Below are 245,229 nucleotides of genomic sequence, written 5' to 3' on the forward strand. Positions count from 1 at the left end.
TTTCTTCAGACCTTATGCAGTTTCGGTGATCAGTATTCACCTTCTTCACAGACGTTTGCGAGCACTTGATGTGTCGGCAGGCAGAATTGACCAGCGTAATGCGTGGAAAGCCCACCCGAAACTGCACTGTAGTTGAGCATTAGTATTATATTTGTTTTTGTTCATTGGTTTAATTGAAGTTATAAATTGTAAGATTATTGTGATTGCAAAATAATTAAATAAAATTATTTGTACATTGTATTATTTTCTTGTCGCTCAAAATATGTGTCACACTCTCCGACAGCCCAGCAAAATGCCGTACATTTATCGAGACTTTCAACCTTAGGTAGGCAAAAGATGGCGAAATCTAAGAAAAGAAAAATATCTGAAAAAAAAAATATTAATGATGCTTGGGCAGATTCATTTGCATTTACCTCTGATGGAGAAAAAGGAGCAGGTTACCAGTATGCCTAATTTCTGGTAAAAAAAAAAAAAAAAAATCAATTCAAGAAGTGGATGCAAGCCATAAATTCAACTACATATGCAAATTTTGTGCCCGCTCGGGAAATAGTCAGATATGGGAAGCTGTTCACAGATGGAGAATATATGAAAGAGTTATTTATTTAGATTACGAAAGCAACCTACTATTTGACAACTGGTATGATAATATATATATATATATATATACCACTGTTTTTCATTCCTCTTCCTCATTTTACCATCTTATATTGTCATCTAACACAAGAAGGAAACATGCCAGTCTTTTAGATGTTTAACCAGTTAAATGGACCTACCAACAGAGTAAACAGAATCAAAAGTTATACGATATGCATGTGTGTGTGTGTGTGTGTGTGTGTATACATATAGACTGTATTGTATATCTGAATATTTTCACCATATACTGTAGCACTGCCAAGGATCTTTGGTAAGTTTGAGAGTGGACCCCCACTATTCATGAGGGGTCGGGACGAGGCCGGCCTGTGAATCGCGTACATCCTTGTATAATTCACTCCTTTTAAAAATGCACTGAGGAAAAAGGGGGTGAGGAGTGGGGGAAGAAAATTACAAATCAGGGTTGGACTGATCCGATCGATGTGATCGGAAATTGGGATCGACCGCCGGGTTTTTATATGTTCATAATTGAATAAAAAAAAAGAATAAAATATTTCTGCTCATTACTTGATTGGAACTACTGTTTATTTACAGCCTTATACAAAGGAATCGTCTTGGGGTACCTTTTTTCATATTGTAATTCACCAGTAATCAGTAAGATTTACATTTGTTTCATAATAGCTCATCTCTCTCTCTCTCTCTGTCTCTTCACCTCTTCCTTGTTCCTGACAGTAAGGTGTGTGCCTTTTATTGCAGTAAGTCTTGTAGTGGGAGTGTGTTCTTAACCTGCAACTGCCTGTTTCCCATGTCTCCCCGCTTCAACCCACCTGATTCAAATGACCAGCATCGTTATCCAGCTTCTGCAGACCTCGCTCATTATCTGATCATTTTACAGTAATCAATTGGGTCGCACGCAGCAGGGACATACGGAATAAAAGACGGGACAGCGGTCCTCGAGGAACGGGAGTGGACGATCCATGCTCTAGTGTAAATGTTTCATTACCATCTCAAGATATACATGAGATACAATTCCCCCTCCAGCACTGGTCAGAGTGAAGGCTGGATGTTGTGTGGAATGAGTAACATTTGCTACTTAAAAAGCAATCAACTGGAAAGAAACCGTGAGTGTGGAATGTGTCGAGAGGATTCTACCTAACCTCTAACCTCAATTGCCTCTGGAATGTATTTCAAATTAAACGCTGCCTATATGAGAGTCGGCCTGGACAAAAACACGAGATGTTGACCAGTGACGAATCAAGCAAGCAGGACCGCAAACCTATGCAAAAGGTGAAAGTCACAGACCGTACACCATAAGCATGATAAATCATTTCCATTACAGATTTAATAGAATTTCCAGTCTGTTGTGTTCTCGTAGGAGGCTGCGGTTCATAATGAAGGATTTCCACCAATTTATCTGGTTTAATTAGAAGCTCATGCAAAGAAACCCATGGTGACCGACTATAATGAGGAGGCCGGACCACAGTATGCCTCAGATTACAGTGGAGAGAGTCCTTAACAGACCCCCGAATGTCCTCAATAATATATAGCGTAAGATGCACTCTTGCTGTTGCGAATATGCTGGCTGAGCCAACCTCTTGAGTATTGTAAAGAATAATTATTGCGGATGAGCGTGAATTGCTGATATCAAGTGTGATTACATTTAGCCAAATCCCCAAAGCTAAGCTGGCGTGTCGCATCAATTGGTTTGTGTATTCTGCGCACTACTTCATTTGAATTCACGTGATGACTATGTGTAATATTTTTTTCTCAGGCATTACCATTAGTATGATGTATTCCATAAGTTTATTCGGAGTAACACATCAAACTATTTATTTTCTACTGCTGATCCTGCTTAGGATCCTGGGTATGTTGGAGACAAATTTAAACAACTAACCAGAGGTGAGTTCGTCAATACAGATGCCTGTTTTGCTGACCGTTAACGAATGCCAGTAAAATTCGAAAAAATTGACAGATGAAGCACTGATGGAAGTGGATTATCATCCGTCAGTGTCATCATCACTAACTGACGGACCTCTCAGTCAGTCACTGACGAAAGATCGTTTTGCTCACTGTCTCGTGTGTTTGTTCACGAGACTGCATGATCTTTGCCTCTATATGTATGAGAGTGAGTGCGGAACCAGATGATGTCACTTCACTTTGCGATGACAACACAAATGAACGTTGTACACTCTTTGTTTGAGTCTAATATTTTACGTATGATTTATTTATTTTTTTGCATATAAACCTTTATGGTTGTGGTTTTCCATTCAATCTTGGTGAAATTATTGATATTCAAAATTGTCGTGACTTTGTCCGCAGAGCTGAATTGACTACAAACAGATTGCTTCCATTGACTATACCAAGAAGAAGAAGATGAAGAAACAGCAGCAGAAGGAGAAGCCGAAGCAAACGCTCAGCTTTTAAAGGCCGTATAGAAAATTCACATGGTGCGTCCTCCGAGTATCATTTTTCGGCCGCATGATGATGCTTGCATTGGAACATGAATGCACATGGTTTCTTAATTCTAGAAAAACAATGTATTCACAGGCTGGGTCCTTCCATGCCTTTCAAAGCTCCGTGGACTGCATAAACCCTGGCAAATTTGGACAGATTTAATGTGAATGTGTAAGTCGTGCACTCAGTTCTTAACCACTGGGGACGGTGAAGGGATTGATTCCTGCGCTGATTTAAATAAATAAATAGATAAATACATAGATACATACATAAAAAGACCCACCTAACATAGGCCTAACAACAGCACTAGTTTTGCCCCCCCCCCCCCCCCTTGGAGAGCAAACCGCTTGTATAAGGTCTACCGTGTTGTTTACATGCTCAATGTCATTTTGCATCCATAAACACACAGCTGATTGGACATGCTGAAAAACTCATTTTTTACCTCTTGAACTGTCCAAATAGCCTTTTCCCAGAAGGTGTGCGGCTTGTAAATATACATTTTGGTAAAACCTAGTCTTCTCAGTTTGCAGTTATTTCAATGACTATTCTACATATTTTCTTTCTATATCATAGGGTACCAACATTTTATTTCTATTTGTATGGAAATATGATGCACCTTATTTTAGAATCAAAAGATTCAATGCCAAATTCATGTCCAAATACACTTACTTTTTAACTGGACAGAGTCCAGCAAACGCACATCAATTGTGCCTCTTGCAATCCGTCCACCAAAGTCCAAGACGCAAACATTTCAACTTTGCAATAACATAACCCAGGTCATCAATATTGATTGGCAGTTGCCTGAGTTAATCTGGATTCTGTGTTTCGAGAAAAGAGACAAAATACTGGTCTGTCAACATTGTTGACAATTCCACTGAGAACCGTTTGTCATGAAGATGCTATGCATTCCCCTCCTGTATTTCTCACCATGAATATGTATAGAACAGAGACAAGGTGGCAAGTAGTGAAATCTCTGTATCCTTATTATGCACAATATGTTTACGGAGTGGTTGTACAAGAAGGGACAATATCCGGCACTCCATTGTATATACTGTATTTCAATTTCAGTGTCCATAAAACATGAGAAAACAGGAAAGAGAAGTTTGGCTTCAAGTTTTAGGCAGTTCCCTGTCAGCTGATTCATTATGCACAAATGATCGTCATAATGGTGTACTGGCACGCTCGTTTAATTATGAGCATTTATTCATCATCGCGAGTAGACTTTGTTGATGATACAGGCTGTATTGATACTTGCTCTTCTTTAGTACTAATGGCTCAGTGGTCGCTTCTCAACCCGGAGGTTGGTGGTTCGATCCCCGGCCACCGCGACCATTTAGAATGGTCCTTGAGCACGATACTGAACCCTTTGTTGGTCCTGGTGCTGCGTCACCAGTAGATGAATGACATCACAGCATGAAGCGCTTTGAGTACCTCAGGTAGATAAGCGCTAGACACGTGACAGCCGGTTTACCATTTATCCTGAGCACAACAAAACAAAAGGCACCCGTTTACACAGTTTTGCTTGGTGTTCAAGCTGAAATCCTTCTGAAAAAAAAACACGCACACGCAAACACATGCACACGCATACAAATCACTTATTAGATTACTTGGCATATTGTGTTACCTCAATATAACTCAAATACTAACTACTTGGTTAAATTCCTTAATGAGTTGAAACAAATCAAGATACCCTCTTCATTTGGACTGAACTTAGACATCACCAAGAATTATCGAAAAAGATTATTGGAACTCAAACCAATGCAGGATTTACAGTAAGAGATGCAGTGTCTGCCAAGTAGATCACGAGCCAACCCACACAAGTTGCAAGACATCCACAATAAGGGACAAGATGCCAAGACACCTACATTTATAACCCGGTGAACTGGCAGGACACCCACACTGTCAGTAAGACCACATTATAACAAGCAGGACACTTTTCCTTTCCAGAGTAGAAGCAAATTGGTTGTGTTGATGAAAAAAAAAAAAGCCTGGCCTAGAGTTACCATTACAGCTACTTTTACACTACTGATACAGAAGCCACGTTTCAAGCCACCATGAACAAAATGGGAAAATGGGACGGCAGTTAGAGAACATGAGGGGAACAGGATGGGGAACCGTGACAGGCTATGATTGCCGTCAATGCCCGGCGAAACGTTTAAACTGTCATGAAAAAAAAATAATAATAACATCCACGGCTCTCACCGTGCAGATGAGAAACGTAGTGGGCCGAAGTAAAACGAGGCGAAAGCAACTTGACCTTACAGAACGTAATGGGGCATAACACAACTTTGAGGCGGTTCGTAGTTGGACAAGAAGCATATTTATGCACGGAATCTCATATTCGCCGCCTACAACTACTTAAGCGAGGCCATGTCTTTGCATGCAGTGAGAGACAGAGAGAGAGAGAGAAAGAGAGAGATGCTCTCTAACGCTCTGAAAGTGCGCGACCAAGTGTGCGGTGTGGTATGTGCATAATGGAGTATTTTGCATGCTTTCTTACAAAAGTGGATTACATCATGACAAAGAAAAAACGAACATTATCACGTTTATTGAATAGTATTAAACATGTGCCCACCGATCCCTGGCTCACATGGATGCAGACTCCGGACCCAGGCAGGAGCTTCAACTGACTCCACCTTGGCGAAAGTTTTACAAAGCTGCCCGCTGTCCAAATTTCATTCAAAGAAAGTTTTGAGAGAATATGAAAAAACGTGAGGGACCCCAACAAAACATATCTGGGCAAGAGGGAATATTCTGGCATCCTTGGTAAACCTCTAGGACTAAACAGCCGCGAACCCCATTGCCAATCACAAATACTGCGGTAGACGGTAAGAAAACTAAGCAAGCCATCAAATCCGAGAAAAATGGCCAAAATCCCACAGCCCACTCTGTTTTGGGCAACCAGGGCAGCCATAGCCGCTGGGAACATAGTGTAAACATAGCCTTAGGCGAAAGTCTGGTAATTGTCCTCCAGCTTTGTTCTTTCCATTGTGATGCAGGCTACCAGCCAGAGCCCCCAAAGGACATCCATATTCGGCCTAAACCTTGTTTTCTGTGTAGTCAAGCATTTGTGGGGTATTGTTTCCTCTCTCTCTCTTGCTCTCTCTCTCTCTCCCGCTCTCTCTCTCGCTCTCTCATTTGAATAAGACTAAACGGCCTTCTCAAATGTATCACTATTATTGCAAGTACTAATTTAATTCATACTTAGTTTTCTTAAATCACTACATCTGACTGAACTCATGGCGAATAAGAGTGGATCTTCAACTGTTTAGACTGGGCAAAGTTGTACCTTACAAAAGATGTCACATAGATCTTACCGAGAGCAAGTAATGCAGTTCTTCATTCAAGATAAGGTTATACGGTATTGTACATTATTTTCAAGACCTTGCATATTAGAAGGCCTGGACAAACAATTGAGTTGACAAAAGCAGCCCAGTGGTTGGTGAGAAAGGAGATTCCAGGCTCAAATCTCACCTTCAGTCCTTTCTGTGTCAGGGTTTACTTGTTCTTTCATAGTGTCTGTAGGCCATTTCGAGTGCTTTAAGTCCAAAAAACAAGGAGCGGTACTCCCCTTTTTTGACTGATTAATAAGACGGTTGGTAGCGTCAGATCATCAAATAAATAAATAAACAGCTCACATAAATGTATACCTTATTTGGTCATTTGACCAGCAGTCTGGCCATTCTTGGTGTGTGCAATTATTGTTGACATCACTAGCAACAAGTGAATCAGAAGCACTAACATAACTAATCAGTTTGTTGATTGCTCATCACTTGCAAAATTAACGTGTGTCATATTTTGGAGACACACCAACATTTATGTGTCCGACAGTTTTCAACCAGCATCTATGTAATGACCATAACAATTTTGATAAGGCTAGCTGAAATGTCTAAAAGACCCCTCACGCCACCATGTGGGCCAACATCAAAATAAAAGCCTACTAAAGCTATTGTATTGGCATCGATGTATTATTAAGCTTTTACTTTGAAGTTCGCCTTTGCATTGTTGGCATGTTGTGACTGTCTGAACCTTCTTTGACATGTTTGACGACATCACACATCAAATAAAATGTTACCAGGGGCAGAAAAAAAAATTGGCCACCACTTTTTTTTTTGAAGTACAACGAATTATTGAGGGAGTCGAATCAGTATGACACAGTGCAAGAGAAACAAAAAGAGTGTACAGTAGTCTCATGTGAAGTCCCAGCATGCCACAAAAACTCCTGGAGGCTAAAACTGAGAAGTGTTGGTCCTCAGTACCGCTACATAGCAGCCCCCTGAAAGCATTTCCATAAAAAGCAGCTCTCCCAAAGTTAATTATGAGTGTTTGGTCCATTGAAGACTGTAATTGCCAATGATTAACAGTGTTTTGAAGCTTAAAATGCTAACTTTTAAAAATGTGTGTCAAAGTCAAAGGTGTTCAAAACAACAATGTGACCACTTCCCAGTAAATGTTGTGTGACAGCCTGTAAAAAAAGAGCAAGTGAGTCAAGTGTTCAGTCAAGGAAGGAACAACTACATTTTGATCAAGCCAGTTATTCTGTTGTAACATCTGGTTTTATAATGCCTCTCCAGCATTATGCGCTGACGGCACCGCTATTGCTGACGAAATACCCCATTCTTATGTCTAATATACGCTGACGAAGGTTATTAAAAAAATTTAAGAGATGCTACATGTATATTGCATTGGTTTCTGTAGTTTGTGCTGCTCAGTCTGTAAGGGAAATAGTCTGACATCAACAATTTTGATGTACCGTATTTTCCACACAAAAAGGCGCACTGGATTATGAGGCGCACCTTCAATGAATGGCCTATTTTGTCCTTTTTTTTCATGAAAGATAAGATAAGATAGGGCAGCCCGGTAGTCCAGTGGTTAGCACGTCGACTTCACAGTGCAGAGGTACCGGTTTCAATTCCAGCTCCGGCCTCCCTGTGTGGAGTTTGCATGTTCTCCCCGGGCCTGCGTGGGTTTTCTCCGGGTACTCCGGTTTCCTCCCACATTCCAAAAACATGCATGGCAGGCTGATTGGTCACTCTAAAGTCTCCCTCGGTGTGAGTGTGGGTGTGCATGGTTGTTCGTCTGTGTGTGCCCTGCAATTGGCTGACAACCGGTTCAGTGTGTCCCCCGCCTACTGCCCGAAGACAGCTGGGATAGGCTCCAGCACCCCCCGCGACCCTAATGAGGATAAAGCGGTTCGGAAGATGAATGGATGAATGAATAAGATAAGAAATCCTTTTAGTCTCGCAATGGAGAAATTCCCAATTCACAGCAGCAAAGTTATGAAAGGAAGAAGTAGAAGAACAAAATATAGGAGCTGCTGGAAAGGCAGCCACTCTCACGGCACCATCTTGAAGCCAAAATAACAAAATAACACAACACAACACATAAGACACAGACAGTCGTGCAATCTTAATCACTTTTCCTGCATACACTTTGTTGTTTCAAGCAGTTATAGATGAAAGAGGAGAGGATCAAAGAGTATATATTGGATGCGCCACACTATAAGATGCAATCTACAATGCATCCACTAGATGGAGCTCAAGGAAATACCAACAGAAATGTAGCAATGCCACTCGAGTGAAGCGCGCCTCAGCAGTCCATGGTCCGCTGCTCTCTGCTGTGCGCGCGCGTGCATGTATGCACGGGGTTCAACCGATCAGCCGACGCAACAATGTCACAGATCATAGAAGCTTTGAACAAACGACAACAGTGTAGCTTAGCTGTTGAGTGGCGTTGCTACAGAACGATCAGATGTCAGTAAAACGTATTTATAAAGCAGTGACACAGTTCACTTAACCAACAGCAAGTTATAACATTGACTTGTTCACATTGAACACTCTTGCTGCTGCTCTAGTTCCGTGTTCAACTGCGTAATCCGATCGCCTTAAGTTTGAACTCTGCGTTGTAAGCATGTCTCTAGCAAGGAGTCATTTTGGGGTTGACATATTACCGTAATAACCATACACAAGGCGTGCTGTGAGCTTTTAAGAAAATGGAAGGCTTTTCGGTGTGCCTTTTAGTGCGGAAAATACGGTAGGGAGGCATGGTTATGGGAGTGGTTTATTGAATTTATTTTTCTCTCTGTCTGTCTATGTGTGTCCAGTGTGTTGTTTTGTGTAAAGTTCATATTCAAACCCTTAACCTCAGAACTGTCAGGTGGATGTGCTGACCACTCAGCCACCACGTGCCCAGAAAACAATAATAAATAATATAATCCAACGATTCAGGGTGTCCCCCACCTACTGCCTGAAGACAGCTGGGATAGGCTCCAACACCCCCCGCGACCCTAGTGAGGATAAAGCGGTTTGGAAAATTAATGAATGAATACTGAATAATGATAAAAATGTCAAATATATCATATATTTATTTGGCCTGGAATAACTCCCTGTCGGGGCAGGGTTCGATTCCGGCCCCGGCCTCCCTGAGTAGAGTATGTTCTCACTGTGCCTGTGTGGGTTTTCTCTGGGTAATCCGGTTTCCTCCCACATTCCAAAGACATGCATGACAGGTTAATGGAACACTCTGAAATTTCCCTTGGTGTGAGTGTTAGCATGGATGGTTGTTCGTCTGTGTGTGCCTGTGATTGACTGGCAGCCAGTCCAGGGTGTTCCCCGCCTGCTGCCCGAGACAGCTGGGATAGGCTCCCGCACCCCCCGGGACCCTTGTGAGGATAAAGCGGATCGGAAAATGGATGGATGGATGACTCCCTGTACAGTGATGAGTGAGGTTACATTCAAATGTCAAACAAAAAGAGAAGTTCGCTTTCAAGGAGAGAAGACGTTAACAGGGAATGAGAAACACACAATAAATAAGGACAGGGATGGCAGATGAAGACAACCGGATAAAGATGAGTGAGGGGAAGAGAAAGAAAATTAATGGCATTCTCAAAAAGAAAAGTGGATTTGTCATGTTTACCAGAAACAGAAAATAAGGGCTGTCAAGGCCCAATTTGACCCGTCTACCTGGAGTCGCTAAGCTCCGTAATGGTTCTGTTCAATGTTATTCCCCTTCAGACAAGCATCAGAAAGGCCATCTACTGCCAAAACAGCTGAGGCTGAACTTTATTTTTGTTAAATATAAAAATAACTTTTTCAAGGTTCACCATTTTTCAAAGCTTGCAGCTATTCTTCTACTGACTGACATATTAATTATGCATATCTGCAGTACCATGTCAAATCCCTGCAAATGTTCATTGTTAAAGGAGACATTTTTTTTCCAGTTAAAAAAACCCAAAAATCCAGGTCTCTTAAAACGTGTTCAGCATCATCAGAGAACAATCATTTCAGCAGCTTATGCTGTCATCTCATGCTAATCAGTAAACCAAAGAACAATTACTGCAGCACGGTCTCATTTAAGCAACCCCCGCCCCAATACACACACACACACACACACACACACACACACACACTCATGCAGACGCACGCGCACGATAAAAAATAGTGCCCAAAGAGATCCCATTGGACTGTCATTCATAAATGCAGCATTGTATCACCAAAACACCAGATGACACTCATCAATTAATGTAGCAGTGTGGCCAGTGACAGCAAACACGAACGCTCGCCACTCCAATGGTCATGTCAGAAAGGTTAGTTTCCTCTGGAACTTCATGACTGTCATGTCATTTACTGAAACAGTCTTTGCGGGGGTGAGGGGGTCATTATGTAAATTAGGCCTACTGTTTGGGATGGAAGCGTAGAGAACGTCTTGCGTCACAGGAACAATTTCAGAAATAGATACTGTGAGTAAAGATTCACTTGGTTGTTTCAAGCTGCATGTGGGAACTTTCTATCGGCCCCCTAAAATGGAATTACAATGGCAGGGATTTGGATACGATCTAGACTTATCCTCTTATTTAGATCTTATCCTCCGCCTCCCCACTGTGTGATTTTACATCTTCATTCTGTTTTGAAGGACAGCCGGTCGTGAACTCATGGCGAATGAGAGCGGCTCTTGAACTGCTTAGACGCGGTAAAGTTGTACCTGACAGAGGGTGTCACCCTCCTCCTACAAATGGATCTGACCGAGAGCAACTAATGTAGTTCTTCATTCAAGATAAGGTAATGACAAATGCCTGTTATTATCCTGCGAAGAATAAAGCACACATTTGTTGTCTCCACATTATTGGACATAATACCGGTAATATGGCGATGAAGCTTCGCTGTGTCACTGCCCATATTCTTTGCGGTGATTCTGTGGTTCCGCAGCTGCTGATATGAACCGATTAAGACTAGCGGGGTTAGCTTCAAGTCGTTAGCTTTCGGCTATTAGAGGACCCCAATTGTTTGCTCCCTGTTATTGCGCATGTGTAAGCACTACTTTACCGGAGTGTGCCCGAACAACGTGCTTGAGCTATGTGACCTCTAATTTTTTTTTTGAAATATCCAGAATAATCAGTGTTGCGGGCATACAAAGCAGACAATTTGGCAGCTCTGCAATTCATATCGCATCATGTAATTCCAATCAGCAATGACACATCAAAACCAGGTAGCGGTTTTGACTCTGTCCTGTGGTAATACTGTAACATTATCTTACATTATCAAGAGCACAAGATATCTTTCTTCTACAGTATGTGCATAATAAAATATTATTTAGGATTTGTCTGTGAATAACTTTTTCAAAGTACAACACGCCATTTAGACAGTGAGGTCAAGACCCTGCTATGACTGAAAACCTCTCAATTTAGTTGCCTTGAAACCTCATGGTTCTGGCTTTTTTTTCTCTCTCTCTCTCAGACCAAAAAATCGTTTTACCAGAAATTTTGACTGTTGCTATCTAAAAATCTCTCAGCTGAATGCACCCGACATGGCTGAAGAATGTTTGATATCCTGCCAATTTCTCTGACACAATGTTGGCGGATCATATTGATGGTTGAGTCAAGATTCACTTCACAGTTCTGGAAGTTGGCATCGTGATTGCACATTCCCTCCAAACGTGTGGTATCTGTTGCATTATGTTGTATGAAAAACGGCCAGCATAATCTTTCTTGAAATAGCATCTTGGTGTCTCACGTCACAGGCGGATTTTTTTATTTTATTTACCGGTAATTTTATTATTTAAGGTAATGTGTAGTTCTCATTTAAATGGATGTGTGCAAATGTACTGCTAGCCCAATTACAGAAAATCAAGTCCTTTTGTTTTACTTTAATTTATCAAACTCAGAGCAAAGCAATTTGATTGATTGATTCATGAGTTAATATTTGGTTATTTGTAAATTAGACTGCTGTTCAGTGTTGTGGATTTATGTCCACAATAACTGAATCTCATCAAAATCATCCACTTTGGAAGGGATGACCAATGAAGTACCATGGAATTCAATCGTGAATTTTTACTCCCATCTTCAGGCAGGTTTTCATATTGCAACTATTCCAGACTTGCATACACCGCACGACATTGTATTTGGTTCGTGCTGAGTTGTTGCGATAAATGTGAATCTACCTTATCACTCTGAAACACATGATCCATCCATCCATCTTCTAGGCAGGGTACACCCTGAACTGTTTGCCAGTCAATCGTAGGGCACTCATCGACGAACAACCATTCGTGCTCACAATCACTCTTAGTGACAAATAAAAGTCTTCCATCAACCTGCCATGCATGTCTTTGGAATGTGAGACGAAACCGGAGTACCCAGAGAAAACCCACGCAGGCACGGGGAGAAAATGGCCAACTGCACTCAGGAAGGCCTGCGTTGGAATGGAACCCTGAACCTCTGCACTGTAAGGCGGACGTGCTGAACAGTCAACCACCGTGGCACCTTGAAAAACATGATGAGAGTGTGATATTGTGATGCTCAGGACTGTTTGAAATGTTTAAGAATGTCCTGAAGAAAGAATGGCTCTGATGGAACAGTAAGCTATTCCATTCAGAAACACCATAACTGTACTTCTGTATTTATGAAACAAACTTAAATGCCTTCGTTTTTTTCAAATGTCATGAAATAATTTCATTAAAACCCCACTCAACTTTAGATAACACTGCACAACAACCGCTGCTGAAATAAAGTGCTGTTGATAAATGATAAAATTCCATCAAAAATAACTTTTCTGTAATGTTCTCTCCTCATCAAAATGTTGATGGAGGTGATGAAAAAAAACAACAACAACAAAGACAATCATTCCGTATTCAAGAAGGCTTACAGAAATTGGAGAATATTTACTGTTGAGAGTCTGAAATTACGGGGATTTGGAAGATTTTTAAAATAAGCCCCATCCGTCTCAAAAGGATAAGCTTAATATTTATTAATTAACTTGATAGTAGAGTAGTTGTTGATCGATCAATATATCGGTGGACCTCCATTCCAAATACATTTACAGTTCATACAGTTAAGTTCATTGAGGACTAAATTGTGCATAGGTGTGAACGTGACCGTGAAAGTTTGTTTGTCCCTATGTGCCATGTGATTGACTTATAATGATTTTGCCTCAAGTAAGAAGCATTCAGAGATAGGCTTGGGCTCATACCGTCTTTTGTTTGATTTTACATGTCCTTGGTGTGTTTAAAACAGAACACCTGAAAAAAAAAACTGCTCTCAGAAAGGCCAGGACACATTGTCATTGTATATTGAAATGACTAATAGATGATCTGGCATGACTCACTCTTGAAGTACAGTATATCAGACCCTAAATTGAGTACTGAGTACATATTACTTTATAGTTTTTCTTTGAATGCAGCATATGAAGGACAAAGTTCACACTAAAAGGCCCTGAGAATAAAGACAATACAGTAATCCTTCTTTATCGCGCATGTTACGTTTTTTGTTTGTTTGTTTTGTTTTTTTTCCAAGATGGCACCGGCACGAGTGCCTGCCTCTTTTGTACACGCCCTACGGGATCACAGTCTCTTAGGACATGAAGTGGGAGACCAACATTAAGTCCATCCTGAAAAAGGACCAGCAGAGGATGTACTTCCTGAGGCTGCTGAGGAAGCACTGCCCGCCACAGGAGCTGCTGAGACAATTCTTTCTACACAGCCGTCATCGAATCGGTCCTGTGTTCCTCTATCATCGTCTGGTTTGGGGCCGCAACAAAGAAGGGCAAAATCCAACTGCAATGGACAGTGAGGCCTTCCGAACACACACACCCACCCTGCCCATCATCTTTTCCAGGTACTCCCTTTAGGCAAGTGCTACCTAAGCATGCACACCAAAACCAGCAGACATTCAAAAAGCTTCTTCCCTCTCGCTATTAACTCCTTCAACCGTGACTGAAATCTACAGTGGCTCTTTGCATTTTTTGAACACCCCTGTGGGACAGTATTACTACCCTGATCATTGTAGCTCCAGCTCTCTACATACTTGAGCAATTGTCGTTTCTCTATATTCCACAGCACCAGACACTTTAAAGCGTTGAAGGACTTTCTGAATAATTGCACACATGTAGTTATAAAACAATTACTGCTACTGGTCACTTTAAAATGGTGCAATGATGATCTGCACCAATTGCACAACCATCCTAGTATCGTATTGCACCACTTTATCTCTGCTCGATGACTCTGCACATTGTCCCACAGCTGTCATTTGGTGGAACTAGTCCACAAAAGGAACACCTACAGTACGGAATGTCTTTCGATCCTTAGATGTCATGTTTTTATTTATTGTCGTTGCTTGTTTTTGCAATGGGAGTGCAGCTGATACTACCAGAGACAAATTCCTTGTGTGTTCGACATATTTGCCCAGTAAAGATGACTTTGATTGTGATTCTGATGTCCAAACAAATGTTAAATGGAGAATTCTCAAGATATTAAAAACGGATTGACTTAAATATAATTGTTGTTCTGATAATGCCATTACAGCCAAATTACTGTATTTGAATATTGTACAGAACAAGCACAATCAGGTCCAAAAAATAAATATTTTGTAGGACCTTGCCTACATTTTAGCCACAGCAAGAACCAAATATCTAATTACAGCCAACACCTCTATGTCTATTTTACTGTGTAAAAATCAATGCTGTAAATCCACTAAGCTAGCCAAGACTTACGGTACCTCAAATATCAACTGTATCATCTTGGCAGCCTTTTATAACAGGAAGCAAAAGTTTCTCCCCCTCTTCAGCAAGCTGTCATGCCCACGGAGGGGGGGGGGGGGGGGGGGGTCCAATTCCTTATTAAGAAGATATAAAGGACAATGCAATATGACCCTGACTGCTTTGACAGCCTGCCACAATATGGATGTGAGAAGTCAGAGTAAATATGAGTTTTGCCCTCTCGGGACCTACATGAGGGAGTTGGTGTGAATGCAGGCTAGTCCCTTGCAAATCCCTCTTGAGAAGTCCCTGGAACAATTGCTGGTGCGGGTAGAGAAAGAGAGCAGGAGCGCTAAGCAGATGACATGCAATTTTGCTGCCGTATACCATCACTGCAGTCGAAGCGGACCATTTGAGTGAGTGAGAGACCTTATAAAAGCTCTTTGTTTCAACTAAGCGCAGCCAAAATTGGAAGTCAGCAATCTTGTCTACTCAATCAGTCGACACGAAGCATCACGCAGAGCTTGCTGACCAGCCGTCAACACTTTGTGAGGCTTATGAGGGTCTTACTACACAACCACTTGGTTACAATTGCTTTTTTTTTCTTTCTTTTTTTTCAGGAGGGAGGAGTGATTCATGAAGCAATTAGATTGTAAGCCTGGTAGGATAGTAGTCATGAAGGTTGAAATGACAATGCAAGATAGACTTCCCCAGCAACCTCACAGGATGAACCCAGTGACTTGTTTAACCACTGCAACTTGAATTTAATAGATGTGTCTTGAATGCACCAATATGAGATTGAAAAGGTACACATTATCGGTATCAAGTCAGATCAGTTGTACAGTAGAGCGAATATAAGCACCAATGAACAATGGATCCGGTGTCGGTTTTATATTTTCCAGATCATTTTTCATTGAAGCATATCACTTTTTATATGAATGTTGTTACCTGTGATTTTGGTGTTTATACAAAAGCTCTGTCACCAGCTCGGGGGAAATCAATCGGTTTTGGCTTGAAATAAAAAAGAAGTGAAAGTGTCTGAAGCATTCAGAACAAGGACGTTTCAGTCAGGGAGGGCAGGGGAGACTTCATTTTTTTTATTTTCCCAATAAAATCAATGATTTACCGGTAATTTGAGTATTTCCTGTTTCAATACATTCCTGAGACCGAACAAAAAGCCAGTGTCAACTCAGATTACGCTATCACTTACAAGAAGCGGAAACAGCACAATCTATTGGTAAACTGATTGTATGAGTACGGGGGGGGGGGGGGGGGGGATTTAATATGTCTTCGCATCTCCACTCTATTTTCATACACTTTTAATATGCATTCCGATTTTCCATAGTCCAGCTAATGCATTTCATATTTGGAGTTACATATTTATTTTTGCTGATGGCAGCCACAATGAAGGGGACATAGAAGAACACATAGTTACACATTCCTCTCAAATGCAGACATCTAGTTCCATGTAAAGATACTGAGCAATGTGGTCATAGATGTCCATGGCTAGCCTATGGTCTTCTTCTTTTGGGAATTTGATGCAGACTCTACCGGAGGCGACAAAGTTGCAGTACTCCAGCTCGTGCTGGCTGTGTCAGTTACTGCACTTGTCAAGGATGACTTTGTTCACTTTCGATCAGCTTTATTGAGATGAAAAGAATTTTTTGAAGCTCAAAGTAACATGCAATGCTTTCCATTTTCCCTACTTTTCCAGACCTGGAAATGTCTGAGACTAAATTCCAGAGTAATCCATACTCATATTCCATACTCTGAAACCTTTCATCTTTTCCTTTAATAACATTGAAACGTACAATTGTTTCTCTGGTATTAGTTTAAGAACACCATTTTTCAATTGTTGTAGCTTTGATTACAAATCCCATCACAGTTCATGTCCATTTTTTGTAGAAATCCAGATTATTCCAAAGGGTTTTCATTTTTCCTCTACACACTGTCATGTCAAAATGACACCAAGATCAATCATTGCAGGAATACCATGGAACACAGTAAAGAAAAGTCAAAATCAAGTAGCGAAAATGTGGCACAAGTACTCTATCAAGAAGCGGACGTACCTTCAAAATTGATGAAAAGATGAGAGGAAAACTGGTCAGAGAGATTACGAAGAAGCAGACATTGAAGGAGCTGCAGAAATTTCTGACAAGTACTGACAGTACTGACAATCTCCCACCAGACACCACACTGCTCAACCAGAACACCATACAGTGCCTAGCAAGAAGCAAGTTAACGACACTCATGCCGAAGGTCATATGTGATTTGATAATCATCATAAAAAATGCTCTAAAAAGCAGTACCAGTACTTGTTTCATATTCCGTTGTTTTTCTATCAGTAATATGAATTGATAAATGATTAATAAATGCAGACATATTTGCCTTAATCAGCAAGCATGATCTTGCTGTACAACCCGAGTGAAAAAAAAAAAGCGGAGGGGGCAACCAAAACCGAGAAAGTTGACCCTGTCGTTACATCGAAGTTCAACATCACATTATAACCTGACAAGTTTTATGTTTTAACTTGATAAATTTCACGTTTTCATGCTGTAAGTTTCACGGAATAACGTGATAAGTTATCATGTTCAAGAAGGTATTTGGGATAGGCTGCAGTCACACTGTTTGGAAAAATTGATATAGAAAATTCATGGCGAGATAAAATTAGAACTGCATAATCCAAGATGACTGTCACATGCAGTCCAATTTCGACATTGCTGAAAACACAACTGCATTGCAGTTTGTAATGATTCGGTCTACTCTTTAATATAAAACTATTGTGTAAATGGAAGAGCAACTATCAACCCTGTTCGCATGCAGTGATGTTGAAAGAGAGGACAAAAGGTGCATGTGCCTGGTTTCAGTAAAATGGAAAGGCTGACACTGTACTGCCTCTGAGGTGTTGTTGCTGCTGACGAGACAGCCGGCACATTCTTCCACACTATCTCACAGAGGTGAGAATCATCACTTCTGTTCGGAATATGGAAACGTCTCCCGTTTGTGTTCAGCAATTGGCAAAAGGTGCTTCCACACTACTTACCACAATAAGCTCTGGAGAAAAAGGAGTACAATAAAATCGGATCCAGTATGGTAAAAGCTGGTGGTCACACTGCACCAAAGGCCAAAACCAGTGTGTGATACTCAGCAAGAAAAACTGTACATTTGCAATATGTTAAAGCTCCTCACGCTTTTGTTCTTGCTGCCTTCTCTCTGCATGATTCAATTTTTTTTGTGTCTATCATTATTCGTTGATATGGAGAATGATGCAAAAAACAGTAGACAGATTCTTAACTATTGGAGGTGATGATTTAACCGATCAGGGTGTTAAACATGTGCATAATTTGAATGCTGCTCGAGGTCAGACCGGTGTCAGACCTCATTAGCCCACACTAGACATGAATGCAAGAAGAATCTCCTGAATATTATTACAGTCAAAAAGAAACGACCGAAAAGAAACAATATTAGACACTTCAGTAAAAACAAGGTCACAGGAAATGACCCATGGATGGTGGACACGGTTCATCACATAAAACAATTAGACACACTTTGAACACAATCAACTCTGTGTTCATTGGCATTTTCTGTAATTTTTAGGACAGGCGTTGCTGCAGAAGGAAGAGAAAAAGACTTCAGATTGTCTACATCATGTTCAAATAGGTCACACACAATAGCGGGTGTTTCTTTGACACGGTCCAAGAGAAGTCAGCAGAGGAAGCTGTTGTTCACTGAATTTATCTGTGTGCCCCCCTGCAAATACTCCCCAACTGAATGTCGCTGTATCAGCAGGGCATGAAATCATTTTTGTGGAGCAGAGGAGCTGAATTTGTCAAATAGTACTATTAGAGACTAAGCGTCCCTCTTGTGAATGTAGAGTTACAAATAACGGTTATAAAAATAATTATAATAATAAATTTTCTTTATAAGCGCCTTTCACAACACCCAAGGACACTAAAATAACTGTTGACGTAAAATTGCATTTCGAAGTGAACTGTAATGTAATTGTCTGTTGGAGTTGCCTTTTTCTTCCTTTGAAAATAAATCTGCTGTTGCAGTGCTACTCCATCAGGTGGTGATCTTTCACTTTCTTTACCACAGCGTTGGTGCACAGTTGTGCTTGCCAAACAGGCTCATCGGTAATACCGTGAAATCAAATTCCATGAAAACAACAAACCTTAAAGCACATTTTATTTTGGTCACCACAGATCCCTCTGAAACACCCGTAAGATGATCTTCATGATGCAGTCAATTAAATGATTCCTATAATTAAACACCGAGTAATACTAAAATCTCCCCACTCTATCCTGCATTCGTGGCTACCAATCATCCATCAACTTCTTACATAGCAGCATCATTAACTCTCTTCAACACAGACACCATCTGCTCAAAACCAGATAATTATGCACCAAGTTTACCAACGTTCCACATGTTTTCAGGACAAATCCAAAATGTATCCTCAACACTCACTTTCTCAGGATTCGGACTCATTATATCAGTGCACGTTTTCCTTTCACATTCTGTGAACAGTTGGCATGAGTGTACTATTTCCTGATCCCTTGGAAGGATTTGGAGAGTCATCAAACTAATTGGACACTCTACTCTTAGGTTGAATTTGATACCCCAACCTTGGGTTTCCACCCTGCTTTGAAACCCTATTCCTATGTAATGGCAATCCTTCGATTGACACTTTGGTAAGGTGGGGCTAGTTACAGCTTTGGTCAACGCTTGTGCAACAGGAAGAAAGAAAAAAAAGAGGAATCCGATGCAGGATGTAAGCAATGAATGAGCGATTTATTTTACCTCTCGATGGTACAACAAAATGCCTGGGCAAATGAAATAAACAACAAAAGAAGTTAGACAGAAATGCAGAGGTTGAAAATTTGGCTTGCTAGCCCCATACCTGGTGTTCTACCCGTGCCACACCCCTTTATCCACCTGTTTCCCCGTTTTCCCAGGCTGCCCAGTGCCACTCCCAAATCAAATAGCAAAACCTCTCAATCAACCAGTTAAACCAAAGTCAAAATGCTCATTGTAAATAAGAGTTATCATCATCATTAAATCAAAATTCTTATGTGCTCCTACACCCTAGTTTGAATTCCTACTCTTTACCAGAAAACCATGTTGGAGTCCAACAAATTAAAATATGATCAAAATGGGAACGAGAGTGTCCTTTTTGTATAGTGCTTTTTCTTTTGTTAATCAATAACCCATCACCCGAAGACAAGTACTGTCACGCACGTTAGTGGTGGAGGACCGCAAAAAGCAGGCAGGAGGGAGGAGCAGGGTGAACTTAAGACACCGTATTAACAAAACACTGATAAAACTAAATCCAGAATAAAGTTCAGAAAACAACAAGATTCCAAAGTAACAAACGTAAAAACAAGGTCAAACCGAACCACAAACAAACAAGAAACCATTGGCAGTGAGGCACAAACACAAACCAACAGACACAGAAACACTGACCTGGGTTGGCTCGGGAGTCCTTTTAACAGAAAATGCACTAATGACGTGATGGCCAGCAGGTGTGCCGCTGTAGGAGGAGCCCTACAGTGCCACCTGTTCATCCCAAACAGATCAACCGTGACAAATACCGTATTTATGTCCTTTCGAATGGACAGACATGATAACATTTATCTTCATCCACCTGTAACTTATTTAAATGATATTTGCGTTGACGTTCAAGGGTGTAATGTCAAAACTATTTCTCTCAAGATGTGATCCAAATTGTGCATGTGGCAACCAATTTAAATGTAACGTAGAAAATCGATTTGAATATGTTCAGATGCTTAATGTCGCTGTCATATCTCTTCCGATGTAGCTGTAATTTCTCGTGACAAGCCTTGATGAGGTTCTCAGAGATGTCACTGAGACGTTAGAGGGGCTAAATCCAAAGTAATTAACTCAGACTGCTTTCATTCAGCCTAAGACGTGTATTTAACTTTCAACTCTGTACGCCTGTAAGAATGGTCCAATGAATCATCCTCACAAGACCTTTTCCGTGCCGTCTCATTTGGTTTGTCTATTTTGTACAGTAATCTTCTGCTCTCACAGTCACAACTTGTGTATTAACTGACAAGCAAGCCACTCTCGCCAGCATTGTGTTTAGCAAAAAATCGGAATTGGGCATCTCGCCATGCAGTGTGTCTATAATCCATGATGAGATGAATAATTCAATAGCGTAACCGTCGCATTAGACCCTGATATTTCACACAAACAAACGGGATAACCCTGGCAATTTAACTGTAATGATGACATTTTGTTTTGGAATCAGATGGCCTTTCGATTACCCTTTTAACATCATATTAAATAGGATGAAATATGTGTTTTTTAATAAACTAATTACTCAAGAGTATGCTTCTTTACCGGATGGCTGCTGCAGGTTGCACTCACCATTGTTGTTGAGTTGTTTATTTCATATTTAAATCCTATCTTTTTAGGTACTTGTTCACAGAAAATGGAACTTCTAATGTAACACATATGTGCACAAAGCACAATGTCAAGTGACATGCACAAAAATAAATAAATTAATAAATAACAGGGTCATTGAATCGGAACTGAGCTGCAATGTAACCATGGTGTCTTTACACTGACACTGTACTGTATACTGTAGTGCACTTGATTAGACTCGAGTGGATGCATGGCAAATGTTTTGGGGTTTTTTTTGTCCAGTGTCTGATGGTATGTGTTCACCACTGTTAATTTGTTAACATGTGCCAGTTACTTTATTTTACATTTTGGAAGGCACACTGCTAAACACGAATTTTGTCTTACACATTTAGTATTATGGATATTTAGTATTAATACAAGTGGAATTAACAACCGGAATTTCCGGATGACAGAGTGCATCTGATAATAAGCCGCACCCACTACATTTTTAAAGGATAAACCTTTTTGTACACACACAAGCCACACCTGTCTATAAGCTGCAGGTGCGCATATTGTAACATGAGATATTTGCAAAGAAAGACAGTACACAGAAAGAGGTTTCAATGTTTAATAACATACCTTAACTTTTCTTTAACTTTCAGTACTAACATGGCTGGTTAAAAAAAAAAAGGCACCATTCCCTGTCAAGTAATGCTTTGTTTTAGCATGAAAAAATCCTTGCTTGCCATAACACTCGGTCAACCATTCCTTCATTAGGCTTTCTACCATCTACACTTTTGTGTTAATTTTCATGATAATGTCTTGGGAGGTTTTCTTTTGGCATATGTAACCAGGTGAACAATACTATGACTGTTGTAGTGTTTTCACTGTGACACATGATAGCGTCTCACTGTTATCTTTTCTGCTCAAGCGCTCCCTGGCAGCTGTTGGAAAAATCTTTAAATAGGCCGCATCATTAAATAAGCCGCAGGGTTGAAGGCGTGTAACAAAAGTAGCAGTTTACAGTGCGGAAAGTACGGGAATCATTCTCTAATAGTCACTGTTCTAGTTTTCTAATGAACTTGCTTATTGGTCAAAACTTGCATGACCTGACTTTTTTCAGCATTTTTTGGCCACGATATTCATCAAGGAGGAGACTCTGTGCTTGGTGGTTGCGCCTTCTCGGCAGCATGGGTATACCAGCACTGTTTTTGCCTGGGAGGAATGTCGGCGCCATTTGACTGTCGTTGCTGGACAGTCCCGGGGCGCTTGTGTCTTGCGCCTGTAAGGGGCAGCATTTTTCACAGCCCCGCTTTGTTCAGCGGAGAGATCGGTGCTGTTGAACGGTCTGCGGCTGGATGGATGTAAGTCTTGAGGAGCCGACGATGAGAAGAAAGGAGCGTTAGCGCGGAGCGATGATGCGGATTTGGAACTGGGAGTCGCGGCTTGGAGTTTGAAGCGGATTACGTGGGACAGGAGAAGTGAACTAATCTCTCTTCGTCAATGGACGCTACAGCTTCGTGTTTGCTTTCAAAGCTTGTAGCAGACGTGTGCACATTTTCAGCATGACGTCTCTGACACACTGGTGAAAGGACACCTTGATCCTCTCCCCTTTCATCTATAACTGCTTCAGACAACAAAGTGTATGCAGAAAATTGGTGAAGATTGCACGACTGTCTGTGTCCTATGTGTTGTGTTGTGTTATTTTTCGTTATTTTGAGTTCAAAATGGCGCCGCGAGAGTGGCTGCCTTTCCAGCAGCTCCTATACTTTGTTGTTCTACTTCTTTCTTTCATAACTTTGCTGCTGTGAATTGGGAATTTCTCCATTGCGAGACTAATAAAGGTTTTCTTATCTTATCTTACATTTAATCACTATTGTATCTTTACAAGATGGCTTTCAAGGCTTGTCTTTGTGAGATGGCCTCTGGGTAGAACTTGGGAGTCAACACAAGGCTAGTGCGAATTGTGGCAGTGGATTAGATCTGAGTATTTTCACAGACCCGTACAAACCAAGTGGTTTGAGCCATTGTGGGCGTCAACACCAACAATTTGATTCCCCGCCAATCAAAGCATTCATTCATTCATTCATTCATCTTCCGTACCGCTTGATCCTCACTAGGGTCGCGGGGGGTGCTGGAGCCTATCCCAGCTGTCACCTGGGCAGTAGGCAGGGGACACCCTGAATCGGTTGCCAGCCAATCGCAGGGCACACAGAGACGAACAACCATCCGCGCTCACACTCACACCTAGGGACAATTTAGAGTGTTCAAACAGCCTGCCCCGCATGTTTTTGGAATGTGGGAGGAAACCGGAGCACCCGGGGAAAACCCACGCAGGCCCAGGGAGAACATGCAAACTCCACACAGGGAGGCCGGAGTTGGAATCGAACCCGGTACCTCTGCACTGTGAAGCCGACGTGCTAACCACTGGACTACCGGGCTGCCCCCAATCAAAGCAGCTCCTCTCATTCCCTTTAAATCCCACACATGAGCGTCACAATGATAGTCCTTGATAAAGCGGACGATTACGCTGATTTGCTTGTGTTATGTGCTTATAAGAAACTGCAAGCAAACCTCAATGGGCAGATGACATAAAGTTGGATTGGGACCATTAATATTATTAGTATGATTATTATTGTTATTATTATCATCACTAAATGCCATAGAGATTATTATTTTATATTTCAACCTAAGTATTCATGATCTCTTTGATAGGAAGGAACTTATTGTGAGCAAAGTTAAATAAATTTAATAAAATGTTTTGCCATCATTGCAATATTTTATTGTATTTATTTATATGTGTCAAACACAATGTATCCACCTTCATCAGAATTAAGTTTGTATTCCAAGCAAACAGAAGCATAGTTCCTTAGCGTCGTATCTTTGAATTTTCATTTGGTTGTATTTGAAATTTACAGTAAACAATGCAAATGACAACATTCAATAATAAAATCCTCTGCTTTCTGTGAATAGTGTAACAATACTCATTCAGAGGCATGGAGTTTCTCATGTCCACTTTACTAAATCCTCTGCCACCTCGTATCCCATTTAGAAAAAAAAAAAAATCCCTCCTTGATGGAGCCTCCTCGGCACCGGGAGCTTTTGTGGTCCTGCAACAGCAATTAGTCCTGTTAAGCTCCTACATCGAACACCTTCCACTGCACTCAAAACAAAGGAGGTTTTCACTGATAATGATAATCACTTTAAATGGAACCCATCCACAAGTGGGACAATAAACAAAGCCTTTGTCCATCCCTATCTACACTGTACAATCCTTCCAAGTTCCCTGTCATCGACAAACGTGCCATTTATTGAGTTAAACGGTCTGTTTATGCTCCAATGACAAAATGTCATTTTAGCTTACACAATCCGTCACCTTCTTATCTTCATCCGGCCGCTGTATACTTACTTACGCCTCTCTCACGACCGACGTGACTTTCTCTCTCCAGAAACAAATTGCATTACAGTTTACTATAGCAAAAAATCCCGTATGGAAAAAAAAGACCACGAGATCAGCCAATCAGATGATGGCGCTGCCAGGGCAATGAGAGGACAGTTCTCCCTGTTTCTTTTCAACTTCCTTCATGTGTCCTCTCATTCTTCCAGGGCACTGCAGCTCCTCCTTCCACCTCTCTCGTCCGCCAGCCCTCTCTCCTCCTTTCGGTCTCTGTTAGGTGCAGCATGTATGCGAGCGTGAGCGAGGCAGCAGAGCTGCCTGTGTGTTTACTTATCAGCCTATCAGTGCTGCTGGATTTAGCGCATCTGTAGAGGACAAAGGCATTTTGCGGATGCCCCAACTGACAAGGGAATCTCATTGCTCCGTACAGTGCATCCACCTTGAGCTTTTCGATCTGAGCCCGTCTTGTTTGCTGCATCTCTGCCTCCATGCTTTTGGAGGCATTTTGAATTTCCTTGGCAACATGGAGCTGCTTGAATTAGAATTCTCTGCATGACAGTCCTGGTAAGTACTCTGTCTCTGTGGTGGGCTTCGAGCACTGAGCTATTGGATCAGATTTAATATGGTGCAGTGGTGGTGCCATGTGATAGCCGGTGAGCAAATTGATCTCAGGAATAAAATTAGTAGGTAGCAGCAGATATGGAGGGAGGGAGGAGGATGGTCCACTGAGGAGGGTTTCATGTCTCATTTGTGCTTTGTCATCCAAATGGACTTCATTTGTTTTGTGTTGTATGCAACATGCACAACACGCACTTGTGTGGTCTGAATATAGGTTGCCAAATGATTTAAGTAGTATATGTGCATACAGGGATACCTCCAGTATACTGTATTGATACTCACCGATGAATGTGTAAGTCTGAACACTGCCTGTTTTTCTGTTGTACCGGGGTGGTTGTTGATGCTTACGAAGCTTCCATCTCATTAACATTCGTGTTCCTTCAAATGCCAGTAAGCTCGGCCAGAATCACACTTAATTTATTCGGTGCTACCTTTTGCTGTTGGCTGATTTGCCACAGGTCATATCAATGGGTGGCGAGCTTTGGCTTCGGGGAAGGGGGATAGACTTTGATGATTTATGCAGGCCAAATGGATGATCTCTCAAATGTTAAATCCTACTGCACATTATATTTGCATAAGCATAACTGTGGCGGCCACACTCCAGCAAGGAGGTAGTTACTCTCCCTCTTTTAACATTGCATAATCAATCCATGCAGACCTGGCAGTCTTGGAGTCAAATGTCTGCTCTGCTCTTGTCCAAGCTAATTCCTTGCCATGTTGTTAATTGTGAAAACTGGTTTAAATAATTCCTATGGAAATGATATATGCTGGTCACAAGTTACACATCTGCTGCTCATTGTGATTTCAGTTTGCCGGGTTGTCCTTGTTTTAATCAGCTTCTCCTACTTGGTATTACCATGTCAAATCGATCCTGAGTCTTCCCCAACTAATAAAGTTCATTATTCCCTTATTGGTAAAAATAGATTTAAAAAAAAAATAAGATAACATAAAACCCTTAAGTGTATCGCGTGAGCATTTTGCTGTTTGAGTGAGAACACAACGCTGTAATAATTTTAAGATAAGCTATGACAACATGTCAATTGTGGTGAATAACATTTAATTGTAAATATTTAAAGTGTTAAAATTAGGTTCAGTGTCACAATTTGATTCATTTTCTTTATAGTGAATGGATTCACATTTCAAACTTCACAATTTAAATCTCTTCTCCTCACTTGGGTCGTGGGCGTGCTTGAGCCTATCCCAGTCTTTGGGAACACCCCGAGTGGGTCGCCAGCGAACCACAGGGTACAAATAGACAAACAGCCATTCGCCCTCACATTCACACCAACGAACAATTTAGAGACTCTAATCAACCTGCCATGCATGTTCTTGGAATGCGCGAGGAAACCGGTGTACCGGGAGAAAACCCACGCAGGCACGGGGAGAAGATGCAAACTCCACACAAGAAGGCTGGAACCCTGATTTGAACCCAAGACCCCTGTACTGTGTGGCAAATGTGCTAATCATAATTGAAAAGCTTATATACAATATACAACTATCGTGCACAACAACACAATATCCACATTGCCACTGACCAATACACTGTGAGAAGTACACCACTAGTGTATAGAGTATTTATGATGGGCATAGACCTTTGCATCCTATGAATTTCAACATGCGTTGCATTTGAATTTATTTGGTCAGAGCCACTGATTCAATTCTGACTCTCTGTAAAGAATACACTAAAGAACTACAGGATTGGAAAAACAAACATTTCCAGAATCATTGAACACAATTGTTTTAACGATGCTTGTTAAAGTGTAATGTAGCAGTCTAAAGGATTCTGAACAATAGTTTTGTTTGTTTTACTAAGATCAAATGTGTATAGTTAGAGACAGCTTACTGCCATGTTCTTCACGGATTCTCCTGGGCCCTTAGTGAAAACTACAAATGGAGAATAAGTAGCATTCCCATCTGATGTATGCATTTTAAATTATTTTTCAAAGAATGCACTGGAGGTGTAGAATCACCCTCAAATTGCACACAGAGATGTCTTTTCATTTTCTGACCGCTTTGAATAATCACACCTGAATATTGTGTGGTGTCTTTGGCATCCTTGCTATTGCTACTTACAGCGCATTTCTTATTGAGTCTATTTGGGGAAATCCTACAGACCCCATGGAACACATGTAACATTGAATGCAATTACCCATTAATTTATGAACGAATACATGTTGAAGTACCCCACTTACCGTCCTTATATCACCCCTCGGTCCAAAAAGGAGAGCATCCTGGATTGCATCCTAATAATACAGTAACATTAACCATCCTGAAAGGTAAAAGTGACTGATGCAGTGATTGCCAGGTCCACTGGGCCCTATTTTGGTGCCAAGCGCAGTTCCAGTACTAAATGCAGTCTAACCGTGCGCATGGATGGGAGTTTCTTTCTTTTGGTATTTTAGTAAACAGGCGGTTGCGCCGTTGTAGGAATGAACACTTCCTGACGAATAAAAGTGGCTTCACTCATTCGCTTGAAATTCAGGCGCGCAAAGTCTTTGACATTGCGGAAGTGGAAATAGATTCGCTGGCGCATAAGATCCAAGCGTATAAAGTACATTTTGGAGGAACTGCAAGCAGATTTACACTTGAGTAATAATGTTAAGTTGGCGAGCTTGATCGCAGATCACCGCTGTTAACTGTACATTTGGAGCTTCCACCCTGATCGTTTGTGTCAGTGTGTGACCCGCCCACATAGCCACTGAGCGCAAATGCACTGTCTCCGAAAACGGCACCCATTCTGTGTGCAGTGTTGATATGACGAGTTGACCGTGAAGGGACATCTGACAGTGGATACATAAATGTGGGTTCAATGAATGCATTCAAAGAATGAAATTCCTGGTACTCTGTGCCAACCTTCTTTTCAACAAATATGAATGTGTCAAACCTATGGCTATTTTTGCCGTATAATCACAATATTCCACAACTTAACTGATCATACAATATGATCTGATTTCCTGTTGTTTCCTGTCTACAGCCCTGTGTGTAGCTGTTATATACAGCAATTCTGTAAGCCTGGCACTACTGCCCTAGTTTCCGTCGGTGGAAACAAAATTGAATGATTAATGATTACTGTGATGTATTTCCGTATTCCCAAATGTTGACTGGGCCAATAACTAATTAAATCTGCCTACTGGATTCTTCATACCATTAATCACTGTTAACACCAAATCTGATGTGCTCTGTTGCCTTCTTAAAGTTGACAATTTTCTACATTGTCTTACCATCATTCACTTGGAGGCAAATAAACCGTAGGGCAGCCACTAACTATGTCCTCATGCTTTCTATCAAGGTCAATAAGGTTGTCTGAGGAGTAACTTTTGCAAAACAAAGAGAAATTCAATTCCAGCTATGGCCTTCCTGTGTGGAGTTTGCATGTTCTCCCTGTGCTTGGGTGGGTTTTCTCTGAAATGTGGCTACCTCCTAAGCATGTTTTTTGGAATGTGCAAGAAAACCCACACAAGCATGGGGAAAACGTGCAAAGTGCACACAGAAAGGTGGAGCCCTGAATCGAACCCTGGACCTCTGTACTATGAGGCAGACTCTGCCTGCAAAGAGCTCCTGATATCCCTGTGGCTTCCTGACCTTTGTTGTGATGTCTCCATGTACCGTGGATCTGTATGGCTGCATTACACTGGCCAAGGCACATACACCAGAAGGAGCGGCACAATATCCATTGAACGGAATCAAACAATGCGTCTAAATCTGTTAAATTGTTTACACCATCACTGTATGTTTTTATAAACCAACGTTTGTAGCGTGCTATTTCTATTGTTAAAAACACAATACCAAAATATTTGTTGGAGTTATGTATTTTGAGTAAGGTTGGTTGTTCGTCTATGTGTGCCCTGCGATTTGCTGGCAATTCGTTTAGGGCATAGGTGTCAAACTCAGGTCCTGGAGGGCCACTGTCCTGCATGTTTTCCAAGTCTCCCTGTTGCAACACACCTGATTCAAATGATCAACTCATCAGCAAGCTCTGCGGAAGCCTGACACTGAACCTCTTCATTTGAATCAGGTGTGTTGCAACAGGGAGACTTGGAAAACATGCAGGACAGTGGCCCTGCAGGGCCTGAGTTTGACACCTATGGTTTAGGGTGTCCCACGCCTACTGCCCGAAAGCATCTGGGAGAGGCTCCAGCACCCCCATAACATAAGCGCATTAGAACATGGATGGATGGATGGATTTTGGAAGACTCAAATGAATTAATGGCATTTCCATTAATTTCAGTGGAGAAAGATGATTTGAGACCCGAGTGTATTTAGTTAACAGTGTGGTCACGCAACAAATGAGACTCATATCTCAAGGCACCACTGTGGATATCACTTTAATGCTGAGCCACATACAGTAGTCGATCAGTCATCATGAATGGCTTCATTGTGGACATTAAAATCAGATACAGCAATTCCATTGCTGGAAGTATAACATTTTTATTATTCTGATTACATTGTCTGCCTCTTCTGATTATTACTTAAAACCATAACTGTAGGGGAACATACCACATAAACAGTGACTAAATACCTAAAAGGTTAATTAATGCTGACTTCATTTGGAAACCTGGGGGGGGGGGGGGGGGGATGGTGTGTTGAAGTTACTCAATTTTATTTCATCAAGTAAAATCATCTGGCTCCAGATATCTTTTTAAGGAGACTACACATCAACATTAAAAAAATGTCCAGATTATTCCATTGTGTGCAAATGCTTGACATGACAAAATTGAGTAATTTCAACACACCCTTCTTTTCAGTGTTGACTGCAGACCTAAGCAAAATTTACAATGTTACTCTGGCATTGAGAGAACAGGGACGATGAAGAGATTCGTGGCAATATAGGAAATTCGTAGTAGTCAACCCAGAAGACAACTTCAGAGACTGATGGAAACAGTGAAAGCATGGAAAAAAACTGGCTGATGCCTGTGCCCATTACACCTATTTCAAAGAAAGAGGAAATACATACTGATGTATTGAGGGCGATAATGAGAGCTAACATTGATTTTCTCTCACTAAGTAGAAAAAAAAGCAATACTTTTAAGAGTCACATTTATTTCTGACAACCACTAATAAAGAGCTCGTCGTATTTGTGAGGTGTAATTTCTTTTTTGGAAGGTGCAGCTCAAGGTCAAAAGAAAGTGGTGTCATTGGGAGATATGTGCTGTAAGGTCAGATAACACAGATCGCTCCTCATTCCTTGCAACATTCTGCATCATAAATCATGCATGTGCTCTGGTAGAAAATCACTACGGCATTTGCATTCATTTGCTTTGGATTAGCAGAGGCAGTGGGGGCTTGTCATGCTCATTCATATTTTTGTCTTGGCACAATAAAATCATAACGTGTCGACAAGACAAACATGTCACTGGCTTTATGCACACAATGGCTCTATGATATTATATTTTCCTCTAACGCCTTATTAATTAACAATGAGCACTCACTGCGTGGAGTGGAATCATTTTTGTTGCTTATTTAAGTAAAGTCGTTAGAGGAGACGTGCAACTGGCATTTGTTTTTAATTTGTTTGCCTGTATATTGTGACTGATTTAACAGTGCCCCATACACAGGAAATGTTTGTGTTGTGTGCATATAAAATCAAGAGGCAGCTTTTATTCTCTTGTAACATTTTAGACAAATTAAAGCTGCTCCCTGTCCCGTGATGAGTTATAATTTATTTTCGTTCAATGGCGGAAGCTTTCTCACCCTTCCTATTATGAAGTTTGATCTCTAAAAGGGCTTTTAACATCACCACAAATGTACAGTACAGTACGCTCACAGAATGTGTTGTTTTACACGGAAGTTTGAGCAAATCATGGCCGATGCCTATGATTCACATTTTCATTTTTGGTATTAAAATATCAGTTTCACTTCTTTTGCAGATAGATTTGCTTCACATAGTGCTCTTCTATTCCTAATTCGATGCCTTAAAATGGTGTCGCACAGGTGCAACAGTGACGAAAAAAAAACAGCCTGAGGGTAAAGTGGCTCCTGTGAACTAAACTGAGATGGCTCAAAGTGAAAACTGCAATTCTCACAGCCCTGAACTCATGATTTTAGATTTTGGCAGAACTCTCTTATAATATATACCTCCCATTTCGGAATCTTATTTAAAGCAGTTCCCAAGTGTCTTAATAAAAGGTCTGTGATATGATTCAGTCAAAATAGACTAAGGATCAAGAATTATGGCACATTCCATATCTGATTTTAACACCCTCACAAATCCTCAGAAATTACTTCGTTTTGGGGGCTGTTTGTATTTAATTTATCAGAAGGGGCTTGGCTGTAGGGGAGGTTGGGGGGGGGAGTGCCAATGGGAGACCAGCTTTGATTACCATGACAACTGGGGCAGAGCTCGGGGTGGCCACTTTTTGATGAACAGCATCAGCGTTAATACCACTTTCACGCCTGAAAACCCGAGATCGTAATAAGTTACCGTTCGTGATGTAGGTACAGTACGTTATAAAACATTTTTTTAAAAAAAAAAATAAATAATATATATATATATATTATATATATATATATATATATATATATAATGTGCTGGCTGTGTGTGTGTGTGTTTGTATATACTGCATATCAAAACAGAGGCTTTGTATCACAAATAAAATGAGCCAGAGTTTGTAAGACTTGGTTCAGGATTAAGGTTATGTCATTTTTTTATGCTGTAAATTGGCCCTGATTGATGATATAAGAATTTTGTACTAACCTTAATTTTAAATAAATGATGGCTATTTTATAGGACAAAAAAAACCACAAGAAGTGAAGAGTGACATGATTAACACTTTTCATCAAAAATATGTGAATATAAAAATGGTTGAAAAGGGACTCAACTGTATTGAATGTTAAATAATGTTTTATATAAATACTGTGGAAAAAGTGTTGAGATGCTTCACTTGTCAGAAAACATTCCTCCACCTCGCTCAGTAAGTGTGAGAATTTGCTCAAATTCACACTCTTTAGAACATGGTAACCATTAATATTCTGGTGGTAAATATTTGTCGACTAATTTACAGTGTCAGATTTGCATTGCCACAGAATTAAAAAGTAGGATGCATAACTCACATGTTGTCAAAAATGAGGAAAAGTACAGAGGGTGAGGGGGCTCTGTTTTTGTTTGGAATCCAAATGACGCGCTACAGCCCTGGACTGAGCCAGCCAAAGTGTGCATGTGCTTTTATGAAGCAAGGCAGCTTGGCGCTAAAGATGTAAATTGTACAACAGGTTGGTCATGGACACTTTAGTCGTACATCGCAACAATGCGCTTCAATTGTGCGGAGATATTCTCCCTTAAGCATCGGGGTACTTTTCTACGGGCTGTTTGGTGAGGGATGAGTGGACAGCGTGAAGGCTACACAACTCCATGTTTCCAATTGACATGCTGTCTAGCATGACACAACACGGTGTTAACATCAGTCACTTGGGTTTTATTTTTGTTTTTAATGCGGCGTATACATTTGCTGTGCGCTGTGAGGGTGAGAGCGGTCCGCAATGGCGCATGTGCGCAGCTCAGATGGAACAGTGAACAGAACCCTTTCTAATGCTGAGGACCCAACAAATGCGGCTCATTAATTCTGAGTTTATTTCTATCCTTGTCCACCCCTCAGCCCTTATTATTATTTTTTTTATTTCCGTAGGTTCGCAGTAGGATGGTCTCAGCTGAGGCAGGAGGGCACAGCTACCTTGTGGCGTGCTGGCAGCCCATCCTAGTCCTGATGCTGGGAACCGTCCTCTCTGGCTCAACCACCGGCTGCCCTTCCCGATGTGACTGCAATGCCCAAGAGCGGTCAGTCGTGTGCCATCGAAGACGATTGTCTACTTTCCCCGAAGGCATCCCCACTGAAACAAAGCTCCTTGATCTGAGCAAAAATCGTCTAAAACTTCTTGGACCAGAGGAATTTATCAACTACCCACAGCTAGAGGAGCTCCAGCTGAATGAAAACATCATCTCGTCCATTGAGTCCGGGGCTTTCAGCAATCTCGTGAATCTACGGCATCTTGGGTTGCGCAACAACCAGCTGAAGCTCATCCAGCTTGGGGTGTTCACAGGCCTGAACAACCTTACCCAGCTGGATATTAGTGAGAACAAAATTGTCATTCTGCTGGACTACATGTTCCAGGAGCTCTACAACTTGAGGGTACTGGAAGTCGGTGACAATGACCTCGTTTTCATCTCGCCACGATCGTTTCATGGCCTCAGCAATCTTGAAACCCTCAACATTGAGGGTTATAAGCTGTCCTCAGTGCCCACTGATGCCCTGAGCCATCTGCACAACCTGCTGTCACTACGATTACGGTATCTGAACATCACTGCCATTAGGGATTACTCATTTAAGCGGCTGTATAGACTGCGAGTACTAGAAATATCAGAGATGTCTTCCCTGGATACCATGACCCCAAAATGCTTGTTTGGAGTCAACCTGACATCTTTAGCAATCACAAATTGTAATCTTTCTGCCATCCCTTACCAAGCTATCAGTCACCTACGATATTTGCGCTTTCTGAATTTGTCTTTCAATCCCATTCTTACTGTTGAAGGGAACCACTTTCACAATCTACAAAAGCTCCAGGCTTTTCATTTGGCTGGTGGCAGATTAATTGTCATTGAGCCTTACTCTTTCCGAGGACTAAATCATCTGCACATTCTCAATGTTTCTCGTAATAGATTGAGCACCCTGGAGGAGTCTGTCTTCCACTCAGTGGGCAATTTGGAAACCCTGGCTTTGCATGACAACCCTTTGGCCTGCGACTGTCGCCTGCTTTGGGTTTTCCGCCGGCGGTGGAGGTTAAACTTTAATAGACAGCAGCCCATTTGTGCATCACCCGGTGTGGTGCAAGGAAAGGAATTCAAGGACTTCCCAGATATCCTACCTTCTGATTATTTCACCTGCCAGACATCCAAGATTGTGGATGACAAGGTTCAAGAGAGCCATGTGGATGAAGGTACTACTGTCAGTTTTACTTGCCAAGCCGAGGGTGAGCCAGTCCCTGTCATCATGTGGCTGTCTCCTAAGAAAGAATACATCACCACCAAAACTGTGGGATCAAGACTTTCCGTGTCTGATGACGGCAGACTCGAGGTTCGATATGCCCAAATCCAAGACAACGGAACCTACTTGTGTATCGCAAGCAATGCAGCAGGCAATGACACGAAAGTTGCTCATCTTTTCGTACACAGCTACTCTCCTAATTGGCCTCATCAGCCAAACAAGACGTTTGCCTTCATTTTCAACCAACCCAGCGACGAAAGTGCGAACGTGACCCGGACCACAATTCCGTTTCCATTTGACGTAAAGACCCTCATCATTGCAACCACAATGGGGTTCATCTCATTCCTTGGCGTTGTACTCTTCTGTCTCGTAATCCTGTTCCTCTGGAGCAGAGGGAAAGACAACACAGAGCCAAGTATAGAAGTTGAATATGTGCCACGCAAAGAAGAAACCGAAGAGGCTAGTCCACCTGAGACACCCATACAATTCAACATGAAAATCATGTGAACCATAGAAGTACTATAGACTTATGAACTCCAGTTGTGATACACACTATCTTTGCTTCAGATGTGTACTTAAGTGATAGTAATTACACATTTGCAAAAGCAACTTGACTGTGTGTACTTTTTTTTTTTAGAAAAAGCCTTTAAAAGAAATCATTGTGTAACTCCAAACATTGTACTGGCAGTATTCTAGTATGTTAACATGCACATATATTGGATGCCTGAATGTAACCAAATTATGGTGGTTGACAATAATAAGCATAAGTGATACAAGTCTCCACACAAATTAACCAAATTAAGAATAATACGGAACTGCCAGTGTGGGGTCAACATTTTTAACTGGCAAATACGTTTTTTGGATACGGCCTTTACTTAACTTTCTAACGCATGGGTATAATTCAGTCCAGGTTTTTTTTCCCTTCTTTTTCACTTGCGCATGCGCAACTTAATACCCCCCCCCCCCCCCATGACACTTTTTTTATATTTGTCAGTCCAAAATGTTTATTCCACATTGTCAACGCTTCCATCAAATACAGTCTGATTACTTTCAGGCAAAATGTTATTAATGATCGAGGAAAGACCTTCTCTCAGCACAAACTAAGCAAAAATAAGCTCTCATTCAGATTTATAGAGCACAATATACCTATGAAAACCCCATTGCTGTATGTTTAGATATGCCTCCTGAACAAACACAAAAGGTACCAATTATTGTAATAATATAGATGTATTATTTCATGGGGGGGGGGGGGGAAGTATTTTGTATTTGTGCATTCTTATTTTGAAATTAAGGCCATGACATTTTAAAAATGTGTTCAGTCTGTCATCCTGTCATCTTATGTTATGTGCATATTTGAGGAAACCCAGACCTTAATTTCATGCTTTTAACAGGGACGTCTCACTCACAGCTGTGCCCATCCTGTGCATTTGTTTAATTGTAATTTGTATTAACTTTTGAACAAATAACAAGATCAATGTTTTACTGTGACTTTGAAACACTGTGTCTATTCAGTAATGAAAAGTGTTACAATTGTAATGTTTTAATGGTCAATGAAGGTAAATACTATGGTCATTTTCCTTTATATGGTTACATTACATTATAATAAATAGTGTGCATGTTAACACACGAAGAACAGAATGTCACTATGTGAAATGTGATCTCTTCTGCCAACACAGAAAATCTATCGGATATTTTGACATGTTCTGCTAAAATGTTTTGTTCTCCTTTCATTTGCAAATCTTTTATTCTTTGTTTGCGATGTTTTTCATGGATGGGACTGAAACAAATTATGTAACCTCAAGAAACGATTATGTATTCAAGAAAGACATTTGCTGTACCCTTTTCAAAAGAGAAAGCAGGTGGGCTATATTGTTAACAGAGTACGTGAGTGTTGTTCAAAAAGCAGCAAATGAGTTGTGCAGTGTGTAACCAATTTGAAAATAATTATCATTTTGTGGTATAATTATATTGGGAGTAATAGCTATGTGTTTTTCAAAAAGCGAGTAAACCATCCATCCTTACAGTTGCTGTTATTTTGAAATGCAAATACACTGGGAAAACCACACATAAAATGAAGAAAAATGTATAATATGTGTTATTTCTTTGCAAGTTCACTGTGTTCCAACATATTTTATCTACACATCGGGTACAAACCTTGCATCTCCAAAACCATGAAAAAAGGTCCAGGTTGTCATTATGAATCAGAAATGGTACTCAACTGACCTACAAAGTTAAATAAAGTTTTAAAAAAGAAAAAAAAAGGGCATGTTGAGCCAGTCATGTTGCATTGCTAAACTGTAAGCCATTTTCAACACTTTAGATTATTTGTAAAAACTACAGATTGACCAATGGTATCGATTTGTGAAAAAAAAGACAATTTACCATATTGTATATGCACAAAGGAGGTTTCCATCCTACAATGAGGAGAGAATATATGACTGATGTTAAATAAAAACAATCTCGTTTTAGGCTCTGAGGAACTTTCTGCAAATGCTGTCCTTCTTTATGTTTCAATCACTAATCACAATTCGGGATAAGTTTGATCATTCGATTCCCAAGTGAGCTTAATTGAGGGGAAAAGTGCATGTTTCACCTTATTAAGCAAGTCACAGTCACGCATAAAATGTACAAAAGAAACATCTCTCTGCTGATGAAAAGTTCAGGATAGACTAATGCCTTGCAGAGGGAATGAAAACACTAGACATCTAAAAAAATAATTAAATCATCCTTGTACTGTACTGATAAATAATTTGTTGTGTGACTCAGAGGGCAAACGCGTTTTTGTTTTGATAAAGGCATATGATGGAAGGTTTCTGTCAGGCAAATGCATCTTATTAAGAGAGCAGCTACTAAAACCTCACTTGTCAGCTGCAAACAGGTATTGGAAGTGGCTGGTGTCTCTGGAGCCCCAAGAACTTCTCGTACCAAGATCTTACAAAATCCTGCAGTCATGCATAAAGCTGCATTTGGTCACCCCTAACATCACGAAGTACATGAACATTTTCATGAGGTTTTATTCACCGCCGAATGGCATACTTGTCCAGATGGAGATGGAATTCTGGGCAGTTAGTGGATGGCTACCGTGCCCCCAACGTTGCAACATCAGTGAGGAGTTGGCGCAGCATTTTTGATCTGAAATAATGGGCCCTTTAGGGTGCCTGAAAGTGTCAGGATGACCTCAGCAAAATGTGTGATACTTTGAACTCACCATTTTCTGGATGGAAGAACCCTGCCAGGATGAAAAAAAAAATCCCATTAAAGCAGCGGTCATTATTGGTATTACGGGAGAAAAAAATTCCCTTGAGTATTCCTTTCAGACATCAGATCTCGGAGGGGTGTAATATATATATAGATATATATCTATATATATATATCCTGATTTGGTTGACTCCATGCAACACAGCTGTGAAGCAGCTCTCAGAAACAAAAGAACAAAGTTAGTTGCAAGTACAGTGACTCACAGAAAAGCATTTTCTGTTTACAAAAATGCTGTAAATGTTTGCATTTGTAAAGCAAAATGCACATCCTATTTTTGAACAGGCCACTATTTCACAATTTCACATTGTCCCCTTTCGGGAAGGAATGTTTTGCTGTGCTTTGATTTGGAATAGAATATGCAGTGTTGCAAATGCCTTTGCGTTTCCAGAAATAAAAGTTACAATGAGGATTTGTGCACTTTTTACACTCGAGTAAACACACTATTATTCTAAAGAGAACTATATATCCAATTTGCTCTGCAACCAAGGCTTGCGGTTTAATAAGATATTGTCACAAATACCATATTCGATTAATCTCATCTTAGTTTAACTCTAGTCATTCAGAAGATACTCTTGTGTTCATCAGATCCCAAATGTGTTTTAAATGGAACGGAAAGATGTGAATTAAATTCAATAAAAACCATTTTCAAATCATTCTTTTAGTGGATCTTTGCCATTGTTAGACAAGGTGGTCGTCAACATGTATATTCTTAATAGTCTTTCAAAAACATATAGCACGATAATACGGTCAAGCGAATGTTTACTTTCAGGCCACAACGCTCTCTGTTATTAGAGTTTGAATTTGCCACGAAAAGTGATGTTGAATTACAGTGCACAAACATGCTTCGGGTCAGAAGGCTCTTTTCATGACATTCATTCAATTGTTCTGTATAGTCAGTTCACACCTTTAAAACTGCTGGGTTGAAAATTCCCCCATTTGATTTTTTAAGGGTGTATAGTTAAAGTTCGACTCATGAATTTGAGGATGGCATGGTAATGCAAAATTAAAATAGATTAATATAACAGCGTTCCCTCACATTTCATAGGTGATAGATTCCAATCTGTGGGCGAGTGAATCCACACTAACTCAACTATATTTATAGAGCACTTTCAAACAACCACCACTGTTTTCAACGTGCTGTACATAGAGCAAATATATATAAAACAATAAAAAAATCAATTTAAAACGAAGACAGTAGAAAGCACAAAACAGTAAAACTAAGATCAAGTCTGCGTCATGCCGAGTCAAATGTCAAAGAATACAAATGAGTTTTGAGACGAGTTTTAAAGACGGGCAGCGAGGGGCCTGGCCGAATGTTCAATGGGAGGTCATTCCAAAGAGAGGGACCAGCAACGGAAAAGGCTCGAGAGGTAAGGTGGAGCGAGGCCATTTCAAAGATTTGAAAACAAATAATAGGATCTTAAAAAGAGCTCTAAAATGTCTAGGGATACCAGAGTAGGAGTTATGTGAGTACTTACTGTATAAGTACCAGTCAAGAGGCGAGTAGCAGCATTCTGGACCAACTGGAGATGCTGAATGGAGGATTGGCTGACTCCAAAGTAAAGTAATCAAAATCATCAAACCACAAAGTACTAAGGGAATGCTCACATTTCCCCCCCCCCCCCACCCCTCCATCACCCCACATCTTACTACGAAGAGTTTTTGCAGTGCATATGTATGCGTGAATGTTCACACCTGTCAGTGACATTTTGTGGACTGCTGCTGGCCAAGAGCATCAATTCACCATGGTCGGCTTGGTATTATTTGGCCCCATTAGATCCTCATTAGAGGTAGACCCTCCTCTCCCATTTAGAATCGTAGGCATACAAGGTCAAATCAAGGAGGATTTGAATTATTCAACAACAGACAAAAGCATGGAATTTCTGGTGATGTATAAAATGCAGAAAATGTTTGGGTGTTTTTTGTTTGCTTTTTGTTTCTCAATAGAGTGCTGTGTCTTTTCCCAAGCCGACAATATAAAGCTTGGGCAGTAGAGAAACAACAAGGTTTTATTGGGCAATCAGGGACCACGAGTCAGCACAAGAACTATATTGAACGCTAAACGGAGTCTGATGTGCTAATTCATTACTCTAGTTGCAATACCGTGCTTTATCAAAGTGCTCAAAGAAATTGGAAGGGGGGTCGGGGTGCATTGTGTGCAAGATTTCCACCTATGTGTCTGGAAATACTTTCGAATCAAAAGACAGTCCCTTCTATTAATATGCCTAATACCCAATAAAATTATATCAACCAGAGCGCCAATATCCAGTCACCAATCGTTGCGTCAGGAAGGGCATCTGCCGCAAAACTGTGCCAAAGAAATCATGTGACTTTCTCGCTTTGGCGATCCATCATGAGACAAGCTGAAAATTGTGAGAACAGCAACAACAAAAACAGTGCTTATTCAATTTATAACACCACCATCCGGTGTAACGTCTTTTTCACAGCTGCCATAAATTAACATTGGTAATTAGCTAAATCTGTTTTTTTCCCCCCCAAAAATGGTTAATACTCTATTTAGAAGCACTTCAAATTAAATTATATTTATAGTGCATATACCGTATATATAATTATAAATGTTATCAAAACTTACAGTTTTGCAAAAAAATACATCATACAAGTGATACATTTAATTGTTTCTTCATGATAATTCCAGAACTAAATTAAAAAAAAGGTTTTATGGTTGAATCTTACAACATTTCATTAATTTCTGACTTTCTGGAGAAGCCCAGTAAGGTGGCTGCGATCTTGGTATAAAAACGTGAATTTACTATGAAATTCCCTTTTCTATAAATCAATCAGAATATGGTGCTTGCCCAATTTCAGAAGCTGTTATGGACGAAGTTATAATAAACATCCAAAAATGCAACACAAATATTTCAAGACTGCATCCCACTGAGCAGTAAAGATTTGCACACGGTCCGAATGTGGTTTCCCATCAAGGTTCGTTCAAGGTCGCAAATATTAGCAAAGACATTCACCATCTTCAAAATGTCTCTGTGACCAGAAAAAAACTGCCTGCGTCAACTCAAACTATTTGCGAATGTCAGGCGAACGTCTTTGCAAATGTTTGTGACCATGAATGAAAAAATAATAATAAATCAACATTTGCTCCCTTCGCAAACATTCGCCGCTCAAAGGGATACGGACTTAAAGGTCGGCATTTATTTTGCATTTCGTGCTGAAAAGTATTCCCAATTTGATTATCGAAGTGAAGATATAAAGAAAAAAATGCATTGTCAAATTATTTTCAAGCTGGCAGTAAAAGCCATTTCTAATGATTTAAGAGGTTTTTACCCCTCCAATACCCGTTCAGCAGCTTCATCGAGCAAAGAGCAGCTGTCAAAGGCCGCAGTGATAACAGTGATGTGTGGAGTGTTGAAAGGATTTATCATCATATTTACTCCCCGAATGCCAACAAAAAAAGTGAGCCAGACACGCCCAAAGATGACAGAGGCACTTACACTTACAAAGCTATTGGACCATGATGAGCCCACTTACCCTGAAAAAGTTGATTCAGAAGAGCAAGAAAAGTGGAAATTCTACCAAAACACTCCGAGGTAAAGATTTATAACCTCGTGCTGTTTCCAATAAGCATCACCTCTGTCAACATTCTTAAGAACAAATTGGTGAAGATATTTGGGGATGTGAAACCAATCTTTCGAGAGATACTTTCAGTCTACCAAATTTGAACTAAAACTTTACTTTTAAACACATCTTGGCAAAGTCATTCAAGAATAGTAACACTGTAAAGAAATAACCTCACGGCAGGAACCTTAAGTATGAATAACGAGGAAGGAAAAGCACAAATGGCCGGATGAAATATTTTGACAGTTGAGTTGGGGGGGCAACAGTTTCTCTGGGAGTGAGCAGCCAGACACTGGAAAAACACTTGGTTTAAAATCCATTTTGAAGAAATTTGAGGTAATAAGACCCAAATGATTAAAAGGCCAACTGTTCAAAATCTAATTGTTTGATCCATTTGATTAACTCATTCAGTACCAGCCAATTCTGGACCAAGTCTGAAAAGACGTTTAAAAACGTCTTCGGGAGTGAATGAGTTAATCTTTTAATCTATTTAATCTTTAAAGGCCAATTTACACTTGTCACCTCTTGCGTCTCAATTCCAGATAAAATCGACTTATGACTGAAAACATACATTGGGAATTAGCCAGATAAGAAATCCAATTTCCACCTTTCATGCTTGAAGTACCAGGCCCCAATGTGCTACCATTCAGACAAATCACCTTAAGATGTAGAAGACAAAAGAGGATCACTGGAAGCCTAATTCCTTATTTCAATGTCATTTTTCAGCTATGGAATGATGAATGAGGACAAGCTAAAAGGTCGATTTAGTCTACATGGTTATTCTAACGCTGGTAAAATACCATCGCTTTGTATCTATATACTATTCTTCACAGATTGAAAATATGGTAATTTATTGAATTTATTTTGCCAAAGCTTTAGCTAAAAAATATTTGGGACCTACCAGGTTTTGTACTGATAAAATCTGCAATTTCAAAGCCTTCTGTAGCTGTTTATATTGATACCCACAGTGAGCTCACCACATGTCTATCCCAGTAGCAATTTTAAAAGCATTTCTAACATTTTATGGACCCTTTTCAGAATAAATATAAATTGCTCTCTTCAGGTGGGTCCTTTCCCTGCTACCCTCAAGGCAGCAGTGGAAAGCCCCTACTGAAGAAGAGCCATTTAGATTTTAACAATCTCACCAACTCCCAACCTGTATCAAATTATTTATTTTATTTTATTTTTTGGATCCGCCCTCTCCGTGAGCCGTCACCTTACCGTGGTGGAGGGGTTTGTGTGTCCCAATGATCCTAGGAGCTAAGTTGTCTGGGGCTTTATGCCCCTGGCAGGGTCACCCATGGCAAACAGGTCCTAGGTGAGGGACCAGACAAAGCACGGCTCACAAAGCCCCTTATGATAGATAAAATCGATGGCACTCAGTTTCCCTTGCCCGGACGCGGGTCACCGGGGCCCCCCTCTGGAGCCAGGCCTGGAGGTGGGGCTCGTTGGCGAGCGCCTGGTGGCCGGCCCTACACCCATGGGGCCCGGCCGGGCTCAGCCCGAAGAGGCAACGTGGGTCCCCCTTCTCATGGTCTCACCACCCGTGGGAGGGGTCAAAGGGGTCGGGTGCAATGCGAGCTGGGCGGCAGCCAAAGGCGGGGACCCTGGCGGTCCGATCCTCGGCTGCAGAAGCTAGCTCTTGGGACATGGAATGTCACCTCTCTGGCAGGGAAGGAGCCCGAGCTGGTGTGTGAGGTAGAGAAGTTCCGACTGGATATAGTCGGACTTGCCTCCACACACAGCCTGGGTTCTGGTACTAGTTCTCTCGAGAGGGGTTGGACTCTCTTCCACTCTGGAGTTGCTCATGGTGAGAGGCGCAGAGCAGGTGTGGGCATACTTATTGCCCCCCGGCTCAGTGCCTGTACATTGGGGTTCACACCGGTAGACGAGAGGGTTGCTTCCCTCCGCCTTCGGGTGGGGGGACGGGTCCTGACTGTTGTTTGTGCATATGCACCAAACGGCAGCTCAGCATACCCACCCTTTTTGGAGTCCTTGGAGGGTGTGCTGGAGAGTACTCCTGCTGGGGACTCCCTTGTTCTGCTGGGGGACTTCAATGCTCACGTGGGCAATGACAGTGAGATCTGGAGGGGCGTGATTGGGAGGAACGGCCCCCCCGATCAGAACTCGAGTGGTGTTTTGTTATTGGACTTCTGTGCTCGTCACGGACTGTCCATAACGAACACCTTGTTCAAACATAAGGGTGTCCATATGTGCACTTGGCACCAGGACACCCTGGGCCGTAGTTCGATGATCGACCTTGTGGTTGTATCATCGGATTTGCGGCCGCATGTTTTGGACACTCGGGTGAAGAGAGGGGCAGAGCTGTCAACTGATCACCACCTGGTGGTGAGTAGGCTCCGATGGTGGCGGAAGATGCCGGTCCGTCCTGGCAGACCCAAACGTATTGTGAGGGTTTGTTGGGAGCGTCTGGCGGAATCCCCTGTCAGAAGGAGTTTCAACTCCCACCTCCGACAGAGCTTTTCCCATGTTCCGGGGGAGATGGGGGACATTGAGTCCGAGTGGACCATGTTCCGTGCCTCTATTGTTGAGGCGGCCAATCTGAGTTGTGGCCGTAAGGTGGTTGGTGCCTGTCGTGGCGGCAACCCTCGTACTCGCTGGTGGACACCAGCAGTAAAGGATGCCGTCAAGCTGAAGAAGGAGTCCTATCGAGCCTTTATGGCCTGTGGGACCCCAGAGGCAGCTGACGGGTATCGACTGGCCAAGCGGAACGCAGCTTCGGTGGTCGCAGAGGCAAAAACCAGAGCGTGGGAAGAGTTCGGTGAGGCCATGGAAGCCGACTTCCGGACGGCTTCGAGGAAATTCTGGTCCACCATCCGACGTCTCAGGAGGGGGAAGCAGTGCACTAACACTGTGTACAGTGGGGATGGGGCACTGCTGACTTCGACTCGGGACGTTGTGAACCGGTGGGCAGAGTACTTCGAAGACCTCCTCAACTCCACCAACACGCCTTCCTTGGAGGAAGCAGAGCCTGGGGACCCTGAGGTGGGCTCTCCTATCTCTGTGGTTGAAGTCACCGATGTGGTTAAAAAGCTCCTCGGTGGCAGGGCCCCAGGGGTGGATGAGATCCGCCCGGAGTTCCTCAAGGCTCTGGATGTTGTGGGGCTGTCCTGGTTGACACGCCTCTGCAACATCGCGTGGTCAACGGGGAGAGTGCCTCTGGATTGGCAGACCGGGGTGGTAGTCCCTCTTTTTAAAAAGGGGGACCGGAGGGTGTGTTCCAACTACAGAGGGATCACACTCCTCAGCCTCCCTGGTAAGGTCTATTCAGGGGTGCTGGAGAGGAGGGTCCGTCAGGAAGTCGAGCCTCAGATTGAGGAGGAGCAGTGTGGTTTTCGTCCCGGCCGTGGAACAGTGGACCAGCTCTACACCCTTAGCAGGGTCCTCGAGGGTATGTGGGAATTCGCCCAACCAGTCTACATGTGTTTTGTGGACTTGGAGAAGGCGTTTGACCGTGTCCCTCGGGGAGTTCTGTGGGGGGTGCTTCGTGGGTATGGGGTACCGAAACCCCTGATACGGGCTATTCGGTCACTATACCACCGATGTCAGAGTTTGGTTCGCATTGCCGGCAGTAAGTCGGAATCGTTTCCAGTTAGGGTAGGACTCCGCCAAGGCTGCCCTTTGTCGCCGATTCTGTTCATAATCTTTATGGACAGAATTTCTAGGCGCAGCCGAAGCGTTGAGGGCGTCCGTTTTGGTGGCCTCAGTATTGCATCCCTGCTTTTTGCAGATGATGTGGTGCTGTTGGCTCCTTCAAACGGGGCTCTCCAACTCTCACTGGAGCGTTTCGCAGCCGAGTGTGAAGCGGTTGGGATGAAAATCAGCACCTCCAAATCTGAAACCATGGTCCTCAGTCGGAAAAGGGTGGAGTGCCCCCTCCGGGTCGGGGGAGAGATCTTGCCCCAAGTGGAGGAGTTTAAGTATCTTGGGGTCTTGTTCACGAGTGAGGGCAGGAGGGAGCGAGAGATCGACAGGCGGATCGGTGCAGCGTCTGCTGTGATGCGGACGTTGTATCGGTCTGTCGTGGTGAAGAAGGAGCTGAGCCAAAGGGCGAAGCTCTCAATTTACCGGTCGATCTACGTTCCAACCCTCATCTATGGTCACGAGCTATGGGTCGTGACCGAAAGAACGAGATCCCGGATACAAGCGGCCGAAATGAGTTTTCTCCGCAGGGTGTCCGGGCTCTCCCTTAGAGATAAGGTGAGAAGCTCGGTCATCCGGGAGGGGCTCAGAGTCGAGCCGCTTCTCCTCCACATCGAGAGGAGCCAGATGAGGTGGCTTGGGCATCTGATTCGGATGCCTCCTGAACGCCTCCCTGGTGAGGTGTTCCGGGCATGTCCCACCGGGAGGAGACCCCGAGGAAGACCCAGGACACGCTGGAGTGACTATGTCACCCAGCTGGCCTGGGAACGCCTCGGGATCCCCCGGGGAGAGCTGGAAGAAGTAGCTAGGGAGAGGGAAGTCTGGGCTTCCCTGCTAAAGCTGTTGCCCCCGCGACCCGGCCCCGGATAAGCGGTAGAAGATGGATGGATGGATGGATGGATCCGCCTTTTCCTCACAAGGGTCGCGGGACGGGCTGGAGCCTATCCCAGCTGTCTTTGTGCAATATGCGGGGTACACTCTCAACTGGTTCCCAGCTAATCACAGGACACACATAGACAAACAACCATTCCGACTCACACTCACACCTAGGACAATTTAGAGTGTTCCATTTACCTGCCATGCATGTTTTTGGGATGTGGGAGGAAACCAGAGTGCCCGGAGAAAACCCACGCAGGCACGGGAAGTGCATGCAAACTACACACAGGAAGGCCGGAGCTGTAATTGAACCCTGCACCTCCGCACTGTGGCCGAAGTGCTGACCAGTCGACTAAATCATACCTGTGTGTGTGTGTGTGTGTGTGTGTGTGTGTGTGTACACGTGCCATATATAACACACATACACACACACACACACACAAATTGTGGTGCACGTGAGTCGAACCATGATGCCCGCTCAGTCAAACTTCACAGTAAGGCACAGGTGTCAAGCATAAGGACCGGGGGCCAGACCCGTCCCGCAACATCATTTTCTGTGGCCCGTGAAAGCAAATCACGTGTGTCAACTTGTATGATCCTTGCTACAATTGGGACCACAATATCAAATAGTCATGTGTCATAAATAATGCTCGATTTTGCAATATTTTTGTTACCCTGTTTTCACTCACTTGTACAATAATACAACAGGCAAGTACTGTATTTGACTGATTTCAAAACTAGTAATCCATCAATTTGTTATGTATAAATAATAATGCGATAAGATGATCAAACATTTATTTGGTTTCACTGTCATAACGGCCCTCCGAGGGGAGACTTAAATCCAAAGTGGCCCGCAACAAAAATGAGTTTGACACCCTTGCAGGAGGGATAACACTTTGATGTTGGGTGGTGCATGTTTTTTTTTCTCCACACAAACTGAAGCGTTGGGCATTCTTTCCAAGCAGAAAATATCCATTCTTGTTGAATATTTTATTTATGGTAGATTCTTCAACAGAGATGTTAGCATGGGCCCAGATTTCTGTAAATCTGAAGCTGACACTCAAGGATTTGTCTTCACCTCATTGAGCATTCTGTGCTGTGCGCTTGCAGTCAACTTTGCGGGACAGCCAGTCCATTGGAGAATAGTAATTGTGCTGAACTTTCTTCATTTATGGACAATTTGTCTTACCATGTACTGATGAACATTATAGCTGTAACAGATACTTTTTTGACCTTTTCCAGCTTCATGCAATATAATCATTCTTAATTGTGGGTATTCGTTTTTTGTAAGGCATGGTTACTTCAGGCAATACTTCTTGAGAATGGATAACTCGTTGGTGTCACATTTTAATTGGACTCTAGGTTGGCTAAGTTCTGACTCTGATTAGCTCTTGAAGATGTCAATGTTATTCAACCCTGCACTTTGAATGTGCATACGGTGTGTCCAATAAAACTATGAAAGCACAATTGTTTATTATCGATAGTAATGTAATATGTTTGTTTATAGATGTTTGGTGTGAGTGTGCACATTGCAGGGGGGACGTGGGAACATTTAATCATTTATTTCCCAGATCAATTAGCCGTGGCTCAGTCAAAATCACAACAGCCGTGTGTCAGCTCAAATGTTTCATTAAAGCTCAGATGACTGATTAATATATATACAGTATATTATATATAATATATATTAAACTGCTAGTGTGGGTGGGAATGTCATTCTTATTCAGTGTTTTTCTCCTGATATTTAAAGTTCAAATTCCTATAGAGGGAACTATAGAAGCTCTCGTTTTTATTATCGGATATATGATATAAAAAGGCAGGTTTAGTTATTCACAACATAGTTTTTATTTCATAATGAGTTGTTTTCGGTTCGACTTTGGAGAATTATCCACACCTCTGAGTGAGGGGTTGCATCATTGTCTGCCCCAAAAACTGATTTAGATGAAAATCAGATGACATTTTACAATCAATTTATACAGATGTCTAACTCACTTCAGGGGATTCAAACTCTTTTTTTCTTGCAGTACTTTGGAGCTGTAACCAACTTTATACGAGAGCGCGGTCAGTAGGTGAAAAACAAGCAATCGTAAAACGGTACAGAAAAGGTACACCATTGAAAGATGGATTAAAGCATCATCACACACATTGGCCATAGGGAATAAAAACATTCGGAATGTCCCAAATGAGAAAGAAAACATTGCTGTACTAAAAGCCATTGATAACAGAAACATGTTGAGTGCTAACCCAAAAATAACTTTTTCTGACATCAGCAACAACCTCCAGAGTGCACGTCATGAACAGATGGTAACTACCCCATATTATAAAAATTGCAAAGATGACAGAAGAATAAGAAGGCCAGGTTAGAAATAACCAAAACCACAGCAGCAATCTTAAAAAAAAAAAAAAAAACGTTTTATGGACAGATGAAAGAAAGACTAACCTTCAAACAAAGTGATGGGAAGGCTAAAAACAGAACACTTCCACCCGTGGTCCAAAACATGTCTGGGAAACAGTGGAGGTGATGCCATAGCTTCGGTTTGCATGGATTATTCTGGGATGGGATCTCGGTCAGCATTGTAAATCGGAATTCGTTTTCTATTGCCTTATTTAGATAAATACCAGTAATGGTGAAATAAATCCAAGTGCAGGTCCATGTCCAGACTTCAAATCGATAGAGCATTCATTTACCTGCTTGAACCTCTGAAAATAAATATGTTGATCTTTTGTCTCATTGTCTCACTGATGTCAAACCAAAATGTTTTCCAAAGGGCTAAGCTTGCGAACGTCAACATTCACCTGTTTTCTGGGTTTGGTCACATGACATATTCTTGCAACCCACGGTGATTAATGAAATACAAAGATACAACTATTGTTTTATTGATGAAAAATAACTAGATATGCTTGGTCAATAATAGTTTTAATACCTCATCTAACCTGTCTCATCTGTCTGTGAAATTTCAAATGTGGCCCTTGAGCAAAGTACTTTGCACCCACTTTCCTTATTAATTTTTGCACCAGTCTAAGACTCATCAGGTTGAATGTTGTCGTCTCTTAGTTTATATTTGTGCTTTTTGTTTTGTACAACTCTCGGTGTATAGATTTGTTAGATTTTTGACTAAAACTGGAACCCAATTTGAGTTTATAAAAGGTGCTATTCCAAATATTGCTTATCAGTATCCCAATGTAGGCTGCCTGGTCTCAAATTCCAACTCACATTCACAATTTAAGCTTTCTCCTCTTCCCAAAGCAATGATGTAACACCCATACCAATAAAACTATGCCAAAACCGCTTAAAATACAAGCGTCTCAAGCATGAATAAACTAGCAATGTGATTCCAGGGAACAAAAATAATATCTGAAAGAAGCGGAGCTTGTATGAGTAAGCATTAGGAGGTGTTGGTAGGGATTTGGAAGCATTTTTTGTGTCAACTCATCTGATTTGACATTGTAGGAGTCGTGTCTGGTTATTTTAAAATGAAACCTCTATTAGTTATTGATTCACAGTATTATGGTAGAAGATGTGAAACACTATTTGGTCAAGACCTTTTTTTCCTGTCTGTAGTCAGCATTTGCACTTTCAAATCCAAGCTCTCTAAAGATGCATCGTGAGACTGCACAAATATAGCGATGAGCTATTTGTTTGATCACAAAAAGCACATACCCCGATCCTCTATCTCCATTTAGTCAGTGCTGTGTATTGGCATGGGGTTTATGGAAAAGGATTAGCTACGTATGAGGGATTTGTAAATGCAATGCAATTTTCTCTCCATTATACAAAAACTAAATAAATGGGACCGTTACCTAGCTTTTTTTTTTCTCCATCTATCCATTTCGACACTGCTTATGCTGAACTGGGTCACGGAGGGTTTCTGGAGACTACCCCAGTTGACTTCAGGTGGAAGGCAGACTACACACTGAACAGGTCGACAGTAGTCGCAGGGCACAAATAGAGACACACAACCATTCACACCCACATCCACTCCGTCATTGAGTGGGAACTGATCCCATGCTGTCGCAAACTCAACTCAACTGTATTTATAGAGCACTTTCAAACAGCCATCGCTGCATACAAAGTGCTGTACATGGAGCAATTAACATATACAACAAACAGTAAAGCAAATCGGTAACAAAGATGGTAGAAAGCACCAAACAGCAAAACCAAGCATACAAGTCAGACGGGTATACCACTACACCATCAGTGACTCTTAGTGCTTGTCTTTATTATTTTCATTACACAACCATATTGCACTCCATGAGCCGATAGCGGCAGCCCTGACTGAGTGGTTAAAGAACACAGCTTAGCTAGTGAGTGAAGGGTCCACGCTTTGATTACTGCACTCAAGGATGTGGATGTGATGAGAATTAATTTAAAAAGAAATAAATAAATCTATAGAAACGAAAAGTCCTTTCATTCTGGTATTCACCTGCTCCCTTATGTCTTCATGAACCGTTGCACAAGAACCCTCAACTGTGTCACTAATTCTGTGTGTGTGTGTGTGTGTGTGTGCGCGTGTGCTTGCTGTGCCCATACTGTGATGGGATCATCAGTGATCACATTTCATTTGAGTTAACTTGGCGTTTCATCGATAAAATGAACTATTATTCACACCCCTTTGATTCCAATCGTAATAAACAAAAGTAAATTTAGATTTCAGGGAGGCAAGAAATTCCTGTGTTTATATGATACACCCCCCCCCTCATCTTTTCTCATTGTTTACGAGCCTGAAAACCACAGAGACACATTAGTTGGCTTTGTGATGACGCATGTCGATAGTTGTGACTAAATTCTACTACCACGTACGTATGTATTAGTAAAAATCTTCTCCCTCTTATGCAGAACACGAACATTATTAGTAAAGTACATTGTTATTCATATTGCATAAATCAAAGTGCCTCTTCAATCACAACAGTATGTGGACTAATAATGATTATATACCATTAATATACTGTATATTGCTAAGAGTCAATACAATCAAACGTACTTGCCATATTCATTTTTATTAGAGCTGTCAGTTTAGCATGTTTTTATTGGCATTAATTTAAATGAATTTTAACAGGATTAAATTTTTTCTCGCGAGATTAACGCGGCACACGTCACAGCGGATGTTACGTTGTTCTAAAAATAAACCAGAAACAAAACAACAAGCGCGCTGCATAGGTCCACGCACGTTTGTTTTGCCAGCCACGGCAGCGCGAGACACCGAAAACGGATAGTTAAAGAGTTTATGAATGGAAAGTTTACTTTTAAAAAGTTGCCAGATTGCTCCACTGACAAGACCAAAGTTACCTGTATGTTTTGCAGTCGTAAACTGAGCTATCATCATTGCACGTCGACTCTGAAATACCACTTAATGACCAAGCACACAGCTGATGTGAGTACTGCGCCCCTTCGTCTCAGACAGACAGCTATGGATCATTTCAAAGCGAAGAAAATGGATGACACGACAAAGAACAAATTTGCTGAAGCCATAGCTAAATGTATGGATACTGCATGCAAGCCTGTCAACATTGTCCACAGCTCGACTCAAGCTGAAATCATTCGCATTGCATCTAACGACTCCACTACAGATTGCCAGCGAGAGCCTCCATTCCAACCTGTGTAGAGATTGTACGCAGCGGAGAAGGCTAAGGTACACCAAGCGAGAGAAGACACTGCTACGGGAGAGAAATAAGAGACTAGGTTGATGAGCCTCTGGTGAATAAAGAGCAGGCAGCCTGTCGAATACGATGTATGCCTCTGATGCGATTGTTACTTGTTTGGAACTGTTTTGTGTGTAAGGTTACTGTGTTCCGTGTCCATGTAAATAAAGCGGGTGGAGCTTCTCTGTGTTCGTCTGACGGTGACGGTGCGCAGAGGCGGTGACATGACAACGAAAGTTCAGCGGTGCAGTGGTAGCGACCTAGCGAAAATAAAACGTCTCCAGTGTTGTCATCGAACCAAGTGTAGTCATCCGAAATGATGTCTACACAAAACCGTAGAGAGACTTCCACGCAAGAAGGACCAACAGAATCAACATAGCCTGACTGCTGCAAAGCAAACTTGAGAAAACAAAGTATGCAACCATGGCTTAAATCCACTATAGGCTGAGTACTAGTTTACCTTAGATGTGCACTTTAGAATGGTATATTTCTCTGTTTTGATTCCATAAAAAGAGCTGTTAAAGCAGCAGTTGTGTGACAAAACATTTTTTTCACTGTTGTTGATGGAAAATGGGGAAAAATAGGACAAAAAAAATAAAAGGAAATTCAGAAACGATCAAAAATGCGTGAGTAATGATGATTAATTTTTAGTGAATTTGAGTTAATTATGACAGTTGCATTTTTAATTAGATTAAATATTTTAATCGTTTAACAGCTCTAGTTTTTATACAACCATTACAGCTTTATACCTTGATGATTGTGATCGTAAAAACTGTACCGCCGATCTCAACACTTTCTGTGACAGTACCAACAGGCCACAGACACTCTCCACTAAATATATTTGTGAAATTACGAATGCCTAACATAGTACAGTATATTTCACAGCAATTTGCAGTGGCAATCACAAGCGGTGAAAACCTGGGAAATTACATAATTGATTTTACCCTGTTGCTATAACATTAAAAGAACAATCACAGCAGGGAGAAATTCTGAGCAGACACTTTCAAAGACTTCCAGCAACTTGGAAGCGTTGCGCTTTTTCATAATATGTCATAATTTGGCGGCGGGAGTTGAGAAGCAGCATAAGTGGTTCCACTTGACTGCACTAGATCCTGTTGGGTTTTACAGGTCTTACAACAGAAGAGAGTGGAAGAGAGTGGCATGCGATTTGGAATGAAGCAAATAGAGATGCCCGGAGCCATGATTGAGGGTTGCTGTTCGGACAAATCCACTCATGTTGAAATGGAGCAGCTTCATCGAAAATTAATTTCATCAAAACAATTTCTCAGTGGATATTGTGTGACTACTCACCAATGTGCACTCTGTAAATCCACTTTAACAAGATATTGACTTTTCAATAATAATGATGTGTCTATATGCCAATTTGCCAAATAGAAAATCCCTCTGAATTAATCTGAATGTCTATGTTACAGTGACGAGCTGACCTGGGTGCTTTAAATGAGCAAAAATGGGCCATTTAAAACAAGACTAGTGTCATGATCTTGTTCTTGTGTGTCTCCAGCAGGGGGCAGTGGAGGGCTTTTCCAGTGTGCACACCTGCTGCCAATTTGATCATCATGATTAAGCCATGTATTTAAGGACTGCCAAGATCCCATGTCTCTTGTCAGATTATTGACCTTGTTGCTGCTCTTGCCCAGGTGTCAATTTTTTGTCATGCTCTCGATCTTGTTACGGTCGTTTTTTGCGCTGTAGCATCTCGCTTTGTAAGTATTTATTTTTTGTCTTTGACCTTGCTCATGTTTTTGTTTTCATGAAATTGGACTTTTGTCGATTTGTTGACATCTCTGAGTTTTTTTTTCGTCGCCTTTGCTTGCAAGCACTTTTTGTTCATGTATAGTTTTCCTGGTTCTTTTGATCGCAATTTAGTCGGTGAGTTTGTATCGACTTTTGTTTGAGTCTACGTTTGTTGGATCCCATCGCCATTCAGTTGATTTGTCAAGTAGGCATCATCTTCCACCCCCAATCAGGGTCAACCCACCTAAGCCATTTAAAAAACTATATTGTAGACGATGATGATAAAAACTTTAATTCATTGATTTGTACAATGATTCTGAAGGTTCAATGAAGGCTTTTTTTTATCATAGTTATGAATTAAATACGTTGACAACTTCTGTCTGCCTCCACGTCTATCATCCATCCATTTAAAACACCGCTTATCCTGAAGACGGTCGTGGAGGTTGCTGTAGCCTATCCCAAGTGACTTTGGGGAAAAGGCGGACTAGCCCCTGACCTGGTCACCACTCAGTTGCAGAGCACAGAAAGAGATGAATAGCCATACACACCCACATTCTCTCTTGTCGGTTTGAGAGGGAAGACATTTCATCTGTGCTGTATGCTGCACATTTGACAATAAAGTTGTACTTGACTTGATTCACACCATCATTGAGTGGGAACCAATCCCATGCTGCCCGCACACAATCAGTGACCGCCGCCTCAATCAAATGCACCAAAATCACATTACATAACCAGCATCGCAGCTTAGACCTGCTTTTATCTGGTACCATATAAAGGTTTTGTCACCAAATTATAAGGTGCGGTGCGGCATGTCATAGAAAACACCCACGAAGGTGCCTGTGTGCCTGTCTGTGAGAAAAGCCCAAAGAGTCTTGGGACTAACAGACCTGATTAAACATCGTTTGGAAATGACACTAAAACTACTGTATCTTATCACTCGCAGAAGAAAGAAAACAGAAGATCAAAAAGATGCATTCAATGCCAATGCTGCATGTCAAGACAGCTTCCTTTCTTTTGAAAATATGGCTTTTCAAATAAAATTGTTTTCTAAGAGAATGTTTGATGCAGTGGTCGTGCCTGACGTCAAAATGTGAACCATTGTTATCTTCAACCCACTTCTGAAGCCCAGCATTTCAAATCACTCCTAATTGGTACTCTCGTGAGGATGACGCCAGAACTGCCAACCAGCTACATGAAAATGTGCCATTATTGAGGATTTCGTTTTTGCAATCGTTACATAGCTATTGGCGAAAGCCACAACAGTAACATGAAGGAGAGCTTGAGTAGAAATGCATAAAGTAGATCTACAATACAAATTTGATACAAAGGTTGTTCAGCTGTATACACAATCCGAGCTCTCTTAAAATCAAATTGTGTAGTTTTTTTTTTTCCTGACTGGTGAGAGGATTTGTCCATGCAGAAAATTGACATTCACTTCCCTGTTTCTTTTACATGCAACAGAAGAATTCTGAGATAGAAACATGCCTTCTTCAGCATGTTGGTTATCTGTAAATATTGTGCATTTGTTTTAGTTTTTTTTTTTTTTTAATCATTTTATGGTTGTTTTGTACCTCCTTCCCAGCTGGAGCTGCAGTGCTAACTACATAAACTGACTAGTTTATTTTACAAAAGGTTGAGAGAGCTTGTGGGGATGATTACAGGAGCATCCTGTCGTTATTAACAATAAGGAGTTAATGGACTACATACTACTAAGTAAGTATGACAACAAGGAATTTATATATATATATATATATATATATAGAGAGAGAGAGAGAGATGAAAATTTCAGTTCAAGTTAATTAAGAAAGGGTTAGCGTTGTAGATAAACACCAAGATGATGATGATGGTGATTAGACCTTGACTAAAACTTATGTTACAGAGGCCTGCAGAGATTAAAAAACAGGAGCTCAGATGTATTGATGTGAACATGTTATGAATCCTCAACAGGCTATTTCTTTGAGTTCCAATGTTTATCTAACACTTTGGCAAATAAGCAGTTTGTGATGAAGAATCTTGTAAAAATCAACTGAGTTTCTCCGGGTGTCAATATTTGACAGGCATAATGATGGGACTGACTGCAGGTATCCAAATAAACACGTTTGCGTTCCACGGGGTAATTGTATCCCCGCTGAAGGAAATTAATAGTAAACTCTCCAACAAAAAACAAAAACACAAAAGGAAATCTGGCGATGAATGAACGAAGCAATTATTTCAAAATGGCAAGGATTGCATTAGTCAAAGCTTAAAAGGGAGAATTTTCAATTTAATGAGAAAAAAACCCCCATATTTGTTAAACCTGTCAGCATGCACCAACACTAGTGCATGAGTCAAATGATATTTGAGAAAATCTGGCTCATTTTCTACCTCTAATTTGAGTTGCAAGAAACCATTGCACCCAAATAAAAACAATTAGAGACAGAAGGCATGCCTAATGTTTCAATCATTCATGTGCACTGGGGAGCACACTCCCATGGCCTTGTACTGACCTCTTTCCTTGTCTTCTGGAACTTTGCTGAAACTATGGTGGATTATCTACCTACGGATTTTTTTTTTTGTTAAACTGATTACTACCAACGGTAGGGCTTCAGATAGCAAACAAAAGGGACAACCGGAATCTGAGACATGGAATTAGCTGCATTTCTGTTTGACGGGTGAGTTTGTCAATTCCTTTTGCTTTTTAATAATTATACATGCCAATTAAAAAACACAAAACAATAACCTTAAAACCACTAACATTACTGTGATAGAAACATGACAAAAGGAATAAATCATGCTACCAATGTAGCAGCTGTGGTTAACATTGACTTGTTTACAGTGCTATGGCTATCTTAGCATTGCTAGTGCTTCTATTTTGTTGCAGTGGTGTGTGTGTGTGTGAGTATTGTCTGTGACTATTTATCCGACAACACAGTTTCATAATCATATGCCATTATGAATGGCCATGTTCGAGAATCACACTTGTTGATGCTAGTGAGGGTCATGCCTCGAAGTGGGAAAGGATGAGATCCAGAATTAAAATATTGCTAGCTAGCAGTTTTAACACTGCAAACTCCCACTTTAAACAGAATCTCAACTGCCTTCCTCAATCAAGCAGATACTGCAATTAACATTGTTCTCATGTGCAGTACCAAAATAAATATTTTACAAAACCAAGCATTCAGCCACCAGCAAATATTGTTTAACAGTTTAGAGGACTGACACAATAAGTTATCATCTTAAAATTAAACATTTTGCAGGGGGGGGGGGGTGTTCCCTTTATATGTGTCATGTTTGTGTGTTCATTGTCATCATTGTTCTTCTTACTTATTTTAAATACAATTATCTTGTTTTGGATGAGATTGAATTCACAGATATGTTTTGTCTATTACAATAAAAATCTGAAAAACAAGTGAGGGCCTGTGTGGTTTCAGCTTGGTTGACAGGGGTGTCCGCTGTCCAGTGTTTCCAGGGGCAACTAAATAGAATATTGTCCCCTCTGAATTTCATTTTCAGGATTTTTTGTAGCATACTGCTAAGATCCTGAGTCACACTTGTGCTTTTCAAGTACCTGAAGGTAGAGCAAAGAAAAAAATTAAATAAAATCACTGGTGAAGTCGTTGAAGGGCCTGACCCAGCGTTTCAATCTGTCAGTCAGTCTGTGATCTCGACACAGCATGCGATTAACATTGTAAGTGGTCTCAGCAGTCGGCATCATGATAAAGTCCCTGACTTGGGCTCACTGTCAAGCTTCTGAAGATGCCTCTTGAAGCATTTTTGCCCTTCAAAGACTCACAGCAGCGAGATCTCATCTCGCTCATGCAAGGATTGCATTAGTCAAAGCTTAAAAGGGAGAATTTTCAATTTAATGAGAAAAAAACCCCCATATTTGTTAAACCTGTCAGCATGCACCAACACTAGTGCATGAGTCAAATGATATTTGAGAAAATCTGGCTCATTTTCTACCTCTAATTTGAGTTGCAAGAAACCATTGCACCCAAATAAAAACAATTAGAGACAGAAGGCATGCCTAATGTTTCAATCATTCATGTGCACTGGGGAGCACACTCCCATGGCCTTGTACTGACCTCTTTCCTTGTCTTCTGGAACTTTGCTGAAACTATGGTGGATTATCTACCTACGGATTTTTTTTTTTGTTAAACTGATTACTACCAACGGTAGGGCTTCAGATAGCAAACAAAAGGGACAACCGGAATCTGAGACATGGAATTAGCTGCATTTCTGTTTGACGGGTGAGTTTGTCAATTCCTTTTGCTTTTTAATAATTATACATGCCAATTAAAAAACACAAAACAATAACCTTAAAACCACTAACATTACTGTGATAGAAACATGACAAAAGGAATAAATCATGCTACCAATGTAGCAGCTGTGGTTAACATTGACTTGTTTACAGTGCTATGGCTATCTTAGCATTGCTAGTGCTTCTATTTTGTTGCAGTGGTGTGTGTGTGTGTGAGTATTGTCTGTGACTATTTATCCGACAACACAGTTTCATAATCATATGCCATTATGAATGGCCATGTTCGAGAATCACACTTGTTGATGCTAGTGAGGGTCATGCCTCGAAGTGGGAAAGGATGAGATCCAGAATTAAAATATTGCTAGCTAGCAGTTTTAACACTGCAAACTCCCACTTTAAACAGAATCTCAACTGCCTTCCTCAATCAAGCAGATACTGCAATTAACATTGTTCTCATGTGCAGTACCAAAATAAATATTTTACAAAACCAAGCATTCAGCCACCAGCAAATATTGTTTAACAGTTTAGAGGACTGACACAATAAGTTATCATCTTAAAATTAAACATTTTGCAGGGGGGGGGGGGGTGTTCCCTTTATATGTGTCATGTTTGTGTGTTCATTGTCATCATTGTTCTTCTTACTTATTTTAAATACAATTATCTTGTTTTGGATGAGATTGAATTCACAGATATGTTTTGTCTATTACAATAAAAATCTGAAAAACAAGTGAGGGCCTGTGTGGTTTCAGCTTGGTTGACAGGGGTGTCCGCTGTCCAGTGTTTCCAGGGGCAACTAAATAGAATATTGTCCCCTCTGAATTTCATTTTCAGGATTTTTTGTAGCATACTGCTAAGATCCTGAGTCACACTTGTGCTTTTCAAGTACCTGAAGGTAGAGCAAAGAAAAAAATTAAATAAAATCACTGGTGAAGTCGTTGAAGGGCCTGACCCAGCGTTTCAATCTGTCAGTCAGTCTGTGATCTCGACACAGCATGCGATTAACATTGTAAGTGGTCTCAGCAGTCGGCATCATGATAAAGTCCCTGACTTGGGCTCACTGTCAAGCTTCTGAAGATGCCTCTTGAAGCATTTTTGCCCTTCAAAGACTCACAGCAGCGAGATCTCATCATAAGTCTCTTGAAAACAACTCAGTTGTGGAAATTCAAATATATTCTTTGTTCCAGATTTGCCCCGTTTCGAGTTGCGTAACAGCAGCACGCTGCCTAATAACTTGAAAAAGAGAGATGTGAACACGATTGGTGCAGAATAGGGGCAACACTGAGTTATGAGTGTGAAAGCAGAAATCTTGTTTCTTGGTCACACATTTTTTTTCAACTGACCAATGGGGAAGAAATGATTTATCCCAATGAACCCTGCTGATCAACAAATGCCTGGGAAAAGGTAGGTGGGTTTTCAGAAGGATAGGATTTGATTGTTGGCAGTCAAGCTCATCGATACGCACCTCTGGCCATGCATATTTTTAAAAAAAAATGTGTTGGTAACTGGAGCCTACCCCAGAGACTTTCTGATGAAATCCCCCACCGACTACTTAAATATCGATGCATTTTGTTTCTTGACAATATATGTTTTTGCAGTTATATGCTGTATATACTGTGCATTTGATGGAATCACCTGAGATTTCAACATCTCAAAAATATTGCATTCAACATTGACACATAGTGTTTGTTTTGTTTTGAAATTTGAAAAAGAAGCAATTAAATTGTCTCATTGTCTTCACCATACCTGCAGCATATACAGTTCATCCCCACCCCACGTGCCATGTAGTTTGTCATCCATCCACCCATCCATTTTCAACACAGTGTATCCTGATCAGGGTAGCGAGTAATTGCTGGACCCTATCCCAGCTGACTTTGGGCGGAAGAGAAATTACACCCTGAACTGGCCGCCAGTCAGTCACAGGACACATAGACATAAACAACCATTCACACCCACATCCACACCGTCATTGAGTGGAAACCGATCTCACGCTGCCTGCACATAAGTCAGGTGAGGTAATTTATGTCAATAATTAAAATTCTAAGGCCACAACAGCACGAACAACACTCAGTTACCTTTTTTGTTTTTTTGGCTTTGTCAAAATTAATCTCTGCCAAGAGGAATACATCATTGATGCACGACACAATGTGGTTTCCCTCAGGTTATAAAATATTCAAAACAGTTAAATTTGTACAGATTATCAAGGTTTGGTCTATGATTCACTTGAGCTTGATCCAATTTGTTGAGCAGGGTGGAATACAGCAATCTCAACCAAGACACATGAGTCACGTTGCCTCGCTCCTTGTCTGTTAATCTTTTGCTGTTCTTTTTTTTTTTTTTTGAGCCATTCTCACCTCAACGTCTTCTGCTATGTACTTCAATTTCTCTGCTGCTGCCTCTCATTGGCTTTCATTTTCTGCATGCTCATAAGCCTCCCTGCTCATCTCCTACCCTTGAGGCCTTGCAGTGTGATCTCAGAAGGCACAGGAAGGGACATCTTCTGCTTCATAGCGCAAGACAAGACATGATGCACATCTCAAAGCGCAGCATGTGGATAATGGCATGATGGGATAAGGGTGACAGTTTAACATATTACACAGGCCAAACAGCTGAGTTATTTATTGCTTTATTTTCTACCGCAAGGAGAAAAAGAAATATGTAGAGCACTGTTGGATTGATTATTTTTAGTCATCATACATTCGCTTATGCCTGACATGATAAATTGATTATGCTTGCAAAGAAGAACGCTTATGCTTGCAATCATTAATTGACTATGCCTGCAATGAAGAACGCTTCTGCTTTTAATAAAGATACATTCTTTATTATGTACTCACATTTTATCCATTATCTACTCACTTTTATAATCAAGAATGCTTGGTGCACTGTGTGGAAGTTTAGGGACGCAACCACCTTTCCGAGGACGTGGTTGGGAAGAGATAAGTGTTAAGACTAAACAGTGAGCAAGGGTGAACAGTGAATGGAGCCATCAACACCACCTGCGGCGTGATGTTTTTGTGACAATTGCACACATGTACGTAATTTGCACTCACATACACACACATAGTCAAACAAGTTCAGTGTGTGTTCAACAGCCCCCACCCTTTAGGTTGGACACACCTATGTAGTAGCTTTCCCAATAAATGAGGAGGTGAAGGGGGAGATCGTTAGGGTTACGTGCCGAGACCTGAAACCGAATGCTTCTCCTCGTTCCCTCCTGGTACCAGAATCGAGTCTCCTGTCTCCTCCTTTTGTTTATTCCTGAGTGTCAAATTGGACAAACCTGACATTTTTGGGGGCTCGTCCGGGATCGCAATATACCTGACGCCTCCAGACGCTGAGTTGACGGCCAGGAAGACCGTGGCCACGGCAAAAACACCCTTTCCGGGACTGGGTTTCAGCTCCTCGTCTGGGGGCTGAGGGTTGAAGCGAATCCAGAGGAGAGAGGACTACTCTTGGTGGTAAGTAGGGCGGCGGTGTCCTGTACGTACTTAAACTCCGCTTAAACACTCTAGGTGAGTGTTTGCGCGCGGGGTTTGTAAAGACGGAGGTCGGGGTGGTCTTTAAACCTGTTTTTAATTGAAACCCTCTCTGAGAGGGGTTTGTTGAGAAGGGACTCTTTCAACGTTGATTGAGTGTTTGCGCGCCGGCAAAAAAAGACGTGGTCTTTTTAAGCCGCAAAGCCCTGAGCCATACTAGTCCCTATCAGGCATATAGACCGGCAAGTCTCATAAACTGGTGAGGGCGACGGTGTCCTGCACATGCTTAAACTCCGTGTGTAAATAATGTGTATTAAACTCCGGGTGTAAATAATGTGTATACAGTGCGTTACCTCGGGTGAAGGTAGTCGGATAAAAGCTAATTAAATGCGCATAAATGAATGACTGTGTAACTGTGTGAGTGGAGGTTCGCTACCTCATCTGAACAGGACATTTGTTGTGGCAACTGTCTGAGGAAGCAGATGCAAGAATTTTCCGCCACCTTGGTGGTAGAAGGTTGGAAATTACCTCAGTCGGAGAAATTGCCACCCTGTTCAAGGGAAAAGTCAGCCTAGTTACCCTAGGTAAACCGCTGACTCTCAAATTTGCGGAATGGGGGATACCAAATGGATAAAATGGATCCTAAAATGAAGTTAACATGTACGGACCGGAAATTCGTAGAGAGCCAATGTCCTTCTAAGATAAAACATCTAAATTTGTGGATAAAAAATTTATAATTTTGCTGACCGGCTGAACACACAAACATTACTGCACCTGCAGGATAATATTAGAACTATGTGCGAAAATGAATATGGATGGGTTCGAAGACATTGAGTTCTGGATGTTCTTGGCTGAAAAGAAGCAGAAAGTGAATGAGGAAGAGGGAATAGAGTAAGTTGAAAGAAGGGAACGCGTTAGTGAGATGGAATTTAACCATGACAAGAGCGATGGAAACGTTATGTTTCACAGGAGAGAGGATGATGAGTTGGGACCGGTAGGTTTACGGACAGGAGTAAAACAGAAAGTGGATAGAGAAAGTGAGCTTGGGATGACATCCACAAATCCTGTTACACCATCATTGTATTCATCCCTTCCAACTTCGACATCTCCTTTTCCACCATTAACTTTTAATAAGTAATAATTCTTATTTGTTGGTGTTGTGGGGCAGAAGGCCACATTTCCCGTGACTGTCCAAAGAGTAAATTTGTAAGTGCATGACGAGACATTCCTGCTTCTCAGCAAGAGATAGCAACTTTCCTTGTTGGCTTCTTGATGGAAGGAAGTTTCATTTTGAAGGAACACGGAAAGTGATAGCGGCTTGTTTGACGGTAAATTGATGTTGTACATCGATATTTGGATGTAGTGAAGTGTTCTAGCAGGTGACAAAAGTTTGTAGATGCTTAACTTGGTTGAGAGTGGTAGCAAGGTGAATATTTTGGTTTGTCTGTAGAGTTGTGTCTGCGGATATGTGTTGGATTAGTCTTTGCGTGTGTGTGTGTAGATAAGCGTGACTCTTGGAGCGACTCATGGAGTCTTGTTTGTTTTATTTTCTGGCTTTTGCAGTGTAGAAGGTTTGTATGGCATCTATTATAATTACTTGTAATTGTAACTGTTTTTATTATAATTCCTAACGCCACTTGAGCTTCATTATTTCAACCGGCGCTACATGAAGTATGTGTAAATCAGGTAAAGAAAGAAATTGGTTGAGTATGGGTGTGGAGACACAGAGAGTTTTGGATACTTATAGTGGGTGAAAGGCAAGTGAAAATGTTGATGGTGAGACGTAAGTTGATGATGGAAGTTGAGTATGTTGAGAATAAAGAAAGGAACAGGCAGGTGAGGTTTGACACAGTGATGCTACGAATGAGGAGGTCACCGTGTGTTTAGGTTGAAAAGGGCCGGAAGGTCACGAGATGGTTAGAAAGTTGTTTGTAAGTCGTGGACACAATTTTTTGTTTGTGTTGAGTGGTCGTCAGTGGACGTATGTGGGACGTTGTTAAGTTTCTGGGAGGAAGTAGAATGTGTAAGTATACAGTGATGGCCTTGATTTGGATGATTTGTAACTGTTATCTGTCTGTGGGTTTCAATTATCTTAGAACTGCTTCTGTTATGCTGCTAATTGCCAGAATGTTCCAATTATGTTCCAATGTTTTTTAGATTACGTTCATAAGATGCACAGTTCTCTTGAAACATGAGAAGAGCCATCACGGCTCCTGATGTGAGAGAAATGATGGTCTTGTGTCATGAAATTTTGTAAATTCAGTTACAGCTTTGCTATCCTTGGATTGTGTTGTGCCTTCCCTCATTATGAAATTTAATGGCTAGAGTTGAAGCTATCGTCGAACATACAAATTCTTGTTGGTTTGAGTCATAAAAAAAAAAAACGTCAGATTTTAAGACATGTCTTGTTTGTGCATACACGAGCTGGATTTCTAATTTCGTTCGTCACAAGAGCAAAATCTTCCAGCTTGATCAATGTTTATGTTCCAGGGTCACGAGTGGATATTTTTAAATTGGCTTCGTTAACTTAGAATGACTGCACGTTTTAAGGTCAGCAGTGGCATTTTGGAAAATCACACACCCTAGGTGGTGTTTACCAAAGACAGTTGCGGCATAGATAAGCCACTTGGCAGCCTTGAGCAGTGTATGGTGCTTAGCTCTGCATGCTGGAAGAGTGCTAGGAAAAAAGAAAAAAAAAGGGATGAGCTGTTGCACACTAGCATGACGTTTTTTGTAATGTCGATCCCATTTAACACTGGAAAAATGCACAGTGCTTAACCCTGCTACTATATCGCTTCCTGATGGGTGTTTGTTTGTTTGTTTGTTTGTTGGGAATGTAAACAGGTAATAGTGATTTGAGAGGTTGTAGGAGGAAGTACAACAAACTCGTCTCATCTTATCTCCCGTTTTGTGTGTGTGTTGATTTGTTTAATATTAATATTGCAATAACATGCATGGCGGGCCGATTGGAAACTCTAAATTGTCCCTAGGTGTGAGCATGGGCTTGGGTGGTTGTGCTTGTGTCTGTGTGCCCTGTAATTGGTTGGCGACCGGTTCAGGGTGTCCCCCTCCTACTGCCCGGAGATGGCTGGAATAAGCTCCACCACCCCCCCCCCCCTCCCCCGCGAACCTCGTGAGGGTAAGGCGGATCGGAGAATGGATGATTGAATGAATTTCTTGATTTAGTATTGGGTCGTTTTTTGTGTATATCTCGGTTTAACGGGCGAAGGGAGGAATCTAGATATAAACAAACGCGTTTTGCGGGTAGGTTTGTGCGACTTTCGGTTTGTGCACGTACTGTTTGAGCATATACGGGAGCATGTTTATGCGTCGCTTTTCAAAATTGGTGCCCCGTTACATTACGACATCTCATCAGTTTATTGGCTTAAAACTGATTTGTATAGTTATTTTGCGGTTTGCTTTTGAACCTCTTTTTGGACACAGCAGGTGGGTCGCACATTTTCTGGTCAGCATGGTGGCCAACGGCCATCTTGATGTCCAAGTCGTCAAGGTCCATACTGTCCAGCGACTCGAGATTTGACGTGTGATGCCCGCAGCAGGGGCTCATTTGGCTTTTCTTTCTAATGCTTGAAGATCTTTTTGACGTAGAAATGGAAAATTTCTTTTTACTTTCTTTGTTAAGGTCGCGGTTGTTGTGAATGCGCCTTGTGAATTAGGGTATGTTGTGTAGCACGTGTAGTATTGATAATTCAGTGTGACGAATGCTGTTCGTTATTGTATCAAGTTGTGATGTTTGCACGGCTCACACGGCAGCGATTTATTTTTTTTTTGAGAGGGGGGACTTGCTGACTATCAGCAACATGATGACGTTTTGGGTTCGGTTCACTTCTGTTTAATATGCGGCAACAAATTCCAATCGGTTGTTGAAGAATGTGGCGAAAAAAAACAGCAGAACTATGTTGCAAGATAAGGTTTATGTCAGCACTGGCAGTGAACCCAAAATTCTTTTTTGCGTCATGGATTATCTCACGCGTTGGCAGGGGGAATGGTGTCTCTGGTTCGGAAACATGATACAACCTATGGTTTTAACCAATGTTGTAATACGGTACATTTCGAGCTACATTTCCATTTCAGATAATGCACATGGGTTTCATTAAATTAATGAGGGGATGCCATATTGCCTGGGTTTGGTTGAGGCTTTTCCAAAATGGGTCAAAAATTGATAAAATAGAATGCATGTTTCACATTTTACTTGAGACACTATTGCTCCTGCCGTCCACAATCTGCAGGATTGGTAGCAAGTCTGAAAGTATATGGTTAAAATTCAATTAAAGAAATTGAATTGAAAGTGAATTGACTTATATGTTAATATTACGAGAATGGTGTTTTCTTCTTTGTTTGAAATATTGTTTGGGAGACCTTATAAATTACTCATATTTTCTACAAAATTGTGAACTAGGAAATGAAGCTGATTCGGTTGACAATATGTGAGAACGTTTAGAAAAAAATATAAAAAAAACAATGAATTGAGATTGCCGTAGGACGATTGTGCTTTTTCACAGCAGGTTCCAGCAGACCTGGCTCTGATTCGAAACATGAAAAAGAAACATTGTGCTTCTTTGAAGTGTTGCTGACCACACCGATTGATGGACATTGTAAAAAGGTCATCTCGATAGAAACATCCACTGAGGAAGGTGAGCGAAGTCCGGTGACGCGATGGGCACAGTATTTTAGTTACTGGGAACATCAAACGACCGGCGGAAGAAGTTTCAAGACACCTTTGCACTCATTTAGGGTGTGTTTCTGTCGACATGCTAGAATATCAGTGGTGGCATGTCATTTCCTGTTATATGATCACACTAACACATGGTCGACTGTTCTCCTTTTTTATATGGTATTAGTGCTCTCCTTAGCACATGTGAAAGGGGATGTATTTTTTTAATAATAACTTACATTTTGCGAATAGATCTAGACCAGGGGTGTCAAACTCATCTTTGTCACAGGCTGCTTTGGGGTTACACCTTCCTTCGGTGGGCCGGTACGACGGTGAAATTTGATTAAATGGTTATATTTTGTTAATTGTACAACTCAACTGTGTTTATAGAGCAACTTGAATCAACCACCGCTGTTACAAAGTCATGTACATGGAGTGAATATCAGAAATACAATGATGAGATTATTTACTAACAACAACATATGAATGAATTGCCAATTCTGAAGCCAGTCATATTTTGTTCAATTATTGTTTGGTTGAGTGTTTAACAGGTAACAAAATTATCACAAAATCTCGACATTATTCATATAGAATCTTGGCATTTCAGTACAGATTTTAGCAGGGTTTATGGAAGTTGATGCGCGTCAATTGCTTTCACGGGCCACATAAGTACGTGGGGTTTCGACTTTGACACCTGTGATCTAGATGATCTTAGGAAGAGAGATGAAAAAACACATTTCGGCACAAATTGTTGTATACATTTTTGTTTTGGCGGCAAAAGTATTTTATTTATAATCAATTTCGTCGATCTCATTATGAAAAAAATGAAAAATTGAGAAGTGAACACGCCAAGGGTGATAAAAAAGAGCACAACTTGTTTTATTCGGGTTTGTTTTGAAGGTTGAAGTGATTCGTGTATTGTGCTCCTCTGTTGATGGTGCTCGGCTGAAATTGAATTGATTTATTTCTAGTTCAAATGGTGCATTAATTTGGTCATAATGGTTCAGATATGGATTTTAAATACATTTCTCAGGTGATTTTATGCGTTTAGGATCTTTTCTTTGTTGGTAAAAGGAAAAGAGAAAACAACCCGACAGTAATATAGTTATTCTCTGCTGAAAGTTGAACTATATTTCTTTCTTTTGTTATTTTATTTTTATTTTATGTTAATGCGGATACAGTGTAATGCAGCAGTGTACTTCTACTGATTTTGAAGGCAAATGATGATTATCGCGGCCGAGAGTTTTTTCTTTTTCTTTGCGAAAAATCCTGACAGAGCTCTGCTTTATGGGTTGTCAGTGGTGTTTGCGCATTGGTGTCACGGCTTTTACCAATGACTGTTTTCCGTCCACAGGAGAGGATAGTTGAGATTCCCCCTACGTTGGTGTAATTGGGGTTCCTCGTGGCGTACCAGATGAGTATAAATTGGTTAACCAGGTTGCTGCACGATTGGGGTCCATTTTTATAAACGTGCTGACGGGATCTGCTACCTCCACTACAGTGTCCAGAAGCTTGCAAATTATACTGTGGAAGCCTTTTTGGCGATTGGAAGTAAAACAGCAATTGACAGTCATCTCTCTGATGGTGTTCCGGGACTGCATAGCGGTCAATGTGCTCTTGGCTGGGGCCAATCGAGCGTGTGCGGTATGTGGTGAGCGGTGCTGTTCAACCACGCCCTGAGGGCCCCGCAACACTGATCCGGATCGCTCCGGCGTGACCACACCCTTGTCATCGGAGTTGTGGAATAAGACCTTTGTCACATAACATATTGGTGTGTTATGTCTTAATCTTTCAAATTATTTTTTCTCAGATATCTCGACATTGTGTGGATTTGCTGCGGTCCCTGTATCAAAAGCTCTGCTTATCCAATTTATCACTACGGTTGTGGCACCCACGACGTCTAAATTGAATGGAATGTACCCTCTGCTGTTACTTTTGGATGGCAGTGATTCTGATGTGGAAAACAACTCGGGTTATGGTGACTTGGTTTCATTTAGATATCGGGATGTTGTGGTCAATGTTTACCATCTTTTCCTGGGTTCTTTTTCAGTTCGATTTTTGATCTGGTGGTAACCTCTTTCTCTTCAACCCCTGGGTCTACCTATGTTGCATGTGCATGCCTCCGCTGAATATAGTCCGTCGGGAAGGTTCTGTGTGGTGATGTGCGCAAATGTAGGATGAACAGGGGGCAATGTTGGATTGATTATTTTTAGTCATCATACATTCGCTTATGCCTGACATGATAAATTGATTATGCTTGCAAAGAAGAACGCTTATGCTTGCAATCATTAATTGACTATGCCTGCAATGAAGAACGCTTCTGCTTTTAATAAAGATACATTCTTTATTATGTACTCACATTTTATCCATACTATATACTTGTTTTCACACTATTTCCATTGGATTTGCAATGGCACATATAGCTAGATTTTCTTGTAAAACAAAGCACATCTGAAAAATGCATCTAAAACATGGTTAGGGATAATAATAATTTTGATAATGCATTAGCACTCTTTACTTAACAGCAGGGAGTGAAGGCTGATCCAAATATAGTGTCATTATGTCTTTGTGTTGAATCTTGACAGGGTTCGGAAACGAGCCAGAGTGTGTGGAGCCCACAACCGCATAATTAGACAAACTACAACACAAAAATACTTATTGAGAGAAAAACAAAGGATGGACAAAGTATAAAGAGTAATTGTTGGTGACCAACAAACCAAAATATGAAGATATAGCGCTTGCAAATGGCAAGGTAAATTTGACGTCCGAAAATACACAAAACAAAGTGGCCAAAGCCCAAACACACGAGACATAAATCAGACCAGACCAAACCAAAATACTTACAACATGATACTATCGGAAAAGGTGTGATGATGAAGGTGAACTTGAAGTCTAGGAAATATCTCTTCAGCATAACAGCAAGCAAGGTCAATAATCCAACGCTGACTTGAAAACTTGACAGTCCTGAAATACTAGGCAAGGCTTGACGGAGAACACGAAACAGGTGCACCGCTGAAGAGGCACACCCTCCACTCCAACTGGTGCTGAAAACAAAAAACACAGACAGAGCAATACCATGGCAAATCTTCAAAGAGAGGAGGCCCAAATGCTTGCCAGTCAGATCACTCTCAGGGTAGGAGAAAAAGTTAATTGTATTCCGAGTTCTGAAAAAGACACAAAGGGGTGACTCTGCCTCCCTAAAGGCTTTTGGGGGAGCTAAAAAGATTAAGGTGTTTTGTGGGTAAGCATATATTTGGAACGACTTATATTCATGCTGTATGTGGGCCTCCCCTCTCAGTAGGTCATGGATGAGAGAGTAGGCTCGGGCCATTTTTGGGGAAGACTTCTGACATCAGCTGTATTTGACAAGAAAAATCAACTATGTCTTGAAGAAGTTTTTCCATCACCAATCCAGCCTTGCTGAACATTCACTCCAGAGGGACGCTGGGACGGAACCACTCTTCAAAGCAAATACACAACATCACTTTCTTTTTTCAATCATGGCTTCTGGAAGTATCAAAAATAATCTCACAATTTCCTACCCACAAGTGCTTTGAAATCATGAAAAATTAAAAACAAAGATGTGCTTTATATATTTTTACAGTGCAGACTTCAGATAATTTATATTTAATGTTGATAATTTGATTTGTCGCACACAGGATTTTTTAAAATACTCAATTAAAAGGTCAAATGTAGTATATATAGTATATTATGTTGTAAATGTGACTTTGGAAGACCATTTCTCAGAATGATGCTTGTTTCAATGACGACCTTTAAGTGCTAAGGTTATGTGCCATCTGCTGATAGGAAATGTAGCTTTGTAATTTGTAAAGCCTTAGTTTGACGCTCCAATCTCACCTCCTAGTTGGCCACTGCTTTGGCAGCGAAAGGAAACTCCACACTCTCCTCTTGATTTTTTCCCGACACTTAATTGGATGGTACAAAAATTTGTCCAAAAATGACAAAAACAAGAATGAGGCGAAGATCAATAGTATTAAGTAGGGTGAGTGAGTGCGAGAGAGAGAGAAAGTGAGAGTGAGAGATTAAAAAACGAAAACTGTGTGGCTCGACTCCATGTTGCCTGACCGCATTACTGCCGTGTACCACACAGGTCCTCAATATAATAATATAAAATCAAACAGGTGTATAAGTAAAAAATGTAAATAGTCTACTTTGTATGAGAACAAACACAAATCATCTTTTTTCCAAATACAAATCAACTTAAATCGAATTTCGTTCTTTCAGGAAATACCAATGAGTGCGCTTAGTGCGCAGACCCAAACAATGCAATGAGATTTCATACTAGGGTCAAGTTATTAACACTGTCGGAGAGTATTTTCTTTCTTCTAGTTTAATTAGCGGCTAGGTCATGTCAAACAATCATCGAACAGTACTCTAAATATAAAAAAACGCTCGATAAGCTTTTGAGGAAAACAGTGGAAGGAAAATTCATATATAGATCCATCTTTTATCATGGAAACGCCAGCAATAATTATGTGATTTTGTCTCTGCTAAAGACACAGATGAATGCTATCATGTCATTTTGATGAGATCAAACTTGACTGCACTTAGTAAATTGGTAATGAATCACTCATATTATTGTAAAGAACTGTGTGATGGTTTGAGATGGAATTGCAGTATCTGACAGATCACTTGTAAAGCTTGAGCCAATTTGGCGGCAGAGAAATGCACTTCTTTAATTCCTCTCAGTTGAGCACATCCTCGGGTGCAGTCTCAAACCCCCACACACTGTTCTTTTAATTGGCTATGAGTCATTGGGTAGCACAATAACAACCATTATATGTAACTGGAGGAATCGCGCTCAATACAAAATAAAATACAATGTCCTTTTGTTTAAATGAATGCCGTTATAGTGGATGGAAAATCAACGTGAACCCTTTGGAATTTCTTCAATTTCTCCATACACTGGTCACCAAATGTGGTATGATCTTCATCAAAATCACATGACTAGACACACAGAGACTGCTCACATTCATACCACACATCCTATTATATGTTTTCCTATTTTTATTGAAAATAACTTGAACACAAGGAGGAGAAAAAATAAGTGAATCCTTGGATTTAAGTTGAGCTTCCTTTGGTTGCAATCAATAACCTCAACCAAACATTTCCTCTAGTTGCAGAATGATCAGGATGAATTTTAGCCTTTTTTTCAAAACTGTCCCATTCCGATTCCTGGGACGTCTGGTGTGAATATCTCTCTTGAAATCATCAGTCGTCTGTGCATTTTCATTTTGGTGCCAGCTAGTCTAGCGTGTTTGGGACTGCAAAGCACCTCAATGGGCATTTTGGCGCACCTCGACACACCTGTTAATTTGGTAGCTGAATGCGCTTATTGTTAAAAGGAATGGGGACATCTTCATTTTGGTGCCGGGGCAAGTCTAGTTTTGCGTGTTTGTGAATTTGGGAGACTCTCTGTGTCTCCTGCGTGTTTTGGGTGACCCAACTGCCAAGTTCCCCAGTTTATCTCGCAATTTGGTGACCAAAAAGTAGAGCTAATTTTGTACTACGTAAAAGCAAGTGCAACGCGAGTGGCGCGAGTGGTGTAATGTGATTTGGCGCTCGGCGGAGATGTGTGGTTGGCATCGTATTTTATTCAGAAATATGACAGCAGTGTGGGACAATGCCTCTGAATCATTGTAAAAATCAATTCATTCAATGAATTCTCCTCATTATTATCTGAACATGACCCAGTTGACCATGCAGCACAACGGCTAGGGAGGGTTGGGGATCACACATGTCCGAAGGTGCAAGTCTCCAATTGCCGACGTCACATCGACAGCCGACTAAATCATCCGCAAGGGGATCTCCCCACAGTCAGTTGCCCGCGATCGCTGCAATCCCACCGCCGTCTGTTCTCAGACCAACGGGTTTTAGGGAGAGTTTCTTTGCAGTGGCCCTCACTCGGGTGAGCACTATACAATACTTAGCGCCCCCCTGGTTGCCCCTCTGCATGAATTGAGTGAATTTAGACCCATTTTTATACCTTGTCTGTCGTATTCATTGTACTTATCATATGATGTTCCTTATCCCATATTTGCACTACGTGCGGCTAAATAGAGGAGAATTAATTTAATGAATGCTGCTCTCGGTCAAAGTCTGCTGACAGTTAATTAAAAAGATCTTATTGTTACTGTATATTTATCGTTCCATCGATGCTGATTGCATTTCTTAGAATGCTCCAATTTATTTTTATAACTGACAAAAAAATTATCAACATTAAACCCAAATACAGCAGTATTGACCTTTCTAAAAAATGTACACTCTCTGAATGAGAGGGAAAGCTTTAATCATAAGGTGGTATCAACCAACAAGAACCACGAGTTGCGATTGCTTCTGGGCAACAGAACCTGTCATCACATGAAGGTCTTTCATCTTATTAAAATCTACTGCGGTGAACTTGTTTTTTTCCCGCCCTTTTATGGATCACCTTGGCCAATCTCTTGAAAACAGAAATGTGTAGAGTGACCTTGTCAAAATAATCTGTAAGTCTCCTCTGAGCTTCGATTGCAACAATCTATAGCACACGCTACAAAACCTTGAAACACTTTTGGCCTGCAAGCACTTCCAACTTTGTAGCTGATGGCAATTTACCATATCCTACTGTTTCACTGTGTTATGATCTAAGGGCCTTTCTGTTTGTCGATACAGGGAAAATATTTTGTCATGGAAACTTGATGCAGAAAAGTGATAATTAACTGTGGTGGCAGAGTGTTGAAAAATGTCAACTGTTGTGGCAGTGAAAAAAGGAAAAAAGAATTATCTACCACTGTCTCCTGTCAGGCTCAATTTCAACCAAACGTCCCCAAGATGGTGGCAATAGATTGTTTGGATGAGAGAAGAAAATGTGGAGTTTGAAAAAACAAACACCAGAACTAAGCAGCCACAAATGACTGAACAATAAACCAGAAAAACAAAACTACAGCGATATCAAAGACAATTAAATATGGTTGAAATACTCTACATTAGAGGTGTTAATCACGAAATGAGCAAAGTAATTGCTTGCGGAGTTCATGCATATGCAATTTGCTGACTGCGTGTTCTGTGAATATAAACATGGCGATGTGGAAATCGACCGTCAGTGCTAATAAGGAACAAGTGCAATGTGGAGATTACCGGGCATCTTATCCGCCAAAAATACAAGATGTGCGTCAACAAAACAGGAAGCAAATATGATGTGAGGTACATGTGATATTTGAAATTAGAGTAAAATTTAGAATTATAAAGGCCAATCACAAATGCATGTTTATATGTCTACATGCATTTCTACAGACTGTTCTGAAGGGCTCAAAGGAATAACAACTGACAAAATAGCTGTGATAGGCTCCAGCACGCCCCACAACCCTTGTGAGGATAAGCGGATCAGAAAGTATATGGATGGATGGATGGATGTAATGACAGTAACAGTGTTGTAGAGAACAGGACAGGCTTTCTCTCAGGATTGGAAGCTGGCTTTTTAGCAAACTGTTACTGCTGACCAAGAGGACAAACTTACTTCTGTAAGTAAGTACAGAAAACATTTTTAAAAAGGCTCATTATGATTGTATGCATAACAGGGATGCACGAAGTACAGTGAGACATTCAATCAAGGTTAACTATTTTATAAAAAGTGAGAAATAGAATAGAGGACATTCCTTTGCCTTATCCATTCTTTTGCTAAACTGTTTGATGAGGTTAAGTTCACTGTATAATGTGATTCACTTTTCCTCTTCTTTGCCATGCTACAAGGGTGATGGTAAATGGTTACGTGTATGTTGTGGGACAAGAGACAGCAATGAATCAAATTCATTCATCAAAAACTTACATTTCATTTTCTCTCTCTCTCTCTCTCTCTCTCTCTCTCTCTCTCTAATTCTGTAGTAAACACAATGGAATGTTCACTTATGGAGACCCTCCCCCTTGATCTTGAGTGGGGAAGATGTGTTTTGTTTCCAAAAGCAGTTGTTGCGCAACAGGGGTTGTGCAACAGTGTTTATAACTACTGACCGAAAAAGAAGAGGAGAAAAGTCAACCAAGCGGTGAAAGAACACAGAGAAGACACGATGTTGAATTCTGCGCGCTCTCAGGGGACCACACAGAAGTGTCCAGATGAGTCCCGTGAAAAGAGAACATCAGACTGGGAGCTGTTTGAGACCAACCGAGGGGCTTCAGACCAGCACCGATCAGCAATGGAGGCAACACAAATTCATCTCCAGCCTTACTTGCTTCAACCCCGCATGTTTGGCCGCATGTTGGTGTACAACAGCAGAGTCCGCCCTGTCCTCACCCACGCCTCTTTCCAAGGACGCGTGTATAACTTTTTGGAAAGGCCGTCCGGCTGGAAGTGCTTCGTTTATCACTTCACTGTGTGAGTGTTACCGTGATTCATCATCTAAAGAACAACAAATACAGCCACTGTCGGAAATATATTTATAAATGGATTTCTTGCATAGCTGTGCGCAGTTAAAGAAAGAGAGAGAGACAGAGAGAGATACATAGATACTTACATCCATCCATACACAGTAATTTTCGTACATTTTACTCTCATTGAGGAAAATTATACTTTGAAAAGGAAAGTATTTGGTTCCACTGTTAACAGAGTAAAACTTACACTTGAAAAAAGAGTCAGATATTCTGAATACATTTTACTCAAAGTAGCAGATTAATCGTATATCAAATAATGAAAATCATATTTAATTTGATGGGAGCATAAGTTACGCAGTCGGCACGATGATCGACTGGTTAGCACGTCTGCCTCACAGTGCAGAGGTGCAGGGTTCGATTCCGGCCTCCCTGTGTGGAGTTTGTATGTTTCCCCTGCATGGGTTTTCTCCGGGTACTCCAGTTTCCGACCACATTCCAAAGACATAGTAGGTTAAGTGTTTACTCTAGGTGTGATGTGAGCACAGATGGTTGTTCATCTAAGTGTGCCCTGCGATTGGCTGGCAACCAGTCCAGGGTGTACCCCGCCTACTGCCCAAAGACAGCTGGGCTGGGCTCCAGCACGCCCGCGGCCCTTGTGAGAAAAAAACGGATTAGAAAATGGATGGCTGGAAGGATATGTTACACACATTTTACTGATGGGAGTTGGGGGTGGGGCTTCATGTGCTGTGAGTGAAGAGATTTTGATCCATTCTAAAGATTTACTCCCGCTCTACTGCCTGGGGAGGCAATTGTATTCCATCCATCCGTTCATCCATTATCAGAACCACTTATCGTCATGAACGGTCGCGAACATGCTGTAGCGCATCCCGGTTGCCTTCATGTGGATCTCAGATTCAGGAGGAGCAGCGTGATTTTCGTCCTGGCCGTGGAGCAATGAACCATCTCGACATGCTTGGCAGGGTCCTTGAGGGTGCCCAACCAGGCAATATGTTTTTTGTGGACTGGGAAAAAGCGTTCAACTGTTTCCCTGTGTGTGTGTGTGTGTATGTGTGTGCATGTATGGCAGGGTGGGGGTGGCGGGGAGGGTGTCTTCAGGTGTTTCGGGTACCAAACACCCTGACAAGGGCAATCCTGTATCACCAATATCAGAGTTTTGTCTGCATTGCCGGCAGTAAATTGGATTAATTTCCAGTGAGGGTTTGACTCTGCTCAGGCTGCCATTTTGTCGCTGATTCTGTTCATAACCTTTCTGGGCAGAATTTCTAGGCATAACTGAGGCGTTGAGGGGTCCGGTGTGGTGGCCTCAGTGTTGCATCTGAGCTTTTCTCCAACTCTGATTGGAGCGGTTCGGGGCGAAGTTTGTAGCACTTGGAATTAAAATCAGCACCTCCAAATTTGAGACCATGGTGCTCTGTCGGAAAAGTGTGGAATGCCCTCTCAGGGATGAGATCTTGCTCCATTTGGAGCAGTTTAAGTCTCTTGGGATCTTGTTTACGAGTGAGGGCAGGATGAAGCAGGAGGATTAAGCAGCATCTACTATGATGTGGACACTGTAATTCTCTTGTCGTGGTCAAGGAGGAGCTGATTGGAAAGGTGAAGCTCTTGATTTACCGGTCAGTCTATGGTCCTAATCTCACCTATCGTCACCAGCTGTGGGTTGTGACCAAAGGAACGAGATCCCGGATCGAAGTGTCCAAAATGAGTTTCCTCCACAAGGTGTCCAGGCTCTCCCTTTGAGATAAGATGATAAGCTCGGCCATCTGGTACGAGTCAAGCCACTGTTCCTCTATGTCGATAGGGTCCAGTTGAGGTTGCACAGGCATCTGATTAGGATGCCTTGTCGACCTTCCCTGGTGAGGTGATCTGGGCATATTGCACCATCAGGAGCCCCAGGGAATGACCCAGGATACGCTGGAGAGTCTCTCTGCCAGCCTGGGAACACCTTTAATAACCAGTTTAATAACAACTATTAAACTGTTTTTCCTCTTTGTATCCCTTTTTTTCAGGTTCCTCGTAATTATTGCTTGCCTGATTCTCAGCATTCTGTCAACCATGCCCATCTATCACCTCTTTTCCTTCTCGGTTCTCTTCTGGGTGGTAAGTGTTTATTTTGATTGTCAAATTGAGACTCTCCTAGTGAATCAAATGGGAGTGATTCAACACTTCAACCGCGAGGAAGTTGTTCATATAAATAATACAATGTTAATGTGAAGTTTCAAACCACAAGTCAAACTGTGTCTGTATCAATTTTCTTTGGAGTCCCATTTACGATATGAGCTGCACAACAATATTTGAGCGAGAAGCACAGATTCTGATCCTGATCAATGTTTCATGAAGCAGTTGTGCAAGGTAATGCATATTGATTTTATTAAAAAAATATTCGAGAAGCGGACCATCTAGCCACCTCACCCGCAAAACTGTACTTCTATTTCCATTGCCCACAGTCTGCAGCCATTTCTCTCTCTCTGCTGGAGCCTGATATGATCTCACACTCATCACTTTTGGACTGATTTTATATACTCAGATGCTTGATTAAAATGTTGTAAAAAGTAATTTGGTGTCAGTTTTGGTCTCATTCCTAAATCACCAATCATGTAAATAATTACATTTAGATAAAGGAACACTCTCACAGATTTTTTTTTAGATTTCTGACAGACAAATTGCATCAACCGCAATCTGTTCGTCAAAACAGGTGGAGATTGTATTTGTCTATGTATTAATAAGAGGACACAAACAAATTCAAGCAATAGATTAAGCCGTTGATGTACATTTGCACCATCACCTGTGGTCACAAGCTGTCTGTCATGCCCAAAAGAATAAGATCCCACATACAAGTGGCCAGAATGAGTTTCCTCCGCTGGGTGTCTGGGCTCTTCCTTAGAGATAAGTTGAGGAGCTCGGTCATCCGGGATGGGCTCAGAGTAGAGCCGCTGCTCCTCTGAATTGGGAGGAGCCAGATGAGGTGGCTTGGGTATCTGATCAGGATGCCTCCGGGATGCCTCCCCGGTGAGGTTTTCTTTGCACGTCCCACCAAGAGGAGGCACCGGGAAAGACCCAGAATATGCTGCAGACACTATTGTCTCTCAGATGGCCGGGGAACACCTTGAAATTTCCTCTGAAGAGATAGATAAAGTAACTTTGGAGAGGGAAGCCCGTGACCCAGCCCTGGATAAGAGGAAGTAAATGGAGGTTGAAATGCAAAGTACTTGAACATAGCTGGAGTCTTATTCCTAAATGTGAGCACACTTATGTCAAAGCAACTTTCTTTGGTTTTCTTCTTGAAACACCTCGCTTAGAGAAGGTCCTTCTTTCAATAAAATATCCCCTGCCAAAAAAACCACAAAAAGTTCATATTTTGATTACGCCTTCTAAGTTCACCCAGGCCTGAGCATAACAACACTTAAATATTGCCATATTATGAGTAATAGAGCTTGAGTTTATATAACCCTTCGCAACAATGCCAAAAAGATGCATGCTATCATCATCATAAGAAAACTGTATGACCTTTGAATGCAAATTACTTTGGTAGAATGGCAGCGTGGGCTGATGAATGAGGGTTGGGAATCGCATCATAAAAGTGGTTACGTTTGAAGCATGAAGTGTGAAAATATAACAAGCATAACAGGAAATGAACTGTCTCGAAACTTGAACATGGCACTCTCAGGGATGCTAAAGTTTCTAAAAGTTAAGCCAAGTTCAAGCATACTGTACATTAGTTGGACTTTTCTAATGTATTGTTTTTTAAAACCGTAAATATAAGTAACTTTTCCCCTACAATATGTATATATATTTTTTTTACTATCTGTCAGTGTAACCAAAATAGTTCTAATGCTTGATGCATGAACCAAAGTAACTTTCACAGCCTTCATGGTGGCTTCGTTCTCTCGGATCTGAAAGGTAAATGTTTTATTCAAAAGAGGATAATGTAATAATGTGACACACCCAGCATTTATTACATGCCATGATGTCAGAAAGCACATAATTTGGAATTTAAACAATGAAATCCGCACTTATTTTTCACTTAAATTCACCGTCAATCATAGTTGCTCAAAAATGACTTACCTGGTTCCCAAGAGTGGGTTTCTCTTTTCTTTTCAATGTACAATTCTGTGGAGTGTGGAATGCACTGGTCCAAGTACCAAATATCGATCAATACACGGGCAGCGCACAGGAGGGTATTGGCACCAGGGGAACCAAACACCAACCACTGGTTGACGGGTCAATTGCCCAAGACCGTAAAACCAGAAGCATGAACCTGTGCACTGGCTGGATCGATGACAAGAAGGCCTGCAACTCAAAGCCCCACCCATGGATACTGGAGTGTCTGGAACGTTAGTTATACCATCAACAAGATCCTTTAAAAAAAAAAAAACATTCATCAAGAACTCAGTGAGCCTGTGAAATACAACTGTGAAGGCCAACTGAAAGTCATTTGCACAGACACATATCAAATGTGGCATATTCCAAGGCTGCTTTTTCTGCATAGGCCTGAACCCGCTCAGTCAGATCATAACCGGTTCACTTTCTGCACAACATGCTGTTCTCTATCATGGAACTGTATCGAAAAATTTACCAAAAAACTACATTCAAAGTCCCAATTTTATTAGAATTGGGGTATGTGGTTAAGTGTTGCTGTATATGAATGAAAAGTAACTCTTGATATTACATGTACATAAAATTATGTGCTTGCGTGGACATGTTTTAAAAGTATTCATTCACCCATACAGGGGCATTTAATCTAGAGGTCTAAATGACAATGAGTCCGATCATGGTGTCCATGTTGCCGTTCAACATTGCCTGTCCTTTCTCTCTTCCCAGGAGATTTCCCTTGTGGTCTTTTTAGGTTTGGAATATATTTTCCGACTTTGGTCAGCAGGTTGTCGCAGTATGTATGTTGGCTTCTGTGGACGACTGCGATTTGCAAGGAAGCCAATAATTATCATCGGTATGAACTCGCACACACAAACGAACACGCAGATTCAAACGGCAAATAAATATGCCACAACGAAACCAAGCAAATACAAATTCAGTGCAATTAATATATTTCCTCTCTCAAAAGCCAGTTGTGACTGCATTAGTCATTAATTGTATTACGGTAATCAACATGTAAACAAATGATGTAATTTAATGTCTGTATGTGGTCTTTGATTTCCTGTTTGTTTTATTATTTTTAAATGGTTTGTTAATTTTCCATATAACGTTAAACTTTTCAAAATTGTATTTTTCGTCCAATCAGGCCAAATGCCGACTGTTGTTAGACTACAGTATACATTTTTTTTGTACATTTGTACACCAATGGCGCCTTTTTTTTCAAGCCGTTCATTCTCGATTCTCTGCACAGATCTCATTGTTGTGGTTTCCTCAATCATCGTGTTAGCGGTTGGCTCCAAAGGACAGGTGTTTGCAACATCTGCTGTGAGGTAAGACTGCATACAAAGTGAAATTGCAAGGGGGGGGGGGGGGGGGGGAATAGGACACGTGTTTTTGACCCAACTGTATATTGGGAGCTGTTTTTATAATTTGGAAACTTGGAAGTTTTGCCAATTATTGGAATTTGATTTGATTGAAATTGTCCGAGAGCAGGGGTAGGGAACTCCAGTTCCTTGAGAGCCATTTCCTGCCTGTTTTAGAGCTCTCTGTACTTCAAAACACCTGATTCAAATGATCAGCAAGCTCTGGAGAAACCTGAATCAATCATGATCAATTGAATCAGGTGTGTTGGAGTAAGGAGAGATCTAAAACATGTCTCTGTAGGAACCGGAGTTCCCTACCCCTGTCCTCGAGGAATGCACTGCGGCCACCTCTTTCTGTTGTAAACAGAGAGATTTTTTTTTAATTCTCAATGTAGCGCTGTATTTTACATTAAAAGTAACTTTGTTCGATTACAGTTATTTTTTTGTTACATTTGGTAGTCATTTACAGTACTGCCTCAACATACAAATGAGAACCGGTCTTGCCAATATTTTATTTGTATTTTTAACACTAATCTTCACTAAGGAAGGTTTCATGAACAATAAAGACAGTCTTTCTTGAGTTAAATACTTGTTTTTATCAATTAAAAAAAAATAATGTCATCTCCTTGATGTCACATGCACACTACTTGTTTTTATAAAAAAAGGTCTTTCAAAACTTCACTAAACATACAGCAAATACTTTTGTTTTTTATACAATATACAATGAAGAGTCTTTTTTTGACCTGAAATATTGTATTGTAAGCACATTGTGTGTGTGTGTATATAAATGAAATGTAAATAGAACATAGTTTGGGGGCTGGAGCGGAATAAGTGTATTACCGGCATTCATTTCAATGGGAAAACTTAACTCAATTTACAAACGTTTCGAGGGATCATGGAGAGAATTAAGTTTGTCACTTGAGCTACCACTGTAACAAAAGAACGAAAACTCCACCCATGTGCGCAGTTAGACCACACTTTGTGACTTGCACTGGGCATGAAAATAGGGCCCAAACATTAAATTTTAGAATATGGCTTACCAGCAGCCAGCGCCCAAGAGAGTGAAAATTAATACAATATACTCCTGCATACTCATGGTGCGCCACAAATAAATTTGCATAGCTGCAGATTTTTTTCAATATTTTCTTAATTTTTTTAATATTTTGGGGGTTTTCAGTCATTCGCCCGCCTGTTTTTTTTTGTTGTTTGAAGAATTTTTTGGGTACTTTTTTTTTCTTGCAATGTATTTTAATGGGTTTCAATTGCAGATTTTCACTATTCGTGGGCCAGCCCGGACACTACACCAATGAATAGCGGGATCCACTGTATTTACTTCAACAGCATTTTAATCAATATTTCTATGTTTTAATACTGAACAGTATTATATGCTGAAACAAATTATCCTGTTTGACAAAATAAACACATAAAATCTGCTATGTAGCAGGGCTGTGTTTGTAGAATCATGTTATAGCAGGGAAATCTGTACTGCACATCGTATGTGCGTGTCATCCAGTCTTGTATCAAGAACCTGAAAGCGAAACTTGAGTTTGAGTACAAGTATCATTGAAGAAAGTTGAATAGTTGAAGAATCTTGCTTGGGTAAAGAAAATCTCAAATTTGCGGTATCAAATGTAAGTATTCAAAGTAAACTGTTGTCACCTTTTAAGCATGCCATTACGTGCTCATTCTAGGGGGATCCGTTTCCTGCAAATACTCCGTCTGCTCCATGTAGACCGCCAGGGAGGAACGTGGCGTCTCCTGGGGTCTGTTGTCCATGCCCATCGACAGGTATTTCAGCCTTTTCCGAGTCCAAAACTCTCAGGGCCTTCTGATTTTCTTCCCTCTGAGTTTTAATCAGCGGAGAGAGGTGACTATGATTACCTGCTCTTACCACTAATCTTACATTCACTTTTCCATGTCCATTTCTTTCTGCTGAGCGTGGAGCCTGCTGAGTGGTTAGCCCCAAATATGACAAAATTTTCTCTCCACCAAGGCTAGCCACTGACATGAGTTGGAAGAAAAGAAAGTATCCTGCCATTGCCACATGATTGCTTATTCTTGCTAGTGCTCGAGACAACAATGACAACTGTAATGCTTTTACCGTTACATTTACTGTACTCACAGTAAATCCACCATGAAAGGCACACATTTACAAATACGTAAAGTAAATATGACTGGTAACAATTGTGTAAAGTTTTTTTTTTCCTTTTTCAGGATTGTCAAACTAGCCACCTGTGCGCCAATAATTATGCACATGTGTGATTACATAAAATGTAATAGACTCACGGCGGCACAGTCGACAACTAGTTCGCACATCCGCCTCATAGTGCAGAGGTCAAGGGCTCCAGTCTTCCTTGTAGGGAGTTGGCATGTCCTCCCCGTGCCTACGTGGGTTTCCTTCGGGTATGCCGGTTACCTCCCACTTACGAAAAACATGCATAGCAGGTTAATTGAAGACTCTCAATTGTCCTTAGGTGTGAATGTGAGTGTGAATGTATGTTTGTCTCTGTGTGCCCTGCGATTGGCTGTCAACCGGTTTGGATGGGGTCCCCCGTCTACTGCCCGAAGACGACTGGGATAGGCTCCAGCACCCCCCACCCCGCGACCCTTGTGAGGATGAAACGGATCGGAAAATGGATGGATGGATGAAAGATAAAAGTAAAATAAAAATACTGTCAGGTTACCTTCCTCAAAGTGTCGAACATATTGTCATTACCTACATAGAGACAGAATTGTGGAGATGTTACTTACAATGTGTCACAGAAAAATCTGAGGGTGCATCTAATGTTGCAACCATCCATTGTAAGTAATAAAGCCCTCCTTGCATTTGATTTGAGCCATGCAGCACATTGAGCCATTAATTTTACTATTTAAGGCCACTTATAGCCTCGGGTAAAAATTAGGTGCTGCATAGTCAGACTGACCTATATGTTAATGCAGAGCCATCATGCAAATTACATTGTTATAAAAGAGTGAGTGGCAAAATGTCAGACGAGATGTGACTAAGGCGTACGTGTTTTGTGCCATTCCCATAATGTCACGCTCTTCTAGGAGAGTTATTATTTGGTTTAGTATCACACAGTTGCAATTCTCCAGCACACAATAGGTACTGGAAGTCCCATTGCATTTTATTATTTGGACATGCTGCATGGGATCCTCAATATGTGTTTCTTACAGAGGCTTTGTTTTCGCAGTGACGGTTACTCAAGAACCCTTCTGTGGTAACATATGTGTGTTTCAAATTCTAATTCAGTTCAGTTTCATTTACTCTAATTACACTCCCATCTTAATTGTATAACTTAATTTAAATACACACTAAATAGCATTGTCATGCAGCTGGCTTGTCAACACACTTTGCACCGCTGCTCTTCACTGGCTCAGGAGCAGATGGGCACTGCCTCTTTAATGTGGTTGCCAGTTCGCCTGAATTTCTGGTAATGACTCCAGGAAGACATGCATGGATGCAATAAACGATATCTGAAGATATGCTGACAAGAAATCAACATCTACTGGGTTCTAACTTAGTCAGATGAGTACTCTCAGTGTTTGCTCTCAATACAATACAGGATGTATTGTATAGCACTTTCACAACAGCAGCAGCTGTAGCAGAGGGCTTAACAAAACAGTTAACGTAAAGTAAAATAATAAACACAACACATAACAAATAACACGGACAGCCGTGTAGTCCTAACCACTTTTCCCTCATACGCTTTGTTGTTGAAAGCACTTTGAGATGAAAGAGAGTATCAAAGTGTCCTTTGACCCGTGGATCAGAGACGTCATGCTCAAAATGTGCACACGTCGGCTACAAGCTAAGTTTCAAAGTCAACAAGAAGCTGTAGCATCCATTGACTCTCATTTTAAATAACAAAGTAGATCAAACCAAAGAGATGTTGGTTGTTTTTTTTTTTGTTTGTTTGTTTTTTGCCTAAAGTGCAATCAGACCCTTAAGACTTTAAAACACAAGAGAGATGAGGAGTCAAGCAGAGTTGTGTTTTACTTGTGCACAAGGAGAGTGAACGAGTGAAATTCATTACATTCTCTGAACATCTCTGGAAACACGTCGCTCATCCCGCCCCTTTTATTGTCTTCGTGAGTGTCCTAATACACAAATTTCTAAAGGGTGGGGAAATACACAATGTCTTCCAAGGTTGGTTTGTGATAGCAGCTGCGGATGTGTCACAAGGGCATCCACAGCTGCTATCTTCTCTTCAAGAACAAGCTGGTCTCTTCAGAATGATAAACTACTTTGATTGATTGCACGCTATGTACATACATTAAGTCCTTGTCATAATAGTACCGGTAAGTTGATTATACATCTAAAAGAAGAGAGCGATAAATTTTATACAATTACTCTTACCATAGGTGTCAAACTCAGGTCCTGGAGGGCCACTGTCCTGTATGTTTTCCAAGTCTCCCTGTTGCAACACACCTGATTCAAATGATCAACTCATCAGCAAGCTCTGCGGAAGCCTGACACTGAACCTGTTCATTTGAATCAGGTGTGTTGCAACAGGGAGACTTGGAAAACATGCAGGACAGTGGCCCTGCAGGGCCTGAGTTTGACACCTATGTGGACTTACACAATTAAAGCAGGAGGACCCAATCCCTGTTGGACCTATTCAGCCAATTAGAAAAAACTCTGCAAAACATTAACTTCCATGTATTTGATTATAAAGGTCTCCACTCTGGTAGGGATTTTTTTTTGGGGGGGGGGGGGGGGGGAACGTTTATCGTTTATCTCTGTAACTTCTTCCATTTTTGCTCGCGTCCACTGAAAAGGGAATTAATCTCTTATTTTTGGGAATTAATCTCTTATTGGGAATTAATCTCTTATTTTTGGAAGGAATCGCCAAATTTGTCACAAAGAGTGTGTTGTTGTCTACCAAATGTCATCAAAGCACTAGATTAGAGTGCGTTGTAGTTATCTTGTATTGTTAGAAAAAAATGTACCTGATGAACATCAAAGCTACTCCACTGGGTGCCAGCTTCCTTTCTTTGACAATGAATAAGTCAATGCCCCACACATCTGTTAAATACTTAATAGCACACTGCTGTGTATTATGTGTTGCATAATGCACTCCACATCACTGAAACATCCTTCCTCCCCTCATGTTGATAAAAGATTGTGCAGCGTTTGGGCAAATGAAGTGTTTCATACCCATACTTGTGTCTTGTCTTGAAAGGAAGTGAAAATGACTTTTTTAAAATTCAGATTAAATAAACAAACAATATAACAACTGTACACTTATTTATACAGAGCAAAAAAGATAGCACTGAAGAGAGTATTGTTGTTGTTTTTTTCTCGAAATAATCCTTGCTTTTTATGTGAATGTGTATTTCAGGAGCTAATCACGACACTGTATATTGGCTTTCTGTGCCTCATCTTCGCCTCATATTTGATCTACCTGGCAGAAAAAGAAACCTCGGACATGCTTGGTACATACGCTGATGCCCTGTGGTGGGGAGTGGTAAGAATATGTTTGAGGTTGTTACGTCATGATCATGTCGAGTCATTGTAGTGTTAATATAATGTAGGATTTGGAGTTCAGCTAATATTTTAGTTTTTCAAATTGTGCATTTTAGTTTCTCAAATTGTGCAAAAGGCATGCTGGAGAACATTTGTGCTAAGGTTTTAAAATAGCTTTAAAAATTTGAAATGTATATTCTTAATATAATTCATATTTGCTTAGTTGGCAGAACTTGTATACTAAACTGAGACGTGAACTGTTTAATATGGAAAGTTGAATTATCAGTTTGTAAAAGTGTTATGTGTTTGTACAAGGTAACAGTGACAACAGTTGGCTATGGAGACGTCATACCTCAGACGTGGCTTGGGAAGATCATTGCATCTTGTTTTTCTGTCTTTGCCATATGCTTCTTCGCACTCCCTGCAGTAAGTGGAAGCAGACAATGTAACACTCGGCTCAAATAATATAATCACGAGTGCCTTTGGTTGTCTGTCAATTGCTATTTATTGTTTTATGTTTATATTTATACATTTATGTCTTTATGTCTTTTTTATGCAATTCAGTTTCTCTGCCCTTATTTTTTTTTAGCTCTGTGTGTTTTCAATATAATAATAATAATAATAATAATACATTTTATTTGTGGGCGCCTTTCTAGAAACTCAAGGACACCTTACAACAAGCAGTTAAAATCACAAACACAATGTTAAAAACAGCATCAAATAAAATAAGAAAAAATCCAACAAAAAATAAATAAATAAAAATAATGGCTTTATGGTCCGAGTGAGTAGGCTTGTCTAAACAGATGTGTTTTGAGGCTGGATTTGAAATGTGTTAATGAGTCCGTATTACGAAGGTCAGCGGGGAGTGTGTTCCAGAGTTGGGGAGCAGAGCGACTGAAGGCTCTGTTTCCCATGGTGACGAGGCGAGCAGGGGGGACAGAGAGGAGGAGAGAGGAGGAAGAACGAAGAGAGCGGACAGGTGTAGGAATATGGATGAGGTCAGATAGGTATGGAGGGGCTAGGTTATGGATGGATTTGAATGTGGGGAGCAGGATTTTATATTGAATGCGGTGTAAAATGGGGAGCCAGTGGAGATGTTGGAGGACAGGTGTAATATGGTTTATGTATGGTGTGAGTGTGATAATGCGGGCGGCTGAATTTTGGACCAGCTGAAGCTTATGGAGGGTTTTTTGAGGGAGACCGAGCAGGAGGGAATTACAGTAATCGAGTCGCGAGGTGACGAGGGTATGAACAAGTATAGCAGTGGACTGAGGAGTGAGAGAAGAGCGGAGCCGGTGGATGTTTCTAAGATGATAATATGCAGAACGAGTGATGTGGTTGATATGTGAGGTGAAGGAGAGGGTGCTATCAAGGATGACACCCAGACTCTTGACCTGAGGAGAGGGGGAGATGGAAGAGCTGTCAAAGGGAATGGAGAAATTGTTTATTTTGTTTAGGGTGGATTTGGTGCCAATGAGGAGGAGTTCAGTTTTATTGCTATTCAATTTGAGGAAGTTTGAGGTGAACCAAGATTTTAATTCCTGCAGGCAGTTGGTTAGGGAGGATGGTGGGAGTATGGTATTAGGTTTGGTAGAGATGTAGAGCTGGGTGTCATCCGCGTAGCAGTGAAAGTGAATGTGATGTTTCCTGAAGATATTACCAAGGGGGAGAAGATAGATTAGAAACAGCAAGGGACCAAGGACAGAACCCTGAGGAACACCTGAAGTGAGGGGAAAGGGGTGAGATCTAAAACATTTGAGCTGGATAAACTGGGTGCGGTCAGAAAGATAGGAGCGGAACCAGGAGAGGGGGATGCTGGTGATGCCAATGGAGGAGAGTCTGTCGAGGAGGATGGAGTGAGAGATGGTGTCAAAGGCTGCACTGAGGTCAAGCAGGAGGAGGATGGCGAGTGAACCGGAGTCGACAGAGAGAAGAAGGTCATTGCATATATTGAGGAGGGCAGTTTCGGTACTATGGAGGGGACGGAAGCCAGATTGAAATTGTTCGTAGAGGTTATTGGAGGAGGGGCGGCCCGGTAGTCCAGTGGTTAGCACGTCGGCTTCACAGTGCAGAGGTACCGGGTTCGATTCCAGCTCCGGCCTCCCTGTGTGGAGTTTGCATGTTCTCCCCGGGCCTGCGTGGGTTTTCTCCGGGTGCTCCGGTTTCCTCCCACGTTCCAAAAACATGCGTGGCAGGTTGGTTGGACGCTCTAAATTGTCCCTAGGTGTGAGTGTGGGCGTGGATGGTTGTTCGTCTCTGTGTGCCCTGCGATTGGCTGGCAACTGATTCAGGGTGTCCCCCGCCTACTGCCCGAAGACGGCTGGGATAGGCTCCAGCACCCCCCGCGACCCTAGTGAGGATCAAGCGGTTCGGAAAATGGATGGATGGATGGTTATTGGAGGAAAGATGGGTGTGGAGTTGAGCAGCTACTGTTTTTTCTAGAAGTTTGGAGATGAACGGGAGGTTTGATATGGGACGAAAGTTATTCAAGTCGGAGGGATCAGAGCCAGGTTTCTTCAGTATGGGAGTGACAGCAGCAGTTTTGAGATGGGAGGGTACAATGCCAGTAGAGAGGGAAGTTTGAATAATGTTAGTGATGAGAGGGGAGAGGGAAGCTTTGACTAGAACAGTAGGGAGAGGGTCAAGTTGACAAGTAGAGGATTTGGACTTCTGGATTAAGATGGAGATTTGGTGGACAGATGGGGAGGTGAATGCAGAGAACAGGTGTGTAGGAACCGGGGAGAATGGAGAAGGAGGGTTGGGAGCAGATGAAGGGGTGAGCTGCTGTTGGATAAATTGGATTTTGGATGTAAAAAATGAGGCCAGAGTATTACAAAAATCAGTGGAATAGAGATGTGAGGGAAGAGTGTCAGCAGGTTTGGTGAGTTTAGAAATGAGTGAAAAGAGTGATCTGGGGTTACCTTCATTGGAACTGATTAAACCAGAGTAGAAGATTGATTTGGCTTTGGATATTGAGTCCTTGTAATGGAGGAAGTGGGTAGTGTACATTTCTTTATGAATAGTGAGACCAGTTTTTCTGTATAATCTTTGAAGTTGACGGCCTTTTGATTTAAGTTGTCTGAGGGTAGGGGTAAACCAGGGTGCTGTTTGGTTGAAGGAGACAGCATATTTGCACTGTGGTTGAGAGAAAATAAATATCATCTGTGCTGTTTGTTGTACATATTTGACAATAAAGCTGACTTGACTTGACTGAAATGCACCCTCTGTAGGTACAGGGTTAATTCTGTCTTTGAAAAATGCTTATATCGAAGTAAATTGTAAATTATCGTGATCAACTTTTGTGATGATCAAATTATTTATTGAACACACATAGCAGCAGCCCACCAGTGTATTGTTGGGCCTTAACGAGCTTTGATTTTCTTCACAGGGAATATTAGGCTCAGGCTTTGCACTCGAGGTGCAGCAGAAGCAAAGACGGAAACGTTTTAACAGACAAATCCCTGCTGCTGCTCGTGTCATCCAGGTAGTCATCCGTAAAATACGAAGCTAGTGTCATTTGTTGTAACATGGTATGACCGTGAATCTTCCTTGCACAACTAGTACTGTACATTAAATGGGTTCCACGTTTCTCACGTTTGTCCTCCACAGACATCATGGAGATGCTTTGCAATGGAAAACTGCAATTCGGCCACGTATAAGATGTTTTTGAGGAAGAGATCTAACGCTCTTAACTCTTCACTGTCGACCCCAATGCCGAAGAAATTGGTTGGTGCATCTATTTGATAGATTCTCCTATAACATGGGTTCACATTTTTACCAGGCCTAAAAGATGTGAACAGATTAGTTTAGACTAGGGATGCTCCGATGGATCTTCCACCGATTGATCTGCCGGTTTTATGGAAAAGTACGTAATCGCAGATCAAAGTCTTTTATGGTTGATCGATCACCATACATACATGAGACAATTGTTCCTAATCAATATTTGTTGCAACTGCAAACAATTAATAACAATGTCATACTTAACTACAGAGAAATCTCCACCATAACTTTGTTTGTGAATAACATGAGTCAATTAGTAATACACCACATAGTTGTTTCTGTTTAAAGCTTCACTTTGACCCGCAATGCACAATGCCATGCAGAGTCAAATGAGGAATTGATCTGTTGTATACACAATGTGAGCGTTAAACACAAGCACACATATATGACAAGGATTAACGTCCTTATTACTTCATTATTGAAATGTAATGCAGTTATGTGTGGTGCTCAAAATGAATTCATCCATCAATCCATCCATTTTCCTTTCCAGTTATCCTCACTGGGGTCGGTGGTGTCTGTTACAAAAAGACCCAAAAATATGTTTTGTATTGATAACACAAGTTTTGGCATTGACAAAGAGTCATGAACGATGATGATGAATGATACCGTTTGTTAGGCTTTGTGGAAACAGAGCACAGGACCCACACACAGACACAATGAACTCTGAATGGTTTATTGCCAAGAAGTGGGACAGGTCTAGGTGGCAGGAACTGAAAGGGAGTCAAAAGGACCAAGTCGAGGAGTACAAGAATGCTGTAGTGTAACAGCTTGGCAGGAGCGAGTACGGCAGGAAAGAACGCTGACAACCTGGCAAACGGGTGGCTGTTCAGGCTGGCTTTTATGCTGCAAGTGTCAATCTGTGTTTCAACCCTGTGGTCATGAGCTGTGGGTCTTTATCGAAAGAACAAGATGGCAGACACACACGGCTGAAATTAGTTTTCTCTGCAAGGTGTCCACATTCTGCCTCAGAGATAAGCTGTGAAGCTCCACTCTACCAGGAGGGGCCCAGAGTAGAGCCGCTGCTCCTCCGCTTTGAGAGGAGCCAAATGAGGTGGCTCGGGCATCTTGTTAGGATGCCTCTTGGTATGTTGCAGGCACATTGCACTGCGAGGAGGACCCAGTAATGATCATGAACATGCTAGAGAAACTGCACCAAGTGGGAGGGAAGTCTGGGCTTCCTTGCTTAAGCGGCTGCTCCCATGACCTGAGCCCAGATAAACAGAAGACGATGGATGGATGGGTGGCTGGTTGAGTGGGTCGTGGTGAGGTTCAAAGTAGTTTACTGTTTATATATTTTAAAATGGAATCATGTGTGGAAAATCACACACAAAACTGCTCCCAATCGCAGTTCCCACAAATGCATTTAATTTAAATTTCTGTGTGACTACAGTTTGAAATAATTCATCAAGGTGTGATCTTCATCAAAACATGCCATCCATCCTTCCATTTTTCATAGTCCATGTCCACATTAGCATCGCGGGTGAGCTTGAATTCATTTAGTCAAAAAAATTGACATATTTTGTCTGTTATTTGAACATTTGAAACAATCAAATGAACTATAGAATTCAATCGCATGTCCGCCACATTGAAGTGTGTCACCTGGGGTTGTGCATGCACACGTCGAATACTTTGCTATTTGCGTCGGTCATTTTGTTAGCCTAAGATGTTTGTGTTTCATTAACAGGAGAAGTGTAACGAGGAAACTTCTTCAAATGGTCTCACAGTTCCAAGCATGGTCTCTGTCTCTGCTTATGATAGTGACAGGAACAACTTTTTGAGTTCTGACGTGTGCAACGCTATGGGCACTGGTAAGACCATCTACTTTCTTGAATGTTTCTAGTTTAGCGTCAACAAACAACTGTTTTTTAATGATGAGTCGTCCATCTGAAGAACATATCCATTGGGGTGAAACCTGAACATTTAGTGCGAAAGTAAAGATGAATTTTTGGTTTGAGATGTTTCTGATATCCGGGGATGAGACACATCCTTAACGTTATATATTTATGAGCAGGTTGTAGTATTAAAACAGGATCGGGTTGCACAGCTGAACCTATTATACTCTACTCAGGATGTACTGTAATGAAGCAGCAATCATGAAGAAGTGGTGACAAGCAGAAACCTGAATTACATTTAGTGTCAGCTGAGCGAGTGAATTGTGCACTCTGAACGCAACAATCGTGTCTGCTTTTGTTCCTGAGAAGGACACAAATCATTATTTTCTAAATCTTGCACTGGTAATCTGCTACTCAGGTCTTCTTATTCTTTTTTTATGAGAGGGTTTTATGATTACCGGTAGATGGAGAAATAATGTGTTTCAATACCCATGCAGCAAGAGAGTAAATCGATAACAAGAAAATCATTAAACCTAATTTTGTCATTCCTACATGATTTACCTTCCTTTAAAAGAGCACTCATAAGCCTGTAGCTTAGTCAAACCTTAATTCCCTCAAAATGAATTCATCCATCAATCCATCCATTTTCTTTTCCAGTTATCCTCACTGGGGTCGCTGGTGAGCTGGAGACGATCATAGCTGACTTTGGGCAGGGTCCGTTCTGAACTAGTCATACTGAAATAATCATATTTAGAGCTTCAATGAACCCAGCATACATGTTTTTGCAATATATAGCCGGAGAAAACCAATTCAAGCTTGCAGAGAACAAATTGCACAGAGGAAGGCTGAAGATGAATTAGACCTTCTTCCAACGTCAGAACTGTGGAGCGGATCAGATCGGGCTTTTCACCCTTATTTCTTCATGTCATGTTGAATGTTTTCATTTATTTGGGCATCTTTCATACATCTTGAAATGCTGTGCATAAAAAATGACAATCAATGCCTCAAACCTTGAATGGATGCTGTTTCAAAGAGGAAAAGACATACAATATCAGAAGGGGATAATACATTCTGAATAGTCTCTGATCTCTCTGAGTACAATACATACAACACAAAGCCAGAAAGCCTTTATTGCTCAACAAGTCCAAGCTTACCGTTTGCCACCAGTACACATAATACAGCACAGCGGCTCATTGTCTTGTAGAACCAGCTATTGCCATATACTGGCCATGTATAAGGAACAGTGCTCGTGCACTTGCGGCGACACAGTTCAAGGAGTGGTTTGCACATCCACCTCACAGGTCTGAGGTTGAGGATTCAAATCCGGGCTGTGTGGAGCTTGCATGTGCTTTCCATGCTTGTGTGGGTTTTCTGGGGGTACTCTGGCTTCCTCATACATTCCAAAAAACATGCATATTAGGGTCACTAGAGACTAAATCACCAGTAGGTGTCAATGTGGTTGTGAATGATTGCTTCTTTTTATGTGGCCTGCGATTAGTTGGCAACAATCTAGGATTTTCCCCACCTCTCGCCCAAAGGCACCCGCAACCCTAGTGTGGATAAGCAGAATGGACAATCCCTTTGATCTGGCACTTGCTGGTAAAATTAAAAGTGCACCGCTGCAGACAGTAGAAAATTAATGGCAGTTAGGTGCCTGCCTCAGGAGGTGTGGCACTGCACCACAACACTATTACTTTTCTCTTTGCTTTTGATTTATAATTTAAACAAATGAAAAAGATACTGTATCTATTATATTCAAGAGCCCACTATGTGACATGGATGAGATTATTTGTAAATGACAAAAAGCTTCGCTGCTATAGAAACCAATTGAATTATGGTATTAATGGGTATTTTATATATCTTTACACGGTAAGATCCCCCAGTGAGAAGTTCCCTTTTTAACTGATGGATGTGATAACTGACAAACTGTTCAAAAATTGAAACATCACTGAAAATGGGGTTGAAACAAAGCACATTTTGTGTGTGTGTGTGTGTGTGTGTGTGTGTGTGTGTGTGTGTGTGTCTGTGTGTGTGTGTGCGTGTGTGTCTGTGTGTGTGTGTGTGGGAGGAGGGGCATCTTTCATCATTTTGTGGCTTTTTGCTCCTTCCTCGGCTTCTGTCATTTTGGATGATTCATTTCTTTTTCTCCTTCATATTTGTCTCCATGCTTTAGTTTACTTTGTGTCCACATCCTGCACATGTCCCCACTTCACTTCTCGTCACTTTTATTGTTAACGATCACTTTGTCACCACGATTACCACATTTCAGGACATAACTGTTGCTGCATGTTCCTTAAACACATTCTTGTCACATTCAAATTGTTGCCACCATAATTTGAACAAGTATTAATTATTGTTTTTATTTTTTCAAGATTTGAAACTGAAATAGAAGGAAGGAATATGTTGTACTGCTTTAGGATTTGTCTTTTCTTTACATTTTCAAATGCTATTTGATGTCACTTCGACACAGAACTTGTCACACCATTCTCAGTTCAGTCATGCCTTCTTCTGATGTATTTTTTATTTATTATTTTTTTCACACGCATCCCACACATGCTTGCACAAACATCCATTTCACTCTTTCCCTGAACATTTGTTGGGTTTCTTACGGCCACATTGGCAGTGCCCAGGAAACAAACAGCCATCTCTCCATCAACCAGTATCCCAATATGCATTATTTTGCGGGTTTAGTGGCAAGTAGGTATCAAACCTGTGACCCACACTACACAAGACAAATCCTTCAGGCAGGTGGTAAATGAATTTATTGACTGGCATTCTAGTTCTTAGTTTCAGTATTCACATCAAAAGCGAAATACAAATCCCACAAAGGTTCCCTGCACTCGTTTTTGCGGCTGTATTATTTCTTTTACAGCAAAGGTAATAGGGGCTTCTTCTTTTTCCAGTTTAAAATTGCCACTCTGTTGTGCTGCAGGCATAGTAGTTGCAGTATTAACTCAATCTTGTCTCCTTGAAAAGACATCCGCTGTCCAAATTATAGTAGAGAACATACAGCCCCAGATGAAAGGAACTTGCTAATGTGGTACTTGCTCAAATTCCATGGAAACAGATTCGACAATTACAGATGACAGCACTATTTTCAGCCTTACAACATAAAACAATTATTAAGCACTATTATTATAATCGTCACCGCCACAGAGTTCTTTTTTTGTGACAATTCTCATTTGCCAATGCAATTAGAATAATGTACTTCTCAAAGAACAACTTTGATGTTTGTCATCATCTTATTTAATCAAAAAAAATGGAACAAAAAGAGCTGTCTAATAGAATTCTCTGTAAACCATTCCCATTCCCAAATGTTGAAAATGTTCACATATCACATATCAGACCCTGAAGGCCTAACAATATGAATATTCTGATGCTAGATAAGCTATTGATCAGAAGATGAATATGAGAGTCCAGTTTACAACATGGTGTGCACTGAATATTTCTAGAGAGGAGCGGTGGCCTTCTGGATGTTAACCCTCCCTCTGGCCTTAAGAGGAACTGCAGTTTTGAAGACAACCTTGAGCAGGAGTCGGAGCGAGACAGTGCACTGACTGCAGCTACCTCCATATCACAGTGAGTTTAGTCTTAGTCACACTGCGGAAACAAGTGTTTTCAAGGCCTGCATTAGCTCTTCTATAAGGACATAAACTGCAGAATAGAGGGTCATGGTTTGAGCTCCAATCCAGACAAATATTTTAAGATTGCAATTTGTTGTTCGAGAGATGCTCGTCTGATATGTCGATACACTTGTGTCTCTGTGTTAAGTCTACCTTCAGCCCGCTGTACACTGGCCGAACTCTCGTGGCTGATGGTCAGCCACCGTTTTGCGGCTAATCAACACTTGAATCACCTGTGCATGGTGTTGCAATAAAGCAGATGTAACGGTTCATCGAAATGCACACGAGCAATCACACAAACAAAATTATGTTTCGAAGTCTTTAAGGTAGTGAGACACAGCTAGCCGCCAAGCCATACAGATGCAGTTTATACAGTTTACAAATATGTTTTATAATACTTTATTACATATACCGTATATCATATGTACCTGGGGATGAAATAGTGAAAAATGCAGACTCTTTTACCAAAATGCATGTGAGAGTTGTGCATAGCTTTCTATGTGCGGGTCAGTGAATAGGAGGGAGGGAGCCTCTCAAATTGGCCATACCGATTGCCTCCTTAAAGGAAAGCAAACACCGCTAGGGAAGTTAGCTAGCTGTGAACATGGCAAAGCACAGATCCAGATCCAGACTCTACAATATTATTATTTTTTTGTTCTGGCTTTAGATCTACATTGCTTTGTATTCAATTCATAACATGTTTCAGCTATCTCTTACAATGAGAATTTTTAACCTGACATGCACAAAAAAAAAAAAAAAAAATGGGTGCAGTGCAACAAAATGGCTACCTCAATTTAAATGAATAAAACTCAAAATATTTGGACTAAAAAGCAAGAATGTGTTCATTTCACCGCATTCAATTCTTACATTTGGACTGACCCACTCAGTGTGAGTCAATGTCTCTGAGTTGCCATCGAGTGGTAGCTCGACACGGTGCCAATACTGGCCCAGAGCCTGTGTGGGCCACCATGATGTTGGAATGTGCCGGGAAAGTATTTGGTGTTTAAAATTAACCTGTATGATGTAGTCATCCTAAGAGCACTGCTGTAAAATAACTGCCTATTAGGGAAAGTGGCACTTTTGTGAGGTGGCTGAAGCACTTGAACAATGAGAGCCTGAGTTTAATCAGAAGGGGAAAAAAACTGTTAAGTAACTGCACTATAATGTAGAGTTTACACTCATTGAAATAAATGAGGTCTACAGTTTTGACCCTTGGGACTTCCTTTCTAAATCGTGGAGTAATGATGTCGAGCTGGAATTGCTTGCAGCAGTGTTGCTGGGAAATATCATTGCTGTGCTGACTCCAATTTATGAAACTATCCATCTATCATTTTTTCTGTGCTGATCTAAATGCAGTAACTAGCACCTGTCAGAGAGTGCCACCTAAAACTGAACGCTAAATTGAGCCAATTTCGACAACATTTGATGATAGAGTACCAATGTGTATCCGTTTCTCTACCAAGTCTTATCAAATCCATCATCGGAATCAATTTTCGGAAAAAAAAGGGTTTTTTTTTTTTAGAATTGTTTTTTTGATGGTAATTCCTCATATGTCTCCTAGATTACATTTGCCTTAATTTCACTTTGGTTTCGTAATTAGCATGATTGTACAGAAACAAAAATTATCATGGAGTTCTGGATACAAGGAATTTATTTTGTGTTTTTCATTTAAATCCAATTTTACATGGAATGACTTTCCAGATTCAACAGATCGTGCTATGGTGAAAAACATGTTGCTAAAGGTTGTGCATGGTAGATTGCACCCAGTTTCATGCCAGCTAATAGAACGGAGAAGATCATTATCTTTGGGCTATTACTTTTTTTTCGTATGGTGGCATATTTAAAGAGTAAATAAATAAATGAATTGGACTCTTCGAACAATCAGGGTTGGAATTCAACCCACTGGACGACCCACTCTACCTACTGAGCCACAGCCGCCTGCCCATATCATAATCTGGCTTTAAGAATGTATGTAGGACTTTTATCGAATTAAAAAAAAAGATTGGTGAGACATGTTCATCGTAAAGCTAGACGATCGGCTCATTGGATAGTTTTCATTCCTTGGCTTAAGCCTATTAAGATTATTTTTGCCCAAAGAAAAAGACAGATATAAGCGTGGTTACGGCCTATTTATTAAACTCCTACTAACACACATTCACTGGATGTGCAAATGTCTCGCTGTTCCTTGCAAAGTCCCTCCCTAAATTGGATTAGGATTTGAATGCTTTGTTCATGATAGATAGCTCGATTCTTTGTAAATAATAATTAAATATATATTTTCTCCAATTCAGTCGTCAACATCAGTATTTTTAAATAATACAACTATACAAAGCACAGCATTCATGATTTAATCCTATTTCGACTTTGGCCGTTGACTGCATTTCCGGAGGAAGCCAATAGAGCTCCCCATTATAAAATACACAATGCTCTTCCTTCTACTTATCCATTCATTTGTCTTTCTAGCGTAATGAGTCCTGCTGGTGGAAAGCAATAGTTCATCATAATAACTCTTGCTGAAATGTGCTACAATCTCCTCGGGACTTCTTTTTGAGGATATCACAAAGCAGCCAAATTCCCAAACATGTTGCCTCTCTGCTTGCAGCTGCTAAATATGAAGTTTTTCTTTTTACCTTGTGTTGTAGTTTGTTTGTTATTTTTTCACCAGGATTTTTTGTTAGACATATTTTGCTTTATTGCTCATCATAAATTATGTAAAACTGTATCAACAACACCTTTCAAAATGCTTCTGAGGAGGATTCTGGTGTGTTTCCTGTTTGAGCACCTTATATTTGAATTCAAATCATTGTCGTAGTTATATATGCCACATTTATTACATGCAGCTGAAACATTGCTTCACTTTACACCACCCCATTTTTTAAAATTAGAAATATAGCCCCGATTCCTGGTGAGCTGTATGGCTTGTTTCTGCCCTGTATTTTGTGAATTTTACAACAATGTTTATAGCATATTTTTGTTTTTATTCAGTAATCATATGTGGCTGACTGATTTCTTTCCTTTTCAACATTAACACCTTCATCACATGATTTTCATTTGAAAATTTTTAACAGACTAACTGAGTCCCATAGACGGGCTATCCGTGTGATCCAGAAAATGCACTATTTTGTGGCAAAGAGCAAGTTCCAGGTGAGTGCATCATTTTGTGTTTTGAGAAACATCTTCTGTTTAAATGTGAGGGAGAAATTGTTGTTGTTTTTTTTCTTTGTTGTTTATTGAACAAAAGGATTCAAGATGGCACTTTAAGAGAGTTATGGTATTCATTTGATATGCAGTATACATACGGTATACAACTGAGTGTTATAACAGATTGACCAGAGTGAAAGAGAAAAGCGATGTTGTTCAATGAAAGCTTGCTGGAAAAAAAAAAATTAAAAACAAAAGCCACAATTGTCGCTTTGGCAGTACAGTCGCATTTCTGTCATTGCCAAGTATGGCAGTTGATCCAGTCCTCCTGTTCAGCTCCACAACTGTTTAATAAACCGGCCTTGCATCAAAAATTCCTTGTCATCATAAAATTCAAGCGGATTGAGCCTGTTGATCAATTTTCTTCAAGAAAGTCAATTATTTTTGCTCTCTACACCTAAGAAATGCAACCATTGTTAAAATTAAACCATCCCAACTGTCAGTTTAAAATTAATACTTGATCACAGTTTAAAATGGAGTTTAACACACCCGAATTCAAACTTAATCCATGATTTAATATTGATTTAAAGTTAAACCTTGTTGGTGCAATCAGGCCTGAGGAGTGTTATATATTTAAATATTTGAATTACATGAAACGTTCATTTGTTGATGTAAAAATGCATTACATGCACAGTGTGATGGAGTGTGATTCTACACAAAAAAAGAATAACTGAAAAACACTTTCGGTTTTGTCATAATTATGATGAATGATATCTGAATATTGTACACAGAATTACAAATGACAGTATTTTAATTCAATCTGTGTTGTACAAATATAGATTTGAAAGAAGTGAGCTCAAATATAGCACTGCAAGTCTTCTTTCTCCTCATAGCAAGCTCGTAAACCATATGAAGTCCGAGATGTGATTGAGCAATACAACCATGGTCATCTCAACCTAATGGTGCGGATCAAGGAACTCCAGAGAAGGTAAATGTGTCACTTTCACAACCTTTGTACAGAGAAATGCATGATGATCTCACCAACAGAGGTCACAAGGAATATGTTTGATGAGAAATTGTTGAACGTGTCATTACTTTTCACGTACTCTATGTCTCCAGACTCGACCAGTCATTAGGCAAGATAACTTCATTTCAGACAGGAACTGGTAATTCATTACTTAACTGTTCTATTTAATATATGAACTGTTGGAGCAGGAACACCTGTACCCCTTTTCTTTAACTGCTGTTCCTGTTTAGATCGGGCCAAAGACAAGGGAAGCAACTCTATTGGATCCCGACTCAGCAGGATGGAGGACAAGGTAGAGTTTATTTATATCATTTGGGGCATCATTTTAAGTTCTTTGACTTTCAACCAATTAATTTTTTTCTTCACCCCCCCCCCCCCCCCACACACACACACACAAAGAGGGTTCTTGACATAAAACTTCCTCAAAATGAACTCAGGTCAGGACAATATGAAATGAGCTTCTGTTGCCTTTTCACAATGTAAGAATTGAACATCATCAAAGATGATCGGTTACGACTAAGATCACGGTTGCACTGGGGCCTATGCAGGTTGACTTTTGGGGTGAAAGACCAAGTCCACCAAAAAACTGAAGGGCACACAACCAACCACTCACACTCATATCCACATTTACAGGGTTCGTACGGTAAGTTAATAAAAATCCATAAAAAAAGAAGTTGTAAAAGAGATGGTCGGTCCGCATCGCATGGCCGGCCGCTCCCCATCCCGCCCATCCCCCCCGTCAGGCGCCCGTTCCTTTCCCCAACCCCCCACCCCACACCCCACCGCCAGCGCCCCAACGTTCGTCCGCGGAGTCTAGCCAACTCTATTCCTGGCTGGGCCGCGGCCGGCGTTGGGGACCTCTCCCCTCCGGTGCCGTCGCGACCCACCAGCCCTCAGAACCTTACCCACCCAGCCGCCGGGTACCCAACTGTCGGGGAAAGTGGGGTTCAATGTCTCATACAGGTAGGAAAATGAAAATTTGACCTATAGTATGTCAAATAAAGGGTTAGCTGATTGCCCGTAAAATTAAAAATGTGCCCTTCCTTTGGCAGCAATGATTTGAACACCAGCTCATTGATATGTGGCTTTCTGTTCAGCCCGCATATTGCTGAGCGGGCATTAAATCCACCGTGAATCCGCTGCTGAGGGAGAAAAGGTCCTTGGCTAAATTAGCCCTCAAAAGTCCTTAAAAGGTACATAAATAAAAAGCAAGTAGAAGAGTGGGAACCCTGATTTACAGCCAGGGCAATTTAGAGTCTTTAAAACATCCAAGCGCACAATAAACTCCACACAGTTCTAACCACATGCTCATTGTCAGCATGGTTCTGGCTATACTGGAGTCTTTAAATTTCAGTGTAAAACTGTTACGTGTTCTAACCATTATTTATACATTGCCGTCGCTTTTTATAGATCTCACACATGGATCTGATGCTGAACCGCATTGCACAATCTCTCAGTATTCTGCCAGACCAGAGGGATGCCATTGGTGGCGAACGTGAGGGAAGACCGAAGCCACCGCCTGGCCACAGCAGCAGTGTCAATCGCAGTCAGGATGGTCTCCCAAGCTATGAGCAGCTGTCTACCAAGTTGGACAACAGCAACTGATCGGTCCATCTATCTATCCAGCAATTTTCTCTTTTGTAACTCATGTATCAAATATTATTTCACCTATCCGCAGATACCATGTAGATATGTATCCGCAGTATCTTATCATCATTGGAATAACATCAGGGCAAGGTGGGAGAAGATCTTTCTCATCTTATTTGACCTCAGCTCTGCTTTTGACACCATAAATCACTCCATCTTTCTCACCTGTCTTGAGTCCTCCTTTAATATCACTGGCACTGCTCTCTCCTGGTTAAACACAGCTCTGCCATTCCCTCATCTACCCATATCCGTAACCATGGCGTCATCTTTGATCAGTCACTCTCATTTGAAACCCTCATCACCAAAACTGCCTTCTTTCACCCCAAAAATATTGCCCGTATTCACCCCTCTCTCTTACCCCCTCAGCTGCTGAAATACTGATTCACGCCTTTATCACCCCACGACTCCACTACTGCAATAGCATCCTTTATGGCTTGCCCACCAAAATTCTCAACAGACATCAAAACATCCAAAACTCTGCTGCCCATCTCCTCACCCACTCCCCATCCAAAAACGAATCCAGTTTAAAATTCTTCTCATCACCTTGAAGGCCCTTCACAACCTTGCCCCCCTCCGACCTCACTGATCTCCTTCACTACCACACTCCTACCTCTAATCTTAGATCTGCCCACCTCCTCACACCCTCCCATCCGAACCGAGCACTGGACCTGGGGAGACAGAACCTTCTCGAACCTGTAATTCACATTAATTCATTCAATATAATATTTTTTGTCTGTTTTTACACACTGTTCCATGTTTGCAGTTTTTAATATGAGGATTGTCTTAATTTTCCTGTTCTTTTTAATTATTGTCTTTTACTATGTAATGTGCCTTTGAGTGTTTTTTAAAGTGCTATACAAATAAAATGTATTATTATTATGATTATTAACACGAAGCAGTTAGCGCCTTGAGCCTCAGGCTATAATGACATTGTCACATCATGACTTTTCTGTCCTCCTTACTTTTGATCTTTTTGCAGAAAAAGAACAATATTGTGCAAAATAATTGCTCTGCTCCAAACACTTTTTTTTTCTTTGAGGGAGTTCAAGCCATGGGGGTACCATTAGGTGTGGTAAAACGAAGCATAAAAATAATAAGCTGCAACAGCACTAGTGTGAGCGCTTGAGTGTCAGCATTCAATAACAGTGCCAAGCATGTCTGATCTGAAATGTTAATACAGCTTTTTTTTTAGTCTGTGTTTTGTGTTTCCATTTAAATGGTCATTAAATATATTTTTGTCCGTCTGTGTTTTAAGATTTTGACTCTTTCCTGTTTCTCAGGCACTACCAGATATCACGGTAGATTTTATCCAAGGCTCTGAAGCATTAATTGCAAGCTTGCTTTCGGGTTTATCCAGTCTCTCTCGTCTCTGCGGCGTGTAAGATGACAAATGTGACAAAAAGTGGTGCCGGTCCTGTTGCCTAGCAGCATTCACAGCTTCAGCTGTGCATGGGCAGCTGGGACATTTTACGTTGCATAAAAATTGATAACTTGATCACTCGCTTTTGTTGCCGATTATTGCATTTGTCGTATGTCACCTGTTTTTTGGTTTTGGCATGTGTGATGTATGATGTAGCTGATAACTAACTTGACAGCTGCTCCGGTCTGACAGGGTTCCGTCACCTGCACAATATTACCACCACAGTTGTGCTCCTTGTGATATTTATCAAGTTTACGGTGTTTGCAGGCGTCACATGTGACACAACTCTCTGAAATCAAATGAGTAGTTATGGCCTCTGTTTAGCCATCACTCAGTCAAGTATTCCCATTCAACATGATTAGTAGCATTCGAGTGTTTCCTTCTCTATCATACATCACTCTTGTTGGCAGCCAAGATTCTTTTGTCGCCGCGAGGTTGTAGTAGTGGGCTCAGAGGGGAATGTGCAAATAACTAAAGCCTCCGGAACACCCTGGTCTTTAGTCCAGAGACCTTTGGGCACCAGATGGTGACCTTCTCTTCAGTGATCATTCATGGTGTGTCCAGAGATTCCTTTACTCAAGAAGTCATGTGGAGAACAGGCCCAAGTGACCATCTGCCTCTGTTGTCCGAAATAATGGGCTACACCCACTTCAAGTGTGCTGAGCGTGGCTGGACTTGGACTAGAGATGAATGGGGATGGCAAACTTAGTAAACTTAGTAATTGCTGGCATTTGGAATATTTCAAACAGGAAATCCCTCATCAGTACAGCAATCATAAAAAATATTCCAGTAATAGTTTGACTGATGACTGTCAACAACAACAAAAAATATCTATATGTATTTTAAAACATGTATTATGATAATGCTCCTATTTGCATCATAACTTTGCATTTCAACTTTTCACTTGTTTCATCCGTTGAATTTCTTCAAACTTTTCAGGATAAATGTTTACACAACAAAACATCACATCTTGGTTTAGCAACTCCCAACAATTTCACCAAATTTCCATAGAACTGTCCAGGAAGGCTTTGTACGGCGGTGACCAACTGCACGGTTTGCAGAGTGCCGTACATATTTAAGAGGATCTAATTAAGGAGGTGAGCGAGAGGGTGTAAACCTTCGGGACCCGTTTAATACTTACTAACTTGGCATTAAATATTGCACGTTTAAACTTTGTGAATCCAGTAAGTTAATGTAACTGAATATGTTTCATTATTAAAAATGAAATGGCTCCACAATAAATTTAATATTTGATTTCTTTCGTACTTGAACATGACTAAGAATCATCTACCCCTGAGACAGAGACATATCCCGGTAAGTCAACATGAAGCAAAAAAGGAGAGTAAATATTCAAATAGGTGTGTGCACATGCCAGTGTCCGATTTAGGCTTTGAATGTGAAAGGTACCAAGTGGAAAGAGCAAAGTTGAGGAAAGAGCTGGGGGTGGGGGGCAAAAAGCTGATTTGCAGGTGAAATAGATGGCACACTCTGCTTTGTGGTCATTGTCCTGCTTTCTGGCCAGATGGTCTTTGGATTCTCCACAGCTGAAAACCCAACCATGGTGGAGTGTGCTCGTAATGGGTCTTAACCGTTGCAGGGGGCTAATTTGATTCAAATGATTCTTCTAACGTTTCTGAATAAAATGTATTTTATTATCAACTTTTTATATTGCAAATACTATAAATGTCCTTTCGATTACTGTACTGCCAAGATTTCTTTTTCTGTATCGTACTATTTGTTTTTGCCATTAAATCAGCAAAAGGATGAATCATCACAATGAACCAATTTTAACCTTGATGCCTCCGGGATCGTTTTTGAACATACCTACGTTTCCATGGTTTTCCTAGCAATGTTTTGAACAGATGGTGCCGTAAAAAAAACAAAAAAACAAGTGCATTGCTGTGAAGCTTTTCTGTGAAATGTAAACCTGAAATGAGGCTGATGAAGGTCAACTTAGAATAATGAGTCAACATATTGACTCTACGTTGAATGTGTGCTATTACAAAAACCTGGAAAAGAAAAATGCACGCTCAAGACTGTTATACTGCACCTCCGAGGACACACACGATCAAACAGGCCTGTGGTGTCATAATTGGTGGAAACCCGTAAAACGGAAGAGAGTGATGAACATCACCTTGATCCTCAGAAAGCCAAGAGGATGATTTGTCTACACTAGCTACTGAGTAAGCACAATCTGCCACAGGAGCTGTTGATCCAGCGCGACATGAATGAGTCCTCGATTCATCTCTGGTTCTCACAATCTTTCCGCCACAGGAAGATGTAAAGGACGGTGGAAGCAAATATTGCCTGGACCAGACCTCTCTGACGGACCTTACACTCCTCAAAGAACCAACTATTTAACCTTGACCCCAACCATTTATCCCTTTTCACCACCCTCTGAATCATTCAGTCTCACTTTGGCACATTTTAAGCACCCTTTTTTTTCTACAGGTGGAAAATAAACATGTTTTATAAGAATCTGTATAGTTTCTCCCTGCCCTCGCGCAAAGGAAAACAGCATCAAATGATTGATATTGGGGACATTCGGGTTCACTTCTTTACATCTTAATACAGGTATAGCGGCTTGTCACTGGTGAAGTGCACTTGGCTGATACTTTTTGTACCCTTGAAAAGGGTGTGTACTGCATTTGTACCCTCAAGTTATGTACGTATTCAGGATACAATGGAACATTTAGGGACAACTTTATATTGTAACTGTGTAATTGACATCAAGCAACTACGGAAATGTTACAATTAGGTACTGTGGGTTCCACAAATTGACCTTGTGGGACAGAACGTACGAGGGAAAGGTTGTTCACTAATATTCTAACCGAGTGCATATTTTGTGAGATAAAGGACAACGTTATGTTGGAAACAAAGTCCTTTGTGTTTTACATTTTGGCTAAAAAGAGTATTTTCAATAGATAGTATAAATACTATTAGTTGATGGAAATTTCGACATAACTTGTGTTTTATTTAGTGTGGTCGTTCATCAACAATCAAATCAAATTAAAGCATTCTTCAAACAACCAACTGCTGACAGTTATTCATTTTTGTTCTTAATAGTTTAAAACTTACAACTTCAGCAAACATTTACAACCTCACATGCTTTACATCTCAGTAGGCAACAGAATACTACAAGTATAGTATTTTCTTCGAGTTAAAATGTTAAAGCAAACTATGTCAAAGAACGAACAAACTAGAACAATGTTTCCATACCAGACGAAGAATGTTCACATTAAAAAAATAAGAACATAAATAAAATAAATTATAGAAAACACAAGATAAATTTAAAACAACAAGAAAATACAGTTATAACATCAACATTGAATGAATCAGATATAGATTGGGGACTTGGTCAGTGGAAACGGTGACACCATCGTAGCTTTTCACCACAAGTGTGATCTCATCTCATTGCTTTGAACATATCTGCTTCAGTGTAACTTGCGAAAGGTTTGGTGCGTTTGCCTTCTGTAGACCTTTTCCTCTGAACCAAAAAGCCTGCAAGGAAATAAACGGACGGGTTATTTCACAGCAAACGTTTTTTTTTTTCGATGTTTGATGACTACGCATTCAGACTTCAAAGGCGACTTGTGTCCGTTGGCAACCCGCTGTCGATGCAACAAATCTGGGCAACGTTTTCTACCTGTGATTTGGGCAATTTCTTTGGCCTTGGGGGGCATCCTTTTCCTCCGAACAGGCGTCACTTCGGCGGCACACTGGTTGGAGAAGCCCGGACAGTTCTCCTGGTCGCTCCTGTCCTCTTCAGTCTCAGCGGGCCCGTCCTCGTCCTCAGCTGCCAAGACGGGAGAAGAGTACTTCTGCTGGGAAGACTCGCGGTAAAGAGCGAGGGTGCAGTCTGCGGGGCTTTTCTCCCACTCAAACCTGCCTGGCAAAGGAGTCTCGGTCTTAAAGTTAAAGTTCCAGCGGCGGAAGTCTTCCTGAGATATTTCAAGGAACTTGAGTTTCATTTCTCGGTGGAGCTGTTCGTGATCCACCGGGCCAAACAGACACCTGCGCGCGCTGCCGTTCATGTTTCCAATGTTGTTGTTAAGTTTAGCACGTCCAGAATTCAGTAGTAATCTTCCTTTGGTCTTCGGCCATGTATTCCTGGACTGCACTGGAGGAGGTTGAGTAGTTAACTGCAGGATGTTGCACAAAGAGCCCTCTTTTACACGGAAAACAAAGTCGCAGATTGGCTGCAGAGCATAGATCAAAGAGCCAATAGGCGGGCTTTGCATAATTAATGACGCTAAATATAACAAAAAAGCACAATTTTTTTTATTTACAAACAACATTTTACAAATATCCTCCCAGATTGATGCATTTCCTATTAAAATCCTTATTTTACTCTATCAAATTAATTATCATGAACAAAAGCAATGAGCGTGGTGTCGGCCTCACAGTGCAGAGGTGCAAGAGTTGATGCCAGGCCCCGCCCTTCATCTGCGGCGTTTGCATGTTCTCCCCGTGCCTGTGTGGGTTTTCTCCAGATGTAATTTTGAGCACAAATAGGTCTGTGTCTAAGTGTACCCTGTGATTGGCTGGCAGCCAGTTTGGGTGTACCCTCCTACTGCCCAAAGACAACTGGGATGGACTCCAGCAGAGAAGCAATGGCTTGCGTTGATGGCTCGCTTACCACTGGTCTACACAGTCAACATAAATTGACAGGGTGTCATCATAGCAAACCCATAAGCCATGAGGCAGCAATTCCTAGAAAAGTCAGTATTTTATGTTGTGCTTTCTTTCAAACCTTTGGTGCAGTCTTTTTTCAGGCATACAGTACATGTTTTTTAATTCACAAAAATAATTCATTCATTGTGTTGCCAATGTGTGGTGGTTCATCTGCCGGTCTTCAATGTGGCACTATGTGTGTTCAACTCACACTTAGTTGTAGTGCAAATACTAGTTTGAATGGTGGTCTCTATATGTTTCCTGTAATTGACTGCCAATAAATCCAGTGTATGATTCACCCAATGTCAGTTGGGATATGCGAGGGCCTGAATTGGATAAGAGGAAGAGAAAATGTAGGGGTTGATAGTGTATAAACTTTGTTTGGAAAAATCAGCTTGCCAATCTTCCTGCTTGGAATGTCCCTCGTCCCATGGTGATGCTCGGCCTTTTTTTGTAATACTGTGAGGGTTGCAGAAAAGACTTCAACACAAATTCATTTTGATGCTCTTTGAGTTGACATGTGTTGTGAAATAATGCATGAAGGCACTTAGAACTTGTAATGCACTGTGTAAATATGAGAGAAATATTTTGCTGCTCAAATGTAGCCAATTTCTGCAAAGCACAGGTGCTAAACACCCCGGATGGTTAACAACCATGAGCATACTGTGAAAAAACAACTCAAGTAATTAACAGTGAATATCATAAATAAAACATCTACGAGCTGCATAATAAAGAGCAGACTGGCCAAGTTAGTCAGCACATCTAAATAACCAATAAAGGGTATGCTTTTCACTTTCTAAACACAAAAATGGAGCCAGCCAAACCACAAATAGGCAATAACTGAAGATGGCTGCAATAGACAGTGGGTGAAAGCTTCTGTTAGGAGGCAACATCATGAAAATGTTGATATATCCTCGGTCTCTAGTCTTAATTTTCATTGGCTGAGCAATATGCAAATGAATGGTGGTGTTGGTTTTGTCGCTGTGATGGATCCATGCCACTTCCTGGTGGCCAAAGTGTCTCACTCAAGTAAACTTCTACGCCTTCTCAGGTCTGTTTAACAAGGAAAGGATCGTTCAGTGATGTTGGGCAGACGAGACAATTTTCTTGTAAGTACATATAACATCTACTATCTTGTTATCAGAACAATATTTTCACATAAAGTACCATGTAGACTATTTCATGTAATCATGGGCTGATATTAGATTATACCATGAGCAAAAATATTGTGTGATCAAGATATTAAAATTACAGCTCTAAAATGACCTTTTTGAAATATTTGGGTAAATAAACACAGTCCCCCCCCTGAGGTTAAACACAATCTAATTTGCTGTAGAAGAATGGTGAGCGCCGTGTATTTTGTTTATCTCAATTTAGTATGATGCAATTCTGTTCTACAAATTATAGCACAAACAGCTTCTAATCCACTTATGTTGACGAGGGTCTCGGGTGTGCCGGAGCCTATCCCAGCTGTCTTTGGGTCGTAGGCGGTGTACACCCCGAACTGGTTGCCAGCCAATTGTAGAGAACCACACAATAATCAAGTATTATGAAATGACTACCCTTATACGAAGAGCAGAATATTTGAGAAAGCTTGTGTATTGAGGATTAGATTGTGCCAGTGTTCAGAATGTTGTGGCTGGTCAGTGATTAATCCAGTTCGATTGAGTAACTTGAAATGTTGGAGAAGTAGTCTTCCACCAACAGATGTTGTTATTGTTGAGGGAAAAAAACGTGTATTTGTGTGTATCATGTGGCTGGTTGTCTCGTCCCCAGTGATTGCATGCAAATCGGATCTTTTGCATTTCCAATGGTTTTTATCCTGTCTGAGTCAAACCTGTAGTCAAATATCAGCTCCCACCACAGCCTGCTTCCGTACATTAAAACAAACATCTGAACACAAATTGACTTTCACTCTTTATGTAATGACAAGCTCATTCAGACTCATTGATTAATTCATGATCCTCAGAGTATTATAACCATTGTAGACATATTTACAAATGTAAATAAGACTCAACTAAATATATCATCTGATATTAATTTCAATCTAGTGAATCAATCACAACTACTGCAACAGTGACAGTTAATTTGAAACAAGACATCACTTCCTAAAATGACTGAACAAAGCCCTCTTTGGGAATTGTTCAGAAGGATTTGATTTCGACGTTGTTGGCATCCAAGAGTGAGCTGTGGTGCTTTGTGAATTTCAAGTTCAAACATATGCTAAGCACTGCTTTGCATATGAAGCATGGATGGAAATTCTGCCAGTTTTGCATTGACCACAAATGCCTCGAAGAACCTTTTGTTTTGTAAAAAGTGTGATGAATGACTCATAATTGGTTTAAAGGGAAGCGCTGATTATATTGCCGTGTTTGCTTGTTTGTAGGGGCTACAGCCACAGACAAAATGCCTGCAATGTGGGAACATGCTGGAATGGTCAGAGGAGCAATGGTATGTCAAGCTATCGAGTTATCTTTCTTTCTTTCCATCCATCCATCCATCCATCTGTCCATCTATCCACCCATCCATCCATGAGCTTGATTTTTTTTCTTTATACTTTGACAAAAACAATGACCCTTTCCTCCCCCGCCCTTCATCTGTCTCACAATTGAGAGGTTCTGGGTTTAAATATCATGATTAGAACAAGCAGTAATGAAAAGTGATGGATGGATATTACCAATTAAAGAAATAATTAAAAACCATGCCATAATGTATGTCCTTCAAATAAATATTTGTTAAATACTGCTAACTTAAAAGAAATGATCAAAAAGGGTTAAGGTTAGGTTTGAGTTATGGCTAAATCACATACCACAGCATTTCAATCGGGTTCAGTAAGTCTGGGGAGAAGCTCTGCATGCACATTTCATCAGTAAGAATGTCATGATGTCTACATTTTCTCTTACAAGCTATATCTCAAGAAAGCTACTCAAAGAATTGTCTGCATCATATTGTGACAACTATGAACAATAAAGTCATAGCAAAGTCCAACAAGAAAAAACATGCTGTGAAATGTAATATTAACTTCTGTTAGTTACAATTCACGTTACAGAGATAATACTCTTAATGGTCAAGTTAGCCAAAGAAGTTTGGCCTTTGTGAGGCTCTCATTACTGAATACAGGTAACCTGGCATAAAATGCACACTCTTAACTGTGTTTTCAATGAACAAATACTAGAAGTTGTCGGTAACAGAGGCAACACAAGATGGCTGCCTTCTGGCTTCAGCCACGAGAGGTGACTGGCAGTCTAGGTTGTGATATACTATGTCCACGATGCCAGCTGACTTTGGGCGAGAGGCAGGGTACACCTTGAACTGATCCCCAGCCAATCGCAAAGCACATACAGACTAACGATTATCATTTGCACTCACATTCACACCTACAGACAATTTGTTTTCCTTGAACCTTCCATACATGTTTTTCAAATGGGGGGGGGGGGGTCGGAGTACCCACACAGGCACGTGGAAACCATGCAAACTCCACACGGGGAGTCCGGAACCCAGATTTGAACCCACAACCTCAGAACTATGTGGCGGATGTGCTAACCATGCAGTCATCCACTCTGCCACTCTGTTAAAATGTGTATTCTGTATTATTTGGCTGTTTAAAATTTGCAATTTCAGGACAGAATCTGAGTTAAAAACATTGTCTTTTCATATTCAGTGTGCTCCAGGGTTGTTCATGCTGCTCTACAGAGGATGAGACACTACAAAATGTAAGTGACCAGAAGAGCGGCAGAATCAAGAATTACTGGCCAGCGGAAAGAGTGGGTGACATTGACTTCATTGGAACCTCCAAGACAAAAGGAAAGGTAGACAACATAACACGCTTAGGGAATGAGTACAGTGCCTTATCCTCTTCACTTTTCTTCTAGTTTATGAGGGTGCAAGTAAATACCGACCCAGCGGTCATCTTCCAGATGCTGACAGAGGAGTGGGGACTAGCTCCTCCACACCTGGTAGTTGCTTTAGTGGGAGGAGATGAGTTGGCTCAGATGAAGCCTTGGCTCAGGGACACCCTCAGAAAAGGTCTTGTGAAAGCTGCACAAAGCACAGGTTGGTATGAGACACAGAGCCAAACAAACGTTCAGCCTGTGGAGTGCATCTAAGTAATGAGTGACTTCATCACAGTTAATCTAGAAATAACTGAGTTGCAAACTCCTCTCCAATCGACAGTATAAAGAACACATGCTCATCTAATGAAATCCAGTATCATTAATCCTGGCCCCAAACAAATTTGGCCATAACAATGTACAAACCGCTTCAAAAGTCTTGGAACGCCAAGGTCAAGTGGCTTTGTTTTTGTTGTGTACGAAGACATTCGGGTTTCCGATCAAAAGATGAATACCACACAAATGTCCAGTATTCCATCTTTTATTTAATGGCATTTACATCTAGCTGTGTTAATGAACAGATGTTAATGTTAATGACAGAGCACCTTTTGTCTGAAATCACCCACTTTTCAAGTAAGCAAAGCTTTGGAATTGAGATCATTTAATTAACTGAAAGAGAATATTTTGTATTTGTTGGCATAACCATTATTTGCGATAACTGCATCAAGCTTGTGATCCACTGACTTCACCAGACTTTTGCATTCGTCATTTTAAATGCTTTCCCAGGCCTTTAATGCAGCCTATTTCAGTTTTTGTTTGGTTTGTCTCTGGGGGTTTCCCCCTTCACTCTCGCTTCAGGAGGTAAAATGCAGGCTCTATTGGGTTAGGTCCAGTGGTTGACTTGTACAGTCTAACACCTTCCACTTTCCCCCTGATTAGGTCATCTGTTGTGTTCACAATGTCCTTTGGGTCATTACATTGTTTTATGATGAAGCTTCTGTCCATTAGTTTGGATGCATTTTTAGGTAACTTGCCAGACAAAATGATTTTGTAGGCTTCAAAATTCACTACCCTGTGACCATTATGAGTGTTATCATCAATAAAGACTTTGCAAGAAGAAATATACATGCCATAGCACAAGATGCAAAAACCTCATCCGTAAAAAGTATTGGAAGGCCAGATTCGATTTTGCAAACGAGTACAGAGATGAGCCACAGAAGTTTTGGAACAACGTTTTATGGACTGATGAGATCAAGATTAACCTCTACCAAAATGAGGGAAAGTATGGTGAAATAATCTGGAATGGATCTGGGAACACAGAACCTCATCTGTAAAGCATGGTGGAAGTAATGTCATGGCTTGATGGCTTGGCCTGGCATGGGTGCTTCTGGAATGGGCTCACTATACATATAGTACATACACACACATAATTCAATATTTTGTCACATAATTCAATTTTGTCAGTAATTATTATACACAAAATGCATGATAAACAGAAATCAACAGAGCTAAATTGGACACTCATGCAACACCCTCTCTATGCTCCAGGGGCATGGATTTTGACGAATGGCCTTCGATTTGGCATCACCAAACACTTGGGTCAGGCTGTACAAGATCACTCCTTGGCTAGCACGTCAACAAAAGTTCGTGTCGTGGCCATTGGCATCGCACCCTGGAACATGATCCACAACCGAGAGGCACTACTCACCGCCAAGGTGTCTAAGTGCACACAACAAACATGCAACTGAGAAGAAAAAAAACAGGACTAACTTCCCTGAGTAAATACTGGCATCCAAACATGATGGGGTTTTTTTCTTAAGGCATTTGTATTTATCTCTTTAAGTTAGGTGTACCAGCAGTATACAAGCCCCAGGACTTGCCACATGGGTCCGTTTATTCCCTGGACAACCACCACTCTCATTTTGTGCTGGTGGAGGAAGATCCAAACAAACCTGGGGCCACAAGTGAAATGAGAGTGAAGCTGCTCAAACACATTTCTCTTCAGCGCACAGGCTATGGAGGTAAATACATCTGTGAAAAAACCATGGCGAAACAAATACGCAAAAACAATATCTTATTTGAACTGGTAAAAGCACTGCAGACTCACAAGAACATTGAATCTGATCAGGTGTGACTTTGTTTTAAAGGTGCAGGAAGTTTTGAGATCCCTGTTCTATGTCTATTGGTCCATGGTGAACCTCATATCCTAAAGGTTGGTCTAATTGGTTCTTAGTTGTTGGTTTTGTTGTTTTTGGTTCTTCAAAAATATGATTTCTGGTCTCTTTTGCACAATCGAGCTCTTTCACGTAAATTTTAGCTGTGTGTTCAATGCACTACATGTTTGCACTGTGGTTGAGAGAGGAAAGTAATTTTATCTGTGCTGTATGTTCCACATAGAGCATATTTGACATTAAAAGCTGACCTGACTTGACTTTATTCGTTATTCTCTGACTCATATTGCTGTATTGCTTTCTGTTCTACATATGTGATGTGTTTTGACAGAAACTGCCGACAAGTTATTTTCAGACATATATTAAACAATTGGACCAAGGCTATAAATTGAATTTGAATTGAATTTGACTTTTATTTGGTCTCCCGTAAGAGAAACTTGTCTCAGAGGACAAGGCCCTCCGTGCTGCTACATGTATTGGGCAATATATACCACATACCACATACAAATTACCCCCGAATATTGTGCATGGTTTTTCGAGATGGGCTAAACTAACAGTGTGTGAGCTTGATGTGCATCAACAATTTGTCCTTTCCTGCAGCGGATGTGTAAAGGCATTGGCAGTTCGACACCGTGGCTTATTCTAGCAGGTTCAGGAGGAGTGGCAGACATCCTCGTCACACTCATGAACCGGGGCTGCTGGGACACAGACAACGTTCAGGAGCTGCTGCTGGACACCTTTCCAAACGCTTACCACAGCACGGACATAAGAAACTGGGTCAAGCTGGTGAGGGTGATGTGTTGCGCGTGGAGGCGGGCATACAGCTATGAATGTCAAGAGGCTTGAACATTGCCTGCAAAATAGGACAGGCGGGAAAGAGAGCAGCTAAAATGGGAGTCCCTACATCCATATTTGTACGTGATGGCCCAATTATGAATTACAAGAAAAACAAAAAATATATATTTTTGGGAAAGGATCATGAAACAACCAGAAATTATGTGCTCAAGTATTACAAAACACTGAATGTAATTTGTGTCTGTCATCCACAAATCAGATCCAGAAAATACTACATCATGGTCATCTGCTCACTGTCCATGACCCTGAACAAGAGAGCTCTGAGTTGGACACAGTCATCCTCAAAGCTCTTGTCAAAGGTAAAGCACTTTTTATGAGAAATCCTATTTGAAATATTGGCCAGTCACACCACTGACATTGTGTGTGTGTGTGTGTGGGGGGGGGGGGGGGGTTGTGCGTATGTACGTGTCTGTGTGTAAGCTTGTAAGAGCCAAAGTCAGGAAGCCCAAGACTTTCTTGATGAACTGAAGCTGGCTGTGGCTTGGAACCGAGTCGACATTGCAAAGAGTGACATCTTCAATGGAGATGTGGAGTGGAAGGTGAAAGACACACAGTGATTTTACACAGCCCAATTATCTGTAATTCACAGACCTGCAGAGTATTTAACAAATGGGTATACTGTATTTGCATTTTAGTTTAAGAGAGCGCAGAACCAATCGGTGATAGTAGGCGACTGATAGGTCTTAAATTAGTTCAGAGTCAATCTATAAAAGTGTTGTACTTGGCTGCCTTAAACCTGCCAGTTTATTGTTTGCTATTATTTATCACCGATCATGAATAGGGGGTAGAAATGAATGACCCGAATTTGTCGATTACATTTAGATCGCTGCTCCTCTAACATTGTCTGTGCAGGCATGTGACCTTGAAGAGGTGATGATGGATGCACTTATCAATGACAAACCAGACTTTGTACGTCTATTTGTCGACAACGGTGTTAACCTGGGCGAGTTCCTCACCTACGGACGTCTACAGGAGCTTTACCGGTCCGTGTCGGAGAAGAGTCTCCTGCATAACCTACTTCTCAAAAAATATGAGGAGAAGCAGCGTCTGCTTGGTACTGGAAGGACACCTGGGCCTCCCGGGCAGCACATGTCTGAGCAAGGGGAACGGAAACCCCGTTTCACACTTTATGAGGTTGCCAAAGTGCTCAAAGACTTTCTTCATGACTCTTGCAAAGGTTTTTACCAAAGGATTCCTACAGTGAGTGATATACCGGTTCTTTATGTTGAAGATAAGCAAAAATGAGACAATGCACAAAAAACATTAAGGCAAGTTTACAGTATAGTGCATTCCATACACAAGGTAACATAATGTGCTTCACATAATTAAAACTACACAAGACATTAAATAAATAATAAACATAAATAAGAAAAGTAGCTTACTAAAATTACTAACAGGACGTACAGTGCAACCACATAGCGTTCTTATTTTGAAATGCTGGCGTGGCGTGATCTTCCAAAGTGTAAGTCTCATTGGTTTGGGAATTTTGTTCATCTGGGTCGTGACATTCATCTGGCACATCGAACATTTCAAGGGCAGAAATGTGTATTAACATTATGCCTGCTGGAACCGCGTGTACTTTTTGAGGCAGGTAGTCAAACGTGACTGGTGGATAGTTGCTCTGGCAGACAAATTCTGAGCTCCATGCACATGTGGTGAATGTCATTGTATTTCATTCAAATATAACAACAGCGTGCATTCAAGTCAACTCAGTTAATTATTGTAGAGATCAATAAATTGAATTTATTTTTATTATTATTATTATTATTAGCCATTCATCATGGCTTGTGGCCAAATATTAACCTTTCAGCCCACACTGAATTCAATTTGCCAAAATAGTGAAAACAAAATGTGATTGAATGGTATGCTATTGCTATATTGACTACAAGTGGGTTGTGTTTGCACCCCAGGAAAAGCCTGCAAAGGGGCAGAAGAACCTGGCAGAATTGGAAGAGCGTTGCCAACATCCTTGGAGGGATCTTTTCCTCTGGGCCGTCCTTCAGAATCGACAGCAGATGGCTAACTACTTTTGGGCCATGGTGTGCCTTGTCATTTAATCTCCATCACAACGCAGTATGGTTCATTCTGCAAGGATATGCCTGCCGATGAGAAAAGAAAGAACAAAAATGACGATTCAAATTGAGATGATAATTAGATAGAGCAAAGGTGTCAAACTCATTTTTGTCGCGGGCCACATTGTAGTTACGGTTTCCCTTGGAGGGCCGTTATGAATTTTGGGAAACCATATAAATCTTTAATACCCTCCACATATTACATACACAGCACACAACAAATTGATGGATAACTAGTTTTAAAATCAGAAGTCAAGAACAATGACTGTTATTGTGGATTACATATGACAATTTGAAATTGTGGTTCAGACTTGAGCAAGCATCGTCGAACTTGACATGCTTGATTTACTTTCTCAGGCCACATAAAATGATGTGGCGGGCCAGATCTAGCCCCCAGGCCTTGACTTTGACACATGTGATATAGAGGAAGTTTTCTGGCATGTATAAAGTGTTTGATATGGGCTAGCAGTGTGCAGCTACTCATACCGTAAGTCCCACTTTTACTAAATGGGGCCGGTGACAAATCTCCATCTTCATAACTGGGATGAATGTAAGAGCTTTTATACTTTTGGCAGCAATAAAAGGCCATGCTTCAGAGTGGATGTTGTTAATGAGAAACATTGCCAGACACGGGAGTTTAGATTTATGAATAGTTTAAATGACATCAATCAGCGATAGAACGACTTTGTTTTCTGCATTTCTTTTTTTTAAGGAAGCTTTGATTTTGTTATTGCCCTTCCCTGGACTGAGCCAACCAATTACTGCAATCCTTCAAGTCGACACCCCCTTGTGCGCCTTCCCTGCATTTATTTCATACATTACCTGAAGTTATGTAAATTTCATTCAGAGTGTGCACATTTCGCCACCACTAATGGTCATATCATCAACATACTAGCACAATTCTGAGTGTTTGAAGTATCTCTCATGTTGCAAGCATTGAAATATTGTAATTATCTTTGCAGCATGCAAATACTGCATCTCATCTATGTGCACATAATGTCTGACAGCATCTCACAATTTTCCAATCTACATGCATACATGCATATAATGTGATACACAGTATACCAGTAATTTAATGTACACTGGAAAGAAAAAAAAACTATTTTCCCTTTGGGAACAACTAAATCTTCTTGGAATGTTCAAGGAAAATAAAACTTACTGTAGAACTCACAGTGCTATTCCTATTATAGGTAAGAGAGATCAAGTTCTGCCTCGATGCTATTTCATTACATTTCATTCCATTTTTCATGCACCTGTTACAGCAAAATGTGAAAATGGGCTGTGGGTCAGTGTCCTCCTCCAAGTTTAGGCTAAATCATCCCATTGGAGCACTTTCATGATTCTGCTAAACTCCTGAAAAAAAGAATCTCTGTGGGGGAGTTCAATGACATTTCCAAACAAACAAGAGAATAGAATGGGCTAATAGAAGATTAATTTGCTATGTTAGAATTTATTTTGGCTCAGTTGTTGCTATAATTATTCTCCTCTCTCACTGGTGCAGGCTTGATAAAGAATCAATGTGAATCAATGTCGTTATAACACTTTTAAATAGTTTTTTGAGACGTACTTTTATTCCAACTTTTACTTGTGTAACTGCAGTATCTCAGTCTAAGATTTGGGCTGTGGTCTTTTTAGGTAGCGTTTGTTCCCATTGTGCTTTTATGAGTTGTAGTATGTTACCCGTCTGCTGTGGTATGATAGCTGAGCTGTTCATTGACTAGTTTACAGGGACTTTCTCAGTAATACAAAGTACTTTGGGATGAAAACAAATGTGTAAAATAATAACAGAAAAGAACAAGCAAATCACATGTCAAAAGGAAGAGCACAAAGTGCAATTTGTTTCACTTTGTGAAACAAATTTCACAAAGTGAAACAAAACCAAAAAAAACCACATCGGAGTCCTAGAGATGAAAAATCAAGTGTGATTAAAATGGTTAATGGAGTGCACAATATATCAGTTTATCTACATCATACAGCCTGCCCAAAGAGCTTTACAAAGCCTCACGTAAATTTACAGGATTTGTTGACGAAATCTATTGAACTGTTAACGGTTAAAACGTCCAAAGGTTTGAATTTAAAGTTTGAAATGGTGCACCTGAACCAGAATCCCGTGTCACGTTGTAGTCAAAGGGTACAATCCTGGTGGATGAATGTGCCTTTAAATTCAAGGACAGAGCTACAGGATGGCCAGGTGTTGCCAAGGCCACCCATAGCGAGGGGAAAATTTTGATATCAGTGATATTGCTCCCATTTTCACTTGGATGCAGTATTTCTTAGACCCCTTGATACGCTGCTATGTTTTTATATATTAACTACACATTTAAAGAATAAATGTACAATTGTAATTACAAAAAAAAACAAAAGTAATTGTTTATCACACCATCCACAGTCAGTTTCAGGAAATAAAATAATACCAAATAAATACCAATCTTGCACACACACTCATAATACAAGCAAGAACAAACTAAGTAAAAGGGAACATTTCGAAGTGTGAAGAATTAACAGACTATTGTGTTATTGTGCTTTTAAATATGATTTGAATGAATGAGCCATTGATCGATCGTATGATGCAAAATGACGTCTGCCGTCTGTGACAATTGATCTCTCTGATTGTCTGTTAGCGAGTGAATCAGAAAGTGGCCTTGTCTTGTAAATTAAGATCAGCCATAGGTTGCTTTTCACTTAGATTTGTTCCTGCTTGATTATGAGTGCGACGGACACTGTTCTGGATCCGTGAGAATTTTCTTTCATGAAACTCTGACTGGAGATGCCATGAAACAGAATGACGCAGTCACGGCCACCAAGTTGCCATCACTATCAATCCTTCTTCTTCTTCTTCTTCTTCTTTTGCTCCTTTTTCTTCCTCTCTTAGTTTATTTGCAGATTACAGCTTTTTGGTGCCATGTACTATACAGGGAGTGCAAAGCATCTCCATTTATAGTCAATGCAGTCCACTCAAGCAAGCAAACACAAGACACAGACTGGGCGTGTTTCTGTCAATCGTCAGCAAAATGGATGTCCGTCAGTGACTGACTAAGAGGTCAATCAGTACGTGACCCGGTTAGTGACAATTACACTGATGGATGAAAACTCACTTCCGTCAGTGCTTGGCCTGTCATTTATTGAAGTTTTTCGTCATTCGTCAGCAAAACTTGCATCCGTCAGTAACAGACTGATTCAACTTCTGTTTTTACTGATGGAATGGCCACCTTTTCGAATCAGCATACCAAGATGTATGACATGATTAAAAAGTTTGAATCATACGCATTTCATTCATTTAGGGACCTGAGGCTGTAGCTGCAGCATTGGCAGGGTGTAAGATTCTGAAAGAGATGGCAAGACTGGAATCTGAGGCTGAGTCTGCACGTAGCATGAAGGAAGCCAAGTATGAACAGTTTGCTCTGGGTGGGTATTTCATCTGCTGTCAATGTGACTGTGGGATCAGGAGTGCAAAGCTGAAACGATGCAAAAGACACTGATGTATTTAATTTTTTGACTTCAGAAAATGGACATTGTTCATGTCCTCCCTTGTGTGATAACAGATGTGTTTGGTGAGTGTTACTCCAACAGTGAAGACCGGGCTTATGCATTGTTAGTAAGGAGAACGCAATGTTGGAGCAAATCTACGGTCCTCAACCTGGCAACTGAGGCTGATGCCAAGTCTTTCTTTGCCCACAATGGAGTTCAGGTAACAGAACAATTTAAATTCAGGGTGACTGTTTTTTTCTGTGTAGTTCTTCCCCTGAAATCGAAACAGACTTGATAAGTCTTGGTACTTTTCGTCAATTTGTTTACATGGAGTGAAGTATGAGGTTTAAATCTCAGCTTCAATTTTACTGTGTGCGGTGTCATGTTCCTCCCACATATCAAAAACATCCCTGATCAATTGTCCATACGAGTGAATGGTTGGTTGTCTATTTGTGTTGTGCAATTGCCTGGCGACCAGGGTGTACCCCATCTCTCATCCAAAATCAACTGAGATAGACTCCAGCTCACCCCCTATCCTAATGAGGACAAGTGTACAAAATGGATGAAGGGAAAATTTACAACGCGCTTCACAGAGAAATAATTCGACTGACTCGAGACAACATGAATCTACTAATTATTTGATGGTTTGCCCCCTACATGGTGCCCATGTGAACGGACTTGGTGATGATTCAAGTTTTTATGTTGCATTCGCACAGCAATGAAGTGGTCCACAGACCTTGTGTTAAAATTGTATTATTTTTTTTAAAGAGTTTAAACAACCGGTAGGTTAAATCCATGCACGGAAACCGCAATCTGACTGGAAGGCCGATATTTCTTATAGCTTATACTGCCCCCTTGTGGGCTGATTCAAATGTACCCAATTTAGCAAGTTAAATTGAAAATAACGAAAACAATGTATGTATTCATTTATTTAGCTACTGATTTACTTGTCTATTTACCTATTCATTTATTTTTCAGGCTCTTCTGACAAAGATTTGGTGGGGAGCAATGACTACAGACACAGCCATCTCCAAGCTCGTTGTGTCTTTCTTCTGTCCACCTCTCATTTGGACAAACCTTATCAAGTTCTGGTGAGATTATTTGGAGTGAATACAATTTTGTTCCCCTAAAATGTATGTTTTATGTGTCGTATCGCTGTTAATGTGTAGCGATGAAGAGCTGGATAATCAGACCAGTGAGGAACCCTTTGAGTTGGACACTTTGGACACGGAGAAGGTTTTACTGTTAACGGATGAAGATGGCCCACTGTAAGTTTGTAATGACCCTCATATGCAGGGTTCGTAATGTGTCTCATATGATAAACTAAGATGTTATTGTGCTCATTATTATTTTATAATCATGCACAATTCAGCACAATTCTAACAGTGTAGATAATAATTTGAGTCGTATTGTCTTTGTTACGGCAACATTTTGATATAGCACTTGGATTCGATCACATTAAAAAGGCTAGATGTGCCTAACTTTGTGGCAACGTATAGCACATGAAGGGAAAATACAAACAATATTTACTGCCATAAAAAGTATGTCAAATATTCCTTGATACCAATATACATCTTAATGCCTTTTTTATGACAGTGAATCACTCACACCAGATGGGGCCTAACCTTGCTGATCTGGGGCTAGAGATGGGTTGAAATGTAGTCAGTTTATCACAGGTCACAGATAGACAAACAACCATTCACACCCGCATTCACACCGACGGTACGGGCAATTTAGTTAGTCTTCAATTAACCTCATAGATGCAATCACAGGCATATGTGCAAGCCCCATGGTTTCACTTGGCCTATGCTTATTAAAATCCTAACGGTCCTCTGCACTTTTTAAGGAACTCTTCAGCTGCTGCCGCAGCAGAGCAGAGCTGTGCATCAGTGTGGTGGCATTTCTTACTTCATCGTTGGCGCCGATTCTGGAGTGCTCCCGTCACCGTGTTCCTTGGGAACGTCATCATGTATTTTGCCTTCTTGTTCCTGTTCACCTATGTGCTCCTGCTGGACTTTCTTCCACCACCGCCCCTTGGTCCTGGAGCCCCCGAGATAATGCTTTACTTCTGGGTTTTCACCTTGGTGCTGGAAGAACTTCGACAGGTGACTGACTCTCAGTCTTTTCAATGTAATTGTTTTGGCTGATAACAACAGGAATCACTTTTACAGCAATTCTATCTTTCATCAAGTATCCTCAATAGTTCGACTTCGACAAAATGAAATCACATTTTCAAGACATGACTTGAAAGTGATTTTGATGAGGTGCAGGTGGGCTGATTTCGAAAAGAATCAGTACTGTTAGCCCGATAACATACTCCTGCCTTTGCTCTGTTTTCCTGTTGGAATGTTAGTGTAATAAAAACAAATGTCATGTTGCAGAGCTTCTTTTCAGATGAAGAGATGAACATCTTAAAGAAATTTAAACTCTACGTGGAGGACAACTGGAACAAGTGTGACATGGTTGCTATTTCACTATTTGTGGTTGGAGTGTCATGCAGGTAAATAACACAGAACACATACAGAAACGTAGAAAACAAAAGGTAAAGAACAGTACTGGGGTTTTTTTTTGTGTTTTTTTTGAATGGCAGGATGGTTGATGGCACTTACGAGGCAGGAAGAACTGTTCTAGCAATCGACTTCATGGTTTTCACACTGCGGTTGATCCACATCTTTGCCATTCATAAGCAGCTGGGGCCAAAGATCATCATTGTGGAGAGAATGGTGACCAAAAAGCATTTAACAAACATTTAACCTTGTGACATTTAATATGTCTTTTATCTTTGCACTCATGACAAGGTGAACCTGTACGATCTGCGTGGCATGATTTTGAGGGATATTTCTGTCTTTCTCATTCGTGTTGCTTCATGCTTTGTGAGAATAGTTTTGGGACAGCATTTTGTTGTGCATAAATGCTGTCTTTGATGTTGAGGAAATTAGCAGTCTCACACGAGAGGTTGAATCAAATACTCGACGATTCGGCACGTCGGTTTTCAAGAATTCAAGGAATTTTATAAGCATACAAACACACATTTCCCAGTTATCCCATGAAATATGAGGTCTCATGGTAGTGCAGTCCCAATATTTGTGAAAATAAAAACAGAACAACATAAGATTAAAAACAAAACAAAACGGGTGCATCTTGAGATTTTTGTGCTGGTGCAGTTCTTCACCATTGAAACCACAAAACGAAGGATTTTTTATTCCCGGTAATTGAATTTTTTTATGGCATTGGATCTCGTTAAATTGCAATCAACTTGTGTTGTGAATGATCAACCCCATATTAGATTAAAAATAGAAGACGTGAAGGATTGTCATATCCCAAACAGCGCAATGATTTTCTTTACAGATGAAGGATGTCTTTTTCTTCCTCTTCTTCTTGAGTGTGTGGCTGATTGCATACGGGGTGGCTACCCAGGCTCTTCTCCACCCTAATGACCCCCGGATCGATTGGGTGTTTCGCAGAGCCTTGTACCGCCCCTACCTGCACATTTTCGGCCAGATTCCCTTAGAGGAAATTGATGGTAAAGGACTGTAGAATCAATGGATAATGTTATAGATTTTAAAACATTTTGTGTGTTTTCCATTGAGACAGTCCTTTTGATTCTTTGATGATGCAGCTGCCCGGATGCCTGAAATGAACTGCACCGATGACTCGGAGGAGATTATCAAGGGTCTGCGGCCACCATGTCCTAATGTCTATGCCAACTGGCTCGTGATCCTCCTTCTGGTCATCTACCTTCTTGTGACCAATGTTCTTCTGCTCAACCTGCTCATTGCGATGTTTAGGTCAGGAGCTCACAAACATGATGGAAATCTGTTGATGGCTGTTTGTAAGGTGGTGGCTTCAAGAACAACTCTAGAAAGCAAAACAACCTAAGTTCGTTGTCGCTTGTCCTGTACGCTTTTTCTGTTTTGTGAGCTACAGCTACACATTCCAGGTTGTACAGGGCAACACCGATATTTTCTGGAAGTTCCAACGGTACAACTTGATTGTTGAGTATCACAGCCGCCCGGCACTGGCTCCGCCTTTCATTATCATCAGCCACCTCTCTCAGCTATTCCTCAGCCTGGTCAAGCAGCCTGAGTCCAAGCAGGAGCATCTTGGTGGGAGGATTTAACGCAACGAAGTTGCTAAGATTTAAAATCACACTGAGACTACAAGTCTGCATGTGCTTTCTATAATAGAGCGAGAGCTACCAACAGGGCTTGACCAGAGGCTGATTATCTGGGAGACTGTACAAAAAGAGAACTACCTGGCCAAACTTGAGCGGCAACATTGGGAGAGCAGTGAGGAGCGACTCAAGAGTACATCCTCAAAGTAGGTGTCCCCCCACGAACCCCCACCCCCTCTTGCTGACAAACTATCCCATGGTCATCTATAGCTACGTTTCTACTCTGAGATTTGAGTGATACACCCTGACCTAATTTTTACTACAAGTGTGAATTGAGGGAATGGCGATAGCTACATTAACTGCTTAAGAGTGTGAGTGATTATACCAGAGGACACAGGGCAACCGATCAAAACACAATTGACTTTCAGTGCCTCATTTAACGTTGCTCCCATTTTCTTCGTGACGTTGGACCAATGTTGCTTCTCAGCTTCTAATGGATGGTATTTTGTCTCGCACCACCCTACCGCGACAGTGTAATATACATTACGGTACATATTCTACAGTTCTTGATAAATTTATTAGATCATTGGCAAGGTTTATGCACATGTGACTGAAGTAACAGACTTTGTACTTCCCAAAACCATGCTTTTTGTTTGTTTGTTTGTTTGTTTCTGTCATAGTTATTAAGACAGCCATGTATCAAAGCTTGGGCAGAGATATTTGAATGCTACAATTATTGTTATAGGCGGCCCGGTGATTGAGCGGTTAGCACATCGGCCTCATAGTGCCGAGGTGCAGTGTTCGATCCCCGCTCCGGCCTTCCTGTGTGGAGTTTGCATTGCTCTCCCCGGGCCTGTGTGGGTTTTCTCTGAGTCCTCCGGTTTCCTCCCACATTCCAAAAACATGCATAGCAGGCTCTTGTTCAAGCTCAAATAGTCATTAGCTGGCATTCCTGACTAGAAACGTGCTTTGGTGTTTGAAATTAATTTCCGATTTCTCAGATGAGTGATCTGTCTAAACTCGGTGCAGAAATCAGTCTGAAATTCCTCATTCATGCTCAAAATGGAAAAACATTGTAGGCTCACAAATAATAGAGCCCACCCTAAGACGCTTCATGATACTGAGGGGCCGTAATGGTCTAATAAATTTGTTCAGCACTGTACATTCTTGCCTAAACCATCAATTTGATTTTTAACCCAGCGTTAGAGCACTATTGATGGTACAGATGATAAGATTGGTTAGATTATTTATTTAGTTATCTTTACAACTGTCAAATTTAACTCACCTAACTGTACTGGAAGACAAGCTTTAAATGAGGTTTTAATTTAAGTAGGCAAATGCACCAAATAATAACTCATACGTACAGTGTGTGTGTGTGTGTGTTTAGGTGTGTTTGTGTGTTCATGTAAAATCCTGAATTTCACAACAGATTTGTTTTGTTTGTTTGTTTACTTTCTGCCCAGGGTTCAAAGTTTGCTCAGGATTATCGGTGGGGTAAAGGACCAAGAGAAACGTCTGACTTCCATGGAGGCTCAAGTACTGTATGCCCAAACAACTCAGGGTCGAATTCACTAAAGGATTGCGTGGCACTAACTAGTAAAAATGGAGCAAACAGGAACCATCTAATCCACTGAGCACGCGCAGATGTTTAAATGCTTCACTAACTGTGCTGCCAACCAGACTGTGTCTCGGTATGAATTGCACTCTGACAAACTTTGTTGGCGTGTTTGCACAGGTATATCATGAGCACAACATCCTTCGTGAATAGGACTTTAAGTTGTAGCAAACTTCAAGTGCAAATGAAGGTGCCATCATCAGCCAAAGTTCAGTCTTAGTGAATTCGGTCCTCAGTGTCCTATCCTCCACTTGACATTCTTATCTCATAGACTAGAGGGATCTATCTTGGTAGTAATAGCTGTGTGATTTGTATCTAGGTGAGATACTGTGGTGACGTGTTGTCTTGGATGGCAGAATGCTTTGCTCTGAGCACACTCAAATGTGGGAAAGAGGCTCCAGTTGCACCAAGTGAGTAAAGTGACAATCCAAATTATGCTCTGTAAAACTAATACTACCACTACACACATTTAATGAAGCATTTTATGTGAATTAATGGACTCCAAAATGGCATTGTCTTTGGCAGGCTGCAAGGCCAGCAATGATGCCCAGCAAAGTCGACTGAAGAAAGAAACCAATTAAGCTGAAGGTTAGCGTTACATTGACAAAGAAAATGAAGCAATAGTAGTTACTTGTGATCTTAAGATGGCCAATTATGACCATATGTTTTTGTATTCTTGAAGACGTCAGTAACAATTGATGCTGACTTTATTTGAAGATACTTTTGTTGTAGTATTGTCACGTTCACAATGACCAATGCATTTTCAAGGACTTCTATGCCTTTCTATGAGACTTTCAGTCCCTCTGTTGCAACCAGCTAATGACACTCACACTGCAAGATCTAGCTTAGTCACCACTTCCCTCTGAAAGCATTCTCTGTGAATCCTGGCAATGTCAAGGATTAAAAACTAAAATAATTTATCAGTCACGACAGAATTTTGGTTCAAAAGCTTCTCCATCCTATGGTATTCACTAACATAGGCATTCTATTTTGTATATTTTTCCTCATTCGTTGGCTCATTGGGTAACCAGCTGAATGTTGGCCACAAGTTGCAAATGAAATGTGCACACAAAAATGAATTTTCAATTTAAAAAAAAAAGTATGTTGTGAAAATGAGTTCAGTCGACTCTCACTATTCGCAGGGAATCGGAACCGGGCCAGTCGATGACGGGAATCTTTATTTCAGGCTTTGGGCGAACAACATCGGCAACTTTTCATATTCAAATGATGACTGACATTTTGTCAAACACATAGGACACTGAATTAAAAACAATGCACATCCATACCAATCATCATTGATTATTTAGTCATTTCCTTTTAATAACCTCCAAGGGATAAATAAATGCAAAGGCACATTTTGGAGTTGTTAATCCTTGGAATAAATCACAATATTGGGATGAACTTGGAAAAACATTGCAAAAAAAAGTTACACCCCGTATACAGTACATCTATATATATATATATATATACACACACACATATATATACTGTATGTATATACGTATATATATATATATATATATATATGCATACACACACATCTATATATATATATATATATATATATAAAATACATTTCAGTCAAAAACCATAATTGTTATTCTAATTATGCACTCAATTGTGTTCATCCAGCGCCAGTGTGAGCCGATATTAAAGACACGAGGGAGAAAGGAGGAAGCATTACAATGGATTATACACAAATCGTTTTTCCCGCATGTGCTGGTAATTGGGAAAAAAAAGTTTTAAAAAAAAACTCCACAGTGCTATGTGGTAGTAACAGTCAGTTTGTTGGCAGAACATCAATAGCCAAATCTATTAATGCGAAATGAACATGTGCTTGTTAAAAGATGTGCATACATGCAGACTATTTCCAACCTGATTAAAATAAAATTTCATACAAGTACTAAGAATTGTTCCGATATTTGGAATAAATACCAGCACATTTGCACATTCAACACAGTCTGAGAAAACAAAGCATGACCCACATGCAATATGAGTTAGTCGCGTGAAGCCTCAGGACCTCTCGGCTGCACTGTGGGTCCTTCGCGCTGAAACATGTCAAAACGTGGCGTTACCTCACAGCGGATGAGAAGAGTGTCATCCTTGACAAAAGCTCGCTGATTCAGCTGATGCAAGTGCAGGAAAGTCACATAGCCAAACCCTTTGGGGTTCCGCTGAATTGTGGGTTTCTTGAAGGCTTGAAGGTCCGGCTTAGTCTCCATCACCTCCATATGATGTTGAGCGTCAGGGCCCTGGTCGAGAATGGCCAAACGGATAGTGCCCTGGAAAGGCCAGCTTAGCTGTCCATCGAACGCTCCTTGCATGGTGTGGACAAAGAGGGATATGTAGTTGGAACAGCGTGGGGCATTGGGGGTTTGCAGGTGTAGGCGGAGGCAGAGTTTGTAGCCCGGTCGACCGGTGTAAAAGCCCGGGCTGTGCTCAACCACCGGCAGGCCTGCTTCTTGATTATGGAGGTGCGCCGAGAAACCTCTGAGACGCCAGATGAAGATGCCGTGACATTGCTGTGCCTCGAGCTCCTTCACCGTCTCCTCAAGCACAGCTACTCTTCTCTGGAGCTGTGCAAGCTGACCTACCTGTGGAAAGGAAACAGCAATCGTGGGATGGCAACCATTGACATGATTCCTGCTTTCGTTTATATTCCAAGGCTTGTTCATGGTGGAGGGTGAATTTGTGCTCGAGGAGCTAGGTACACCTTGGACTGGTTACAAGTCAATGGCATCACATGAACAATCAGAGTATTCAGTTACTGCAACTACTTAACCTAACATGCACAGTAAGAACATGCTAACCCAGAATCTCTCTCAACTGGGTGGTAGACATGCTTTCTACATGCTCTCCATTACCTCAAGCATGCTTCATGACGGGTACTGTGTACCATAATTTTCAAACTCCTGAACTCATTCTATTGCTTATGGCAGCATTATTGCATGAAAACTCAACCTTGCAAGTCTCTCATGTATAAAATATGAAAATACCCGAGTATCTTCTAAGATGATAAGCTCACGTAGCTGGTGATCCTGTTTTACTAATCGTCCGTCCATATCCCGGATCCTTTGCATTTCTTCACTGGGGTGGCATGGGCCACAGCTGTTGCCACTGCTTGCATTTCCCCTACTAGATGATGCTGATGCTGCTGCTGCTCCTTGATCATCAGATGAAACAGAAGGTCCAAGAGCACAAAGTGACTTTGGTGTGGTGCCATTAAGGCTAAGGCATCGCACAAACTCTGCCATGTAACGCATGTGCATTTGCGTGAACTCCTGCATATGCTGAGCCAGGTTGTGTCGCTGCATCTATAAAGAACCACAGTTTGACAAAAAGTTGTGGAATAAGGAACACCAAGAGATTTTCCAAATTGTGAGACGTTTGACGTTGCATCACCTACCCTTTCCTTACATCCAAAAGTGCTAAAGGTACAGGCAATAGGGGCTTTAGGGCAATCTGTATCACAATGAGAGTCCATCTGGAACAAAAAAAAATTCCGACTTAAATTTTAAAACTGCGTTTCAGCGGCCCAGTTGTTGTTAAATCACATGAACACATAAGGGGTTCATCTCTATTTGCTCCCCTTTGTGTTAACGACAATAGCAATAATACATTTTATTTAAAGGCACCTTTAGAGCACACAGGGACACCATACAATCAGAAATACACTAATCAATGTGCAACATTAAAAACACACAACATCCGTTGCAAAAACAAGACTGGGAGAGTATGGCATTCCGAACAGCTGTGCTTTGAGTATGCCTTCAAATAGAGAAATGGAGTCCATGTTGTGCAGCGTTCCAGAGGACGGCAGCAGAGTGACTTAATTCTCTGCTCGTCACAGTGATGGGGCAGACAAGCGGGCCAGTGAAGTGGAGAGAGGATGAGGATCGAAGGGTGCGTAACGAGGTGGCAATCTGTATTATGTCTGAGAGGTACGGCGGGGTGAGCAGGAGGACTTGGAAATGTATTCTAAATTTTACCGGTACCAGCGTAGCTTATGTAAAAATGGGGTTGTGTGATAAAAGGGAGGGCTCCTTGTTATGTGCTAAAGCAGCTAAAATCTGGACCACTTCGAGTTGATGGGTGATTTGTTAGGGAGACCAAAAAGAAGGGAATTGTAGCGATCAATACTGAAGTGACCAAGCTATCAGCAATGATGACAGGGTAAAAAGAAGTGAGGGACATGCCAAGGTGATTAATACTGCAGAGATGAAAGATGAAAGTCTGCTTCTGCGGACTATGGAATCTTATTTGTGTGGGCTTGAAATGATAGTGTGCTGACAACGATGATATCCAGACACTGAAACTGGCCAAGGGGAAAAACTGGAGTTGTCTAAGGTAATGGTAGAGCTGTTAATTTTGCCAATTGCAGATTTGGATCCAACTAGGAGGAATTGCATTTTGTAGCTGTTGAGGTTGAGAAAAGTTTGAACCAAGCCAATAGTAGAGTTTCAGAGAGAGTCTGTAAGGAGGGAGGTGGGGAGAGAAGAGTTGGGTTTGCTGGAGATATGGAGCAAATGGAAATAAAAATGCATATTGGAATGTGATTAGGTGATGAGTAGAAGGGGCCTCAGGACAGAGCCCTGGACCACACCTTATGTCACTGGGGTGAATGATTTAAGTTGAATGACAATGTGTCACCTGGCCTTTCGTTGAAAGGTAGCAGTTTTCATAATTTAACTGAATCTACTAAATGCCATACCAGTGAAGTAAAATGCACAATAACCGGTGATCAAACATCCACTACTCATGTGGTATTAGCATACCTGGTCTCTAATGAGATCCAGCGCACAGTACTGGCACTTAACACTCGCAAAGGGACACTGCTGCTCATGAAGCTGAAAGAGAAAGAACACATTGAAAGGGACTGATGACTTGGGTATGAGATGCACGTTTAAAAAATCTTGCTGTGGCAGCGTTATTAAAAATAAAACTAGTTCGGAGGAAAAAAAACTACCTCCTTCTCCTCGTATACAAAGCTCGCAACACAGTCTGGACAGGACATGGGTCTCCTTTGGCACTCTATGGTTTTGTGTTCCTCCAGGTAAACTTTTCTCACGGACTGTTGGCATTGTGGGCAGGGCACAGTCGCAAATGGACATTGTGCCAAATGATTCTGGACAGAAAACAGAAAGAAAACCAGGAATGGGGACAGATGTTGAAACTAATCTCCCAGCCTTTCTCAGGGGGTAGGAACCAAGCCTTGTTGGGAATAGCCAAAAACAGTTTCATATCATTTGTAACTCTATCCGTCCATTTCCTGAACTGTTTATCGAATAGCTTATGCAGTGAGGTGGATCATGAGGCTCTTCTGCTGACAGAACAATGTGACTGACTGATTTGTTGTTCAGACAAAGATCAATACGCTTGAGTCTCAAGAGAATTTATTATTTTATGCTATCCTGATGTCAAACAAGAGAACAACACTGACTGATCCAGAGGGCATGACGAAATAGTTTGATGGGAATGACCACAACCTGAATCAAATGCACTTGCTAACTCACAACACAATTCAATCTTAAACTGTTGTAAAATATTTCCATGTTTTTTTTTTGGTGAGCTGCTGTGAGAAGTCCCACAAGGCAATCGTGGAAAACACTAATTGGAAACAAATCAACGGTAATATTTTAATTAATCTTGGGGTCTCTATAAGTCTTCTGAAACACCCATTCGCAGAGAATACTTACATCAGGCGGATTTCTATTTCATGTGTAGGCTTCCTAATGTAGTGTTATGGCAGATTTTCTCACCTCTAAATGTCGGAGCTCCATTTTGTCCATACAGCCAGCATTTGGACAGCGGACAGTGAGGGAAAGAATCTCCCTTTTCGCAAAGTTATCAGGAAACAGTTGGTCTTCTAACAGCATTTCATTGTCCACTGGGCATCTCTGTCCTGCATCCCTTTATTTCATGCAGAAACATTTTCATCAAGATTGAGTGTACATTAACATATGGAACTTCATTTTTTGCGATGCAATTATAAACATGCTACTGATGACAAACAACACAAATTTCAACACATTTTTACTCATTTTTCAGATCAGAAATCAGAGATGCAAGTAAATGTTTCTATTTTTTTTTTGCACTGATTCCGAATCAGCCCTTGTGTTTTTCTCTAGCACACAGGTGTCAAACTCCAGACCTGGAGTTGGGTTCTGACCCTCCGCATCATTTTATATGGCCCACAAAAGCAAATCAAGCATGTCAACTTCCATGACGCTTGCTCACTAAAATCTGTACCTACATTTCAAATTGTCATATGTAATAAATAATGAGGTTGAGATATTGCAAGCATTTTCTTGTTACGTTATTACAGTAATTTTAACAATAGTCAAATCAACTATTATTCCTGACTTCTGATTTCAAAACTAGTTACCCATCAATTTGTTGTATACTGTTTATGTAAGAATATGAGGCGATTAAAAAAACATTCATGTGGTTTCACAGTTATAATAGCCCAGTTTGACACCCCTGCTCTAGCACATCAGGTTTTCATAATAATAATACCAATTGCATCATAGGTAAGATAGAATTATATCTACGATTATTTAAGAATTGAGGATGAAGTTCAACAACAGGTGGAATTTTTTTCTGAAATGTTATATTTGTAATGTGCTGGCTTGTATGGGTCAAACTTAAAAACAAAAATTGAAAATGTCTCAAAAACCTGATGTGCTTGGAAAAAAAGTAGACATGTTTCAAATCAGCGTTAAATACATTTTTTAGGACTCTTAAAGCCATCTCTGATTAAAATTTGCTGTTGGCCAGTGGAAACTGCACTTTGGGCAGACTGCTGTGACTGAATTCATGATGAGCCTAAATTAGCGTTGAACATCAAAGCAACACAAAAGCATACCGAATTGACTTCTCAATGCAGCTCTTGCAGAAACGGTGCCCACAAGGTGTTTGAATGGCATTCCTGAGAGCCATCAGGCAGATGGGACACTCATATTTGCTCTCGAGTGGTGGGTCGAACTCCACATCGTACCCTTGCTCAAGGGCAGTAAATGGGAGAATAGTAGAGGCACCAGGACTCTCTGTGGGACTTTGTATGGATTCTCGTTCCCTTTCCAGCATCGCCAAGGCACAACTGGGCAGGTCGCCACCAGCAGCTCCCTCATAACTGACCTCCTCCAAACTCCCCTTGTGAGTATCAGAGCAAGACATCTGAGGAAGATGACACATAAGTGGAAATTGGTGGGCAATCTCATACAATGATTTTATCTTCCTCACTCTCAAATGTGGTATTGCGCAATATTTAGATTGCTGACTATTCATATACATCAGCTACAACATTCAGAAACACTCCATTACTGTACCTAGGGAAAGTTTGGAAAGTCAACAATTAGAGACTTACTGATGAATAAGCAAACACTTGTTGACGGATATTCGACTGGCTCGGCTATTTTAGTGGTAACCGTACGATTGTTTATCACACGTTTATTTTGTTCCTACTTTACCTTTGATTGGTAGGCTGTTAAAGGTTGTATGCGTTTCCATTAGTTTATGTCTAATCTAAACGTTGAAACTTAAAATTAATGAAAACGTACAGAGATCATTGCGTTTGATGGGGACTAGCGATCGAGCTTCCACATTAGGAACTGTTATTTTTACAGTCCAGGCTGTGGTCACCAAATAGTTTTTTTAAAACATATACGTATATTAATAACCAGCATAACACATATAAGTGGTGCCCAACTCTTGCAAGTACGCCAAGACAGACAATAGTGAATCAAATACCATGTTAAATTAAAATAATACCTTGGGCAAGTCGGGAACTTATCGTTTGTACGGCATTTCCTGTTTTAAGCACGTCATCAACGTCAGAACATAGATAAAATTTGGAATAGATACCACCCTGAGTGTGTCAACCCTACGGATTAAGTCCATGGCCTGCCTGTTGCCACGATACGTCAGTGAGGCTGACATATTGGATGTGTCAAATTCAATTTGCCCCGTTCGTTTTAACCGATGAAGGTCAGACTCTGAATTTCATGTAGCAACGACCTACACAGTGCTCAAAGTGAAAGCCTCTTGTTCACCAATATACAACAAAATCAACGGAGCTAATTTTGAACCTAAAAATTCAAAATGTCAATTCCCATATAAATTTCAGTATTTGTCATTCCAGGACCTGCAATTGGCTGGCAACCAGTTAGGCTCCAGCACGCCAGCGACCCTTGTGGATAAGCGGTTTAAAAAATGAATGGATGGATATTTGTCCTGACACATAAACGAATAAATCGCTTTAAATCTGATATCTTCATATTGTATTGTATTGATTATCATAAACCTCATATAATATGATTAAGTTATAGCCAAGTACCAAACCAATGAACAGAGTGTGAGGTTAATTAAGCACATTAGAAAATGGATAGATGAAAAAGAGGAACAAAGAAAAGGATGTTGATTGTTTTATAACCACGATTCTTCACAGCGTTTTGTTTTTGCAAATAAGTTCCTAAAAGACATGACAAAAGGAATTGAAGCATATTTTCAGTAACATCAGTAACAGGAGCATCAAATACAGAACCATAGACAATGCACCCTCTACACAACACGGATACATAATAAGGAAGAGCATAAAAAATTACAGCAAACACATTAGGTGTCACGGGTATCTGAAAACGTTGAAGGGATTCCTGATAAATAAATAAAACTCCTTAACCGTTGAACCATTGAATCATCCAAATAATATGGATTTGTTCTTTTAAAGCCAATGCTTGCTTATAGAAGGTTGACAAACGAACAGGGATTTTTTAAATGTTGTAATTACATACCAAGAGAAACTTCAATCAGGTAATTTTAGAAAAATATACAATTCAGACTACAGTTCCAAACTGAGTGGGCATTATTAAAAATATGTCCAATCCAGTTAATCTTGAAAGTGTTATTCAAAGAGTCACACTTAAATATATATCTATATCCCGTTTCTCAAATGTATGCATAACAGATTTTTTAATGCAATGCATTTTATCTTTCCATTTTAAAAAAATGAAGAGCATCTGATCTATATCTTGAGTTTTGTATTTATTTGATTTTTTTTCGAAATGCACTAAGGAGTGGCACCCAAATTTCGTTGTATGCTATACAATGACAATAAAGGCGATTCTGATTCTGATCTTCAATTGTCGTACAGTATTAACGCGCAATAAAAGGGCATAACAAGTGACATTCTGGAAATTCCTTCTGCTTTAGTTTTCTGAGTTCTATCGCTTAAAGACAGATCTCTAAGAAGCCAGAGATTGAATACTTTTCTTTTCTCAATAATCGGTGCAAAATAAGAGGCCAAAGTGATGTCAAGTTGATTGAAACGGTGCATTAATGTTGTTTTTGTCTCTCGGGGTGCAAAGCGAGTTGAGTGCCGCCGTGTGGTCGGAGGCCGTTTTTGTTGCCACAGCGGTCGGGAGACAGAAAAATGGCGGACATCGAGAAAATCAGTCCTGACTCCTTCCCCTGTCGAGTCAGCTGTTCGGCCAAAACGTTGTTCCAGGGGAAGCTTTTCATTCTACTTTGCATACTCATAGTGGACTCCGGAGGAGCTACAACCCACTGGGTTGTCACGGAGGACGGAAAAATACAACAGCAAGTATGACAGCTCATTGAGCCTTTCTCGCTTCTATTAGGTGGCTAGCTTGGAATGCTATCTATGTTAGCTTTATCAGTAACATTTATTTATGTATTTTGTTCGGATAATGTAGTTTCGTTGGTTTATTTGAGCGATGTCAGAATATGATTGCCCACCTTTCTTAAGTCAAAATTCCCGAGAAAGTACGTCCTTGCAGCCTTAACGATTTATAGTAAAGCGCAGCCCTCACGGGAGATAGTAGGTAAGCGAGGTCAAGATGACCAGAACATATCGGGCTGTCTGTTACATTGTTATCAACTAAGATGGTGCTTAAAAAAGTCACACTTGCGTTTTGTTTACGTGCCAGCCTTGAGAGAGAAATTAAACAGACTCTCACGTGATACAACTGAACAATGTACACTGTGTCGTGAGTGTATAATTTTGTTTCAAGTTTGATGTTTAATTACTTTCATGTTACTCAACTTGTAGGTTGATTCGCCTTTGAATCTCAAGCATCCGCATGACGTTGTGATCTTCATGAGACAAGAGTCTCGTGTTGACTACCTCAAGAAACTGGAGGTGAGTGAGTTTTGACAGTGTTCAAATAACTCTGTCACTGAAAATTATCTGGAGTATTTCTCTACCTAAAATTCAACATTATACGTTTATACGGTTTTAAACACATTTGTTTGCTCTATATGCAATGTTGTAAAATCCCATAAGATGGTGCCAAATTCCTGTCTGAACGGGAATGGTTCATTTGAGAGACAAGCTTTGTATACTGTACTGGGGAGGAGCTAAGTTTAGCCTGGGTTGGTAGTGGATGTTAGGAGACTTTGGCAAATGTTCAAATGCTTACACACTTTGAGAATGATTATGTTTCAGGGTGATATAAGATGATTTTGAAATAATTGTAAATGTTTGAGGGTCTCAGTTTGTGGTCTAAGGATAGTCTAAGATAGAACTATCAGCAGTTCTAAAAAAAAAAAAGAAAATTGTGGGGGTGTCAAGTTCTCCTGGGGCTTTTGACTTCACAGTAGGACTTGCTATTTATTATCAGGGGATTACTGTGTTTCTTTAAAATAAAAGCTATTATCTCTCAAACACTTAGCTGACTGTTTGTATCTTTTCAATTTTGAGCAGAAGCTGCTAGTGGCACAGAAAATTCACATTGAGGAAAATGAGGACAGAGACACAGGACTGGAGCAGCGACACTACAAAGAGGATGCAGACTGCATTATGGCCAAAGTCCCTCTTGGTGACCTTGACCTGTATGATGGCACTTATATCTCCTTAGAGAGTAAAGACATTCGGTAAGCCATTCTTATGAAAGAAAAGCAGTTCCTTTCAAGAAAGAGTGTCGTGGAATGTCATGGAAGGCAGTGTTACGTTCACTCTTCTGACTGTTGTCTGAAACACAAAGGATTCAGGGCACCATCTAAGTCTTACAAAAAGGCACAGTGACTAAGATAATGTACTGTGTATACTGTAAGTACTATGTTTCTCTGGATCACGCTGTAGATGTATAGCAAGGGTTATTTGAAAATGATTTGTTCTCTTCCTCCTTACTTTCTTGTAAAATTGTAAAATTAATTAATTTTACAAGTTAACTTTACTGTTGATTTCCTGAACAATTGTATCATGAACTTAATGACTTGTACCACTGCCCTTTTGTGTGTAGCCCCGAAGACTATGTGGATTTACTCTCGGCGCTGCCTCCAGATCTCGAAAAGCCAGACTGTGCAAGGGTGTTGGAACTGCCTTATAGTATCCATGCATTCCAGCATCTCAGGGTGAGTATTCTGGTCAGCTTGTCATCAGTTGCACTTAACTGGATCTCTTCATTTTTAAATGAATGTACTGTGAAACAAATTTATATTTGCATACTGTATGTCATGACTGCTGCAGTCCAATTGGTTTGTCTCCTGAATGTTTTTATTAATCAGGAGATCAAGCTTGTTTGGGGAGTTTTTAAAAGCGAAAGTGACAAAGACTAAAAATCCACCTTTTGCCGAACCCTTAATTCATAAATATAAATATACAACTATAATACATATTATTATAATTAGGGTCCTAGCAGTGAGTGCTTCAAAGTCCCAATTGGTTTTTGTAGTTCTTTTTTTTCTTTGTCTTTGTCTTCTGCTGGTAATGATGGTGATGATTTTTGGGTCTCCAAAAATGCATGAAAACTCTCCATATTCTGCATACTCAAAAATACAGCTGTTTACCTAACACTATGAATAATTTTAATGATTATGATTATCATTTTGGCCATGATCGTGCATCCCAAATATCAACGTATTTGTACAAGGTAATTGTACTACTAAGAAACACAAACTTGTTATTCAAAAATGTCCTGGTATCTGTAAACTACGTTCTATAAATGTTAGCAGACTTTCTGTCATGTAAAGTAATAAAATAACATGTCTGTATTCTTTCTGGTGTATTGCAGGGTGTGCAAGAAAGGGCAAACCTCACCTCCCCATTACTTTCAAAGGAGGACCCAATTTATGGTTCTTTGTCACACAAACTGGGCCACAGTATAGATGTGGTGGGCCATCGCATCCATCAAGCATTACTGAGGGTAAACTATTTGTTTTCTTTTTTTTGTTTGGACCCAACGATGTAAAGGGAAAACTTTTGGCACTAAAACATGAGCTCTATGTATGAATGTTTTTTCATTTGTATTTGTCAGCAATGGAAAGAGCAGTTTTTAAGTCTGACGGAGAATTAAATTTGCAAGGATGATACGTGCTGTCATTGTTAAATTTTCATAAACTGCTGCTGATTCAGCATGTCGAGTGCAATCCTTCCAAGAAACAACAGTCTTTACAGCGTACTTCAATTTAGTCAAGGTCAGTTAGTGGCTGATGCGGGGCAATCAGGTTATCCTAGCGACGTTTCAAAATAATCATCCTCGTCCAGTTATGAAATGGACTACTGTCAGTGTGTGTGTGTGTGGGGGGGGGTGCACGTCTAGAAGTCAGGGCAGTAATCCAACCAAAAACATAATCATGCCTGTTTGTATGTTCCAGAATACATCATCATGGGTGTTGTACAACATGGCTTCATTCTACTGGCGTATGAAGAACGAGCCTCAAAGGACAATGGATTGTGTGGCGCGCGCTCTGCACTTTTCCCCTAGGTAGCGTCAGCCTCATCACAAGGTCCCTGCTGGATGTTTTGATTGAGTGTGTTTGTTTGAGAGCGGCCACATATGTTCATATTTCCGCATTCTTTGTGTGTAATTAGGCATCACAAGGATGTCGCCCTGGTTAATATGGCCAACATCCTGCACCGCGCCCATTTTTCAGCAGATGCTGCTGTTTTAGCCCACACTGCCTTGGACCTGCCCTCGGACCTGTTTACCATTCACTACACTTTGGGAAACATTTATGCTGTAAGTTAAAAAAAGACCATATTACTGCATTAGTTACAATTTTATCTTAAACACCAAGGGTCACACTTAATATTATCAATAGTCCCCCCAGGAATTTGCAAAGAAAAAGTGTTGATTCTGAGGGGAACAACCCTCATTCTGCAGAGAGCAATTCTTGATTCCACAGGCATTTAAAAAACAACCTCAAATTAAGTTATAAAGCAAATTCATGTACAAATATAACAAGATTTATTTTAGGAACTGATTTGCAAAACCAAAACACTGAACATTGTAATTATAAAATAATCAACATCAATATTCTCTTTTTTCATCCATTCATCCATTTTCTAATCCGTTTATTCTAACAAGGGTCGCGGGCGTGCTGGAGCCTATCCCAGCTGTTTGGACAGGAAGCGTGGTGCACCCTGAACTGGTTGTCAGCCAATCACAGGGCACACCTAGGCGAACAACCATCCACACTCACAATCACACTTAGGGACAATTTAGAGTGTTCCATTAACCTGCCAGGCATGTTTTTGGTTGTGGGGGGAGTACCTGGCGAAAACCTATGCAGGCATGGGGAGAACATGCAAACTCCACACAGGAAGGCCAAAGCTGGAGTCAAACCCTGCACCTCTGCACTGTGAGGCAGACGTGCTAGTGTCCCTCTTTTTATTTTATTTTATTTGCCTTTCTTATAAAGTGCAAATTATTTCACCAAATTTTGGGTTTGACGCAGAAAACTGTTATTTCAGCAAAGATTTAAACCAAATGTAAACCACAGACTTGACTTGGATATTGGAAACTTACTGCATACAATATCTAATAAACAGTAATTCAGCCATGCAGACAGTTCATTCATTACTTGCAGCAATGGTGTGACGTCATCTTTAATAGACATCTCCACAAAATGGGATTGCAAAGCCAAAAAGTTAGCACAAAAATATTCGGGGTGTTTTGTGTTTCTTTTTTTCTTTTTTTTTTATGGGGGGTGTCAGTGTAATCAGATATGCTCATACATGTGCCTTTAGACAGGTACATAGCATGACCAATGGCCAGCCTTTATAAACTAAGATGAGAAACAAGGTCTAGGAAAGGATAGGGCTTTTTACTGTTGTGTATGAAAACTGTCGCTAATAAGCGATCTGCAATCTACACATTTGTTTGTTCCAACATTCTCTGCCCTACCAGATGCTTGGGGAATACAACCACTCAGTGTTGTGTTATGAGCAAGCATTACAAGCTCAGCCAGGTTTTGAGTTGGCCTTAAGGAGGAAGCATGCCGTGCTCTGCCAGCAAAAGCTTGAGCAGCGCCTCGAAGCCCAGCACAGGTACGCACTGGTGCACATGTCCATTTTAACAATGGTAAAAAGTAACTATCAGTAATTGTAGTTTACATTCCTTTATTCATGAAAAATACAGTAATTAAAATCTGTAATGCTAATTTTATGGACTGTAAGTACATACAGATGACACGAAAATGTATCGTTCGTCGTTTTCTGGTCGATTTACGTGCCCTATATTTTTCTTTTGGCCACTCAAACAACTGTTTGCCTGAATGTGAACAGTGCATCGCCTCACAGCGCTCAGGCATTTCGCTGAATAACTCGATAACAATAGCAAAGAGCAGTTAACGGGGTAATCAACAATGCATTACAATGGATGACTGGCGACTCGGCATTCTGTAAATGATGTCACTTGCCTGAGATTGCCGAACAAAAGCATTTTTGTTGTTCAGCGCGTTGCTATGGGTGAAACTATGAACTTGGGTGAGTTGCATTAAAAAAAAAAAAAACGAATGAGAATATGTTTGAAATAGTTTGTGCCCGATATTAAAATAAGATAAGAAACCCTTTATTAGTCTCGCAATGGAGAAATTCCCAATTCACAGCAGCAAAGTTATGAAAGGAAGAAGTAGAACAACAAAATATAGGAGCTGCAGGAAAGGCAGCCACTCTCGCGGCGCCATTTTGAAGTCAAAATAACAAAAATAACACAACACAACAGGACACAGACAGTCGTGCAATCTTCACCACTTTTCTGCATACACTTTGTTGTCTGAAGCAGTTATAGATGAAAGAGGAGAGGATCAAAGTGTCCTTTCACCAGTGGGTCAGATACGTCATGCTGAAAATGTGCACACGTCTGCTACAAGCTAAGTTTTGAAAGCAAACACGAAGCTGTAGCGTCCATTGACGAAAAGAGATGAGTTCACTTCTCCTGTCCCACGTAATCCGCTTCAAACTCCAAGCCGCGACTCCCAGTTCCAAATCCGCATCGGCGCTCCGCGCTAACGCTCCTTTCTTCTCATCGTCGGCTCCTCAAGACTTACATCCATCCAGCCGCAGACTGTTCAACAGCACCGATCTCTCCGCTGAACAAAGCGGGGCTGTGAAAAATGCTGCCCATTACAGGCGCAAGACACAAGCGCCCCGGGACTGTCCAGCAACGACAGTCAAATGGCGCCGACATTCCTCCCAGTCAAAAACAGTGCTGGTATACCCATGCTGCCGAGAAGGCGCAACCACCAAGCACAGAGTCTCCTCCTTGATGAATGTCGTGGCCAAAAAATGCTGAAAAAAGTCCACATCAGGTCCTCACGACGTAACAACAAACACAAAGTGACAAAACAAACACAAAAACAACAAAAAAAAAGCAAGGCTCATGAGAGCACTTGCTGACGGCTGCCTACTCGGGCGCCATCTTGACTTCAAGGTGGTTGTCATTTTCCCGTGATTTCCGAAAAAATTTAAAACAAATGACATGTATTAGTTTAACATATTTGAATTGCGCCACTGAGAATCAAGTACTTTTTTTCAGTGAACTAAACCTGTCTGGAAGGGACATGTCAGGCTTGTTAAACTGGTATCCGTGTATGGTGCTTTTCTGCATATGGTGCTATTTACAGGACAGACGCACAGTATAGGAACTGATACTGAAAGCGGTATCAGCCACCATTAGTTCAGTATTAGCTTGAAAAGTGCTTCTAGGCTATAAGTACATATAGATTACGTTTTTAATTGCTTACATTTTACTGTCACTTGAGTGGTGGACAACCATATCTTTAGTTGTAAACAGCACTTGGGAACATTGAGCGGAATATTTTAATACTCTTCCACCAAATGTTATCTTGTGTATTTGGTTTACATGAAATAGTTTACTGCATAAATATGACTTCACTGCAGACAATCTCAATGAACAGTAAACCACCAAGCAAACAAGAACATATTACTGCCCTACTTGCCCTTGCAAGAAAGAGACTACCTTTTCTCTTTTTATATACAATCATGTGAAAACACAAGTGGGCAATGATGCATTTTAGTGATGACAACTATTCTAATTGGTGTTATATGTATATGTAATTATGTCTCTTTTTATAGATCACTGCAGCGAACCCTGAATGAGCTCAAGGAATACCAAAAGCAGCATGACCACTACCTTCGCCAGCAGGAGGTGCTAGATAAACACAAGCTGTTGCAGGAAGAGCAGATCCTGCACAACATTATCCATGAGACTCAAATGGCCAAAGAAGCCCAACTTGGTAAAATGCTCATTGAAAGTTTGTCTTCAAATATAAAACTTTGGAGGCCAAAGTAATGATATTGCATTAAAGTGATGTTGTGGCATTCGACAGCGAACTTACCATTGAAGTGAAAAATAACAAACCTTTTTGGGCTTTCGTATAAATACAATTGTTTGAATCTAAATCATAAGTATGTTATTGGCACAGGGAACCATCAAATGTGCCGCCTGGGTCATCAACACCAAAGCCTCCACTGCTCGTTTGATCTGCCTGTGCGCTATCACCGTGGTGACCTGTTTGAACATGTACATTTTGTCCAAGTAAGTGTGATATCAGTTTTGTCTTGTTGACTTTGTTTGGACAGATACTGTTGTGTAAGACAAAGGTCCAATTTTTCTCCAGTGTGGCCAAGTTTGGTTATGTGTCAATTGTTTACATAAAGATATGTACAGTGAACACCCACACACTTGTGGTTTATCAACTGCAGATTTTTATAATTTTTTTTCTCCCAAATATTATATTAAAAAAAAAGAGTCAGGGATGGGGGTCGCCAAACCCTCTATTGATGATATGTCCCTGTTTATTCTTGAATTTGTATGAGTTAAAAAAAATGATATACCTGGTTGTCAGTAAACTAAGCAGTACAATGAAGAACACTTTAAAGACTCTTGCCTCCCTTTCCTCATAGTTTGGCGAAGAGATATCAGTGGCATCCAGTGTGGCACTTGTGTCTGATCACAGTTCCAATCAGTCAACACACAGCCCTCAGCTCCATCCTTCTGTGTCAGGTGACCAAGATCCTGTTGCCGCCCTTTGGAGCAGTCCTCATGATGACACACAGGCAAGACTGATAATTACACTTGACTGTACTCGAGATGCTTATCCTCGCAAGGACTGCGGTCATGCTGGAGTCAATCCCAGCTGTCATCTGGCAGTAGGCGGGGTACACCCTGAACTGGTTGCCAGCCACTCGCAGGGCACACATAGACAGACAACAATCCACACTCTCAATCATGCCATGCAGAGTGTTCCATTGGCCTACCATGTATGTTTTTTGGAATGTGGGAGGTACCCGAAGAAACCGATGCAAGCATGGGGAGTACATGCAAACTCCACACACGAAGGCCGTAGCCCGGAATTGAACCCTGGACCTCTACACTATGAGGCAAACGTGCTCAGCAGTTGATCACCGTGCCGCCTTTCCCTTTTTTAGTATAATGTGGAGTCTGCATATGTTCTGGTTAATCATTGCTTTTGCAACACTCAGACGTAATGTGCCCCCCCCCCCCCCCCCCACAATTAAAAATGGTTACCATTTGTTTTTATGACATCAGTGACATGCATTTATCCAAGTACTGCAACAATCAAGAATTATAGAACATTTTACACACCCAATGTTTTTCTTAGTTTATATGTTTATATGAGCTTCTTACATGGAAGTGAAGCCAACCCTCATCCCATCCCACATATTTCTGGCCAGTATGCATTTCATTAACGTGGTGAACTGCACTTGGAGGGTCTGAAGAAAAAAAGAAAAAAAAGAAACAATTAACGCTCGCCCATACAAGACAGTATAGATTCTGTTCTATCCCTTGGGGGCTGCACTTCATCACCAAGCCACCAAATTGCACTTGTCATCTAGGGTGCTGACCCATGTATGTTGCACAGGGGACACATTGCTAAAAAGAATTTTCCCACTCACGGTTAGCTAATCTGTACATCCCAAAAAAATGTGCAAGGAGTCTTAACTTTGGCTATAATATAATGTTTCGACATTGTGTTTCCATGTTTAAAGGTGGCTCTGGGTCATCCAGTTGAGTTCCAAGTCGTAGGCAGAGCTTCTCTGAATTATGGGGTAGTTATCTAAAACATCCCACCTGTTCCATAAAAGAGGGGCAGAACTGGAGAATGACTTGCTTACCGACACATTATCAGGGATAGACATCCAATGTACCAAAAGATTTGTTCAATTTTGTGGGTGGACCGGCTCTTTATCCAAGCAATTAAGGAGTCAAATTTCCCTAATATGTCCCCTTTAATTTTTGTTGAAATTTGCCACTGTACATTAGGCTAGGTCTAGAGTAGTCTTTCAGTAAAACTGATTTCACTTTCGTGTTTCTTCTGTAGGATGTGCAGAAGTTGTTGTGGCCACAGAGGTCAGACTGTGATAGTGAATACCCAACTGTCCCCCCTGCGCACTTGTTGCCGACATACCACCTATTGTCTGAAACGAAGAGTCACAGGTACGTACCCATTCAAAATCTGCGAATATTTTGTTGATTGATTGATGATGTGCTTCAAGTGAAAAAATATACGGTAACTAATTGTATTTTATCTGTTGCCATTCAGCCCAGTGGAAACTCTCCTCTATGGGAGTCATAGTCCTCCTCAAACTGTGACCCTGCCAGAGTGTGGTTCTCTCTCCCAAGCACATTCATCTCCCCTGCCTGCTTCACTTGACTGGCTTTTGGAAGACAAGATACTTCCAGATCCCTTTGCCTCCCAGGTCTCTGTCTGCTTTCCTTTTTTCTGGGTCTTTATAATTAATACAAAACCACACTGTCCGATGTAACATTGTATTTTGCAGTTGTGTAAAAGTCAGCAGAAACATATCATTGTGTGTGATTACAGATTTTGCAGTTCCAGAGTGGTGGTTGGACATTGGAACAAATTGGTTCCAGAATTGCCGAAATAATGAAATTAGTGAGCAAGCTTTGCACATGTTATCTTCTGATAAGCTGATCTTGCAATGTGTGCGTTATTCTCATAAATATCATGCACACTTGACATACATATATCACATAGTCCATCAAAAAACAGCAACAATTTTATTACTTCAAATATTTCCACACTAAGAAGGTATTGTTTGTTAAGGACCAAGTATCCAGCTGGCACATCTACAATGAGGCATCTCTCTTCTGGCGGGCCCAAGGAAACGGCAGTCGTGCCCTTCAGTGCCTGCGGCAAGTGTGGATCAAAGTCCCTCCCTCGCACCGTCATTTGCCCCTCACAAATGCTGCTAATTTGCTGCTGCATTATGGATTGACCACCCACTCACAAACGCTGGTGGAGCAAGCGCTGGTTTACAATGCAACTGAGGTAGATACTCATGGGAATGTGACTTTTTTATAATGTTGTAGTAGTCGCATTTTTGGGCTCATTGTCATAATTCCAGTACTTAGGCAATGTGTCTCCTGATTGCACCCCATTTATTAATATGCACACTAATTAGTAGAATACATTATCTTGGTCAAGTCAGAATAACCCCCCCCCCCCCCCCCCCCCATTTTCCCTGGAAAAACTATATCTTATGTTTCTGGGCGTTTTTTTTTTTAAAGGATTTTGCAGGATTTTTTTTTTTCTTTTTCGATTTGTGAATCAAGGTCCAACGGTTAACGCATTGACCTCACAGTGCAGAGGTCGTGCATTCGATTCCGGCTCCGGCCTGCCTGTGTGGAGTTCGCATGTTCTCCCCGGGCCTGTGTGGGTTTTCTCCGGGTACTCCGGTTTCCTCCCACATTCCAAAAACATGCATTGGGAGGCTAATTGAACACTCGAAATTGTCCCGAAGTGTGAGTCTCTGTGTGCCCTGCGATTGGCTGGCAACCGGTTCAGGGTGTCCCCTGCCTACTACCCGAAGACAGCTGGGATAGGCTCCAGCACCCCCCGCAACCCTTGTGAGGATAAAGTGGATCAGAAAAATACCTGTTGAATCAAATACCTGTTGTAAATTTTGCTGTTCTGTTATCTAGAGAAGGTCAAATTTAGTTCACGCGTCATGGCTGTAATGCATTTTAGGGACACTGGATGTCCCTATTTGGTTGTATTTATTTATTGTAGGTGTCCAATATTAATATTTCACAAAGATAAACCAATTTAATATAACATTTCTAAATGATGGTTTATTAAGGGGGTAACATTTCAAACCTATACGGCCCTAATTACCCTACAAACCAGCAAATCTTCCACTGAATGGCTCAGCAAATTAAAAAAAAACAACAACCCTTAATCGATGTTTTTTTGAATAGTCAAAGTCAAGATATAAATCCAAATGACATCCTTCCGTATGACCTTGAATGGGCTAGTCATGTTAAAAAAAAATGAAAGAAGAGTGAGTCAAAATCCCTCCATGCCAAAGATCACCAGTTATTGCAAACGCCTGTTTTGTTATTGCTGCCATGGCTGGTGCAGTCACTTATTCGGTTCAGGGGACAATTAGGCCTTCTTCAGACTGCCAGCAAAAATTCAATTTTTAGCCCATCCAGACTGAAACTGGGTGACTATTTTGTAGCTCCAACAGTCACAAAGCACATAAAACAGCTACCTGTGAAATGGCCAGTAATGTGGCCCAGTCTGAAGAGAGCCAAATCCGATTTGGACACTAAAAACAGGGTAGACACTCAGCCCTAAAAATTGGATTTGAGGAGGGATTTTGATCTGAATCAGATATGCCTGCAGTATGAACATAGCCTCATTTCATATGGGGATAAATATTTTTCCCCCCCTAATAAATCACCATTTAGAAGCTGCATTTTACCGGTATAATTGCTTGGATTGTCTGTAAAATATTAAAATTGGTTTTGATGTTTGGTTTGAGTGTTCTAAATATGCACACACAAATCAGAACCAAGTATTTGTGTATTTCCCGGTATGTGTATTTGCATTGTTAGAAATAGACCTACTTGTGTTCAGTCACCAAAACAAATGTGAGTATTTGAACATCTCACCTTTTCTCCCACCAGCCCCATGCACTCTTCAGCCTGATGAGCTTGCAATTGGCTCAGGGCAATGTGACAGGAGCTATGGCCTTGTTTCGCCACACGCTGACGACAGCCGTTTCCTCCTCCACTTTCTTCTCATCCTTTGCTGCCTGTGAGCAGTGCCGCACCAGTATGCCTCTTCTGCGTTGCCTGCAGTTTTATCCCTTCCTTTACAACCTTTCAAACCACCAAGCCTGCTCACGTGAGTAACTTTGATGCAAAGAAAAATGTTGTTGATGCTAACAAAAAAGTAACTTTACACTACCTGTGGGGGTGTGCCGCAAACTTAAGTGTTAAGAGAGCTGCAACATAATCTACTTGAAGCACTAACAAATGCATAGTTATTAAAAACCATTAAAAAAGTAATTGCTTAAAACGTGCCAGGACAGAGGACTATGTGGTACTCTATTGTGGATATAGTATTGAGGGAACTAAAACAGAAACCATTGACACACTTGGGTGTCCAGAATGAGTTGCTCCTCCATCACTGTATAACACCTGAGAACAGTTCAATCAGTGGTTGGTCGTTACAATTAAATAACATTTCAATGTTATTTAAATTCCCACTGTTATGTATTGTGTGTTATTCAAGCGACTTGGAATCAGGCCAAGTCCCCTGCTTTTGGCCGCCAGTTGGCAAACAATGTACCTGGCCCTCTTGGGCCCTCCTTCAGGTGGTGACCCTGTGGGAAACGGAAACCACGTTATTTCTTAGGGCAACTTAGCCCATTATTCCATCACTCCCTAATAATTTTTGAAACTAGTCCAAATGTTCACAAGGCCATTGTATTGTTGACTTAGAATGTGACACTGGCTTGAATAGCATTTAGCTTTGTCTCATTGTTGGAAGAAAAAAAAAAGCAAACTTAAGACAGGGAGCCATTACTTAACCATTAGAACATGATATGTCTTTTGTTGCTCTTTCACCCAGCCATGTATCAGGCAGGTTTCTTCTCTTATATAACCCGAGAACACCCCAGTGCTGTTCCCTGAAGCTGTGAAGGTGGCAGTGAGTACAGCACTGAGTGTATAAGTAGTAGTTCACACTTCTGATATGAGCACAGACAACACATGCGTACTTCTTGAATCATGTCAGTGAGACTGAAGTGAAAAGTGCTTTGAGGTAGCGAAATGTTTCCACTCAATTATTTAAACCTGCTGGAAATAGCTACGGCCAAAATTAGATGTGTCCAAAATTGTGCTTTCTGTTGCCAAATATTCCTCTCACAAAGCACATGCACTATAGGGTATATACATGACACACACTTAGGATGAAAATATTCTCAAATTGATGGTGTTGTATATCCACGTCATGACATTTTAATCAGACTTTACAGTTCCTCTCATGTTTGACATTGACAGCAGTTTTCTTCAACCAGTGTTTGATGTTAATATTTTAAAACAGTATTTAACTTACATACATTTTTTAACACATCATTAGATAATTTATTGAAGCAGATAACAAAGAATCATATTACTAGATCATTTCATGTTAGGAATTCTTTGTCTCATGCCTTTACCTGAATGTGTGTTGATGCAGAGGGTTCCGCTTGTGGTGCTAAGGACGAACTTGCCATCCAACTGGAGGAGTGGGGTGGTGGAGAAGAAAAACAGGATGCATCTTCCATTTCAGCTACCAAGGACTCTTTGCTCTTTGAAAGTAAGAATATGATCTAGAGACACTGTCAATGACTGTGGAAATCAAGGAGGATATTTTTCTAGCATCCGGTGGGAGCCCATAAAATCTTAATCAGTAACCACAATACCATGCGGTATTCATTGTAAGGTAAGGCAAGGCAGCTTTAATTATATCGCACATTTCATACACAAGGCAACTCAATTTGCTTCACACAAGCAAAGACGTAAACACCTACAAGCATTTACAAGCACTACAGTTGATGACATTCAGAAGCAACCCAGAGAAAGCAAAAGTAAAACATACTAAAAGAACATAAATTGACAACATTTAAACACATCCACAGAAAAAAATTAAACATTTTAAAGTTAAGTAGAAAAATACGAGTAGTTTCTGAAATAACTACAATTTAAAAATATATACCTGTATATATTTAGAATCGATCCCGAGAACAATTTGGACCCAGACAATAACTTCTTCCAGAACAAACAAAGGGTAACAAACTCTGACTATTACCTGGATGCACTTTCAGTAATACACTTAAACAGTAGAAGTCTCTATAAAAACTTCACAAAAATCAAAGAATACCTGACTAAATTCAATAAATTTAAAATAATTGCCATATCAGAAACTTGGCTTGATGAAGATAAAACAACTGAAATGCAAATAGAAGGTTATGAAATGTTTGCAACTAGTAGGGAAAACAAAAAAGGAGGGGGGGTTGCAATATATGTAGACAAAGCACTTAAATGCAGTAAAATCGAGAGATTGACAAACACAATAGAAAACCTAATGGAATGTCTAACCATTGAAATACATAATAAAAAGGCATCAAATATCATCATAAGTTGCATCTATAGGACACCAGGATCATGTATTGACACATTCAATAAAAAACTAACAGATATGCTCAGTTACAACAACGATAAGAAAACACGAATAATATGTGGTGACTTTAACATTGACTTATTAAACCCAAATGGACACAAAAAAACAACCGACTTCATAAATACTATGTACAGCAACAGCTTTTTCCCAGTAATCTTGAAACCTAGCAGAATAACAGTTGACACGGCCACATTAATAGATAACATATTTATAAATAAGATTGATCATAAAATGGAAAGTGGACTTCTCATTAATGACATAAGTGACCACCTACCTGTTTTTGCAGTTTTTCATAATTATTTTGATAGAAAAGCTAAGTCAACAACTCACATAACAGAAATAAGACTAAGAACCCAACGCTCCACCGATGCCTTTAAGCAAGACCTAGAAAAACAAAACTGGACCGAGGTCTACTCAAACGAAGACCCAAACACAGCGTTTGAAGTATTTCAGTCTACCATAATCTCCTTATATGATAAACATTTTCCATTAACTAAAGTCTCCAAAAAGTATAAAGACCCAAGTAAGCCATGGATAACGAAAGGCATAGAAAACGCATGTAAAAAGAAAAACAATTTATATAAATTGTTTTTAAAATTGAGAACTGAAGAAGCAGAAAAAAAATATAAGACCTATAAAAATAAACTAGTAAATATTATAAGAACTAGTAAAAGAGATCATTATCATGCACTATTAGAGCAGAATAAAAGTAACACACAAGAAATATGGAAGATACTTAACCAAGTAATCAGAAATAGTCCTAAAAAAATGGATTATCCAGAGTATTTTATCAAAGGCAAAAATACTATTTTGGAAAAAACTGCAGAAATAGCAACTGAATTTAATGAGTATTTTGTCAACATCGGCAGTAACCTAGCAAAACAAATTCCTGATCCAACAAACTTGTTTGAAATAGATAGATATGTAGAAAAAAACTCCTCCACGATGTTCCTTACTGCTGTAAAACAAGAAGAAGTATCAAATATTATAAAAACTTTTAAAAATAAAAAGTCAACTGATTGCTTTAATATTGATATGACAATAATAAAGCAGATTATAGAATATGTAGTGCGACCTTTCACGCACATATGCAACCTGTCATTCAAAGCTGGTATCTTTCCATCAAAAATGAAAATTGCTAAAGTTATTCCAATCTATAAAAGTGGAGAAAGACATCGGTTTACAAATTATAGACCAATATCACTACTACCACAATTTTCAAAAATATTAGAAAAACTATTTTCTCGCAGCCTTGATAGCTTTATACAAAAGCATGCGCTGTTAAGTGAGAATCAATATGGCTTCAGGGAAAAACGGACCACCTCAATGGCAGTTATGGAGTTTGTGGAAGCAATAGCCACTAATATAGACAACAAAGAATTTACTGTTGGGGTTTTCCTAGATCTAAAAAAAGCTTTTGACACAATAGATCACAGTATATTATTGAAAAAACTAGAAAGATATGGCATTAGAGGTGTAGCTTATAAATGGATAAAAAGTTATTTAGAAAACAGATATCAGTACGTGCAACTCAACAATAAAAAAACAAATCAACTGAAAATCACTCACGGAGTTCCTCAGGGGTCAGTGCTTGGTCCAAAACTATTCGTCTTATATATAAATGATATCTGCAAGGTCTCAAAACAATTTAAATGTGTCCTATTTGCTGATGATACAACTTTCTACTGTTCTGGAATAAATCTGAAACAGCTCCTGACAACCGTAGAAAACGAATTAAACAAATTAAAAAACTGGTTCGACAGAAATAAATTGTCACTTAACCTGAAAAAATCGAAGTTAATTGTTTTTGGCACAAGACCAATCAAACACCAAGCTAAAATTATGGTAAACTCAATTGAGATAGAAAGAGCGTATGAAACCAAGTTTCTCGGATTAGTAATAGACTCAAAACTATGTTGGAAGCCACATATCGATAACGTAAAAAGAAAAATAGCCAAAACCGTAGGGATCCTCTACAAAACCAAGGAAGTGCTAAATAAGAGATCTTTGTACACATTATACACTTCATTATTATTACCATATATGACCTACTGAGTGGAAATATGGGGAAATGCCTGCAAAACAAACACACTCCCTATTCTCAACCTACAAAAAAAAGCAATTCGAATTATTAATAGATCAAAATATACGGAACCCACAAATCCACTATTTATCAAATTAAATACGATGAAATTTTATGACTTTAAAATCGCCCAATTAATGTACAAAGCACACAATAACATGCTCTGCCAAAACATTCAGAGGTTTTTCGAAATTCGAGAAAGCAGCTATGATTTAAGAGGTACCAACTTATTCAAAAAACTCAAAACAAGAACAAACATCAAGCAAAGAAGTGTATCTATCAAAGGTGTTAATCTGTGGAATAATCTCGAAACGGACCTGAAAATGAGTAAATCGCTTGCTGAGTTCAAAAACAAATTCAAAAAATAGTACAAACAACCTACATCAATCAGAGTTTAAATCATAAATTCAAAACATTAAATATAATGATAAATCAGAACTAAGTTGATAAATAGAGAAAGGTATATAAATATCCATTATGAATACAAGTGAAAATTGACACAAGAGTGTCAGGGTGTGGAAGTATATAATCCCGATACAAACCAAAAGTTGTAAAAATATCACGGTTAAGGGTAAAGTATGAGCCTTAATGGAGACTTCTTTCTTCTTACTTTTTTCTTTTCTGATTGATATAAAAATGATTAGATATAAACACATAACGGGGTAGGACTAGATAAGTTTTTTACTTCTTCCTACTCCCTTGAACATAATAACTGTGTTGAATGAAGATTGATTTCTTTCTTTTTACTTTTTTTATCTACCTTTTTTTCTGTCAAATTATTACTGTATATATGTTTTATGTTCAATAAACAAACAAACAAACAAACAAACAAGACCTTGTGTGCAGCATAACAGCAAAATGCAGCTTCACCATGTTTACTTAAAATTTTGGGCTCTGCTAACCTAAGTTTGCAGAGATCCCAGAGCCTGAATGGGCTTATATTCAATCAGCATTTCCTCAATGTATTCAAGAACCAAACCACGGAGTGATTTACAGACAAGTAGCAACATTTTTAAATCTGTTCTACAGCTAACTGGCAGCCTGACCTTAAACCGAGCTTAAACATGTGCCATCTACATTGTTTTTAAATGGCTCCTGTTTTTGTCTGGTCGGTTTAAAAATGTACCATAAAATACAATGTTTTTGTACTCCAGCCGCTTAATACTCTTTGGTCACGGTTTTATTTGGGTTACCTTATTTTTGTATTTCATGCTAACATTTTTTATTCTGGAGTCTTTTTATTTTTTTATTTTTTTTCATTCTTATACAGATTCTGTACTTTTAAAGGAGACATTTTGTTTTGTTGTTCACAATTTCCAACTATATTAATAAAGTCTGTGACATACATTTGTCAAAAGACCTCAATTAATTGCATAACACTTTACACCCCTTTTTGTATGCCTCCCAGAACTCACCCTGTTTGGAGGTTGTGCCCGTTTCATTAAATAAGCCATTGTTCATCGTTTCAGAAAAATGCAGCTTACAAAATTGCTAAATTATTTAATTTTACACTTGGTGGTTGGACAGGCACTCTAGAAATCAAAATATTTTCATCCAAGCAATTAAAAGGTAAATTGTCACCAATACCAGCTACATTGTGTAGTTGTCACTTGAACTACAATTAGCACAACTGTGCCCAATTGTATATTGTGCAGTCTGTTTTTGCTGCATCAAAGTAATGTCTACAATTCCAAGAGAGCATTGCCTTAAATATTATTTGATATGATTGTAATTTCTGTTTCTCTGCTATTGATACACAGAGGTCGTCTTGGACACAAATGGGTCCGGCGAGGCTGCAGGAAAACGGCAGCCTGCTCACTCTTCTGCAGGGACGACCCCCTCACTCGCAGATGGAGGGGTCGAAGGTGAGGAGGAGTGGCAGTTGAAGGAAGACCTGATGGGAGCGTTCGAGGGGGCTTTAGATGTCGGTGGCAAACGAGGTGACTTGCGGGGAATCCGGGTGCTCAAGAATGACCGTGTGATGGGGCCCCGTGGTGGTGGAGGCCCATGCTTTGGAAACTGTGAGGATGACGAAGGTTCAGAATGGGTAACGCCACATGCTCCTACTGTATAAAATTTGCCATATTGGTAAGCGATGTTAATAAACCCCTTTTTGATTGTGTGTGATTTTGGTTTTTCAGATCACCTTTCAAGTAAAGAGAGTAAGAAAGGCAAAGGTGGGTGGGAGTGAGAATGTGGCCAACTCTGATGATAGCCAAGGTGGGGAGCCAGTGTCTGAAGGACATTCTATTCTGGAGATTAGCGGACCGACTATTCCATCAGCAGGTCCTCCAGGTACCACAAAATTATACCAGGGTGAATGAAGGACGAGTACTAACGGCCACAAACTCTCAACCCATTAAACAACCTGTACATCTTGGCCTTTTTCTTTGGACTGGGCAGGCCGCTGGAGGGACTATACAAGTCTTGGATGGCCAGGGCCAGAGGAGTGTCAGCGCACACGAAGGGTTGACCTCACCACTGCAGCAAGCACCTGGCTAGCTGTGTCGGCCAAGAACATCGAGTAAGCTTTTATCCTGTGCCATTTTATCGCGATGCTTAATTTCCATGTTATCTAACAATGAAGGCGATTGAGCACTTGAGTTTTCTGTTGCTGGTTGTTAGCACAGATATGCTATTTTACAGTGAAATGGGTTTTGCACTTTTGTGTATGAGGTAGGCACTTGCTCAAACTTACTTCAAACTTTTCGCCCAGGCTGTCTTGGAATCTTCTCTCTTAAACTATTCCAGATGTCATTTGCCTGTGAAAGCATTATTATTGCATTTGTATTACATTTTAATTATACAACTTATTTTAAAATAGCATCTCTGCCCTGAATAGTATAACAAGCCTATGAAACGGTTCCCATGACCATGTAATTTTATGCCGCTGCGTACACGAGTTCATTGCATGCAGTTCTTAACCTTAACCCGTCGTATGTCAGGATCAGTGTCAACCGAGGACCACCTATATATCGATGGTTTAGGGGTATGACTGTGATTCACCATTTTATTCAACACTTGCTTCCCCCAGCATCACAGAGCACATCGATTTTGCTACCCCACTTCAGGAGCCAGCTGTTGAGCCATTATGCAATGCAAACCTCGCTGCCAGTATGCACACCCTCGACCACCTGGCAGGCATGGCTAATCGAGCCGCCATCCACTACACAGGAGAGAGCCAACTCAGTGAGGTAGACTAACGAACAGTTCAAACACACACACACACACACACACACAAAAGAAGAATCATCTCTGAACACAAAAATTGAGTTATTATAACATGATTTTGATGTCCCTGACGTCAGGTCCTGCAAAACCTTGGGAGAGAGGAATTCTCCTCGCAATCTTTTGAACAGGTGGGGACTAGAATTGCTAAAGTATTAGAGAAGGTAAGTTAGACTTGAAATCCCGTATTGTTTTGTGTTTTTTGTTATTGTTATTGTAAAGTGTCCTTGGGTGTCTTGAAAGGCGCTTATAAATAAAATGTATTATTATTATTATTATAAATCTGAACGCAAAACAAACAGTTATTTAAAGGTCAACGTTGTGTGGTGATGAACTGTTCACATTGAGGCAAACATTTGTTTGAGTGGCCAAAAGAAAAGAATCGGGCACATAAATGAGCCAGAAAATTGGAACAATTGAGTTTCGTTTTTTTTTGGAAAACTTTCCACTCAAAGTACTCTACGTGTACATGGATGTAATCCTGGATGAAAACATTCCAAATATATGGATGGAATCATCTGTCATTGTTTACTACTAACAATGCTGCCGATATAATGTTTTGAGTGGCCAACAACGCAACAATACTACCTTAGTATTGACAATGTACAGGTGTGGATTGCCTTTTTAGAAAGATACGGTAGTGTACATGCATGCTACTGTATTTTTTTTAAGATAGCGTACATTTTACCATGCCTGCGTCCAATAATACAATGTGTCCTGTGTATGTGTCAAATGCAGAAATAACGCCCGTAACTCACACTCCACCTTGTAATATGGTGCGGTGTGAAAATACGGTAAGACACCAACCCACTATAACGTGTGCACTCAATTGTTGTGGGAATGCATGAACTAAGTAGGCAATCCCATCGTGCGCAATTTACAGCACGGCACAGCCTCGGATTGCGAATAATAACGCAAAGCTCATAACTGCAGCCTATATAGTTTACCATTCTTCCAATCCCGATGGGTCATCTTATCAAAGCTTCCCACACAAATCACAATTCTCTCTCTCTTGTTTTCACTTTCTCTCTGTTTTCTCGTTCTTTTTCTCTATTTCTCTCTCTCTCTCTGTCTAATGTTCAGTTGTGTTTAAAAATGTTTTGTTTTGTGGTCAATTGTTCTAAAATGTTGACAAATGTTCAAAATGTATTTTACTAAACATATTATAATTAAGTTATTGTTGTAATTATTGTTACGTTTTGCCGTCATATGGTTTCTGTATTGGTATTGAGATATTCTTTGCAGGTATAGCATCCAAGTTAAAATGTGACACTATAAAATCATGATCAATATGACCTTTTTATATCAGATGTTCAACATATAACATGATGTCTCCTAGAACCAGACATCATGGGTATTATCCAGTATGGCTGCACTTTATTGGAGGGTGAAAGGTCAAGGCAAGAGGGCTATTGACTGCTTGCGACAGGCCCTCAATTACGCCCCCTATCACATGAAGGTAGGTCATCCCTGTGCCTTACCAACAGTCAATGAGATATTATTTCCTCCTCTATTAGGCTGTTTTTTCGAGATGTCCTGATCCGATTACATGATAAGAAACCGGGCTGATCACATGATTTTCAGCTAATCTGGTATCGGGTCTAGTTATTTTCTAAACACTTAAAGGTCACAAAGCTACAAAATAATCCAAGTGTGCAAATATCTAGGCAAATATACTTAGTTTTGTATTACACAATGTTACTTTTTTTTGGTTGTTGTTGGGTGTGACATGCACATGTGTCACCTCCACTGCACACAGCTCACCTTCAGGCACAGACAGAGCGTTGGATTTTCTTCACAGCTTGCTTGGAGGCAGAGGCAAGCCGAAAGATACTCATGAAGAAGTCTGACTTGCCTGACATAAAAAAAGCCTCGCTAGACGGCATCGTGAAAGAGTTGAGAGAGCTGACAGTGTGACAGTTTACATCCAAATGACGTAACTTCAAATAGAAGTTTAATGAGTGTAAATTATTTGTGTTATTATATTATATATTATAATCTTGTTTGCAACTGGTTGCATTTAACAAGGGGTCACAAATCAATATTGCCATTTCTCGATTAGAGAATTCAGTCTGACAATAGTGTGAGGGGAAAACCCTTTGTGCATAACTTCATACATGCTTGTGAACGCCCAACAAACATTCAAGCCACAAAATTTCTTTGACAGTAGCCTTAGCAGCATGCCAGCATCAGATGACGAAGACTTTGCACTGAAAAGGTGCAAAGTTTAACGTTTGATCTTTTGACTTGGATGTTGGGGGGGTATCCACAAATACTGTAGATGAATCTGTAGGTGCCAAACCATTCGCATTTGCAGTGATGACAAAGATATGTTGGTAAACTTACATTACTTCATTAATGTCCTGTTCATTCATTTTGTCCAAATTCTCGTGCCAGGCTAGGGTGAATGGCACCCGTTTCATTGCATTCAATCACTTCCCATTCCGGTGTTAAGATAAATCGTGACCGGTCAGTTTTCTTCTGCTCCAAGGGGCTATGGAATTTGAGAGTCTGAAAGCAAAACAGAAGCTACTGAATCATCATCTAATAATTTGTGAAGTTCCAAGAGATGCCTGCCAGCCCTTATTTAAAAACTCTTCTGAAAACCTGTCTTTAGCAAACCTAATGAAGCAGCTCCTAACGTGTTTTTTCCCCCTGCTTAACCAGGATGTTCCTCTTATCAGCCTGGCCAACATCTTCCAGAATGCTCGTCTATGGGAGGATGCTCTTACAGTAGCTCGCATGGCTGTAGAAATTACTCCACACTTTGTTGTGAACCACTTCACTCTTGCCAACGTCTACATTGCTATGGTAAATCAATCTTTATTTCCTCCCCGCTTGCATCAATTAAGCGGAGGAATCTGTAGGAACACAGAATTTTTGTTTCTTGATGGCAGGAGGAGTTTGAAAAAGCAATGCGCTGGTATGAGTCCACGTTGAAACTGCAGCCAGAGTTCGCCCCTGCCAAAGACCGACTGAGAACCATTCAGTGTTACCTGCTCACCAAGAGGGAACGTCGTCATCCTTAATCAAAGAAGTTGCCAGAATCATGCCCACAGTAGACTAAGAACACACAAACTTAATTGTTAAAGCACGCAGTTAACTTGTGCAAAAAAACAACAATAACAACAACAATAATGGAAAAAAATATTCTGTTCTCTTTTATTCAGCCCATTGAAACTACTACAACAGTTGTTTAAATCACTCAAACATCACAAAGCGCAGCTTATAATATTACTTGCAATTCTGTTCTCCTAACAGTTAAATGTTTGCAAATATGGAAGGGAAGTACAATCTGACTTATCTGCCTCACTGTTGAAGAAGAGGGTTTAACATCCTTGCAAGAGTTGGCATTACAAATAAAAGGGAAAAGCATGTTATACTATTACATAAATACAGCTGCAACAAATGTGTGCATCATGTGGCCAGGAGACAGTGTTGTACTTTAAATTTGTTTTAATGGTTTGTTTTAATTGAAAGGGTAATAATATATTTTGTCCATGAAGCAATTGCTGAGATGGAATGTGGAATGTGCTTCACAGCTCAGTACTAGTCACAGTTTTCAACAATATATTTGCCCTCATTGTTTCCATTCATGAAATGGATGGTAATTTTCGCACTTTTGTCATCATTCCTATTTATATGGGACCTAAAAACTGATTTTGCTCCAAGCTGATTTCACGAAAAATTAGAGAAACTGAATTATGCTGCATTTGCTTTTTTTTAAGGTAATCATCAGGCAAAAAAGAAAATGGATATCCTTCTGGCCATCACAAGTGGAATCTGTATCAAATGTACAGTATTAAAGGCCGTGTGTGGACTTCAAGTCATTGTTTTTGAGTCATTTATATCTTTGGAAAATCAAAAGCACTTTAACACCAAGGTAAAATTAATTCTTGCACTTGTGTAAAACCGCCTCCTTGTAAGCGTGCAATTGACCACGTGGTGGCACTGTCAGACTTTTTTTTAGCAAACTTCACTGACCACGCGGTGGCACTGTCAGACTTTAATTTTTTTTATTTTTGCAAACTTGTATTTTACTTGTACTCACAACCACGTCGGATTCCAGTTATATTTAGAAATGTTAGCGCTATAATGACAAGTGGTCGCTTCCTGTGTTCTTGTATTAAACGAACTTGGCTTTGTCATCGCAAGGTCACCTTATATGTTCATTTCTAATGAGCTAATTGTCTCGAATAGTTTGGCCCTCTTACAGGAAACGATTTTCATTGGATGCGTGCCAATGGTTTGACGTCACTGGAAGCTGCTGAGGATCTACTTCAGTGTCCGAGATGCTTCAAAAATAAACCAAGATTCTAGTGCTACTTTTAGCACATTTTCAAGGATGCGCCTTGAAAATTGTGCTTGCCATGCAGAAGGACAAGGGCGGAAAGGCAAGTATATTGGCATATTGTTCCACATTGTAATGTCATATTACCACTGTTAAACAAGAAAATAATCTTTACTGATTCACCCCCCCCCCCCAAAATAATTCATTGGATGAGAGTGATTATATCATAGTGCCCAAATTCAAAGCATGTTGATTCAATCTGTCCTTAATTCATTTGGACAGTTATACCCACGTAGGTGCAGCATGAGCTTAACATTTTCATTCAATTACTCACACTTGCTTTCATTAAACATGTTTGTACTGGTCAAAATGAATCCAAAGTAGTTTAAATTGTTGAAACATGATGTTAGTAAAATGAAATAAAGGAGAGAACATTAAATGTAATAGGTATACTCTTACCTTCACCTGGCACTTCCATCTATCAATTTTCTAATCAGCTTCTCCTCACGAGGGTCGCAGGCATGCCAGAGCCAATCCCAGCTGTCTTCGGGCAACAAGCGGGGTTACACTGAATTGGTTGCCAGCCAATTGCATGGCACACATAGACAAACAACCATTCACGCTTACAATCACACCTAAGGACAATCAAGTGATCACTTGAGATTCTAAACCTACCATGCATGGTTTTGGAATGTGGGAGAAAGCCGGAGTACTCGGACAAAACACACGCAGGCACGGGGAGAACATGCAAACTCCACACAGGAAAGCCAATTGAGCCGTACACCTCTGTACTGTGAGTTGGACGTGCTAACCAGTCGCCCAACGTGCCACTAACCTGGCACTTGTTTGCCAAATAAATAATAACATATCTCCATGAGGCTACTTGTCTGTCTTTGTACACACACACACGTAAACGTGCACGCACAATCACTCAGAGTCCATAAAGCAGGGGTGGCCAACCTGAGGCTCCCGAGCTGCCTGCAGCTCTTTGGCTGGTTCAATGCGGCTCCCGGGCTTTCACACGACAATTGTCGAAAACGCCTCGGCGAGAGCGCTGCCATTCAAACAACGGTGCTTAAAACACAGAACGTACTATGTCAGCCTATCAGCAATCCTGTTACTTGATTGACATAGAGGGCAACAAATCAGATGACTGAATCACCGCTCACGTGCAGACAACGGCGCGAAGTGCTAACTGCTAAGCTGGTCAGCGAATTGCCTCTGTTTTTAAGGCAGAGGTGCCCAATACGTCGATCGCAATCAACCAAGAGCCAGCGGACTGGTCCCAAGTAGGGGGAGGAAATGGGGGTGGGTGGGGGGGATGCGTGCTTGTGTCTTTAGGTTTCATTTATGTTTGGCTGTTGCTCGTCGTGGCGTGCATACATTTGTGCACGAGTGCATGGTCGTGTGTGTATGTGTGTGTGTGTTCATATTCATATGCTTGCACGTGCGCGATCGGGTCGATCGTGGGAGGTTGGTCGCTCCAGAAGTCGATCTTTGGGCAAAAAAGTGTGTGTGTGAGTGTGCGCGCGCGCTCATGTTTGCAGGAACACTGTAAAACATTTGGCTGTGACTGGTTGGCCACCCCTGCCATAATGCAACCCCGCCCCCTACTCGCAGTGTAAAATGTGGATGAGTAATTTATGTTCTCATCATTAAAGGTTGATTTGAATAATTTGGAGTACAATTATTCTGCTGCTTTGAGTAAAATTTAGTGCACAGTGTAAATTTGACTCTGCTTAGACAGTGACCAAATATAGTATTTTTCAGAGTATAATTTTCCTCGATTAGAAGAAAATGTACTGTGCAAAATTTACTGTGTACAAATAAACTTTAAGTTGTGCTGGAGGACATGAACTCATTAAAAAACACCAGATAAGCCAAGAAACTGGTTGTGGAATCTGTTCAATAAAATCTGCTGAACTAATATATCTGGCCTAATCCGCCAGGTTGTCAACTGTGACACAACTCACAGTGTCTGATACAATTGATGAAAACACCACATTGCTCTGGAATTGCCCATTTCTGCTTTAAACTGATCACAAATTGCAAAAGGGGATACAACATGGGCCTGAAGCCACACATTTATAAATAAAAACAATAATAATAAAAATGCTTGAAGGTTCCAGGCTATTTGGCTACAATTATTATTTACAATTCTTATTACCCTGACATGCATGAAATGTTGCGATTTACATGACAAGATATGGAATTATATAGCCCTACTCATTTTCTCATTTTAATTCATCCATTCTGTGTGAAGTACCCATCTAACCCTCAAACTGAGCATTATTCTACCTCTTAAAGTAAGCAAATTGTAAATGTGCCGGTTTGAGTTGAATGGATGATCTTTGACGGGATTCATTCACAGGCACAAGTGCGACTCTATGTTGTAGCACAAGTGTGAACCTTGTTTTTTTTTATTTTTTATTAATCATTCTACATCCCTTCACCACCACCCCCTTAAATCACAAGACCTAAAAATGGCACAAACACGGTGCAGTCGGCTATTTTTAGAATCCAGTAAAAGAACAGGATGGTTGCAGAACGGCTGAAGTGTATGCACACTGGGCTATAAATACAAAGGTGATGCATGCAGGTTTATTTTCCCCACCCTTCCCATTCAGATTTGAAGCCACCGAACAGACGCCTGCATTGCTAATATACATTATTAATTGTTACTCCCTTGGTCTATTCCTGTCTAACAGAACTCTATGCCAGCTCTACAAGCAAATGTTTCTCAATGAATAATTGAGCGGAGTTATATTTTTGACCAAACCCTATCTTAGCTGCAGTGTATAAATAGCTCATGTGCATCAAAGCGTGCATGGATTTGTGAGGGACGTTGAGCCCAGCAGTAGGAGCCTTATTATGTAATAGGCATGTGACTTGGCACACCACAGAGACACTGCATTGAATGAGCGTGTGAGGCTCTGCACCCATTGAGTGTTTTCAGACAGACTGGAATAGTATATTCACCGACGGAGTAGCTCAGGCAGATTGCTTGCTTACTGAATTTGTGAGACAAATTTGTACTTAATTGACACACGTCCACTCTCGCAAGAATTTAGTTGGCTATTTGCAGAAGACAAAAAGTGATTTCTTCCATTCATTCATCCTTTGCACACGTTGGACATGGAAATGGGTTGTGTTCTTTTTTTTAATTTATTTTTTTTAATCATCCTGTAATTGCATTTTTGCCTTTTAAGTGTACATTTAAAACAGCCAAAGTTTTTCCCCTCGTTGTTCAAGTCATTGCCAAACCGCTCCTCTTCAAAGTTTGGCATTTCTTCCATGACTAAACTTTTGATTATAATTGTGTTGTATCATTCCACATGTGAGATTGTATTTTTAGCACAGCGCTGCTGAGTATAGTAACGGATGTTGCTGCAAGATATTACATAATTGAGTGATAGTGACTTTTTATAGTTGCTGCAGAAAAACAGCGCAGAGCCTGATTTGAGCCGAACATGACACGAGGGCATTGCTTCATTCAGTAAAAACATTACATAATAACCAGGAGGAGAAACTTCCCACAGTGGAAGAAGAAATTTAAAAGGATCAAAACGACTGGGTTTGCATTTGTTAAATTCAGTGGTGTAGTATAAAACATTAATGGTATGAATTGTCAAAAAGTCCTTAATTAATGAAACATGATATTTTATGTGTTTGTCATTAGCCGTTTATTTCTGTACTTTTACAGAACAACTGATGGTACAGTATTTGTCTTAGTTTTTGGACCAGAATACTTTGTAACACCGAATCACTGAGCAAAAGTTATATATGTACACATATTCCTGAAAGGGTGTTTTGTTTCTTGAAAATCTATCCATCCATTTTTTTAAATTGTATTTTATTTAATCAATAAACTTATTAGGGTTGTGAGTGTTTTGGAGGCCATCTCACCTGACTTTGAGTTAGCAGCGGCATAAACTCTGGACAGCTTGCCAGCCTGTGCTGGAGCCTATGCCAGCTGTCTTCGGGCAGTAGGCGGGTGACACCCTGAACCGGTTGCCAGCCAATCACAGGGCACCATGAGATGAACACCCATCTGCGCTCACAATCACACCTAAGGACAATCTAGAGTTGCATGTTTTTGAACCGGAAACTGGAGAAACCCACGCAGGCATGGGGAGAACACACAGAGAGGCCGGACCTGGAATCGAACCCGGTACTTCTGCACTGTGAGGTCAACGCGCTAACATATATGTGTGGAAATATGGATGTGTGTGTGTGTGTGTATAGATAGATAGATAGATAGATGGATGGATAGACATATGCACCTTTTCGCAGCTGATAACTCACTTGTTTGTTTGTTTTCTTTGCACATTGACAGAATGTTCATATATTCAGCAAGATGGGGCACCTCCACATTACCATGCCCAGGTGGATTGGATGGAGGGTTTTTGTTGAATACCCTGCGCGTTCAACAGACCTCACACCGCTAGATTTCTTTGAATGTCTCCGCAGCTGCAGCACATTCCACATGAAGCCAAGCGTTCACACTCAAATGCTTTGAATATTATTTCTGGGGAAACAAAGCAAATATTTTGAGAAAGTAAGTGGTGTTAGAACTTCAGCACCACGGAGAGTTCCACTGCAACAAATTCAACAACGGCAGTACTTGCTGTCTCCAAAGTCATAAAACTGATCGTAGATGCAAAATCGTCCTGTATACTTTTTGCCAAGTAACAGTGTTCACATAATCAAGTAAGTGGGTAAAAAGTGTTTATATTTCTGAGCACCATTTGGTCAAGTGGTCACTTTCAACACAAGTAACATTTACTTTTCTTTTCTTCAAATCAGCACTTCAATCGAGAAAGACAAGGCAACCTGGGGGAAATCCTGTTCAAAATGAACACAAAAATAAGAAGGGTTCTTTAACTCGACCGTCATATTGTTCTACACAAGTCAGTTTTTCATTGATATGGTATCTGTGACTGTATTTTGTTGTCTTCTTTTTGTAAGGATAGGTTGTAAGATGGATGCGCTGATGCATTTTATCTGATTATATACCCTCTGATTGAGATGGTTTATTTGCAGAGCCAGGTGCATTCAGAACCTTTGACCACTCACCATGCGCCAGCCCTGTGTACAGTAGTAGGCCACCTTGAGCAGAGAAAGCTGCAGCGGCAGGCATGTTGGGGATGGGAGTTAAAAATAGCATCATCAGTCGGCCAAGCGGCGCTCCGTTACTACGCGTTTCAGCATTCTGCCCTGTGCAGGGGGGAGGCGGCGGGGAAGGGGCTGAGGTGGAGGGGTCTGCAGCCCTCCACCTCTTTCTGTAGCTTTGCATCATCACACGAGGAGGGGGTCAACACCTTGAGTCTGTACGTGGCTATGCTGGAGGGGGAAACCCGACCTGGAGGCTTCAGGATTTGTCTTCATGATCACCAGCTGACGCGCTTGTTACAAACATTTTAGCTATCATTGTGGAGCTCCCAATCGCAAGACAAGCAAATAATAAAATGGCCTTTCCATTGTAGAGGCAGAATTAGGAGAGGGTGGGCCCCGGTTCCCATTAAATTATATATTTTTTCTTTTCTTTTTCTTTCTTTCTTTCTTTCCCCGAGTGGGCCCACAAGCTGCGCATGGATGCTCGTGCGTCCATCATCAAAGTGGGAGATTCTCCACCTGACGTCAACATTGACGCAGGCATCAAGACAAGGTGCTTTTCTTTTTGCCATTTTGTTGAATAGATACAATGGTGTTGGATATCATTTGTATGAATGACAATTACTGTTGCTTTGTTTGCTTCGAGAAGCAAACTATAAAGTTGAATAAACGCCGGTTCGTGCACGCATCTTGCTTTGTAAATCTACAGAAGATGAGCATGCATTTCCACACAATGTGTTGAGGAGACGCTTGTGTGCACGCGCAATAACCATGCACGAGAGAGAGGATGGGATGGGGGTTGAGGAGGGTAAGGGGGCGGGGGGGGGGTGATGAAGGCTTCACGCACGAAATTCCTCCAAGGAACCTCTGCGAGCTTTTCTTTTTTTCTTCTTTTTTTTTCATCACGCACGTGCTAAAAATAGAAACAGGGTTGGATCGTGATCCAGAAATAGATAGGGGGCATCACTCCTATAAAAGGCACACCATTCAAGAGTACAGTGTGTGCACAGTAGGAAGAACCGAAAACCACGAGCACATTTTAAAGCAGCGACCAGTTTTATTTGGTTTTTTTTCCTGCATGGTGACACTCCTCAATCTTGCATGGTGAGTATTGTGGAAAGCTTTTTCGAGTATCTTGCATCTCTCTGACAGATTTTGCATCATCTGTGCAGTTTTCATGCTTGATTCAAACCATTGCTCTGTGTAGTGGAGAAGTACATCTAATTGTTTGGGGATCTGATGGCAAAAAAAGGAATCACCCAATTTGGAATAACACGGCACAGAATTGATGATTGTTGCATGCACTGGGAATTTGCTGTTTGCTACCAGCTCCGTAATGGAAGTATTAAGCTTGGGTATTACTGCTTTGTCGGGTTTTTTTTTTCGTCACGAATGGGGAGCTATCCTCCCATTGTGGTGCTGAAGTGCTCTTTGCCACAACGTCCGTATAACACACCCTCTGGGCATGACAGATCACACAACACATTCAGGGTGCATTTGTTTCAATTGCTTTTCTTTTTTTTTTTGGACTGATTCAAGCGTGATCACAAAGACCCCTCGTTTTATGGAGGTGTTTTAGGTATAATCCAAATGAAAGAATCAAATTAAAAGCTGCTCACCACCTCAAATAGAGCTCGATAGTGACATTTGAGTCCTTATTTGCAGTTTTTATCCCTTTGTGCGCGCGGAGGCTCGAGTCGTGACTGCTGAAAGTGAGCACGCCGTGTGCTGCGTCAGTAGCGTCTGGCTCCGTTGAGCTCGAGACAGATGGGGGGGAGGGGGAGAGTGGTGAGGGGGGTTGGATCGTGACGGCTGGAAGATGCGTGCACGCATGAAAAGGCTTGGACGGCTCCCGTGGAAACTGAGACAGAGGGTGGGGCCACTCTTTTGCTTTAGGTTTTGGAGGCAAAAATATATAGACATCAAATTTGGACAATGAGTTGAACTCTTGAGCTCACAGGAGTGGCAAACAATGCAAACACCAGAGCCACACAGAACATTGCGTACAAGACTGAAAAACATATAGTTACTATTAAGTCATCATGTATACAGTATAGGAGTGTCAGGTGTTTTTTAGCATCTGCTGCTCTTTTTTGCTACATGCCTATTGGTCGATGACAATTGGTTCCGTCCAATGGAATCACAAGAAAGCCTCAGATGCGCCTAAAAGTCCACAACGCTTCTTTTTGAATAGCAATACTGCGTGGCTGGAATACCGTGCCGATCTCGTGGGCTTCACACACACACACACACACACACACGCACACACTCACGCAACAGCTTCCAGCATCACAATAATAATAACAATGATGATGATGATGATGACGATGATGATGATGATGAAGACCAAAGGAGTCGTGGACGAGAAGTGGATCGGGGAGTTGTCCGTCACGAATCTTTTTGCGGTCTGGGCTTGCTGTGCATACATGAAGATGGGAAGCCCTTACCCCAAAAAGCATTTGTGGAGGAAATGAACTTCATTTTACAACACAGTTGTTTGGGCCTTGGAAGTAACACTGCTATACTGTCTGTCTGTCTGTCTTTCTGTCTCTCGGTCTCTGTCTCTCTCTCTCACAAAAAGCACGCACAAGTGCGCACACGAATACATCACACCCACACACACACACACACCTGATGACACAGGTACACACTTGTAATAACAGTTAACAGTAACACACAACCATCACATTGACAGGGTTCCTGCCCTAAGGTTCATATACTGTAGGCCTGGTTGCAGTCCTAATTACTCTTTGTACCCATTCCAGGGAAAAGCAATATGGGTATGTTCCTAACTATAAGAGTAGACAGTATCTTTCATCTTTTGTACCGTATACCGTGTTTCCTGACCCTACCCTAAAAAAAAAAAAAAAAGCATCCCCAAATTTTGGATTGGTCAGACAAAGAGGAAGAAAAATAGCAAGCAGATGTGACAAAATAGCGAGGTGAAACTGCAATACTTGACATAATGGTCACAAATGAAAATCCGCAATATCGGGATCACGAAGTAGCAAGGGACACCTGTACCTTAAATGTGCATTGACTTAAGTGCATGTGCATGGCCCCGCGACCCTCGTGGGGATAAGCGGATTGGAAAATGAATGAATGAATGTGCATGACTTGTGAGGTGTTCTGCGCATGATGCACCAAATCCTTCAAATACTCTTTGTGTTGTGGTGTAATTTGACAGAATAGCAGAAGAGGGACAGGTGGTCTAATAATGTAACAGTAAAAATAAAAATTACAATCCCCCCCCCCCAAAAACATTACAGCAGTGGTTCTTAACCTTTTTAGAGGTACCGAACCCTACCAGTTAATATGCACATTCACCGAACCCTTCAAGAGTGAAAAAATAAATGCTGTGTATATATATATATATATATATATATATATATATACAGAACAGAACATGACATAAGTACTCTATTGGTTTTTTAAAGTATGATGTACTATCACGACAGTCCCACAGTGACTACTGAGCAAACTAAATTTCCCGCAGCACTGATTGGACAAGCAATGTAATATAATCATCTGCAGCCAGTGATGGCCAAGTGGGCATGTCATAACTAATTAGCATGTTAGCTCTCGTGTGTCTCACCCTCCATGGCAGAGGCTCCGTTGAACCCCTGAGACCGACTCTCCGAACCCTTGGGGTTCGATCGAACCCAGGTTAAGAAACACTGCATTACAGTCATTACATATACTCATTAATGCCACAAAATCAAATCTACACCATTAACCAACTAGTCATTTAAAAAGAAATTCATTAGTGTGTGTACACTGAAATGGATCCACAAGTGGGTGATACTTTTGTTTCATGTATGATACAATTAATCAGGATACACAAACACCCATCTGTGTCTCATGGTGTCAAATATTTTACTGTTTGTCAAACAGGTTTGCAACATACTGTACTTTTGGAGATGATGACTCTAGCCGCCCGAACCATAAGAAGCACAGAATTGGGATGCTGCAAAAAGAAATGCAAGGGCCAGCCAGCCCCATCTTTTTTATGTGAATACTATAAAGTACTTTATCTTTTCTAAATACTGTATTTAAAATACATCTACTGTTTGGTGTCCAACACCGTGGCATTCACCCTTTCTGCACACACATATGCCTTTTTGTTTTTGACAGTGTTGTAGTTTTTATACATCTGCTTTTCAAGATGATATGCCCTTTTTTTGACACCATCACAATATTTAAAAAACATTCACTTGCATTATTGTTTTGTAGTATTATTTAAATTCACATACACCGGGAGAACATACGCCGAGTTTATGTTGCTTACCAAATAAGCATAATTTCAAACCTCAAAAGCATTTTACACAGCTGTTTCGGTGTGATTGTTTTAGAACAAAGCAATTTAATTGGCAGAATTAGTAGGAGTCGAAGAATGTTCTCTTCTATTTTATTTTTTTCAGTTGCATGACTGGTAGAGATATTTGCTATATTTGAAAAAAAATCTCTTGAGTTCGCACATTTAAAAGAACGCAGCACATCTGAGACATTTTCAAAACAAGGAATCTAAGCTACAGTCTAAAGTTATGACATTCTGTCCATATAGAGGAAATTTGAGATTTATCGAGAGCATGCATGTGAACCGTGATTTTTTTTGGTCTTTGTTGGACAGGAAAGGGGAGAAGGAGTGATACAGAAACGCTCAGAAGGTCCCCTGCTGGAATTAAAACAGGGAACACCGTGTGGTAAGTAGTACTAGAGTGGGGTTGAGATATACCATGAAGATAATTTATAGGAACTAACATGATATGATTTTTTAAAATTATACTGTATTAACATATAATTTTCCTATTGTTGTATTTATTATTTGTTTTAATATATATTCGTTTTTGCTTTGTATGAGGGACTGTGAAAATGAAAAAAAAAAACATGGAAAGAGCTGCTACAATGAGCTCATATTGATTCCCAGAACTAACTGTGTTGATGAGAGGCAGAAATATTATTTAGGAATGGCTTTTTTTGTTGTGTGTGTATGAAGTGAACGTATTTAATTTGTGCTGCAAATCATCTATTATTTTTTTGTCACACCCATGCTGAGTATGTGAAAAATGATAACCATTCATAATCCTACATTTGGATTCCTTAGAATTCCATCGAAAACATTCATAGATTGATTATTATTTTGGAACATCTTAATTTCATGAAGACGTACAAACGTTTCCATGAAGTCTGTCAGAGAAATATGAATTACCATGCAAGGTGATGAAACCCATTCACTTTTGTTCTCTTCTTGTCTTAAATTCTGCTGAATTAATTTCCTGCTTTGTTTCTGGAGCATATGTTGAGTTCGGTGGCACTCTAGTTTAGTCTAATGTACTTATTGCTAAAACAAGTCCACACCTTGGAGTGTTTTCCCCTATTTATGTGTGCGTAAGTCTGATACTCCTCGTAATAGAAATAAATGAGTTCAAAAAACATTCATACATTGTGTATTGTTTTATTTATCTTATTGAATTCTGTTCAGACATTTTTTTTTCACACTGTGTGTTCAGCTGTGCAGCCTTAATGCAGACGTGCCCATGCCATCCCAAAATTAAACAAATATCCTTTAAAATCGTACTTGAAAAACATCAATAAAGTCCATTCTGAAATTAAATAAAGAAGCAAATAAAGCAATGACAACCCAAGACGTGGCTGTCTATCAAAAGCCAGATGGTTGTGCTACATTTCACAATGTTACACCTTTTGTTTCATTAATGTGTCTTTGGGAATGCACAAACGTAAAGCTTTGTTTAATCAAAAGTCACACGGCGATCCAAGATGACTTGATCAGTCAGGCTCACTCACACGTGGGATGAGGACCACTTCTTTCGTGTGTGTGCCGACGAGCGCCTGTGGTTATGATCAACAGCTGCTCCGTTTATGGGTACGACAGTGCTTTAATCTAAATTTCATTCAGGGTTCCTTTGAAAGCTGAGAGGTAAACAGTTTAGACTCCTGTTTACCATTGCTGCATTTCTATTTTTAGAAGCAATGCTCTTATATAACACTCTCGCTCACATTATGGACCCATGCTGTCTGCTCTACTTGGCTGCATTGTGCATAGTGTACGTCAGTGTACTCATTTCCACTGATTTTAGAAACATCAAGAGTCAGTAAATGAATAATAAAGCCTACCCTCCAACATCTCACCACAAACTCACAAGAATCACATGAAAAACCCACATTACCACATTAGCTCTTTGCACGATTTGCTTTGTATCCTTGATAAGCAAATGTGCAAAATGGCACATTTAATACATCCGGTAATTCTTTTTTTTTTTTTGTAACCACTTAGAATTATTAGGTTATGAGAAAACTTGTATCACTGATTGTTCACCACTTTGATTTATAACAAAGGCATGTGATTAAAACTGAAGTGGACAATAAAATGCATCCATTATTATGATCAGTTCTTCTGTGAGGAGCAACACTGGTGTGTTCTGGCTTGAACCAATCAATGACTCAGAAAAGACATGAAACGAGACATGCGGAGTGTTGAATTGAGGAAATAAATTGTGTATATCGGGTGACACTGCTGTCAACATGGTTAGCACGTCTGCCTCACAGTCCAGAGGTTGTGGGTTCGATTCTGGGCCCCGGCCTTCCTGTGTGGAGTTTTCACATTCTCCCCATGTCCACATGGGTTTTCACTGGGTACTCCGGTTTCCTCCCACATTCCAAAAACATGCACCGTAGGTTAATGGAACACTCGAAATTGTCCCTGGGTGTGAGTGTGCGCGCGGATGGTTGTTCGTGTCTGTGTGCCCTGCGATTGGCTGGCAACCGGTCCAGGGTGTCCCCCACCTACTGCCCGAAGACAGCTGAGATAGGCTCCAGCACGCCCCGCACCCCTTGTGAGGATAAAGTGGATCAGAAAAGGGATGTATGGATATATAAATGATATAAATATATTCAATTGATTTTTGCTTAAATTTACACATCAAAACAAAAAGGCACAAACCTATATTGAATACAAAGGAAACCATAAATCAAGGGAAATTCAAAAGGTTTTTGTTCATTTGCTTGATCGTTTGTTTCAAATCTCTGTATGAGAAATTTTTGTTACTCACATTACCGTCGTCACATTACACCATCATAACTAAAGTTTACCATTTATTGATTGATATTCAGGCCGATACTTCTTCTTAATATATGAAATATTTCTGTGATCATTATTTATTGTTTAATTACTCTTTTCAAATTATGAGCAATATTAAAGCCTATGTTGTTGACTTTAAGCTTTTTTAAAACTTTTCCGATTAGTTTCTTTACACGATTTTTTTAGCCGAGATCCATTTGTGCTACATTTCACTTCTTCCGTAAATGCATTTCATGTTTTCACCCCCTGGACAGAAATGCACTTACTTTTCATAACTGTGCTGCTTCTGCTATTCTTTTCAAATGAGTTCCACTCTGAGAGCATATCTTCCTTTTTTTCTTTTGAAAGACTTTTATGAAGCATGTTGTTTCTTGATTTAAACAGGATTAGTGCTGTTTTTCTGATCAATTAAGTGTATGAACATTAAAGCCCTTATCCTAATAAATAATGGATTGTTGCGGTCATTTAATTAAACATTGTTTACTATTCATATAGCTTGCACACTGAACTAAGGGTGGTTTTGCCAGCATTGCCTAATGCCTAGTATTGCCTACCTTAACATTTTTTATGAAATAGGGTCAAATCAATGCGCGGTAAAGAATTTTCAAAGTTCTATGGTTAAAAGTGGTGTTAACGTACCAATTTTTCTCGAAGTTTTGGACTTTACTAGATTTATCTGATTTTTCCAATTTAGTTTGTTGACAATAATTACAGATAAAATATAGTTCTCATACACTCTTTGTAATTCCACAGTTTCTATCATTAAATCTATAGGAGTGGTAAAGTGATTCAATCAATTTCCATAACCTTTGTTTTTTTAATGAAAAAAAATTAGTAATCAATTTTCACACTGAAACACCGAAAATAAAAATATTTTGAAAACATTTCTTCAAATATAACATTAATTCACCAGTTGTAAAAGATGAGGAAGACATTATGATTAAGCTCAAAGAACTACCGTACCTTAAATGACATCTTACACAGGATTCGCCTGATCACTATCCATACACCCATCCATTCCATCCATTCATTCAACTATCCTTCCATTTCTCATACCTCATGATCACTGTTCATAGATTCTGTAGCAGTGAGCAGAATAAAGGTTAATTATAATGGCCACTGAGAGTGGAAATAGAACATTGTTTGTCAGCGGAGTCCGTAAATTTCGAAACGTTTCACAACCTGAATCCATCGCCACTCACTTTGACACTATTAATCAGGCGTCACCGGTAGATGGCAGTCGTGTTTATAATTGTTACTGTATAAAATATCAGAAGAAGAAAACTATCCAATCACAGATCATCAAATTCTTAATGACCACCGCGGAAGTTACATGTCCGTGTCCATGACCATCAAGTTGCACTTTGTCTGCTGTAATTACACGTGTCCACAAGCCGGACATATATAGTTATCCGGAAACACAATCAGTCCGCGTTTGAGGCAAGCATGTCAGCCAGTGAACATGTGTTTCGGGCCGTGGAGACGCCGCTGTTCTGGCTCGGTGCTGTGACCGCGGCCTGGCTGTCGGTGTGTTCCGTGTATCGATTGTTGGTCGGGATTAAGGTGTGGGTGCTGGGCAACGGGCGGCTGGTATCACCCGCTAAACTTGGGAAATGGGCAGGTGAGTGATTTTTGATATCGTGCTTTATTTGGTTTACTTCAAGGTGTTTTCTAACGCCCCCCCCCCCCTTGATTTAATAATAATGATACATAATTAAATTATATATTCTGGTCACATACGAGAGAACAGTTTAAGAACGGTAGAAATATATACACTCACAGCAGTACCTTTTGTGTCATTACATGATATGTGTATAAATATGACATTATCGAATGTCATATATGTAACGTGAATATTTCTCCGAAGCTTGATTTGGATGGAGAAAAACATTGTATCGAATCAAAATTGCATTTTCCATTTTCAATCGTGCAGCCCTAGGTATAGCACGCCGTGTGTTTATCCCTCAGGTGTGTGAAATGTCGCTGACGTCTCTCATCCCCTTTCAGTGATAGTAGGCGCCAATGTTTCCAAGAATGCAACCAAAAATGGCAACACTTTGGCTCCTAACACTGTTGGCGCTGTTGCTCACCATAAAATTGTTGTTACTGGTGCAGCTTGTGATGCATACTGCTTCCTTGTCCCTGCTGAAATTCTCCTTGATTCTTTCTCTGGCTCTCTCTCCTTCTCCACCTCCATCCATCTCTGCCTTGTGCTCCCAAACCCCTATCACCCTCTCAATCCAATTGGTTAGAAGGAGGTTTTTATTTCCTCCGTCGCCAAGTGCTTGCTCATGTGGGGTTCACTCTCATTGATGACTATAGATGCCAAATACGGATAGTAACTGGGAGGCTTGGTCGGGAATGAGTTGTTCAAATGTGAGGAATGCGGTTCTAGACCTGCTTCATGCGGAAGGGGTTTTGAGACAACTTATTTTGCGATTTGGTGCTATAGAGCACACTTGAATTGAATACAAAAGCAAATATAATGTTCTCTTGATTTACTGAAAAATTAGAAACGTACAGACAGAAATCTGTACAGTGCGCACAACTTGTTCCTTTTACATTTGTACGCTATCTGTTAACTGTCAATATACCCATTTGTTTGTTATTGTGTTTATATTTTGCAGAGTGCACAACTGCATGCTGCCATATATTGGCAAATTCTTACGGCTAACTTCCAGAGTATTATTATTATTTGATATATAGTACATTTCAGTAGGATATGGTGAAGTGTTAAACGACTGCAAACGGTGTCTTTTACCGTTGACAATCAAAATTGATCTTTATTCTCTTGTGGAAATTGCCTGGACTGTATACCACTTGGGCTAATGTTACATTTATGTTCAGTTTGAGAATATAATACTACTGTACGTAGTTCAATGTTATATTATACTCACAAAATACAGTGGTGATTTAAAATAAGAGTGACTTCACTTGAATTTTTCGAGATATTAAGTCTTCTTTTTTTCTGCTTTAACTTGTGAACACAAACTTGAGATTACAAGCACTGCATAGTGTCAGTAAAGTGTATTTAACCCACTTCGTAGGTGTTTCGCTACGAGCGAACCTTTGATCATCAATTCATTCATTCAAATCATCAGGCGTCAGTTACACTTTGCATATTTAATACAGTCAAGCTATGTTGCCTTAAAAATGGTCCGCGAGATAATTAATGGTTAGCATCAATAGTGTATGTATCTGACTTGAAAGGAATGATATCCATGAAAGGGAGTAGCTTGCTGTGTAAACAGTCAGTTATTTCAGGGAGAGTAAAGAGACATGACTTCGCATCTCCACATTATGACTCAGTTTTTATAAAGTTATAGAGTGGTATTTTTCCTCATTTAAAAACAAAAACATTTGGGGTGGTGGTGTGGGGAGTGCTGGAATAGATTAATGGCATTTCCATTCATTTCAATGGGGGAAATGATTTGAGAGATGTGTCTTTTGAGTTCCGAGCATGGAATTAAAGTCATATCTCAAGGTGTGACTGTATTTCCATTTCGAGCCAGCATGATGTTGTGCTGTTTCTCTTTGTCATGGTTCATGTTTGCTCCACCACACTCAGTGGTTTCCAATTTTTTAACAGTAAGTACAGCTGTATTTGAAACAAAACATCAAAATGGAATTGCGGGCCAGACTTTGGTCAATGAATGTAATCTGTAGTCAAAGATTGTGATCGGATTCAAGAGTTGGTTGTAAATCGGTCCATCTGTCAAGTCAGTGTTCAGACACACGGGGGGCTGAGTGAACTTTGGTGCTATTAACATTAAATATGATCAAAACAAGAGGTTGATGGAAGAAGCGACAGTAATTCCCAAGTCACACCCACATCAAAATCAGTTTTTACGCAATTCTGCTTACTGCTGACCACTGAACGTGAATAAAACCATTCTCTTACCGACGTAATAAGGTGAATCCGAGACAATAATTGATCTGTTTAATGCACATGAGTCTGTCGGAGAAGCCGACAGTCTTGAGAGTGTCAGTTGAAATCTCCTTTCATCTCTTCGTGCGAGGCTAAATATAGAAGTGTTAGCAAACCTTTTTATTTTATTTTATTTTTTACCCCTTAACATTTTTGATTACGCATGCAGAGCGATTCAGGATGCGCAGTGAGGCAAAGGAGCCCGTTGGCCTCGTTTGCTTCCCTCATTCACAAACTTTGCCTGACTCAAGTGGATGTGATTGAGCCGACAGCTTCATTATGTAATAGTACTTGAGCCATTCATAAACGAGTTTCACATTAGGCGTTGGATCCTTAGGATTCTGGTTCATTGGTTCCTGCGTGCGTGCGTATCAGAGAGGGCTAGGGATAGACTATCCACAAAAAAGGCCTGGGTTTTTATAAATATTCTTCCCAAATCTATAGTAATCTCTTATTGAGCACCTCTCCTCTGCTAAAATAATCCATTCTCATCAGAGTTGTGGATTAGATGGCGTCATTCTTGCACAGTTGCTTCATAGGCTGCCCACAATAAAGCACTCTAAAACAGGGGTCCCCAACCTTTTTTCCCTCACGAACCGGTTTAATGTCAGACTATATTTTCAGGGAACTGCCTTTAAAGGCCGGATAAATACAACAAAATAATATGATATGACCAATATGAAAACTGGTATTTTTGAAACATAATAATAAACACGAATCATGACACGATGAACGTCCTATCTGGTCGCAACACTCTCTGGTCGCCATGGTAATGATTACACATGCCTTCAAAATAAAATCGACCGCAAATACAAAGTGCATGAAAAGTATAACTCACCATCGCCGCATATTATGCAGACTGGGCTTGGTGCGTGGGAATCTCCCGTTGTGATCAATCTGTATTTTAAGTAGGACTCCTGACACTGTCCGTTAAATGTAGCCTTCTCTTTCTTGAAAGTTCTAGGCTTCTCCTCTGTCTCCTGGCTGGGCCTTTCCCCCTTCCCGAAAAAAACTTCTCAAAGACATTTGTTTTTTACTCATTTTGCTAGCTCCTGGGTTTCATTTTAGCGGTAAACTATCACGTAACTGAGAAGCCACACCTTCACCTGCGTCAAGAGTGACATATTGTAGACAGATGTTACAGAGGATCCGGTAATTTTTCAAAATAAAACATCTTTCAGATTCCGAAATGAATAAAACGGAAGTAATGTACAGTAAGTTATGTATTCTTTCTGTGCGGCCCGGTACCCAAATGACCCACGGACCGGTCCGCGGCCCAGGGGTTGGGGAGCTCTGCTGTAAAATGTGCTGCTTTACTGTACTTGAGGTGAAGGGGTAAGTAAAGCAGTCAGTATTTGGTGTGAGCGCCATTTGCTTGAAGCAGGGCAACATGTCTCTGACTTGATTAGGTTGTTGTGGCCTTTGGCGTGTTGGTCCAATCCTCATCAATGACTGTGAAGTTGCCGGATGTTCCTAGAGGAACTGGTTTGATCACACGCCAGGTGAATATGCAGGCTATGTAAGAACTGGGATGTTTTCAGCTCCCAGGAATTGTGTACAGATGTTTGCAAAACGGGGCTGTGCGTTATCATGCTGCAGTATGAGCTATGAGGATAGTCATGGAAATTCTTGGAGTCAGCATGCCAATTGCACTCACCCTCAAACTTTGCCATATAGGTGGAGAAGTGCTCTGTTATGAGACAAAAAAGTGTTGGCTTTGTATTTTTTTGAGCGTGCTTTACTGTCATCTTGCACCATTTACCCTCACCATAGTGAACACACCCCATGATAGAGTCCTCAAGGTGCCTTTTATCACAGAATTGCGTATTTTTAGGTATTTTGAAGAATAACGCTGACAATGGCAAAGAGCAGTTAATAGGTCAATCAACAATGCATTACAATGGTTGACTGGTGACTCGGCATTCTGTAAATGACGTCACCCGCTGGAGATTGCAGAGCAAAAGCGTCATCTTTGAACCGCTCACGAGGGTGATCAGCATTTAACATTTCAACCGCTTTTATACTCGCATCGTGATGAAAAGTCTTGCTTGAGTTCTCCACATTCTCTATTTTTTCCATTATAAAATTACAAATATTAAAGTCATAATTTATTTGGATTTAAGGTTCTCGAGTAACATTTATGTTGTGAAATTGAACAGTGGAGATTTCTTTTTGTCAGATTCCGTAATATATGCACTAACTAACTATATATATAATTATTTTTTTTCCCCAAGATGGCGCCCGAGTAGGCAGCCGTCAGCAAGTGCTCTTCAAAAGCCTTGCTTTTTTGTTCTTTTTTGTTGTTTTTGTTTTTTGTTTTGTCACATGTTTGTTGTTTCATCGTGTGGACTTGATATGGACTGTTTTCAGCGTTTTTTTGGCCACGACATTCGTCAAAGGAGAAGTATCTGTGCTTGGTGGTTGCGCCTTCTCGGCAGCACGCCTGTACCAGCACAGATTTTGATTGGGGAGGGATGTCGGCGCCATTGACTGTCGGTGCTGGACAGACCTGGGGCGCTTGTGTTTTTTGCGCCTGTAATGGGCAGCATTTGTCACACCCCGTTTTGTTCAGTGGCTATGTCGGCCCTGTTGGACAGTCGGCGTTGGTGCGGCTGGATGGATGGCTGCTGAAGTTGAGGATGAGGAGAGAGGAGCGTTGGCGCAGGGCGCCGATGCGTATTTGGAACCGAGAGTCGCCGCTTGGAATTGAAATGGATTTCCATGGGACAGGAGAAGTGAACCAATCTCTTTTTTCGTCAATGGATGCTACAGCTTCTTGTTGACTTTGAAACTTAGCTTGTAGCCGACGTGTGCACATTTTGAGCATGACGTCTCTGATCCACTGGTTAAAGGACACGTTGATTCTCTCCTCTTTCATCTCAAACTGCTTCAAACAACAAAGCGTGTGACGGAAAAGTGGTTAGGACTGCACGACTGTCCGTGTTTTATGTTATGTGTTGTGTTTATTATTTTACTTTATGTTAACTGTTTTGTTAAGCGCTTTGTTACTGCTGCCACTGTTGTGAAAGCGCTATATAAATCAGCATGTATTGTATTGTATTGTATTGTAACTATCCTGCTAAAATGTTGTTGACAAGCAGTAATTTAAAAATGTGGAAATTCAGACAAATTGTTCTGGTTGAGGAAAATGTAGCAGGGTAATTGCAGCTTGTCAGTTGTATTTGTGGATTGTGTTGTGACACGACTCGCCATTGTTTCAGATTGTGTCCGTGCAGTGGGTTGTCCATGAGTCACGGAGCTCATACAGTGATGCTTCTGTTGCTGAAAAAGAGTCCAGTTTGAACACAACGCAGTGCTTCTCTTGAGGGACACATTGAAACTCCCTGTTATTCCCTGTTATCAACAGAAATTCCATTCCTTGCGCCAACATTTTTGCCCTGACACCGGGGCGCCTTTCAACATTTTCCTTCAAATCTGTTTGCATTTTGGTTCGTTTCACTATCCTGTCTGCTGCCAGGGCAGCATTGCAAAAGAAAATCTGTTCTCATTTGCCTCACGTAGATTAGTAAATGTTAAATGTATAAATAGTACCAACATTTAAATTGCAGTACTTTGTGCTGTTGCAAAGCAACCTTACAACCCGGTTACCTAAAATTGGCTATATGAAGTCAATATTTTTCTTTTATTTTTGTAATGCCACTCATTAGAAATAGTTTTGTTAGTGAACTGAAATTCTGCAGTATGGCCACACTAACTCAGCTGGAAATAACATTCCCCCTTGTCCTTCCATAGATCCGTTTATTCTCTAAAACACCTTAAAATAACCCATCTTCTGTTTCCCTCTCATTGTGCTTGCAGAAGCTCTCCCGCTCCCCTTCTCTGTGCTATTTTTAGCTGCCCCTAGGATCCCCTGTGTTGATGTTTGTCATTTTCTCTCTCACGGTCCCCCCCTCTCACTACTTATGTTTGATCGCACTGCAACCCGAGAGAATGCTTGGCACCTCAGCACCATCTGTACTCTAAAAGACCACACAGACGGGAGATGGGTACAGCCGAGGCTACATGATTGTTGGAAAAAGAGAGGCTTTGGTGTATAAATAACACTCCTGTATTTTAGCCACAGCAGGAAGAGTAAAAATAGCTACACGTGTCATGTTGGTAGTACAATGGCTTCAGCATTCACTGATTTATTTGAGCAAATCCTTCTGTTATTTGTGGAAAAACTCACTTTTTTAAAAATTTATAAACACAAATGATTTTATTTAATATTGATGTATTGTCCAAGAGCAGTTTGGGTGTGTCACGAGTGAGTAAATTCTCTCCATGTTATGTCAATCCAAAATATTTAAATAATTTGGAATTAGGTCTCTGTAGTCAATTTACCATTTTTTTTACGTAGTTGTGACGGGAGCAACAGATGGGATTGGCAAAGCCTATGCAGAGGAGGTATACACACACACACACACACACACACACGCCTTGTTTAGTATCATTTCTATATTATTCAACTAACAGGCCTTATCGTTCTGCTGTTGTATTTTTTTTTAGTTGGCCCGCAGGGGCTTTGCCATTGTGCTAATTAGTCGCTCTCAAGAGAAGCTGGATGAAGTATCCAAAGCAATTGGTAAGAAACATTTCATGAACACAAAAGTTCATGAAACCTTTGGTCATGTATTTTCCTAGTAATCATAGATTTAGGAGTACAGTGATCCCTCGCCACTTTGCCCTTCAAGTTTTGCGGCTTCAGTATTTCACAGTTTTTTAAATATTAATAAAAGAAAAAAATGCAGCCATGAGAGGACGAGTGGATCATCGCCGGTCTGTTGACTGTATCGCATACTGTGTCTGAGTGTTATGTTCGCGATAACTTTTTTTGTTGAATCGATAGCTTTTTTTGACGAGTTGATTAGCCGCCTTCTTCACCACCAACGCAAGCCTCTTCACCTCTCTCACAAGGCAATGTTGATGAATGTTAATTACTGTATAAGGTATAAGGTTTTCTAATTAAAGATTTAAGTAAATACGTATACTGTGGTAATCCTGTCTCAAATATGTAAAGTATAAATACTGTTTACATGTTTTAAACGTGTTGGTAACTATGATGTTTCTTGCTTGCATTGTCAATGATCAGACAAACGACAACTGGTTTGTCAACTGCTTGTAGTCTCAGACATTTACCAACAGAGGGTGCTAACATACTGTGGAACAGCCACGAATCCCGGTTCAACCGGATGCAAACATCCATCCATCCATTTTCCGAACCGCTTGATCCTCACTAGGGTCGCGGGGGGTGCTGGAGCCTATCCCAGCCATCTCCGGGCAGTAGGCGGGGGACACCCTGAATCAGTTGCCAGCCAATCGCAGGGCACACAGAGACGAACAACCACCCACGCCCACACTCACACCTAGGGACAATTTAGAGCGTCCAATCAACCTGCCATGCATGTTTTTGGAATGTGGGAGGAAACCGGAGCACCCGGAGAAAACCCACGCAGGCCCGGGGAGAACATGCAAACTCCACACAGGGAGGCCGGAGCTGGAATCGAACCCGGTACCTCTGCACTGTGAAGCCGACGTGCTAACCACTGGACTACCGGGCCGCCCCGGATGCAAACATTTCAGACACAAACGCTAAAATTCCTGGGGGGGTGTCAAATCCTACTTTGTGGTTTTTCAATTTTTTCGGGAGGGTCTGGAACCAAGTCACTGCGAAAAAAGACTGAGTTGTCAGGTTCCTGCTAATGCCTGGTGTCCCTACCTTTATTCTCATTTATACAGTAGCATTCAGATGTTTAGACATACTTGCTCATGCTGTAAATGCGATTGTGGGTCCTAACATTTAATTAATACTTCATATTTCTAAACATGCTACATCTTTATTCATACCTACAGAGAGCAAATATGGTGTGGAGACAAAAACTATTACAGCAGACTTCAGTTCAGTCAACATTTATTCTCAGATTGAAGATGAACTTGCAAGGCTGGAGATCGGGGTGTTAGGTAAGATCCAACTTTCACACCTTGGACAATTTAGATCCATATCTGCACTCTTGAATATACTTTGTATTAATTGACTCTCTTGCTAGCAAATGTTTGTTCTGTTTTTAGCCTTATGCTGCCCCCCTCAGGTTGCATTGGGGAGAAACACTGACTTTGAATGTTGAATATTTTGTGAATGTCAACAGTGAACAACGTTGGGATATCCTATTCTTACCCAGAATTCTTCCTCAGCGTCCCCAATCTGGATACTGTAAGTCAGTGTCTTCATCATTAGTTTCTAGGAGCCCAAGAATGATTCATGTATATATAAAGGAGGAAAATGTTACATTTACACTGTAGAAATAACTTGGATATGAAGCATTGAAGGTTTTGGATTCATCTCATCAGATATCACACCACATACATATGTTCCAATTCACACGTTTAATGTCATGCTATGTTCTCCTTGTTCCAGTTCATTGACACGCTGGTGAATGTCAACATAACATCAGTGTGCCAGGTAGGTGCTGCCAAGTGAAAACAAATAAGAGCACACGGTAGAGCACAGACTTTTGCCTGACTTGGTGCACAGTAATCACAGAGGCACCTTAAGCCAACTGCAAGAAGCAAAGCAAAGGTTAAGGCCAAACTCAAACAGGCTTATTTTAAATTAAAACCACTAATATTAGATTTGAAAAACAAAGAAGGAAGTCTGCTCTTGGTTGTCCCTAGAGCAGGGGTGCCCAACTCTGGTCCTCGAGGGCCCCTATCCAGCTTGTTTTAGATGTCTCCCCCTGCCAACACATCAGATTCAAACGAACAGGATCGTTATCAAGCTTCCGTAAAGCTTGCTGATAAGCCGATCATTTGAAACAGGTGTGTTGGAGGACGAAATCCGCTAAAACGTGCAGGATAGGGGCCCTCGAGTACCAGAGTTTGTGCCCCCCGTCCTAGAGCAACAACCCACCTGCTCTCTTAACACTTCCACTAACAGAATTTGTCATGTAGTGAATCTTCAAACTGCTCCCACAGCTATAATTGTCATCATCATCTCTTTGTCTCACCACGCGCAACCCACACATCCACAGACAAATGGATGAACACTTGTCCAGAGCCGATACATTTTGTTCCTTGTTTTTATTCTTGTCTGATCTGTTTTGACTTGTTGGCTTTACATTTTGTCCTTTCTGACGCTATCATCTTCTTGCCAGATGACAAGACTCGTTTTGCCTCAAATGGCTGAGAGGTGAGATCTTTTTTGCCGTTATATTTCCACAGGCAACAATTTTAATTGTTTTTTTTTTTGGCTTTGTAGCCTTTGTTTTCTGTGTCTTGTGCATTTAGTTTGATAGCATCCCATACTACATAATATGAACACGATTCACTGTGCAGTTAAATATAAATTAACATACACTGGGGCAGGGCAATTAAGCAACATTTAATTGCTATGATTTTGGCCTCTTTGGTTCTTAAAACATAATTGAAGAAAAACATGTGATGTTATCTGATTCTGAGCATGCTTTAAACTGTTTTTAATGACACCCCAGTTCGAGTTGACTATAAAACTAAACGCACAACAAAAATAATTCCACACTTTGTCGATTTACATACAAGTCTCATTTAATTAAAAAAAATAAAACATTGCTAGTGCTCATGCTAAAGTAATTGTAGAACCCCCACAATGTACTGAAGGGAAATTAGCTTTGACTTCCCGGAGTGATATTCTTTCAAATAATGACTATTTTCACAAAAGAGCTGTAAGAACTCATACATACAGGTACTGTAACAGTGCTCACAGGAGCAGATGTTTCCCACTTTGTGAAAAACGAGTGATATTAATAGAGCTTCGTTGCAACTTTCGTCTTCTACTCTTCTTATGTCATTGTAAGTTTATACTCCATGCATTATGGCACCACACTTCTCCTAAGAGGCTATCATGTGCACAGAAGGAACAGCCAGTGTTCATTGTTTGGGCCCGAGCAGAGACTGCTTCTAGGTCCCCATAGTTATGGTAGAAATAAGAATAATATAAATCATAGTTATTATTATTGCCCATAGAGAATATGATTTTTGAGGAACTGAACATGACCAAAAACACACTAAATTCTGCACACACATCGATCGAGCCAGGCAAATAAATTTGATGTTTTAGTGATCATTCATGAGTACAACAGTGTACTCATATATATAGTAGGTAATAGTAGTAAAAATAATATAAATATAATCATGTAAAATGGTAGTCGAAATGGGTCTGTATCACCCCCTGCAGAGGTTGAGTGGAGCCCTGCTTGGAACACTGAACCTACAGCTATAAAAATTGGGAGACAGTTACAGCACCGTGAGAAGTCCAAAAAAAGATTTTGGTCGCTGTGCCCTGTGTTCAATTAAAGCTGTGTTGCATGCTTTGATTTTTCTATTAAATTTTTAGGGAGATTTAAGGTTAAATATCATCACCTGATGTGAGTTACCTGTTGTGATTTCAGAAAGAAGGGCGCTATTCTCAACATCTCTTCAGCCAGTGGGATGTACCCCGTTCCTCTGCTCACCGTCTACTCTGCATCCAAGGTGAAGCTGTTGTTGCAAATTTCAAATGTGAAATTAAATGTGAGCATAGAATTATCATGGTAACATTCATCATACCTTAGGCGTGGGCTGTTGGCAAATTCTGATGGAGTGGTAGCCTTGAATAAAAATATTGCACTCTCACAGTATTGTAATTGCACCTCTAAATTACCCTTTAGAAAAAATGTAAATAAATATTTGGCTGGATAAAAACACAATTTTTTTCCCCCAATGAACTCATCCTATTTTATTTTTAAACAAAGTACATTTATTGTTATGTATCATGTTAAGTTAAAAACATATATAGATTTTCATTCCTCTTATGTTTAAATTATTCTTCTTAAGTCACAGTGTCCCATCGCTGGTAAGCTATTTTTAGAACCGACCGGAAGGCTACTCATCTTTCCTTGCGCCGCTGACTAGTACATGCTGACACCATGTTTTATTTGTTTATTTATTTATTTTTGTCTGAATTTTTACGGACAATGTCTGCTTTTAAGGACAATGCACATTACAAAGGACAAAGCAAAAAAATAAAAAAGCATCAGTAAGTGTGCTGGAGTCTGTCTTCTCCCTCTGTCCTTCCTCCCTCCCAATGTAACTGCTCAACCCTCCCCTCTCTGCTCATTTGAGGATTAGAAACAGAAGTGACTATCCATCCATCCATCCATTTTCCGAACCGCTTGATCCTCACTAGGGTCGCGGGGGGGGGGGGGGTGCTGGAGCCTATCCCAGCCGTCTTCGGGCAGTAGGCGGGGGACACCCTGAATCAGTCGCCAGCCAATCGCAGGGCACACAGAGACGAACAACCATCCACGCCCACACTCACACCGAGGGACAATTTAGAGCGCCCAATCAGCCTGCCATACATGTTTTTGGAATGTGGGAGGAAACTGGAGCACCTGGAGAAAACCCACGCAGGCCCGGGGAGAACATGCAAACTCCACACAGGGAGGCCGGAGCTGGAATCGAACCCGGTACCTCTGCACTGTGAAGCCGACGTGCTAACCACTGGACTACCGGGCCGCCAGAAGTGACTAATCTCTCATTACTAACTTCAGAGATGCAGATTGTTAAGTGCTCACAAGTCCTCTCAAAAAACAAAACCAAAGCACATTACCGGTGACAAACACTTTTAGCGGCAATTGAAACCGTGACTTTCTAAAACCACAGTAAACTGTCAAACCAATAATTGGCCCATGCCTACACCACACACTGCGAATGATAAGGATAATGTAAGATGGCGATCACTGCATTTTTATCAAAGAGCTTGAGACGGAATAGCTTCAATATGTCTGCGTGGACAGAAATATCACCCTAACGAAAACACCGCAGAACGAAGACTTCTTCAAAGGCTTAAACATTCACCACCTGCAAAATCACTGTTGCCAAATGCACAGCGTGTCAGATTCATCTTGGTTTGACTCCTGACAGCTGCTGACCCTGCATACACATCACAAAATACGTTAAATTTAGATACGGTAATTTACCTGTTAAGTCGCTTTCATGTCTTATTCATCGCCTTGTAAATGATTATTGAGAGAATCAAAGGTAAGTGTCCATTACAATTAAAGCAAGGGAGTAGGAGGTACTTGTGATGGCTTTTTCAGCATTGGGAGGATCATACTGTATGGCTGTACTGTACTTGGTATTGCCAAGCTATGCAGGAGGGGGAAAAAATGACACAATCTATGAATCTTTTTTTTTTGGTCTTGTCAACATTAAACTGTTCTGGCTGTACTCTACCCCCCGGAAAGGCTGCAGCTCACGTGACCATGGATTTTAAAAAATGAGGGTATTGTAGATAGCATAACACGTTTTGACATCCAGTTTTCACACCATTCTTTTGGGCCGGGACTGCAACAGACTAGAATCGACCCGAACGTATACTGTAATGGCTTTGCCGCTACACTATTTAACAGGATATGTTCTGTACTGTTCCTGTTTTTCTCAACTCCAAGATGACTCAAAGAATAACACACACTCCTAGCTTGAGGAGGGAAAAAGTCTTACGCTTTGTCAGAGATTAAGAGCAGAACAGGATGAAACGTATGTGTTGGGACGTTATGTGGGTGCGATCTTTGAACGGCATACTGTATATTCAAAAACATGAGGCTAAGCGGCATTGAAAATGCACCTATTACAGCCTCCAAGGTCAAGGGACATCAGTGTAAGATTGCACCATCCGTCGTCATTTGAGCCAAAGTGAACTTAATGGGAGACACCTAACAAGGACTCCACTGTTAGGGGGGAAAAAGTAATAAAAAACGGAGACTGGAATTTGTCAAACTGCATGTTGACAAGCCACAGAGCTTCTGGGAGAATGTCCTATGGGCAGATGAGACAAAACTGGAACGTTTTGGCGAGGCACATCAACTCTGTTCATAGACGCAAAAATAAAGCATACGAAAAAAAAAGAACACATGCCTCACTACAGTTTGAAACGTGGAGAGTTCTCTGTTCATTTCTGGGACTGCTTTGCGACATCTGGAACAGGATGTCTTGAATCTGTGCAGGGTAAGGGTACAGTGAAATCACAGATATGTCAAGGTATTCGCAAAATAATTATTATGCTGCCCTGTGTCAGAAAGCTTGTTCTCTGAACAATGACAGGCCCAAAACACCCAAGAATGGCAAAAAGTAAAACATTTTACTTTTCTTTTCTATAAGCCTCGATCGAAATTCTTTTGAACATCTGCGGAAAAAGCTGAAGCATGCTGTCCGTGTCCTTCAAATCAGAGACAACTTAAGCAAAAGAGTGAGCCAAAAAAACTGCTGAGAGGTGCAGAAGTCTCATTGAAAGTTACAAAAATCATTTGCAGTGACCGCCTCAAAAGCTTGTGTCACAAAACTACCAATGGTTTTATTCAGGCCGATTTCATTCCTATTGTTATTTTTAACCATTCTGTTGAACCACAATTCAAAAGCAGTGTCTGGTTTTCATTGGTCATGTTCCGTTCAGTTTTTAATACTTTTGTTAGATTCAATTGATTCAATATTATAAAAATGAATCCATCGATATTGTGTTTTATAGGCATTTGTGGACTTCTTTTCACGAGGGTTGCAAGCTGAGTACAAGAGCAAAGGGATCATCATCCAGGTAGAGCGCCTACAACTCTGCTTTGTTGTTCATACATACACAACCACATCCGTACGTATGCTTTCATCTCTGAATATGTTGGAGGATCCAATGCTCAGTCAATACTTTTCATGTTGTGACTTGGGGGCGGCATGGCTCAGTGGTAGAGTGGTTGTTTCCCAACCCAGAGGTTGGCGGTCGGATCCCCGGCCATTGTGACCATGTCGAAGGGTCCTTGAGCAAGCTCCTGAACCCCCAGTTGCTCCTGATGAATGGATGGATAAAATCCAAACGTGACTCTGACTCCAAAAATTCCCTTTCTGCAGAGCGTTCTGCCATTTTTCGTTGCAACGAAGCTGAGTAAAATCCGGAGGGCCACGCTGGATACGCCGAGTCCGGAGCGCTACGTTGCCGCCGAGCTCAACACTGTGGGCCTCCAGGCGCAAACCAATGGTTACCTGCCTCATGCTCTCATGGTACAGTCAATTTGAAAGCGATAATAAGTGTCATCACTGCAACACAACTGGAGTCGTCACTCTGATCATGATACTTCCTACCACAAACACCGGTCACTTTTCGGCATAAAATCAGTGTGTGATGGATGAGAATGGATGCAAACCTTCCTCTGATTTGATTTATTTCACCTCATTTTAAATACATTTCTTGTACAGCTAACCTTTTCTTTTATTATGGTTCATAGCAGCCCATTGGCCTTTTATCGCAAAGTACAAATAGTGTATGTGAGCCTTGTTCCTGTGGTTTGTACACTAAGCAGTCTTGTTAATGATCAGAATAAAATACATACATGTAATTGCAAAGAAAAGGTTTAAAGCACTAATCGGGTCAAATGTGAGCCAAGAGAATATTAATTGTTCAGTTGAAACAATCACTGCATGACCCCCCCCCCCCCCCCCGAAAAAAATGCTTAAACCAAGCAGTTTTGTCTGGGTTTTTTTTGTTTTGTTTTTGGTTTCCCCTAGTTCATTACAAGAAGGGGTGGGGTTTGGGGGACAAATGGGCTCTCTTGGACGGTGCGCAGTTTCTTTGACAAAAGCACCCTTGTAACCGTTGTTCCTCCTGTAGGTTGAGAGTCATTAATGAATGTTAATTTGTCATTTGTAAATGCCACCAGCTGACCGTGTAATTTCTCTCTGCAGGGCTGGGTGAGTACAGCTCTGCTCCCTGCCAGCATTCTCAGCAGACACGTGATGGGAGTGACTTTGTCCCAGCGTGCTCGTTACCTCAAGAAGCAGAAGCAGGGCTAGCTCGGCGGCGGCTGGGAGCGGACCAGCTGTGCTCATGACTACCAACATCATCATCATGAGCGTGGCCGAAGAAGAGGAAAAGCTGACAGTTGCCGGGGGAGCAAATCACTTCCCCTGCCCTCAGAAAGTACAAGTCAGAGATAATGCAAGGCACCTTCTGGCCCCTATCGCTGTGTGTTAGTCTTTGAGCTTTAATCAACGGTTTGAGAATTCACATTTTCGGCTATACAGTAGTACTATACATTGAACGCTCCTAATAATGACAGGATATAAAGAAACTGAACTTGCAGCTCCATGAACAATATTTCGGAGTAAAATGTCTTTATGCAAGCAAAGGACTGAATGATGCTTTCAAAAGTTAACCTGTGGTTGTTGTCCGCAACTTATTTCCCTAGTGAGAATCATGTCCTCCTGTTTTTGTGATGTGTCAGTACTTTTCTACTACTTCCTGCCCTTAAATGTAATGTTTGAGCCAAGTTTGTGTTCATCTGTTTAACCAATGAAAACACACGAGTGACCAAATGAAGTACATGCGCACAATCTAATGAGGCCTCATCCAAATGTATCCTCTCAGACTGCGCCAGTACAGCTAATGTTGTGGCTCATGAGTGCATTTGTATACAGCCTGCAGAATGCGCACAGTTGTGTCCTATTAAAGTAAGCAGCATCCAAAGACACTGGTTTGATTGTCTGTTGTCTCTCTCTGCGGTGATAGCATTGTGGTACCAGGCATGTTCCTAAACAACTATTACTAGAGATCACTGTGGAAATTTCTTGCACAGTGGAGGTGAAATTTCATAGCAGCCAGACTGACTGTTTTAACCTCCTTGGCCTACATAAAAAAATAAATAAATACAATGTCAGTCTTGTGTGCTTCAGTGAGCACAAAGGTCTGCTGGAAAAGTATAAAAATATTTTGGGTGAAATGGTCAAGTGAAATTATGTTTTTAATTTCCTGACAAATTAAATCGACCGCCATCATGTAAAATTCATGTTTGGGAAAGTTGTTTGAATTTGTGAAGACATTTATGACAGTCTAGCCTTTAAAATGAGACTGGTGCTTTTTGTGCCTGTTTGCTTTGTCATTTGTATCAGAAAATGGCCAGATTTTCATTGTGTCCCTGCTTTGTTGCTGTGGGAATAGACCACTTGGAAAAGGCATCTCTGGGTTTTGCTCCAGCTGGCAGGACAAATATGAGCCCATATGATGGCTTTTGTTGCTGGAAAATAACAACCGTGAATGTTATTTTCTCTGAGCAGAAAGCAGTTGAAAGAACCTGCTTGAAAACGCAGCGCGACCTTTAAAATGTCATCCTGGTCCAGGAATTGAGATGATACAGGGGTTTTTTTTTTTTGGTTTTTTTTGGACAAGTAAATTGTTCTCGATGAATTTTCCAAATCTGCCCTTGTTTTTGTTTGGCACATCAGGTTTTCTTTCATTAGCATATCATATGCTGTAATAAGTAATTATGGGTTAGAGTCAACAACTGATTTTTTTTCTGGAACGTCATAGCAATAAATTAAAATGCATGGTAAAATCCGGGTTGCGCAGGCTTTCATGGGTCAAATTTAAAAACAAAAAAGTTCAATATCTCACAAACATGATGTGCAACAAAAAAAACCCAAATTTTTCAAATCACTGTCAGAAATACATTTTGGGACACAAAGCCATCACTGATTAAAATTTGCTCTTGACCACTGTCATTTTTAAAATCGTAAACTTTTGACACAACATCAGAGTAAGGGACTACAGTACTGTAGTTTTGTCAATGTTAGTGCACCATCTATCAAATAAAATTTCACTGTTACCATTTTTGACCCATTTCCATCACATTCAAACCTCTTATGTCACAACAGACACTTTTCCCTCTTCCAGCATTCACGTAACACCCACACACAAGAGAAACTCTTGATTTGCATGAAATAGCAGCTCAACACTCCACCAACCTTTGCAGTCATGTTTGTTGAGTGGCTGACCAGAAACAAAAGGTAATCGTCGCTGCTCTCTCTCTCATGGTTGAAATCTGTAGCTGTTGTTTCTGGTATTTTTGTGTATTTGTGAGTGGCTTTTCATCAACTCTATGTTTTGAGAATTCGGAACATTTTAGAATGACATTGCTCGATTCTACGTCTTGTTAGGATCTAAAAATAATTCCACTTGCACCTTCCTGTTTTGGTGACTTTCATGAAGTGAATTTATGATCCAATTCAACGTCATTTCCATTGTCCATACAAATCGGTTGCTTTTCCTGTTTTGCCTTTTTTCCCGTTCTGCCTTTCTCCCTCCCAAGCATCGCCATCTGGTTCCCATGCCAACAGTTTCTGAGAGACGATTCCGGTGCTCTGGGATGGAAACTGACGGAAGTGTGTCATCACAGAGGATGTAGGAGTGAGAGAAGCTTTGTACGTGGGGGGATGCCCATAGGAAGAAATGGGTGGTTTACAGAGATGTGTATAAAGAGAAGCTCGCCGGTAATCGGGGTCACAATTTGCTCAAACACACTTGCTGCAAGAAATCACCTTTTCAGAATTTTCACAGAGGAAGACAGGGTCTCCCTGATCATCTCTCAACAACCGTCATTTGGAATCACGGAGACAAAACGGGATTCAAAGCCAGCTCGATCAGCAGGGACCTAAAAACAAACAAACAAAAGAACAGCTTTTGTAAAGCTCGTTGTCCTCATATCGTTTCTCCATGGCGACCTGCATGGACACAATCCCCGCCCATCTGCTGCCTCTAGTGATGGAAGAGTTCCCTCAGCCTTTGGCCACAGCTTATGTCTGCAGGGCAGGACAACGTGAACCTCGCCTCCGCTGCCTCCAGTGTGGAATCATTGAAGAAGAGGAGGGCGACTGCTCCACTTTGGAGGAGGATCAGGCCCAGCGTTCTTTCCTGCAGACCTTGGAGAGCCTGAGGAGGAGCACCAGATGAAGCCTTTGACCTTGTTGTTTTGCCTCGCACTTTGCAATCGCACGTGTGTCTGCTTCTGGGTACAGATGGTGCTGACTTCAGCCATGAATCCTCTGTAGCTAATTGGGGTTAGCACCCCTCAAATGTGGCTTTGGGAATGCCTACAGAAGAAATGGGGTGCAAGTCTTAAAGGGCGAAGAGAGAAGGGTTCCTTGTAAATCCCTGTAAAATACACTTAGTTTAAGTTATTGCTTGCATTGTGTATTGGCCGTTCAGCAACTCTTTCTTGCAAAGTAGGAATGAATGAATCGATGGAAATTAATTTATTTAGGCCTACTGTATATGATGTCATGAAACTCCTAATATGATAGCTGAAGCTTTGCTTTTCTCACTGTTTTGCCTGTGGCTTTAAAATTGCATTCAAAACATCATGTCGACATCACAGATGTGTTCTGTGATCTCCGTCAGAAATAAAAGAAGGCCTCGCACCATCTTCTGTGTTGTAACTGATGATGGAAAGAAGCTGTCTACAATTAGACATGTGAACTCTGTTGGAAGCCATTTTTCAAGGTTTTCCATGTGGTGGCACTATTGATGCACTTCTGAGCAGAAAGCACACCTCAATGCAATAATTCCTCCTATCGTCAGGCTTGACTGCATTTTAACTGTGATGAATTAGCCCCGCTATTTCTTATGATATTCATTCATATAGACCTGGATCAATTCGGGGAAAGAAGCCTTCGAGCCAAAATGTTAATGTGGAGGCCACAACACAGAAGGAGAACATGTGTTTACTCCCCAAACAGTTTACCTTCGAAGTACATCTATCTATCTATCTATCTATCTATCTATCTATCTATCTATCTATCTATCTATCTATCCATCTATTTTCCAAAGACTTGGTTTGGTTTCATCTTTATAGATTCTGTTGTCTGCCATCTCATCTGTGCCTCAAGTGACAAGTCCAAACACTGAAACCGTTTTCTCCAAATAATTTCATCCCATTAATGATTTCTGCTCTCCGTGTGATTTATTGCATTGCTCTTGGAGGCGACACTGCAATTAAAAAAATAAAAATAAAAAATACTAACGCCATGCAGTGGCTATCCATTTTTATCATTTCCTTTTTGTTCAGCTGCGACTGACACTGCCCAGCCCGGTCCTTGATTCCGTATGACTCAAAAAAAAAAAAAGCATATACCCATGAGTCTTTGCCAAACAATTTACAGTAAATTAACAAGTGACTACAATTATGTATCGTCTTATGATTTCCCCTCATTCATCCCTCATTAGGCCTAAACTGTTTGCACCCATCGCAACTGGTCCAAACTGTTTTAGTCTTGTAAGCATTACCTTCCTCTGTCTGGCGAGTCTGATCCCCTGCCTGTAGCGGAGCTCTACTCGCCGCGACCTCATCACATAAAACAATATTGGACTGCTGTATAAAATGACAAAACATGTCAAAGTTTGAATCATGTGGATTTTGCATATGCTTCAATAAGGAGAGAACAGTGTTTCTGTCATTGTTAGGGCGGATCCAGATGACTTATTTCATTGATCGATAATATTAATGGATCACCCTCAACATGCTCATATTGGGTTACGCTGACATTGATTCGTTGATCAGCTAATGTTGCAAAAGGTAAATATTTAGCATGTGCATTTGTTGACCATTACAAGTTGCGCTGCAATGACAACTTTGGCTTCATACACATTATCATGGAGTACATGGTGTGATCTTTGTTTCATGCTATTAGAAATCTATGGTGGAAATTGTCATAGGCTCCCCTCTGCGGTTGCTGTCCACGTTTTGGTTTGACGAGCTAAGGCGCTTCAGTTCATTTACAGCCTGCCTTTTCAAAGACTCAAAAGAGTCTCTTGTACATCAATAGCCTTAAATGTCAGAAGCAGACACCAACAGACAAAGGAGAGTGGCACTAACGTACCTTCAGGTGGATAAGTATTTTGTTATCTTGCTTCATGCAGAGTTTAGTCGCTGAGATTAGTTGATTGACGTGCTCGTCAGTGCAGAACTCCATCCATTCATCCATCCATTTTCCGATCCGCTAATCCTCACAAGCATCGCGGGGGGTGCTGGAGCCTATCCCAGCGGGCAGTAGGTGGGTGTTGAGGAATGTGAGCGGTCAAATTGCTCTTAGCCCTCCTTGGACACAGGTTCTTTTATCTCTCTATAATGTGGAAGAAGACCCAACACCACGTCGTCTTTTCTTCAGTTTATCGCAACGCAACACGAATCGATTCGGGCTCCTGTGAGTCTCAGATTTCATCAGGAAGCGTCAAAGAAACACATTCATGAGATTATATAGAGACAATATGATAATGAGAGGCGGGGAGGTACGCCTCTCATGCAAATCCCTGAAACAAAGAAAGTAACATGTCATCTAACCCGGCGTGGCTGGAAGAAGTTGGGAGCGGTGGGGTGAGACCAGACCACCACTACCCACCATTTGGTGTGATGGCAGGAACACAGATACTTGAGATAACAGTTCCTCTTTTGATGTTAGACATGTCCTGTGGAGGGGGGCCCTAAAGTGGTGGGGTTCGAGGGCACTAAAGGTGATTGTAAACACAGCGAGCAGGAAATACCTTTAACAGCATTCTACATTGTTTCTCTCAAGTGTCTGAACAAACACAACTAGCAGAGAGGAATAACACCATAACCATTAAACCTAACTAAGCAAAAAGTAGAGACAAAGAAGGTCAAGCAAAGTTCGACCTTGATATGATGACAAAGTATAGACCACTGCTGTTGGTCACAGATCTTGAGATTAGGGTTCCTCTTTGAGGGCACTTGACAGCCTTCAGGGATTTATACGAGGTGGTGGAGGCAGGAAAACCCTCGGGGGCTGTTAATTAACCAAGTGAAAATAGGACCTAAACTTCACACTACATTCTTTGTTTTAAGTACTTCAGCAGATGTTCAGGACAGAGACTAGTGTCAATAGTTCTCATAGCAAGATGAAATTCCTCAACAATGCTCTACTACTACTTCTAGCGGAATAATTCCTTAACAGTGGGGGACACCCTGAACCGGTTGCCAGCCAATCGCAGGGCACACTCAGATGAACAACCATCCGCGCTCACACTCACACCTAGGGACAATTTAGAGTGATCAGTCAGCCTGCCATGCATGTTTTTGGATTGTGGGAGGAAACCGGAGTCCCCGGAGAAAACCCACGCAGGCCCGGGGAGAACATGCAAACTCCACACAGGGAGGCCAGAGCTGGTCAGTGCAGAACTGAATGACCTAAAATCATCGCCATGACTCCCACCTTGAGTTTAACATTCGATCAACGATATATTTTTCCTTAACAGTTTAAAGTTGGAACGGTTAGAATTAGTAAACAACAAAAAACACAGAGAGGAAAAGAATAAACAGAAACAAATCCCGGTATATTAATCTATATTCATTGTTCTTTAAATTTTATTGGTAAATCTCCCATGCCCCCCCCTCCAACTCCACCCACCAACCATCTCCCCATTTTATTTATTTATTTATTTGATAAAGATGGGAAAAGTGTGAGCAAAACAAAATGAAAATCATGTCTGTGGCTTGTGGCTCTGCATGTGAGAGCAGTAGGCTTGAAAAAAGTGCATATATTATCAATGTTAGTGGCGCTGCTTGTTCCGCAGCAGCACCGTAATAAATAACATTTGTAAAGTGCTTTTCACAGCAATCAAAGATGCTTAACATAGGTGCATGAGAAACATAAAAAAAAAAAACCAATAAGAAAAACTTCACAGTGGCGCAAGCCCCTCCCGCCTCAGGTTTGGTGAGCTCTGACACTGAAACCTGCTGTGAGTCACGTGGCTGATCAGAGCACTCCCACCGCGTTGAGCCACCTTGGAGGTGGCTGCTTCTGTGCATGCTGAGGTGATCCTCGTCATTGGTCACCGGAACGCAGCATTTTGGTTAGAGGGCATCTTTTTATAAGCTATGACCCCCCCCACACACACACATCTTTTCATGAGGCCTCCTCACTGGCTTACAAAGTATCCAGAGGCTGCCTCTTGGATCTTTTATTTAATGTCTTTGGTGAGTAGCACTGGCAAATATGCACGCAGTAGCAGCAAGGGCACTGAGCTTGGCAACCTTTTTCAGCATCATATTTGCTGTGGCATCTGCTGCGTTGACAGCTGGAGAGACAGGATGAGTAGCGGAGGTCACACATCGAGTTTGATTCCATCCCTTCACAGTTTGCCAGGATTGCAAAGATGGAACCGTGTCGAGCGCTTCAGTCAGAGCACCTAATTAGGGATTCAGCAATGTCACACGGGTGAGTGGGGAGATTTGACCCATCCTGTGTTCCAGTGGAATGATTTGCACTTAAACCCTTGACCATAATGCTTCCGTGTCCCTTTTCGTCACAATGAGCCCATACTTCCTGGATTAACTGTCATTCTACCTGAAAGCATCTCTGCGCACAGACACTTTGAAATCTCTTTGCCTACTAGAGATAATGGAACCTCTTTAAGGCTGCATTTACACTACAGCTCTTAATGCTCATTTCAGATTTTCTCCCTATAGGCTGCAGTCACAATGATAGATATTACCTGATTTTTATCTACAATGTATATTGATAGAGGCCTGATTCTGATTATGTGGCTATCCAATCCCGTGCCCCTTTTCTCTTCTTAGAGTGTCATTTCGTATATCTTAACCGGGCAACTTTGCAGAGGGAGAGGGGAAAAAATAAAGAGTCCTCACTTTTGAACAATGCAGTATAAATCCATCCTTAGAAGTTTCTGTGGCAGGAACTTTCCCACTCACAATAGTGGTTGCAGAATGAGAATACTTGGAGAGAGTCTTGAAGCGGTTGTGTAGTACACTCGTGGCAATTTGTATTGGTTTATATGTGCTTCCTTTGAACAAAATCGGGTAGCGTACGACTTTTGTTTCAATCAAAGCAGAGAGCAGCTGCCTTCAGTACTGATGTTTCTCAAAAGAGCAACGTCACTGCTCCACTCTCCTGATGTCTGTGTTCTAAGATCTATCGGGATGCTAGATTACCTAGTTTAGTTGCCAACACATGTCACCATCTGCTGCTTGTGAATAGTTATGACGGGCTGCTTTCTTCTCCTTTCCTGCCCATAGATTAGAGGAGGAGGCCATGTCCCCTCTTCTCAAGCCCGTAGGTGGTCTTTTTCACGTGGTGGGCATCATTCCCAGGACCTGTTTGGAAGAACCTCCAGCCTTTCTCTGTCTTTCGGTGTTTGTCACATCTATTGCTCCATGTCCTGTTTTAAATGTGGGCTATAAGCACTCTTGCGTTTTGTTTTGTTTTTTCTTGGTGGGTTTTACTGATTTTACACATGACCCATTTGAACTTATAAAATAGGTTTTGTTGTGTCAAGCATGCACAAAAATGTTGTATTTTTCTGACTAATCTTTTGATTTCATGCCGTGCAATTGCATTACCATCTGGAACAGGAGGACGATGATTTTTCTTCACCTTTTTCAAAGGGTTGTGTATTTTCTCCATTGTGTTCAAAGATCGCTGTCAGAAATGATGACAGCAGTGATGTCATTGTTATTATTTAGTATTTGTAGATTCTTTTGATGCTAGGGTTACCTAATACCATTGTCAATTCAGCTCTTTGGTATTTTAGACAGAATTTCCCACTCTGAGTTGATGAGGTCCCACCCCGAAGCGTTTCAATTGAAAGTTCAACATTATAGGTACAGTGTGGTGAATTATTCATAAAACGTCTTTGGCAGCCTTGTTCTTTTGCTTAATTCATGCAGCGTGGATATAGCGACGGATCTTCGACATGTAGAGCAGATTATCACAAATGCTAATATCTAGTACAACCTATGAATACAGATACACTTCATACATTTCAACTGACGTCAAACAATTATTGTGTGATGTCTGACTTCTTTCATCTTTGCGAAGTTTTACTTGAATGGCGTTGTGATGCATTTTGCATTCTGGACAGTTGTATTGTGACTCTTGTATATCCCATCCTGCTTATTTGGGACCCCTGTCTCTTTATCTAAAGCCAACAGCCTCGAACTTGGGTCTTAAACTGGAGTGAGGTTTTAAATTGGAATGGCAAAATGGTGCTGTTGTGAAATCCGGATTCTTTCATCTAAGGCAGCTGGCTAAAGTAAAGCCTCTCCTTCCTCAACAGCACTTTGAAACAGTAATGCATGCCTTCATCACTGTAATGCACTTTATTATGGAGTCAGACAATCCTCCATTAAGCATCCCCAGTTGGTCCAAAATGCTGTTGCTCGCTTCTTGACTGGTACTCGCAAGAGGGAGAACATAACTCCTACTCTGGTATCTCTTCACTGGCTCCCTGTACATACGTATTTTAAAGATGTTTTTTTTTTTTTTTTAAGATTCTATGATTTGTTTTTGATCTTTAAATAGCTTTGCCCCAGCTGACCTCTCTGAGGTCCTGCGCCCGCACCTGCCCATTGCCTTAGGTCTGCGGACCAGACACTATTAGAGCTACTGAGTACTACGCAATGGATCAGAGGGGATTGAGCCTTTTCTCTTGCCGGTCCCTTTCTTTGGAATGACTTCCTGCTAAACCTTCGGCCAGCACCCTCGATGCCCATTTTTAAAACTCGTCTTGCAACTCATTTTCATTCTTTGGCTTTAGAATCAGCCGGAGACTTGATTTTAGTTTTTCTGCTTTTGTGCTTTTGACTATCCTTGTTGCTACTTTATTGTTTTACCGTTTGCTGTTGTACGACTTATTTTTGCTTTATGTACATCACTTTGGATACAGCTTTGGTTGTTTTAAAGTGCTCTAATAAGTACAGTCGAGTTGAGTATCCTGAATGTGTTCAAATCGTCCGAATTATAATGCCACGATTTATATGTATAAGTAAATAAGCCAAAAGCAATGATAATGGGATCATTTGTCAGGCATTATTGCACAGTCCTTATGTAAAAGATGTTTATGACAGACTCAGTGCCGAGAGCCATCCATACATATCAGGCGAAATGTTTTGGCACTCTTTCCAACATTCTTGACTGCATGTAAAGCTTCTACCTTTATGAACAGCTATTGTCTTGTGCTCTAATTGTGCCTGCGGCCACATGAATTCTTACACAATGATCTCAGCATAAAAGCACAATTACAATCAATGGTGTATTTTATGCAGAATGTATAGCAGATTATTGGAACATAATGTTTTCAATTTTCTGTTTCTAAAACTGAAGGGAAGGTGTAGACTCATTGACGGCCCTTCCCACAGTATAACAATCTAATGATGTTCTTACTCAGTGTGCCAATGTGCCAATTCGTTTTCACTTGCTTTTTCACAGCTGTCATTTGGAAATATTGTAGTCAAAAACTCAAAAACAAAGAAATAAACAAAAAAGGCAGTCTGCTTCCACAGTTCAACGTAAAGCTTACAGCTAAAGGTACATATATAGGTATTCCATGATTTATTTTTAGTTCATGGTAGAGATTTGCGTCATTGGTACAGTCACCGCTCCAAAATCATAACGGCAACAACCCACCTGTGAGTCATCCTCTGTGAAACAAAAAAGTAGCCTGCAAACAAACTAACAAACGAACATGGTATTTTTGGGGTCTCCTGAAAAGTGCTATTTGGCGGTAGAAGGATTCCGCCCAGAAATACGGTCATTAGACTAAAAGAAAAATATCGAATGCACAGTGCTGCATATAAATAAAGAGCTGTTTTCCAAAACACTAGAATGTACATATGCAATGTTACTTCACCATGACCTGTAAATATTACAAACATGAATTTGATTCTGTTCAATAATTCTGTCTGAACATGTGCAACAAATGTTCAAAGAGTCTGTACACAATCAACGGAATTCTAAAGAACAATCATTGTGAAATTTGGCTCGTATTTCATCTTGGAAGAGACCTGTCAGTATCAGTATCAGTATCAGCTCTGTATGTTAGATTTGTAGCATAGTAATACACTCCTCCAGGGTCGGAATCTACACGAATGCTCTTGTACATAAAATATTTATTTCCCTTTGGATTATGTTGTACTGTTGTAACCGTTTGTAAGAGAAGCGCAAAGCAGATTTGAAATCAATCAAAGAACAGAACTTGTCTCTTTTGGGATCAGGAGAGCTATTATGTTGCTCAGCTCAGCCCTGCACATTCCTCAGATATCATTTAGACCATATTGGTCGTTGTCTCCAAGACAATCAAAAGCAAACTCATGGGCAGCAATGCAAGGATTGGGGGGCTCATCTTCTCCGCCATTCACACGCAATTCGTCAAAGGATGAAAATGTCACCCTTCTTTGAAGTATTTCATTTTGCAAACTTTGATAGCTGCCATGGCTTGAGCCTTGTAAAAGGTCACAGCAAAAAGTTGGAAAAACAATTATTGGCGCACTCAGACATGTTCTCACTTGTTTTGCTGATTGTTGCTTTGGGATGAAATAACGCTAAAAATGAGTCACTAAATCATGTACGGCGGTGCCATGCACCCTCATGCTAATTAGCCCTCCAGACTCTGCTCATTGAGCACATGCACGTATGTCAGTGAACTTGCACTTCCATCTCAATTCCCGCATCGCAGATTGCTACTGGTGGTCTCCCTTAATTCAAGCACTGCTCGCTAATATGAGGTTATTTGTATAATTTGCCACCGCATATTCCCAGACTCAGCCATATTGGCAGGAACATTCAAGACTAAATTGAGTGTGAAGATTGAGAGGAATTAATGTCTGCTGGACTGTGAGCTGAATACATGTCACCAGTGGAGCCCCCCGGCACCCCAAGGACAAGAATGTCAGCTGGATTTGTGCGTTAAAGGTTGACTTTGTAAAGTCAATAGCTGAGCGACTCTGCGGAACTTTGTTGGCCCCAAAGCAATCAAACAATCTTTTTTGTTGGCTGGAATGATGGAGGCAGGCACACTCAGAAGATCAGACAGGTTAGGGAGAGAGAAAATAGCAGGCAGTTTCCTTCAGTTGCTCACATTTTCAAGCAATAGATGAAAAGTACTGGTAAACCTTGAGCGCGATGAGACTCATTAATTGTTTTATTTCAAACGAAAGATTGCAAATATTCCTACCAACTCAGCACAGAACTAATTTTGTTAACAGTTCCTGAATGACAATCACAGTAATAATAAGACTCACAGCATTAAGTGACATTGGTTTTCTCAAGTGATCCTGAGCCCAAGTGGGCATATACTTCACACATTGATGTCGGTTTTTGATGCAGTGCCACCTCGGGGATCGAAGGTCACGGGCATTCGGTTTTGGTTTTCGACCTTGGCGCTTACATGCAGCGATTTCTCCAGATTCTCTGAACCTTTTGATGCTATTATGGACTGTAGATGATGAAATCCCTAAACTCCTTTGCAATTGTACGTTGAGGATCATTGTCGTCAAACTATTTTCGATTTTCTCAGGTAGTTTTTCACAAAGAGGGGAACCTTACCCCATCTTTGCTTGTAAATGACCAAGCCGTTCAGGGAAGCTCCTTTCATACCCAATCATGACACCCACCTGTTCACAGTTAGCCAGTTCATCTGTAGGATGTTCCGAACAGGTGTTTGATGAGCATTCCTCGAGTCGTTTTGTCACCTGTCTCAGCTTTTAGGAATATGTTGCTGGCAATTAATGGCTATTTGCTGAAAGCAGTAAAGTTCGGTCAGTTTGAACAGTGAATATCTTGCCTTTGTAGTGTATTCGTTACAATTTAGTTTGAACATGATTTGCAAATCATTGTGTTCTGTTTGTATTTATGTTCAACACAAGGTCCCAACTTCATCGGAATTGGTATGTATGATTTTGAAATAAAATGACATTATTTTTTGGGCAGTTATGTATTTAACTACAGTGACCGTGGATGTTACTGTTTTGTGTTTTGAACAAGGCCCTCATCAAAACAATTTAGTGCAAAACGGGTTGCACAGAGAAGCAAATCCTCGAATATGGACCAGCTTACCTTCAAATGGGATAAATAGTCCATGTATTAACCCTTTCATGCACCCTGTAACCTGATAACATGATAAGCTGTCCACTGTAGTGACCGCTGTCCCTGAAAGGGTTAATATACAAATGACGTTGCATCAAATGTACATAAAAAGAGAATACGATGATTTGCAAATCATATTCAACCTACGCGTAAGTTGAATTCATGACATAGACAAGATATTTAATGTTCAAACAGACGCTGATTATTATTATTATTTTTTGCAAATATATTTTGAATTGGATGCCTGCTACAAAGCTTGGATGCGGCAACAAAAGGAAAGTCGAGCAAGCACCTGTTTGGAACATTCTGCAGCTGAACAGATTAATCAGAAACAGGTGAGTGAGATGATAGGGTAGCATCTACGATTAAGACTATAACTACTACTAATCTAAAAATTAAACTAAATAAATAATAATAATAATAACAATAATAATGTATAATTATTGTTCAGATTTTATTGATTACATTTTCCGGTGAAGCTATCTACATTATAGCCACATTATTTCTCCGCCGCAATATGGCATCCAAATGAACAAACCTATGCAGCATACTCAGAGAGCCGTATCTGTTGCTCTGAATGTATGAAGCATTATGCTCTCATCTATACGTCTCAAACTCTTTTTTTTGCATGGTGCAGTGATTAAAAACCTGCAATTGTCCCCCAAGCCCCAATGATTTGAATCACATGAGAGTCCCTCAGCTCACCACTCTTTTTATTCCAATCTTGTATTTGGCATCAAATCTAATCTACATAAATTGAACATTCAAGTGAATAAAGCAAGGCACTGTTGCTAGTTAGACTCAATCATGGATTAATCTTCCTTTTCTGTAATAAATCCTAATTTATTCTTTTTTAGCAGTTATATTTCTGTTTTCAACTTAAGTGCATTTTATTTTGGTTTGAACTGGGCATGCATTGTTGTTTGAAATATTTCTGGTAAGATTGATCCCAAACCTGAGCTGCTATTTTTATTTGCTTGCTGCATCATTACGTAACCAAGCATGTGTGCGGGTCTGTGTGTGTGTGTGTGTGTATTAAAAACACATTCCTTTGCTTTTGCTTATCAGCTAGCACAGGTCTTTGCAAATCATGTGACATTATAAACTGTCGTGTCTTCATTTAAAAAAAAAGGGGAAAAAAAGACAATATATGGTAAATCTGAGCAAATGCTGTCGGTGCTTGACACTTGCAACCCTACATGACAGTAGTTCTATTCATCTGGGATTGTGTACTGAGTAGATTTGTGCTGCAGTTTTACAAGAGATTATCATAATACTTACAAGGAACATCCATCAGTATTTAACATTCATAGTACTATTTCAAGACATCCTGCTAATATTTCGATACCATCGAGGCATAGATCCTTACATCCTTGCATTCTGAAGAAAAAAAAATGGTTCATCAAATCATAAACTATGTCCACAGACTGTCCACACTACAGAGAGCTAGGAGGCACAGTGGATGAGTGCCGAGTTCAACACATCAGATTTTCATCATATTAATCATAATGCTGATAAATGTCATATATTTAGTAATATTTATGCATTCATTTTTCTTCTGTAACATCATAGCAATTACAACGAATTGTAAAATCTGTGTTGCGCAAGCTTTTATAGGTCATACTCAAAAACAAAGAATGAAAATATCTCAACAGGAAAGACATTTTTGGAATCAATGTCAAAAATATGTTAAGGGACATATAAAGCTATTTCTGATTTAAAATTGCTGTTATCCAGTGTTTGCCTCATATAGTGTTGATAGTTACAGTTGCGGCATGAAAGAATCTTTCTATGAATGTTCTGAACTTCGTTTTTAATGCCGCTGAGCAGAGCAATGCTGTTGGAGGAGTTGCCACATTGGAGGCCCCCACTTTTCTAGATGTGACGGTGTCCTTCCACTGATTCATTGTTCGGGTTACGTCTCTTTCAAATGCCAGCTAAACAAAACGGGCCTTTGACATCATAAAGAATTGTGTGCCTCTGGTTTGTAAACATGTTTCCTATAGAGCATAGGTGTCAAACTCAGGTCCTGGAGGGCCGCTGTCCTGCATGTTTTCCAAGTCTCCCTGTTCCAACACACCTGATTCAAATGATCAGATCATCAGCAAGCTCTGCGCAAGCCTGACATTGAACCTGTTCATTTGAATCAGGTGTGTTGCAACAGGGAGACTTGGAAAACATGCAGGGCAGCGGCCCTCCAGGACCTGAGTTTGACACCTATGCTATATAGAGGGTAAAGAATTCTCACACATTGCTGTGTGTGCCAAATACATGTGTGTGTGTGATACAGTACATTGACAAGATGCGGTGTAATGCAAATAAGCAACACCATTTTTCTTTGTGTGTCTATTGTTTTTATCTTTATTTCACTTTTACACATATTTGGAGAGCAATGCCCCCACAAATGTCCCAACTGCTGCCATCTTCTGCAGTGTGCTATTTTTTTAATCTACTGTATATTTACATCAATCTACAGTATATACTGTATATGTCTCCACCAGTGAAATAAAATCCTCAAGATCCAGTTACAATCTAGATCAGGGGTGCCCATTGGGTCGATCCTGATCTACCGGTAGATCTAAGACAGGTCCCAAGTAGATCCGAAGAGTGTCGAGACGAAAAAACAAACAAACAACCATTTGTGTGTCTTTGTACATGTTAGTAATATATATTTTTTGTGTTAATGTACACTGCACCCGAATCATCTTATCAGTCTCATTTTCACCAAAAAAATATTGAAAAAATAAAATAAAGCAGGTAAATCTTGAATTTACGGTGGCGCGTGATTACATCACCGGAAGTTGTTAGCTCTCAGCAGTCAGCAATTGCAGCTTGTGATCAGAACTGTTGCGCTCTATCTTTTATCGTCAATTCTCATTCAGAGTTTGCTTGGTGTACAATTTACCGAGGGCACGGAAAAAGAATAGGAATCTAGGAGGGCCCAGGGAAGCACTTTAAAACGGTACGTGTGAGCTACGATAGTTAACAGGCTGCAAAAGTGTGTCGCATGCCTCAGTTTCAGGCTGTTTCTCATCATGGCGTGCGTGTGCGTGCGCGCGTGCGCGTGCGTGTGCGTGTGCGTGTGCATGTGCATGTGCATGTGTGTGTGTGCGCGCGTGCCGGTAAGGGTAGATCTCGGGAGGTTAGTTGATTGAAAAGTAGATCTTTGATCCAAAAGGTTTGGGCACCCCTGATCTAGATGATTCTATTGTGAGCACGCACTTAACAAAATAAAAGTGAGTATGTTCAATTTACCATTTTTTTCAGTGTTACTTGACAGCAAATCTCAGAAACTCCACCGCACACCTCAACTGTCAGAGACATTTCATAACTCCACCTCTTCTTGACTGCAGCATTATTTCTCCTCAAGATTGACAGTAACAGTGAGTAGTAAATCCTCATTGAGCAACATGTCATCTGAAGTAAATGTTTTTAAAACACTGGAGTAGGAATACTTTGGAGTAGTGCATTACAGATACCAGGTAATTTATTATAATCTCAGGTTTTGGACAGGTGTCATACTGGTGTAGCTACCATGTGAATGTCAGATGTTGCCAAGGAAGACTCAGGGAGTTTGTGTGACTGCTCAGACTCATGAAAATTAGAGGGAACATTGCCATTGAGCGTAACATATGACTTTCTAAAAAGGAAAGATATGGGATTAGTTGTGTAGCATTGAGCTGGTTAACAGTCCAAATAGACAACAGTTTTGTAAATATATGTAATCATATAACATCATGCCGAGACATTTCCTATGGAGTCCCACAGGGGCTTGTGTTGGCCCCCGCCTTATTTATTTTAAATTATATTTGTAAGATATGACCTATATTTAAATGTTATTTTTTGCACAGATGACCCCCACATCTTCTGCTCTGAAAATACCTTAAAGAAAGTCATTGAATTATTATTACAATAGAATTGTCCAAACTAAAAATATGGTTTGACATCAATATATTATGTTTGACAGTTTGGAGAAAACCACACTGATGGTCTTTGGATAGCGTAAAACAGATATGAACATATGGAAGTAACAGTAGATAATGTAAATATTGAGCAAATATATTAGAATTTTTACGGGTAAGATTAGACAATACATTTTGTTGGAAACTAGAGCAGATTAGAAGATAGATGGATGGACTTCATGTGATATATGTTAAAACAAAAGTAGAAAGGAGAATTGTAGTATTGCTCAGTGCCAAACATATTCTGGAAGAGAAAATGTTGTGATGCTCTATTGCCTTATCATACTTCAGTTTCGGGTGTCGAGATATGTGGCACTGCATACAAAAGCACTACAAAAAAAAGCTGTGAGAATTATACACGGAGGCGGATTTCAGGCTCATACAAATAACCTGTTTCGAAAATCACATGCTTTAAAGCTCTATGAAAAAAGAAAAAAAAAGAATACTGTAATGTTTGCAAACTACCACAAAAAAGGAAAGGGGATGTGACTATTTTCCACCATCTGGATGCTAAGCCGTTCTTGATTTTCTTTTTTCTGTGTACTTTGGAGACTGATATTTATTTATTATGTGTTTTTGTCAATATTAAAAATGAATAAGTTGCTATGACATTCCAGCATAGTTTTTAGTATTTTAGATGGGGCTCACAGCAATCTTACAGCGTCTGCATTTCATCTGTTTTAATCATTGATTTATCACTGTTAGATTTACTGCCATTGAAAGTCACCTTCTAAAACAAATAAAACTGCCGTGAAAATGTTGACGTGTCTCCTTCGCTTTGGTAAATTTGAAAACAAATAACACTTGCTTTGGTGGCCTGGTGGTCGACTGGTTAGGAAAGATGCTTCACCTTTTGCTTGTGTCCTGACTTTTCGAATGACTAAAAGGCCGGAACCAGAGGGCCTAAGAGCTTGCGAGGGTTCATATGGTATAGGAATTCAGAGAGATAAGAAGGCCCAAGACCATTCATACATTAAAAAAAACAAAACAATAGAAGAACCTTAAATTAAATCCTGTTGCACATGGTAAACCAATGCAGTGATTTTAAAATCAGTGTCTTCTGTTCCCTTCTTCTGGTCTTTGTCAGGAAACGCGCTTCTGCATTCTTTAATAAGTGCAAGCTTGCGACCCTTTTTCTGGGAAGACCAGAAAGCAGGTCATTACAACAGTCTGATTGGTGATAAAAGCATGGACTAGCCTCTCTGTGGTGGCCAGTGAAAGAATGGGGCTTTCTTGTTCAATTGATAAAAACCTATTTAATTGTTTTTTTAATATGTGGCGAAAAAAAGTGATCCCAGAGTCTAATAACACCCAGGGTTATCACTTGTGACAAGGGGTTTTAGGATGATTCTTGTAATTTGGTTACAATTATAAATCTCTCTCTCTGGGCCTCGGGGCCGATGACTAAAACTTGTGTTTTGCTCTGGTCAGGATGGAATAAGTTCTCTGCCATTCAGGATTTATTGGCTAAAATGCAGTAAAAAAAAAAAAAAAAAAGAGAGAGCATCCAATGGACTCAAGTCATCAGGAGACAGAGATATCGAGCTGCATATCATCAGTGTAACGATGGAAATTGACTTTGTGTTTCCTGATAACACCATGGAGAGGGATCATATATAAATTGAACAATAAAGGGCCGATAATTGAACCTTGAGGCACACCACAAATTACCTCATAGACTTGTGACAAATAAGTATCCAAACTAACCACAAAAGTTCTGTCAGTAAAGTAGGATAGAACCCATTTGTGTCATTGTTGATCTGTTTGGGGCCAACAGTTGGCTCTGTAGGGCTCCTCTTACCATGGCACACCTGTTGGTCATCACGTAGGTTTTCTGTTAAAAGGACTACCGGCCCGACCACTTAGGGTCGGGTCATTGTTGCTGTCACTGCTTCTGTTGCTTTGTGTTTGTGCCTTACTGCCATGTTTTTTTTGTTTGTATTGATTTCTACTTGTTTTTGCGTCTGCCATGAGTTTTTGTTTTTTACTTTGGATTCTTGTTTTCAGAACTTTGTTTGTTCTGGATTTAGTTTTCTCAGTGTTTTGTTAATAAAGTTTGTCAAGTTCACCCTGCTCCTCCCCCCTGCCTGCCTTTTTGGGGTACACCACCACCACCACCACCACGTGCTTGACAATTTGTGAGCAACACCAGAGAGACAAACCACATATTTAAGTCTGTTTAACCAAATTGCATGGCCTGTGTCAAAGGCAAGATCAAGCAGAACCAATCAGTTTCTTGTGATCAAGATTACTTCTAAATTCATGTAAAATCTTAATAAGAGTGGTCTCGGGACTGTGGTTTATCCTCATACCAGATTGATACTATTCATTCATTCATCTTCCGGAACTGCTTTATCCACACTAGGGTCACGGGGGGTGCTGGAGCCTATTCCAGCTGTCTTCGGGCAGTAGGCGGGGTACACCCTGAACCGGTTGCCAGCCAATCACAGGGCACACAGAAACGAACAACCATTCGCGCTCACACTCACACCTAGGGACAATTTGCAGTGTTCAATCAGCCTGCCATGCATGTTTTTGGAATGTGGGAGGAAACCGGAGGACCCGGAGAAAACCCACGCAAGCACGGGGAGAACATGCAATTATTAACTAAATCAAAACTGCCCAGTGTTTCCTCAGGTAAAGACAAACACTCAGGTATGTTTAGAACCATGTCCTGACTGCATAAAATATTGCATCTGATAGTGTTAATCTTATCTTCGAAGTGGCCTGCAAAATCCTCACAGGGATGGTTGTAGACAAAAACTTACAGTGCATCCGCAAATTGTTAATTGAAAGAGAGGTAAAAGAATGAATTCCATAATATTAGTTTAATATACCGGTACATGCTCTGAATTTGTCAGACCGAGGAGACGCATCAAGACGCAAAAAACTAGCGAGAAAAGACGATTCCACACACTCCACATTCCACCTACACTCACATTAGTCATCCAACGCTCCAAGAGCAAATATACTTTGTGCTTTTTCTTCACTTTCGAAAGGGACTGGTACTACAGTATTTATCCAGGGCACTGTAAGGCAACTAATAATTCCCCTATTCTCATCTTGCTCTCCAGCTCATTGGCTTTCCATAAGCGGGGTCTTTTTCTTGGGCTCTCTCTGTCCCCCTTTAATTAGCCTCCGAGCAGACACAAAGAGGAAAATGGCGATAATCAAGCAATGAGAAGAGAGATTCCAATTTGGAGTCCAGCAAACCTCTTCAGAAACACGATTTCATTCCCAATTTATTCTGCCACGGCCACACTGGAAATTGCTGATATAACAACATAAACCTGTGCTAAATATGCAGCTGTTAAGAAAACAACATTCTGGAAGCGCCTCATTCCCATTTGTAGAACAGTTAATTTTTCATACACATAAATTTACTGAGAATGATAAACCGACAATTCCAGATTATGGGAATGCAATGTTTCTCTTTAACTAGCGGTACATTTTCAAAATGGAAACCAAGACCTTGGGCTGAGGTCAATTGGAAAAAATCTGACATCAAACGCTACTAGCTCCTCCGACCTCCCTACCAGACCTTGACCTCTACTGCCACATTTTGTACACTTGAGAATCTCTCACTCATTTAGCCTGCTGCCTCTACAAGCACGCTGCCTGGATTAGCCACTTGCACTCATTTAAATCATGAAATGAATGGGTGATTGCAATACCCAGGGGAGAAAAACTGATAAGCGAATTGATCGACAGAACAGCGGGTGTTGCTATGGCATAATTTATCTCCAAATGGAGTTCACATTGAGGGGAGATAATGTCATTTTGCGCCTAATAAACTAATGGCGCTTAAATCCATTTTTAGTGCGCATATGAGCCAAGCCGCACTACCCTAATGGTGATGCACAGACTGGAGACGGAGAGAGTAACTGTTGATGTTATTTCAGTTTAAATCCACTTTAACCTCAAACATGTCGGGGACGGATTATGACATAGGAAGTGATGGGATGCAGTTTTGCTCCCTCATGACGCTCTGCCCTCAGTAGTCAACATCTTCTTCAAAGGGATTAGAGTATATTTGCTAGAATTAATGCCATAGTGACTAGGGGAATGAATTACACATCATTAAGGTTTAATTAGTTTTTTGATACGCTTTTGACATTGCTCTAGCAGTTTATTGATGCTGATTTATAATACATAATACACATCCTAGGGTCAGGTAAATGTCTACGGTGTTAAAACTAAAATAAAATAGCACAATATCAAATTTTAATCAGACGTGGCATCTCTGATTAAAACATTTAGTATCAATTTGTAATCCAGCTATCAAAAGTATAAACTGAAGACAGCATTGATAAAACACATTTAGTGACATTAACATGGACTGTTAATCAGTTCTTAAATCGGATAACCTATTGCTTGCTACCGATGTATGGCAGGCGGTTGAAGAAAACACTTTTATTGGGTGCCCACTTTTTATTTCCCACACTCTGGGCTTCACTTCCGCAAGCAGAAGTTGCTGGCTTCTTTCCACCCCCTAGCTCTGCCTACAGCAATCATGGTAATTAAATCTGACCTTGGTATTGATTCCACAGTAGAGCAGGTGAGATGGACAGTGGCACATTTCATGAGACAGGACTGCCCATCGCAAAAAGAGGCTCAGTTCAAGGAGGCTTGTGAAGTGGGAATTTAATTCATAATCATTTCAACAAAAGCATGTTGCAGAAGCATGTTATAGACCAGGGATGGGCAACCTAAATTCTGGAGGTGGCCACGATTTTTTGTCAGTCCTACTGGGAGGCCCGTAGAGGACCATGCTCTACCTAACCAGATGTCTAACTAAAATGATATTTGAAATATGGACAAAATACCTGCATATATGTGCTCTTAAAAGGGAAGTCTTACAAATCATTCCAAATCTGACCAAAAAAAAAAAAAAACTACTTACGTTATAGCATAAGACCCAGCGGAAATGCAACTAAGACATGTCTGCCATCTAGTAGTGATTGGTGCTATTACAACTTAAAACGAAAATCGAGCCGTGCACATTCACAGTTTGGCACCCACAGATTCGTCAATTCACAGATGTTTTTTTCTTAATATTTTAGATTTTTTTCCCAATTGTTCAGGGATTTTTTCCCATTTACTTGTGCTTTTTATGGGTAAAAAGTAATCAAAATGTTCTTTATCAAGTAGTTGATTTATTTGTTTTTTTGAAAATTCTGCCCATCCATGTTATAGAACATATTAAGACACGTAAAAACAGTTTAAAATCATTTAAAAAATGCATGATGTCCTTTTCAGGTGCATGTTTTCAACGACGGTAGGAAATCAAAATGTACCTGGCGAAAATCCACACAAGCACAAGGAGAATATGCAACCCGTATGATGAAGAACCCCAGAGATGGATCAAACTGACAATATGTAAATGGGACATTTAGATTGATGCAATTTATTCAACCAGTGGTTGTCACTCTTCTGTTTTCAATTGCTTTATGCCTATACAATATGGTCCTCAGAAATCAGTGGTGCTGAACAGCAAAGCATATTTTAAGCTTTTCCCCTTGGACAAAATATGAGGGCGTAATTAATTGTGCTCCGAGGCTAGTGATCCATGTCTTTGCCAGACAACAAAGCGGACATGATTGGCAAAGCCTCTTCATCGGAGTGTGTGTGTGTGTGTTTTTTTTTAAATCAGATTGTGTACTTTAATATCCTCCGTGTAAGCAAAACCAATACCATCATGGCTTTTTTCTACAATACAATACAATACATCCTGATTTCTATAGCGTTTTCACAACAGGTGCAGCTGTAACAAAGCACTAAAACAAAACATTTAACACGAAGTAAAATAATCAACACAACACATAACATAAAACACGGACAGTCATGCAATCCGAACCACTTTTCCCTTATCCACACTTCTCACTTATCTATAGGAAAACACCGGTATTGTACTGAAGTATAATGATAGGGCAACCTTCTGATACACATGTCCAAAACAACCCCCTCTCAGGAAAGAAGGGTGGTTTAAACCTTTAGTTTACACTACCATTTACATTTTTGCCCCCCCCCCAAAAAAAAACCCCTGCAATGGGCAGGACACGGAAACGAAGTGATTTCATACGATCAGCACTTTGATGCTTACCATTATTGGTAGCCTTATTAAGAAAAATGCAAAATACATGCCCTTAAAAAAGCTTTGTCCCTCTGTGTTCATTTCAGCATGAGTGTGGTACTTGGATACAAAGCATTAGTGGTGTTTTTCTTTTTTCTTTTTTTTTTTTAATGCCCCCTGCCCCCATAACTACGATTAAGGTCTTTTAGAGTATTTCTCTAATCAAAATTTTCCCAAATCATGTTCTTGCCCTGTGTGTTCTGTAAGTAATTTTAGTCAACTAGATTTGATTTATTTACTTTGCTTTTAAATGCTTGGTTTTTTTTATGTTGGTTTTTTTTGCCCTGATATGCTGCCTTTAAATATTGTTTTGTAACTTTGTGAAACACATACACATTATATAATGGGCTATTTAAACAAAGCTGCCTTGCTTTGGCTATGAAAAACCCGATCAACAAATCAAGTCGTTCTGTGATGTTAAGATTGCATTGTTTGTATAATGGAATGCACAATACCTTGTCCATTTATTCCTCTCTAGACTAATACAAAACACGTGTACAAATATTACATGAGAGAATACGTCTTTTGTCTCTCTCATGCAGAAATAGCTTTGAAGGGGAATGGGACAAATTCCAAATTAAACAACACAAACTTTGGCTTACACCATGGTCCTCTTACTGATTTATCTGTTTCCGTCTTAATATTTACGTTTATTTAATAATTGGTTAAATGTATTTGGTATGCGGTGCAGCTTCCACAATGTGACACAACAACATTGGATTTGGCGTTGATTCTATGCAACTGTAGAGCTTTCATGACAATTCTCAGCCGTCCTGCTTCAGACGAGTGCTTTATGTCAAATCAACAATACTTATTTGAATGAAATGTTGAACATGATCTCTTCCAGTTTAAGAAGTACATTTCTACTGCCAGCGCTCTTTAAGGAATCACTTTCAACTGATCCCTTCTAAAGTTCTCAGTAATTATGCGAGGTACACCCTGGACTGATTACCAGTCAATCTCAGGGCACACATAGACAAACAACAACCATTCGTGCTCACAATCACACCAGGGGACAATTTTGATTAACCTGCCATGCATATTTTTGGAAGATGGGATGAAACCGGAAAACCCGGCACGGTGGGCTGAAGTAGTGCATTTTCAAATGTCAAATTAGTACACCTCTTTACAAAAGGTTATAATTTTGACATGGTCTTCCTCAAACATTTTTTACATCAGATGTAATATTTTTCTCAGTATTCATTTTGAGCTTTTAGTGTCACAGTGTGATCTCAGAAAGCGGGCACCTGTTACAGCTACAAAAATGAGCAGACCAAATGAAAGCAGAGGACTACTGCTTTTTCAGGATAAATAAACAGAACAAACCTGAGAAGCCCCAATTCAAGTTAAACTACAGTTGGAAGGCAGGAAAACCTCTCTGCGTGCAGTGACAGTGGCAGAAGGCAGGCTGACCAGGAAGAAGCAGGCACACCAACAGGCGCTGGGGCAGCAGGTAGACAAGACGGTGTAAGCGCACTGGAGATCAACTCGTATGTAGACAAACGTAAGCAGAAGTGAAGTCGAAGGAATTTTCTGGAAGAGTGGCGAGTGTGAGACAGGCTTTTCTGGAGGAGTTGAGTGGCAAAGGGAATCAGGTGTGTCCTCGAGCGGCTGTATGAATGTTCAGCCACCGCACGCCAACGCTGCAGCGAGGAGAAAAGCAATAAATCCACCACGAAACTTGAACATGACCAAAACTGAATGGTGCAAACCCTACCAGCACCTAATTTATGCACTTGAATCATCATTGTTCCAAATACTTACAAGGTCTAATTATTTGTCAAACACATGTCCTTGCTGAAACATGAAACACATTAAATCACAATTGAAATCTCATAATTTCCTTCATCGCTTTGCTGTTACCATGTTGGGTTATGTCATTTATACTTACTTGTGGACTATATCTATGAGGAGGAGTGGCTCCTTAGTAGAAATAGAAATGGTTATTTAGTAGAAATAATATCTTTATACTCATCCATTTGTTGCATTATCTTCCATTCTTTCACGTCTGGCAGGTGCACTTTATACTTGGAGATTAGATGCTGGCTATTCAATTTCACAAGTCATCCATTCCCTCATTAGAGTTTCTCCAGAAGAGGACGTGATTAATCTATTAGTTTTAATTGGTACTGTCCTTGCAGTCATTCATTTGTTGTAATTTCAAGTCATCAGCCCTCAAAGACTTTCAAACGCTATCTCTGTGTGGTGCTATTTTATGACTAAATGTTGGATTTTTAACTAATGACATGTAATTTAATATAGTGATACACACTTGTATGGTTTGCAATTTCTTTGGTCATCCCGAAATGACTGAGGACGCTGCAGAGAACGAGACTTTAAATAGAATGCCGGCAAAATAAATAAATAAATAAAACATACTAATGAGTTCATGAGTGCTGAAGCAAAGGCCGTGATGTGGACAAATCCAGCAAAAATAGAAGAGTGTGTATCTCTTTTTATCGGGTTTTGTTACAACCCCTATCTGCAATAAAACAGCTTTGAAGAAAAAAAAAAACAAGTCTACAAAATAAAAAAAATATTTGGTCCTTGAGACCTAATGTGCTAAAACTGGGTCAAAATTATACACCAAGCTATATTTGACTTTGAATCAAGGATGATGTTAATGTAACATCCCTCTCGAGTGACACCATGACTGATGTGTAGAATGTGCTTGGGCATCATATTTGTAATACCTTCCTGACTATGTGAATACATTTCTAAAGACTTTTGGTCCATCAAGTCTTTGATATAAAATGAGCAGTCGTCTGGTTCACTGACATTTCATAAAGGCAGAGGCATCGCCTCCACATTGAGGCCCGTGAAAACTAAAGTGATGCCCTCGGGGGCTGCGTTTGGCTCTCTTTCTACTCTTGTCTCACATTGTCTGCACACAGTGCCAGGAAGCGATGACGTTGGCACGCCCTTCCAAGCAACACAAACAAGTGCACAAACATCTTTTTGTGACGGAGCACTTATAAAGTGCAAAGATTGGAAACTCATCAAGGAGTGACAAACCTGTGGGACAGAATGAGTGACTTGTTTGTGTTCAGCCTAGCGCACACCAGGAACATTGATGTGTGCTTTATCCATGTTGAAGAAAACGCAGTACTGTAGTACTCTATTTCAGGTAGTCTATAATTGAGCAGATTGAGTGCAAGATTGTGATCACATAGCACACTGATTATTTTTTTAAATGTAGTTGGTATGAAAAGGGAATTCTGTGGCGGCAAACAGTTTTTTGATGCGTCGCTGTACAAAAAATACACAATATGCTTGTCTGCAGGCCAGCAAGCCAACAAGAATTCTTATTTTCATCATGCAGATTTTTGTCTTAATTGATTTTTTAAGGGTGTACACGACAGGAACATGCACACACACACACACACACACATGTATGTACGGCACTATATTTTGCAGTATATTATAATTCTCCTTTTTGGCTTTTTTGGTTTGCAATATGTTTTTAAAACTTTTTCAAATATATGTGTGTGTGTGTGTGTGTGTGGTCTATGCTTACACTGCAATATATGGTGAAATATAAATATAAAATTTCATATATGGAAATATGTTAGTTAATGTATTGTATTGTAATGTATTTTCTCATATATTGCAATATATTTATGTTTCGTAAGAACACACACAAAAGTTGAGATAGAAAGTCAAAAGGTTCAAAGAACATGCAGTAAACACTCCAAACATTAGCACATCTTTGCTTCTTCTGAAGCAGACATTTAGCTGCTGGAGATAAACAGCAAACAACCTGTCATATTAGTGAGTATGAAATAACAAGCCCAAAAAAGGCAAACACTTGAAGCGATGTTCACAACACTACCGCTGACATAAACATACAGTTTGAGGTCAAGTGAGGCAGCCAAAATGTAAGCTCAAGTATTTTACATCAATCTTGAAATCTTATATGCACTGAGAAACACCTACTCACAACTATGGTAATGTTCCGTGTCAGAACACATTAAACGGGGTATAGAGTAATAAACAATACATTTGTCCTTGAACTCACCCATAGCGGTAATGTACTTCAATGGAGAATGAAGGAGATGTTGAACTTCCATTTGTATTACATTGCTTATTTATGAGGTCTACTTCTCAGTCTGTCATGTAATGCCGATATCAGACTACATGAATGTAGCCCAATATTGAGCCGACAGATGTGTCGCAGACAAACGTATTGTTTCGAGGCTGATTTTGGGTTATCTTGACGCGTTGTAGCTCAAATAATGTGGCATATTCAACGCTTGGTCGTGAGGCGTCTGAGATGCTTCGCGGCCATGACAACGAAAGTCTGGCATGTCAGAATTGTTGTTCATGTTAGTGTGACATGTCCTACATTGTCCTTCGATTGGGTTTTCAGCAAAAGGAAGACAGTGCCCTCCTACTCATTACAAGAGACTGAACCTGGCGCACACAATCACAGTGTGGTGTACACCATTTGAAAAGTGACTTGAATAAAAGTATATGTAGCATTTCAACCCATGTTATGTTTGCTAACTGCAACTTAGCTGATTAACAAACATGGTGTCATGAAACAAATTTGTTTCCTCAAGTTCTTTTTGGAGAATAGAGAGTCCATAGCGCCCTCTCCCCAACATCCAGGAACTGGTCCATTATCTCTTTTTATTTTATTTTTTTCATTTTTTTCCCTTTTTGAATATAGAAACAATGCACATGCACAAAATGCCTCAGTCGATATGACTACAGCGAAATTTCCCGCCTCCCTGATGGACTGAATCTTGACGGAAACACGCAACGATTGGGCAAAGTCCGGCCCCTGATGAACATGTACTGTAGTGTGACATCTCGCCCGGTCCAAGACACGGAACAATAGTTATCTCGTAGTCTGAGAGTGCGACCGTCGTGAATAACAAAATGCCATGTAGTTTGAGAAGGCCAAGAGAGAAATCGGCTAAGGCAAAATAGATAAATATGCTTATCCAGCTATTTGTAATTTCATACCCATGCAGGAAATCAGTGCGGTATTCTCAAAGGTGCTGTATACCGGAAATGCCATCACAGTTTGATTTTGTTCGGAAAAGCTTCTAAATCTCTTTACTTAGATATTTTTACATGCCATGCCGATAGATTCCAGCCAAAAACGAAAAAAAAAGATCAAAAACATAATAGAAACCAATGGTCATGTTAGGACAACAGAGAATACTGAATCATTCAATAATTCACTGTTTAATGAACAAAAGATGACTCAAACTCACTTGACCTTGGAAATACTTTGAAACTCCGGCAATGACAGTGACCTTCATCTTCCAAGGCATCTTGATAGCACTATGAAGTCTGATTGAACATGACTTGATAATTTCACCCGAGAATTTCTCTCTGCATCTTGTCTGACTCCCTCTGTGTATCCTCAATGTTTCAACACTGACAGCCACACTATTTAGAATAAATCATTTAAGATAAATAACAACACCACAAAGAAACTAAAGTGTGTGTGTGTTTGTGTGTGTGTGTGTGTGTGTATGTATATATGCGGCCATGCTGGAGCCTATCCCTGCCGTCTTCGGGCAGTAGGCGGGATACACCCTGAACTGGTTGCCAGCCAATTGCAGGGCACCCAAAGATAAACAATTATCCGTGTTTACACTCACACCTAGGGACAATTTAGAGTGTTTAATCAGCCTGCCAGGCATGTTTTTGGATTGTGGGTGGAAACTGGAGGACCCGGAGAAAACCCACGCAGGCACGGGGAGAACATACAAACTCCACACATGAAGGCAGGCCCCGGGATCGAACCCACGACCTCCGAATTGTGACGTCGCCGCGCTATATGTATATTTGTTTTTTAATGTTTGATTATTGACCGTTGTGAGGATAATCAGATTAGAAAATGGATGGATGGATGAATTATTCAAGCGGCCACTCAAAGTACAGTCACATGTGGCCAATGGGCCTCCAGTAGCCCATCACTGCTCTAGAGAAACAGGCTGGCAGCATATCAACTCTTGCTGAACCATACTATGAATGTTGGTATGTAGTGCAGAGAACAAAAAGGAACTAAAACAAGGAAACTAAGCACGGCTTCTTCTGGACTCCGATTGGCGAATTTCCAAAGTGAAATTTCCTAACGAATATGACCTGTGAGACAGGGAGAGAAGAAGATAGCAGACAAAGCTGGCTAGATGGAAAAGCACAAAAGAATTTGATGACCTAGAAATGGGACACGCGCTCAAATACACTTGGAAGAGGACAGAGAAGTGAAACCAATTCAGCCAGGTCAGCCATTACCTTTACCAAGGGTGACAGCTGTTTGTTTGTTAGCTTGGTTGTACCCCGACCCCCACCCCAAAGAAACAATTTCCACAGAACATTGGGGTTGCACACAAAGAACCCATATCTTCCGAGCATAAATCTGCAAAACAGAACCGCAGCTGGTGGAATGTATTTTTGTGCTACCGTTTGAACACCAAACGGACAGCGTGTCCCTGAATTTAAACGACCTTGCCCATTATTTTGTATATTCTTGCACAAATCTGAAGAGTGAACCAGGAAGTAGCTTGCTAACTAACAGACAGGCATTGTCCTCACAGTTTTTCCTTCATGTTTGTTCACAGTTTGGTCTTGGCCGAGATCTCTACTCTATTGACCATGTCTTATAGTCTGATGGTTTTCTTCAGAATCCGTTCTTCACCAGAATGCTCCATGACCTTGAAGCAATTTTTGTAATTGTTGCAATTGTACTTGTATTTTGGTGACACCTTTTTTTCCCCTCTTGTAATATTTTGTTAATAAGTGCACTGAGATACAAGAATTTTGTTGTGGGTCTTCGAATCCTGATAAGAGCTCTGAATGAATTGTAATAAAGATGAGGACAAAGCAGCATGATGAATAAAGGTGCCCATGCCAGGCTCACCTCTTCGTATGAATATCTCTCAACTGTCTGTCTCTCTTCATCATGAGCCGCCAGAACACGCTTGCTGCTAAGGCTCTACGGCAACCTGGGCCCTTAGCACTCATGTTGCATTATTACTGCTGCTGTGAGTACAGGGCACTGCAGCCAAACAACTCTTCGGTTTTCACATGTTGAAGGCACAAGGCCTGCTGACTTTTTCCTCTCTTGGCGCATTAGTGCCCTTTGTTGTCAACTCTTTGCATCACTGTTATCTGACCCTCAAGATCGATGAACAAGAGGTTAGGGCCAACGCTCGTGGGAAAGACGGCTGTGCTGGAATTTTTTTTTTTTCAGTAAAATCCTTGCGGTCTGTCCACGTTGCAGATGTAGCACTTTTGTACAGCGGTGACATCTTTTACAAGCCTCGGTCTGATGCTGAGATTTATCTGCTGTCACGGAGGACACAAAACACCAGCAGACAGCTCTTTACTGTATATTGTTTAGTCACTTTGGTACGATGTACACCGTTGTTTATGTCTGAATATATTTTGTAATATATTTAATATTTAAATTTAAAGTCATTATTAATTTTGAGAAAGTACAAGACACTCATATGTCCATTTTATTTTTTATTTTTTACATACGGTACTTGGCCAATGGAGATCAGGATAACATTCGAGCAACACTCTGGTCGCCTCAGCTCAGTGAAGCATTTTATGTATTTTAACCAACAGTATCACAAGCAGAGTTGCAACGCACCCACAACTAATTGCATCTTTGGAAAAAACTCTGCATAAAACAGCTGTTTGTGAAGACATTTACATAGCCTACGTCAACCAGACACCATGGCCACTGCTGAAATTGGAGATGATGGAGCACTGAACTGAAAAAGGCTGCTTCCTCCAGGTCACTAGCATTCCACTTTTGCTGTGAGTTATTATAAACAACAAATGTGTGGTGCGCACGCACTATAAAGAGTGAAGACTACATTTTAAAATAAGACATAGAAGGTGCTTTGCAACATCAGCATACAACTCGCCAAAGTTCATTTTATTTTGGTAGTAGTCTTAATTTGAGATTTTCTGATTCCTTTGTGCGTAGGATTAATGTTCCCAATTTAATGCAGCATTGGGCCAGCTATCTGCAATGTGGATGACAGCAATTAACAGAGTTCATAACTTTTCATTTCAAGGTCATGATTGCACTCAACGATATAGAGCAGGGGTAGGCAAACTACGGCCCGCGGGCCAGATCCGGCCCGTTTGTCTTTTTAATCCGGCCCGCCGAAGATTGGTGCACAATTAAGGTTTGATTGCTTTCATTTCGTTTGGACTTGTAATGACAGGTATTTCAACACCAGGTGGCGCGGTTACTTCAAGTTGCAGGGCACAGGGAGGGAGGGGAAGATGAAGAAAGAGGGAGAGAGTAATGACCATGGAAGGGAAAGTGATATGTATCTGATTAAACGATGCGGGCTTGACGGAAACACGCAACGATTGGGCAAGGTCCGGCCCCTGATTAACATGTACTGTAGTGTGACATCTCGCCCGGTCCAAGACACGGAACAATAGTTATCTCGTAGTCTGAAAGTGCGACCGTCGTGAATAACAAAATGCCATGTAGTTTGAGAAGGCCAAGAGAGAAATCGGCTAAGGCAAAATAGATAAATATGCTTATCCAGCTATTTGTAATGTCATACCCATGCAGGAAATCAGTGCGGTATTCTCAAAGGTGCTGTATACCGGAAATGCCATCACAGTTTGATTTTGTTCGGAAAAGCTTCTAAATCTCTTTACTTAGATATTTTTACATGCCATGCCGATAGATTCCAGCCAAAAACGAAAAAAAAAGATCAAAAACATAATAGAAACCAATGGTCATGTTAGGACAACAGAGAATACTGAATCATTCAATAATTCAGTGTTTAATGAACAAAAGATGACTCAAACTCACTTGACCTTGGAAATACTTTGAAACTCCGGCAATGACAGTGACCTTCATCCTCCAAGGCATCTTGATAGCACTATGAAGTCTGATTGAACATGACTTGATAATTTCACCCGAGAATTTCTCTCTGCATCTTGTCTGACTCCCTCTGTGTATCCTCAATGTTTCAACGCTGACAGCCACACTATTTAGAATAAATCATTTAAGATAAATAACAACACCACAAAGAAACTAAAGTGTGTGTGTGTTTGTGTGTGTGTATGTATATATGCGGGCATGCTGGAGCCTATCCCTGCCGTCTTCGGGCAGTAGGCGGGATACACCCTGAACTGGTTGCCAGCCAATTGCAGGGCACCCAAAGATAAACAATTATCCGTGTTTACACTCACACCTAGGGACAATTTAGAGTGTTTAATCAGCCTGCCAGGCATGTTTTTGGATTGTGGGTGGAAACTGGAGGACCCGGAGAAAACCCACGCAGGCACGGGGAGAACATACAAACTCCACACATGAAGGCTGGACCCGGGATCGAACCCACGACCTGATTCCTTTGTGCGTAGGATTAATGTTCCCAATTTAATGCAGCATTGGGCCAGCTATCTGCAATGTGGATGACAGCAATTAACAGAGTTCATAACTTTTCATTTCAAGGTCATGATTGCACTCAACGATATAGAGCAGGGGTAGGCAAACTACGGCCCGCGGGCCAGATCCGGCCCGTTTGTCTTTTTAATCCGGCCCGCCGAAGATTGGTGCACAATTAAGGTTTGATTGCTTTCATTTCGTTTGGACTTGTAATGACAGGTATTTCAACACCAGGTGGCGCAGTTACTTCAAGTTGCAGGGCACAGGGAGGGAGGGGAAGATGAAGAAAGAGGGAGAGAGTAATGACCATGGAAGGGAAAGTGATATGTATCTGATTAAACGATGCGGGTAACAAAATACGAAACATTCAGGAGACGCCTGGAGTCGGAAAGACTCAAATCTACGAGACTTTGAAAAACAAGGAAGCGATTCTTACTCAGTCCGATTCTGGCAATTTCCATGCTCAGAGTGAATTGCTTGTGGCTCGAGTAAATGAACATTTCCTAGAATTTCTTTGATTGTTTGATTGTTATCATGCATAATTTGATTGTTATCATGTTAAAAACTTTCCGCAAACTGGACCGCGAATAAGAGTCGGAGAGCAGTCAAATGTGTAGAGCGTGAACAACAGGGGGCTCAGTACACATCCTTGAGGAGAACCGGTGCTGAGTGTGATGGTGGAGGAGAATGTTACATTATTACTGGCATACAAAGACATTGTGCTATCTTCTTTATTTTCTATTTCTATTTCTAACTTTTGGCCCGGCCCTCCACAATATTTTCTGCTTCTCATTTGGCCCCCCCGGGAAAATAATTGCCCACCCCTGATATAGAGTAACGAACATAGGAATGATATCCATCCAAAAATTACCCACTTTCTTGCAAAAATAAATCAGATATCATTTTTGTCCATATTTAGACTTGAATGTTTCAATACAGTATCCCAACAAAAATAAGCTCTGTGATTAAAAAAAGTTGTCTCTCATTGTTATTTATGTATTAAGGAAGGGAAAATCCCAATCCACCTTGTTTTATGTGGAAAAAAAGAATACTTTTGGTAACTTGACCCGAAAAACTTCTGTACTTGTGCAACCCTTGCCAGCCAAAACTGAAACCAAGCTTTTTATAAAAACTGCTGCTGATGATGAGTGATTTGCATCCCTGGGGAGGAATTTTGTTTCACTCTTCTGAGCAGAATTATTTTTAGCTCAGTCATATTGGAGGTTTTGCCAGTATGAACTGCCAGTTGATGGTCAAACCATGACATCCCAATTGCATTAAGTCCTGCTTACGACCTGGCCACTGCAAAGCTGTCAATGTTTTTTTTTTTTTTTACGCGCCATTTTTGAAAAATGCTCCATTCACAGGTGAGCTTCCTGATTTGTTTTGGCTTATTGTCACGGGCCAAATCCCTTCCACGAAGATCAACTTTTGTCTCGTCAGTCCACTCAATGTTCCTCCTAAAGTGATTGGGACATTCGAAAAATGACTTAAGTAGGCAACTGTGAAAAGAAAGAGCCAGAATACTAACGAGGCACGTCAGTCAACAAACTGGATGCTAGCAAATGGTGGCATATCGGCAATTTTCCAGCTCTCGCTCTCCTTTTTCTCCTGTTCTTAAGAACCTGGATTTTCGCCATCCATTAACACTACCCAGGTGACTGAAGAACACAGTAAACAGACAGATAATGGGATCATGACATCTTCCTTACCAGGGGCCCACAGGGGATCTCGAAACACCTTGTCTGCAGGTAAATTAGTATTCAAAGACATGTTACGGGATTTTGGCTTTGCATGAAAGTTGGAAGTTTGTGAACAAAATCCATTTACAAAAATTGCACACAGAAAGGTCAGAGTCAAGATTTCAACGGAGAAAGGTCATGCTGTGGGTTGGCGGCAAGCTTCTGAACATGTCTTCGCCAATTAACTTATGCATGTTAAAAAGGGATGTAACCAATCATTTGTTGATCGATATGATCAGAATCAGAATCATCTTTATTGGCCAAGTATGTAGAACACACAAGGAATTTGTCTCCGGTATAACACGCTGCATTAGTGTCATCATAAACAAGGACATGACAAATAGGTATGGAAGGATGCGTGCCGATATAATGATTAGGCACAAACCGATGTCTCGTTTTTATTAATGATACAAATTGAGAATGGAGGCAAATTTGCTTCAATATTCTATATATGATATTTTGATACGTAACAATTGTTTTTCTGTCAGTAAACCTATATAAAATTAACACCAAAAAAAAAATAGATTTTTTTCCATTGGACCTTATTTTAAAACCAACTAAGCTTTTCTTATTCCAAAGTGAAAGAAGAACAACACTGACATCAGAACAACCGAGTTCTCGTAATATTCCAGCATAAACAACGTGCAACAGAACAAGTGCTTTTTATAACTCATCTTCTTATCAGAGTGAACGGGTTCATTTTCTGAATTAAAAGATAAAACAAAATATTTTGCTTCATATATAACAATTATAACAAGAAAAAGGTTTTTGACAAAGGTTTACATATTCTTTTTCAAATATATCAGCTGGTCTACTTGGTCTGGCAGCATATCACTGCATGCTCTCAATGCCCTTGTTTGGAAACTGTGCATACGTACCAATTTGTGCACAAAATGTGCACAGGCAAGAATAAGGAACTCTTTGAGCACGAAGAGATTCATCAGTGGCTGCAACAAACTTTTGGTCTATCCTATTGTGGATTCTGACGGATTTGTTGCTGTTTGCGATGCCGGTCGAGATGCGTCAACAAATTGCCGTGTTGCTGTTACGTTTCACTCGGCGTTTACAAATGCTAACAGAGTCTGCGTCTTGTCAAGACAATTTCCTTTCTTGCTAAATGGATTGTTTTTCCACACAAGTTGCGTCGTCTTAAAAATCTACTCCACCTCACCGCCATGATCTGTGTTACGTGGTTGGCATAAATACCCAGCTCTGAATGGAAATGACGGACTGTATATGAGCAAAAACAAATAATAATAATAGATTAAAAATAACATTCAAAGGTCACGAAAAAACAATAGTATAAAGAGTTTTGAGTATAAGATTATTTTGTTAATTCTATCGATTAAATCAATGAATAATTCAGAAAAAGGATGTCTTATGGAAACTAGTCGAGCGCAATCGATGTAGCTCGATGGCGGGGCAGACACATGGACATATCAATTAAATTGATGTGAACCATTTTGAATTCATCTTCACAACAGCTGTTTAAATGTGAATTGCTCATGGCAACATGACATTTTCCTGAAAGGTAAGCTGCTAGTTTCCAAAAAATATATAATTTTAAATGATTCAGCAATGCAAACTGAAAAAAAAATAAAACATCTCATCGGATAGAATCACAGTGAAAAGCAAAGCTCTGGGTGGAATATTAAAGACGAAAGAAAGAAAAGGACAAAAACGATGCCTCTGAGGTATAGTAAAACAGAAAATCTTGGTGGGAAAAGTGAATCAATAAAAAACACCATGAAAGGCTTTGAGAGCTCTTAGTGCTGCCCACTGGCTCATTGAAAAGGGCTGTGACCGTACCGGAGAGCAAATGGATGGAGGCTGATCATGTGCTCGCTGCTTTAAAAAAAATGCTTCACGTGTCAGTTTTTTTTTTCCCGGACCAGAGTGATTAATCATTCAGATCACAAGCACAGAGGAGCAGGGACAATATTTTAATGATGGAACTAGTCTCCTTTTAAGAGAATCTCTTCATGCCCTTTGAAGATTCCGTTCTGTTGTGGTGGTCATGAAGCGTCAACTCATCCTGTTGGTGGTAATAAACACTACTTGTTTCCCTAAAAACATCCATGTGAGGCCGACGTGGTGAGCAGTTTTACGTGGACGGTTGAAGTCTATTCAATCGTAGAAATGTTGATGCCTTTCAAGTTGGACATGTCAGAAGAAGACAAAGGGTTGGCACCTTCAGCCAACTCAGTATTGTGCCGCCGATCTTGTTTTTTGTCTTTTTTAATTTTTATTTTAATCAGTGAACTGGTACTAGAAAGGGGATGGAATGTGTGTACATTTGGCAAGAGAATTTCAGCATCACAACAACAAATCAAAGGCATTTGAAGCGGCATCTGTTTGGGGGTTTTTTTCTCCTCTTTTTTCTTTTCTCTCTCTCTTTCTCTCAGTTCTCTAAAATGTACATCAAGTTGCGGTAATGGAGCAATAATCAATAAACCTTTGATGTTTCCTTTGTGACAGCCCGGTGCTCCAGTGATTAGCGCATCAACCTCACAGTGCAGAGGTACCGGGTTCAATTCCAGCTCCGGCCTCCCTGTGTGAAGTTGGCATGTACTCTCCGGGCCTGCGTGGGTTTTCTCCGGGTACTCCAGTTTCCTCCCACATTCCAAAAACATGCATGGCAGGCTGATTGAACACTCAAAATTGTCCCTAGGTGGGAGTGTGAGTGCGGATGGTTGCTCGTCTCTGTGTGCCCTGCGATTGGCTGGCAACCAGCTCAGGGTGTCCCCCGCTAACTGCGCGAAGATGGCTGACATAGGCTCCAGCACGCCCCGCGACCTTTGTGAGGATAAGTGGATCGGAATTTTTATTTTTTCCTTTGTTTGATTACATTCCACTTAAAACATCCATCACAAAGTGGACATGTGGTGTGATTGTAATAATTCAGCCGCAGAGATTTGATTGGTGACTCATTCTGATGACATCTTTAATTCATGTCTCAATATAATGACGATATTGAGGAGTGAGCATCTCTCATCTTCTGATTTGTCCTTCCTCACCTCTCTGTTGTTCTCTTCGACTTTCTGATGGCATCTCTGAAAAATAGAACCTAACGTGAACAACTTATTAAGGATCAAGGACAAGGGAGGTTGCTACAAGGTTGTAGCAATCCAAACTACTCCTTAGTTTCTCTGGCATTGTGACACAAACTAAAGATAAGAAAAGAAGGGAAAATTAGCCATTTTGCACTGCAGTAAAAATGTCTGCATCCGAAGAGCATTTTGTGGACTGATTGTGGTACCAGATCAATTTAAAGGAACAACCAAGCCAAACAGAAAGAGTCACTGTTGAAATAGCTATCAGTAACAATGACAGCGTTAGAACTTAATTTCCTGCTGTGTTCAAATGCAAACCGTCTTTTTTTTTTTTTTTGGAGAACTCATGTAAATGAAGTACGCAACCTAATTTGATAATTGGTGTTCTTCCAATGTAGAGAAACAAACAGCATGGGCTACTACTCAAGGTCACTATGGAGGTACCAGCAATTTTTAGTCATTCGGCACCCACAATTATTTCTTCCTTTCATTTCGTGATTATCCCTCCTCCACCCAACAAATTCCGCTGAGAACGCACCAAAAGAAAACAGGCAGACAGACACTTGGAAGGTCTGTCACATCCATTATGGACAACCATGAAGAAGAGTAACCTACATAATGTTGACTTGACAAGAGGCCAGTATGAGTCAGTCAGAGGTATGAGTGAGATCATCCTTTCGCTCCTTCCCCAAAGTGATGTTTTTTGCTGTCATTTTTATTTAAAAAAAAAGTGTTGATCAGCTCCAATGCTTTTGCAGACATTTCTCACACTAATTCCCTGATTGTTTATAAGCAGGAATTTCTTTCTCGTTTTTGCCACATCAAAACCACCCCAGGAGCTTTTGCTTTGATACCTGCTGAAAGAACATTCATTCTCAAATTATACCACGGAGCAGTTTGAAGTATTCTTGTGAATCCAAACACATCGCAAGATTAGGAGAATCCTTTCAAAAGAGACCATTCATCAGTATGATTAGAGAGAAGCAAGTCATAAACATGATTTTACAGTGGTGCTGAGGTGTAACCAGCACGCCGCGACCCTATCAAATAATTTATGTCAGACCAAAGCAGCAACAACGCACAAATTTGACATTACCCATGTTTGAGTACATCTTGGGAGGCCCGGTGGTCCAGTGGTTAGTGCGTCGACCTCACAATGCAGAGGTCGTGGGTTTGATCCCAGCTCTGGCTGTCCTGTGTGGAGCTTGCACGTTCTCCCTGTGCTTGTGTGGGTTTTCTCCAGGTCCTCCAGTTTCCTCACACATTCCAAAAACATGCATGGCAGGCTGATTGAACACTTTAAATTGTCCCTAGGTGTGAGTGTGAGTGTGAGTGCGGATGGTTGTTTGTCTCTGTGTGGCCAGCGATTGTTTGGCAACCGGTTCAGGGTGTCCCCTGCCTACTGCCCGAAGACAGCTGGGATAGGCTCCAGCATGCTCCGTGACCCTTGTGAGGATAAAGCGGTTCGGAAAATGGATGGATGGATGGATGATTACATCTTGTCATCAAGTCACTCATGGAATTAACAATAATTAACCGCAGATTAGATCGCATGCCACCGGAAACATATGTCTTCTTAATCGTTCAAACAAACAATTCACTCAAGCACACACGCACACACACACACGAGATACACAAAAATACATCTACAACACAAAGACTTTATGGCGACAGAACAATTTCAGAGATATGCACTACATGAACCAATTAACATCTGTGACTGCAAATTCCACAAACCACGACAATTATGCTAAAGGATGCACTTGTGGGTGGTTGAGTTAAAAAGTCATATACAGGTAGTACCTGATAATGGAGAAAACTAAAAGCCTTCCATAAATAGACTGCAATTAAAATAATTTCATGACCTATGATTTTTTTCCAGGGCGGCACGATGGTTGACTGGTTAGCACATCCGCATCACAGTACAGAGGTGCAGGGTTCGATTCCGGCTCCGGCCTTCCTGTGTGGAGTTTGCATGTTTTCCCCGTGCCTGCATGGGTGTTCGCCGGGTACTCCGGTTTCGTCTCACATCCCAAAAATATGCATGGAAGGTTAATGGAACACTCTAGGTGTTAGTGTGCGTGCAAATGGTTGTTCGTCTATATGTGTCCAGCGATTGGCTGGCAATCAATTCAGGGTGTACCTCGCTTATTGCCCGAAGACAGCTGGGATAGCCTCCAGCACACCCGCGACCCTTGTGAGGGTCCAATTGCCCATGTGGCATGTGTGGCCGAAGACATCTTCCGCAAAGTGAGATCTTGCAGTTTACCGATATGGACATGTTTACTACAATGTGCACTTTCCACTGCCCTCATTTTAATGAGAATGAGGGGAGCTGCTTTGATTGGCAGGGAGTTGGCTGCTTCAATCCCATAACAGCAAACATAGGCGCAATGCTCCATTAACACCCAATTCTATCTTTGCATAGTCTATGAAATTACCAAAAGAAAGACAATTCGACCCACGCGCAATTAAACTGGGCTTTGCGCTACACTTGTACTGGGAATGAAACTGCAAATGGGACATATTTGGCATTGACATTTGTGTTCAATACTTTGTACATTTCCCGATCTTGATTCCCATTAAATTAAGGAGACATAATTGTCTACAAGAATGTGGTAATTACATCAAAAAAAAAAATGCTACAAGTGTTGAAAAAAAAAACTAGAAAGTGAAAATAGGTAGGCATGCTGAGTATCATAGAAAAATTCTCCGCACTACATACCAGGAAATGTTTTATTCATCAATTTTCTAAAGCGCCATTTCTCAATGCAGTTGCATAAGAGATGAATCTCTCCCATCTGATTTTACCCAGTCCAGGGCCCATTCTGAACTGGCTGCCAAACAATAGCAGTCCAGCACACCCTCATAAAGATATTGCATTTCAATTATAAACACATGAACAACACAAGCTCAAAGAGATGAAACATGAACAGTGCATCACTTCACAAAAAGGAGTCATGATGATGGTAAATCAGTCTGACGGGTATGAGTAATAACACCGCAGACACATTCATCACGGCACGTAACATCTTTATTAGCTCTTTCCTTAGGACATACGTACATATGTATAATATGTGTGCAATGAGAGTGAGAGAGAGCAGTGCACGGAAAACAGTGTCCCCGGGGACTGCTCACTCCTGCTGGAGCGACCTGTCTTAAATAAATCATTCCATTTCCATGACTAACTTCTCTATCTCCCTTTAATCCAGTGTGGGAGAGAGTGAAGCAAGATAGGGGGGTAAGCTGTTTGCCTTCCTATTTGCCCGTGTGTCGCTTTAAGCCTTTGGTAACTTGAGTTCTCAAACTTTTTTTTGACCCACTTAAATATAACAGTAAGCCCACAAACTGGGTTGTACAGTAGCAGCAGCAGTGGGGAGAGGTGCTTTGTCAGTAAACAATGTTGTTTGTAGTGAACTGTGAGTCACTCGATCAAATAATCGTCACAATCAAAAGTTTACCAAGGTCAATCGCATAAATAATTCTTCTTAGTGAAGGTGTCAGCAGTTAGGATGGTGAATGGGTATTGTTGATGGCTGGGTGCACGGTGGTGGGCAAGAGACAGTGAACCCCTTCAAATTGTATTTTTCGGTGTTTTCCCAACCTTTACGGAACCAAGAAATGTTTGCAAGAACCCATGCCGTACTCTGTTGTAAGAATGGCAACAAGTATACAGGTTTACTGTATTGTACCTTCCGGCACGATACAGTATGTCTTGTATAGAGGTGAGTCAAGATCTATTTTATTAATGAATAAATAATCATGTTTGAATGATCTCTCACTGCACACTAGTGAGCCTCAGCACGTGGTTTGGGAATCACAAGTACAGTATATTGTGTACAGAACAATGTTTCAGCATACCTAATGCGTATACTGCGTCTCATGATAAGTATTAGGAGCAATTTTCTGTAGGTCTCTTTTCTCTTTCCTGTGAGTTTTCCCGAGAAATGGTTCCATTGGGCCCGAGTTTGTTATTCAAACAGTCTTGTTGGTGTGACTGCCAATATATATATATTTTTCCATTAGACTATGGGGAATAGCCCGATGATCTCTTCCTGGAAACGTGTGACCAGGTACAGTATAGGTGTGATGACTTCAAATATGTTGCTTTGTCTACATAATAACTTGGTCTACCATTCTGTAATGACTCATAAAGGTCTCCGCTGTATGACAAATTCATAACATTGCTGTTGTCAGAAAATACCAGAGCGTACTTGCGTGTTCCTCGTCTGTACACTACTATAGTAGTTGGTGCCCCGTCACTTTTTACACAAACAGCCACTGGGTTTGTTTTTAACTTTCCCTTACAAATTCCAACCTCCATATATTAACAAGGTGAGATGAAAAAGCCCAGTCGAAATGTCAGGTGACATTTAAGGGTCACCGGCAAGTCCCCTGAACAGTGATGTTGTGCGCACTATTGGCACATCCTGTGAGCCTGCGGCATGAAGTTGCACATAGTGCATAAGAGATCCGTTGACCCTGTCAGACACTCCTCAAAACGATTGACACTGCACTCCTGGAAAGCTGCATTTTTGAAGACTTTAATTAGTGCTGACAAGACAACGTTTCCCGCTTGGCCCAAGTTTCCCTACCCTACAGAGAGGCTTCATTCTTTCATGTTGTGATCAAGTGCAGGAGATATTTGTCAACCGTGATGGATAAACTCTTCATCCCTCAGTGAACGGAACAATCTGAATCACTTTACAAACAAAGCAGACAGGAGGAGGGGGAAAAAATGTCAATTTGACATGTTTTTCACCACTCACTCACTAAACATAAATCATGCCTTGACGAAAGCACTCTCGACAAGTTAAAGCTATTTTCTGCAACAATACAAGCTGTCTCATTTTATACGGTGTATAATCAATTGCAGACACTGATGGAAACACAGAAAGACGGTAATTTGAGATCTGAATATGTAGATTGAGATACTGTGTGTACAGCAACATACATGGTTGTTTTGTCGCATTGTTGAGTAATTCCAAGAATTTCACACTTGTAAGCATGTAAAATTACACCCTTTGGCTCAGAGCTTACTCCTCGCAAGAATATGCACTCAGCCATTTTCAACAGTATATTCTCAAATTGGTTAGTGGAGCGTGCTAGGGAAAGCGTCGATACCAATCTCGAGCATGAATCAGGGGTCAGGGTAAGTGGCATATGTGCGAGTCGTAAGAAAGTCTCAAGTCGGAACCTTCAAGTCTAATTCATATGACTCGAGTCCTCCACCTCTGCCTTGACTACAGTGTAGACGTGGGAGATATTGTCATTTATTTATGATGAAATAATTTGCAGTTAAACAGTACAGTAATCATGTGAATATTGATTATACCCCATTGTTCATCCATCCATCCATCCATGTCCATGGATGGACTACGCTATGTTAAAGTCATATTTGATAGGATGCAGATGGCTCTAATGACGCAAAATAAATACATGAGAGAAAATCAGGCAGCTAATCTTCCAACCCAACAAATGTTGTCTGTGTCAGATGACCTGAAGGTGTTTCATGATGAAACAGAAAACATTGGCAAACTGGCTAACAGCCTTTGTACTGACAGCAGTAATCTCGCCACTGCTCTAATTAGGCAGCAGGTATGGCTGGCTCTTCAAACTTCATCTTCTTGCCAAAGGCGTTTGACATCACATTGCCACTTTGTCACTTTCTGGTGTTGTACAAAGCAGTAAGACTTCATTTAATGAGTTATGGTGGTTAAATTGTTTTAACAGAGACAGAACGCAATTGTCACTTCGATGTTAGTGCAGTAGAGATTAGATCATTCAAATAAGCAGGGTTGGTTCTCGGACATTGAAAATTTGTTCTTTTATGTTATCCATCCATCCATCCATTTTTTTATCCGCTTTATCCTCACAAGGGTCTTGGGTGTGCTGGAGCCTATCCCACCTGTCTTTGGGCACTAGGCGGAGTACACCCTGAAATGGTGGCCTGCCAATCGCAGGGCACAATCATTCGCGAGCACACTCACACCTATTGGGACACTTTGGAGTGCCCAATCAACCTGCCATGTATGTTTTTGGAATGTGGGAGGAAACCGGAGTACCCGGAGAAAATCCAGGCAGGCATGGGGAGAACATGCAAACTCCACACAGGAAGGCCAGAGCTGGAATCGAACCCTACACCTCTCTGGTGTGAGGCTGACGGGCTAACCAGTTGTCCACCATTCCACCCTCATTATATTATATTATATTATATTATATTATATTATATTATATTATATTATATTATATATTAAATCTGGTCAATAATTCAAAATACACTAACAACAACAATATGTTTTTTTTTCAGAAATGGGAGCCCTCTGTCCATCTGTCCATCTGGCTTTCAAACAACAAATTACAGTCACTTCACCGACTCTCTGTGTTTTCTCTTGGACATTTGGGCATTTGGGATACTTTCACTTTCGTGCTCCTCATCAGAGTTTCTGCTCGCACAAACATTCTATTTTTAGTTTTGACCTTCAGTGAGGTGAGCTGCTCCCTTATGTTTGTTTCTGTTCGAATAAACCATTTTTTCATCACACTTCATATTGTCTAACGTACAGTAAATGTCAAGACATTCCCATTGGAATTATAGCACACCAAAGGTAAATTTGAATAATCCATGCGTCGCTACCAGCAATTAGATTAAACTTGTGATATTTTGTGCCACTTTAAGATGTAAAAGTGCCAATGAGGTTTGAGGTTTAAGTGGGGGTGGGAATGCTGTGTGATGGAATCACACCATAGACACATCTATGATATTATCAGATATTTAATATGACAGCGCAAACTGAAGTCTTCAATCACCTGCCAACAGGGTGGCTCTAAAAGAGAACGTGTGTCTGCTAATGGCAGGCCAGATTAAGTCAGAGTTATAAAACACTCATGACTTTTCCAACTAGATAAAAAAAAAAACTGTAAGAAGGGCCCGCTGTACTTTACATTCGCCACAGTTATTCAGGGTGAAATCCATTAATTATTTGTAAAAATGTTTTATCACTACATTTCAGTGTCTCACCATTTCATGATGTGTGTGGTACAGAGAGCGCAATAAATAAAATAGAAAACTACTTTGCGCAGTCTTGTGGATAGTTTTATAGGACTGCGCCACATCCAATAAATTTCAACAAACCTCTGAGTAATGCAACAAAAAATAAATAAAAGTATCAAGAATGCATTACTTCCTTGCAGTTAAATATTTACAGATGATGTTCTTACAACAGTAAATAAAGCAGTAAATGACTGTTTGACAAACACATCTGGACATCTTAGTTTTTATCATGCACATAGGTGAAGTCAGTCGAAAATAAAGCATGTAACAGAACATGTTGATTTACTGAGATGCCTCGATGGACACAGTTTAGCTCTTGTTGGAGAACCAACAGGGACAAACAATGTGAATAAGTAATCATAATGAGCTTTTAAAAGCAAATAAAGAACATTCAAGTAATAGTTGCACAACTCAGCGTGATTTATAGCAACTTTATTTTACTTATCGATGTAGAGTAGAGTATAATGAGCAGAGACTTTAGAAAAGTAGACAATGTGATGATATGAAAATTGTCAGTTGTATTATTGCCCCCCCCCCCCCCCCCAAAAAAAAGCCCAATTGATTCTGGACAATGAGCTCTCATTTACAGCCATTCAAGTCTATAAATGTAGACACACTTAATTATAAAGCCCTAAAGGGGACAAATAGTTGAATGTGGGAAATCATTAATGGCCACAAACAGTCCAAAAACAAATATTACAAGTACTAAAATAAATCAAACCTACTTGCCAGTCTTGCTGCTGGCAAGAAAATGCAATTATCCTTGTCTACAGTTTATTATTTCAATTCTTTGCACATCAGCAGTAAAGCAGCATGCGAGATTGTTTTAGTTACACCAACGATATGACCCCCGATGTGAGCAGCGTGCTAAGAAATAATTATCTCGCTAAGAACGTTTTCAACTCCATTATTTTCACCATCATTTTTGGGAGAAAATCAGCTTCCAAATAATCTTTAAGCGGACCACTTTGCCAGGGACGTCCAATAACTAGATCGCAACTGTTGACCAAATATCAGCCATTACATTTGTTGTCCCACTGTGCACAGCACATGACCCCCACGCGTCTTATGTCATGCAAACATATTAAAGTGATGAACCACCATCCACTATAATCTATTACACACACACACATCCAATCATGTTTTTCAGGCCTCTAATGTGTGCAGATAACTGGTGTGTCCGCTAAAATCAAACATGTTGCTCTGTCAAATGTCACGTTCCTCAAGCTATCGGGTGCAGGAATGCCGGAATAACCGATGTCTCTTAAGTAAGTGGCAGCATCTTCCACACCAAAAGCAACCCGCTTTATTTCAAGCACGTTTGTCCTCCAGTTCCCAAATTTCAGAGAAACCACAAACAAATAATAAATACATTCAAAAAGACCTTAATACATTTCAACTACCGGAGGAAATCAAACGAGTGCACTAAAGCTACAAGCCGTTACCCCCATACAGGAATGGAAACGTGGCTGAATTCTATTTTGGGAAACTTTAATGGCTGCACAGATAATATTTTGCCTCCAGGCTTGGCCCAGATGTAAGGGAAGTGCTGTGAGTACATTGGCGATCTTAGTCAAACCACAGCTGGCATCTCACTTGCCAGGGAACAAAACCTCTAAGGAAGTGAGGGAGATGTCATTTCTTTCATGAATACAAGTGCCAAAATGTCAAGGCATGTAATCCCTTTAACAGGTGAGACGGTCTTTGGCTAGAATTCGGCACGACTCCAGAATCTAAAGCAATGAAAGTGCTTACTTCAAGTTCTGGAGGTGAATGCTGAATTCTGATCCCACTCTCCTCCTCCTCCGTTACTGCGGCTCTCCGGTATACTCACTCTCCTTCTATCTGCTCCATGTAGAGGATTATCTTGGTATCAGTATGGATTTGCAGCACTGTACAGTATATCCTCAGTGGCATGTTCCATTTTACTTAATGCAGCACACTTTAAAGCACGTTGCCAAGGGTGTCGAGGGGGCAGAGGGTGTAATTAAGAACAAAAGCATTTTAAGGTGACTACAAATCCTCACTCAGCCAATCCCCGGTGATGTACTTCCGCTCTAATAAGATCCACCCCGTTCACATAGAGCAGGGTATCCAAATTTGCCGTGCACAGATATGTGTGGGCTTGCGTGGAATTCTTTGAAAGAATTCTAAATACATCATACCGACTGGAGATGGATGAATGGATCCACTTTTTTTTTTTTTTGCAAATGTGGTTTAGATAGATAGATAGATAGATAGGAATGTTAAACTGAATCTATAATACTAGACTTTTGAATACGGAATAAAATACGGGTAATTCCAGTGCTGTCTGAATAGTCCGGATAAAGTGCCAATTGATCAGTCTGAAAAATGTTGACAAGTGCAGAAGGAACCGTGATCCTCTCAATGGTTTATATGTCAGGTTATACAATACATGTTATATGTAGGCAGAAGTTGATATACAATACATTGGTAGATGTACTGTAGATATTTTAGCAGTGGTGTGCAGTCAGGGCCTGGTCTGCTGGCCCAAAAACAATCACAAGCATTGACCTATATTTGGAAATGACATGAAATTATATTAATTCATTTGCAACAGTCTAATATATTCATTTATGGCGTGTGTCTTGGCTGACCAGCTTCAAGTAGGCTGAGTATGAATGTTAGACATTTTTGACCAATCGGATTTTGTCTTCTATTTCTTGTCATGTAATTGCAATCTGCTCAGGGCCTTCAATGCCACAGGTACTGGCCCATGACACGTACACGCTATCAAGCAATTGCTGTTATTTCTTAGCCAATCAGGTTTCAGGTGAACTAAACTTGGCCCCCTCAAAGGCTGAGACTAGTGATGTCAGCATTTTCCCGTCCACTAATTAAATACTCTTACGATTTCCACAGTGTGTGACGGAGGAGGACGAATGCGGACGTTTTAAAAATCATTTTCTTGGGGGATGTTTCAATAAAAATCGACATTGTGAGGATAGGTCGGCCAACACTGATGCCGGCTGGCTAGTTTCAACCTGGAAAATGATTTATTCAGCACTTCCACTGCACCGTTTAGAAGAGGTACCGTTAGCTAGCTCTGACGACACACTTATTTAACTTACTTTCTCAGAGGAGAAAAGAAGGTGATGCATTTTATATTCTATAAATAATCATCATCCCTGCTGACTATGATGTGTTTGATATAAGTCCTATGTTTGGTCACGTTATGACATAAATATTGATTGGGAATGAATCCGAATTATATTTTAGTGTTGGATTGTCTGAGATAAGTGTTAACTATATCTCTTGCTTTATTAGTGGACGGCTGTAGCTCAGTTGAGAGAGCAGGTCGTCCAGCAAATGAGCGATGGCGGGTTTGAACCCCGCTCTGATTGTCAATGGTTTAACAATGGCATGTCCAGGATCACCCCCAAGACTGCCCCTCTGTGGGACAGAGTGTAAAGACTAACAGCCAGGCAAAGGTGTGAAGAATTGCCTTTGTTTTGTAAATGGGGCCATTACTGATGCACCACAGGAGGACACGTGAGAAAGACACTACAAAGGCAACATTATTGGCACATTGGCAACATTAGGGAGGACCAAAACCTCTGGGTCAGCCAGTTTAAGCGTCCTTGACACTGAACCCTGTTTTGCTCCCAGTGGGCCTGGAAGTGCCTTGCATGGCAGCAGCCTGTACGAATGTGGGTGTGTGGAACTGTGAAGTGCTTTGAGCACCAGATGGTGTGGATAAAGCGCTATATACTTTTGGACTCATAAGAGGTGTGCAGGTGTGCAGGAGCACAAAAAAATTTGAAAATTGTCTGTCGCTACACATTTGCATACCAAGCGTTTTGCATTTTCAGATCTTTATTTAGGATAAGAGAGTCTGACGGGACTGAAGTTTTGTAGTGTCATTTGTGAAAGACTTGTTCAAAAGAATGAAACTGGGCAGAGGGCAGAGTGAGGCCAGGCCATTTTGGAACCTGTGATGGAGAAGCGGATATAATTGCACTTTATTTACCATTTGTGAATAACCGCTGCTATGGTATTCATCCCAAGTACAGGAAATGCTGGTGTCTCGCTGTAATACTAAACCAACTTATATTTAGAGCCATCCCCTCCCTGCACTCAGATTACGCACTGTGTGTAGGGCCTCATTCATTGTAGAGAGGTCCCATTTAGCATAAGGGGATGCATTGCAACCTGACTAATACGAGGGAACGCTCAGACCTTTACAAGACATATCGTACTAAATTACACATGCACCCCAGTCAACAAAAAAACTTGGGGGCCATGAAAGACATCTGTTCGGCCTGGGCATCCCTTGTACGTCATGCGCGAATGTCCAAACCCCAACACACACACACACACACACACACACACACACACATACGCACCACCTTGCCTACCCACTGCCGCCCCTCCCCTCAAAAAGAAAAAAATGGTGCGTGACATACAGCCTATATGCGTGAGACCACAATTTTGTCAAGGGTGGCTATGCTTATATTGCATTTTCTATATTATTTTGCGACATTGTAACATGATAGAGTCAGTCACTTCATTGCTCACTGAAGATTGAGGTCTAAAATGCACTGCCCGTCACTTAGTAAAATGATCTATGTATATATAATGTTTTTCTTTTCATAGACTAGAAGATTTATGAAAATGTTTCATTATGTCCCTTGGCCCTTTAACAGGTCGACCAGCTTGTTTGACACATTGCTTAATATGATGGCTGCTGTAAGAAATGTTGTCGACTCTTACCGCATGCAAACATGATGAAATTGCCCTCAGGATTTCGAACTAATGCACATCCAGACTTCAGAGTACTTTTCATGCACTTCAATTGACATTCTTCTTTATCATTCTCTGGAACGAAACCAGTGTTGTCAGCTGTGTAAAAACATTTCTTTTTGTAAGAAGAAATATAGTTTGCTTAATGTTCTATGGATTCTTTCCATTCACTTATATGTCCAACAGCTGTTCTCCCTCTGTCTTTCTCCACTCACAGCAGGTGTTGCTAGGCAACAGCTCATTTCTGAATCAGAATACCGGGAGTCATATTCACATAACAACAATTTTCTATACAGTCTTTTTTTTTTCTTTTTGGTTTAGTATTTCTCTCCCAACTAGATACTGTAACGTAGGTCATGTCCAGGTTTTAAGTCAGATCTCAGCTGACATTAGAAGCTACAGCAGATTAAGCTAAAAAGCTGTCTTTGCCAATTTATGTTTTTTAACAGCCCAGCACCACTGCAAAAATGAATCCTGCTTTTCACTGAACAACTTCCAATGAGGCTTTATTTAATCTTGTCTTCCTTAATCCTCTGTTCATCATCCCACCTGCTGTGGCACGACTTACAATGAAGGAATTCACGCTAAATGAATCATATTACCATTCCACACGACATTACCTTTTGTGCGGGTGCCAGCTGATTTTATAGATTACCTTTCCTGTTCTTTACCACAAAACACTAGAATCAGTGAAAATGCAAAGGATGTTCCAAAGATTATGACACATCATATTTATGTCACTGTTGTTTTCTGGTTATTACTTTGGAGTTCAGGGCTGCTTCCAGGCAGGCGTACATGAGGGGACAACGGAAATGTGAAGGGGGCATCGGACATACAAATCATTTGAGGCCATTTTGCGGTTGTTGCTGTTGTTATTGATTCTTCATGAGATTGGGTTGTTAGCGTTGTCCAACACCAAGAAATAAATTGCACTTTTAAGACATGCCCACCTTGGGTGTCCCACCTGAAAACAACCCTGGTATAGTTAGAGAATTCTGAACACAGCAAATTCTGGGTCGGCCATCGGTGAGCGAACGCCCCGTGTCTTGCACCATCCGCATGAGTCAGCTGTCACCGATCCATTTTCACCAGGGGGAGGCATAGCTCAGTGGTACGGTAGAGTGGTTGTCTCCCAACCCAGAGGTTGGGGGTTCTACCTCCGGCAATTGTGACCATGTTGAAGTGCCCTTGAGCAACATACTGACCCCCCCCGAGTTACTCCTGATTCTGCTTTATCAGTCGGTAAATGAGGAAACAGTGTTCAAGCGGCGTGATTGCCTAAGGTAGAAAATTGGATTTCACTTTCACACAAGTGAAATCCCATTTACCAATTAAACATGAATAGGCAACATTGTCTGTAACGATTGATCATGAGAGCTGATTGGCTGTGAGCTAGCGATTCAGTGCAGAAGACATGGGATGGAAGTCGCAAAAGCAACGGCGTGCCGACTGCTACTACGTTGGCCACTTTGTACTTTTTTTAGGCTCACTGAGACATGAACCCCCCCTCCCCCCGACTATAAGAAGATGGCAATCCTCAGGGGCCAAACAGAAAAATCTTAAAATATTTTCATCAAACTTTAGACTACCAACAACATAACAATTATTGTATTCGTCGACCATTAGGACTGACTGTATGTGTCTCAAATCAATTCGATCCTAATAACAATAAGTTGAAAAATAAATAGAAACAACTAAATTCATTCATTCATTCATCTTCCGTACCGCTTGATCCTCACTAGGGTCGCGGGGGGTGCTGGAGCCTATCCCAGCTGTCTCCGGGCAGTAGGTGGGGGACACCCTGAATCGGTTGCCAGCCAATCGCAGGGCACACAGAGACGAACAACCATCCGCACTCACACTCACACCTAGGGACAATTTAGAGTGTTCAATCAGCCTTCCACGCATGTTTTTGGAATGTGGGAGGAAACCGGAGCACCCGGAGAAAACCCACTGGAATCGAACCCGGTACCTCTGCACTGTGAAGCCGACGTGCTAACCACTGGACTACCGGGCCTCCCGAAACAACTAAATAATCTCAATAATTTATCAAGGTTTTTGTCAAACAAACAAAGTGAACAAACATGGCTAGCATAAAGCAGAACCCCCTGAGCTGAGCTTTCTGTGAAGGACTGGCACACTCAAATTCTTTGTCCTCAGTCTGTCTGTTTTTTGCAAAAAGCATTCACATCCAGGACTCATTCGCATCTGCGAAATGCTCCCGTGACATCCTCACACTTGAAAAAGAACAGTTTAACAGTCTGGCAAGAAAGAAAAATAGATACTCTTTACCCATTCCTTTTTTGATGTTAATTATTTGTAATCTCACAACATAAATTGAACTGCATGTATAATGTAATGCCAACAGTTGATCAGATTCTGTGTATGTTAGGAGGGAGGGGCAAGGTCGTATTTTGTTATTTTTTTCGATTGCACACCACTTTGAGTTGCATTTCTGTGTATGAAAAGTGCTGTATAAATAACACGTGATTGATTGATTGATCATGATGTCAGGATCAGTGTGGCTTCATAAAAAAATTCTCATTTGGACGATCTCATTAAAAAAAAAAAGTTGGATATAATGCGTGCAATTTAACACAACTGCAGATTGTTACGACAACAGTTTTATTATAATTGAATCCAGGAGAGTATGTCACAACTCTTAATTTTGGATTGATATAATGAGGATTATATACTGTACCATCCCCTTCACTTCATTTCAGTAGTCCCAAGGAGCAGGAGTGACTGACATGCAAAAGCATCATCAAGTGAAGTAGCCTACTTTTCTAGCCAGTAGAGAGAACCCTTTTTTTTTTGTCCTAATGCACAGAGAATTTGATTGGAGCTGTTCACAGTTTCAACCATTCTCTCGCAAATCTTCCATATGATACCGTGATCCATTTTTACTGTGCATTCATCACGCACCTCTCCGTGAGCCGTCACCTTACCGTGGTGGAGGGGTTTGTGTGTCCCAATGATCCTAGGAGCTAAGTTGTCTGGGGCTTTATGCCCCTGGCAGGGTCACCCATGGCAAACAGGTTCTAGGTGAGGGACCAGACAAAGCACGGCTCCAAGACCCCTTATGATAAAAAAAATTAAAGGATCTCAGTTTCCCTTGCCCGGACGCGGGTCACCGGGGCCCCCCTCTGGAGCCAGGCCTGGAGGTGGGGCTCGTTGGCGAGCGCCTGGTGGCCGGGCCTACACCCATGGGGCCCGGCCGGGCTCAGCCCGAAGAGGCAACGTGGGTCCCCCTTCTCATGGTCTCACCACCCGTGGGAGGGGTCAAAGGGGTCGGGTGCAATGCGAGCTGGGCGGCAGCCAAAGGCGGGGACCCTGGCGGTCCGATCCTCGGCTGCAGAAGCTAGCTCTTGGGACATGGAATGTCACCTCTCTGGCAGGGAAGGAGCCCGAGCTGGTGTGTGAGGTAGAGAAGTTCCGACTGGATATAGTCGGACTTGCCTCCACACACAGCCTGGGTTCTGGTACTAGTTCTCTCGAGAGGGGTTGGACTCTCTTCCACTCTGGAGTTGCTCATGGTGAGAGGCGCAGAGCAGGTGTGGGCATACTCATTGCCCCCCGGCTCAGTGCCTGTACATTGGGGTTCACACCGGTAGACGAGAGGGTTGCTTCCCTCCGCCTTCGGGTGGGGGGACGGGTCCTGACTGTTGTTTGTGCATATGCACCAAACGGCAGCTCAGCATACCCACCCTTTTTGGAGTCCTTGGAGGGTGTGCTGGAGAGTACTCCTGCTGGGGACTCCCTTGTTCTGCTGGGGGACTTCAATGCTCACGTGGGCAATGACAGTGAGACCTGGAGGGGCGTGATTGGGAGGAACGGCCCCCCCGATCAGAACTCGAGTGGTGTTTTGTTATTGGACTTCTGTGCTCGCCACGGATTGTCCATAACGAACACCTTGTTCAAACATAAGGGTGTCCATATGTGCACTTGGCACCAGGACACCCTAGGCCGTAGTTCGATGATCGACCTTGTGGTTGTATCATCGGATTTGCGGCCGCATGTTTTGGACACTCGGGTGAAGAGAGGGGCGGAGCTGTCAACTGATCACCACCTGGTGGTGAGTAGGCTCCGATGGTGGGGGAAGATGCCGGTCCGTCCTGGCAGACCCAAACGTATTGTGAGGGTTTGTTGGGAGCGTCTGGCAGAATCCCCTGTCAGAAGGAGTTTCAACTCCCACCTCCGACAGAGCTTTTCCCATGTTCCGGGGGAGACGGGGGACATTGAGTCCGAGTGGACCATGTTCCGTGCCTCTATTGTTGAGGCGGCCAATCTGAGTTGTGGCCGTAAGGTGGTTGGTGCCTGTCGTGGCGGCAACCCTCGTACTCGCTGGTGGACACCAGCAGTAAGGGATGCCGTCAAGCTGAAGAAGGAGTCCTATCGAGCCTTTATGGCCTGTGGGACCCCAGAGGCAGCTGACGGGTATCGACTGGCCAAGCGGAACGCAGCTTCGGTGGTCGCCGAGGCAAAAACCCGAGCGTGGGAAGAGTTCGGTGAGGCCATGGAAGCCGACTTCCGGACGGCTTCGAGGAAATTCTGGTCCACCATCCGACGTCTCAGGAGGGGGAAGCAGTGCACCACTAACACTGTGTACAGTGGGGATGGGGCGCTGCTGACTTCGACTCGGGACGTTGTGAACCGGTGGGCAGAGTACTTCGAAGACCTCCTCAACTCCACCAACACGTCTTCCTTGGAGGAAGCAGAGTCTGAGGACCCTGAGGTGGGCTCTCCTATCTCTGTGGTTGAAGTCACCGATGTGGTTAAAAAGCTCCTCGGTGGCAGGGCCCCAGGGGTGGATGAGATCCGCCCGGAGTTCCTCAAGGCTCTGGATGTTGTGGGGCTGTCCTGGTTGACACGCCTCTGCAACATCGCGTGGTCAACGGGGAGAGTGCCTCTGGATTGGCAGACCGGGGTGGTAGTCCCTCTTTTTAAAAGGGGGGACCGGAGGGTGTGTTCCAACTACAGAGGGATCACACTCCTCAGCCTCCCTGGTAAGGTCTATTCAGGGGTGCTGGAGAGGAGGGTCCGTCAGGAAGTCGAGCCTCAGATTGAGGAGGAGCAGTGTGGTTTTCGTCCCGGCCGTGGAACAGTGGACCAGCTCTACACCCTTAGCAGGGTCCTCGAGGGTATGTGGGAATTCGCCCAACCAGTCTACATGTGTTTTGTGGACTTGGAGAAGGCGTTTGACCGTGTCCCTCGGGGAGTTCTGTGGGGGGTGCTTCGTGGGTATGGGGTACCGAACCCCCTGATACGGGCTATTCGGTCACTATACCACCGATGTCAGAGTTTGGTTCGCATTGCCGGCAGTAAGTCGGAATCGTTTCCAGTGAGGGTAGGACTCCGCCAAGGCTGCCCTTTGTCGCCGATTCTGTTCATAATCTTTATGGACAGAATTTCTAGGCGCAGCCGAAGCGTTGAGGGCGTCCGTTTTGGTGGCCTCAGTATTGCATCCCTGCTTTTTGCAGATGATGTGGTGCTGTTGGCTCCTTCAAACGGGGCTCTCCAACTCTCACTGGAGCGTTTCGCAGCTGAGTGTGAAGCGGTTGGGATGAAAATCAGCACCTCCAAATCTGAAACCATGGTCCTCAGTCGGAAAAGGGTGGAGTGCCCCCTCCGGGTCGGGGGAGAGATCTTGCCCCAAGTGGAGGAGTTTAAGTATCTTGGGGTCTTGTTCACGAGTGAGGGCAGGACGGAGCGAGAGATCGACAGGCGGATCGGTGCAGCGTCTGCTGTGATGCGGACGTTGTATCGGTCTGTCGTGGTGAAGAAGGAGCTGAGCCAAAGGGCGAAGCTCTCAATTTACCGGTCGATCTACGTTCCAACCCTCATCTATGGTCACGAGCTATGGGTCGTGACCGAAAGAACGAGATCCCGGATACAAGCGGCCGAAATGAGTTTTCTCCGCAGGGTGTCCGGGCTCTCCCTTAGAGATAAGGTGAGAAGCTCGGTCATCCGGGAGGGGCTCAGAGTCGAGCCGCTTCTCCTCCACATCGAGAGGAGCCAGATGAGGTGGCTTGGGCATCTGATTCGGATGCCTCCTGAACGCCTCCCTGGTGAGGTGTTCCGGGCATGTCCCACCGGGAGGAGACCCCGGGGAAGACCCAGGACACGCTGGAGTGACTATGTCACCCAGCTGGCCTGGGAACGCCTCGGGATCCCCCGGGGAGAGCTGGAAGAAGTAGCTAGGGAGAGGGAAGTCTGGGCTTCCCTGCTAAAGCTGTTGCCCCCGCGACCCGGCCCCGGATAAGCGGTAGAAGATGGATGGATGGATGGATTCATCACGCATGCAAGTGCAGTAGTGCCGATCGATAATTCATTCAGGCTTTGCTGTCATGATGACATAAACAACCAAGATAATCTGGTGATCATTGCTTGCTAAACTGGTGCTCAACCGAGAGGATAAAATGTTACTGGTGTTGCAGCTCCTTGCCTGCCAGCTCATCAAAGCAAAGAAAAGGGCAGCGACGACTGCTGCCACTGCCAAGCATGGCTGCCAATGCAGGTAGCCACCTGTTTAGCAAAACACACTCCTGGTGCATTGGAGCTCACACGGGCTATCGCTGCAGCAGAGTTACACTCCAACAAGCGGTGTATGCAGTAGATCGACACAACTTGTCTTCTTAAGAGGTTGGCAACATGGAATAATTTCGTTTTTATATGGAATGTATTTGGCTTCACGTTCCTGATGGTTCTTTATCAATGAAAAAGGAAAAAAGGTCATCCATTTTGCATGCACCATTTAGCAAAGCTACAGTAGATGGAACATTTATCCTATGAGGTCTTTCGACACACATTGTTCTCGATTTGTGTTCTAATTTTTACAGACGTTTCAAATTTTTGTATGTTTTTAACTTTGCAGGGACAAGTTGAGGGCTGTCATTTTTTGTTTTACAAAACAGCGTGAATGCTGTCCAGGCCACAGGTGAGCTGGAGTGCATCTTTTCTGATTTTGAGCTGAGCAGTCATCTGTTAACACTCACATTCACATTGATGGGAAATGAAAAGTCTTCAGTTATCTTCCATGGATGTTTGTGGTATGTGGTAGGAAGCCGGCGATATCCAAACCTCGGGGGAACATGCAATCCCCACCAAGAAGAAACCTGGCTTTCAAACCGGGGTTCTCTGGCTGTGGGGTAGATGCACAAACCACTGCTCGGGCTCTGACAACGACATTTTTGATCAAAAATACTGGAAATATTATTTCATTAAATGATGAAATTATATCATAGAGTTGATATTACGTTTTATTTTTTCATCATGTTAGTTGACATGATTAGAACTGTTTGCGTTTCTTGTTTACCGACCACACAGGCCATCACTAAGGAAGTAAAACAGTGTCCTCCTCTCGCCTAAAGGGCATTGGCTGACATCAGCGTTTTGTTATCAAGCACCATCTAGAAGAACGGCTTTCTGGAACTGTTGTGTCCATTCAGTCCATATTGCAGATATGGACTGAATGTGTTGAGCTCTTAGCTTCGGCGTTTCAATTCCAATAAAATCTGACACACACACACACATTCAATGGTTGGCATGTCTACCTCACAGTTCTGAGGCTCAAGGCTGTGGCCTTCCTGTGTGGAGTTTGCATGTGCTCGCCGTGCTTGTGTGGGGTTTCTTTAGGTATTCCGGCTTCCTCTCACGTTCCAAACACGTGCACTCAGTTAATTCAAGACTCAAAATTGTGCATAGGCATGTCCTCAGCAGGCCAAAAAAGTTGGAAGACTGATACTTGTGAATTATGTGACTCAAATAAAAGTCAAAAGTAGTCCTCCAAATAGTAACCTCAGAGTAAAAATAACTATTCAGTGAAAAAAAAATACTCAAGTTCTGAAGAGCCATTGATTTGAGTATATATTCCTGAATTAGTTTTAAATGGTGTAAGAATGTCAAATTGAGAAATATGAATTAAAGGAATAGGAATATGGTATTATATTGCTTAGCAATATAACTTTAAAGCAAAAAAAAAAAACTAAGAAGAAATAATCATCTCTGGAGCTCTGTTGATGTTAGTGGATCTATTCTCTGGAGCTGTTTTTCTGTTCTTTTTAATGAAACACACAATTAAATAAATCCTGATGTGAGAAGGTGGTCCACCTCACTTTCTCCATCAATGGCATCACATGGCTTTTCTGCCCTCAATTACATTATAATCATATTTTCTTTAATAGAGAGCAAAGTGTGACACTTAAGATTTAAGCACCTTCACTCGTATAAGGATAAAAACATAAAAATCACAACAATGTATTCATAGGACTCCTAATCCCAACAGATTTTACTTGACCATTCCCATAAAGCAGAGCTAGCATTAAAAGTGTACAACAACTACTAAATTAATGCATAATGACAGTGAAACTCAAGTCTCAAGATAATTTAATGCCATGTGGTTTAAAAAAAACATCTGTGAAACATCACTATTGCACACAAAACGGAAAGAAAGAAAACTATTCTGTGCACATAATTGTAGAGTCCAAGTCCTCTAATTTTTAGTCAAATGATTTTTCTTTCATATTTTCTTAGTCCTACACGAATGCAAATAAGCAAGATGAGACATTAATGCAGATCAGACTTTAACAAAAAAAATTGGGTGGCATAGAGAATTGATGAATACATTCATTCATTCATCTTCCGAACCGCTTCATCCTCACTAGGGTCGCGGTTGATGAATACATTTGAATGTAAATGCTATTTGACAGGTTACTTTGAATCTTCACCTGTACACGGGCTATCTAAATTTGCAAAACAATAGGTACAGTTTGTAAACACATTGGATTTACATAATTTTCTGCAGACATTGGTCCGAAAATGTGATTTGTTCTGCATCTACGTAAGTCACAATTGTAGACAGTGTGTGTAAAGTGATACTACACAAATTATTACATTTTTGCACGACTTTAATGGACACATTAACATTCAGCAAACAAGGTGGAAAAAAAAAGTGAATCCCAAGGCTGATGATCACCCAAAGATCTAATTGGCGTCAGGTGTCAGCCAACATCGACTCCAATTAATGTGACGAGATTGGAGGTGTTAGTAAAGCTGACGAAAAGCACACGCCGGTTGTGAGTTTTGTGTTCTCAGAAAATCCTGATGTGAAACCTTCCTCGCACCAAAGAGCTCTAAAAGTACCTTCAATCAGTGCTTTAAGTAGGCAGTAGTACGGAGTCCCAGCACTTTCCAATTTCAGCTTCGAGGCGGGACTTTTGATGTTGTACCTGGACTTCACATGAGCCCATTGTACCCTTTCTTGTTCTATTTCTCTCTTGCGCGTTGTGATACACGCCTGTCCGTCGCGAGACAGCCTCACGAGTCGAATGTGTTGGCAGAGAAAGGACATGAAGAAGAATGAACCGTGAAGAATGTAAACATAGGGTGAGTAGAATCTTTGAAAGGAGTTATTTATGCAGTCATTGGTTGAAAACAGTTGAACCCATAAATGCTGGCATGGCTCCAAGAGGGACAACCCCTCCCCCCCCACCACCACCCCCGGGGCTGGTGATGAAGCGGGTGACGATGACACAGGATGACAAGTTAATCTTGCAAGTGAGGAGCAGTCAGTAACAACGTGTGCCATTCTGATTTACTTTTTTGCATTTGATATATACCTACATATTTGAATTCCCCGCTTACTAATCCTGGCAACAGTCAAATAAGAGGAGTACAATTTGGGGGACAGTGAGCCAGTATATGTGGCGACCCTCCTGCTGCATCGGCTCTATTTTCTGTTCACAGTGCTTGTTGCTGTGCTGACTGAGTCTCTGCTTGTTTCTGATCGCCAGTCTTAAC

The 245,229-nt window shown here is 41.0% G+C and overlaps 7 protein-coding genes and 1 long non-coding RNA gene across 9 annotated transcripts; 6 read left to right on the plus strand and 2 right to left on the minus strand.

Annotated features, from left to right (window-relative positions):
* Positions 1–24,979: 24,979 nt before the first annotated feature.
* Positions 24,980–36,453, plus strand: lingo1b (leucine rich repeat and Ig domain containing 1b). Its single transcript, XM_086107731.1, has 2 exons — positions 24,980–25,335; positions 33,012–36,453. The coding sequence occupies exons 1-2, from the start codon at positions 25,324–25,326 to the stop codon at positions 34,869–34,871; spliced, it is 1,872 nt and encodes a 623-aa protein (XP_085963857.1). The 5' UTR covers positions 24,980–25,323; the 3' UTR covers positions 34,872–36,453.
* Positions 36,454–73,508: 37,055 nt separating this feature from the next.
* kcnq1.1 (potassium voltage-gated channel, KQT-like subfamily, member 1.1) lies at positions 73,509–101,131 on the plus strand. Its single transcript, XM_086106911.1, has 16 exons — positions 73,509–73,897; positions 75,921–76,011; positions 78,733–78,859; positions 79,256–79,334; positions 81,059–81,155; positions 84,713–84,838; positions 85,153–85,263; positions 88,226–88,321; positions 88,447–88,563; positions 90,302–90,425; positions 93,902–94,028; positions 97,141–97,216; positions 98,107–98,201; positions 98,333–98,379; positions 98,471–98,532; positions 99,651–101,131. Exons 1-16 carry the CDS (start codon positions 73,593–73,595, stop codon positions 99,843–99,845), a joined length of 1,875 nt encoding a protein of 624 aa, XP_085963037.1. The 5' UTR covers positions 73,509–73,592; the 3' UTR covers positions 99,846–101,131.
* A 3,125-nt stretch (positions 101,132–104,256) lies between these two features.
* LOC147207398 (cyclin-dependent kinase inhibitor 1B-like) lies at positions 104,257–105,449 on the minus strand. The gene is made up of 2 exons (XM_086106906.1): positions 104,954–105,449; positions 104,257–104,808 (listed from the first exon to the last, which is right to left on the minus strand). The coding sequence occupies exons 1-2, from the start codon at positions 105,339–105,341 to the stop codon at positions 104,714–104,716; spliced, it is 483 nt and encodes a 160-aa protein (XP_085963032.1). The 5' UTR covers positions 105,342–105,449; the 3' UTR covers positions 104,257–104,713.
* Positions 105,450–107,010: 1,561 nt separating this feature from the next.
* Positions 107,011–124,717, plus strand: trpm5 (transient receptor potential cation channel, subfamily M, member 5). Its single transcript, XM_086106611.1, has 26 exons — positions 107,011–107,090; positions 108,368–108,432; positions 109,643–109,790; positions 109,854–110,034; positions 111,360–111,526; positions 111,655–111,832; positions 111,959–112,023; positions 112,583–112,768; positions 113,037–113,136; positions 113,258–113,376; positions 113,690–114,037; positions 114,748–114,876; positions 118,191–118,314; positions 118,452–118,597; positions 119,356–119,468; positions 119,547–119,645; positions 120,224–120,482; positions 120,759–120,877; positions 120,968–121,100; positions 121,726–121,900; positions 121,997–122,165; positions 122,305–122,483; positions 122,565–122,697; positions 123,955–124,027; positions 124,426–124,516; positions 124,632–124,717. Exons 1-26 carry the CDS (start codon positions 107,064–107,066, stop codon positions 124,685–124,687), a joined length of 3,582 nt encoding a protein of 1,193 aa, XP_085962737.1. The 5' UTR covers positions 107,011–107,063; the 3' UTR covers positions 124,688–124,717.
* Positions 124,718–125,267: 550 nt separating this feature from the next.
* Positions 125,268–131,934, minus strand: traf6 (TNF receptor-associated factor 6). Its single transcript, XM_086107227.1, has 8 exons — positions 131,877–131,934; positions 130,972–131,282; positions 129,866–130,016; positions 129,073–129,231; positions 128,882–128,953; positions 127,513–127,590; positions 127,103–127,420; positions 125,268–126,700 (listed from the first exon to the last, which is right to left on the minus strand). The coding sequence occupies exons 2-8, from the start codon at positions 131,280–131,282 to the stop codon at positions 126,104–126,106; spliced, it is 1,686 nt and encodes a 561-aa protein (XP_085963353.1). The 5' UTR covers positions 131,877–131,934; the 3' UTR covers positions 125,268–126,103.
* Positions 131,935–133,511: 1,577 nt separating this feature from the next.
* ttc17 (tetratricopeptide repeat domain 17) lies at positions 133,512–157,006 on the plus strand. The gene is made up of 25 exons (XM_086106665.1): positions 133,512–133,704; positions 134,173–134,262; positions 134,827–134,996; positions 135,365–135,476; positions 136,136–136,267; positions 136,719–136,828; positions 136,936–137,083; positions 138,254–138,393; positions 140,443–140,603; positions 140,793–140,905; positions 141,274–141,426; positions 142,713–142,828; positions 142,935–143,091; positions 143,217–143,288; positions 143,460–143,684; positions 145,328–145,547; positions 146,886–147,005; positions 151,713–151,999; positions 152,094–152,247; positions 152,356–152,476; positions 152,987–153,146; positions 153,261–153,344; positions 154,520–154,639; positions 155,848–155,991; positions 156,078–157,006. Exons 1-25 carry the CDS (start codon positions 133,534–133,536, stop codon positions 156,207–156,209), a joined length of 3,612 nt encoding a protein of 1,203 aa, XP_085962791.1. The 5' UTR covers positions 133,512–133,533; the 3' UTR covers positions 156,210–157,006.
* A 6,411-nt stretch (positions 157,007–163,417) lies between these two features.
* On the plus strand, positions 163,418–168,021 carry LOC147207402 (uncharacterized). The gene is made up of 3 exons (XR_015100560.1): positions 163,418–163,690; positions 166,481–166,597; positions 167,217–168,021. It is a non-coding gene; the product is annotated as an uncharacterized LOC147207402 (long non-coding RNA).
* Positions 168,022–170,999: 2,978 nt separating this feature from the next.
* On the plus strand, positions 171,000–187,136 carry hsd17b12b (hydroxysteroid (17-beta) dehydrogenase 12b). Of its 2 annotated transcripts, XM_086106837.1 has the most exons (11): positions 171,000–171,306; positions 177,974–178,020; positions 178,123–178,198; positions 179,467–179,574; positions 179,760–179,824; positions 180,029–180,073; positions 180,765–180,799; positions 182,037–182,118; positions 185,150–185,215; positions 185,521–185,670; positions 186,352–187,136. In XM_086106837.1, the coding sequence occupies exons 1-11, from the start codon at positions 171,132–171,134 to the stop codon at positions 186,457–186,459; spliced, it is 957 nt and encodes a 318-aa protein (XP_085962963.1). In that variant the 5' UTR covers positions 171,000–171,131; the 3' UTR covers positions 186,460–187,136. The 2 variants fall into 2 exon arrangements, with proteins under 2 accessions (XP_085962963.1, XP_085962964.1); XM_086106838.1 differs by lacking the exons at positions 177,974–178,020; positions 178,123–178,198.
* The last annotated feature ends 58,093 nt before the right edge of the window (positions 187,137–245,229 follow it).

This window comes from Hippocampus guttulatus, chromosome 3, assembly GCF_054856545.1.
Source record: "Hippocampus guttulatus isolate MCC_2025c chromosome 3, RoL_Hgut_1.0, whole genome shotgun sequence".
Lineage (NCBI taxonomy): Eukaryota > Metazoa > Chordata > Actinopteri > Syngnathiformes > Syngnathidae > Hippocampus > Hippocampus guttulatus.

What these genes read in the sequence shown, in the direction of transcription:
- kcnq1.1 (XM_086106911.1), top strand. Translation starts at nt 73,593, where the DNA reads ATGTTGAATTCTGCGCGCTCTCAGGGGACCACACAGAAGTGTCCAGAT. An exon ending in TGGCAAAGAGCAAGTTCCAG is followed by an intron (nt 97,217 to 98,106) that starts GTGAGTGCATCA and finishes TTCTCCTCATAG; the next exon opens with CAAGCTCGTAAACCATATGA. An exon ending in ATCAAGGAACTCCAGAGAAG is followed by an intron (nt 98,202 to 98,332) that starts GTAAATGTGTCA and finishes CTATGTCTCCAG; the next exon opens with ACTCGACCAGTCATTAGGCA.
- LOC147207398 (XM_086106906.1), bottom strand. Translation starts at nt 105,341, where the DNA reads ATGAACGGCAGCGCGCGCAGGTGTCTGTTTGGCCCGGTGGATCACGAA. An exon ending in AGAAATTGCCCAAATCACAG is followed by an intron (nt 104,809 to 104,953) that starts GTAGAAAACGTT and finishes ATTTCCTTGCAG; the next exon opens with GCTTTTTGGTTCAGAGGAAA.
- trpm5 (XM_086106611.1), top strand. Translation starts at nt 107,064, where the DNA reads ATGTTGGGCAGACGAGACAATTTTCTT. An exon ending in TTTACCAAAGGATTCCTACA is followed by an intron (nt 114,038 to 114,747) that starts GTGAGTGATATA and finishes TTTGCACCCCAG; the next exon opens with GAAAAGCCTGCAAAGGGGCA. An exon ending in TGACTTCCATGGAGGCTCAA is followed by an intron (nt 124,028 to 124,425) that starts GTACTGTATGCC and finishes ATTTGTATCTAG; the next exon opens with GTGAGATACTGTGGTGACGT.
- traf6 (XM_086107227.1), bottom strand. Translation starts at nt 131,282, where the DNA reads ATGTCTTGCTCTGATACTCACAAGGGGAGTTTGGAGGAGGTCAGTTAT. An exon ending in TGGAGCTCCGACATTTAGAG is followed by an intron (nt 129,232 to 129,865) that starts GTGAGAAAATCT and finishes TTTTCTGTCCAG; the next exon opens with AATCATTTGGCACAATGTCC. An exon ending in TGGATCTCATTAGAGACCAG is followed by an intron (nt 127,591 to 128,881) that starts GTATGCTAATAC and finishes TTTTTGTTCCAG; the next exon opens with ATGGACTCTCATTGTGATAC.
- ttc17 (XM_086106665.1), top strand. Translation starts at nt 133,534, where the DNA reads ATGGCGGACATCGAGAAAATCAGTCCTGACTCCTTCCCCTGTCGAGTC. An exon ending in TCCATCAAGCATTACTGAGG is followed by an intron (nt 136,268 to 136,718) that starts GTAAACTATTTG and finishes TGTATGTTCCAG; the next exon opens with AATACATCATCATGGGTGTT. An exon ending in TTGCTAAAGTATTAGAGAAG is followed by an intron (nt 153,345 to 154,519) that starts GTAAGTTAGACT and finishes GATGTCTCCTAG; the next exon opens with AACCAGACATCATGGGTATT.
- hsd17b12b (XM_086106837.1), top strand. Translation starts at nt 171,132, where the DNA reads ATGTCAGCCAGTGAACATGTGTTTCGGGCCGTGGAGACGCCGCTGTTC. An exon ending in GCGTCCCCAATCTGGATACT is followed by an intron (nt 179,825 to 180,028) that starts GTAAGTCAGTGT and finishes TCCTTGTTCCAG; the next exon opens with TTCATTGACACGCTGGTGAA. An exon ending in ACCTGCCTCATGCTCTCATG is followed by an intron (nt 185,671 to 186,351) that starts GTACAGTCAATT and finishes TTCTCTCTGCAG; the next exon opens with GGCTGGGTGAGTACAGCTCT.